The sequence below is a fragment of the Dromaius novaehollandiae genome, chromosome 2 (assembly GCF_036370855.1).
Source record: "Dromaius novaehollandiae isolate bDroNov1 chromosome 2, bDroNov1.hap1, whole genome shotgun sequence".
In the NCBI taxonomy this organism is placed as follows: domain Eukaryota; kingdom Metazoa; phylum Chordata; class Aves; order Casuariiformes; family Dromaiidae; genus Dromaius; species Dromaius novaehollandiae.
The window spans coordinates 38981529-39269886 of NC_088099.1; the positions used below are offsets into that span (position 1 = coordinate 38981529).

At 39.7% G+C, this 288358-nt stretch overlaps 3 protein-coding genes and 1 long non-coding RNA gene across 32 annotated transcripts; 2 read left to right on the forward strand and 2 right to left on the reverse strand.

Annotated features, from left to right (window-relative positions):
* Window positions 1–2569: 2569 nt before the first annotated feature.
* Window positions 2570–20764, reverse strand: LOC135327471 (uncharacterized). Its single transcript, XR_010387633.1, has 2 exons — window positions 17349–20764; window positions 2570–5054 (listed from the first exon to the last, which is right to left on the reverse strand). It is a non-coding gene; the product is annotated as an uncharacterized LOC135327471 (long non-coding RNA).
* Window positions 20765–20810: 46 nt separating this feature from the next.
* OSBPL3 (oxysterol binding protein like 3) lies at window positions 20811–118564 on the forward strand. Of its 19 annotated transcripts, XM_064506287.1 has the most exons (27): window positions 20814–21078; window positions 21694–21836; window positions 22255–22374; window positions 41394–41516; window positions 43756–43892; window positions 67929–68157; window positions 77906–78025; window positions 78215–78268; window positions 78527–78640; window positions 79525–79695; window positions 83403–83529; window positions 84501–84604; window positions 84747–84839; window positions 85436–85592; window positions 88071–88201; window positions 92328–92435; window positions 95436–95570; window positions 96278–96371; window positions 100006–100256; window positions 102188–102325; window positions 105014–105077; window positions 108442–108520; window positions 110558–110702; window positions 112110–112254; window positions 112941–113067; window positions 113608–113730; window positions 115448–118564. In XM_064506287.1, the coding sequence occupies exons 6-27, from the start codon at window positions 68065–68067 to the stop codon at window positions 115542–115544; spliced, it is 2670 nt and encodes an 889-aa protein (XP_064362357.1). In that variant the 5' UTR covers window positions 20814–21078; window positions 21694–21836; window positions 22255–22374; window positions 41394–41516; window positions 43756–43892; window positions 67929–68064; the 3' UTR covers window positions 115545–118564. The 19 variants fall into 19 exon arrangements, 18 of the variants coding, with proteins under 18 accessions (XP_064362357.1, XP_064362355.1, XP_064362361.1 ...); XM_064506285.1 differs by lacking the exon at window positions 43756–43892; XM_064506291.1 differs by lacking the exon at window positions 43756–43892 and having other exon boundaries at window positions 20814–20943.
* A 12816-nt stretch (window positions 118565–131380) lies between these two features.
* On the forward strand, window positions 131381–155367 carry GSDME (gasdermin E). Of its 10 annotated transcripts, XM_064506302.1 has the most exons (15): window positions 131382–131583; window positions 132417–132468; window positions 133089–133202; window positions 134193–134364; window positions 135135–135243; window positions 135683–135913; window positions 137065–137257; window positions 143528–143699; window positions 144731–144851; window positions 148399–148587; window positions 150315–150436; window positions 150553–150739; window positions 152177–152250; window positions 153654–153870; window positions 153973–155367. In XM_064506302.1, exons 6-15 carry the CDS (start codon window positions 135703–135705, stop codon window positions 153990–153992), a joined length of 1506 nt encoding a protein of 501 aa, XP_064362372.1. In that variant the 5' UTR covers window positions 131382–131583; window positions 132417–132468; window positions 133089–133202; window positions 134193–134364; window positions 135135–135243; window positions 135683–135702; the 3' UTR covers window positions 153993–155367. The 10 variants fall into 10 exon arrangements, with proteins under 10 accessions (XP_064362379.1, XP_064362372.1, XP_064362369.1 ...); XM_064506299.1 differs by having other exon boundaries at window positions 134193–135243; XM_064506304.1 differs by lacking the exon at window positions 134193–134364.
* A 3120-nt stretch (window positions 155368–158487) lies between these two features.
* Window positions 158488–220227, reverse strand: PALS2 (protein associated with LIN7 2, MAGUK p55 family member). Of its 2 annotated transcripts, none has more exons than XM_026103764.2 (12): window positions 219939–220227; window positions 187814–187932; window positions 184366–184518; window positions 175864–176016; window positions 175123–175350; window positions 173826–173957; window positions 171708–171807; window positions 171055–171123; window positions 170379–170540; window positions 168207–168409; window positions 167645–167773; window positions 158488–165433 (listed from the first exon to the last, which is right to left on the reverse strand). In XM_026103764.2, exons 2-12 carry the CDS (start codon window positions 187928–187930, stop codon window positions 165257–165259), a joined length of 1623 nt encoding a protein of 540 aa, XP_025959549.1. In that variant the 5' UTR covers window positions 187931–187932; window positions 219939–220227; the 3' UTR covers window positions 158488–165256. The 2 variants fall into 2 exon arrangements, with proteins under 2 accessions (XP_025959549.1, XP_025959548.1); XM_026103763.2 differs by having other exon boundaries at window positions 187814–187935.
* Between the last annotated feature and the right edge of the window lie 68131 nt (window positions 220228–288358).

Here is a 288358-nt window from a genome sequence, read left to right on the forward strand (position 1 = left end):
GCCCCTCTTACACATACACACACACACACACACACACAGAGAGAGAGAGAGAGAGAGAGAGTTTTCTACCTGGCCTTTCTCATGCCTGGCGACCTGAATCTGATACCACCAGGCTGGAGGAAAGTTCCCTTTCCTGTATGATCAGATTTTTCCAGGAGCATCCCACATATTGAAAGACAGCCAAGGCCCAGAGCAACCGTCACAACCTGCCAGCTCCCCATTTGTAGCTGATGAGCTGCACTGTGTATTGGAAAAATCAACAGACACTGTGTTCCCCTACCTGCAAGTGACCTCTTCTTCAACGTTTGGCCCAAATTGTCTCATTGGCAGTCATAGGACTGAGCAGACAAGGGTAGCTGGACTCAGTGCCCCAAACCATATTTAACTATTTATTGTCGCTCACAGAGGGGATTGCATTAGCCCCACTCATTCATCTGGCTTATTTATTCCACTCAAATTAGGCCAGTGCTACCCACAGGAATGTCTTTCACTCAGGGGCCATTGTATAGGAGTACAAGAGAACTGTTAAGACTCTTCTGCACTTATCGGGTGGAGGAGGCCAGCACAGCGGAGCTGCAGAGCCCAAGGCCTAATTCTTCAACATGAGTGAAGCTAAGATGGAAATGTCTCCCATACACTTCAGGTCATGCAGAAATCACAACAGAGAAAACATTTGCTGTAACTGATAGTGGAAGCAGACTACAAACAACCCAAAGTGCATGTCAGTGCATGTTGTAAGTTAAGGAAAGCATGTTAGAAGATTCAGAGAACGTAACCTGTGCAGGTCCTATGCGGCTGCTCTATAATGGTGCATCGGGTCTAACTTCTTAGCTGAACAGCAAATCCTTTTAAAGGGTAAAGAGAACTAAATTGCTAGGGCATGAGGCAGAGGAATAAAATATCTTACAGACCAGCAGGCATTGTCTGTTAAAGGAAGCCACCAACAAATAGGCCCCCAAAATAAAAAGTGTCCCTAAATTATTCCATCTTCTTTACTTTTTTCTCTCTGGGAGCCAATGAGAAACTGGGGGGAGGCAGAGCTGTGTGCAGGGAGGACGGCTGTCTGTAATGGGAGGGAGGGCAGTTGTCATCCAAGACTGAGGATTGTGAGGAGTGAGGACCCCAGGGCTCCTCCGTAACATGGGGGAATAGCATGCACTGCCGTCATGGGAGCAGCAATCTGCAGCTGAGATGATTTTAGTGAGTTCTTACCACAGAGGGGAACAGAGTCAGTCCCCAAGTCCATGAGGCTATGGCCTTGCACTCATGCTTTCGGGAGGTAGTGCATGCACCAGCACTGGTCTGTGATCCCTGTACCTGGCCATGCAGACAACACGCCTTCAGCCCTGGGAGCCCAGGGACATCTTCAGCTCCAGCTCCAGGAAAGCTTTGTGCACTTCCTAACCCAGTGAAGAGCCTGAGCCTTCATATCCATTGATCAGAAGAATATCAGAGCTGGCAAGTTGCAGTTTTGGCTTTCCTCATGAGAAAATTAATGTTTTTTTATCTTTGTCAATGAAAGATTTTGAAACAAGAGTGAAGCAGGTGTGCGTGTGTCAGGAATAATCCCCATACTCTCTCCGCTGCTGGTATCCCTGGGAGCTGAAATGGGAATGACATTTTCCTCCTTTAATTATGTCAATTTTAATTTGCTGGCTGTTCATAAAGAAGCTGTTACCCGTGGATGAGATACCCCTAGAAAATCCCAGCTACCTGCTACTCCCCAGTCTGCACCCTAAAGAACATGGCACAGTTTCTTGAACTAAGGCAAATCTGCCTGGCTGGAAAATTTTACCTCGGGTAGAACCCAAGAGGATTTCTGTGCCAGCCAAGATGTTTTACTCTGAGAACAGTGGTTAGTTTGTGTGCTGTTTGTCTACGGTGGCTACCTCCAGGCTTTTGCATTGAAATTTTCCTAGGGTAAGTTTGGTTGGTGCTTTTGCTCTGGTTTTACTTGTTCTCTAAACAATATTTTGTAGTCTCCAGTGCATCTGGGTAATGTAATGCTTGGGTGTAATTTGCCCAAGACTCATTCTGTCCTGTCACTTTGAATGCTCTTATCTCAAATTAAGGCTGTGTTTCACTGGGAAAATCAGCAACCTTATGGTGAGTCAAGTAGAAGTATGAAGTCAGCTGGCATACCTTAACAAGTGAGAAACTTGCATGTTGAAGATTTCCAGATGTCAAAATGCCTTTAAATCAATTGAGGGCACTCTTTCACCAAGGACTAAGCCTCTAAAGAGGATTAAGGACCACTTTAGTCACAATAGGACCACTTTAATCCTAAATGAGCATACATTTGGGGCTCTGATACATATTGACTCCCCATGGTCAGATGAGTTAGCTTAACTTACTAAGTGTCCCATTGCAGACAAACTCTGTCTCCTTTGTTTTGCACTTTTGCAGCGTGCTACAGCAAAGGACTGCTGTGTCACTGCTCCCTCCCCACACACCTGAAATCCTCTTTCCTTCTCTAAGTCACTGACTCATCCCTCTTGCCAACTCTTTACTGTCTTTGAAAAGTTTTGCAGGCTGCAAGCTATATAAAGAAACAAATTGCACTCAACTGTATTGTCAAGCAGGCTCTTTATTATTTTTATTTTTGTGTACAGTGTTAGAAAACAGTTTGCCAAAATCTTCTAACTTTCTAAAAGGCCTGGCTCATGGTCCTGACTTATCAGGACTACTTCATGCCTTGAAATTGCTGTGTATGCCAGTGTTTTCCTCTTTCATTCACTGTCTTCTTTATTCAGAGTTGATAATTTTTTCTGAAATTATTTAGATGATGCTACAATTAGCATATTTCATATAGAACTGGCAAGGCAATTTACTCTCTCACTGTAATTAGAGAGAAAAGTAACACATCTGAAAATAAATTTCCCAAGAATGAGGTGTTTTTGTGGAACAATACAAGACAAGTGGGTGGACAGGAGTGTGGAAATAGAGCCAGGATTCTGAGTGGTAAGAATTGGCTTGTCTCCATTAGCTTGCTACAGCCACAATAGCTTGAACTATATGCTCTCCCATTCAGTGATAAGTTGTAAAATGATAAATTTATATAGGATGAGGAGAAACACATCCTTCTAAGCTGTTCTTTCACTGGAGTTCTGCTGGCAACCGTGCAGCTTCAGAGACAAATGATCTAAACTGATTTTCCTATAGTTACAGTCTTCATGTACAGTTACCTCAAGGGAACCGTGTAGAATGGTGAGATCCTTACAACAATCAAAATGACTGGCATATACTGGAGGTAAATAAAAAGATCTATCTCTATTGTTATGATCTAAATGACCAGGAAATATGATCATTCAGACTGACAGTTTATGACTCGTAATTTTATGCCATTGAGTGCTGGAGAGAGAGGAATGTCGAAAAATTCCTGGGATTTTTTTCTCTTCTTGCTAGCACAGCTTTTTCTTTTCCTGGGTTAAATTCTGGAGTATCGTTTTCAAAAATGCCAACATTTCTTTTGAAGAATCAGGATACAGGTTCCAAATTCAAGGTGCTGTTGGAAGTTGTAATCTCATCCTGCTAGTCATCGCTAACTTCATATCACAAATCTCCTACGCGGCAGTTTCTGTTTATAGGTTCTCACAGGCAGATTTCTAGTTTGTGTAAATTGGTCCGGCTCCACTAGCATCTTGCAGGAGACCATGGACAGTGTTCAGTAAATACCAGGCACTTAAAATCTGCTTCAACCATCATTTTGCTAGCACTAAGAGGAGAAAAGCAGGTCTTTGTGACTTTGCTTCAAAGTGAAGTACCTATGTACAGAAAAGTCTCTTGAAGCAAGAGCTCATCTATTCGTTTGCTGCTGTTTAAGGAAGTCAGATCATTAAATTCACTTATTTATACTGACACTTACTTGAGAATTTTTGTTCATCTTCTCTGTTTTTCTATAAGTCAAAATATTTTATGACAGCTGCCATAGAGGGATCTCATCAGTTGTGCTATATTTATTAGTCAGAGGTCTGCTAAGATGTGGCCTTTTTTCCTTACAACTCTCCAGTTATGTTCTTCCTCTCTTTCTTTTATTTGCTGCTTTTGGCTGACAGCAGCTCTTCAGCTGGCTTAACACAGCATGTAAATCTCATGAATTTAAACAATATGGAGCAACAAAGAAGAAAACTATGTTATACTATGCCCTTCCTCATTTTTCAGACTAATTTAAAATGCTGTATGCTTCTGTTATTGAATTGGAAATAAGCTGTTGCTTTTTTTTTTAGATTGTGGAAACAGGCTAAGAGCACTCCCACCCACATACTTACATGGGAAATATTATAAATATGAATCATCTTTTTTGCTTTTCTTCCTCTCTGGTGCTAGCAGTCAGGCTAGTGATCTTTCCCAGCAACAAAACTGTGTGTGTCGGTCCATACCTTGACATATGTCTGATCCCCGGGATTGGAACCAGGACTTGCTTTTCACAGTTGTCAGCTGAATTTCATACTTGCACTACTCCTATCCTGAAATTGCAGGACCAAATTAAAAAGCGTATGTGCAGAGCTCTACTGAACTGTTAGTGTAAGGACTATTATTAGGGTACTGTTGGAAAGCAGGACATTCCTATCCTTTGTATGTTTGATTTTAGCTGCAACACTTGCATGTGACCCCTGTGCTCATATAAATAGCTCATTTTCATTTATTATTGAATGAAGTATTTCAAGAAGGTTATTTTGTGCAGCTCACTCAGGCTCCCTACAATAGATGATCCAACAATCACCTGTATTGCCACTGATCACGCAGGGGGAGACCAGAGGAACACTGGTGAGGACCAGAATGACAGACTGAATTTTCTCAGCATTTTTGATGCTGATAAGGTTAAGGTGTCTGTGGCCTTTCAGGCAATATCTGCAGCCAAGGGGAGGCTGCTGTAGTGAAAAGTCAGAACTTAGAGTCTTAGAGACTTAGAGAGAACTTTGTGGCACCTCCCACTCAGATGTGATGGGCCTGCTGGGCTCAGTGCCCAGGTACGGCCATCAGGGATTGCCGTCAGCTCTTATCTGCAGAATAAAGGACATCAATAATGCTTTGGATGTCACCCCACAGCTCTCCTAGAAAGAAAAAGAAAGAGCGGTCATTTTTTTTACTTTTGTGTCTTAAGAAAATAAAGTCTTTGTCACTGTCCTGGTCAGCAGTCCTTTTACCAAGAGTTTTGAACCTGCTGGCCAATTTCATTTAAAAGGGGTGGACATGCAGAGGTCTCAAAGATGTTAAGATCCAATAGGTGACTGGATAGGGGCTGGTCGGGGGAATGGCAGGGGGGACTGGGCTGTGGTTTGTCTCTCCAGCAGCAGCTGGTTAACCAGTGACTGTGCCTATAGCTCTTCACACCCTGTGCTCCCTCTTGCTCGGCAGAAAATATGAAAGCTGTAAACAGAGGACATAAGAAGAGCTTTCGACATTGTATAAACAGTTCAAGGGACTATAAGAGGAGACAGAGAGGGAGGAGGGTTTAGGGAGACAAGGACCCTGGGGGCATGGTGATGGCAGTGTTATAAGAAACATAGGTGAGAGATGGATTACAGATATGTAGTAGTGCACAGGACACAGAAAATACATTTATAAGACATCAGGCTTAATTTACTTTACTGCTAATGGAATAAATTGTTCCTCTTTTTAGTCTCAATTGCCATGGCTTTGTTTTTGTATCAGCTCCCTCATCAGCAATGGCTGGAGAGGCAGGTTCAAACTTCCACATCTGCTTGATGATCTGCATGGCAAAAGATAGTGTTTCCTAGCAAGTAAACAGCTTCCTGAAAACCACAGCAAGCAAATGAAAGAAACACAGTTCTACAGTGTGTGTGTGGAGGTAGTGGCTCTCTCCTTTAGTGTAGTGATCTGTGAGAATAAGAGGAAAAAGTCACCACAGAGCCAGCTCATATAAGCAGAATACATATCAGAAGTGCACGGTTTAGCACCTTCTCCTGCTCTCAGCTTTCTGATGTATACACATCAGTGTGGGTGTTCTGCAAACTTATATAGGCTTTATCAAGCTGTAACCTTGAAAGAGCTGCTATTTTTCAAGGAACCAGAATGATGCTGGTGTAGTACTTGTGAAAAAGTCACCAACAGTCCACCCCAGAGTTATTTGCCACTTGCTTGGCGGACGGAGTTTTTTCGCTTGGTGGTATGCCTAGTTCAGAGTTAGTACCAATCAGAGACTGAAGTCTAGATCTGTTACCTAGTTCCAGAAATAGCATTTGTAATAGATCTGATCACTAGCTCCTTTGTCAAGGTCTCTTTCTCACCCTTTCATAGTTCAGTGTAATGCTCTTACAAGACTGGAGCTTTACTGGAGTTCTAAGGCAAATGGCAACAGCAGTAATATTTCTGTGTCTCCAAGAAAGCTGTGGGATACTACACAGCGAAAAGATTTGGGATAATTACCCCCAGACTTCTGGAATCCATGTAACTCGTCGTTTGTGTGATCTGCTGTAAAGGAGTGTGGAACTTTAGAAGGACCTGGATAAAGAAATACCATGCTTTGTCAGAGAAGCAATGGCAACTGGAAAGACTAGTTTCAGAGAACAAACTAGGGAGGGGCTTTGCACGGTAGTTGTTTCACCAGAGATGCAGCAACAATATTCTTTGTGGAGAGACAGGGGGCACGGTCTGCAGAAATGGTCCAGAACCAAAAGAGAGTGCAAGCTTACTCTGCAGAAAATAGGAAGGCCAGAATTTATTACTGTCCTAACCCAGGATTGTGGAGAACTAGCAGTAAAAAGTGAAATGGGAATTACACCCCTGACTAATGATGCCCTCCTTTCCTTCCAAGAATTATCCTAGAGGCAAACCCTCACTACTTTGTCTTGTTCCCCTCACCAGTAAGTGCTACAAACTCTCTGAGAAGATAATTGTTTGCAGCTTTTATGATTATATTGCTGGAATGTTGTTGAAAGAAAATGCTTGCCTCGGGCTGCTGCAAGATATTGCACTGCCAAAGAAAGGGAATCTCTGTAAGTGAGGCACTAAAGATCTGTCTTTTTTCAGCTCTGATTACAAGACAGTTGAAAATTGTGACAAAGGGCTATGTCCACATGGACAGCTTAATGTACTCGTGAACTACATGTCTGACCATCAGAAAGAGTTGTGAAGAATTTACTGTGGAGACAGAGAGGAAAAGGAAGTGGATTGCTAAGACTAGTGCCTACTAACTTGCTAAGCTAGGACACGGTAAGATGTAAAATGTGGCTGCAAATCTCTGGAGCTTCACTCCACTCCATGAAAAAGCTTGGGCTCAGTCACTCAAAGGCACGTCTGTGTAGATGCAGGCAAATTGTCCAAGAAAGAAGTATTACTATGACTCAGCTACACACTAATCAATTTTATTGCATTGTAAATCAATTGCATTCCCAACAAATTCTTTTTAATTACACATACTTTAACAGTTTGCAAACTGCTTAATATCGATGAGCTTCCGTACTGTCTTTTTGTTACATCTGGAAAAGGCCTTTTATGGGCACAAATGTTTAGAATACCAGCAATTTCTGGAACCAGATCAGTGTTTACCTTTTACATTGCATTACTACGCTTCAGGTGCCTGCTTGCAAGGTTAGAAGTGTTAGTGTTCATCTACCACTAAAAGGCGTGATGCATTGATTTGTTGTATTCAAGCACTTGAGTGCTTCTGTATTGGCTGAGAAATCTCTGTGGAAAACACTACTTATGTGACAATAGGACAAAAGGACTTTTTAATCTTTTGTGTCACAACGGCAGAGAAATGTACAGAAGTCCCCTGCAAGTCGGCACACAAGTTGGCATCATCTCTAGCCCAGGAAACACAGGCTACTTTAACAAGGTTTGGGTAGTGTCATGGGCAAGACAAAGTAAACTAAACAACAACTTGTAGTGGATCAGATACTGGAGTTTATTTAACAACTAACAAGATTAGAGCTTTTACCCTTCTTGATTATTCCAGACATTCACTCACTCCCCTTGCCACTACCCCAGTGCTATGTTTACTACGGAGATCGCTGCTGATCTGGGAACGTCAGGACAAATGTCGTGTTGGTCCGTGCTGTACAGCTGCTGGCAGTTACCAGTCTTGCATGCTAGCATCCAAGGTCCCAGGGCATCCCCCAGCATCTGTCTCCATGCATCTCTCTGATCTCCAGGATCTTCCCCCACTTCCGTAATCTTCCATCCAGCCAAGATTTTCACCTTCTTCTTTCCAGGCCGCCTTCTTTGCAAGACCACTTCTTTTCAGGAACCCTTCTTTTCAGCACTAGCTCTTTTTTCCAGAAGGCCCAAGGCCCAAGTTTTCCCAGTCTTAATAGTCAATGTGCAGAAGCACAATGTGGGATCAACCTCCGATCTGGTGGTTCTGTCTCATGTCTCTTCATTAATTGCAGAACTCAGGACGTGCTACTTTTGTTTAGTCCAGGCATTATCAAAATCTACAACCAGCCTGTACTAGTTGCAGCTAGCAAGTAGAAAGTTTCTGCTTGAGAGTTCAGAAGTTCGGTTTCAGACATTCACCCACATGCACACACATACATACACCCAATTAATCTGTTGCCTGTTAGCATTCACTAAGGAGGCTCTCCAAGTTCCTCACCCACTGCACCGGCTTTGACGTTAGGAATACCTGATGAATGCCTGAGGAGAACTAGATCATAATGCAAATCTGGCTGGAGAAGCACTGCTGAACACTCCCTGGACTCTGCTGGAGGAGAGAATCTAAGGGGCAATAACTTGGCAAAAAAAAAAAGGTTCAGAGGAAGAAACTCCAGAGAGAAAGAAAAGACAGTATTTCATGGGTAGCAGAAGTACTGAAGCCTAATCTGTCTTCCACAGCATGGTCCATACAGGCCATCCTCTGGCTTGCTGAGCCAAATTCAGGAGCACAGGCCTGCCCACTTAGTCAAGATACAAGGAGGCTTAGATAAACTAAACAGGACAATAAAAAAGCTGACACAAAACACAGCCAAAACTCGGCATCAGCATAGGTGCCTCTGCAGTACAGGCTCTCCAAACTATCATGGGCTTAGCCCAGTGAATCCTGGAGTGCATCCACACAAGAATGTAGGTGTATTGCTCCAGATCCAAGTTGGCTCACATGGAGCCTGTGGCCCTGTCTCTGCACAGACAGCACTGTTAACAAACCACCTAGTAAACTGATAATCACTGATAACCAGGAGGAGTCTGCAATTGTTTTGGATTTGGATTGGTTATTATCAGTTAAAACCCACTTGTCTGTACTCAGTACAAGCTAAAAAAGACTGACTTATTCTGATGGCTAGGATGGCAGCAGTCTGCTTCAACCCATCTTTTATTAGAGATTCTTTTGGTTTACTTCCTTTGTATTTTCTAGGAGCTAATTTCCCTTTACAAAATTATTTCAGCTGGGTCTTTACCTCTTTTTGAAATGGCTGGAAATCATTCATTGTGAAAGGAGCCCCTACAGTGTTGGGCATTCAGAACAGAAAACTATTTTTAGTCCGGTTTCTTAATCAAACAATGCCTAGCCAGACAACTTGTTTGTTCATCCATCGGTTTAGTCCCATGAACCCGCTGACTGATTTCAGCCAGATTTGGCAGATTTGCAAAGTTTTTGCAAGTCATGTAAAAATCTGCAGTTAGATATAAAAATCCTATTATTTCCTTGATGATGGAGGAAAAGCAGGAAGAATTCAGCCATTGTTTGTTCTCTTGGGCAAGAACGGTTTGGCTCATTAGTGTGTGCATTTTAATTCACCAGCTGCAGAGCTCTAATTCAGCTACAGCACATCTGGCCTCTTTCCTGTCTGGTAATTAGAGGACCTGGAGGGAGGTGAGACTATTGTAGGAGAGCTTAGTGATATGTGGATAAACTGGAGGAACTGTGGGAGACTGGGTCATGGGAAGACTGGCTGTAGGGAGCATAGTGGGAAGGGGAATAACAGTACTACAGCGGGGACATTGGGGAAGATGAGGGGAAAACTAGGGTTACTAGGTATACCTTTATGGTTATCTAGAGACACAAATCTGTAGGAGATTAGGCTTCAGTAGTTCTGCTACCCATGAAATACTGTCTTTTCTTTCCCTCTGGAGTTTCTTCCTCTGAACTTTTTTTTTTTTTTTGCCATTTATATTCAGAAATCTCTCCTGAATGACTCAGACTTTTAAGCTGGCAGTTTGAAGATATCATTGCCATTCAACCTATATTTTCTGCCTCTTTTCCCTGTATCTTCTCACTGAGCTACTTCGTAAGCACACCATTCCAAACAGTACGCTCCATTTTTTTTCTCTGCATACTGTCTGTGTCACTTTCTTTCCTTTCCTTCTTTTGGGGGATGAAAACTGAACATATATCTCATGTTCTAACTGAGGTACTTTTATGATGACAGCCATGACTTGTGAAAGTGTCAGCTGGCTATGTCTTGATCATTTCTCTTGTGTGAAATTTTAAGAACTGAAAGCATAGAAATTTTTAGTGTGTACCTGCTAAACAATGTGCCTTTCAAATTCAAGTTTATCTCAAGTATCAACAGAGGTGAAGGGATGGCAATCTGAGGAGGTAAGAGGGAAAGAAAAGGAAAGGTAGAGAAAAAATGATAGAATTTTGGGGACTGTGCTTATGGTACATGTTAATCAAGAGAAGGAATGAAGGAGAAAAGGAATAGAGGAAATGAGTGACTGGAAGTGCAAAAAGATGTACAGAAATGTGGGATGTCTTTTTAAAAAGTCTTTAAGCTTCAAACTTTCTCTGTAACAGCCTTTTGTTAACTGACAAAGCAAAGACCAGAGGAACACTGCATGGTGTCATATTGTTTTATTATCTTTCATTCTTTTCTTATAAATCTTATCGTTTACTCACTTTTTGAGAAAGTGCTTAGCAGATGTCTTGGATGAGCTGTCAACAAGTGCATTTGCATCTTGGGCAGCACAAATAATTGATTTGACAGCTAAACTGGACAATTTAAATGCAAAATGGTTGCAGTCAAAACTGCATTTTATCTTCTCCTTGCCAAAATAAAACCCTGAAAAATACTGATTCATTTGACACAAATATTCCATTCAGCCTCAGAGAAAGCCTTTGCATAGAAGAAAAGTAGAGGAAAATATAACCTAACTCTCCAACATTATTGTTTCTGCTTCTACCACCATCTTTCCCACAGTTCAGTAAGGAAGCACTTATCTGGGACGTGGGAGCCCTAACAACCTGCCAAAAGCATTTTCTCAGCTGAAAGGCATGAAACCTCTCTTGGTATAAAAGTAATCAAACACACTAGGTCAGGCAGACAAAGCCAGAGATTCTATTTATTTATTGATTTATTTATTTTGCTCTGAGTGACTGAAGTCCCTCAACCCACCCCCTTTGGCACAGCCTGTGCTTTGGTAGCTCTGACAGTCTCCCATGAGATGCACACCTCCCTCACAGTGGACAAAGGCAGACTAATTCTCCCCCATCTTTGCCAAGTACTCCAGTTACAGCTCCACAGTTTTGAATCTGGCTCTCAAAAATTTATGGGTCTTTTTTTTTCCAATTGAAAATATCTATCTGGCAAAGTAAGTTCATATTCGCAAACAGTTTCAAGACGACAGCTATCACACTTTGGCAGTTTTACTGGTTTTTGAATAGTCTTATTGCCTGTTCTGCTTAGAGCTTTCCTGGGAGGTTACACTTCATTCACAACCCATTGCATATGAGCGTGCTGCAGCCTAGCTTCGTTCCATGGAGCATTATCTTGAACTTTCTCTGTTGACATTTCATTTACAATTATATAGCTTCCAAACATTTACAGTAGTTTTATTAGATCCATCTGGTATTCATAATCCTCCCAAGCTTTGCCAAACCCAAAGAGTCTGTATCACAAGCAAATTTTACTACCAGACCATTCACCCTTCCAGACTCTGAATAATATACTGAACACTGGCTCCAGCTGTGGTCCTTGGGGCATCCTGGTATTAACCTTTTCCCATTCTAAGAGGCAGTAATTTATTCTAGCTCTTCGTAGCCTATTTCTCAGCTAGTTTTTAATTCATGATAGAACTTTACCTTTCACCTCTGATTATCAAGTTTCCTTTCTAGCCTCTGAAAAAGACTATCAACAGTGTTTTAAAGCTCTAAATTAATTGCTCCTCATCCTTCATTAGCCATTATTTTAATACTGAAATAATGTTTATATCTTAGAAAATATGTGCCTTTCCACCAGCAGCAAGTAACTTTATTTTGGCCTGTCAAAGCTGGTGCATAGGAGGCCTATTTGCTTTTCTCCCTGTCATTATGATTGATTGTTTCAGCCTATAATAGTCCTTGTTGCCTAAGAAATATACCTTTAATTCTTCAGCTCAGCACGGAGCTAACACTCTGTAGCCTATATGATTCCTACAATCTACATGAGTTCAACTTTAAAGAGTAAATGCTGTTTTTCATTTTCTTCTTGCAAAGTAGCTGTTTATCAGAATGTATTACATTAGTCTGTGGTCATCTTAAAGACTAAAATATATTTATTCACTCTTGATTTCTAAAATGTGTACACACCATTGGCTGTAACATTTTTGCTATAGTATTTGCTTAAATTTTCAACAGTTCTATTTGTTAATTCCATGGGGAAACAGCAGCTCATTAAAATAAAAATCTTAACAGTAGATAAATATGTCTATTTGTATTCAAAAGGGAGATTTTAAAAGTGGATGGCTTTAAAACCCTTTTTCACACATCTCCTAGGGGCAGGAGAATAGAAAGGCAGCTGCCCATCTCTTTCCTGGTTGAGGGGACTTTAAGTGAATTTACACCCAACAACTATTTGCATGATCAGCAACTGACTGGATTGTGGCAACCATGATGAACTGGCTACACTCAGGCTGCAGGTGAGTCAGCTTCCTTTCATGCCTTTTTCTAGTGACCTCTATATTTGTGTTTGCCCATGGCAGGTTGTGTGGCAGGTTTGCTTTCCCTCTATTTTATTTTGTCAGTCAGTCATGTCAGACTGTGGCACTAACGCTGTAAATACTTCTGTTCTTCTCCTCTTCAACAAACACTCTTGGGTGCAATTGAAGGCTTTCGTTGCTTTGTCATTGTCAAAACTTTCTTAACCACACAGAAACCCACCCCTCAGCAGCAAACCCTTAGAAAAACGGCAAGGACGAATGGATGCTTCAAACAACAGACTAGCTAGCCTGTCTCGCCTGAATTATCCTGGGGGCAACAGTAGGGAGGGTTATTTTCCTCCCAGCAGTTGCTGGGATTCTCACCAATGCCTTGAGATGCAAAGGAAAGTTCAACACTTGATCCATTAGGTGAGGCATCTGACTCAAGGCTTGTTGAACTCGAAGGATGATTTTTCCACTGACTTTAACAGCTCTGGTCCAACCCAGTTGCCTGGACTGAAATGCTACTTTGAATAAGAGAGTTTGTTTCTTGGATGTCCCTTCTGGCTGCTTTTGCAGCTAGCTTCTAGCAAAAAAGCAAATCTGTCTGGAGTTACTGACCTGCTTTGTGTGGAGTCAGGGTTAAGACATCTGGGAAGATGTAGAATTTCTCTTTCAAATAAGGTCTGCTACCAGCAGTGAAAATGGGAAATATGCCACAGGGAAACACTTCTGAATTGTTTTAAAACTCAGACACTGACACTAATGGCTGTTCTACTGCACAGCAGCAGAACCCAATACACCTAGCTTAGCTTTTCCCCACTGAGGCCTGGCAGCCAGACCAAATAGTTTCCTGTTTGAGAATTTCCTGCTGCAAAATGTACAGTCAATTCACTCCAGCACAAGGCATGCTTTCCACTCTCCTCTAGTGAGGTTCTTACCTACATATGTACATCCAAGAGCTGCAGCAACAGACAGGCAGACTAACCGTTATACTGAGGTGCAGGTCAGGGGATGCAAAGTATCAACAGGTACAAACTGGCTGTAACTTAAGTGTGAGAACTGAGAGAACATCTGATCACTGGAGCAGAAAGGCTCTGGAACAGCTATTTGGTTGGAGGCCAAAAGTCTAACTTTCAGAGAATGTATGGGGAGAGTTTGTTCTCTGCTCTTCCATCCTCATGTCAGTCAGGATTAACTATTTGCTAACAAGTTTAATGTCATTAGCTGGACGTACACATGTTTTTAAGACTGCATTTGTTACTGCTGTTATTGAACATTGCTGAACATCATATGCACTCAAATGAAGAACTGGCAACCTTAAAGAGTTTACACAATGGAAAATTTTGCCCATGCTGGCAGGAAACATATCTTGTAGGTACAATTTACATGGTTCAAATAATATAATTCCCTCCTCCTCCCTCATGTAGTTTATTTTCACTTTGAAGTGAAATGCAAAGGCGTCTGTCCCATGGCCAGGTATCTGAATACAACACAGATATAAATTGAGTGCATCTTACCTTTAGCTTTCACTGACAGACTGAAATGCCATATGTCAGCAATTTTTATATATTGTTTTCTCTTTTTTTCCTATTATGTGCATTTAAAGGAAAAGACTAGTAACGATAGCCCTAATAAGAGAAATCTGAATCCTATTCTCATTGCAGCAAACATGACAGCCCAAAGAGTCTGCATGTATTTCCTCAGGGAAGAGAAGGGCAGTCCTTATGCAGGGACTTCACCTCTGCACTTGAAGTGCTCCCCTCTGTGTGCAATAGTTATGCAGAAAGAATAATACAAGAGGTGTGCCTGGGCCTCACTCTGAGCCCAGTGAATTAAGTTGAAACTTTGGTTGCAATAGACAACACATTAAGCCTTATACCTGCAACAACAGAAGACTTCAGAATGGCAAAAGACCTGTAGGTGTGGAGTCCTAATCCCTCCTGTCCCAGGAAGTTTCTGTCTCTCCTGGTCCAGAGAGAACCCCGTACTAGCAACCTGGATAAACAGGCTTGCATGGGTATGGAAGGAGAATCTGGCCCACAATGCACTGAGTTACACTAGATTTCTTAATAAGTGTACTGCCCTCTTTGCTAATCTAACTGCACCTGGATGTCAAATGCTGCAGAGACCTGTATCATGTCTCTGTGAACACACTTTCTGAGCATGGTAAATTTTAATTTACTCTGATACTTTCTGTCTGAAATAACATGGGAAAAATACAATTATTTTTTCCCATCTGACTGCATTTTAGATAAATACGAAAAGCCAAGAATACTCAGAAGAATGAGTAATAGTCACCAATGAGGGGGAGGAGGATAAATGTTATAAAACTGCGTCTGGCATGTATAAAACCAGTACAGGACTGAAATTTCCAGATTCTTAAATTATCAGCTTGTTTTGCTTTTCTTCTTAAAGGAAAATGCTACTATTTTTATAACTTCAGAATCATATTCCCTTGAAAACCTTGGAGTTGCCTCTCCTTTCCAAGTCAGTATTAAAGTTACTGCTTGAAGCATGGCCTTGCCTGTGTGAAGCAGTTCAGTGATTCCTAATCCTCTCTTCCTGCAGTGGTTTTGATGTTATATTTGCTCATTCACCATGCTGTGGCCACTTTCACAGGTTTGACCCTTAAACGCAGTAAGCCTGGGAGATGGACCCAATACATCTTTCGTTCCTTCCAGTTTCCCTGGAGCTAAGTTTAACAGACAAATACAAATCAAATCAACAGCAGGAAAAGCACTTCTAGTATTAGTGACAAGTGTTGCCATTTGGAATGTAGTTATTTCCAAGTGCCCAAGAATCCTACTGTGGCAAGTGGTGCTGCACAAACAAACAAACAAAAAAAAGACAAAGAAGAAGAAGAAGAAGATAGGGTTCTCCCAAGTTCACTTTTTCTGCTGTTTGGCTTTTAAGTGGATTTATGTTGCATAACTTCTCTATTTCTTTGGTGTATACTGGCCCTGTCTGGGGTGAATCAGCAGTGCTACGGAAAGAGAATTGTAAAGCTGCAACGTGTCATGTCACCCAGCTTGTATCTGCTATGTATGCTGCTGGCAGCCACAGTAAATCTGTGTGTCTTACTAATGTTTACTGTGTGGTTCACACTAATCCAGCTTTTGTAAGCACTGAGTCAGAGTGAACTTTCTTGTCCAGCACAGGTACTCTTACTTGAAAGGCAATTTGGGTATGGGGAAGGAAGCCTCTCTTTACTTTCTTCATTGTGGTGCAGTTCACAGGAGTAACTCCTTGCTGAGCACCAAGCAGGTGGACACTCATTCCTTTTCAGGTCTTCTCCTTCCCATTTTGACTTCTTCTTGCCACTCATCTGCTTTGCCAATATGAAAGGACTAAGTCTTCCTGCTCTCTCTGCCCTTTTTGAACGAGTAAACTAGAGCCAGTTAAATGGTTTGTAAGGACGAGGAGAGTAAAGGTTGCTGTGATGGCAGGTGTACTTCCCCACGACAACTGTAGAGCTCTAATTACCAGACAAGTGAAAGACAGAATCCAGATTGCTAAATGTATTTGCAATAGTTCATGAATTCTGCAACACAGGTGAGATGCTTATACATGGGAACTGCAGCGCCAGGCACTTGAGATACAAACTTTGCATCTCAGAAGTATCCAAAAGGACTACAAAAGGAGTTTAACATGGTCAAATAAATCTAGCTGGGAAGCATGAAGGGCCAGGGTAGGAGGCCCAGGAACTAGGGTCATGTGAAAAAACGGCTGGGCAGATGAGGGAGACAGGCAGACAAATGTTTAGAAATATCAGCAAGACACACAAAAGATAGTGCCAATAGCTTACATAATACTAGCCTGTAAATGCCATAGGACAACAGTGTCATTTGCCAAAGCACTGTAAATGAGATAGAAGGCTTCTCAGTAGTCATTGAGAATAAAATAAAATAAAAATTACCAGCATAAGGACAGAAACAACATGATGGGAAGGCCTGGTAAAAAGAGGAACACTACCAAGGACAGATTTCTTTTGGCAAACAAGGAAAGATGTTGCTGAATTTCAAGACAGGTAACTCCTGCCCAGGACTGAAGACATACGTGCAGAATTATTAGAGAGAAAGATGGATTAATCCAGTAAGTTTGCTATGTACACAACTCTGCTGCTGCTTGTAACTTTTCAGCCACCAGGATACTGATAAATACATTCCTTTGCTGTATATGTAGAAGTTCTTCACATGTCTTTTTGTCTTAGTTGGACATAATACTTGTATCTCACTATAAGCCTCTTCCTGTCTTTGGTCCATACACACAGCATAGGAGTGGTCTGCTCAAACATAAAAGATCACTGCATGTCACCGAGTTCAACAGGGAAGCAGTAGTTATATTCACCTAATATTAAAAAAAGGCTGGAAATCAAAAGGCAATCCCATTCATTGCACTCACTGAAAACATAATTGTGAACTGCCTTTATACAACCGCAGGAAAGAGCAAGCTAAATTGACACACACAGTGGTAGAGTTTTAATTCAGACCATGTAATTTAGTTCTGAATTATATTAGATCAAAGGGAAAATGAATTAAAAAAAATACCTGTTGGAATACACAGAATGGAATTCCTCTTCTTAATAGCTCTGGAAGGATTACACTGTCATGAGGCTCCATCAGTCAGAAGAGAAAAACCAAGGAGCAAAGATAAAACGAAGGTTAAGTGCACAGGCCTGGGGAATACCCTAACCAGCTTCCTTTTTCTATTACAGACCAGATGGGTTTGTGTTGATGGATCTATTAAGAAGGAAAAACACTGAGCTATATTGAGACAAGAGGCTATGTGCCTATACATTTTCCCCTGATGTATACAACCATCTTGTGTATTTTGCCATCTCATTTAACAGACTTGTCACTATTTCTCTGTGCTTTGATTTTCTGATGGAAAGAATAATCTTATTCTCAAATGGCTGTCCACTTACTTTTTAACTTTTCTTCAGCCCAGAAAAAGGGACACCTCAAATGTTTTTTCATTGTTTCTGTTCGACAACAGGGCAGCACAAAAGGAAAGGAAACAAAGTCCTAAATCCACAGAAGGATCAAACTCCCTCCTGATGTAACTGTAGTGAAAAAATTTATTTTAGCCCAGAGATGTGCTTAGTCCTTGCTCTTTGCTGTGAGGAACACAGGATCAGTATATGTAATGTTTCAGGAACTGCAAGTATCTCACTGTCTGTATGGCAGGACTTAAGACGGAGATTTAAGCCTGGCACACAGTTCGACTTTTGCTTTGTTGGTTTCCTTTTTCTTGCATGGCCTGGAGACCAGATGTCTTCAGGGAGCTGTCCTGCTCCTTTCTAAATCAAGAGGTGGTCTGAGTTTGGGTTCAGTGAGAGTTGGAGCAGACCATACATTCACAGTGCTACCTAACAGTATGTTAGGTGTTAAAGAATAGCAAACTGAAACTGTCTAGAGGTAGCTGCTTAGCACAACTTATATAAAACTTGCTTAGCATGAGTAGCTAAATTTGCTGAAGCCTTAGGCCGCACCTGGATAAAGTAATGAACCTTTACCTAGTTCAGTAAGAAAAGGGCCTCAGAGCTGGTTCAAGCTGGGAAGATGAGGAAGTTACAAGCAGTCTGCATTCCTGTGTCTCACTCTGAAAGGGAGGATGTCACGGCTTTGAAATAAGACCAGTGCGGGGCATTAGGACCTTGAGGGACAAAGCCTTAGCTCACTGCTGGGGCAGTGTTAATTGTTATGATTTAGAATCACCTCCTCCTCCTCAGGACCTTGAGAGACAACAGTAAGACCCAACAAGAAACGAAGGTACAACCATCAGCAGAAACTGCAACAGTAAAGATAAAGGAGAAAAACAGCCTGCCTAGGAAAAACGATGAGAGCCAATAAGGAGCAGGAGACCCCAGACCTAAAAATTACTATTGGTCTGACCTACCGCGTGAGGGGCGGGAAACTTAATTTGAAAAAGCTATAATTGCCCAGGGATTTCTTTGTTCAGGGTCCCTCTTCAGAGGCACCCAGCTCAAGCTGTAATTACTGCATGCGTGTCATTAAAATTTAATTATGTAATTTGTTTTGATTTGGCTCTGAACTTTTCTGTGGGAACCTAGGGTCGGGCCCTGTTATGGTGGCCAACAAGCCTAATTTCCATAACATTAGGTTTGGATTACATGATCACTGGGAAGGTGTACCTTCAACATATCCTTGTTGCCTAGTATCTCCCTAACCGCTTTGCTGCTGCAGTTCAACTATCGTGCTCTTTAAAAGGACAACGCTAATTTTGTCCTGAAACTTGTATTTATAAAAACAAACTTTTATAAAACCTGAAACCTAAGAAATTAAAGTATGTTATTTTTAAATTCTAGTTGTTTGCAAGCTGATAAACAGCCTCTGGCAGTGCCTAAATTCCCACAAAGCAGCAACTTGAAGCTATTTGACGCTGACCAAAGAATTACAAAAATTGCTCCTCAAATAACAAAAGGCATAAATAATGATGAAGAAGACTCTAATGGTTCTGTCTGTATTATTTTCAAGAACATTTTATCATCTACATAAGCTAAGGCAATAGTAATATGAGAATCATATACAAAACATCATCATTTTAAGGTATTTAACGTTATACTTATTTCAGAGGGTACTCAAAGGAGGCACAGCACAACATTGCCTGACTTTTCATTATATAGGCAGTATCTCCTTAAGCTATCACCAGGTGCATGTGTACAGTAACAGAGGCAAGAAAAGCCCTCTGTCCTGAGTTGGCATGAGGCGTTCAAGGTGTCTGGGTTGCATTGGTGCGCTCTGGTCTGGGAACCCTGTGCCAGATGGTGTTGCTCAGCACTGAGATACTCCACCGTGTCCTTCATGCCCTTAGGACAAATAAGCTTTCCTCCAGCGTGCAAAGTGCCACCCTGCTCCCAGGCTTTGCTAGCACAAGTTCCCATTCAAGAATACCCTCCCGGCCTTTTGGGGATGTTACTTGAGCTCACTTTTCCACCCGCTTCTGCCCTTTTCTAACATAGTGGTATGAAACTCTGGTTAGCGGTACAAATGAACAAAAGGTTTTCCATGCCCTATGATCACCCCAGTTAAGAAAAAACACTAAATTCAGAATGGAATTTGAAAAGCAGTTGGTCAGTTTAGGACAAATGAGGCCAAATAGGAAAAACAGGGTGGTTCTTCCCTCCTCCCACCCCTGCTTTTAAGTCAGGAATAGGCAGTACTTCATGAGTAAGAACTGTGTGAATTGCGTTCCAGGTCACATCCCATCTGCATCCTTGCAAGCAGTTACAATTTTGGAAAGACTGAGAGCGCACATTCAAGAATTTATGGAAACAGTCCAGAGCGCCTCTAACGGCTTGGATCCAATTAGTCGTTCGAGTTGTTTCTTTTTAAATAAGACCCAGAGAAACGCGCTAATCTTAGAATGCCAGGGCGGGAACGGGGGGAGAGGCGGGGGACGGGGTGGGGGGTTTCTCTTGGACCGAAAGCGCCTGTCGGGGGCGGGGGGGGGGAAGGCCTCCTGCCGCCCGGGGAGCGCTCCCCAGCACCGCCCCGGACCGTTTTTCTCCTCGCGGCCGTTGGCGGGTGGCCGTGGGTCGCAGCCGGCCCCCGAGGGCGAGGGAAGGCCGTGCCCTTGGGCCGGGCCGGCGGGGGCAGGCGGCAATCCCTCGGCTCAGAGTCTCCAGTAAAGCCGCTGCGGGATTAACCCCGTGCCTCACCCCCCGCCACCCCGCCCCGAGACACCATGCGCCCTGCCTGCAGCCTGCCCTATCCCAGCTGCCTGCACCCAACTCTGGGGCTCAGCGCCTGGCTTAGCCCGGGGCTCTCCCGCGGCACCGTCCCCACGTCCCCTCAGGGAAGGCTCACCGCCGCCCGCAGAGCGCAGTGCAGCTACGCAGCCGACGACACGACACCTCACCCCGCCCACTTCGCCTCCCCGCTCCCCACCTGCCTGAGAGGCGCCGCCCGTCACGTCATGAACCCCCAACCGCCGAGGGGGCGGGAATAACGTCTCTTGGGCGGGGGGGGGACGGAGTGCGAGCTTTCCTTTGGTCAGCGCGGCTGCCAATCAGGTGCGGCGGGCCCGCCCCCCGTCCCTCTCGTGAACGGCCCCTAGAAGCCGAGGCAAGCGGAGCTGCCACTCTGCGCGCGCCCACCCTGCTCCTCGGGACCGGCGCAGGTAGGGCCGCTGTTTATGGTTGTCGTTCTCGGCCAACTTCTTCCCTCCCTCCTTCCTTCCCGCCGGCCGTGGGGATCCGCTGCTGAGGCCATGGCGGGGGTGCCCGGCGGACCGTAGCTCGGCCGCCGGCGGCAGGTGAGGGGCTCAGGTGGGTGCCCGGGCGGGGCCGGGGGCTGCTTCCCCCGCCGTGCCGCAGGGAGGGGGGTGGCGCGGCGGGGCGTAGCCGCCGGGCGGGCGGCGGTTGCGGCCGTTGGCGGGGGCTCGCGGCCACCGAGGAGCGCGGGGCGGTGGGGCCCGTCCCGCCCCGCGGCCTCCTGGGCGCTGGGGGCGGGGTGGGCGGCACCGGGGGGAGCTTGGCAACGGAGGAAAACGGCGTTTTACCACAAGAAAAGCAGCTTTCGCGTCTGGTTCCGGGCGAGCGGGGAGCTGGGCGGGGGGCGCCGCTCCGCTGCCTCTGGCGCGGGGCGGCCGCTAGAAGCGCGGCGCTTCGGTCCGCCAGCCTGCGCGGGTTCTCCCTGCCCCGCTAAACCGTCCTAAAAAGAAACCGGATTTAAGCACCTCATCTCTTGCAATCCACCGAGATCCCTTGTTGCGGCGCAGCGTATCTATTTCAGCTTGATAACCAACTTCGAAATCTTTCGCTGCCTCGGAAGTGTGCTGTTGAAGGTTTCTCGTTATTTATTTAACTGTCTCGTTATTTATTTAACTTCCACTATGCTCTTTGTGGCACTGAGAGAGTTCTCATTCCAGATTAGTTGATAAACAAGTATCTGTTTCCAAAATGTTATCCTGTATTGGCTTCGAAGTCCCGAGGCTTGAGAGGCGAGTTTCCCGGGGGCATTCAGCAGGGAGCCGCTGCAGACCTTCCCCTCTTGCTGGGTGCTTTGGAAAAGGTAACTGGCAGCCAGCTGGTTGCTAAATGTCACCTCAGAAATCTTGAGGATATTTGCACAGCCATCGCTCTCGTCTAAATATGTGGTTCTCTATACTAGTGTAAAATAAAAATTGTCACCATTACCCTTCTCCTTTCTGCCCACATAGTTAAGAAAATGGGTTAATTAAATCCATTCACTTTAGTACTGTATGATGTAAATTCAATTTGAGGACAAATTAAGCAACTTGAGCATTTAAATACTTCCTTACTTTAAAACCATTTGGTACTCTTAACTGACAGTTGCTGATTTATTTTACCAGTAGGATATCTGAAATGGCTATAGAAAAGGGTATTTAATTTTTCCTTGTAAGATCATCCCTCCCCCCGCCCCGCCCCCCCCCCCCCCCGGCTCTAATGATTGTCACATTGTTTTTCAGTCTCTGCTTTCTTGAAAAGGGACACCGGGAGCAAGTGGTTGTAGCTTCATTCCTTGACTTTCATTGATTAATCATAGAGTTCAGAATGATCCTTCACTCTACTTAATTTCAACAGGGCTTGTAAGTCCAGTTTGGGCACTGAAAGCATATTTTTATATGGACATTTTCTATAAAGCCTTGGGTAACCTTGGCTTTTAATTTCCATGAGCTTTATTTTTTAATTTAGTTTTTATATTCACAACTTTTTACTGAAAATATAACAAATCATCTTAACTAATAATCTCCAGTGTGTATTTTAATAGATTAAGCTCAATATTTTCATTTTAGTTCTTAGCCAATCGACTAAACAAGAGGGTTCATAATTCTTTATTCTCTTTTTCTTTACTCTGACCCCTCATGTTAGGCCCCTTTCTGCCCTCTTTTCTCATTTTGTATGATATCTGGGTTTGTATGCAGGAAGGGTGGGAGGGGAACTTTATGAATTGGCGATGCTGTCTGTGCATGAGTGTGCATGTGTGTGCCTGTGTTCTGGGGGTGGTGCAGAGCAGCTGTGGTCGGGCTGAAATTACTAGCACGGTCAGGAAGGACAGGAAATGATGGTGAGACTCCGGTGGGGTTTGTTTATTGCAGCGCTGCATGCGCGGCTAGTTCATTTACTTTGCAAATGTAAGTGCAATGTATTTTATACAAAACCTTATTTGTATGGTAGCTGTGTGTTGGTATGTATGTCGTCTTACAGAATTTGGACTAGGTAAATCCACATTCGTTATAAACAGATGCATACCATTCTGTAACAGGCTTTCCTTCATTGTTTGCATTCTATAGGTTTTGTTACATACTGTGTAGAAAGTAAATTGAAAATACTGTGTTATTCTGGCAGTCTTGCATCTTACGGATTCTAATTGTAAAAATGAGTTTTCAGTTGCTACCAATGGTGCTCTTAGGAAAAAAAATATATTTGTTACCTTTTTGCATAGGAAGGCTTTTCTCATTTTCTAAACAGTACATTTTTAGCTTTAATTTAGTAGTGTACGTTTCAAAAAAATGCAGGGATGAATGAAGCAGCTTTATGAAGATGGGTTTGTACAATTATGGGGTGCTTCTATACTTCAGAATAAACTTAGTATTTATATCAGGACGTATTCTGATCTTATTGAAGTCAGTGGAAGTTTCTCAGTTAATTTCAGTAATGTTAAGATTTGACTCATAGCAAAAGTGGAAAGTTTTGCTGGTAAATGGCTAAGGGATACTGTGGTATACCATTTGTATGGTAGCCAAAGAAACTTACAGGAGAATCTAATTGTCCCTTCCTGTGTCAGGCTTCAGATATAGGAAGCAAATACTCTATGACCTGACAAACAACTTTTCAAATTGGTACTAGTGTGTTTCTGTTGCAGAACATACCCAGCTTTGCTCTTTCAGATGTTGGATTTTTGTTTGTCTGTCTTCTGCCTTTGCAGTTATATTCAAGCAGTATACTTTAGGAGATAGGCATTGTTTTTAGCCTTGTGCATCTGTCACTTGTGGTACAAACATGTAAATCCTTGAATATTGTGCCTAGAATTAAACTGTTTCATTACTTTAGTTTCTTGTTCATCTGAAGGATGAGGTGTTTTTGTGTAGGTAATGCTCTATCCTGTTGCAGGTGCTTGTCCTTTTCTACTAATGTAGAAACTAAAACTAAGAGAGAGGAATGTATTTTAATTAACATAGAATGATTTGCTGTCCACCATCCAGCATTCAATGGCATGGGTGTTGATGGTAACGAATATAAGAATTCAGGTAGCACAGAGCAGGAAACACGATAGTCAGGAAATGCTTTGCTGTGGGTCCGATGCCTGAAGGCTGAATATCTATAACTCCTACTCCTTTCAGTCTGTTTTTAGCTTGCTGCTCACGTACAGTTCTTGAAGCTGCTCATGATTTTCATGTAGCAGGTATCATGTAATAGAATCTGGTACTTCTGAGCATACATGAAGTTATGACATGAACCAACACAGTATTTTAGTAGTGGTTTTGAAGCTCTATCAACATGAAACTCAAGGCATATTGTTGCAAGTTGTTTGCAGAAGTTGAGGACAGCCTCAATGGAGGAAGAAAACAGATTTGCACAAATTCTTTCCAACTTCCAGGATTCGGGTGACTCAACTAAGATAAGTTTTGAGCTTTTATTTATATACAAAAAATTAAATGATAGATCTGATATATGCATTATTAATATGTTTGATTTTAATGTGAATACTTACTGCAGCATGATTATATATATTTCATGTAGTTTTTTATCTTTTGCCTCATGGATTAATATGCTCAATCATAAATGTTACATCATGTATGCTTAGATTGACTTTAAGAGTGCTAGCTGTGGCTGAGAAATGCATTTGATCAGTTCAGTCCGGTGCAGCTCAGCCTGTGCTGTCCCTCCGGTCCAGTGTGCTAAAACACCACTGACTTAATACAAGCTCCTTAGGGTAGTAGAAGTCACGTGTTAATAAGTAGCAATAAGCACAGCAGTGCTTAATCCTGTTACAGTCTCTGGGTGCTCCATGATACTAATCACAAAAGTAAAGAAGACTTGGGTTGAGCCACTTTTGATGTATAGGGTGCTGGGCAGTTTTTGCAATGCCTGTCTACTACTGAATCTCAGTCTTTGGTTGCAAACCTATCCTATACATGGTTCCTGAGTCTTTTTCAGGGGAAAAAATACTGATGAACTTGATAGGAATCCTTGTTATATACAACAGGAGGGAGGAATAAGAGTGAGAACTGACTTTCACCAGCCTCTAAGCCCTGATCTGAAATGATACATTTAGAACTGCTGTGAGTTGCTGGCTCTCGCAGGGATCTCCGAACTCACTAATTGTATTATTCCTTAAGGGAGCCAGACGTAGACAGAGGCTGCCTAATAGCATCTGCTAACTCTCAGAAGAAAGGCGACAGATAAAATTCTTCTTTACGTGCCTCTGTACTTTGCTTTTCATTTTTGTAACCTTTTAAACTGAAGTTGAAAACTCTTTCTTTGCAGTCGTGGTACAGCACATCAGGCAAGCTCTGCTCTCCATGTCTGACTGAGAGGTGTATGTATATCTGTCTGTGTCTGTACATTTCTAGTTTTCAGGTCCAGGTGTTAAGGTGCAAATATGCTGAATTTAATTTTTTATATATAAATATAATATATATAAAAGCTCAAAGATGCAAAGATGCTGAAGATTCATTATTTGGTCTTAGGTTTTGGGTTTTTGGCTGAATCACCTTTAGGCTGGCAAACACAGCTGCTGCCATGTCAACAGCTAATTATTTTCTTCTGGACATTTTCTTTGGCACTTAGGTTAACATGGGTGTGCAAACAAAATATCCTTGTGTTCTTCTGCCTCCTAATGTCATGCTCATATTGGGAATTAGGGAGATTTTCTTTAGATTAATCTTTGCATAATATTGACGTCTTTTAGTGATGAGATGGCTTCAGGTTCTGCCTGCATGTTGGTTGAGCTGAAACTTAGAAAAACTGTCATAGCAAAAATATGGGTAATGTCTGGTGCCGCAGTAGTCATGTAGCATCTGTGCTGTATCTGACACCTCTCCTTAGAATGAAGACAATAACAATGCAAAATCATAAAGGTGAGAAATTAATGCTTGTTTGTACCAGCGTTAATTTATAATTATTCTGTGTTTAGTGTAGTGATATGTGTTGAATTTTAATGTTGAGTTTCAGTAATGACTTTTTGTTGCCATTAGCAAAATCTGTGAAGCGTTGGGCCTTTTTGATGTTTGGCGTATCCTTTGATGATGTTTGTAGGGTAGAAATATGAAACATGTTTCCTTGGTTGAATGCAGTCCTATTCTTGCCTCATCCTAATTTCTACCATTCCTGTTACTACTATTCATGATAATGCAAAGACTGTATTGTGACGTGAGCATCATCTCTTGCCTATTGTGGCCGTCACTTTGAGGTCACCTTTTCTGATATTCTGACTTATGCCACTTTTTCCCTATTGTTTTGGAGGCTTCTCCTAGTTGCAGCATACACATTGTTGCTGTTCTGATTTTAATTTGTGCAGTTAATTGTTACTTAGCTGCTAGTGGAACTGAGTGAAGCTCCTAATCTTAACAGTTTCAATAGAGGAACAACTGCATGGGTGTACTCTGTTTGCCTTCAGAGTTTAACTTTCTTCTGCTCAGGCAATGACTAAAACTATAGAAAAAACAAATTCTGAATGGCTTGGCAATCACCAACAGAGCTGTGTATGCAGGGGCTTGTGCACAGAGAAGAGTAGTCTTGTCTGTGTCATTCTTAATTTTGCTTGTTATAGTAAGTTAATTCTTGTCCTTCAGGTTTCTACACAAGCACAGTAGAATCCAGTTCTTTAGCATTACTTTCTCCTCCATCTTGCCAGCCATTTGCTCATGTTAAAAAATTCTGTTTAAATGTCTTCCTTTCCTCAAAAATAATTGTTTGGTCAATCTGTTTAGAAGAATAGTCTTGAGAAGGGTTAGAGAGAACTTCTTCATTCTTTTAGTTTCCCAAGTGAAATGTACAATTCTTATTTTTATGGGAGACCCTTTGCTGTCCTGTCTGTCATGGTGAGAGACAGCTTTGAAATCAGTGTTATCTCACTAAGTCCCTTCATCAGAAGGGTTCTGCCACTGCCTCAGACTGTGCAGCATAATAGCAATGTCTCCCCTAGAACAGGATCCAGAACATGGCTTGTTTGTATGGCATCTGGAACAATCCTTGCTATTGAAAATAAGCTGGTTTAATAATACTATAAAATGCTCTGTTCTCAAGACAGCAAACTGTTCATTCATTTTCCATATCCCTTACTCGTCACAAATATGAGTGCTGAGCTCCCCTTGTTACAGCTCTGAAAACATAAGCAGTGAGTATAAGTGCAAATTGTATATTAGGGGGGTAAAAGTTTCAGTATGAATGTGAATTGGTCGCCCGTCATCCTCTCCTGACTGTCTCATGTACCTTAAAAAAAGAAATAGCCAGTGGCTGTTAATCTTATGTGGTGCTGCTTGAGTGCCTTAAAGTAACTAAGGAAGTGTAAATCATTGGTACCCATGGAGTCCCTAAAACATACCTCAGGGTGATTATTTGTTTGCTGAATGGGGAACTGATGAAGCTAACCCTCAAAGAGATGTAGCCTCCTGAGAGTCCTTGCCATTTGGTTAAGACGACTATGGCAGGAGCTTGCAGTGACTTTCTCAGGTCCCCTTCCTGATGCCTTGCTTCTCACCAAAGGCAGGTGGCTAATACTTGCTGAGTACACGCAGTGAATGTGCTTGCTCTCCACAGTTCAGTAACTTTTCTTTTAATTGCATGTATCTGTGCCTGTGCAGCTCAGTGATACGTGGCCTCTCTGACTCTTGGGAGCACTACAGCCATTTGTGTAGCAAATGTTCTAAGAACTTGCTAGTCCATTTTTTTTAGCATTGCTTTCACCACCTCAGAAGAAGGAGGACACTTAGCAGGCATCAGTCTATTTAGAGCTGATGTTATTGCTGAAAGACTGCAGATCTCTGTTTTTTAAATAAGCAATAGTGGAACAAAGAAACAGAAAAGAACCAGCTAGAAGCATTATTAAGACTATACTTAAAGAGAAGGAAAAAAAAAAAAAAGGGTGAGAATTTGGGGTGGAGGGAGTATTTTTTTTGCTAGCAAGGAAGGGTGATTAATTACCCTCTGTGGCCTTCCCTGGTGCTGCAGTGTCCTGGAAAGTTCTCAGAACTGCATCTTTCTTGCTCTTGTTGTTAAGTATGATTAGTGGAATCACTCAGAACAGCCATGTTTAGTTTCCTTAAAAGATAACATTATGATAATACTTGTGTCACTTTTTAAGATATATAACTGTACTAGTGTATTTTGAGGTTTAATTGAGTTTGCAGTGAGCTTTGGATAGGCTTTGCATATATAACACTATAAACACAACTAAAGTCTGATTTGAGGATAAGCATGTAAAAACTGCAACTCTGCTCTTCAAACTGCTAGACTTGCAAATGTTTTGGAGAAGCCTGTTGCAGTCCTAGTATTGTTTTTCAGTCTTGCCTGGGTCATGAACGGATCATTACACAAGGCTATGGCCAGGATAAAGGTAATCTTTCATATAGCAGAGTGCAACCATAGTTGGAATAGACTGCTTTTGGAAGATTGCTGGTATCTGTCTGACAGAAGCTGACTTCTAAGTCAGCTTCTGAAACAGAACTAATGGGGTTTGCTAATTAGCGATTAGCTGCAATTTGTATACAAAGAGGGGAGAACCTAGACTGTGCAGAGAGGCCCTGTTACAGAACTCTAATAACGACCAGGTTGGAAGACTTGATATTTCTTGTTAACTTAGTAAGGCCAAGCAGTGGAAGGAAGAGAACTTGGATATTCTGCAGGACCTTGTCATATCCTGGCAAGAAGGATACCTTTTTCTTGTAAGTGAATTTAGAATTCAGTAGGTGTACCCTTACCAGCATCAACAAATAATCTGGGAATGCTACTTACTGCATAAGAGGTCTGACAACTGAGACATGGTTGGCCTGCTACTGGGGTATCGGTACCACTGCTAGGCTGAGCAGGGTTTAGATCTCTGGGCTGGATATGAGAGGCCGCTTTGCCGTGGTATTCTTAATCTTCCATGCAAAAAAAAATCTGAATATCTTCCCCCCCCCCCCCCGGAACTTTGCATGTTGAGCAAAATATCGGGTCAGAGTATTACGACGGCTTCTTGTCTTACTGAACTGAATAGTACTGATAACTTTTACTGACTGACCTAACTAGCAAGAAACAATTCAAAGCTTTTACACTACTGCTACAGCTGTACAGCTGCTGAAATTCAAGAAGTATAAAACCTGTTCATTTTATTTCCTGTATTAAAAAAAAAAAAAAGGGGGGGAGGGGGTGGTAATTCTGAGTTCAGTTGCAGATTTGTTACTGCCTTCAAATCCACCTATCTTGTCTGCATGGTGTTAAAACCAGAAGCACTCTGTATTACAGTAACTATATAAACCTTATAAAACTAAGGCTTAACTACCAGATATCTCCCAGTGTTGAAAGAGCTACAAATTGTTGAGAAAGATAGATAACATTCTTGCCTTTTAGCTGATGTCCGGTCTATTTTGTTGAAATAAGCTTTTTAACATTCTGCTTCATTAGAATAAGTATAAACTTGCCCTGCTGAAATCATGTGTTTTTTTTTTTTTCTTTCAATTCACTGAGTAAGTATGGAACTTCATTTTAGATTCAGAGATGTGATGTTAGAATTTTCCACAGGATATCTGAATCATACACTTCTCTCCGCACAAACATATCACTTCATGTTTTTCTGTGCATGGTACTATATTGCCCTGTACCTTTTGAAGTTTGTCAGTATCAACGCTTCTACTTGTAAGTGAACAACAAAGCAATTGCCAGGATCTCAGTTTGGCAGATGAGGCTTTTTTTTTTTTTGTAATAAAAACAATGTTGCCAGGCTTTCACACGATGACTCGTAAAATGCTTTTTTTCTTTGTTGCAGGAAAACTTAAGTGTACAAGGACATACATAGACCTGGCAGAAAAAATGACATTTCTGGAGTACTGAAGACCCTTTACTGGAGATAATCTTGCATTTTAAAATATCAAATTTCAAGTACTGGGACACCATTGAGCATTTTCAAAAGCATGCAAGGTCATTGTTGTTATCAGGCAGGCTTTAAATAATCTGCTTTTAGTCCTTGGTGATTAGTATGATAAGCTGAACAGGGGAGGTACAGCTAAAAATAAATGGGAAGTTGCATTTTCAGCCATCTTTTTACTTTTGAACACGTGGCTTCTTTAATTTCAGTGCAATTCAGTGGTAGAGTAGTGGCTACATCTTGGTAGGTATAATCAAGTTACTGAGTGTTCTCACTCTGGGAAATACCTTGGAGCTTGTCTGTGACTGAAGGCTGCTTCCTGGTGAAGAGCCCAAGAAAGTCTCTGTTTCAGTGGCATGGCTCAGCATTTGAAGATATCCAGGGCCTCCTAACAGTGCATGCCATTTTGGTCTTGATAATCCAGACATCATGGCAGTTCATGTTGCATTACCAAAAGTTCCTTGCCAGATGAGGTTGTATTATTTTCTTTAATATGGATAGAATGCATCGTTAGCATAAAACATCCTGTATTCGGTGCAGAATGGGAGTCATTTATTTTTGGTCTTCTCAGACTATTAAATAGTATTTTAATGTGCAGAGCCATTCTACATAAGGCTTATCTTTACTTGTTAAATGAGCATATTTTATGTCTTAAAACAAAAAGTTTTTCAGTCTCTTGAATATTAGGAAGATGTAATGCCTCTTTTAGCGCAGCCTGTCTCCCAGACCTCACATCTTGCAGAAGCTGAATTCTTTAAGGAATTTTGTTCTTAATGTCATTGCTCAACAGTCCTTAAATATGTTGCCACTTGATCAACCATGCAACGGGTTACTTAAATGCAGGAAAGAAGAAGGCGTAGGCTATGCATCAGGTTTGCATTAGTTTGGTATCAATAAGATTATGTCTTCTATATTAGCCTGGACTGATACAGTTAGAGTTGGGGAAGGAGGGATGGAAGTGTGTGTTGAGGGGCAGGAAAACAGATTTTTAGAAACATGCATACATGTGTGTGTACATATATAGAGAGAGAGAGCGAGAGAGAGATTTATATGTTCATATATGTATAAATATATAGGGGTGTGTGTGTATATATATAAAAATATTTTCTTTTTAATTCTCACTTCTTATTCTGGTTGACCAAGCTGTTTTTCTGCTTCCCCGTAGTTCTTTCTGGCCCTTGAAAATACTGGGAGAGTTCTGAACAAATATTTGCAAATAATCTTATGAAACCATTTAGCTGGTATGTGAATGCCACTGAAATACTTGCATGCAAAAATGTGTAACATAGGAAGATTGCAAACAAAACTCACAAAGCATGCATTTCATAGATTTATTAAAAAAGCGGGAAGATGGAAGGGAAATGCTAGCATGTCTAGTGTCAATGCTAAGTGACTTAATGGATTGCTTTGAATGTTAAAGTCACAGAGAAAAAGACACATTAAATTATTGATATTAAAAAAAGAAAATTCCCTAAAGGAAATACGGAAAATATTTTGGAGCAGCTGGATTTACAGGTTAGATTGTCACAAGCTGGAGTATAAGAGACTTCTGAAAAAAAGAAATAATGCTTGCTAGATTTCTCTTTCATCATGTTTCCAAAAGCATGGACTGACTGTAAGGGAAAGGGGAAAAGCGCAAAGGATATTTGTATTCATAAGCTAGGAAGTATCTTGGACTATTTGTTAAGAAGGAGAAGAAAGACATCAGGCAAGTTCCAGAGAGTAAAGCTTCTATATGCACAGTTTTACCTTGTGCCATTTGTTCATAGTCTGAGCCAAGTAGTTTACACAGGAAGGAAGAACCATACATCCATCTAATTTAGGGAGTACTTAAGGGACTAAATCATATGAAAGGGTTCATTTATTACATAGTAAAGTTAGAAAGGGAGTAAACCCAAAGTAACTCCTTTTTATTAAAGAAAACTTTTAAGTAGTAAGTCAAGGTCAGTTAGCAGTAGAGGTTGAATCACTATTAGTAACACTTATATGTGGTAGATAAGACATTCTTGCTGGAAGTGGCTGTGCTGATAAATCATAGGACTGGAAGAGAGTTCCTGGATACTCATGTTCAGTGTTCCTGTAGCAGTCAATAGTGTGTTTTTTTAATAATCCCTCTTGTAAATTGATCAATTGTAAATTGAGGCACCTTCTGAAAGTGGAGTTTTGTCCACGGCTGTCCCATAAAAAATATATTTCAGGACTTCATTGCTTTCACTAAAACTTTAGTCTAGGATTCTGACTAAACGTATTCACAGCCAGTGTGTCTGTCTAGCTAAAATTGGTATTTCCTCTCGGCATTTATAAGAGCAGCTACGTACCCTCTCAGCCTTTGTTTTGCTGAGCTGAACTGGCTAATGTTTTTGTCCCTCATGCAGGAGAGACTCTCCGTTCCCCCAGCTGTGCCACTAGACCTTCAGTTAAACTTGAAGAGATGCAGACAGTCTTTCTTGTGATGTGGAAGACCAGATATGCTCATGATTTTCAATGTAGGAGAATATTCTGCTGTCCACCTTTCTTGCATAAGCTTTTATTTATCTCAGCTGTGTCTTACTTGTTATTCTTGGTTTTCTGAACAGCTGAGATGCCAGCAGTGCCTTGCACAATGATTCTTTTTTTTTTTTTTTGTGCTTCCCTGTCTATCTCTGTAGGAAATGCCTTACTTCATGTCAAAGGATAGCTCTGTTTTTTTTTTTTTTCAAGCCTTCATCAAATTGGTGGTTTGAGTGAACCTGTAATCAGCTCGTACATGCAAGTACCCTTCCTTCCTTGGTCACCTGCAGCTGCTTACAGCAGAACTTCTGCTTGCCTTGCTCCTTGGGTGGCTGCCCTTGCATTCGGTACCAAAGAGCTGTGGCCCTTGTCACTGCTCCCGTTTCTCAGAGCCCCCTTCCCTGGGGCTTTAGTCTTTCGGTGCATCAAAGATGCCTCTGTTCTTTTTGTCAGCAGCAAACTTCATTACACACTTCAATTTGTTCGTTCGCAGTTGTCCCATAAACAGAATACTTCGAAATTTCACTGCTTTCACTAAAACTTTATTCTAGGATTGTGACTAAGTGTATTCACAACCAGTGTGTACATCCAGATACAACTGGTATTTTCCCTTGCCATTTATGACTATTAAATAAACCAGCCCCAAGACAGTTCTTAGTAAACTCTTGGTGATATCTGTCTAGCCTGATATTTTCTGGTTATCTTCTCAGGCCAATTACTTAATCATGATCATTTCCAGCTTTTGCAATTGTTGTCAGGTCCAGATGAGATCTGCTTATTTCCCTTGTCCTTTTTATAGATATTTATATACTAGTTAATCTCACACCATTAACCTTTGGTAGACCCACGTGTTATTTCCATCAGAGCAAGCATCAACTTGCTCTGAAATCTTGCATGCCACTGACTGTAGTAGGCCTGATTTCTTTTCCCTTCCATTTCCCCACCCCAATGTTAAAGATCATACTCTGTTATCCTGCCATCACAGAGTATCTCCCATATTATCTTCTGGTCTGCTTAAAAATTAAAGACTACACCCCTGTCAGCTACAAGCGAGGTAGGCACAATAGCTTGAGGTATCAGAATGCATAAAAACGATATTTGCAACTGTTTCACGTGCCTTTTCTTTCAGAATTCTGTAAGAGCATCACCTGGTTTCCCTGCTTTTGCTGAGGAAGCTCATAGGAGCTTTGATTCTGTGCTAGTTGTGATAATTTCCAGGCCTTTTTCATGGTAGGCTGCCTGTCTTTGTTTTTTTACTAACCATTTTTTAATGTAGTACAGTAAAATAGTAAATGCAAGGTTACTCCTTTCCTTACTTTTTGGTGTATAGATGAAGAACTTTTAAACTTAATCTTGTTTTTGAGGGAAAGTTTTAACTTCATCCCTGCACTTTAACATATGAGGTGTAACTTCTTTAATCAGTTCCTTTCCTGCCTTTTTTTGAGGGGTCGAGGAAACTCTTTAGTTAGGCCTGTTTTATCTTAGAAGTTGTCTACTGTACCCTGCCTCCCCTGAGGCATTTCCAGATTAGTTTTTGCACCTTTAATGAAGCAGCAGCTCAGTCTTACTGGTCTGGAGAGTCTGAATTCCTCAGCCCACCTGACTTCCTCAGCTAGTTCTTCTTGCTTATTACTCACCTTGTCAGAGAAGTTAATCTCCTGTGATGCGCAGTTCCCTGTGATATATTTCATTCTAATAAAATATAGTCTGTACCAAGGCTGGATTTTTGGGATCTATAGCAGCCTCTTAATAATGGTCTCTCTTAATAGGGCTGCTCGAACTGTTCTTCCTTAAAGTGCTTTTTTTGACCCAAACAGATTCCCTTCTTTTTCAGTGGTGTGGGTTTTTGTTGTTTGTTTGTTTGAAGTCTATCACTATTTTGTGAAGATACGTACTACCCTTCTACTTCTGGCTTTTCTGATTAGCATATGTTTTTCAAATACGTGTTTTAGCCACCAAGCCTCTGTTATTCTTGTGATATCTAGCCTTATATTTAATACCTGATTTGAACTTTTCAGTTTTGTAGTACAGGCTTTGTTTTATTAGTATGTGAATACTTCAGATGCTTCATCTGACCGTGCCTGTTTACCTAGGCAGACTGCTTGCATGCCTGATCCCTATTCTCAGCCATGTGTTAGGACTTCCATTCTTTTATCAAATTTTCAGAGATAACAGTAGTTCTTGGTCACATCCTCATTCTCCTCTGCTGGTGCAGTGAAATTAGATGGGAAGACTGCATGGGTGCCCCACAACTCTCACTTTGCACTTTCATCTATAAATCCCTTCTTCTCAGCCACCTTGTCTCAGAGGGCCAGTGTCTTGTCTGATGAATAAGTCCATCAATTGGAGAATCCCATTTCCACAAGTGATTTTGGATGCTAGTGTTTCACCCACTTCTCTCTCTTCATTACTTTAATGTTTCTTTATCAAATCTTTTGAGGTATAGCTGGATCAATTATTTGAGATCTTGCTATAAAAAAGTTTTAGCCCCCCTTCCGCACACACTGTATTCTATCTTAGGTAAGTTTGAACACCAGAAACACTATAGCTTCAGATTAGCATGGAAATACTTAGTTAAAGTGCCAGGAGGAAGAAGAAGGACTGTCATATGTGAATTATATGATCTGAGACTGAAAGCATTCACTGAAATGTGACCTAAATGTTTTTCATAAAGCCACAAATATATTAGTAGCTACCGCCAGAGGTTTTCAGCAGTTACTGCTACAATTGAGACACTTTTGCAGGTCACCAGATGCAAAGAAAGCCATCTGGTAAACAGATAGATTTGGGAATGTGTAATATTGTAACTGGCCATGTCTATTTTTATTTATTTTTCCTTAGGAAAAATTCCTGCTTACTGCAAGTAGGTTGCAGCTCCTGGAGGGTGATGTATATTTATCCTGGTGGATCTCGTTGTTCTAACCTGATAGGTTTTTAATTGATGTTTCTGTGGAAGTCTTGTGAACATTTAGACTTCAGAAGTGTTCCCACCCAAGGCAGATGATACTCTTCCATCGGTTTGTGGGATTTTTGTGTGTACTCGTGAGGCTAAGAGGGAGAGAAGAAGGGATTGCACATAGGCCTTCCAGTTTTGGAGGGGAGGGTAAATTCTTTCCAGTATTATCAATGCAAGATATCAGATCACCTTTTTCCAATGTCTTTTCTCTCCTGCTAACCTACAGGTAAGGATTTACTGGTCAGTGACATAATGCTATTGCAGCTGTATGTTTCCTTTCCCAGACTAATCCTGCATTTGTTCTGGCTGATGCACAAGCAAAAGGAGGGAAGAAGAATGGACATCTTATTTTTCCCCTTCTTTCTTAAAAGGCAACATGTGGTGCATTTCTTCCAATTGCACCTTACACTGTGGTTTTAAATGTGGGGAAAGGGTGAAAGTTTGGTGCTCAAGACTTCTACACCCACACCTGACAGGCTGCCCCCGCCACATCTGGTTGCCTATGGCTGAGAAAGGAACAGCTGAACCAGAAAGCACAGCAGAGCTCTAGGTTGCTCACCTCTGATTCACTCCAGTTAGCATATAGTATTGAGAGTGTGTGCATCCATAATGCATGCACAATACCTTTTTAAAACATTCAGCTGTAGTAAATAGGCTCTTCTGACTGGTAGAGATTTAAAACAAAAATGTCTCCTGTCAGAATGACAGAAAATATATTATATTAATGCCTACAGCATTCATTCCTATTTTTGATGTTCTTTATCTGTATTTTGATCTGTTACTTTGGAAGAAAAAATCTTCATGTCAATGAGCATGATATACTGCTTTAGTTGAAGTGGGTAAATAGTCTGTCTGTGTCTGCCTTGACACTAGAAGGTCTTTCTCCCTGTCCTGCTGTTGTGTGTTAGCTCAGCCAGCAGTGGAACATCCGCGCTCTACTGCAGAGCAGTGTGTGTCAGGAGGCTCACTTGCTTCAAAATTTCTCTTTAAGAAGCAACAAATAGATGCAGTTCCTCTAGCCTGTTTTATGCAGCCTGGTCTGTGTGTGAGAAATGGTAGGTCAGAGAACAGAAAAAGCAATAGTATACTAGCTTTGCTCTTTTTCAGTGCAGTAGGCACTTTCTGGCAGACCTCCAGCTGGTGCTCCTACACTACATGCACAGCTCTGTAACAGTGGCAAAGCTAGAGTCTGAGCCAGACCATCTCTGCAGCTCTACTGTGTGGTCTGATGAATGCCTTTTTTTTTTTTTTTTTCTTTCTTCCCTCTCGTAAGTAGCTTTATTCTTCTTTTCCCCACTCATCGAAGACAGGGATGAAGACCAGAACTTAATAAAAATTAAGAGTTTAGCTTAGTAGAAAAAAAGAGAGGATGACTGAAACGAGAGAGAAAATAGGTAGAAAGGACAAGCAGGTGGTGATTGTGGTGCAGTTTTGCAGTCATGGCCCTAGGGGAAAGTCAAAAGGATCTGTCCTTAGTGGTGTCTTTTTTTTCTTTCTTTTTTTAACTCCCTGAATCATACAAAAAGTGGGGACATTTCAGTTACATAATGACCTTTAAAATGAAAAAAAAATTAAGATGAACAGAAATGCTGAATCTGTAGAACGTATTTCTAGCTGTCAGCTAAATTTTGTGCCTGAAATCCTTTATCAGCTCAAAGAGGGAAAACGGAACCTGCTGTGTCGAACTTTAGAGTCTTTGGAAATCCTTCTTCAGTACAAGAAGGCAGAAGAGGACTTGCTCCATGCTATTAGGGTGGTGCAGTCTCTGCTGCTATAGCAGATTTTTGGACCCCTGAATATATGTCATTTTAATACAGCAGCTGTAGGTAAGGCTCAGGCTGTATGCATGTGCAGAGGGAGACTTGCTTCTCTTTTTCCTCCCCTGTGGTGCTTAGCTTGTGATATAGAAGAAGCATGTGGGTACCAGGGCAGGTTGCCTGCGAAGGCAGCATCTTGACTGGATGTGTGAACAAGATCCAGTGCCGTCTGCTAATAAAGCAAATAAATGACTTAAGTTTGAAAAGGAGCAGGTATGTGTGCTTCAGTCGCTTCCCGTAGTTGGAATTGGAGAGGTGGAATAGTAAAGCAAACAGCTTATTGAAAAGACTAGTTCTGAATGAGCATTTGAAACTTTAACTTAATTATCCTAGGGGTTTTCTTCATGTTTCTCTGTGGTGACATGAAACTGTGTATGCCTATGTGCTTTTTCTGACCTGAAGATTTTTGTCATCTTGAATGTCAGAAAAGCCGAGGGGGAGCTATTAAATTCTTAGAGTTATATTTAGCTCAGAGCAATTAAAGCTAGCACTATATAGTGACATTTGTAACTAGCTTATCCATCATGCAAGCTATAAGATTTCAATACATGGTCTCAGACTGGCAGCTTTTGCTCACGTGGCTCACACTCTGGATTTGAAAAGGCACTATTACTGCAAATTGCTTCTGGCAGTGTGCTTGCTTTCTTACTGTTCCCTATTGTTTTTTTATGCCTAGTTACAAAATTTTGCTGGTTTACACTGAAAATGTGTTGCTTCCCAAAGGGGTAGTGGCACCCTACACTCCTGTCTGCAGCTGCTTGGTTTGTCCTTTTCATCTCCCATGTAGTGACACAAAAGTTCATGCAGTATGTAATGGTGTGGCTGAAAATCTGGCTTTTTTCTGGCTTGGTTTTTGACTGGATTGCTATCCTGATTCCGTTCCCCTCTGCAGTCATGTTGCTGCTGGTGTTGATAGGAGTTGCAGGCAGGAATGACTGGGAAAGGAGAGAACTGCGTGGTTCCTCCTGAAGGGCTTTGTCCTGCCTGCTGCAGATTTATACCAACCTGAATTTTGTTGCCAGATTGCATCTTAGTTTGATGTGTTCCTGGTAGACTTTTTCCAGAAATACACTTAAAAAATGTAGTTTCTTTAGAACTCATACTGTACAAAACAGCGTAATGAATTGTCATAGAGTTAAAAATGTCAATTATTGCATATTCTTCTTTCTTCTTGAATACCAAATAATTAACTTACTCTGTTCTGCCTTAAATGAGCTTCCCTCTGTGTTGCTTACATGAGCTATAGTCGCCCACTGTCAGATATGTTTTTATTGTTCAATTTATACTTCTATTCCAATTTATCAGACTTCAGAATTTTTCTAACGTGGAGTTTTGTAAATACAGTTTCCAGAAGTATTACATGAATGTCTGCTGAAGTCTGGGGTTTTCTTTCACAAGCCCAGGAAAAAGAAGTAGAAAAATTACAGGTCAGTCAATAGAGTGGCAAAGGTTGTTGCAATTAAGCTGATCTTGATTTCCCTGATGATTTTAGGAAGCGTGCCTGTATTGCAAATTATTCAGAAACAGAAAATCTCTGTCTAAAAACAGGTTTCTGCCTGCTGGCCTATTTTATAGATGAGTTGTGGAAAGGACTTACTACATGTTCATGAGCTGTATCGAGCTATATAGGTATTCCTATGACCAGGTAAGATGCTGTAGATTAAAGGAGCTTAGTAGTGTGCCAGTCCAAGGCATTTTGTGGGTGCACATCCCTGTGCTCTTAGATCAGACCAGATTAATGCAGCTCAGACGTTTTGGGAGCAATGGGGAACATGGGGCCTCTTTCCGATCAATGATTTGTGGGGAAAACTTGTTTTAGGGGGAGGGGGACTTACTGTGCATGCAGAAATGTGAAAGGATAGTCAAAGAACAAAGGCACCGGTTGCCTTTAAGGAGTGATTGAGTGAGCAACTGATACAGGCTTCAGCTCCCTGATGAACTTCTGAGGTGCCTTTAGAAACTCCCTTCAAGTTAAAGGCCCGTGCATTTTGCTTGTCCTAGGTGACAGGTGAAAGTGGCATATAATTCACTAACCTGCTGTTGTGAAGACAGCCAGTGGAGGCTTTGAAATTAAAATGGTGGAAAGGGCAACTTCCCTTTCTTGTCCCTTGACTTGCAGAGCTGCTGCCTAAGGCCTGACCTTCTGGGCTGTGTTGAAAAGCTCAGTTATTTTTCTTGCTTTTTGGTATAGTGAAGGCATAAATCTTTTCAAAACACATTTTGGTTTTCAGAAAGTCAGTACAGAGCTGCTGGTGGCTTAATGTGGCTAGTGAAGGAGAAGGCTTCTGTGTTCTTTGGTACCTGTCACTTCCTTTAAGGGTCACTGCTGTTTCTATGGCATATGTAAGATATACCTGATAAAAAAAATAAATATAATTATCTATTAACTAACCTATTTCAGACAAAATTTTTTTTTTCCATTTCTTTTCCTTTGTTCTTGTAGATAATACTGAGAATTAGAGGCACTATTTTTCAGGACTAGGTATTTTTATTTGTTTTTGGAGCCTTATCAGGTGATTCTGTTGCCTTAATAATGAAAAGTTTTTAATGCATAATTAGTTGGAAGTTTTAAAGGTAGAATAGCTTGCTTATTTATTTATTTATTTATTTATTTATTTATTTGATTGCTGGGAAAAATGCCAGCCACAGATTTGGGAATGTCTGACTAATAAAATCTTAAAGTTGGTTCATCACTCAAATGCGTTATTATTTCAGCTGTCTCTGCCCACTGCAGGCTCCTACAGGCTAAAAATGTCAATGGGCTGTTGCGTTAATAGCTATTTTAGCTCTCTAATCATGAGGCAGCATAAAGTAAAAGTTTAAATTAACATGAAGTGTCAAGGTTGATACATCAATGTTTTCTTCTAGCTCTGCTTTTAAAAACTTCCAACCTTAATATTTTGATTATTATAAAAATACATAAGCTTATACAGTAAAAGATCTAGTCCTAAAATTAGATCACAGATGTTTAGATTACAAGCCAGCTGGGGGTGGTGACATTTTCAGGAATGTAACAGAAGAAGCAAGGAACTGAGTGTAAACGTGAAATTAGGAGCTCTTAAACGAAGACAGCTGATAAGAGAAGGCAAAAGTATTGCTCAAAACTCAGTAGGTTGAAAATGGGGAAAAGAATTTCCTTCTGCCTTTGGAATTACGCTGATGTTTCAAGAATAACACTAGATGAGGGCAGTAGTACCAATACTTTGGCGAAGGCAGAAGTACTAAATAGCCGCATTTGTGAAAAGAAGCTGGATTGTCTATTGGCAGTATGTTGAAGTAATAACTGAGAAAGTTAAATTATAACTGCTAAAGCTGTGTTATTTTTGAAGCTTATATACATATGTAGTATACAGTTTTAAATCCAGGGTACAAATAAATTGAAGAAATCTCTGTTCTCTCATGTTAATCTTGAGCAAAGATCAAGAAAGCCTCAGAGCTTGAGAGGAAGTTTAATGATCTGTTAGTTTTTATAAACAGTAAATGATATATAGTACCAAGATACTGTTTTGCTTGTTGTTGATTACACTTCTGGGAAGATTATTATCGAGCTGATGTGGGAACTGACTTGGTTCAACAGAGGTTCAAACCTAATAATCGGAACGAAGGACTGCGCAGTCTATGCATATAGACAGAAGCTAAAATATTGATCCTTTTAAACTCAAATTGAATTCAAGATACCTAAACCTTGTCATAAGCCATTTGTGATTGCTCGTGTTCGTGTTGTACAGAGAAGTCAGACAGGCTGCTAAAACTGCAAAACTGGATTGCAGAAAAAGTGCATTTGACTAAACATCAAAAATGCATGTTGGTTGTTTCTCCTTGACAAGCTTACACCATTATTCAGTTGCTGCTTTGAGAGTACCCTCTGGCATCTCTTCCCACGCAGTATTCTTTTTTTCTTCTTTCTTGTGCTGATAAGATGTTTATGGGTGGGTTTATTCCACCTAAGTAGAATTAGGTGTGCTGTACAGAATCCTGGATCCTTGAGGCAAGAAAAATTTCTGTTTCAAAATGCATTGCTCTATTAGTGTGTTAGTAAACTAAAACTTAGTTGCTTTATACAGCAGAAGATTGCTAACCTGAACTTCTAACACATATCCTTCAGGATAGGAAGGTGTAGTCATAAATGCTGTATTTTAGGGAAATGTTTTAGTTAAAAAAGGTAGAATATACTCCCTTCCTCCCTTGTGCTCCTCAGTTATGGAAGGGCAGAATGCAGCAGTCAGTTTTATTTTTAATCCGTGTTATTTCTTTTGTTTGCTTGTTTGTCTTCAGATCTAACACCAGACTGCTGTGAGGTTGTCAGGTTTTGCCTGATGGAATTGCTCAGACTTCCACTTCTCTAAGAGGAGATTTGAATTCTTAAGAAACTTGGTACTCGGAGACCACCCGCTCACTGTAAGTCAGTCCTAGTATCATAGGTGTGATGTCCTTTCTATAAGAAAGTAGAAGGTAAATTGATGTGGACCCTCCTTCAGTCTAGAGGGGACAGGCTGATAATGTGTAAGAAGCTTCTTGCTACAAAGACTCGTCACCATCCATGGTGAATGGGAGAGGAGTGTAGTCTAGCTGGCACAGAGACCCGGCTAGAGAGCATTTCCATCTCCTTTGGGGATAATACATTGTGCTAAATTATATTGTCTAGAAATAGAAGTGAAGGATGTAGGAAGGAAATGAACTGGGTAAGCCTAGACTTGTGGTAATGTAACCTGATGTTCTGCTGAGATGAGGAGAGTTGCTTGAATATATCTTAACACTGTGTTGCTTTTGAGAGAGGACTAGGAAAAATACCATTTGGGGGGTTGCACTATGTTTGGGATCCCTTTAATCTTAGGCTTTGGGGTTTTCACAGGTCACCTACTAGGACAGGAAGGGACTCTCCCACCCCAGTGCACAGTGAGGTTCTCTGTGGTATCTCATTCTGAAGCACTCTCAGTAGGCCACAGCCAGAGAGAGACTTTGGCAAGGTGAGATGATATGGTAGTGGTGGTGGTACTGAAGAGCTTCTTGTGCCCTTGGTAGGTGTGTTTTTGCTAGTGTGTTCAATAATTGTGAGATTTAGGATCAGGAAGAAATTCTGTCTCATCAGATTGCCAGTCATGGCACTTGTGTATTTTGTCTTCTCTTACAGCATGTATTCAGAATGCACTCAGTGCTTTTACTTATCAAGTTCTCCCTTGAGGTAGGGGCACTGAAAAAGCCTTGAGATCCCTAGCTTACTTCTTGTGGGGCATTTTATTTATGTTCTTGGCCTTGTTAAACTACTGGTATTAACTTAGGTGTGTAGGGTATGTGAGGCAGACAGGATGTTGTAGGCCTTTTCCGCATAAAACTCAGTACTTGCTTGCAGTAGTGGAAGACTGGATGTTCTGACCTGTGTAGTTCTTGCAGTTCTGTGATTGCATATAAAGCTAATGTTTTGAAATATACATTAACAGGCTCACATGGATCTTTGACCTGTAAAACAGAATGTAACATTGCTGTCTTGCACTAATTCCCTATTATATTTACATCTGTTTTTCTCTAGGCTTACTCACTACATTTAGCTTGGTGAATTGTTTTGGGCTACATTTCTTACAGTTTCTGTTGTGAGCCTGTACAGGGTATTGTTAGCTGTACGTGGCCTAGTAGGACTGACTGAATTTTCTTCTGGAAAGTTGGAAATGAGTCATGAAAACTTAAGTATGCAGCAGGCATGAGGGCATGCCAGTGCAGTGGAGTCATTGGTAGATGTGGCTGCTGTAAAGGACATTAACATCTGCGTACATTCTCAGCTTCTACAAATTAGAAGCTGAGAAAGAGTTGGAAGAGGATGGCAGGGAGTGGCAAGAAATCTTGCTTGTGCCTGGTTGTTTGTGCTGGTAGGCACTGCCACAATGGGTGCTCTCTGGGAGGTGCCCAGTTGCTATAGGGTCACTTTACCTATGCAGATAGAACAGTTTGTTATCAAATACTGTTACTAAGTAGGTAGGTTATTGTGTTGGCATGTTTTGTATTTAAGTAGCAAAGTAATGTTCTGTGATTGTCTTGTGATTTGCAAAAAAAAATTCAGTGTACTTGGCAGAAATGAATATAGCTCTGCTCCACCCCACTGTGCAGCATGTGGCTGTTTTATTTACAGAAAGGGTTCCTGAGGAACGGGTGTGTTAATGACTTTTTATAAAGTCACACAGGAAACCTGTGACGAAGCCAGGGTAAACCCTTGCTTGCTTTTTATTCTCATTCTTCTCTTTCAGGGTAAGAATATTGTTCTCCACTGAAAGACAGTATTGATAATCACCAAGAGGAAGGGTGGTAGAATGCCAAGGATACAAAACTAATGGAGTTTGAACAATTACAAAAGGGAGATTCTTCATTGCTTCTCTTTGCAGCCTTCTGCAAGCTCTGTGAAAGCTATTATTTAACTTAACAATAATATTTTCATTTTCATAGCTGATGTAGTATCATCCTCTTGGCACACGCTCTTGGAATCCATCAACACTATGTAACACCCTTATTTTAGGATATATTAAATCTCATATTAACATAGTATAATTTCACCGAATAGTTCTACATCTTTCGAATAAGGAAAGAAACAGTACTTGGTATTCAAAGTGAGTTCACCTTATAGTGAAGTCATTTTAAATTCACTTTGCAGAGTTGAAAACTGAATCTATGGCAGGTATAGAAGCTGTTTCTGTGTGCTACTGAAGAGCCTTTAGGAGAACTCTTCCCTGCTCACTTGAACATAGAAGAAAATACAGTGACAGAAGTAATTCTCATTCCTCAGCCCTTGTAAGTGTTATTTGAGAAACCTTATGGAACTCCTGTGTATCTCTCCTTTGATATTTTATCTCAGTTTTGCCCACCATAATTCCAAGTTCAGCCCCTTAGTATAAATATTACATACATTGATTTGAAAGTTAAATACGTTCACAAGATTTATTCTGTAAGCTGAATATTGACAGAAATGCTGAGAATATTGGTAGCTCGGCAGTACCTGCTGGGTCTTTACTGAAGGTGTCTTCTATGAGAAACTCTTGATACGGAACTGTGAATTCTGTCCTGAAATATGTCATGCAGTGCCAGAGATCCTGCAGCATGGTTTTGTCTGAGCTGTGCTCACAAAGAAGTTTAAACCTTTGGTACTTGCTTCTTTGGAGGAAAATGATTTTGAGGTCCAATCTTTGTGTGTCTATACATATGAGTGTAAAAATAACCAATGTGTGCACAACCATAGCTCATCTTTGTGCGTCACCTGTGTTCATATCTATGAGTTTAAATTATTTCTTAGATGAATACCAAAGTGTGTGTGTGTGTTTTCATTCTGTTCATTTTTTTGAATATTTACACTAACTCATTCAATAGGTGGTAGCATAGGTAGGTGTTTGTGCAAAAAAATAAAAGGGGCAAAGATGAGAAAAAGCAGGTTTGTAAGTTTACTGTCTCACTAGTTGCTGTTGAAACAAATCTAATTTTGTGTTGTTGTCCAAGACTAAAGTAAACTATAGCTGAGCATCACAGATGACATCTAAGCAAGGGAGGGGTAAAGGAGCAGGACAACTGTCTCACGTGCATAACTGCTAACTTTTAGTTCTAGCAATAGGTTACTATATTACTTTAAAAAAAAAGACATTTTTTCTTAAAGACAGCTGATTAGACAGAGGGACTGTTTGATACAACTGGACTGCTAATTTGGTATGACCCGCAATTAATGTAATTTTTAGAATTTGGTGCATCAGTCTTCACCTACATAAACTCTAACAAGTTGTTCATGGCTCTACCAGGTGAAGAGTAAAAATAATTTATCAGACACATCAGAAAACAAAAAATTTGTCATCCTTCAAGGGTGGCCTTAGAAATTCATTTATGAAGAGTTGTATAGATTCAGGGTCTGTGGCCTTGTAGCTGTGCAGCAGCTAAGTTAAAAGTAACTGCATGAGAGAGGAAGAGAAGGTGGCAGTTTTTGGTGAACCCCTTTGGTGGTGTGGTAATGACGCAAGCGCTATGTTGTGAGGATGTGGGGTTGAATCTTTGATCCTGTCACGTATGTTATAGTAGATAAAGTATGTTTTTGGCCTTTAGTGACTCCTTTGTTCTTTCCCTGGTTCCTAGTTTGAATACCTCATACTCTTTTTTTTTTTTTTTTTTTTTTTTTTTCCCTTTCTTTTGGGAAAAGGTCATATCTTCATTTTAATTCAGAAGGAAAGTTCATGTAGTTCTTGTAGGTATTTGAAGAAGAAATGAAAATTGCATTGCTCTTTTAGGATTGAAGAAACTTCTCACACTAATCAGAAAAATACTGTGGTTATTAAAGTGGGTACTTTTCAAGGAAAAACAAAGATTATGTTAAAGACTGAGTAAAATGTTAACAGTATCTTTTTTTTAAGCCATTTGTGTAAAGTTCACAGTCAGTGTGCTTCTGTAGTAGCATGTTTTAAACTTGTTCTAATGTTGCATATTAGTCCAAGCATGTAATCTGTTGTGGATTTTTTTTTTTTATTGCACATTTTATCAAACCATATGAGAGAGACGAAAAGACGTCAAATCTGACCAGAGATAATTATCAGCAGTGATTAATAAACAGAAATGCATTTGCAGAAGTATAGTATGTTTGCAATATCTGTTTAATGAGGTTTTTAAACATGTTAATTGTGTAAGCATAAAATCAAATTTAAGTCTACTGTGGAGACTTGTGCTTTTCTGGTTGCAAAACCACAGCAAGAATTTTTGAGAAGAGAAACGCATTCTCCCATCAGCCAGAGTTACGTTAAAAGAACGTTGAGATTCTGGCAGGAAACTAGGCTAGACCTTAGCCGGTAGGGAGTAAAGCATTATATTTACATCTGTTTTTCTCTAGGCTTACTACATTTAGCTGGTGACTTGTCGGCACGACAGAGTGCATCAGAGCAATACTGTATGGAAATAACTTCAAAATAATTAGCTCTGAGAGACTTTTTAATGCAACTGCCTGTTTCACTGTAACTTTCACTGGTGTTCTGTAGTCCAGTGAACCTCTGCGTCTCTGTATTTCCTGTAAGCAACCTGGGCCGTGTGCTTCTGGTACACAGGAAAAAAAGGATCCCATTTTGGTAGTACTTCTTGTGGTTCGCAAGCAAGGGGCTCTGCCCTCCGCGTGCTGTGTGGGGCGCGTGTCCCTGCATTCAGGGTGAAGCTCGAGGAGAATTCACAGCCGCTGAGGTTGGCGGTGTTCAGGGCAGGGAGAAACAGGGAGGGGAGTTAAAGGAGGGCCAACTTGCTTGGAGATTGCAGCATGTAATTTTCTTTGGAGAATGACCTGGTGGGAAGTGGCCTCTCCTAAACTAAATGGAGACTGAGGAGCAAGTGTTTGTGGCTGGCAAGAGTGCATGAAGAGTTGTGTACACAGACATATGCAGAGCTGGGTGTATATATGTTCACATATACATAATGATACGCAGAGTTTATTTACATATCATTTTGCACTTGCCTTTGAAGTCCATGACTGCTGTTTCAGATATGAAACAGGATTTATAAACCCAAAAGGTTGTCTCTTTTTTTTCCAACTCTATTAGTGAGGCTTGTAAGAGCTCACCTGCAAGCCTTGTTTTTTTTCTCATGTCCTCGACCACCAAGTCTGCAGTGGTAGTTCTGCTGTGTTTTTGGAGGATGGTAGATGATTTTGGAAAAAGGGCTTGATCTGAGAGTAGATGTCATATGATGTATTACTTTAAAAAGTACTAAAAAATTTTGTTTTTTCTCCTCCTCCCACCCCATTATGTCCAGGCATAGGTTTATCCCCTGGAGTTTCTACTCCCAGTATTTAACTAGTATCTGAACAATCTGACAATTGTTCACAAGTGTGTTTGCAAGTAGTGGTTTACTTTAAATAGTAGGAATCTCAAATTTTCAGAAAAATCAAGGAAATTGAAATTTTTACTCTATTATAAAATTAACATTAAATGATTAATGAAAAGAGTGATACTAAACACATTGCCTTTCTGTTATGCTGCCAGTTGAGAATTGTTTTGAAATGCTTACAAGCTGTTACAAGTGCTACAAACTGAAATAGATTTTAATTTTTGTGGGCTCTTTTATTAGCAAAAAAGTATGCTGTCAGCTGCATTAATAATCAGGCGATAAAATAATGCTGACTGTGTTTACAGTGAAAACCTTAATATGCTTTTGATTGAGAGAATGTCAATAGACTCCTGTATTACCAGTAAGGATAAGGAGGACTTGGAAAAAGTGCAGTGTCCATTTATATGCCATTTTAACTCAGAGTTTTGTGGGACAACAAATCTTTGCCTCTAAATGTTGAAATTGCTTGCTAAAGAAGTTTTCAAAATTAAATGACCTGCCATTCCCTAGCTGCTGATTTTGCTGTTGTTCACACTGGACAAAATGATCTAAACACTGAGCAAAAGATATTCCCAGAGACAAATTGGTTTATAGTTTTACTTACAGTATCTTTCAGCTTCTGTTGGCCAAATGCTTTTGAGAAAAAACATTTAATTATGGAAAAGTGGAAAAAACACTTCATTTACCTCAGACTTTGGGACTCTTAATAAAGCTATAGGTTAGCCAATGGGTGGAGGAAGACTTGCTGCATAAAGTAAGCACTGAAGTGTTCAGTGGATTTTCATTTGTCATGAGTGTAGTCTAAATTTGCAAATTTTCTGTGTCTGTAGATGCCTGTCATAGCTAGTAAACTTCTGACTAAATTTAGTATGCCCCAAGGAAATGGGGATGCAAAAATACGAACAGAGGAGTCTGTAACAGTATTGTTGCTCTCTACTCACATAGAGGAAACATGCTAGGTATCTCTATGCTTGTGCAAATTGAGGGGGTACTGGAAAACTACAGAAGTGGCCATAAATCCAGAAGAAAAATGTTTCTTTAGTTGGTTTTAATCCTTATTTTTGCTTTCTTTTATGAAGATAACAAAAGATAGAGCCTTGTTAAAAGAATGACTTGTAAGCGGATACTTTGTACTAGATTTAACTTAGTTTATCCAAAAGTAATTTACGGACAGCTATACACATTTGCTGATTTAATGAATAGCTCATGTAGTGTAGCAGTCTAATTCAGGTTTGTATTTCTATCTTTTTATTACTTTAAGAATGTTGACTAAGATAATCTGCATATGATCCATAGCAAGCTGCATTTGCATGGAAATTGGTTAAAATGCAGAAACAGGCATATTTTTATTAAATTAAAGAATGTGCAACACGCATAGAAATGTATTGTGCTGATTTGCTTCTGGTTGTCCTTCAGAAATGTAGAAGTTGCAGATCTCATCCTCTTGCACAATTTGTTGCTGTTAGTTTGTTCATTTATTAGGTGAAGAAGTAGCAGTTTTTTAGTTCCCATTTGCCTTCGCCATTTGGAATGAGCAGTATACAACAATTAAGGGCAGGCAACAGAAAGTACCTGGAGAAAATGCTGTTATACAAAAGTTTAGGTTAGCTTTGCAGAGCACACAGATTCCAAGTAGTAGATCAGCAGCTCTTCCTAATACCATGGATAGAATACTTTTAAAACCTTGCTGTTGCACATATGCTCCTTCAATTGGCTTTTTTGTTTTAAATCATTTCAAGGCTATAGTGAGGCAGTGTAATCATAATTTCAGAAATAAAATGCTAAGGTTAAAAAACATTTTGAATAGCATCTGTACATTTTGCAAAATTATTTTTGTTAATCTTTCAGGCTGTCCTTAATGATCTAAATTTAAGTATGTTTTTATGTTATCGTGTGGGGTGACAGAATCTGCTTGTTTTTTGAGAAACAAAGAACAGGTCCTTCATTCCCGTTATGTTAATAGGAAAGACTACAGATCTAAAATATGCAACAGCTCTAACTGCCATAGTCTAAATAAGTGAGACAGTTACTTGTTTCCAGTAATACACTTTCATAGGGGTAACTACCAAAGACTTTTAAATCAAAGCTCATTAAACCCAAGATTTATAATCTGGTACTGCTGCAGTTTGAAAGAGCATTAATGAATGCGATGGTTCACTCATCATTCTTTTTAAGTAAGCAAAAAGTAATGGAAATGTAGATAGAGCTGAATTTCTTCCGTAGCTTACCAGTAAGGATGAAAAATTTATTGTTGTACATGTTATGTCTTTGCCTTCTAACCAACTGTTAAAAAGTGTGTGTGTCTGAAATGAAGACTGAACTCTTTGGATTTCTTTTGAAACAGTCTTTGACACACTTCTTTATTTTTATTCCCCCCATTGTCATTGGGGGATGTATTGAGAATAAGAGAAGAGGAAGGGTAGCAGTGGCAAGGGAGGACCCTGGTTGTCTGTCTAATAAAGTGGGGATTTTACCATTTCAGTTAAATTATCTTCTTAGCTTTCTGCAGCAGGGGCTCTGTTGTGGAAGTAGACTGCGTTGGATGCTACCCCAAAGAAACACTTTGGATATATCAAATTTGGAAACAAGAATTCTCTTTATTAGTTCAAATTGTGCTTGGGGTGTAGTTGGAGAGTGAGGAAATTCACTTGCCTGTTTTGAGAGTCATCCCACAACTGGAAGTTCCAAATCTTTTGAAATGTTGCTTAGATCTAAAATTCTTCTTGCCTTATGCCATCATTCATGCTTTATCTGAGACGCTGAATCTGGAAGAATATTTGAGCTATTTGGCCAAACTGTAGTTTGTGTCACCTGTAAAATTTTAGTGAGTAGTGGGAGTTTTGGTGGAGAAGCAGCTTCACACTGTCTCATTAAGTCACACTTGATTGTGAAGTTGAGATGTCTTGTTGAAGGCGCTTGCTATAAGAAACTCAATTTTTCATTTGAAGTCATTCTCTTCCAGCCCCCAGAGAAACGGCTGCAAATTCTCACTGGTTCTGATTGCTCTAAAGTATGATTTCTCTCTGGAATTATATTTCAGCTGCGTGTGGTGTTTTTTTTTTTTAAGTGACAAACAATTTCCAAGGAAATATTAAAGAAAACACTAGTAAGAGTTGGCGCTAGCTAAGTAACAGCCGTTAAGGACTTGAGTCACGAACACTACCCCTGCCCCCCTACTACTTGGCAGGTGTAGCCCCCGGAGATTTGTCTGCCCTGTATTGGCAAGTTTCTTTGTGAAAGAACGCTGGTGAGAAGATGCAGGAGCTGCCACAATGGACGTACGACTCCATGGTTTGTTTCTGTAACTGTCTCTGGCGCTGCCTAATTGCAGATGCTATGGAGGAAATTGCATCCGTCCTTACCCTGAGTAGTTATAAAACATCTGCCTTTTTGCTGGCAATTTTCTAATCTTCATCAAATAAAGGACAGCTTATGATCTGGTGTGGAAAAAGTCCGTCTTTAAAAGTTTGGAAAAAAATTTTGAAAAATTGCATTTCCTATTCTAGTAAGTGTATACTTTGCTGGATGGCACACGTGAAGCTAAACAAATTCTTTTATAGGGACTGACTTTGGATATATTTGGGGTAAATAAATTGGTTTTGAATGGCAGTAATATATTACTTGTATTGGCAACTGTTTCCATGTCCTAATATGTCAGGGCAGCTTGAAAAAATAATGCTCATTTAATTAAAAAAAAATCCCATATAAAGAAGCAATGACTGCAAGGAGCTGAACAGCTCTTACTTAAAAGGAAAGTTGGCACTTGAAATGAAAGAAAAGACAAAGCACTCAATGAAGCAGCTTCACACTGTCTCATTAAGTCACACTTGATTGTGAAGTTGAGATGTCTTGTTGAAGGCGCTTGCTATAAGAAACTCAATTTTTCATTTGAAGTCATTCTCTTCCAGCCCCCAGAGAAACGGCTGCAAATTCTCACTGGTTCTGATTGCTCTAAAGTATGATTTCTCTCTGGAATTATATTTCAGCTGAAAGATTTTTGGTTGTTGTGACAGAAATATTTCTCAAAAGAAGAAACACAAAACATTCCTAAATACTGAGCATCTTTCAATGCCCCAAAATAGTGTCACTAAAATGAGTCATGTTTTAGTGAAAGTGGATGTGTTGATAGGAAAGTAGCAGTACACATCAGTGGTAGTCATCTGTACTTGGTGGTGGGAGGTATGGAGGACTGCATGGGAGAAAGCTGTAAAGGACACTAACTGGAGGCTTAGAGAAATACAGAGAATGAAAGAAAGAAAAATGGGTGATAGGAGTGAATCAGGTACCCTTCTTTGTGTAATAGATAAACTGATAGCATCTTTAAAAGTAGGAGTAGCAGAACATTTTCAAATCATGAACAGGTTTCAGATTTTTGTAAGACACAACCAGGCCAAAATCTTATTTCTAAGACTTCTTCACTTTATTCCTGTCAATGTCTTGCCCTTTTTATAGTTTTAAAAAAGCAAGCTTAAAATTTTCAACCCCCCAATAAGGCTGAAAAATAATGCAGCTCAAAGTAAATGACTATTCTAGTTTTCCCTTTTTTTTTTTTTTTTTCCCCACCCCCCCAAAGTCCTAATGGAGGAGAATATAAATGCTGCAGAGAAGTTATGTTGGTTGAAACGCATGTTACTTGGTGTGCTTCTGTTTAGACAGCTTTGAATATTTTGGGATTTATTAGCATCTTCAAACTCTATTTATGACTAGCAGCACAACATTTGAGGAATTTTTGAATGCGTGGGAGTGGGACCTTTGAGCTATTGGCTGTAAGCCAGAGGCCCTTTTGATAGCAGGTTGCAAGGGGTAAGGAGCACAACACTTCACCTGGACACCTGCCTGTGTGGGCAATGAAACTTCTGCACCAGTTGTGCAATTTGACTTCATTTGTGAGGAGATGGACTTTTTTTTTTTTTTTTAATTACATAAACATGCATCACTATATTTATAAGTTACAGCCCAGAACTGTGGTCTTGGCATGATGTATGCATTTAAAAGACAAAGGCTGTGCTATTGAAAAACTAAATGTGCTCATTAAAAAGACTTAATTTTAAAAGGATTAATAGCACTGGAATCAATAGATAGCAGCACTGTACACCAGTGTGTAGTAAATGTATATAAATTTGCATATGCTATGTGTAGGTACTGGAAATTAAACAGCTCTATGACCAGCATAAATTGCAGTTTTGCCATGGAAGATGCTGTTGCAGCAAAATCCGTAGCCTGATAAATGGAATGTAGCTGTTAAAGGTGTATTCTGATAAAGAAGAAGGATGCGTTCAACCTGAGTCTCCCAGGTGTAGATGGCACACTGACAGATCTGCGAGTGCAGGGGCCAGCTGTGAAAGCACAAGTGACACAGGTGTTCAGTGAAATATCCAGATCTGCTTGGACTCTGCAGTGACTCAGAGCTAGCTGGCTTCTACCTCAACATCCAAATAATCTCTTTTGAGTGGCCAGTATAATCTAATGGAGAGTGACCTTTAATTGTCCTTAGGCCTCAGAGCATCAGGCTGCAACTGCCCCAGTTATTAGTCAGTAAAATTCCTGTCACTGAGCAGAGAACGGACAGCTTTGAGATGATCTAGCAAAGTGTCCTCAGCAAGGCCTTTGCTTAGTATTTAGCTGCTGTGAAACAGAATAAATGTTATAAAATGCAGGGTAAAGAGAAAATACTTTCCATTATAAAGAATATCTTATTGCTGTCACAAAAGTAGTACTAATATTGCTGCAGTTATTGTATGGCAGAGTACTTTGAAATGATCATGCAGATCAGCTGATTTTTCTATTAATAGCGGTGAACAAGTCCTATTCTGTATGTTACACAGAAGGTCGAATAGAATGCTTTTGTTTAGTGGTTTTGGACAAAGGGTGGCAACCTAATTTGAGCTGTTTGCTTTCTGATGGTTTACTTAATTTGGTACCTATGAAATATCTTGCTTCTGTGTATGTGGACATGAAGGCTGATTATTCTAAGTGGATGTTGCTCAAGTAACATCTCACTACTTGCTCAGCTGAGGAAAAATTAGGTCTGCAGCATCCCTAGAATTGGTTCCGAATATAGAAAGGCAGTGGTTAATTATGTACATGATGTTAATTGTTGTTCTGCTCTGTGCAGACATAACTAATGTGTAACTTAATGATTCTCAGCTAATATATCTAAATTACATTCCTATAGAAAGAAAGGCATTTGTTGCATTACTTTCCTGTGCTTAACTCGTAGCACCCAGCTTGACAGTTCCTGCACTCGTTGGTGAGTTCGCTGGCCTCTTAAACTTGCTGTATGAGGTGGTAAAGCTGCTGTTTTAACTACCTCATGCTCTTCCATATCTTGGCCTACCTCTAGAAAAGCATTCCAGACACTGGGAACGGGGCAAGGGGGAAGCTGCGGAGAGGAGATGGAGCTGTGAATGTACCAGCTAGAAGTAGCAGGTGTGAACTCTATTCAAGCTTCTCTGTTGAGTCCGCAGGCAAAAATGAACTCAGATTTCTCTGCCCAAGGAATCAAAAGCAATGCACTGCAGTGTTTATGGGAAGCTGTAATTACCCTGAAGCACTGTATACTGGAATTGGACAAACAGCCTGAAAGAACAGATGATGGGCTTTCCAGAATCAGTTGCTGAACATCATAGGGAAGAAAGGCAACTTCACATCCGGTATTTGGGCACAATACTGAATTTATAAATAGGTTGGTGATGGACAAGCATTTGTGTGTCTAGAAATTCTATCAGTTACGGTGCAAGCAAAATGTAAAGTGTGAAAGTTAGTGAAGTTTTGGGCAAGTCTAAAGGAACTGTATTTCAGAATGGATGTTTTGGGAAGGGTGATGTGGTCAGTTTTCATTGGATGCCACTCAGATGCTACTCCCATGCTTCATTTTCAACATTTTTGTTCAAAAACATAATGGTGCCAAAAGGAGAGAAAAGTAAGGAGAGAGATCAGATTTTTTTTTCATTCTGGTTGTTGAATAACTTTTTTTCTACTTGGCAGAAATATAAATTATTTGGATTGTGATGTGTGGGTTTCCCAAACGACCTGGCCTGCTATTCTGGCAGTATTTTAATTCCATTTACTAAAATGATGGCATAGAATACTGCACCAGACGCTCAAGAAATGTCTCATGCTGTGGTCTGTATGACTCGCCTTTGGTCACCCTTTTGAAAGTAGTGATACCTGTTAAGCGTGATCAGTGGTCTCTTTCTAAACTCTCTAGGTGACATAAACGATATTGGAGTGTTGCAGGAGATCATGTCTGTTTTGTCACTGTATCTGTTTTATTCTGTAGTTTGGTCACTGACTTGAAGCAATTACTGCCTTCCCTGTTCATTCTCTAATTTGTATTGTAAAATCACAGTAGCAAGCATCCTTTCAATCATCTTACTCTTCGAATAATGTAGGAGTAGTTTCAACAAGAACTATATTATGCTTCTCCAGATAAGTGCAAGTTTTCTAACCTGGAATATCATCATGACTAGGGACATCAGGGTCTGTTCTTTCAGGCAAAATAGAAACTGCATGCCCCTTTAATTCTCAGCCCATATATGCAGGCTCTCAGACTCTTGTTAGGCAATCAGATTATCTGGAACCTTTTTCAACATCTCTGTTTCCAATCCCAAAATGCTTCTCATAGAAATTTTATCCATAAAGAATTTACTACATAAAAAGCCCCCCTTCTACCCCAGGAAAGCCTTTAAGCCTTTCCAAAAGGAATTTTTGCAGCAGTCTTTATACTGCAAGTGGAGGATTGAAAATTTGTTCAGACTACCGTGCTTTTTTTCCCCCAGATAATGAAGAGCAGGCAGGCAAATTAGCATGTCTGAGGATGAGAGTCTGAAGTCAGACCTGTGGGACTCATGGCTCCCCACCACCACCTCCTTGTTTGTGGCTAGGACAGACAGTTGACTTATTTCCTTATTTTTCAGTGCAGAAAGAAAGATTACAGAACTGCAGAAGCTGTTGTGTGTTACTTCTCCAAATGTAATCCTTCCAGCTGCTGTCCATCATTCCAAGATTTATCTTTGTGGCATTCCATGTAAAGCCTTGTCATTTTAGTGTAACAAAACTAAAAGATCTGAACATCTCTGAAATATTTTATGACATGTTCCCAAAAACAATATAGCATAATGCTTACGAGAAGAGATTAGGTGCATTTAACGCTGGAGTTTTGAGTTCTATTAGCTTTGGTTACCATTCAAAGTAGTTTTATTTTTCACATTCCTTCTCCAGCTCTTCACTTTCTGCAGGTGTTTATTTTTTCCACCTTTCCACAACGAAACACATAAAGCAAAATAATGAAATTCTGTTCTAAGAGTTGTATTTAACTGTGTGGCACAGATGTATCTCTTTCTAGAAAAAAATAGTGCTACTGGTATGAAAATACTTTAATCTTCGCACAGTTGGAGTTCTGTGGCCAAGACTAAATGAAAACTTTCTATGCAGAGTTTTAAGCTTGAGCAGCCTTTGAAAATACAATTTTATGTTGAAAATAGAATTTTACATTGTGGGCTTTGTAAAAGTGTTTTCCTCCTTATGTATTCTCAATTTTATCATGTAAAAATGGTGTATTTGGATGGGTTTTTTTCCTCAGACTTTCTGTCTTGAAAGTGTTGCTTGCTGGCAAGTAAAAATCATAAATGTCATTGAAGATGAATATTAAGAAAATAGTTAAGGAAAGGAAAAAATATGCATGTCTACCAAAGTAATGGAGGCACAATTGGCATATATTTATTTTATTACTTTAAACAGGGTTTTATCAAAAGAAGAAAAAAAGCTTTTCACTCTTTCCTCAAATAAATTCCTACTTTTTTTGTTTGTTCTCCTTTTCAGAAATTCAGGTGCACTATGTGGAAAAACTATGGCAAATATCTTGCCAAGTATGCCAGGTTACGCCTGATGCTGCACTACTTATAATTAACCACAGGTTTAATTTATGTTTGTTACAAGGTCTGATGGTCTAGAAAAGCCTGTCCTATATGCAAGCTTTTTGGAAACAAACACACAAAAATCATGGGAAGAAAGTAGAGAGATAGGAGTGGAACAACAGTGGTGACACTCTTTAATATTAAAAAGTTTAAGGGAAATCTGCATCAGTTGTAAACAGTTCTGTTTATTGCTTTTTTATCATCTGTAATTAAAATCCAGGTGGTTTGGTTGTAGTTCAAGTATAACCAACCACAAAAATGCTATGAAGCAACAAAGATACTAGACTGCACGCAAATTATAAAACTTCATGTTGTTGTCTGCTGTCTCTATAGCCTGCTTGCAGTGACTACAACTGAAGTAGAAAAAAGAGTTGTGCTCATTAGGAGTAATAAACCTGAGTTGTTAAGTTGTAGCACTCTCTCACTGAGCTCAATTCAAGTTTTTTTTGTAAAATCTTCATTCTTTCATGTTGCTGAGGCATCCTAATTAAAAACTCCAGTCTTGAAACCTCTAAAAATGCTCGAGAACAGGAGTGTAACTGCAGCTTATTTAATGAAGTGGAAGTTCTTTTGTTTTTAATTAAGTGCAAGATAGTAGCTTGCACTAATGTGAATATAAATGTAAGATTAGGAACAGAGTATCTCTTTCAGATCTGTCTGGATCAGTTGAAAATAAAACCACTTCCGCTTTCTCATTGCTATCCACAAGCTGGTGATTACCATCCCTGCATTTTGGCCTGCAGAGTAAAATACTTGCAACCATCCACTGTGACAGCTGACTCTAAACTTAACAGAGTTATGGAGGGCTCCTGTGATTTTTTTTTTTTTTTTTAACTGTTTTTCAGTGAAGGGATAGTAACAAATTGCTTGGGAGCATGAATATCTTAAACTGCTTTGGCTATTTGCTAAGTGAGTTTGAGTTTGAGCTGTAACCTGTCAGTGGAAGCTCTGAGCTACTGCTGAAAGCCACAGAAGTTCTCGGCTGAGAACATACTCTGTAATATGAGCTTTTTTGCTGGAGGGATGCTATATTTTACATTGGCATGCCATCGTGTAGTTGAATTGTATAAATTTTTAATGGACTAAGCTTGCTTATAAATCTTCCTTGTTCTGGGTTGCCCATAATAAAGTTAAATTATTCATCAATTCTTAATTGAAGCTTTCCGTTTTGGCCAGTCTCCTAACTTGCTTTTAGACTTCGTCCACTGTAGCTATGTGCTGGTAGGACAAGAGGTGATGTGAAAGCACCCTCTGAAATGGACATCTTAGGGTGTGTGGGTGTGTGTGTTTTGAGCATAGTTGCTGCCTCTGTGGCTTCACGTTCACTTTTCTTTCTTTTGTCAAAGTCAAAAAGGTCCAAAGTTCTCTTACCAGTTCAGTCTGCATGAAGTTACCTCTAAGGTAACCCTAGCTCTGGATTCAGGTCCTCCTTCAGCATTTCAGAACTGGGCAGACTGTTTTGTTTTTCTGTCTTTTGAGGTGGGGAGAGGATCTCTTTTATGGTCTTTCCTGTTTAATAGCTACTCCGTTAACCTAGTCAGAGACCCTAATCTCTAGCCTGCTTGTCTTGCTAACCCAGCTGTTGTGATTGATTCTTCCCCCAATGAAACTACATGTTTCATGTCTTGTATAATTTCATTTCATATGCCTCATCTAATCGAGGAGTGAGAAACAGCCCTATTCCCTTCATCAGCCACTGTTCTGGCCTTTGTGTCATAGCTGGCCCAATTTACCTTATAGCCTTTTTGTTACAGCCTTCTTGAAGGAGCTGATTTCTGTGCAGTTTATCTCAAGTGCTCCTCTTGGCTCCAAAAGCTGGTATTTCAAATATCAACACTGGACAGACCTTTAAATCATTTTTTGTGTGTGTGTGTGTGTACATACACACATCAGTTTTACTGTTTTTCATCATTTCTGGCAAAGCACTGCATGTAATTTATGAACAGTTTTCCTGTGTCTTACATCTGCCTGCTTCTAGGTCTCTTTCATTTCACGTTTATCCTCTGCCATGAGGATAATGTTGCAGATGGAAAACCTGATCTGTGCAACCTCTTTCCTGTTCCCCTTTGTCAAGGTGTTCGTTACAGTCATAAATATGAATGGATTTAGGACTAAGTGTGATACAGATGCATCTTCCAAGAGAATGGGTCACTCCATCTACAGGTGCTTCTCACTGTTCTTGTTGCCTGTATACACGTCCATGACTTGTGTTCCCAGCAGAATGGACGGTCGTAGGCATCGTCCTGTCTGTCCTCAAGAAGCTCCAGCCTGAGCCTTCTCAAACGTCCTTCTGTTTCTTCTTGTCCTGCTCTTGTAATGCTTGGCTTCAAAATACTGCCTCTCTGTTTCAGCTTTATGTCCTAAACCTAATTTGTCCACACACTTCATTCCATGGGTCTTCCAGGAATACTTAGCAAAAATCATTGTGAAATAAATAGTAATTTAATAGTTACGGCAAGTGCTCTAGCCCAATGAATTTGATGCATATTCTATAAAACAGCATGCAGAATCTTAAAAGATATAGAATTAACAAAACCCATATTTGAATACATTACTCCTCCCCAAAGGGGATTCTTAGCCATCTTGTGAGCAGCAATGACTGTGCCTTTTCTTTTAAAAATTCAAGTTTCAAAGACACATCTACTTTAAATTGCGTGTTTTTCCCTAGACAAAGAAAGAGGTTTCTCCAGTAGGAGTCAATATTTCAGATAAGATTAAGCTCTAGAGCTCTTATGAAAATAGGTACTAGGCAATTCTGTTCTCTTAATCTTCATTGAGGCTTAAGTGAGTCTATTTTAGAGAGAGACTTGGACACTTGCCTCACTTAAGCATTTACTTAGACAAACAGTTTTAAAATTATTGAGTTGTAGAAAATGGAGTGGAAAGGGAAATTACAAGTCTTACCTACTCCATCCTTCTGCTCCTAGGCAAGGTTGATTATATTTCTGACAGTTGTTTCAAGGTTTCTGAAGATCAAGATAGATGATGGAGGTTCTACCATCTTCTTGGGCAATTACTTCAGCACTTAACTGAACTTAGCTTTATTAGAAACCTGAAAAATAATCATACTCTCTCCTCCCCCCAAAAATATTATTTTTTTGCTGGATGACTAAACTAATGTAGCTGAGCTCTCATGAGGGGCAGATGGTGGGATCTTAGGGTGCTGCTGGGGCAGCAGCATGCAGTTAGGTCACCTTTCACTGATGATAAGCCTGTGTCTTCCTTTATGCTAATGAAACCCCAATCTTGTGATCTGTCTGTCAGGGTCTTGTTTGTTACTCCTTTCTAATTCTCAATTAGGTCTCTTTTTAGAGCCAAATTGTACTTGAAGTATGGCAACCAAAGTGGGGTATAGTATTTTAACTGAGGCTTTACCAGTGTGAGTGAGTGCAGGATTATGTCGTGAATTCTTTTGGCATTACTCTAATATTGCATCTCCCTGTTAATACTTGTTTTTTCAGCAGTTGCATCACACTCTGACTCTTAGTCATGTTGGGATACGTTATAAACCTTTAGACTTTTTCTTAGGTCTGTTCTCTTCCTCTTAGTCTTCCTCAGTTTTCCTCTAGTCTATCCTGTATTTATGCAGATTACTGTTACCAAGTGTAGAGTCTTTTGCTTGTCCTACAGTTCAGTAAAAATGTTTTGTCATGATTTCAGTATGAGAAGAATCCATCAGGAATCTGTGCGAAGTACAGTGTTTGAGTTTGTATTACTCATGTTTTCCATAATTTCACCCCCCAAAATAAAATGGATGGAATAAATCTGTAACCTGCCTGTTAGTCTCTCTGGCAGGGTGTGTGTATGTGGGTTGGGGGGGAGTTATCATCATGAGAAAAAGATGGAATAAGTATGTGTACGTACTTATATATCATATGATGTATTGAAAATTCTTATGTTTATAATAAAACAGGAGTCTGAGAAACTCATAATATCTCCCAACATTTAAACCAAAACCATAGAGGTTTCAGGAGCCTATGGACTTGAACATAAACCTCAAGCTACTATTTTGAGTTACTACTTCTGTGTTTAACCAGGCAGCTAAATATGTTTAGACACTTGTTGCTTTAATGTTTACTCCCTATGCGTTGTGTACAGTGGCTGCTATTTCAGGGAAGAAGGCTTCCATAAAAGTGTTTTTTCAGGAATTCATACACCCTGCCAAATTTTCATGATTGCAAGTAAAATGAACTCTTTCAGATGTGAGAGTGTTTCAGCCCACATCTACATATGCAAGTTGGATTTGAGGTGTTTTCTTAATTATTTGTGTGTTTATGTATTTTCTTTATCTTTTAGATGCTTAAAGGTATATGACTTAAGCATGAGGTCATTCATAGCTCTTTCTCTTTGCTAGCTTTTGGTCTTCTGGACAATTATAGAGGTGGTTGAGCAGCCCTAAACACTCCCTGATCAGTGCAGGTATGTTTTGATGTCAGTCTGCTTCACTGTCATAAAAAGCATTGGCTAGGCAACATTCAGTTCTGAAATTGCAAAGGATCTGAACTTCATGGTGTATATACATTTAAATTGAAGGAGAAGAATCCAGCAAATTAGATGTAGGTAATTTGAGAAGATATTTGCAATTTGCTATGTTAAGCCAGTGTTTCCTACACAAAGCCTGAGCTAATAGCTCCAAGAAAAAAAATATCTGTATTTTCTTCTTTCTAGACAGCCTGCTGAGTCAGAGACTCAGATATTAGCAGAGGATGTGTGCGCTTCAGTAGAGCACTGAGGCCACTTCATGTTGTGTTTTTATTTTTGGTTAAGAGATCTGTAGTCCAGTGCAAAAGAACCAAAAAGGTTGGAATTAATCCCTGAAGTTGTGTTGGTTTTCAGTGAAATCTGTCTGGATGACTTCTAGAGGAGATGGAGCATCTCAGAATAGTATATCTGCCTTAACTATAAGCAGCGAGGACATCCTAGAGATGTTTTGGATATGTTGTTTTGTGAACATCTTTAACTTTTTTTAATTAAAGTGAACACTCAAAATGTACACAGAAATGTGGTTTTCTTCATATTTGCCAATTTTCTTCCATCTAAAGATCAGAGTTAACAAACTCTTACCTTTTCGCATTAAAAACAAAAATACTTATTTAATGTAGTACTAATTATCCTCAGTATACTTCATAAATATTGTTTCCTGTAACACTTCTCTGAAGTGTCAAAGTTTGTTCACATATTGCACGTTCAGAAACAATATAGGTGAGTTAGTGGCCCCTAGTCTAAGAAGATGTTGGAGAGGGTTAACACTGTGCTTACAACTGTCTGCTGTTTGGTCAGAATACTGGACTATGCACCTCTTAAGTTTCAGGCTATCTTAATTTGAAAATATAGTTGGTCTTTACATAATCTTTAAAAGACAGCTGTAGGTCTGGCTGCAGCAGTTTGTTTATAAATATTAATGTCATAAAGAACACTGGAAAAGGTGTATTGGAACAGACTTTAAGAGGCTGAAGCCTCTAAAGATGTAGTAAGTTGGTCTAGAAGAAATGTGAAATTTTTGTAACCGATGGTTATTATACATTGTGAAGTGTCTGCACAAATTTTTGTGTATCCTAAGAACTCAATCTTGTTACCTCAGTCATTAAAGTTAATGGAATTTAAATTTTGAGTTAATAAGCCTGCTTATAAAGGTGAAACATTAAATATCCTTAGAAGTTTATTTTGTTTAACTTTTTCTACTAATTTTGAGTGACATACACTATGCAGATACAACAGAGTTTCAGTTTATCTTGAAAAGAGGTACCTTTTTCAAAACCTTGAAAAAGTACTTGAAAAGTAATTACTGAAGTGTGAAAGCTAAACCACCATATCAGAGGGGACGAAACAGGCCTGTTGGATCCTGCCACTCTTGAATAAGTATGTCTAACTTTGTCCAAGAGCTGAAAGAAGAGCTGTTTGCTGTTCATACATACCCTGTGATGTTTCTCTTCAGACTGTGTAAGGATCATACCTGGGTCACAGAAACTCTTCAAATAGTCCTATTTGCTGTAATACCTAAAACCACATATGATTGATTTTTGGTTTTGTTTCTCCACAGCTATGTCAGTTCGTTTAATAAAATACAGTGCTTGCTGGCAACCTTGGTAGCTTAATGCAGCTTACAGCATTACACAGCTTATCAGCTCACAAACAAGGCAATCTGATACAAAATTATATTGGATTCAGTGATTTGACAGGAGAGTGATGTCTTTTCCTTGATGTACAGACAGTGCTGTCTTCAAATCTTGAATTATTACATGCTGGCAGACAGACACATACTGCCACAAGAAGGCACTGACTACCAGAACTTACACTGTGCCTATCAAAATTGAATGTAGAAAAACAGACACTGTATTTCAGTAACATTTTACCAATAACAAACTGTTTTAAAAAGGAAAAAGCTCAGAGCATAATGGAATATCTTTGTTTTAATGAACTAAACAAAGCTTTAAATAGTAACAGATAACAGAAGAACGAAAGGCAACCAAGCTGGTGCCAAAGCCCTGATGGTAATCTTTCTACTTGTACCATCCCTGGGACGTTGTCATTAACCAACTGTAACAGGTGAAATGATACTGTGTGCCTATGACTTTGCTTATTGAAAACAGCAAGCCTTTCTCTCTCTTCCATTGCCTGATCATCCTTTAGTTTTCTTGTGACTTTTAAGTCCTTCTCTGGATCTATACTGTTTCTGTTGTGAACAGTCCTGCTGCCTCTCTGTTAACTGAGTGCAGTAAGGGCTGTCAACCTCATCAGCCCTGCTGTGTGAAGTATATACGCTCCCAGGATAGGATTTGATCGTAGCTCACTAGCTCTCACTTTCTCCTCTGTCCTCTTCATAGGGAAGACTGTGGGCTCTTCTCTTAGTGGATTACAAACTGGTGCCTGTGGTCCCAGGGCTTGTGGCTTTGCCTTTGAATTCTATGGGCAGATTGTACTAGGAGCTGGCAGGGGGGCCTCTGAGACCCCACTCATTCGAATGCCTAGTGCTAAAGAGCAACAAGCTGCCTGTCTGTAAAGTTGGGTTAAAAGGGTGGTATGAGAGCTAACTGCTTACAATAATAATACAGCCATTATTGCTTTTTCTTCCTGAGAGAAGGGGGGAAAAAGTGTCAAGATTACACATTTAAAATTATTATATGTCACATGCAATATTAGAGGCAATGTCTCTGGTGGACATGAGGAAAGGTGCTATTTTTATATGCACTTACATTTTAGGATGTATGTTGACCTATTTCTAAATTTATGCAAGATCTTACTAATATAAGAAACTGCATCATTCACCCCAAGGGTTAGTGAAACAGCAGACACTTGCATTGGTTCAAAAGAGGCTGAGTAGACTTGACATTGAAGCATGTTCTTCTTTGACATCTTGCTTGATTTGTTGCTCCCTTCTTTGTTGCTCCCAGTTTGAACTGTTCTTCTCCTGGGTCAGTGAAGTAGTGCGATTTAATTACATCAATATCCTCCTTAAAGAAGTGGGCTAGATGGAAGTAACTATCATAACAGTATTTCAGAGCTATTCATGAACCTGTACCCCTATATAATGAACATATGTGCTCAGCAGAGGTTGTGATTTGGACAGTATCTAGCGACAGCATCTGTTTGATGTTCTTTCTGAAATACTCCCTGTTACTGCTAACTTTCTTAATTTGTTATGAACTTTTGCTTTCAGAACTTATTTTAATAACCTAATCATATAAAATTATTTCTTTTCTTTTCCTGTAAAGTGGATACTCAGAAATAGTACAGTATTTGTTTTATGTCCTTCAACAGCATGAATCTTATGGTAATTTTGGAACTGCAGTTAACTTTCTTGAAAAGACATCTCCAGTAGTTGTATGTGGCATATCTGTAGTCTATAAATAACTCTTTCCCTTGCTCGGCCAGATGAGACTGTCGGATAGATTAAAACCAGCAATTCAAAACATAATGGAGAAAGCCATGAAAGCATTAGTTGGGAAATAATACTGTTTTGTTGATCCAGGTGAATGTGAGTGAATGTAACTTAGCTTTTTAATAATTACTAGAGAGCAAAAGTTTTAGCATGGATTATTCTTTTTAATTCAGTGAAAGTTGAGGTGGTTTGCAAGTCTGATCTGGATTTCTTGGTTGTGCACTTGCTGTGCCCGCATGACTTTCATCAGGCGTTCTGCTGTTGCTGTTGTTTTATTCACAAGACTTTAATTGACTACAGCTACAGAATAAGATACATGCTTCCGGTCTTGCTGCTTAAATGCTCTTTACAGTGCTCTTTCACTGATGAAACAGCTCTGAAACAGCTGTTAAGTCTTTATTTTTCTTCTAGAGCCATAACAAAAATAATTGCCTAGTGTTGATTGCATACTGCAGTTTTCCAGATTTTTCTAAATGTCTGCCTTTCTTCTTTTGTGAGCTGTGGGAATGCTTAAATTTTGTTGCAAGCTTTTTGTTTTAAGAGTTGCAGGAGATGAATTTTGATATTGAGGAACTGCCTTAAACTAGTGCTATCTTAAAGTGTTGAGAATAACTCAAAATGGTAATTTTTTTTTAATAGATCTTCCTGTTGTATATACTGTCGTATGTTTACGTTTGCTTTAACTGATGTAGAAAGATAAAGCTCTTAGCAAATGACAAGCAGAGATAAGTGCTCTTTATAGATTTGGGATGCAAAAGCTAGAAACAATATGTTGCGCTCTTACTGTTAATTCTTTAAAATGCGCCTGATGAGATGTCATTTCTAAAAGTACTCTCTTTGCCTACTTTTGTTGCAGTTGCCTTGAGAGACAAGAATTAGGCAAATACTTAGCACTTGTGAAAATCTCCATCCTAAATTGATTTGAATTTGCCCCAGCCTCAGACCTTTGACTCGTCTTTTTGGAATAGACCATGGTAACTGGTACTGTGTGCTTCAGAGGAAAGGTGGAAGCAAATCCTGTGGCATGGGTGAGAGCAAAAAATTGAAGCACAAGTAATTGTGTCACAGTGACCTCAGAAAACATGAGAGCCTGCTGAAATTTTAGCTTAGGATAATACTGATCTTTATATCTGCTTTAAAGTCGTAATTACTCTTGTACCTTATAGCCCTAAGTTCTACAGGTAACATAAAATATGAGTAACCCCAGGGAGGCCCAGTCACTGCTGCTGGCAGCCAGAGCATGAGGGTTGGTTTGGGATGTAGGATCGGTGTATCCACACCTTATTGGAAGAATAACTTGGTTATTGCTGAAAGGTACCTAGACTTACTTCTTCCTGAACTTCAAGAAGGAGAGTGTTTAAAAAAAGAGCACAGAGTGGTTGCTGGAGGATGCAGCCCTTTGGACAGAGGCTGTACGCATGTTCAGTATTCACACATGCATTCTCATGTTCACATCTGGAACTCTCAAGACTATTATTTAAGTTACTGGAAACACCAATAAAACAGTAAGAGAAAAGACTTTGAACAGAGGACAGGTTTCACTCCTGCCTTTTTCAGGGCTGGTAACAAAAGTTTTTTTTTCAGTTCACAAAGTAAGTTAATTTGGAGGAATAAAGGAAAATACAAAAGCCCTTCAGAGGTAGGCTGTGTCAAAATGCTACTGCAGATGATCTGTGGTCAGATTTATTCCACCTGCCTCCTGCCCCTCATTTAAGCACATCAGATTAGATGGCTGAGTCATCATCTTCAACTCTGCAGTATCAGAAGATAGTTCAGACTTTGTGTGGACTCATCTGAATTCTGGAGAAGTGCCCATCTCTGATTCCAGAAGGGCAAATGATGTTGCGTGGGTTCCCTTATGTGTTCAGTTGAGTACCCAAAGTTAGGTGACATGAGTCCGAGTCTGGGCCATGCCTACATGAGCAAGTAGAGCAGTGCGGTTCATGTGGACCTTTGCAGTAAGACAGTTATTGATGAGGACCCAACATCCACATTGTACCTGTGTAGGGACTAGCTCTAGTCTGGTACCTTAGACTGAATGCTGTAAGCACTAGGTGCATTCCTGGAGCATGTCTGATGGTTTCATTTCGTCCAAATGGGATTTGGTTTCCATGGTCTAAGACTGGTGGGAGGTGATTGGGAGATTTACAAATAAAGTGCACTTCTGATCTATGCTGAAATGCTATTGTGCCTATGCCTTAATTTCATTTAGACTCCACACTGAAAAAATGATGATGGAAATAGCCTTTTGACTACATGGCTCCTTTTTGTATTGAAATCAGTGATACCTCTGGTTATTTTTTCAGTTACCTGAAACTTCCGGGACATCACCTCCATTGTGCTGTGCATTTGAAATGGGCAAGGGAGGGGGGCATATAATTTATATCAGCATGCCCTAGGGATGTACTCACAAGGTCCCAACAACAGTAACTCTCAGTGCATTTAGCTGCAAATTAGCTGCCTGTTTCTCCTCATGAAGTGTGCTAATCTCTGCCAGAACGCTAGGTAATCAACAGTGGAAATAAAGGGATAAATTGCTTCTTCTGAAGAGCAGTGAAGAAGACAGTGTTGCCTACTGAGTAAACCATGTGTATTAGTAAAAGCCTTGCTGAATGGTGCTTTCAAGGGGTTATCTGAACTATGAGTTTCTCCAAAACATCTTTAGATTCCTGTCCTGAATATTTGACCTCTGCTTGTAAATAGAGATATTGCCATTAAACTGTTTTACTAAATGCAGCTTGGACCTCCTGATCAGGAAAGTCATGTTTTATGCTTCGTGAGCAGCTTAAAACCTGCAGAAAGTGAGCTAAAACAAGTCCTTGAGTGATGGTCCTGAGTGAAATGCCATGTGGAAAATTTGTCTTCCAGATAGGAAGAGAATATACCTTCTCCAACATGCACTACTCCTAATTTTGGTAGTACTTTAAGTGTAAAATCTGTACACAAGGCTTGGTTCACCTCGCTACCACCTCACTGTGCTGTTTTGTTTTTAAGTTCTTGTATTGTACTTGTTGACTTTGTATCTGATGGTTACTGGAAATAACTGCCAAAGTGACTCACCAGTAAATAGTCTTAGCAGAGCTTTCTTTCTCGCGTGACTTTTGGAGACTGGGACTGTCTCATCACTATTGTTCAGCATAAATTTGCAAACTGTAGCAGTAGGGAGAGATGTTTCTGTGACATGCTGTTGTCTTCATCTTAAATACAGCATCTGCTTTTTAAAAAGGGGAAGTTGAATTCTTAAAATATACGTAAAGAATTTCATTAGGGATCTTAAAATGCTGCTTCTCTTGGAATAGATTTTTGAGCCTCTTCAAGAAAAAATGAATGCTATTCAATATCGAGTGAGCCTGGTTCAGTATGGTACATAGGTATGAGTCTGAGCAAGCAGACTCTGAAGTTAAACCTCCTTACATCAGAAATGGGATTTCCATCCTCTTCCTGGAAACTGCCTTACCTCCCTAGGTGGTTCTTTCACCCTTCGTAATGTGCAACTTCCTTGCCCCAAACAGTAAAATCTAAAGTGATATACAACTTGCAAAGGCCCACACCCTCTTCCCCAGAGTTTTGGAAAGCATCACCCTTTTGTTATGTCCTCTATTTGGTTTAAAAAAAAAAAAAAAGTGCAGTTACTATGGCAACTCTTGTCTGCACTGGAAATCCGTTATTTGAAGTTACTGGCATAGCTTTTATTTGCACATGCTGCAGCCACCACTGTTATTAAACGAACTATTAATTATTCTTCCAGTCGCTGACTTAGAAAATGAATATGACACTAGTTACAAATTTCTGATTCCAGGTAGGATTAGTTGTGCAGAGCTCTAGGTTTGCGTTGAGAATGCTTCAGCCATTTCTATATAGATATTAATCATATTCTGTGCATCTTTGTTAGTTTTTTTGACTATGAGTTTAAATCTTTAAAAAGATGTTTGATATTGTACTTCAATTGTGTTCTACATAAGTAACGATAATTAAAGCATGTGTTTAGAATCCAAAGTAGTCGTTGTTCCTATTTGATGCTTGAAAATTACCCTAAAGCATTTGTTGAATTAATTTCTAATCGTGTACAGTAATGCAGTCAGTTTATGCTACCAAGGGCTTTATTATGATTTCTTGATTCATGTTGCAGGATGACAGTAAGAAACTGTGTTCAATTAATCTGTTTTTTTGTTGTTGTTTTTTTCTCCCTTTCAGGAATTCCAATGAGATGCAGATCATGCGTTGGGTAAAGGATAAGTCCTGCATTTCTCTCAGGAGTCTTCCGATACATTTCCTTAATGCCCTTTTAACAGTGTTCTAACTGAGTTTGTGAAACAAATTGTCTTGAATCATGAATGAAGAAAAGAGCCTTAGTGCATCCCAGAAAATGTTGTCTCCTTCAAGGAGTACGAGCAGCTGCTCCTCCAAGCAAGGAAGTCGTCAGGTAATACAACTTTTCCCCCCCACACCAAACTCAAAAAATGATCAAGATTGGGTGTTACTTTTGCTTTTGGGTATCAGTGACTCTCTTAAATTTTGTTTTCCTATTGATTGCTTGTTTTATCTTGTTGTTTCTACGTTTCCTTCTTCTGTTTTCTGTTTTTGCTGGTGATAGCTTCTTGTTTTCAGTCAAGTGCAGTAAACACATGTTACTGGATATCAGGCAGTTGTAAAACTGGAATGATTAACAGTTAATTCAAATTTTTATCTCATTATATGTAAGCTGCTTTTATAGTGAAATATTGCTGCTGAAGACGCTTGGTTTCTTTGATCCTGAAATCCCAAATCTTCCCTAGAATGTACCACTTCTGTGGTAGAATATTGTATATTTGCTCTGCTTGTTTCAAGTTTCCAGGGAAAGGTGTGCATGCATGTGTGAAAGAGAATGCATTTTTCTGAAACTTGACATAGAGCCCCCATTGAAACTGAAAACGTACCCAAAAGTGCTGATTTGTGCTGTAGAACTGCAGCTAAGAAAATGCGTAGTATGATGCATCTGGATGCCTGATACTGTATGAAAGCCAAACCCATGCTTTGTTTTCTGCAGAAATTATTATTTATGCTATGTTTTTAATTTTACAGTTTTAAAACTTAGGAGCGTTTGTACCTGACAAGTGAGACTGTGTTGAAGACGGCTCTTGTGCGTGGTCAAGAAAAATTGACCTGCAGCCACACTGAGAATTAAGCTTTAAACACAATCCAGCCATGCTTGCAAAAAGAACATGAGCAGCATGCTTGACATAAAGTTTTATTTGTACAGATGCTGGCTTAGTGGAGCTTTTGAAGCTGCCTCTGGTTGAAATTTTAATTGGATTTGAACATCTAAGTCCCCTGAAAGCTTTGCAGACCTCAGCTGTGTTTTGAAATAGCACCTGCTTTTCTGGGACCTCTGGCCCTGCATGCATAACTGGAAAGGCAGACAAATTTCTGAATAGCTTCTGCCCTTAAAGTGCTGTGATTGTAGGAAATGTTATGCATTTCTAGGACACTGCACAAGGAAATCCTTGCTTTCAGGGTACTCTTTTGGTTTCTTGCAATATTATTTTTCTCATATCCTCAATATGAGATAACCTCAAAAAAAGTGTAATTTAAAACCTGAGTATTGTCTGTTCCAACAACTAATGTCAATCAAGTGATGTTATATAGTATTTTAATAATAAGATTTATATGACCATGACTAAATCCACTAGTATGTTACGTAGCCAGTAAAAGCACTTATACTTACACAGAGGGCATTTCTGTAAAAAGTCCCCTCACTTCCATTTAACTACCAAATCTATTGAATAGCTCAGCTTCCTTGTCCAGTAATTATATCACTAGCCTGTCCCATTTCTTATCCAAAGGAACAAAAGTTCTCACACCCTTTCTTTGGAGGAAGGGATTAATTTAGTAAGGTTTAATAGCGCGTTGTCTCTTTCTGGATTTGTAGCCTTTGATAGGCTGTACAAAAATGCAAAGTATAGCTGACAGAGGTGAGAGAATGCAACTTACTGTTTTATTCGTAATTTTGGTACATCCATGCTCATTTATTATAGTCAGGCAGATGGTAAGTTGCCTCTTACACCTATCAGATCAAGTTAAATGAGGTATAAAGTGGGTCGTTTCCCAATGTATACTGAAGGCAACCTAGTTTTTGTTTCCTCGTGGTAATATGGAGCAGGGTGCTAGGTGTCTCTGCTATGATTAATGTTTCAGTATTTCTCTTCTTTTCGTAATTGGTCATTGCAGCACCAAGTAAGTAACAGTGTACTTCTGCATCTAGGGAACCTGAGGCACATCAGTTAAATGACTTGTCTGTGTCTTCTGTTAATGACAAAACCAAGCTCACAGAAGTTGGGGGAGTTCATGTTGCTGCTTGTATGCTGTGAAAAGATAACTAAGTAATGCTAAAAGCTCTGACCAATGTAAAGCGAGCAGAGAATTTAGAAACACGTTTTTCAGAAGTTACATGTACTTCTTAAGGCTCCGCTTATATTTGTTTTTTCTTTTTTGTTTTTTTTCTTAATGAGGACTTCTAATACTTGTAGGGGATTCTTCAATACCTCCTCTACTCCTTCCTTTGCCAAATGTAGTAACTTCCTAGATTAGATACTTACACTGTAACTTTTTTTGCATCTAGTCCTTGCTGAAGTGATCAAGAGGTCCTCCCTCAATCTAGCTAAATCTAGAAAGGAGGAATAAAGAATCCAATTAATTAATTCTAAATCATGATTTTTTTTTCCTGAATTGTCAGTGTTTATATGCATGGCTGTGCTATTGCTGTTCCTTCCTTAATTCCCTGATGCTTTTGGTGTTTTATACATGACTTATTCTTCACATTGAAGTTGTCATGCAGTTTGCAGAACAAACTGTTTTGCTGGAGAAAACAAAGATTTAAATATCCTGTACAATCAATATACACTCTGTCTGGAGATTTACTTGAAAAAAAATTGTGCTGATTATTTTTTTCCCTTATGTTTTTAAAATTTATTTATTGTAGTTTGTGTTGGTAGCATGTTTTAGTGAATGTTTTGATAAATAGTCGTCTTTGCTGCATGTGGAAAGATAGACCTTTAGGATTAGCACAGGCGGTACTCTGCAAGACTGACTTACCAGCCTGGACACAGCAGTCCTTTGGCTGAAGAACAGTTCTCTTCTGCCTTCTGCTCCCAGAAAGTTTCTAGTCTTGCAAGTTATAAAGATGTCTTGTGAAGTATACCCTTGTTTTACTAGTATAAGGCTTGAATTTTTGCTCTAGGTAGCAAGGAAATCAAGATCTTTCTCAGCCTCCCTTTCCCCCAGAAGATTTCTTGTTACATTTGATCGAGTAGTATTGTTTATATCATTAATTGCTGCTTTTGCACTCAGCCTCTTGGACTGAGTTGGAGCTTCCCAGTCCACCCCTACTAATACCCACCTGCTCAGGGCTGACAAGACTGTGGATGAGTGATGTCTTTGTCTGAGGGTTAATTTGTCCTTTTCATTTGCATGTTGGTTTAAATGACAATACTTAGGTCTTCTATTAAGAGAAGGCCAACTGTGTAAAGTTCTGTAAAACTTTAAAAATAAACAAACAAAAAACCAGTAAGAACTCCTTATTTCAAACCAAAAAAGTACCATATGCACAACTTAGCTCTAGCAGAATTTTGATTTGTAAGCCCTGGAAGAAAACAATACAATTTAACACCGATGTTTTGTTAGCAGTGTCCTGAAAGTAAATAATTTTTCTGTGTGCTGTGCTGAGTGGAAGGTAAGTATGATATTCATTCTTTTGTCTTCCAGTTCCATGGAATACTACTTACTCTTCCTGCAAACATTCATGCCCCTGTTGGGCACCTTCAGATCTGGGCTCCTCTTTGCTTTCTAGGTAGCAACAGATCTGCCTGGGTGCTTCTTCCTGTTTTGCCGAAAGGGCTGTGCTGCTTATCTGACAAGGCAGTTCTTTTAATCTGATTAAGTGGAAAGAAACTCTGAAAAGCTCAGGAGTAAAAGTACTGTGCTAGATATTTTGCAGAATCAGTGAGGTCTGAGTTGTGAGCCTCCCTGTTTTCGGAAGCAGGGGCTCCATTGGAGGTACGCACTGGCACCAAGGAGCAAGTAGTATCTTGAGGTTGGGGTATGGAATTGTGCTGGTATCAGGCTGCCTCTGGGGTTCCAGTGTCTGCTAAAATTTGGTTATTGCTCCCTGCAGAGCAACACGAAAATGCTGCAGTAGAATCCTGTGATGCATAAGTTGGTACACTGTCACACGGAAGACTTGATTTAAGCAGTGCTGCAGGACTCTGAGAGACCTATTTTGTCCTTTGCTAATCTTAGTGTCCTTTTTTTGCCAAGTGCAACACACATGTAGCGTGACCTGGAGACACTGACAGTTAGTCCTTTTCCACTAAGTTCACCTTAAAGCCCCAAAATAGGGAGGAGGCTACTGCCACATCCACCCCTGTGCTATTTTCTCCCCTATCTGCTTCAGTCACATAAAAGGGTGTCTGCCACAGAGCCACAGTTGTAACTGTTTTTTTGTGAGGAAGGAAAGCTGTTGTTGATCATCTTTAAATTTAAATTGACCTATGATCAAAAGAAGATATATTATGGTAGTAATTTTTAAAGTCTAATATGTTAACCAATTTTTTTAAATAGATAACAGTAGGGAAAAGCTTTATGACAGGAGAACTGCTTAAAAAAAATCTCATGTCCTGAAAAAGAAAATTAAATCACTTCTGCCAATTTTATGAACCGTAATAAATGCTTTAGCTGCAGCTGATGCAAACCCTTATCCTCCACAAAGCAGCATTCTATTTTTGGCACTTTAAAATATGCAATACAACTGACTGCATTTTACACTGGAAGAAAGTCTGGTGCGCTCATCTATTTTGTTCAAGGAACTACAAGAGCAAGCATCAGTTTGAGAGCCATTCAAACTCATTACTTCATTCCTTCTCCTGAAATAATTTATGGCCTTGAGGAGTTGTATGGTACAGACTATTGCGTAAAATCAGGATGCTTTTAGTTCATTAAATAAAGAAAATAGTTATCTAATGACAGACTTATCTCTGAAGACCAAAGTGTGTGGTTTGGATTTTTTTTTCTTTCTTTTTCAGCCACAGAGCAGATATAACCCAAGTAGCAACTACAATACAAATTTCCAGTGCTGATCTGAAATGAGGACCTCTGGATTGGAGAGAAGTAACGATAGTATATCCCTCCTTTCGCCTGGACTGAAATTCCTGTCTCAGGCAGCAAACACAGTGATCATTTTGTGCAGATATTGTCCCATTACATTAGGCCTATGCCAGTGTTATTAATGCCATTCAGCTGTGGCTTTTTTATGTTATTTTATCACTATGATATGGGGTATTTTTTCAGTTCATTGCTGCGGGATAAGAATCGGCAAAATGGAGCATAATCTAAATGCTTCCAGCAGCTTTCAGGAAATCCTGTATTTCCAATTTGCTCTTCTGCTATTTCAGACAGATGAGAACAGATGATAACCAACCAGTCTGAGTCATTTGCCTTAATTTTAGAGAATGAGCAGTTTTCTTTTCTTTTGCAGCTGATCCCAGCAATAGCAACTGAAACTTCTCTTTCATTAAACAAGATGTCAGATCTCTCTTTCAAAACAAAGTATTGATCAAGATCTTACAGGGTTTGGGTCAAGAGCAAAATGGATCCAAAACCAGTCACAGCAGCAGTGTTTTGAAAACTATGGGAATTTGGGGGTTCAGACAGGGAAGATTTGACTTTTCTGGCTAGATGGATGTGATACAGGACCAAATAAATGCCTGTTCTTGTTTCAGGGCTGTGTCTTGTGGTTATCTAACAATTCCCCCAAACTGTTAATTCTCTCTGCTGTTCCCTGTCATTCCTTGGCATCTTGGAGGTTTATTAAGAACTCCTTGTGCTTCTAAAAGGATCTACTTCAGCTGGCTCTAAAACTTCCTCTAACTAAAGTTTGCAATTGAAGAAGCATGAGGTTCCCAGAGGACAAGGCAGAAATGTGAGTAGGAGACTTCTCATCTGCAGTTTGGTAGGATCACATTTAGTGCAGTGAGCATGGCACGTAACTATATCGTAAGAGGCTCCTTCGGTCTCTGCTGGGACCCAAGCAGTGCTTCTGCTTCAGCTCTTCCTCCTGTTTTCACTCTTACTAAAAAACTGTTATTAGCGCAAAAAAAAAAAAAAAAAAAACTGTCGTGGCCCCCTTGGGGACTAGCGGAACAGTGAGAAATGTGGCTCTCCTACAGGAGCTTGTAGGAGATGTCTTGCTCCTGGAATGCAGGAGAGGCCCAGACAAAATTTTATGCATGATGCAGACCAGGATGTGCTCTGTATTTAAAGGTTTTACCTGAGCTTTTTACCTGAACCGGATATATTCCAGGTGAATGTAGCTGGTTGAGCCATCTCTCAGCTGCGTCTTTTTTTCTCACTTCCATGTAGCATGGATCTGCTTTTCTCCCACAAGCTGACCTCTGTCAATTGTATGTTGCTCTGAAGCTTAGCAAAAGTCCATGAGAATTGGATCCAGTGTTCAGGAAACTTGCTGCATTAGGATTAATGCTAGAATATTATAAAGGATCTACGGTTCAGTAGTCCTGACTGCTATCAGATCCATTTTCAGTGGAAAAATTACGTGTTTGGGGACTGCAGTTTAACATGTTTTAGCTAAGGCAATGGAAACTGCCTGCCTGGTAAGCTGCTTTTGGCAGAATCAGGCAAAAGAACTTTTAAGCTTTTCTGGCCAGTTTCAAGAAGGGGAAAAACACCATACAGGAACACACTGTTCTTTTTAAACTTGTAGGTACTCTCATTAGTTCTTAATCAAATCCTTCAGCTTTCTCACTTTTTAAAAATATTTACCTTTTTCAAAGCTACTGATTTGAAATCAGTCAATGTCAAGATTAGTTTTTTTTATTGGCTCATTTAGTAGAACATGCTTCCTGAGGAGAGGAAATTTTGTCCACACACGGACCCTTTTGCAGCAGTCAGTTCAGCTGTTGCTCAGTTAATACGAATAGTAAAATCAGTTTCTTGCCCCAAACAGCAACTGCTGTCAAGCTTTCATTTGTAACTGTATTACAAGTAGTGTTTCCATTTTTGCAGGTTATAAACTATTGTTCTTGGCCAGGAAGCATCTAGTTACTGCATGAAAATGTGACCTGGTGAGATTAAAATGAGATTTTTTTCTTTATTTTCTTTTCTTTATTTTTTTTTTATGCTTCCAGTACACTAGCCTAAAGGATGTTTTGGCACTGCACTAATGTTGCAAAATGAGCCAAGGTTATGTAACAGATTTTTCCCAGTTGTAAAGGGAAGAGAATCAAATTGTTGAAAGAAAAATACCTGTGATTGTCACTGCACCCTGTTTTGGGAGCTGGATTGGCCCATTGGTAGGTCTGGATATGGAGCAATGCCTTTTCCTTTTCCAGCCTGTGGGGCTGTGGGTACTTCTGCTGGGACTGCTGGCTGCAAGTTCCCCGAAAGCCATGTTGGAGGATGCTGGGCAAGAGGCGAGTGCTCTGGTGGGGGGATGGACCACTGACTTCCCAGGCAGTGATATACTGATGGGATTTCACTGCAGTGAAAAACTTCAGAGCAAAGTGGAGAATGATCTGTTGCATGCTACTTAGTTTTATAGGAATCTGTAAAATTATTAGTTTTATGACATTATACCATATTTGATGATAGAAATCAGCATCTTGGAATATCATTTTAACAGTCCCAATGTTTGTGATTATTATAATCTCGAACAAGGGAATAAAAATCCAAAGCCACACACATTTAGTGGCCTAATATTTCCATTTATGGCAAAAGAGATGGTGAAACACTTTTGTTTGTGTTTTTTTTTGTTTTGTTTTCAAGATCGTGGACTGGAGTACTGTGCCAAAAAAGAAAAGTCCATAATTGTTGTGGCTTGTAGCTGGCTTTGTACTTGAATAGCTGTCAAACTGCAGCTAGCAGACTCCACTTAACTGTCATGCTGAGGGCACGAGCTGATGCTCTGCTTCATTGTCTGCCCGCTTCACCCTGCAAAAGACTTGTTGTGCTGTTGGTGCCTAGCAGCAGGCAAGAGCAGCGTGCAGCGCCCCAGCTTGTGCTGGGCTGATGTGCTGGAGCTGCAGCCGAGACCCAGCCCGAACGGGTTTTTTTCTCCCTTCAAGCCACTTGCTCCTGGTGTCTGAGTGACTTCTCTGTTCCCAGATGTGATGTCCTTGTGCCAGAGCAGGAAAGGGTTGATGATTATTGAGAATTACGAGTCCCAAATAAAGGAAGATCAAAAGTAAAGAATATGGAGTATAACTTCTGATTTTCAATAGGGGAAAATGTGAATTTATGACTGTTGGCTGAAAATAACGGTATTTAAGTAGCCATCAAAAATATTCCAAGTTGGAAGGAATAAAGGAACTACTTATTACAAAACTGCCAAGAATAAAACAGAAAGCTGTAAGGGCACAAGGTGTTTGCTATGATAACAACTTCATTTAGGACAGCTGCAATTTTGGCTTACCTTCAGGTGGCAGAATGACATTGGGTGTTCTTCTCAGGTATGTAATGATGGGAGATGCTCAGCCTCCCATTTCTGCTGCCTGTGGCCTGTTGCGCAGTGCTGGCAGGATGAACTCCCATCCAGGGAAGCAGACTGTCCTTGCAGTTTGTTCCTCAGGTGCAGTGCAAGGAGAGTAGTAATAAAACAGAGTAGTACCCCCAGGAACATGGGCAAATGAGAGTTTAACGAGCTGTTTAACGAAGGCCTGTTTCAGGATGGTTTGCTGGTGTGCTTTGTTGCTCTGGTAATGAGCATGTTGCCTGTCTGCCTGCCTCTCTCTCTCTCCCACCCCCCTTTTAAGGAGTCTAGGGGTAGACTATTGCATTTTTTGCACTTACAGAATTAAATGGGAGGAAGTGTGTTTGAAGAGTGAATGTCTCTAAATTCTGTAACTTTTTTTTATTAGTTTTAAGTACTGTCTTCTCTCTATCAAAGGAAAAATAGCATGAGTCCAAAGTGAACTTTTAACAGGGATTTCTTTTTTCATACTAAAAGTGCAGAAAAACTCCCCAAACTCTCCCATGTCAGCAGCTTAGAGCTGCTTGTAGCTAGGGGTGGATAGAGGAGGACTGCTAGCACACTGCAGATTTTCCTATTTTTGTTTTGGAGCTTTTGGGTCAGTGGAGTTTTATGGGGAATACTTCTCTGCGTAATTTATGTGGAGGCCCACAAATATTCGCCTACCTGGTATAGTTCTGTTTTTCCTTTAGTGCTTCATACTAGTCCTTTATATAATTAAATTCTACAGGTTAGAATGATGATCTCTGTCTCTTTCACCTATATGGCAATGGTGCTAGCACATGCAGTTTTCTATCAGTTAATAATAATTTCTAGTTCTGTCAAATCCTGTGATAGCTGGTGAGAGATAATTTATATGAGTGAGATTTCAGATCAGAAAGATTAAAATTTGTGTTATATTGTCATTAGCAACTTTTTGGTAAGTAAGAACTTTAAAAATACCATGAGATTTATTTTGTTCTGTATAGTATGTTGCTGCAGGGTCTTTCATTTAGAGTTGTTCATATCAGAAAAGAGAGATCTTCTTTAGATTAGAGATTTCTATGATGAAGAGTGGTGTTTATTTTTCATTCTGTGCCTTTACATCGTGTTCCTCATAGTACTTGCATTGGCTTTTTCCCTGGCTTTTTCATTTGTGTATTTTTTTACTCTTTTACTTTAGGAAGACAGCAATTCACAGCAAAAAGCAAAACCTTGAGTTGCTGACTACAGTCAAACAAACATAACAGAAAAGGTCTTCATTTTCAGTCTTTTACTTCTACCTCATAACCTGCAAAACGTGTCCTTTTAGCATAGGCTATTTCTGCCCATGACGGCAGAAAGCTTTTTATGCTAAACTGTGGCTAGCCCGCGGCTATGCTCTGTGAGTATTTGTAAGTAGAGAGAGAGATATATATATAAAATTCTGGTAAGTGTGTACATTCAGCAGAGAGATGGTATCAGAAAAATAGCATTTTGCTTAGTTTATATTGTCTCAGTCTGAAAGAGAATCAGGTCTCTTGGGAGGTAAGTAACAAAGAATAAAGAAGGATCTAAGGTTAGATTTCAACATCCTTTTGTTTCCTTTTATGTACAGCCTTTTCCTTCATGAATCTCTCCTAACAATTCTGTTCTTTGGAAGAAATAAGATGTAGGTTTGGATTTTCTGTTTAAGCAGGACAGCTGGGAAATTGTCGAAGGACTCCGGGGAGCAATGAATTGTACCCAAGAACCACAGAAGCAAGAAGGCTGCTTGCTGAAAAAGAGGAAATGGCCTTTGAAAGGCTGGCACAAGGTAGGAAAGAAATGTGTCTTTGAAAGCCTGATGCCATGTGAACTTGACTTGCATGGCATGTTGTCATTACAAAAAGATTATTTAGGAGTAGAGAATGCGTTCTCTTAGGAAAATATGTAAGTTGTTTCCTGATGCTTTTTCTTTATTGTTATTATTTTTTAAAAGACTTCTCTGCTTTTCTGCTTACAGAGATACTTCTTTTTGGACAGAGGGATTTTGAAATATTCTAAATGCAAAGCTGACGTAAGTAGTCATAAACCCTTTAGGGCCATTATAAATAAAATACATTATTTTATCTCAAATATTACTATTTCCATATTGTTGGGAAGGGAAAATAAAGTTTGAACAGTTCTAAATACAAGGTTGAAGCAGGGGGCGGGGGGAAATGATGGTTCTAGCAGTTATGTCCTTTTGCTCCATACCAGAGTAATCATAGGGTTTTACTATGAATGCTATTTTTTTGTTTTCTGTTGGGGGGTTGTTTTATTTTATTTTCTGCAGATAGAAAGAGGGAAGCTTCATGGCTGTATTGATGTTGGACTTTCTGTGATGTCTGTAAAGAAATCAACAAAATGTATAGATTTGGATACAGAAGAGCAGATATACCATCTGAAGGTAGGTCTTCAAGATCGTTTTAACCTTGCTCCCAGAATTGTGGGAGTATAACAACAACATTGAGTGTGTATAAAGGAGTACGCAACTTCTCTCACTTTTGCATGCACTTTTGCTCACTCTTGCCTGCACTGTCTCTCTTTTTTTTTTTTTTTCTTTTTTAATAGGAGGAGGTCTATTAATTACAGTGATAACTTTGATTTTAGCCACAGCAGGCAAGTTTTACACTTTATAATTTGGGAGGCTTTATTATACTGTCCCATAGTCAGTAACTCTGTTACAAAATTATTCTTTGAATAGAAACTTGGAAGATGCCTCATGTTGAGCAGCTTTTTTCATTCAGCATTTTTTCAGCAAAGGTTATGCCTTTATTGCACAACTGCTTTTACTTTCAGTAGTGGTATCATGCTGTTCATCCTATCTGCAGAGAGTTTTCTGTACAGTCAAAGGTGTAGACTTGTCTATCCTTTCTTGTGTAATAAAATGGTTTGATTAGAGGTTGATGATGTGATGATTTCCTCACCAAAATCAAAATTCCATTAATGCTTGGTTAAACTTTGCTAAATCTTAAAAAATGACAGCTATGAAATGATAAAGTAAATATTTTTGTTATGCCATTTCTTCCATTCTAGAAGTGAGTAGCGTTCCTCTTTAGTCGTAACTACGGTAATTGAAACTTCCTTCTCTTGAATTTATCCTATGACTAATTTTCTGTTGTGTTCAAGCTCATATAGAATGTCCTTAGTAGGAGCATCGTTAGAAAAACTTAACTGATATCTTGCCAATAAAAGTTGGCCATGCTAGCTGCCTAGTAGGCAGAAAATACATCAGGGTTTTTTGTTAATAATTTTGAATGTGAATTTTCTAAAACTTGAAATTTTGTGTAGGTGAAATCTCAGGAATTGTTTGACGAGTGGGTAGCAAAACTTCGTCATCACAGAATGTATCGTCAGAACGAAATCTCCATGTTTCCCCATGATGTCAGTAATCTTTTCTTCCCTGTGTCTTCTACTGCGGATTCTGTCCCTAGTGTGTGTGATTCTGCACCAAGTAGAAAGGTAATGGTTGTGATTTATAGATAACGAGCTTTCATCAGGGATTAAATTAGCCTGACTTGTGTTTATAAAGTAAAGAACATAATGAAAGTTTGCAGCTGGATTTAAGTTATGATGTAAAATGTCAAGAGCAAAATGGTGTTATTTATGGATTTGCTCCCAGGTAGTTTTGTATGTGATGCTGCTAAAAATTGAGGACTCTAACTTAATATCCAGGTTTAAAAGTCATCATGAAAATATAATTTACTTCATTAAAACAATAAGACAACATTATAAAATTTGAGACATACATCATTGTCTAATATGTTCTGATGAATGATAGTGTGGGGCACAGAAGAACATTCAGCTAGATGTTTTTTTCTTTTGGCTTTTTTCCATTTATTTTCTAGCTAGTAAGACTTCTCACTGTCTACATTAATACATCGGACTGTACTTACCTGAGCAGTACGTTAGTGTTATTCTAGAGCCGTCATCTGTGACTACTGTTTATATTTTTAACTGAGGTAGAAGCATTGTTCAAGTGAATGCAAGGATTGTGCTGTGGGTGGATGTGTGGTCTGGGTGGGTCCAGCCAGCCACGCGCTCCTTTTTGGCTAAAAGCCATGACTGCTACTTTTGCCTGGACACAATCTGCATCCGCAAACAGCCTGCACACTGGCTGGCTGACATAGCATAGCATAGGTGCTTTATTTGTCGCCTAGCTGGGGTTTTTGTTCCCTTACCTATATCGGTGTATGTTCTGCGTGGGCTTGTTTCACACCACACCCATAGCTCAAGAATTTTCCTCCTGCTGTCACCTCCCTGGATTGATGGGATTTCTTCTGAGCTGTTAGTAACGTATTTATCAACACTTGCTTGTGGAAACAGCGTAACACTTCTGCTTAAAAGGGTTTTAGGCCTTTGCTAAGGATTCTCTCTGTAGAGCGTTTTAGGGGGCTGTTTAGGAATGCCGTGTAAACCAACCCATTATGCTTTCCCCCAAGTGTCCTTTTTGCCTTGGGAAACACCAAGCTTTGCGCTACATGCCCAAATATTGACAGTAACAAAACTGTAAGAAAAGGTGTCTGGAGTGCTTGCATGTCTCCTTTTTACCCTGAGAGACTACTAGAGACCAGCCAGCATCTCTCTTACTTAAGTGTGTGTCCCCAGCTTCAAAAGAACAGGTTGTTAGCTGAACAAAGCTAAATCTGTATTTATTGGAATTTATTGTTTGGTTCTTGGGACAGCTGTGTTAATTTGAACAATGTTCATATTTCTAAAGTCTGTCAGCTCCATGAGGCTTAGTGTTTATCTATGGGACGCTGGAGGGGTTTTGTCACCTTGGAAAGACTGTCCTGTAACTGGGGAAGAGCTTTCCCAGACAGAAGTATGAGGCTGGACAGCTTTTTGCTAGCGGCTGGCGAGGAGGGCATCTGTGTGAGCTGGCAGCTGAAAGAACAGTAACTCGCCCTGCGGGGGGACACTCTTCTGCAAAGAGCTGCTGCCCGTGGCACCTCTGTGGCTCTGACAGCCTGCTCGTCTGACACTGCATCTGCAAGGAACTGGAAAAACCTCCTGGGACAGCTTTGTCCTTTTCTCCCACAAGATGGTTAGATTGCAGAGGGAGAATACTGGGGGCAAAGGCAGATCATAGGACCCCATGGTATCAGTATGCCTGTGCTCTCCAAATAAAGCCCATGTGACCAGCATATCTAAAATCTGTGCTTACTGTCAGGAAAGGTAACCATTTCTTCTTTGACATAAAAGACTTTAATTCACTTTTAATTTATTAATCCAGATTTGCACTGCAAAGAAGCCTTACTTATTTTCATGTGAAAAATAGAAAGGGATAGTTCTTAAGCTACAGTTAATCACCTTAGCTTTACTGAAGTTAATGGAGGTTTGCCAATTTACCTAGGTTAATGCTAGTTGATATCAATGCAGTAATTAGGTTATTTTGAAAAAAAAAATCAAATGATCTTTGCATTTTATTTGCTTTTAGAAACACCTAGTCAATTTTCGTGTCTGGGGGAAGGGGGTGTATGTGTCTCTACAGGCTTATGTAGAATACCTGTATTCTAAATCTTAGCCATGCTGACCTAAAACAGAAGTATGCTAAGTGGAGCTACACAAACTGAATCCATTCCCTCTTCCTCGGCAGTGCCTTTTTCCTTCTTCCTTCCTGCTCATGTCCCTAATGTATATGAATTCTGGAAAGGAGTTTAGTTATATGCAATAGGTTTTGAAGAGACAGTCTGGGATTTTCTCACAAAACTTGTACAGATTTAGTTTACTTATGTTTGGAAAGGTGCTGGGATTATTATTTGTGTATAGATGACTATTACAGTATCAATGACTATTTGTGTATAAATTAGTAAAGGTCACAGAGTTACCTTTATGTAGTAATGAAATAGCTAAACTACATAGATTAATATCAAAATAAGTGTGCTTACTGCTATTTGGTACTGACTATATAAATTGGGATCATAATACTGAATGAAGTCACCTGGATAGTACAATTTGTTTTACCCTACAACTCAAGATGGGTCATTATACTGTAAGTTTAAAAAGGCTAACTAAGACTACTGCAACTATTACTGAGATATAGAGGAAATTTCCTATGAATAGGTTAAAAACTAGAACTACCTCAGATTTTGATACAAGGTGAGCCAAGAGGTAACAAAGTGTGTAAAGTATATGTTCTTTAGAGAGGAGCCAAATAACCTAGTCAGCTTTTCTCATAACCCTAGAGTAAAGGTGTCATGTAATGGCACTTCAAAGGGAACAACATGTTTAAAACTTATTTAAAATAAGATGTTGACAAAATACGTAATTATCTTGTACAACTTCCTGATACAGATGTTACTAAAGACAAAAGGTTTCGTAAGGTCCAAAAAATAATTAGGCATTTGGATGACTAGTAGTTGTAGTTAGGCAAGAAAAGGCAGCAGCATTCTAAGCCACTATCAACTGATAATAGTGTTCCATAGAAATTTTTTACCATTGGAAACTGTTTAATTGTACTGCTTAATTAGCTCATGTGGAGAATTTCCAATATCTTCTGAAGCATCCGATAGTGGCTGCTGCTGAAGACAAGATAACAGTTTGTAATTTGCTACTGGGAGGTTACAAAATAGTGGGTTTTACCCAGGTGAGATGTATGATCAAATATGTATTAAGGACCATCAAGCAAAATCCATGGTAAAGTCACATGACCTTGAGTAAAATTTCAGAAAATATATAGTAGTTCTTGCTTTCTTCACTGAAAAAAATAACTTCCAACAAATATGTGCATGTTATGTTTATCTTCTGGGGCTTCTTTGGAGAGAGCAGAGAAGGAACAGAATGTCCTCCCTTGGTCCTGTGCCAGGTCTGGTTAATTGTGTTAAATTTGACTTAACTGATGCAGACCTTTGCCATTTTTCAAAATCTAATTTTCAGCAAATTTTGTGCTTCCTTTAGTATCTGTTTTTTGACTGCTGGTAGTCAGCTTTCTTAATACAATATGATGTCCCAGCTCAATACTATGCTCAATGATCGTACGCCTAATCTAGTTTGTATGAGTGTGGGTTTTCTTGTTGGTTTTTTTTTTTTTGTTTTTTTTCCCCTATGTTGTTAATGCATTCAGTCCTTGTTAATGATCATGGACCTCAACTGCTGGTTGTCAAAAGGTGTGCTTAGAACAATAAAACATTGTGTGTTAAAAACTCATTTGTTCTCTTTTGGAACAGGCAGGCAGCTTGACCAAACAAAACTCCTTGTCAGCTGGAGGTAGCCTGTCATTTTCCTATTCAAGTAATGAATCCCGGATTCCATTTTGGCTACAGTCTTCTGAAGACATGGAAAAATGCTCAAGGGGTAAGGGAGTTGAAAATACTCTAATGTGGTTTTATATCATCGCAGCTTAATAATGATGTGACTTCTGAGATTGCTTCCTGTTTAATTTTAACCAAAAAAAAAAAAAAAAAAAAAAAACTGAACGAATCCTCTGATTGTTCCTGATAATGACAGTAGCACAGCATAAGTGTGCTAAAGTTAAAGTTTTCTTAAGCATAAGTTAAAGTTTTCTCTGAAATTGGAGGGAAGAAAGGGGTGGTTGTTTGTTAATTGGCTACTCACTGGTTTCTGAAAGGATTAGTAATTTTGGATGTGGGTACATCAATTTTGGGGACTTCTTAAAGGAATCTGAATATTTCAGTACATTTCCTTTATATATAAAAGTCACCTTTAGTAGTAAGACCTGAACTTTCTTGGGCTGGCTATTCAAAAAAAGGTGGAATGTCCAAAATCCAGTCATTTAAAAAGCATTAGATCTTTGTGTACTTAAAGTCACCTTCTGTATTTGCTTTCTTAACATCATGAAGGTCTTTGTCATATTGATAGTGTCTGTGTGGTACATACTCAGTAAAGTTCTGCCCACCAGTGAGCCTCAGTTCTAATAAAGAGGAGACTGATGTCTAGCACTGAATGAACAACTCTGTCTCGATTTTGTTACCCTCTCCATGAAGAGCTGACTAGTGTCTGATTTATTGCTCTGACTGCAATAATTATCACATTACTCTCACTTTTCCACTACCAACTGGGATAAAATACCATGACCATTAGTACACAGTCCATAGAGGTGCATTCCAATATTTTGAATGTGAACTTGAAGATAGAAGAATACGGGCTCTTCTATCCGGTCATCTAGTAATCTGCTTTTAGTCCAAGAATAACTTAAGCTAACTACAAATGAAAATCAAAATTAGACTAACTCGTGAAAGAACAGACAAAAACTTTGTGTGTCTGTTACTTCAGAACAACTGAAAATACTTTCTTGTTCAAAACAGACCTCTCCCACTGTCACACCTATTTACTGGAAATGAACCAGCTGTTACAGAGTATGGATGTTCTTCACAGGACATATTCAGCGCCTGCTATAAATGCTATACAGGTTTGTTGTTTAAAAAAATGAACAAAAGTTCTCCCTTGCTGTTCCAAGGGAGAGAAAAAAAGCACAGGATAAATATAATTCTTCTTAGCTTTTCTAATTCTATGGCAATCCATATTACTTTTGTCCTGTGTGTTGTTAAAAGGTTGGACCTTTTGAAAGCCCAAAAAAGGAAAAAAGAACACATAGGAGGTGGCGATCCAGAGTGGTTGGGAAAGAGACTAAAGGAATGTTGCAGGTAACTTCAGTCCGTGCCTTAGCCCTTCTTTCTCCAAATACTGTTATTGATTAGTTCTTAGCTTATCCAGTTTAGGGAATCTGAATCCTTTTTAAGTAGTCTCCCGTGATAGCTCATCTTAAACAGTAATATGTTAGACGAAATGCAAATACATAATCTTTGAAATCTGCCTCAAGATCTCTGCTGGTTGGTTCAGGAGACTGGCCATGATTTTTACATATGTTTTGAGTTTGCCTCCATTTGTTATTGTTTGTTTTCGGCAGTACAGATCTCTGCAAATTCTGCAGATAGTTACGAACATATTTGCTTCTAGAGACCATGCCATTAGGTATTTAGAAGTGGGAGAAAATAGTATAGCATATAGTACAGCTCTCTGTGGACTTGTTTCTTTGGAGTTTTGCCAAGTCTTCATTTATGATACCTTAGGCAAAGTTGCACATGTGATTTCATTTGCCAGGTGTCACTCATTCCAAACCTATTGCTAACTGATTGTTCTTCCATTTCTGGTGTCTCCAACACCTAATCCGGGTAGGGACAATAACAAAAGCTTTCTTTACAGTTTGTAAAAATGTCACAAATGGCTGTCCTCCTTATAGGTGCCTTCAGTATTTTCTGCCCCGATGAGACTGCATGCTTCCAATCCTAACTTATCTACTATAGATTTTGTAGAGGAGAAAAATTACTCTGATGGCTCTGAAACATCATCAGAATTTACTAAAATGCAAGAAGACTTATTTCACATTGCACATAAAGGTAAATGAAATTCTCTTTCATATGTGGTTTTACATCATTGCAACTTAATAATGATGTGACTTCTGAGATTGCTTCCTGTTTAAACTTAATAAAAAATAAATAAATAAAGCCTGAAACACCCCTGCTTTCTGCAGTTCCCTTGAGGAACTGCAAATATACTGAGATCTTGAGTTGTTCAGGGAAAAAAATGGCTTAATCATCAAGTGGCTTTTTAAGACATTTCTTCCCTTTGTTTTATGTGCTGGAAATATAAATTGTATTTTTTGCCAGGAAGTATAAGTCCTAAAATCAGTTGCTATAAATGCAATGGCAAATTATACTCTGTGTGCATGCACGTGTGTGTACGAGCACGTGTATGTTTGTATATTTGGGGTGGTTCACTATGTTTCAGCTAACGTTTGTTGGTGATGCAAGGGTTGCTATGGTAGTAACCTATTTTTAGTGAATACAGAAGCGTAAAATCATGTAAAGCAGCCAGAGGGGCAGCTTAACTAGAACTGTTTCTTCTCTGCAAAGTCATTTTTCACTAGCAATGCTTTGCTCCATCACCCTTGCACCAGGAATGTTTTTATTGTTTAAGTGATCTTGGTAAGGAAGATGTTTGTGCATTTGTATCTGAAAGGCTTTCAGAAGTATTGATTTTTGTCCCCTTTTGTACGTGATGATAACTGATGTTATCATTAAGCATTCTTTGCTTGATTTTTCCGCTCTAGTGATGAGATGTCTTAATTCCATTATGTAAGGACTGTATCTGTCTCAGTAGTAAGGTTTGTAAAGTCAAGTGTAGTCAAAACTGTTGTATGCTTTCAAAAAAAAAAAAAAAAAGCATATGGGGGTAAGGGGCTGTTGCAAAAGTCACTCTCTAAAGTTGCTGAAGAAATCTCCTACTCGATATCATCTTAAGAACAATGACTGTTTTACTAGTTTTGGTCAGATTGATCCATGCATTGTAGGGACAGTTAACTAGGTGCTATCTAATGCACAAGCATTTTATAAAGGATGCATTGAATTTTTTCCAAAGCTGCTCTATATTATTGCTGTTCTGAAAAAAAATGTTTTGAAGAAAAACTTTGCTTGATCTTTTGATACAAATGAAAGTCCTAATGTTAGATTTTATTTATTCTGTAATGATTCTTGCAAATTTAAGTTGGTGTACAGATTCTTAAATGACATGTCAGGTCACTGAGGATTCTGGTCATGTCATCCATGTGTGAAAGGCTAATGTAAAGTGCATTATAAGGGATACATCCTCCCCTCTCCCTTGTCAAGTTGTTAAAGATTTCTTGAAATAGGTTAAAGTATGAGAATTCACTCTGGCAATGGTTTGCAATGTTTAAATGCACCTTAGGAGTATTTTCTTATAAAAATAGTAGATTAAGTTACCTCAAATGCTCAGATGGGTTAATAATTATTCAGGTTAACTCTGTATGCATGATTGGGAGAGAGAGATATTGAAGTTTCTTTGTTTTTATCCTTTTCATTTGGTATGAATATAGACACGCACACATACACAAATTTTATACCTCCACTTCCCTGTTAAACTGATGAGTTTTTGCTTTGCAAGTTCTCATGACTTTATTACAAGATTTATGATTAGGCTCTCGCAAATTCTCAATTTCTCCAGTTAGATGAATGTTGAAATCTTAAACAAACATTACTTCATGGTTTTATTCCTTGTACTTATTTAAAAAAAAAAAAAAAAAAAAAAAAGAGGGGTGGGAGTTTCAAAAGTCAGAAAGCAAGAAAGGCATATTCCACTTCAAAAATCCAGTGATTTTCAACTTGCGTGATCTGTTTGAGTTGAATGTTTCAAGTTAGCAATACTAATTCAGAAAGGAGTGGGAGTAGCAGTGTAGCATGCACACCAAACATTAAGGATCTTACCTTTTGAGTCATTAAATCATCTAACAAGCTGGAATTTCCTTATCCCAAAAAGAGATTACCAAACTTAACATCACAGTTTGCTTGTTTGGGAGCAAACTATTAGCCTGTTATAGCTATGGCACAGTATGTATCATAGCTGCTTTCCTGATTTTTCTTTTTCTTTTTTTTTTCTTTTTCTTTTTTTTTTTTTTTTGCTTGTTTGTTTTCTTGCCTCCTCTTTCCCTCTCTTCTGTCCCACTGAAATTCTTAAAGGAATGTGGAATAGTGATGACTGAAGATTCAAGCTAATTGGGGAACAAAAGCAAGTGAACAGCAGATGTAGTTAGCTAGCTTTGCTGCCATCTGTCACAAATAATCAGAGTAATTTTGAATGCGGCTAAGGTAGTCAACAGTGTAGCACTCACCATAAACTTTTCTGCTACTAAAATATCTACCCTATAACCTTGACTACTTGTTTTTGACTCAGCCTGGATCTCTCAACCTAGATCCTAGTTTCTAGTCACCATAAATGATGTTTCATTGGAGTTTTATGCAGGGTGTGTGTATACAATTGGTAGTTGTTTTTAACTGTCACTTTTTACAAAATGGTTCTAGTTTACTTCACCTTGAAGTCGGCTTTCGGCACCATATCTACAGAGAGAGAGAAGCTGAAGCAGATGCTGGAACATGATGCGTCCTTGTCTCCATCTGCACAAATAGTTGGCTTGAAGAACGCCTTAACATCTGTAAGTGACATGCTGAAGTTCGGCAAGCTTCGTTGTCATCAGTCACCACTCTTAAATTTTATACAAGTTAATACCTGTTTATTTAGTATCTATTCTGTGCTAGAATATTCAGTATTGAAGCATAGTGCATTATTATATACAGTGCTTTTCAGAGACTTTTTCCTAAGTTATAAAGGAATTGTGAAATCACTAAGATTTGACAGACTGATCTAGGTGTGCAGTGTAATCTGTATGATTTGATGTTTGGTATCAGAGGGCTGCTCTGTGATGATGAGTCTGCTTTTTCTCAGAAACATACATTCTGTCTTTATCACTCAAGTCTGGTAGGTTGTGGGGTTTTTCACCTTTTCCTAAACAGCACTCAAGTAGTCATAACATGGTTTGGCATAAAATCAAGGCTGAAGAGCACTTGTCTGTCCCTTCTAACTCGTCTGAGCTTCACTGTGCTGCACTGAGATACTGCAAAGCAAATACAAGTACAATTGGTCTATATTGGCTTACAACCTTAATTATCTGTTAGTTGTCTAAAAGCAGCAAAGGAGCTCTTAGAGCAGAGTTCTAATGACAAGAGATTGTGCTCTTTAAAAAAGTGCTTTTCTTGGTAGATATGATTTTTGTAGTTGCTCGAGACCAGGACTTCCAAGTTGGTCAAAATTGGATGCATCAGCCAAACAATGATCTGATTTCAGTGCAGTGAGGGCCGTCATTTCCATGGTCTTAAAATTTCGGTGTATGTTGCAAATTCCTGATCAGAGGCAGTGGTGACTCTCTAGCACTAGTAAATGTTACATAGCTAATACTAGAATTTTATTGATAAGAAAACTGCCCTTTGCTGTACAAAAGCTGTAGGTAATTAGGGTTTTTAGCTTATAACATACCTCTTTGCCTGGACCTTTAGAGGTCATGATGTCTTCACAGAATTTGGAGAGAGCTGAAACCTGTTGCATAGTAACTATGTTCACTCACTCGCATGTCTCTGCTTTTGGCTTTCAAATGTTCCGCTTCTGACATTTTGGTAGATGGCTTTCATTTTTTCCAGGGTTAATTGTCTATCATTTTTACATCAAAAACAGTTGCTGAGGCTTCTGAACAGAGTGTTTCTGAACACTCACTTGAGCATGGGTTTTTTTTTGCCTGAGCAATGAAATGCTGTTGTCCATCTTCATCCCGTAAATGTCTCTGAAGTCATGCTCTTAGGTCTTATCTGATACTGAAAAAGCCTTCCATAGGCCATCCAGAAATCATCTGTGAACACTGGCAGCTCTTTTAAGCAGAGATTAACACCTGTATAAGAGCTATTAGCTTGCTGGCCTTTGTAAAGCCATGGTGCCAGCAGAAATTTTGTCACCCCATACAGCAGAGGGTAGGAGAAAGGAATGAGCTTCCTTTGAAGACCTCTGGAAACACAGATATGATAAACTTGCCATATTTTTGAGAGCCCTTCATTGGTGACCTTGTCTTAGTGTTTGTTGCTAATTTCAGTTTGTTTTCTGTGCATGAGGAACAAGGTGGAGAGTAATCAAACATAGTTTGTTTTGCTCTCTTCAGCCTGGCAGGGGAAGAAAAATGAACAGATTTGAATTGGATGAAGCACATTCCACTCACAAAATTAGCAGCTGTTCCTCTGCCTCCTCCTCATTTAGACAGTATCCTTGATCTACGCACAGTCCTAGAAAAGTAAATAGTCAGTGGGGAAGAGCACCGTCTGTCTTACTGAGCTACAGTAGAAGGAAGAAAACACTTTGTAGCAGACCATGAAAACTGCGCATGCGCACACACACACTCACACATGTACGTATAAAAGTGGGTATAATACATAATGTTGCCCATTTGATTGCTTGTCAAAGGGCATGGTAAAAGTCAATATTCTGAATTCCATATGTAGAATCAGAAAATAATCCCTCTCCCCACCACCATCACCCTGAGCCTGCTCTCGTTCTTGTCCCCAAGACTACCTCCACAAAAAATACTGTTGAAATCGGAAGTATTTGGGGGAGAAAGTGGAGGTGTAAACGGAAGGATTCTCCACATGCTAGTATTGATTCAGATCATGAAAGTGGGCAGTAGATAAGTCTTCAGTATTGTTCCAACCATCAAAAGGTGTGTTGTGTTTTTTTTTTTTTTTAATTGCTCAATTTAATAGATGTAAATAGAGAAAATGTATGTTGTAAGGGCTGTGACAGCACCTTCACTTCTATACTGGAAATACTTCAATTCTAGCCAAGCTAGTGATTTTTGTTGCAATGCAGGGACTATTATTTAGGAGATTTTTTTGGTCTCTTTATGGTTAAAATTAGTGACTTTTTTAATACATGCTTTTATTGTGGGCAGGGCTGTGTTCTCTTCCTATAAGTCTACTCTAAATGACATCTAGCCTTCAGATGCATACAACGTAAGTAGTCAATACTGGAGTTTGCAGTAGAAGTTGTTTTTTTCTTCTGATCACTTCCATTATAAGGCTATCAGGACACAAATTGTACCTCTTTCTGGATATGGTATTAGAGCTGGGTGTACATCCACAAGCTAGAGAAAGTGTTGGAAGACAAGGAAAAAGTGTTATCATAAATGACTGTCTGTTGATGTTCTGTGTAGTGTTTGAGTGTGTCGATTTTTTAAAAAAATTAGGTCTATTAACAGAAGTTGTTTTAACCCTCCCTCTCCCTTCCAAGTGTGTGAGGTGGAACTCACCTATGAGCAAGATAAAAAGGATCCTGGCCAAAAAGGTATGGTTGCTATGCAACAAGTTTTGGCTGCAGTGAGCTACTGTAAGAGAAACAACCTAGAAGTCCAGTGTAGAGGAAATCCCTCTCCCAGGAAGAGTTGTTTCAGACAGTGTCTGCAGGCTTGCCAGTGCTTTAAGTTTCCTGCCTAATCCATGTTGTTTTTGAGACTGAGAAAGCATGCAGGAGTCTTGAGCACATTCCAAAGTTTTCTTAAGTGTGTTTTAGGTGATGCTAAATGGAACAGGTAATCTTGCCTCCTCTGTTTTACTTCAGCATGAAACTTGTGTGAAGTCATGTTTTTAAGTGTAGAGGAGAAACTCATTTGTTATACAGTCTTATGATATTATATATACTTCTAATAGTGTGAATGATAGGTTCCTTTTTATTCATAGGAGTGTCTCAGTCGTTGAAATGAAAGGAAGAATGGGCTGTTTCACCTTTGTTATCTGTAGAGATTTCTATTATAACAGAACTAATTTAAAAGAATATTTGCATATAATTTCAAAGTAGTAAAACATAAAATACTATTGCAATATGATATTAATATATAAATAGTGTACGGATGTAATACTAATATTTAAAATTATGTATTTGCACTTAATACAATTGTGTCTTAGTGGGGGAGGAAAAGCTACTTTTACTGATACTAGCCATCTGCAAACTACACAGAGAAAAGCTACATGACTTTCCCAGAGCCTAATCACCATGTTCAGTGAAATTGGCCTTCTGTCATTGCTGGAATTTGGGGGGAAAAAATTGTTTTTCTTGTGTGAAGGTTATCTTTCACTCTTTCAAATTGCTTTCTCCATCCTTGCGTAGTCCAGTAGCATGGTTGTGGTTCCAGAGCAGCAGCAAAAGGAGAAGATAACTTTGTTTTACAAATCAGTCCCAAATTAAACTTATGTCTTTGTCAGCAGAAGGCTGAGGGAACTATCAGTGCATCAGGTTGATGGGAAAATGAAACATGTCTTTGGTCACAAGAGTATAAATTAACGGTGAGAGAGGTTAGTTTGGAGATTGGGGTAGAGGAAGGAAGCTGGAAGCAAACCAAGATGCGTAAAACACGTTTATAACCTAATAAATCAGCTTGCAGAACCTGGTGATCTATAACAGTCCCATATTCCCAGTCTCTTAACTTGAAACGTCCAAGCTCCCTTTGGCTTTTGTTCTCCAGTTTTGTCTTTTCTCTCACACCGAACAAAAACAGTTTTAATCTGAGAAGTAAGGAACATGGTTTGAAACCTTTACAATAAGTCATTTGCTGAACCAGTGAAAGCTTGTGTGATGATGCTGGTGTTTTATACTGCACTTTAAATACTTTTCTCCCCTCTTGCACAATAAAGCCACTGTTCAAATTAGTTGAGAGAACTTCATAGCCCCAATATTTTTGTTAAATGTTCCAGGCAATAGCACAAAACACAGATCTTAAAGACCGGTTACGCAGAATACATGCCGAATCTATGATCCTTGATTCAGCATCTAATGCAAAATCAAGTCCAGATTTGGTGAAGGTGGGTATGCTTTTCCTCTTTGATGTCTGTTACCTCAAGCCCCTACATCTAGATGGTGTTGCCTAGCTGCATCTTGTCTTGATCTTCATGTCTTCCCTGCAGCATATTGTGTTAGCAAATAGAGCCTGCTTTCATGGTTATGAATCATTTTGGATGATACATTATGTAATATTTAATTTTAAAGACTTTCCTTGTGAGCAATCTTCCTGAGCACCCTTCCATTGCGTTTTGCTCCTGGCTCCTGTTTTCTCCCTCAGCTCCTGCCCGCTTCCCATTCAGCATGAACAAAGCTTCCCCAGTGCTTCCTTGATGTTAGTTTTTCTCTCTACCTTTTTCCCATGTTAACTTTCAAGTTCTGTAGTTCTTCCTGTCGCCAATCTTAATACTGCTAGCCCAGAAAACTGGCTAACAGTGTCTCTCATATAAGGTTTAGAATTGGACACCTTTATAAAAGGAACAAAAGTGAGATGTAGAGAATAAGAGCTCTTTTGGCCATTTGGTTCTCTGTGTGCGAAAGAGTGTCTTCTACATATCCAGTTAACCAGTTTGAGATATGCTAATGTACAGACAGTTTTTTCCCTATAGTCATAGAATGCATATGAATATGGCATATTTATATTCATGGCATCTAGATCTTAATGGTGCTAATGAGGGAAGCAAGAACTCTACTTCTGGTGGATTTTTCCAAATATAACTCATACAGAAATCCAAATGTAACTCATACAGAAATTTCTGTTGTGCTTGTATTATAAATCTGTCATTAGAAGTAAAACGAATGTCACGTTTGGTCTTTTTCCATTATAATAAAATATTTTCTTTCATTTTTATAGAGAGTTCAGTCATTCAGTCTTCTTCTGGTATAATGTTTTTAGCAGGGCTGGGTTTTGATCGTGCACTTTGGGGAGGGGGTAGTTGATCATTCAAATGCCTTGTTCTTTTAACCCTGTGAGAATTTGAACAGTACTTAGGCTGATATCCAGGGAAGCATTAATGCATTCTTTTTACTCTCAGCACTTCTTTATTTTCATATTTAGTAGAAGTCCTTGCAATGACAGTAGATTATTTCTGAAACCCATTCTATACAATACATGCAGACATGCTAAAAATGCCTTTCAAAAGGTCCTGTAAGGGTTTCATTCACAAATTCCCTATGACGTGGTTTTGGATGGAACTAAAGGGCAAAATGACTTACATTGAACAAGTTTCGTCTGAATAAGATTTGACTGAGGATATAGTAGTGTTGCTGTGAGGAAGACAGGGTCAGCGCACAAAACTTGGCTCTAACTTATCCATGGAGTGCTGTGATAGAGCTCTGAAAGCTTCTCAAGCCTTTGCATTAGATAAATGGTTAGTCTGTCTCTTGGGCAGCTTATGTGGTGGTTTATCGTGCCAGAGCTGGAGTAGAAAAGACCAAATGTCCAAACCAAACTTGCATGTAATAAATACAAACATCTGCTGTTCTTTTATGAGCTTTCTGCTCACTTGCCTCTCAGATTAAAAGTAGTAGTAGAAAGCACTTCCAGTAACAACAGTCAAGTATAAGATTTTTTTTTTTTTTTTGACTTGTGGACCAATGTCTCTGCCTTCCCACAGAAGAGGTTGAGGTTGCCTGTTTTCTTCATGCTTTATCAAGAGTGTATAAGAAAAACAGCTTTTGTGTGCTAGCAGTTTGGTTTGTTACTGTTTTACTGTTAGCAACACGCACTAAATAGCATTCCATACTGTAGTAAAATCTTTCAGTGGAAATGCCTCAAAAGAAGATTCATCGTGTTTGATTATAGACTGATGAAAATAAGTGCGACTCGCTTACTGTGTATGCTATTCCAAAGGTAAAACACGACAATGTTCTATTAAATATAGGCAATCTGGGACTGACTGATAAGGAGGAAAGAATGCACTACACGAGTGGAAATGGTGAAGTGTTAGATGTGTGAGAACTGCTGCAAGTGCACAAGTGAATTATGATATATTATTACCAGTTAAGCAGATGAAGTCTTTTGTGGTGTCCTACAACCAGCATTCATCCACTTGAAATGTATCCCTACAAAATTATGATAGTGAGAGCAGTCACGATCACTAGTTAGTAAATTGCAGAATGAAGCTTGAGAGTAGCAGCTAATATACTTCTTTGGGCCATATGGTCTTTTTCTTTAGTATTGGTAGAGTTAATGGGGAAAACAATAATGTACAATCCTCCCCAAATATTTTACTGCATTCACAGGATGAAACAATGAGTCTTGTTGCTCGTCCCACCTTTGGTAGACAACCTTTTGGAGCTCTGCTAATGCCCACCATCTATAGAACACTTAGGGCTTGCGTGGTGAAAGGTACTGAGACCTCACTGGCAGTCAAATATGACTGCAGCGACAAGAGCGATGTCATTTCAGTGGCTTTGGTAATATGCTGTTTTTAGTTAATACGGAGTTGCTTCAGGTGTAGATTTGATCTATTAACACAGCATGGAAAGTAGTCTAGTGAAAAAAAGAGCTAGGAAAGCACTGCTGTTATACAGAAAGCTTCTTTAGCCCTCTGAACCTTGTGTGCCACTGCACTGCAAACTTTGCATTAAGGAAGGAAAAGAGTAATTCATTTGCTGAGATCAGAAAAGAATCTGAATCTGCTATGTAATACAAAGAGGCAGGGATTTTGCTTGTTTGGGGGATTTCTGGTCATACGCTTGCATTTATCTGCCTAAATAAATCACTTATCACTACATCTTTTACATCTGATTTTAGGAGGAAAATACATGTGCAGTGCCATAACATAACAGACTGAATGTGCATTGCTTTCTTCTTTTTTTTTTCTTCTTTTTGTCTGTCTTTCCTTTGTTTTTAGTCCCATCTTTGAAACACGTGCTACTTCTCAATAAATTGCAGAGGAGCATGTGCAGTCTTCTCCCAGTGTTTTACAGCCATTTAAGTTACATAGCTATAGATTTGAATTTATGAATGCAATCTGTGGTACTTTTCTCTCTCAAAAATATTTGTTTCTTTTAAACAGGAAAATTCAAGAGAAGAAAGCAGAGGTCTGGTTCACCAGATCTCCAATGAAAGCAGACTGTCTATTGCTGACTCTCTCACAGAATTTTTTGATGCACAGGAAGTCCTGCTGTCCGCAAGCTCTTCAGAAAATGAGGTGTGAGCGCTAAGATTAGACATTATTCTGATGTAATTCATTATCTGCTACTTGAACTTTGGTCTTGCCAAGTGCTAATTGCAAATCAGATAACTGTCAGAAAATGAAATCCTTTGAAAATTAATATACCATGTGTATTTATTTGTTGCCATTTTTTCTTCACAATAAAATGTAGTAAGTATTATGGAGAAGTCTTAGATTCCCTTTGAGGAAAATGTCAAACAGGTAGCTTGTGAATAGTGTAGTATGCAGATATTTTGTATATTGTACTGACTGCCTTGTGTTATCATACAGGTACTTAAGAAATTGTATCAGAGAAATATATATTCATACCTGTCTTCATGGTAGCTGCAGGTTACCTTGGGGCTGATGCCCTGTATATTGAAACTTAATAGTCCATTTTATCACCTCTCTAGGACTCCATAAAAATCTCAGGTCTTGATAGGAAGAAAGACTTAGCTGTGGGAAAAGAGAAGACTGACTGTCTTTTCAGGGAAAGAATAGTTGAATTTGTCAGCGATGGTGATCTCTCCCAAACTCAGTTTTGTACTTTCAGGCCTGCTTAGTACTTTTCAGCAATCCACTTCAGCACAGTGTAAACCGTTCAAATCCGTTAATAATTGCAGCTGAAATAACAATTCTGATGTGCATATGGGATTATTTTAATGAGTGACATATCTTGCTTTCTTTCCTCACCCCATGCTCAGGTATCAGATGATGATTCATATGTAAGTGATATCAGTGACAACGTCTCAGAAGATAACCTAAGCAATGACATGGAGAATGAAAGGCAAACCTTAGGTAAGTTCAGTGTTTTGTTGTATTGTGTTCTGAGAGGGTTCTGTTTGTTTCTTTAGTGTTTTTTTCTTCTTGTCTTTCTAGAAGTTATGTGGTATCACAGGTTTTGAGATGTAAACAGCCAGTGTTTTTTTCTTTTACAGCCTCAGATTGCTTTTGAACAGCATTGTCTGGATAGTCTAATTAACAGGACCAGGGCGTAGTTGTTTAAGTAGCATGGTGGTTCTGTATCAATAAAGAAACACCTATTTTCATGCCTTCTCTGGTGCTGCTGCAACTTCTTCTAAGTTTATTTCATGGCTATGGGATTTTTTTCTGAACTAGCAAACACTAGCTGCTTTCTTTTCTTCAAAAAGTAATTTTCTTTTGTCGGTCTGTTTTCAGTCTGCCTTTTAACAACCACATTCAAAGTTTTGTTGTTTTTAACAGAATTCTTAGTGTTTAAAGGAACACAAGAATAACTACACACCAACAGGTCGGGTGTGTTGACCATAAGATTTTTCTTTGCATTTTTTAATCATGCTACTCTTGTTAACAGATGTACTTATTTAACAGTCTTGCTAATTGGAGATAAAAATCAAAGAAGAGGGAGAGGAATTGATCATAATGTATTAATTAGCTATGTTGCGCTGCCTTCTCATTTCTGCTGACTGGAACATTCTTTCCGCTCTATCAGTATATTTTATCTTCAATAATGCTGAACAGTGGTTTCTTACTAGCAGCTGTTTCCCGGTCATCTTCAAGGAACAATGGATCCCTATGAGCGTAGGTTAGTTTGAAATGCCTGGAGATCTGTTGTATTTTGTAACCGTTTAAAAATTAAGGGGGGTATGTGTGTGGGGCGGAGGGGGGTGGTTAGGTGGTTTGTTTTTTTTTTTTTTGTTTGTTTTTTTTTTTTTTGAAAGATAGGAAAGAATTCAGATTAACTCTGCTTGTGATCTGGACCTTAGAACGTTGCATTACTGTGGCTGTTCAGCTTCTGCTTCTTGTAAGAGAGATTATCATCAAAGCTCTTCTGTATCAGCAGCACATCCACATGCTTCTGGTAGCTGCTGTCTCTGTGCTTTGGACAACCTGCCACTCCTGTTAATAATCAAACTTGATATCTTTTTTTCTACATGGGCTTTAGCTGAACCAGCAGATATGAGATTATGATGAAATCCTCTGGCCACTGTAATAGAGAAGGTCAGACCAGATGATCATAATGGGCCCATCTGGTTTTAAAAGTCCTTCAGTGTTGTTGCTGCCCGTTTGTCACAACACTTGCAAACCAGAACTGGATGGGTCTTTCTTTTTTCCTGGGGGAATTGTGGGGGGTGAAAGGGGAGATTTATTGCATAGAAAACTTGACATCTAAATAACTTCTCTGATTAACCTAACCACTGAGCCAGCACCAGAAACCTTAAAGGAGATTAATGAGAGCTGTGGTCTGTATCCAAGACAGGAACATTCCCTTTAGGTGCATAGGTGAATACGCAGTGTTAGATTTCAAACTTCCTGCTGCATGCTTCAACCATGTACACTTTTTTTCAAGGCTTGTCATATTTCTGTTGCAGTTGTTTCTATGCTGTGTCTTGTAGAACCCCTCTTCTGTGACTGGCAAATGGAGCCTCACCAGTTTATCCCAGTTAATGGGATGGTCCAGAATACATAATTAAGTTGATCCGTATTCTGTGTGCAATTGGAAATTGTCAAAGGACATGGCCTAATCCTATTTCAGAGAGCTTTTTTGAACAAGAACAGATTATTAGCACTTATCTTCTTCCTCTTCAGATATCCCCTTACTCCTGAGGTGTCTAAGGAAATTTCCTTTTTTTATTTTTGGCCTCTTCTGATATTAAATAAATTTTTCTAACAGGGTGGTATAGAAGCTGACCTCTTAGAAAAGACAATCTTAACAGTATAGTTGTTTCAGATAGGTTTTCTGGTTCATAATGCCTGTGTGCTTTTTATGCAAAAAGGAAGAGTTCGTAATGAAAATAGATTTGCAATAACTCAGTCACAGCAGACATTAGGACTTTTGGTTTTGTGAGTGGCAGGAAAGATGGAAAGTTTTTCCTCAGAGTTTTGAGGATGCTGATTACACTTGAAAACCTCCCTCTGAGGTATTGGCTAGCATACATGGCAATGATGGGGAAGTAAGCCCTTGTTATCTCTTCTTTGTCACTGTTGCAAGCACTGCTGGTATCTTGCTTGCCTCAGTGTAACAATTGAGGAAATAATGGTCAAAATTGTGCATTTAGGGGCAGTGATTCTTTGGGCACATTTCTTTGGGCAGGAGAGGTGTGCTGCCCTATACTGTTTTCATCTCTCCAAGACAAAGCTGTCTGGGGAAAGCCATAAAATTTTTCCTTATGTTCAGGAAGTCTTGAACATAAACTGTCTTACTATGAGGGTGACTGAGCACTGGAACAGGTTGCCCAGAGAGGTGGTGGAGTTTCCCTCCTTGGAGATGTTCAGAAGCCATCTGGACACAATCCTGGGCAATGTGCTCTAGCTGACCCTGCTTGAGCAGGGGGGTTAGACTAGATGATCTCCAGAGGTTCCTTCCAACCTCAACCATTCTGTGTGTGATTCTTCGCATGCATGTATATGAGGGCAGGGATTGACTGACTGGGGCTATACCCAAAGTTCTCCAAATGGCAACTGATTCTAAGGCAGAAGCTTTCTAGGTGCTTCCACACACATAAAAGTAAAATACATTGATGTAGTGGGGAGCATATTCCTCTCTGAAATGATTTGTGTACAGCTAAGCAGTATAATCTTTTCAGGTCAACGCCTGTTGCAAAGGCTTATAGCTCTATTCTAATTGGGCCACAGAGCGTTTCATGGCACATTTGGAACTATTTACCCTGCTCAGATTGCTTTGACATACCAACAAAGAGCTTGGATATTCATGTGGCTGAGAGTCCTTCTTTTATATCTTCAGCAAGCACATAGCTCTAGAGTTGCTTCAGCTTTTCCACCTTTAAAACAGGTCACTTCTCCACCAATATATGGGTGTATCTAGAAGCTAACACCCCTAAAAATTTTTAAAATGTTCAGTACTATGAAGGCCACTGTAGAAAAGCCTGCATGTAAACCTGTGACACAGTAAATTTCCCTGGTAGGAATATTCAGATAAATAGGAGGAGATACATAGGAGATGTTTTGATGCTTGGATCTGGAAGTTACACCTTGCCTTCAGAGAAGTGTCAGTTTATTTAAAGCTCTGTCAAGGAGGGAGGTTTTATGTCACTTCAATGTATATATCTTATATATGCAAAAAAATTGTATGTATCTCTTTTACAAATAAGATAGTTATAACATTTACTCTTTCAAATTCTACGGAAAGCCTGAGACTTTTTTTATAACCTTTAAGAGAAGGAAGGCAATTTTTCTTTTAAGCATTTATGCTTCATTTGTACATGGAATTTACATCAGTTAAAATTTATTGAAATTAAAATCTTGCTCTTAATTTTACTATATTATAGCAGGGTGTCTTCAAACCACAAGGGAAATATTTGAATGAATTGTGGAGGTGGAAGGAAGTTTTGACAGAAGAAAGGACTGTTTTGTCCCCTTTGCAAACGTGCATTAAAACATCAGCTATAAGTAAACAGTGAATTGATTAATTTGTTTTGCCATTTCCTTTCAGACTGTATTTCTGAAAGTGGAATTGGATGCCATTCTAAACGGAGAACATGTTTACCAGCTCCATGTCCTAATACTAGTAACATCAGCCTATGGAATATCCTGAGAAATAACATAGGAAAGGATCTCTCCAAAGTGGCCATGCCTGTTGAACTAAATGAGCCACTTAACACCCTTCAGCGTCTCTGCGAAGAACTGGAATACAGTGAACTGCTAGATAAAGCAGCGAATACACCTGATGCATTTGAAAGGATGGTAAACATTTTATTCCAAATACTTAGCGACATTGTTTGTACTCTGTTCTGATTATATTCAATCTGCCAAAGAAATGAAGATATTCTGTTCAATTTTTCTCCCAGCTGAGAGGCAGGCTCTCCAAAGTGAACACTGGGATATAGTGCATGTGTCTGTGCATGGCTACGCACCCAGTCTTTGATTCTTCTGTGTAATTTGTTGCTTTAACAGGAAGCAGCTCTTCTCAAGTGCCTCACTGTCCTGCAAGGTTAAACAAAAGAGAAGTTTAGGTCTGTTTGCCAAGTTTTCCTCTGTAAGATTAAAAATTTACAGCAAAAAGGAGGATTTGAGCTAGTATATACTTCCCTCATGCATGTGAAAGCTACAGTGTATAGGTATATAAAGAACACTGGGTCTTCCAGCACTACACTGCTGTGATCTCTTTATGTTAACAAGATGAGCTCACTTGGTTTTATTAGCTGGTTTGTGTGGGTTTAGGGTTGCTCTGAAATGTTCAGGATTTCAAAACTTAGCAATACCTGTATATATTGAGTACAATAGTGGTGTCATCTGCTGCTAATGCAGAACACTGAATTTGGAATTCGGTAAATGGGCAAGGGAAAAATGCATTTCAGCTATGTTTTGCTTCTGATGTATAAGCCTGTAATTAAAGGATTAAGAGCTCTCCAGATTCTCATAAATGAAAGTTATGGATTGTCCCTTAAACTAAATCAAACCTTTTCAGCTCAACATATCTTATGTTAAAATGAGGCTATTCATGAGTGTAAACAACTGTATTATAAATCCCATTTGAGAAGACTCTTCTTCCTTTCTGACACTCTGCAAGGATTATAATTCAGTGTCAGTCAGATTAAATTGTGTCTTTATTTTCACTGTATGCAAATACAGGTCCTCTTTAGAGGACAGAGGGCACGCCTCTTAAATTGGATTTTTAGATGCATATTTTTTTTGTTCTCTTGAGAACATACGTTAAAAGAAAAAGGAAGCGAGCAGTAGTTCTTTTTACGGAAATAAAAACAAGCCTTTTTGCTCTTTCTTACTCCCAAGTGTTGGGAAATTGAGACTCAGGATGGAGTACTCTTTGCCTTGGAGGAATTCCCAAGGCAAAGATAGTTAGCTGTTGCATAGTAGTTGCAATAGTTTGCTTTAGAATGACTCTTTTATGGAGTGAGTTTCTGAGACCGAAAGGAGAGCATCTATACTTTCACAAGATGAGGAGAAGTGAATGAAAAGGGAGAAAAATGGTACAGAGGAGACGTCAATCAAGGTCTGCTGAACAACCTCAAATTCTAATTCCTCACACTTAGGAGTTATGCTGAGCTCACTGTAGTAATTTGGAAGGAACACCTTTGTCTCAACCATAGTAAAGAAAAGTTTCATTACTAGGTAATAGTCAGCATAAAATAGACAAATGGCAGTTCAAACTAATGCATAAGCCATAGCAAACTTCTGTCATAGCAAACTGAAAAATCATCCAGTGCTTCTTGTGCCTTGTATAGAAAAAGGATAGCTGGTAGATCCATAGAATCAGTAGCCATAACTGCCAAAGCCAGTTGTAATACAACATCTTAGTGCTTTCTAAGCTTACAGCTTTTTACTGTGTATATTTCCGTTCTTCAGAATGCTGTATGGTTCTAAACAGTGTTCAGAAATATCATTTTTAGTTGATGACATTTTTGTAGTGTTTGATGCTAACAATTACATCTTTGGACCCTTGAAAGGGCTGTCTGAAGTATAAATAATTCTGTAATATTTGAGTTAGTGCTTAACTTGTAGTAGGCATACGTGTTTATTTTTCCATCACTTGCAGACTACGTAGAATCCGATGTCAAGTTAAGACATTTTTTTCCTCTCTGTAAAATCAGAATGTATAGTAAAAATGATGTGTGGCTCTGGTTAATTAATCAAAATTCTGTGTATGTTATTCCTAGGTGTACATAGCTGCGTTTGCAGTATCTGCCTATGCCTCCAGTTACTACCGAGCTGGAAGTAAGCCATTTAATCCTGTGCTTGGGGAAACCTATGAATGTATTCGTGAAGATAAGGGTTTCCAATTTTTTGCAGAACAGGTACTGTATACTGCAACCCTTAAATCTACTGTGTGATAGACTGCTTAATTCTGAATGCATGGCTGGAATCCCCTGGAGTTAATAGCAAAATACAAAATTGCTTTAGAAAACCTGAGCCCAGCAAAACTCAAGGGATATTGCAGAATTGTAAATGAACGAAATTGCTTCATTCTTTGAGGAAATCCGTCTAACTCTGGGATGTCTAACTCTGACAGTGAAGAAGCAAAGGCTGTCTACTCCAGTAACTGGGTATCTTGGCTAAGCAGATTGCAGTTCCCCACACTGAAATCTGATCCAGACTATAAATAGCTTTCATGTTCTTGTCACGTGTTTTTATATGTTTAGGTTCATTAAAAACATTGCATTATTTTCAGCTGTTTAATGTCTTCTTAAGCAAGAGTGAAATAAGAGTCAAACAACCAGTAATATTTTCTCTGGCAACCTGAATCTTTCTCCTCCCTACCCAATTATTTTGTGGGGTGTGCCTTTCAAATCTGGTACAGGTTAGTAGTTGAAGGATGTATGCAGCACATCAAGATCTGAGTGTTGCTCTAAATAGTCCCCCACAAGGAGAATAATTATGAAGTATGGGTGCAAAATACCTAAACTTACACTAGCCAAGTTACCAAAATAGCTAAGCTTGAGACATATGTTAAAAAGAGATAAAACTTAAATAATCTGATGCCTATCAGAATAAGAATGATTAAAAGCTATCTCATTCCATATATACATAACAAAAAATTACAAAAAGTGGGGTGGATTGGCACTCCATAGGGTTGCATAACCTTGAAATTTGATCAGAGAAGGCCTTATAAGAGGCTTCCATTAGGAAATTAAGTTTTTTGACAGACTCTGAAGAAAGAACATGATGTACAAGATGTTACACAACTGACAAGAGTGCTGTGTGATCTTTCCCTAGTCTCAGGAAATGAGTCACTAGCATAAGTAAAATAAGAAAAAAGGAGGAAAAAAAAAAAAAGCAAAATAGGAAGGGCAAGTACCGAATTTTAAAGTTCCAGTAACATGTCTGATTCTTCACTATGTTATCCTAATTCTAAGATGATGTATAGAGCACCATAGTTATCCGCATAACAACAAATTGGAGTAACAAAGGGACAAATAAAGCATGGTAGTGAATTTAATGTTAATTTGAATGAAAGGAAAAGATTTTGCCCTGAATATTGGATAAGTCAGTACAAAGACTACTCTTAGAGGAATTTTAAAACACTGGGGGCGTGGGCTGTTAATAACTATTGTTCTAGTATGTGCAATAAAGGGCATTTAAGTTAAAAAGTGGTAAAGTTAGTGTATTAATATGGATGGAGGAATACTAGGAAGGGAGGTCTGTATACAAGGAAGGAAATTTCATGCAGCTTGCAAGCATTAAACCTTTTTCTTTGCATCAGAAACTGTTACTAATTACTTGTTTGAGCAAACATTTTGATGCTTGCTGTAGATAACTTAGTGTAGATGCTCAGTGTGTAATTCACATAGTATGCAAAACGTATAAAATAGTGGGGATTCTGTTCTCTCCCTAGAGTGAGTTTAGAATAACCCTACTTTATCTTCATGAGCTTATTTTGGAATTATAACAGTTTAAGTGAGAGCTAGGTTTAACCTGTGAATTATAGTGACATCTGGGGTTAATCTGGGTGAAGTAAATGAGAGATATACAGTGTTGCCTTGGGTAAATTAGGACATAACTAAGAGTAATTAGTACTGTGGTTTTTTGTTCAGTTTTGTTTTTAATTGATTAGAAGTTGTTAAGACCTGGATGGCTGTGGAAAAAAAGTTTGATAACAAATCTGAAAAATGAGTAGCAAAGAAAGTGAAACTACATTTGAGCCATGTATGCAGTTAAGAAATGAAATTCAGAGTAGGAAGTAGCAACTCTGCTTGAAAATTAAGGTGGCTTTGTCAAAAGAACAGTAGGCATTATACATCAGAGTTGGTCCAGGTCAGTTCTTAGTCATGTTCACCCAGAAGAGAGAATGGGCAGCCAAGAAAGCTTGCTGCTTCTGGTTAATGTGGTCACTTTATCTGCTGTTTTCTTTTAATAGTCTGCATTGTATTTTTGTTTGTTTATTTACAGTTCTTGCTTTGCTATTTTGGTGGTTGCCCTTATTCATGTATGTGCTGTTACCCACAGCTGATCAAAATGCTTGGAGTTCTGGACTAGAGAAATGTCCGGTGTTGCCATCACAGCAGTAGTTGATGCTGGATGGAATTTCGTGGTCTGATTTCTCCACCCCTGGCCCTTCTCAGAGATGCTGAGCGCTGTCCTCTCCCTCCCATAGCAGGAGGGATTTGTGGTTATTTACTGTACAGAAGAGCTTGGCCCTTTGCTTCTTTACTTCTGTGTGTTTACACTGCAGCTTCTATTAGTATTTGAATGGGGCCCTAAGGCTAAATATAATTATTGCATTTGAGCCAATGTACAAAATAAATAGTTAAATTATCACTCAAACAAAAGAGGCCTTTTTAAAATAAAAGTGCTTCCTATTTCTTTCAAGGCTTCTTAGGCCTCTGTACCTTATTAATCTTACTGGCTCCCCCTTCAGGAGACAACTGCGAAAGGAAAGTAGATGTTCAAATTGTAAATGCCATGTATGAAAAATAAAGGAAAAAAAGACTGTTCAAGTGTTAATATGTCTGACTGTCTCTTCTCCTTTCATATTTTGCTATTAGGTCAGTCACCACCCACCTATTTCTGCATGCCATGCTGAATCTGTGAATTTTGCTATTTGGCAAGGTAACTTTTTAGTCCATCTTTTACAGCCTTAATAATAGTTTCATTACATATCTATATGAAATACCTAGAAGCTGGGAAGAGGTGAACTTTCCCAGCTGTTTAAATCATATCAGAATCTCTCTAAGAAATCCTAGCCTTTACTTACTGGCATGCTTTTTGCCTGGATTTTCTGCCTTTACAAAAATTAATAAGTCTTTCATAACATTACATAATCATTGTTTTCATGTACGAATACCTGCATTTTTTGAAATCTTCTGAAATATTTTCTCTGCTGTTTATTTTTTCTTTTGTTTACTAGAGAAGAGTTGCACCTCATTTAAAAAAAAATATTTTTAAAAAATATTTTAAATATTAAAAAACAAAAAAAAAAACAAAAAAAGCAAGCCTAACAACCTAGAATAGAGTTTGGAAAACTACAAGTTAAATCCTGAGCCCTGACAGGTATTGCAATCCTGTTTTGAAAATAATTTCCCCAAATGTGCATAGCAGGGACAAATATATTTACTGTGACTTTCTTCATTAACCTTATTACTGTATGGTAAAATTTTGTGCTGAGGGACTACTAACATTTGGTCTAAAAAAAAAAAAAATGCATTGGAGCTTTGTTTGCTGTGTAACTCTGGTGAAGATGTCAGCCAGTTACAATATCTATGCAGTTAGGTATTTTTACAGTGTTCACAGAACATAACCATGCCTTTTAACGGACTTAACAAAACTCTGGCTGAAGGATTTAAATTCACAGTGTCACTGTATTACAACCTTTAACTCTGTTATGATTGACTGCTCACTTGATTATAGTTGCTGTGGATGGAGCCATGCTGAACAGAAATGAGACCTCTCTTGTTAGTCTGGATTTCTTTATTCAGCGTAATTCTCTGCCCTTTAAAATACAGGACAGGAAACTTTTACTCTTGGTCAAAAAGTAGAGATAAGCCAAAAATTTACTCAATAACTGAATACTGTACATACAAGACTAGGTAGCAGCCTGTCTTAATAGAAACTAGAGAGACTGATTTATTTATTAACAGATCTTGAAAACTGTAATCTGTCAACTGTTGTAACATGCATTTAGAAAACAAGGTTCTTCTCTAAAGATGAGAGCTGAGAATCTGAGCAAGGAGAATGAGAATCTGAGGTCTGCTCTTGATGCCCCAGGAGACTGAGTCAGGGTGCAGCAGTTCGTTTAAAAAAATGCAGCTAGCTGAGCTTGTGAGAGACATAGACAGTGATTTTTTTATTTATTTTTTTTCCAAATGTAAGGGCAATTTGTAAATGCTGTGGCTCTTGCTATAGGGTTATCTTAATTTAGATTCGAAAGATTAACATTAAGTTAATCCTAAAGGTAGCTTGTCAGTGAGGCAAATTCTTTCTGGGTGCTAGTATCTTTTTGCTTATAATATCATTGGATGAAAAGAAATCAGACCTCAGCTACATTGCCAGAGGTGCAAAATTTCTACATGCCTCACTGCATCTGGAAATGCTGCAGGGTAGAGTTCAGAGATCAGATATGTGTTTGCTCTGTAATTTTAAGAAGCTGTTACTGTACTTAAAGGCGCGTGGGATTCAGATGTTCTGTTGTATCTGAAGAAATTAAATGCAATTTATACTTATGTTTGTCCTCTTTAAAATATTTCTGTGGGTTTTCTTTTTCTCCTTTTCCTGATAATGCTGTCATCCCATCGCACGCTGGCCATAGTTCCTCTGTCTTGGCATTCGGAAATCTCTTGGTCATCTCCAGTGAGCCAGAAGACTGGCTTCTGACAGGGGCAGTTATTTTGGAAACTGGTTTTTGTGCCTTGTGAAACTGACACTATTTTTTGTAGTGCTCATTTGCAGAGGAGGAGTGTGGATACATGAATAGTAGAAATTCAAAATAGAAAGTTCCAGCTATTTACAGTATCTGCACCTGAATTGGTCTGGGGCATAGTTTTGGAATAACTTGGAATCACTTTTTTTAACCTGTCCTAAAATTTTTGGATGATCAAGTTACGCACTGGTTCCTAAGATGCTTCCAGTGGTACTGATCACTGTGTGGCAGGCTTGCCATTTCTGAGAACATAGAACATAACAGTCTGCTACAGCTCAACAGTTTGACCCTCTGCAGTGTGTGTGTGTTCTTGACCTCTCTTATTACTTGGTGGTAGATAATTGGAGAACGTTGACCTGCTGTTTATTCTATGTTGAAATAGTTAATGTAGTTTAGTATTTATTGATTTTAATCTTGTATTTGCCCTTTCTTTTCTGTCCACTACAGAAGAGAAAGCAAGTACAGAATTTGGCAGAATGCCTTCATAGGCAAGGTAGTTTTGGATCTCTTATCATACAGTATAGGAATCACAACCAAATTTCTTTCACCAAAGATGCTAACAGACCATACACCTGCCAAACTAAATGCAAGGCCTTTTTCTGAAGCGATAAGAAAAGAATCATTTTTCTATTAGGAATTCTCCCCTATGTCCCATTCCCTTGCCTTTGCAACAGTAGGCAGCTTAGTGGCTCAGCCTTGTCACTGTCACTTACATACTGCGGAGATGCGTACTCTCCTGACTACAATTTGAGCATCCATGTTGCCGCCAGAGTAACAGCTTCCTCCCCACAGTTGCGTGGGACATGGTGTTTTGGGTTTCCTTGTGTCTTTTTGAAACTAGAGATGAATTCTTCCTTCATTCTCAGATTAGATGGGGAATGGAGTTGGAGTTCCTAATGTCTAATACAGCAAGGATGCCATCACCCAGGCTCTGAAGTTGCTATGAAAGTTACTGCCTGATTTAACTAGACCCCTTGTGTCATGTTTCCCTGCCCATGTTTATTTTGCTTCCAGGTGGTTTTGATAACGTAATAAACCCCTCCATAAATTTGCCTAAACTTGCACAGAGTTTTCTTCATTTTCTCTTTTGGAGAAAATGATGTGAGACTTGGACACAAGTCCAAGATTTTGTGCCCTTTGAATCATTCTCTTGGTTCTTTATTGCAGATGTTTTTAGGTGGTATATTTTTGGATCTGAAATTCTGCCTTTGTTTTTGGAAATGCCTGCCTTCATTCACCAGCACTGTTGAATTGCAGATGAATGTATAATGCCTATAAATAGCTTATTGAAATTCCCCTCTTTTGAACAAGTTTTTAACAGAAGTGTCTTTTCTTAAACTTTTGGTGCCTTTTGTTTGTTTGTTTTTAAATAAACTGGTGTAATGAAAAAACATGCAACCATTCAAAGGTCCACAGCATTACTTTGAACACTTCATTATGTTGTATTTTGTTATTTTGCATTTTCTTGAGAATGAAGTGGAGCACAGAAATAGATTGATTCACCTGTGCTTATGACTAAACATGGCCTTTTCCTCCCTGCCCCCCCTCTTGTTTCAGATGTAAGGTGGAAAAACAAATTCTGGGGAAAGTCCATGGAAATTGTTCCAGTTGGTACAACACATGTAACTCTGCCAGCGTAAGTGGTGCAATAGCACATTCCTGTATACATATGCACACACACGCTACTTCTACCCAAATGAGAACAAGCTGTACAGTGCCATATTAGACCTTTGGAAGAATAAATGATTATGAAATTCCTCCCCCCCCCCTTTATTTTAATAGTAGCATTAACTCTTCCAAAGGTTAAAAACAAAAGATAAAATAAAAACTATTACTCCTGGATCTCTTGACAAGTTGGTGCTTTGGTTTGGTACAGTTGAATTTCAAGCTACATGCATTTTAACCTTACATGGAAATATTGCATGGTAGAGGAAGACAGGAATTCTTTCTCTGTTTTTTTTTTTTTTTTTTTTTTAACTGTCTAGAACAGCCACAGAACTCTGTGGAAGAGAAACAGTCTTTGTGCCTGTATTTGTTCAGTGCCTAACACTATGGGGTCCTGGTCTGTGGCTGAGGCTGATAGCTATTATCACTGGATAAATAACTATAAGTGATCGATTGATCGATCTATCTATCTCTCTACATAAAAACTACTGTAAGTGATCAATAGCACCGGTAGCATATCTGGTGTTTTTTATCAAAGGAAGTAAGCAGCCAGTGTAGTAAAGTGTTGAATATAGTCTTACTTTAAAAATAAATATCTGCGGTGTTCCTGTGCTGACTTGTCAGTGTTCATTATAGATCAAACAATTAAAATCCCTTAAAATTTGCCCTATGTCCATCATATTTGCAGAACCAGAGTTCTAAAGTTTGAGTAGTGTTCCAGTTAAGCCTGTTTTCCAAAGAGTCTACAAATTTGATGGTTTTGCCATCTACACAAAAAAATACAAGAACCCAAGTGATCAGACAAACTAAACATGTTTTTTTTTCCTTTAAGTGGATAAAATTGAATATGGGTGGTGTATAAAAGATGTGTTCTCTTGATCATAGTGGTGAGCATAAACTGGGTAGTGAGAGATCTCTAGGATGTCAATGAAAGTTCAGAGGCAAAATAACTAATGGATTAGGGCCCATGGTGGGCCGATGAACTGCAGTATTTTCTGTGATGCATGTTGTCTGCACGTGTTGGTTTGTATCCCTGTGGGAAAAGCATCTGCTCTAGAATTGGCTACAAAAAAGGCTTTGTCTACTGAGGCTAGGCAGAAATGAGGCATCAGTATTAAGGTTATTTTTGGAGCATATACAGTATTTTTAATGTGCATAATAGAGCATGTGAACTGTAGGTAGGAGCAGGAAAACAAGTTGCTGTGGGAAAATTGGCAGCATATCTGCTAGTCCATAGGAACTGTCCTTGCATATGGTCTTACAATGCATTAAGTGCAAATGAGTAATTAGGGGGAGGTGGGGAAAGTTTCTAATATCACCATGGGATGTGTGCTGATAAATGCACTTCTGTGAGCTAAGGGCAGTTGCTGTGAGGAAGCTGGTGCTCTGCAAGCTTACCTTTTACCTTACCTGTCATGAAGACAGACTTTGAGCTTTTATAAAGCTGTTTTGTAAGAACATCTACTTTTTTAATGAAAGGTGAAATGTTATATTATCTATTGGTATTTCCATTGTTCATCTCTCCCCATTTGCGCTTTCCCAGCACGCAGCTGCTTCTTGAACAAGCTGGTGAGAGCTTTTGCTCTTGACTGGAGCATGCGCATAGGGTCAGGCTCAAGGACTTGAGCCAAGCTCATTGCAGTCAATGAAGAGACTCACGTTGTCTCCAAAGGCCCACATGCTCACAATGTGACGTGGGGCTATGTAACAGACTGGGAAATGGGGCATTTTAGCCAGCAAAATGAATTAGAATGATTACTTTTGGAAACTTAAGCTCGTAAAGAGGGGCAGGGAAGCTGAGAGAACTGAGTTCAAGACTGTAGTTTATAGCAGAAGTAAAAAGGGGTTTCTAGGAGGTAGGATTTATTTGGGACAAGAACAGTGAGGCATTCAAAAAGTGTGTTTTTATTATTAGTATTAAGTAGACTTCTTTGCAGATCTTTTCCTAAGCTAATGTGCTAGTTTAAACATGGCATGAGATTTCTCTCTTGTATGTAATTTTTTCCAGTTTTGGAGACCATTATGAGTGGAACAAGGTGACATCTTGCATCCATAACATCTTAAGTGGGCAAAGATGGATTGAACACTATGGAGAGATCATCATCAAAAATCTTAACGATGACACTTGTCACTGCAAACTGACTTTCATAAAGGTGACTTCCAGTAACCACAGCAATGTTGGCAGTGCCCTTTCTAACAGACACAGCACTGGGTGGATGCTGTCTGCTGAAGCAGAGTACAACTGCTTAAAAGCTGTGTTTTCTTACAGTTCTCCTATAATTACCTCTGATTCTTTGTGAGACTTTAATGCTGAAGGAACTGCAACTCATTAGGAAGAGCCAGGCAAGAAAGAAAAGCAACAGCTTTCTCAGGTGATTCCAGTCAAGGTGTATAAGGAGGGGAAAGGAGGAAATATCATCAAACACCTATATTTGCATTTGACTAGAGAGATGGGCACACTGGCAGTGATCTATTACATGCCTCCTGCTAACGGATTGGCATGTGCTCTGGATGCCTTTGTCCAACAGCTGCAGAACCAGCCCTTACACAGGTGCTTTGCGAACTGGGGAGCCCATGCTCTTTTCTAGCCATTTCCATGTACTTGAATGAGCTTAACTGAGGGGTTTTGTAGTTGTTGCTGTTGTTCAAAACTTCTGGTTTGGTACCAGGCATCAGACATGACATCCTGAAGAAACTCCCTTGAAAACTGAAAATAAAATTAGTTTGGCAGTAGATTAAATGACTTCTTCCTAGTAAAGGGAAATCAGCTGGAAACCTAAAATGATGCCAAAATTTCTCACCTGGAAAATAGTTTCACACAACATGCTAGAAGGCTTGTTTTGATCCAGGTTTTCCAAATCAGATTGCTGGAGCAAAGCTGTGCTTTTCATCGCTTGTGTCTTTGTGGTCAGTTTCTAAGTACTCCAGCATATACCTGCAGCATGGCATGCTCAGCAGCAGAAGGAAAGCTAATATAATCATTTTTGAACTGTTCCTTTTTTTATTCCTTATTTGTTTTCTTGAATATTTGTGCTTTCTAGCAGTCATTGAAGTGATTTTTTTTCTTCCAAATACCTAGTTGAAAGTACTGTAATGTTTTTGCAAAGTTGCAGTGGATTTTGGAGTTCAAATTTTGAAGATTGAGAGACTGCAGATACTTATACCTTTGATATTATAAATTGGCTAAAGTGCAAATTCCTTTGAGTATCAGTTCCTTCTCAGTTCTTCTTCCTCTTCTTCAAATTTGGCGAGAATGTAGATAAATAAGTTGGGAATCAGTGTTATCTGTCACTGGACAAATTTGCAAGTCAACTATGCTTCATCCAGTACTGCTCCTAAAAAAAAGGCAAACAAAATAGGTGTGTTTTTCAACATTAGTATTTTAATGCACTGATTAGTAACACTAAGATTAGTTCTCTGTACGTGGTACCATAATTCACACCTAAAGGAGTAGTTTTCATTTCAGAAAAACAGGCTACAACAAGGTGCTACTCACATGGTAAAATCATTTGCACTCAGTTTTATACACCTCTTTTTCTCCTTGTTCTTTTTAATTCTAGGCAAAATACTGGAATCCAAATGCACATGAGATTGAAGGTAGTGTCATGGATAAAACTGGGAAAGTTGTGCATCGAATTTTTGGGAAATGGCATGAAAGTTTATACTGTGGGACTTCATCCTCTTCAAACTGCATATGGAGAGCAAGTTAGTGATCAGAATGGTTGATGTACAGAATTTTAAATCTGCTTGAGAATAAACTTGCTATCTGTTTTCATCTTATTTATTAGGCCCCAATTGCTTATTATTTCTATGTGGAAGAGATTTTTGTCAAGCATTTAATACATAGGCCAGAAGAATAAACCATTTAACTTAATAATACTGAGATAACTTCATCCCCTGCCTTTCTGCATTTTCCCCATTCTCCCTTGGTGGGGGATATCATTTTCACATTTGCATGCGAAGGGTGTATTTAGGACTCCAGAAAGAAAGGGAGGGGACACTTTATTTTGTAGAGAACTGCAGCTGATTTCTTGTATTAAATATTGGAGAATACCCTACAAAGCTGAACTCCATAATGTGAACCATATCTGAACTTCACCCAAACCCGTGGGGGTTTGTGTCTATTGTAGTTTGAAAAAGCACTGGGGTAGTACCATGCGCTTTATCAGAGTTTTGCTTTGGTTCAACTGAGAGAGCAGAAATCTGTTTTGATGTTGCACTGTGACAAAAGAGAAAATGTGCTCTGATGCACAATTATATACCTTTTATTCCCCCAAAATCGAGATCCTGGCTCAAAGAGATGAACAAATGACAGAGGGGAAGTTTGGAAGGTTCCTTCTAAAGATGAAAGCATTTAATTGGAATTCTGATGTCCTTTTTTTCTTCTGTAGATCCCATGCCTAAAGATTATGAACAGTGGTATGGATTTACTCAGTTTGCTTTAGAGCTAAATGAACTGGACCTGCAAACCAGACCATTACTACCATCCACTGATACGCGTTTTAGGCCAGACCAAAGGTAAGACGTTTTCCTTCGTGCCATCTTCCTCAAATATTGTTTTTAAAGTTCCGTACACTCACTTTACCTCAAGCTCAGACTATCTTGAGTAGGTACTTGCAGTGTGTTTCCATTTCTGTATTAATATGCTTCTGAAACAGACATTTTAATCGCTTACCAAGAGCTGGTCTACTCTGTATGGAACAATATTTTCAAGAATTGATTTTTGGATGTTTCAGTCTCTAGGCAAGTGCCTTTTAAAAGGTGCTAAATCTTTTCAGATAGTGCCTGTCCAGCATACTGTGTTTGAGTAGCCAAAAACTTGAAATTCCTTTTGATGGTAGAATTTCTACTGTTTCGAACTTCAGAGGAAAAGAATCTAATATTAAAATTACATTGAGCTTGTTATGCGAGTTGTTGTCTGCAGATGTAGTTGGTTACTTTCCAAATAGTAGGAACTACCTGCTGTGAAGGCTATATTCTGGAGCTCCAGGGAACCTGACAAAGATGGGGACAGATGGGAAGCACCAATCATGTCTTTTATCACTGCTGGTACTGCAGGTTTCTAGAAGAAGGGAATATCGAAGGCGCTGAAATGCAAAAGCAGAGAATTGAGCAGCTACAGAGAGAACAACGGAAGGTTCTGGAAGAAAACAATCTGGAGCATCAGCCTAGATTTTTCAGGTACTAAATCATGATTAGCGTGTACTACCATGTATTGGAATTTGTATTGTAGTTCTGGTTCTAAACTGCAACAGAATAGGCTCCATCTTTTCCTTTTTTTTTTTTTTTTTTTTTTTTTTTTTTTTGGTACCTTGGCCATGTAAACACTTCAAACTTAGTTAAAACTAAGAATTATACATTGCCTTTTTACTACTGCATCCCTGAATTTCTGTCTAACTTTTGCCTTGAAGGCAAATGGGATTTGGTCTCAGTTTGAATTAGCCTGGGCATATGCTAATGTAGCATCTGTCTTTCCTTCGGGCAAGGTGAAGGGGATGGATTTAGCTTAACTGCCTCTGCTGAACTCCCACTGAATTCTGTGGGACTGCCTTGTGCAGGCTGCAGAATTGCAGCCTTTCATTTCCAGGGCTATATTTGAACGTGTTCCCCCTTATGTGATGGGGAGAGAATTATGATTTAGAGGACGCTTTATTTTTTCCCGTTGTAAATCAATTAACGTTTGAAGAGGGTTTCAATCATCAAAAGGTAAAAGTGAATGCTAGTGAGCACATGGGTTTTAGCCCTCCGGCTTCTCTGTTCAGAATTCAGTGAGAGAGCGGGAGACAAGATGAATTGGTCTATGTGTTGCAGTTAGATCTGGGATCCTACTTTTTTCTGGGAATATAGGTGCTGTACTTCTGAGGAGCAGGACTCTGAGAAACAGCAATGTTTAAAATGGGTGCAAAGAGGGAGTAACTCAGAACCAGTCATCTAGAAGTCTTTTTGCTTTGTGCCCTTTCAAAAAGTAAAAAACTCGCTATAAATTTACATCAGGACCATGGAGCGGCTCAGGCCTTTGGGTGTGCGTGGAGCTGGTGAGCTAACTCACCACAGCTACTAAAGAGAAGCAAACTTTGCTTTCAGCAGACTAAAAAGACAGGATAGGAGCAAAATCTAATACTCTGCAATTGCATATTCACAGTAAGCATAGAAGGATGCTCTTTGAAAAGTGAGATTTGTGCTGTAGATTTAAATAACAGAATAAACACTTCTAGTTAGTGTGTAGTGAAAGTGTTGCCCTGTGCTAGAGTAGATACGAATTATACATTTTTCTTTGAGTTAAAGTGATTTCTGTCTTCTATAAATAATAAGCGCGATATGCTTAAAAGAATAATTTGCTGTTGTGCCAAAAATGTGGCACACCAGATTAAAAGCGGACTGTTTCCTTCAGGGTACAGTACCTAACGCAATGAGCCCTACTCCTTTACTGAGAACTATAAGGCTTTCTTTATGCAATGGACGTGATGAGTCATCTTTGGAGAGGAAAAAGGAGACTTTCGGATTCAGTCTCAGGACAGAAACGCAGATCATTCAGATTTTAAAAAGGCACAGGAACGCTGTTCTTGCAGAAGTTTCCAATAAACTGCCTGTGGGCATTTGAGACCCAGAAAAAAACTTTGACTGTAGTTTTAAATGCTAAGCACTGACAAGTCAAAGTGAAAGTGAGCATTTATCTCACTGAACACTAGGCTAGTGAGGTGCCTCTCCAAGGCCCAGTGCAGGCATAAGCAGTTTGGTCCTCCAAGCTGTATTGCCTCCTTTGAACGTTGTACCAAGCTGTGCTGTAGTTGGTTCAAGGGCTGGTTTGGGTATCTCTACACGGTGTGCCATTGCGTTAACAGCATGTGCAAAGAAAATGCCAGCATTACATTTGGGAAATTTGTTTTATCTTTGTTAGGAAATCCAAAGATGACTCCTGGGTGAGCAATGGAACCTACATGGACCTTAGAAAAGAACCTGGTTTTTCCAAACTGGACAATCCTGTCCTCTGGTGAAAGAGGAACCAAGTGAAGATACTCTATGCTGTGTTCTCAGATCTGACTTAAAAGAAGTATATATAAAACATATATTAATATACATATATATATATATATATTATATGCGCACACACATATAATATGTGTGTGGGGGGTGTATGTGTTTAAATGTGCGTATTTCCAGAATTGTGCTTAATTTAGAATCTGATACTGCATTTGTTTTCTCTACTCTGACTATTGCAATGATTGATTGAATGTATAAATAGCCTAACTTCTTTTTATAAACTATTTAATAAATATTACTGAATGTTAATGACTGGAGGGATAAGAGGACCTTTTACACTACTTTTTCCAATGTGTAATAACGTCAGTTCTGAGTTAACTTATGCCTTACTGAATTGCACTGGAGACAATAACATCAGCATCTCCTAGCTATGCTGAGAGAAAGCAGAGTGGAAGCCTGAGTAACTCAAACTGCAGGCAGGCTACCACAGCTCAGAGAGGAGTGTAGCTGTCTCTGGGCTAGTCGAAATTGCTGAAACAGAGATTTTCAGTTGGTGCTGGAATCTGAATACGATCCTGTGTTGCCTGTGGAAAAGATTTAAATAAGCTTTTGTTTTTATTAACTTTCTTACTGGTATTATGGAACAGGTAGTTCTGAGCTGATTACATCAGTGATTCTACTGCCTTACACATAAACTGTACCCAGCTAAATGTAGTGCTAGGAATCCAGGAATCGCCAAAATTTTCCACTAGGAATCTTCAGATTTCTAGCCCCCAATAGGGCAAGAGGAGGAGATCTTTTCTTATGTAATGCTTGAGCGCTGAATAGATGAAGAAGCTCTCTCTTTTTTTCAGTAAGTAAAATCTATACAGAGCACGAAATCCTGTGCTTCCATAGCTTCATTTGTTTTTATTAAACTAAAAATCGCAGCAGTAAGACTTTTTAAAGACTAAGCAAGCTGATTGTTTTAAGCTAGAAATTTTTTTTGTAGTATTTTGATATTTTCTACCTCTTAAGAAATGAACAGCATATGTAAGATCTTATATTTAAAAAAAAGAGACCATCTGCCTTATAGAGAAATGTATGGAATCTTTGATCTTCCTCTGTCTGTTATGTTCAGATAAATATTCAAGTGTCTTGCACTAAATTGGTTGCATCTCTTTCCTGTAATTTTATACATGTGGATAGATTTGTGAAATACTAAATAGGTCAAAATTATAGCAGGAAACAGATGTAGCAGAAGTCGCACTTTTGAGTGAAGATAATGGAGATGGGCAGTGTTCTTGTTTTTCCTTCAGACAGCAATGCTGCAGTAATTCACATAATAGAATAATATACATTCCTGCCTATCTGCAACTCAAGCCTAGCTTGTGATTCTTCGTCTGCTCTACATGTCTGTGACTCTGGCAACAACAGAGTTTTCAAGTTTAAAAAATATATATCCTGTCATCACCACCACCAACAACCCCTTTTGTTTTTCTTATGTGTATCATGCCACATTAGTAATACAAAATAAACCATACCCGTGATAAACGTTGTTGCCATGTTTAACTGGCCTGGGACTGGAATAATTGGACATTGTATGGATAAGGGAGCCTCCTAGAGGAACGAGTAGCTTAGAGAAGTTTACAGTTCATCATGTGCTGTACCGTTCTAAAAATGAATCCATGTATTGTATGTAACATGAAAGAAATACTATGAATGCTTTCATTTTAAACCACATCTGTGATGTTAGATTAAATATACATATATTTGCATTTTGCTTCCTGTTACCTTGAAACTCCATTGTCTTAGAAGCAGACAAGTGCTCTGTCACCTTTATTTGCTTTACCCAGGAATTCTGCATCACTGTCACTTCTGTAATTTATTAGCAAAGCAAAAGTTAAAAGACAAATTAAAGAATTATGTTCAAGACCCAACTAGGAAGCCAGCAGCTTACAACGATGCAGGGTTCAAGTCAATATGAAGACAAAATTTGGGCTTTAACTCCAAAGGAAATCTGAACCTCTGGGGACCGTTTAGCTTTCTGAGGAAAGTGGGGATCTCTTCATAGCTTGATCCCTTGTTGCATTTTATTTTTGTATTAACTATCAAAACTTGGCACAGACATAAGCTGATATTTGTAATTAGCCTTGCTGTTGGTAATTACTATTTAAACTCAAAATAATATTCACTTAACAACAGAAGAGGGTAGAGAGGTTTTTTTTAAGTTTTTAAGAAAGGGAGTAAAATCTGTGGAGGAATATAGGATGTGTTAAACTTACTCATTGTCCTATTTGGCAGCTATTGTTGTTGTCTGATCTGACTACTGTTTTATTATTTTTGATATATGAAATGGATTTCCCCATACACTTTGTTATATGACCTAATAGTTAATGGTATCCAAAATTAAAGGGTCAGAGGCAAAAAGCAAAGTTAGAGTTGTAAGAGTTGTAATGCATTAAAAACTGCAGGTGTTAAACTAATCTCATTATTTTCAGTGTTTGAGTTATGATTTTTGAGAACTCAGGCTGGCAATGTTGCCTTGTATCTTACAGTCTAAATAAGTGTCTAAAATGCATTTCGGTAATGACAAGAAGCATTGGGCTGGGAAGGGTCTTATATAAAACTGTTTTCTTTGGCAACGTTCCCAGATTAGGAAGGAGAACCGTTCAAGTTTTTACTATCATCCCCAGTAAAGTAATGCCTGAGAAGAATCCAGGGTATTTCCTAGATACTCAAAGCAAAATCATTGCACAGGTAATAGCTTCTCTTGTAGAACTGTGCTACACACCTGCCAGCCAGGTATAACCAGTTGTGAACGATGCTCTGACCCCACATTTCCAATGCCAGTATAGCTGTCCCTGGTTAATTTGGTATGAAAGAGTTGGTTTTAGCTGTTCAACTTTTGTCAACGGTATGTTAAGAAATGGAAGAAAATTGTCTTGATGTTATTTCTGTGTATGTATACAAATATATTCATCATTCAGAAAACAGTATCCTCTATACAGTTATTCTTGGTAAAATAAAAAGTTGTACAAATTTTTTTACTTCAGACACTTCTGATGTATTCACAAGTGTGTAACTTACATTAGCCTTTCGCAATATACTAAGACATATTGTTTTTAATAACTGAAATCTGGAGATCTTTTCTTCCCCCCATTTAGGTTTTGTACATGGTTACACTTCTACCCTGAATGGTAATAAGAAAATATCAGGCAACTTAGTCCTTCCTTTCACACACAGCACCAATTCCCAAGATGTTTAGCTGAATGGATCAATCTTAAAATTTCATGAGGACTGTTACATGTTGTAGCACTCTTATTTGACCACTTTATAAATGTTATTATTTAACATGGTTTTGAGGGGCACAGTTTGAGAATCACTCATCTAGAACTCCCTTTTGCTTTGTGCCCCTTCAAAAAGTAAAAACAGTTACTATAAATTTATATCAAGACCATGGAGTAGCTGAAGCCTTTGGGTGTTTGGATGTAACAGTGGGTCAGTTTTCAAATTACATAGCAAAGAAAAACAGATTTCCAGGGAAATAGTATTCATAGAAAGAGAAACTCACAGATGTACTTCCAGATTTGTAGACATGACATTCAGTTTCTGATTTTGGGGCACAGGAAGTTTGGAGTTACGAAGCAACAGCATAATTTGTATAGGACTCTGTTCTCAGTAACAAAGTGCACTTTGGTGTCATTAGATTGAGTGGAATTACATTCCTTTCGTAATCCCTGCTTTCAGAGATGTGTTTTCTGTGTTAGATTGCCAGCATTGATCTACTTCTTTTAGACATTTTTTTGAAATATAAGTCCAGTAAAGAAGTTAGGCTCTTTATACAGAGCTGGGGAAATAAATGTCAGAGCAAGAGCCAGAACAGCCAAAATATTGAGCAAGAAGCATCCTAGAGAGATCTGTTCTTCTCTGATGCTTAGGTAGCTGTTCTTCTTGGGATACAGAGTTGACACCACCAAATTTTCTTTGGACCTGAAGCAGAATTGCTATATATATATATATCAATATATAGTTTATATATATATATATATATATATACATACACACACACACACACACACACACTTGGCTCCTGAAGGAGATGGCAGTTGCAGTTACCTTCTTACTTCACAGTCTAGTGTTTAAACTTAACCTGCAAGAGCTGGAGACTGTTGAAGCCAGATCACCGTGCAAAAAGGAATACAAGATTCATGGGGCCAGAACGTGACCAGGGACAGCTTTGGGGTTGGGATATGTGGCTGGGAGGGAGATGGTCCAGTGCTGGTCTCTGCTTCCAAGACTTTTCATTTACTTTATATGAGGCAAATCCACTGGATTAAAAACACAGAGCCTTGGGCACTGTGGAACTCTAGCTTTAGTTCCCTGTTGAAAAGAATGGAGCCTGTGTATGCATATGCATAATATATGCTAACGTATTTGTCATCAGAAAGAAGGGCTTGCCAATAGTTGCTATAGTTTCTTTCTGCTCTTGATATCTGAAGTATCTACAATGCCTTAAGACAAATGCTGGGTTTAAGTACGATTGTCTTAACCTGAGTAGGTCAGGCTGGGGAAGGGAAAGCTTTTTTTAAAAAAAAACATTGAGTTTAGTGCTGGAGAGGAGAATTATTTTTAAAATGATCTACTTAAAGGCTAGAGCTATATATTTCTTTAATGATGTCAAATATAGAAGCTGTTCAAGCGGTTCTTCCAGTAATCCCTTATACAAACTCTGTTACAACGGTATTCTATTTTTAATCTTGTATTCACTTCCATGCTACAATTTTGTTATAGTTTGGATAGCGTTGGCACTTATACAGCATGTGTGTGATGATGCCATGCAATTCCAAACTTTTTGTGTTGATGTAGCATTGATTGTCTCTCATTGCACTTTAGCTGTTACCTAGGAGGTATCCACAGATTGGGCAATAGAGAATCTAAATAACTGAGCCAGTCAAGCAATGCTTTCAGGACTAAATATTTCACAGCATATTGGTTGTTGGGTTCTTAACAGTTACACTATTTTTACTTTTAAAACAAAACAAAATCTGGGAATCAGAAACAGAGCAGGATCTTTGTGCAAGATACAGTTCTGTGGTTACTTTCACTTTTTTTTTCTTTTTTTTTTTAGGACAAGTTAAAGTTTAGCAAAAACAATGTGGCATGTAAAAAGTCACTTTTGTGAGCAACTTTAAGCAGTACAGTTTATATGCTGAATTTCTTCCAGTGCTGGTCTGAAAAGCTGTGCAACTTCAGGGCACAGCAGCAAGTGTCAAAATGTAGCTTTTTTTGCGTCTACTTTATAAATCAGTCACTACAACGTATTCAATATGCTATTTTTCATGTGACTTCTGTTGTTAGCAGGTAAACAAGTTTTTTACTTACACCATTACAAAAAAAAAAAAAAGAACAAGAAAGCATTCCCCCCCCCCCCCCCAATTTCCTTGGGTTGTGTACAGCCCTGTTTACAGGGCTGTGGCCCCTCATATCTGAAAGTCCTTATTCTAGTGTCCTAGGTAGACATTTCTCTTCATTTAAAAGAAATGGCTGAAGGAAAACATTCCATTTTAGTAGGCTTTTAAATGACAAATCACATCTAAAATCTGTAGTTTAAAAACTCTCCATAAACATTGTGGCCTATTTCTGTAGCTTCTTCTGACTGAACAGGACCTTTGCAGCTGCCTCTGGCAGCTGTGGAGTCAGTCGGACGACAGCCTGGTAAGGGTAGTGTACCAGAGAACTGTGCAGCTACACCTGCTCAGTATGCTCCTCATTAACGTTCTTGGATCTACATTTGTGTAAATCTTTTCTACTGCCTGGTCTGTTGCTCTACAGGATGAGCTTTTAGGGCAGGAAATTTTCAGTGTGTCTTGTTTTGTTCAGTACAGCTTTATTTTGTACACAGATGACTAACACAGAGAGAGCAAGCTGAAGAGGAATGCAAAACTTGGCCCACAGTGCATATATAATAGAAAAGGATGAAATCCAGCCTCTCCACGTAGCTGAATACACCTTGCAAGTGCTGGAGTTGGGTGATGCTATTGAACAAAGGAGCGAAGTTAAAATAGAAGGTTCTTTCAGCTGAATACGTTTTCATTCATGGGTTAAATGTTCCTACCATAAATAAATTTCCCAATATTCACTAACTCATCCTTCCTATTTTCTAGCTACTGGTGGGTGCAACTTACTTCAGCAGCAGTGAGCTGATAAAAACATGCAAATGTTACCTGATCTGTCTGTTGAAACTTAGTAAATGCTGTAACTTACCACCAAATATATTATTGTATCTCATAGTTCTTAACTACTGTTCTTGACACAGCTTTTGAAAGCAATAAGAGAAGTTTTCCATATAAATAGTTGCCATATGTTTAAAAAATATTTTAAATGGTTCTTTTTTATATAAAAATTTGATTTGATTTGATGTTTTGTTGTATAGAACAAAACTGTATAAAGCTTGCAAGAACATTTTGGAGATCTGTCTGCAGAAGTTGATGAGCACCTTCAGCTCTACATCTTTGAGGTGACTGTAAGAATATTTGGTATCCCTGAGGATCAGGAACACTTGTATTTATGTTAAGTGTTTGACTACTACCAGTACTGCAAAAACATATCACATGTATGAGATATTACATATGCAAAGCTGCTAAATGCTGCATTTGCTGTTTGTTCTGATAGGATATTATTGACTTCAGGATTAAGGAAAGGTATCTTATGTGTTATAATAATCATGTGACTTTCAGGTTTTTGAGCATACTGTTTCTGTAGTCAGGATCATTCTTGTTTTCTGCTTCACTTACTTTAAAAACTTGTACTAATGTTGGAGCACCTTGATGCACAATTTATAGCTTGATTTATTTATTTTTTTACTCTCTCTGTAACCAATTTAGTTGGATGTTAATAAATTACACTTGCAAAAGGTCATAGAGCACCCTGACTTTTTCCCAGGGGTTGTAAGCATCTTTCTTCAAAGGTTGTTAGTGACAGTGGAAACAAGTCTAGCTGTTGAAGTGATCTGTGATTTTTACACTTGCCAAAATGGCAAGTATGAAGGAGCTTCCATCTGCTAGAAGCCTTATTTATCACATTCACAATCTGTCTGGGAGTTAACTTTTGCAATTTTCCAGTTGTTTACCAGTTACCTGTACATACCGTACAATACCATGTCATGACTATTATGCCAGACAGTGGGGGCAGGGAAAAGGGTAAGCTAATGCAATTCGTTTATACCCATAGCCTAATTCTTAAAAGCAGTTTTAGTAGACAGATATGCAACATAAATGTTATGCTTTAGCAAGAAAGTAGAGACCACAGATGACGTACCCCGTAAAACAGCTTTTAAAAACAAGGAAACCTGGTATTTATTTTATAGAATAAATAGCTGGGAAGGTAACTGTACCAATGTGGTGTTTTCTCCCTTAGAGAGACTGATTCAGTATAACTGCCAGATCTGATCAGACTATGCCTCACAGTCCCACCATATGTGTGTAAGATACAGTGTGGAGGCAGAGGGATGGATTAGGATCTTGAAAAATGTGGGAGTAAAATGAATGTAATTCCTGACCAACCTGTAATTCCTGACTGCAGCTCTGCAGCACCTCCCAGACCCAATATGTAGAAGAGAGTTGGTAAAAGAGAGGCTGGAGGCTCCAGGAAGAACTGGGAAAATTGCACTGATAAATCTCACTACATACAACATGTTCAGGTATTGTACAAAGCAGAATAAGTATAAAGGCCAAAAGAAATGCAGCTTTTATTGTGGGCAAGGATCATCCTTGCTTTGTGAAATCCAGCCGTTCTGATTCTGTGTTGGGTTATTAAGCTTGGAACTTGCTCATGATGTCAGTGGGAATCATTTCATTACCAGTTAACGTTACAGAGATCTAATGTGCTTTAACTGGTACCTGGAACAACTAGCATTCAGTTCAAGTCACCAGAAAAAGCAGCCTACAGAAGCAGTAGTATTTTTTCATCATTATAAAAGGGAGAGGGCAGAGGGATCCTCCTTCTTCGTGCCCAGATCATAAATACCTAGGGCAATAGCACCTACCCTTACAGATAAGTGGGAATGGGGTCAGTGTCTCACAATTGCCCGTGGAACTAACATGCAAAGTACCCACAGCACAGTCTGTGCTACGCAGACAGAATGGGCTGTTCCTAGCCTACAGAAGTGTGAGTTAAACCTCACTCATACAGACCTTATATCCAATTTCAGTTCAAGCTCAGCTTGAACAGACCGTAAGTCTGTTCACTTACGGTAATCTTTAATTTAAGTCAGTCCTTACTGCATAATGATTCAAAGCTCCATAGTGTGAGGAAAAACATTGACAGCTGAGCAACGCTTTTTCTGCATAGTAACTTTCACATCTTGGCTTCTCTTTTTCTTTTTCTTTTTTTTCTTTTTTATATTGCATTTCTTTGATCTTGCAAACATTGCTCTGCATGCTGAATTTGTTGATTTTAACTTAGACCCCAGTAGTGCAGCAGATGCATAAGAATTTTCAGGATTAGTCCAAGTTGTAAATGGTGTTAAAAGCTGGCCAGATACCAAATCTACATGTAAACCCTCATTTGGTGTAAATCAACATTGCTCTGCTGAACTGAGTATGACTCTGAGGCTTAAGTTAACTGAGAATTGGACTCTGGGTTCATCAATGCAGGTTTTTATAGGCGCTTCAATAATAAATTCCTGGAAGAGAAGTAGTTGTGTACAAATGCATCAGCTGAGACTTCTGTCTGTAATTCCATAGACTTCAGGAATGATTTGGCTTTTTCTAACTTAAGATGCTTATTTCTCTTGAAGATTTTGTTTAAGCTGATGTTTCAGTTGCTATTTTACCAAGACTGACTGTTAAAATTTGAAAATATGATTTTTTTGCATCGTTAACCTTGCTTTTAATAAAAATACAATAAAATTGCTTTCCTAAATTACAAATTTCTCACAGTATTTTTCTTTATATAAAAAAGCCATGGCAAAGACTGCAGTAAAGCTGTTTACAATTACTGCAGCACATGCCTTGAAAAATCTTTTCCTTCTTAGATTTTATGAGGCTCTCTCTGCAATGACTAGATTGCTGCCTACAGCAAGGAAGATTATGTAGATTTATTAATAGAAGAGAACCTGTCTAATAGCTCAGAGAGAGATTTACTGTTTTGTTTACTCTTAGGTCTGTTATAATTTTTCAGCCGTTGTCAAACCAAAGATGGAGTGAAGTCAAGAGATCATCCTACTTGTATTCATTGTTTGATACCTGCACTTCAGTCAATGAAACAGGTCTTTTGAAAGCAACTAAAGCTATATAATAGCTAAGTAGGTTTGGGGGATGGAAAAATCAAACTTCTTATGAAGTTCAAAAATACTGCACCACATCCTTAACTCCTTCTGCAGGAGAAGCTTCCACTGCAAACTTTGCTGAGAAAGAGCACCACAAGTAGCCCAATTAGAGCAACCTTGATAGAAACGTAAGCTCGTCTGACTGAGTTCTCCGTGTACCAAAGAATGGTGAGCCTAGCCCATCCTTAATCAGTCCCCTTTCCTCATTTTGGAGAGAGAGTATAAAATTTCAACCAAAGTTGACAGAGGGCAGAGAACTCAAGGATGTAATATTTTTATATGTTTTGTCAGACACCAGAACGACATCAGAAACTGGGAGAGGAATGAGATCTTGATTGTGCTGCAGCGCAAGAAAGGCCGTGGTAGGAGCTCCGCTGTGGTGTCAGGTCTAAGTGCCTCTCAGAAAACTTCATCTGGCCACAAGGCTTCCTAAGGCTGATGCTCATGTGATTGTTTTGTTTTCTGACACTGGCCCCAATATAAATGTTAACAGGAATTACTTTGTTTGAAATGATGGGAGGGTGAGGGGGACAAGTGAGAGCAAAGAGTACGTATGTTGAAATAAGTTTTCCGGTATTGAAATGTGCAGTCAGGAGGTTCTTGCCAAAAGCAGTTCATGCTTTGCCAGTGCTGGTTGCTCATTGTTTATTTTTATATTAATGTTTCCTCTCAGGATGCAGTTGGTCTTCCCTCTCTTAAAAGCTGCATTGCTCACACTGTGGTGTATCAGCATTGGTAACTCCAGCCAGTAACCCTGGAGAAACCAAGCAAGCCCCAGCTCAAGCTGGCTGAGACTAGTCCTGTAGAAGGACATGCATTTTCATCTCGCAGTTGCAGAGGGTGATACTAGCAGCAAGAAAGCCATCTACTCAAGTTTCTTGCATCATTTGTTACAGATACTAATCACCCAAATCAGTGCATCATCCAGACAAACAAGGGCAGTTTAAGGAGCAAGGACACACGTTTCAGTCCTGTGATGGAGTACATACAATAGATTTCTGTCAGAATACAGACCAGCACTTTGTTTTATATTTTGACTGTTTTCTCAGCATAATGAAGCATTAATCTGTACATGCAGCTACAATATAGCAAGTATCAGTAACAGGGACTTGTGTGAGTTTAGCCCTAATCCCTACCTAGTACAAATCTGCTGGATACCACTGGTGTGTGCTGGTTCCCCTCAGGGCAGTCACAGCCTTTTACATCTACCAATTTGTTTTTGACCCACAACATGCTGTTTATGGTATCTTGCTGTCTTTCTAGGCAAAACTGCTGCATAATGTAAAAGGAACCTGAACCACTCATACAATTAGTGGCCCACGCAGTCTTAAGCTGCTTGCCAACCCTTGCTCCTTGTTTCAAAAATCTGGCTGTGGTACTGTGTTCTCTTACACTCTGCTTCTCTATAGAGGGGGAAAGCTAAGTACGTTCCTGGTCCTGCGTCTGTAAATCAATATGGAAAGCTAGAGCTTTCACCAGGGGCTCTGGCTCGCCCTTCGCTGTCAACGCAGCCTTGCAGCTCCTTGGGAGCCACTGGTTCCTTCTCCCTCTGCAGCCTCCTCGTTGCATCCGCTGCTGGCGTGGGGCATGGCCTGCCCCAGAGCTCTCTACACCAAACTCTCAATTTCTGTTTCTGCGGGTAATTAAAAAATGCATCTATTTTGTTCTTCTTTGGGGAGTCCTTCAATCTGCTCTGGAACAGGAATTCCAGTTGTCATTCAGTTCTAAAGGAGAAATTGAGCTGGCAGTAAACAAATAATGAGAATGGGGGTTAAGGAGTTGCAAAATAATTGGGAAATATAACAAAAGGGCCACAAAACCCAAACGGGAGACAGAAAATTCATTTTAAGTCATAATAAAGCTATCACTACAAACGTTGCTGTGGATGAAAACATTCATCTGGTGTTGTTCAATGAAATATTAATGTTAGCTTTTGAACATTTTGAAAGATTTGACTAAGGCTGTGCTCCAGTTCTACATCAGTGCAATACAAACACCATCAGGCCTGCTGACTTGTAAGGAATTGTAATCAAATACTGCAGATTCTTTGGAAAATGTTGTCCAAATAAAATTTGTTCCCACAGTTGGATACTGAGTGAGTTTCAAGGTGCTTGTGCATACACATCCATTCAGAGGATGCAAGAACTATGTGAACCAAAATAAATCTTTTGGGATTTGATCAAAGAGGAATCTTCCTTACAGTCAGCTTTTCTCTCTACAGGCAACCTCAGCCACAGATCCTTTTCCACAGATTATTTAATTCCTCCTGTTTTGCCAATTTTGTCCTAAACTTTCTATCTGTTCTTCATACATGCTTTGCTTTGCTCTTCCACCTCCTGGGCCTTTAAGGTTGTCAGTGGTGACTTACAAATAACAAAATCAACACTAACGGTACTAATTTTAGGATCACATCTATGTTACTGATCTAAAACTGTAACAGTAGAATAATTATGACTTAAAATATAATTTATTAAATCAATGCATATTACATAATAATTTACAATCAGTTGTACCTAGCTGCCGTAGTGCTAGGCACTGTACAGCAAAACTTTAAATAGTGCTATGTGCTGTGTACAATTCTATTTTAAAGATCACCAGAATGCCTAGTCTGAAAGGCACATGCACACAGATGCAAACATGAAGGACCTCATTTTGGAGGCCTTTGTTTCCCTGGGCTCAGTGACAGGTATCCTGTTTGCAACCTTTTTCAAAAACAAATTCTGATGTTTCTTATTTTAATATAGTTGATCATTTGCCTTCATAGCTACTGTTCCAACTGCACAAGAACCAAAGATGTAGAATAAGAGAAAAATGTAAGATGCATAGTGAGTTTCACTTCAAATTTTGTTAGTCATGTATAAAAAACACATATTTTTGTAGTCAAATGTGGAATAATATGCTTTTAAAATAACTGTGTTTATACAGGACCTAAATAAATGTTTTGGGCTCTTAGGCAGTAGTTGATAGCCATTCCTTTTGGTTTATTTATGATGAAGTCATACTACTGAATAGCTTGAACAATATAGCAGCCAGCTGGTCTTTGATAAAACATTAATGAGACCAGATGGTTCATAATAAACTATTATGGAAGAAGACTTTGGAGACATGCAAGAAACATTATCTATCCCTAAGTCTACATTTATCGTATTAAAAAAAGAAATAAAAGAAAGTTCTGTCTACATTTTAGAGTTAGAGGCACTTAGCTCATGCAGCTTCATGCAAACTGTCTCCCATATTATTGTCAGAGACATAGCTAGACGATTCCTTAGGTAACCACAGTCTATTGGAAATGAAGGGTCAATGAAGACTACTCTTTCTGACAAGTTTCTTAACATCATAGGAAAACCAGAAAATAATCACAAGATTTTCAGAGGATGATCTTCAGAAATTTAGGGCAACCCTACAATGCAGTCATTGCAGGGATAAGAGAGCTCTTACAGTGACAGAGAGGAGCCCCATGCCATAACATGTTTGCTACAGAAAGCTAAATATTGTACCATTTCTCCCCATGCCAACGTGAATACTCCAGACACCAAAACTGACCGAGTTACAACATGCCATATTGAATTATAGTGATTATGTCTATCTCCCTCATTCTTCTATGTCTCTCAGTATTGCACTCTCTGGCTGTCTCTTTCAATGGATTAAAACATCCATTCATGAACAACACTCTTTTCTCCTCATACTGGCCCCTAAAGGTAGCAGAGATGCATCTGACAATAAAATACATCTCCTCTAAATAGTGGCTAAACAAATTTCACAGACATCTTCCGATGGTTAAAGATGTTATCTTCCCATTCCCTTCCTCAAGACCTTTCTGGACAGAAGCTCACATGAACAGTTAGAGAAATGTAGCAAAATGGCTTTCTGGACACTCTGAGCTCAAACAGTCCTTTCTGGTGTAGCATGCCCGCCCACCCACCTCCTCTAAGCAGGATTCAGTAACTTGCTGTTTGTTAAGCATGTCACTAACTGCTGGCGCTTTGGAAGGGCTGATGACAGCCCCAACAGCGGGAGAGTGAGAAAGCTGTTGTTTGCAACAGGAGATGTTTAGGAGGACTGAATGGTTACAGGCTAAAACTACAGAACATGCCACCGAAACAAGAGCTGAATTTTAAAGTGAAATGCAAATGAGGTTGGTTAGTTGTTTTGAAAGAAGCAAGAACTGCTCTTGCAAAAGGGAAAGGAGAAAGAAGTTCATTATTTTGCTGGTGATTTGGCTCATGATGCTGGACACCTTTAAAAAGAAACTTTGCTCCCCCAAGTACCCTTCTTTTCTAAATGGAAGCCCAAAATAGTCTCTCACTTTCTTCTCCTCATTTCCTCCACAGAACTGAAGCCAGCAGACCTTTTTCCAGCCACTGTGAGGGTTTAACAACAGGGAGCTTTGCACAGCCTCCTGCCATCTCAATACACAGGCTGAATTACAGTGAGCACTTCCTAGCAAGGCTGGATGCAGCCTGGAAGAAGTCAGCGGTGACTACCAGGCATTATATACCATTAGTACTGCTGTCACTACTGAGACTACAAAGGCAGTTAGAAAAGGTTTTAAGAGAGAAAGAGGGACAAAAGATAGCTATTAAAGAATAGCAGAGAATTTTGCACTTATATCCCATCCCAATGATCAAAAAAAAAAAAAAAAAAAAAAAAGACTGGCCCATACCAGCATATAAAAAATTAATGCACAACACTTGCAGAGTGTGAAGACCTTTTCTGTACGTGGTAGGAATAACCATTCTGCAATGGTGACATCTGGTGGTGAACTGCTCAAGGATTTCCTAGCTCAGTATCACATCAGAGGAATTTCACACAGACACACTGCTAATGATTTTTTTTTTCCCTTTCAGACTACTATGCTTTCTGTTATATGTGTCACTACTTAGAGGCAACGTGTATTACTCATTTTTTAAGTTGTGGCTCTTTCAGTTCTTGTGTAGATTGCCTCATTTTGTTAACTGCTTACTTATTTAGATGAGGAAGCCAAATCCCATCCAGCGGTGAAGGCAGTTTGTGACACAGGCAAAAGTTTCAGCTTTTTTCCTTCTGCCCTTGCTATAAGACCCCTTTCTAACGCAGTTACAGTAATGGATTCATACCCCAGCTCAGGAAGGTCAGTGCATGGCAGGCAGATCCCTGTCCAGGCCACGCTCACAGCACATTTCTGTGGTGTCATGTTCTCCCCGCTTCCCAGTCAGTCATGAAATAACTGTGCTGTGAGTTTTGACTCTGCAATACACCTGAAGAGCACATATTTCTGTGATGACTCGAGGCTCAAGGCAGAGGATCAACCCTAAATTTTTCCCATTTGTAGCCAGTTTTGGTATCAGTCTTTGTCTGAAGCTTTTAAGTTAATTGCTCCATGGCCTGATGCCTGCTTGAACATTTTTTTCTTGCCTTGGTGTGGGCATCCCTTATTTGGTGTATACCTGACAGAGAGTAACCTCCTCAAACTCACTAGCAAGTTTTGCTGTTTGTATTTGTCTCCTCTCTCCCCAGTGAGTATTCCCATGGCAGTGTGGTTCAGTGCACTTTCCTGGCTTGACTTCTCAAAATACACTTTAGCAGGTACTTCCATTGGAAATGAATCACACGTTGCCACTCCTTAGGGCAAAACACATGATAGCTGATGAAATATGCCTGAGAACAGGTCACTGCAGGAGACTATGGCTGGAGCTAGTGATTCTGCAGCTCAGGTCTGATCCTAAAAAGACATCTTTTGAGCACTTGTAGGTCTCCAGTTTATTCTCAATATGAGGCTTTAAGCATGGAGGTTTTGTTTTAGTCATATTTTTACTTATTAGTCCATGGAAAGTAGCTTTTTACATATGCAGATATTTACTTAGTTACATGCTATTTGTTCAAAGTTCTTTATGCAGGTGTAGCACAAGAAAGAAAATCTAATTATCACTGACTCACTGAAGCTGTCACTTGGTGGGGTCAGAGAAAGGGGCAATGGACTAAAATCTGCTGAAATTTATTGGAAGCTTTGGGTAATGTACGCACTTGAAGAGAATGGAAGAAACTGGTGCTGCTGCTCCTTTGGCTGTGTATGTTAGCTGTTATCTTTCATGAGGACCGTTCATTTAAGGCCATCCAACTTTTAACCTTGATGCCAGGCTCATGCTGAGCTGGCACAGGGAAGGGAAAACTTAGCTCGGAAATTCCCATCCAGGGCACCGCAGCGGCTGGGGCTAGGCTGCCCATGCCAACCGCCTCGCGCCGGCCCGCAGCGGGGCTCTCGCCTCGCGTGGATCTCATACGCAGGCCGCCGAACCCCTGCATCTCTGCTCATCGGCGATCCCAGGCACATCTGAGAGGATGCCACACGAGTTGCCACACGCCAACCGCGTGATGAAATGCTACCGTCAGGCAACAATCAGCAGGGAAGGGCGGCCTGGGATCCCTAGACCCCGGGGAAGACGAGGCTGGTCGGCGCCAGGCTGAGGGAGCTGGCAACAGGCAGAAACCCCCCGGGGGTCGCGGGCGTACAGGGAAGCGCCTCAGACCCGCAGCCGGGTGACGCCCGCGCCCACTCTCGGCCCGAGCCCCCGCCGCAAAATGGCGGCGGCCCCTCCGCGCCGCGGGGCGCCGCCACCCGCTGCCGCGCGGCGGCGGCGACCGCCCCTCCTCGCCCCTCGCCTCGGCTCAGGGCGCCGCCGGCACACGCCGCGGGCGGGCGGGATCGCCGGGGCGGCGCCCGCCGCATCCTCGGGGCCCGGCGGCGGGGACGCGCCGCGGCAGCCGTGAGTACGGGAGGCGGCGAGGGCGGCCGAGGCGGAGCCCCGTGGGCCGCTGCCCCTGCGCGGCCCGTGCGTGGGTAGTTGGCTCAGCGCGGTTGCGCGGGGCCTGGCGCGGTGCAGCTCGCCTGGGTGGCGGCTTCGCGGCGGGCGGCCCTGCGCCGTTTTGCCTTTTCGTGCCCCGCTGCCGGCGGAGCCCCCCGCCCGGCCGCGGGTGTGAGGCGCGGGGGCCACCGGGGCCTGCTGCGGGGTAGGTGGGTTAACCCGGTGCCCGCGTTGCTGCGTGGTGCCGGGCCTGGGGACACGCGCTGCCGGTTCCACAGGGCTCAGAAGGGCCTTGTCCGGGGCGAGACTCTGTGGCAGCGTTTGGGGAATCCGTATGTGTTCACGGACTGAAATTAGTTGCAGGAGCATCTCTGGCAGCCTCTGCGTATTACCCCTCATGGCTTTTTAAATTTAAATTACCTGGAAAGGAGATGACAGTGATTGTAGTAAAATACACACACTGCTTGTCACCATTTGCCCGCTTTACTTGCCTTTCAGCATAAGCTCTGCTTCTGTTAAGAGTCAGAGGCGGTTGTGCCTGCTGCACATTAGCCGTAAAGCCTAGCAGCGCTTCCAGATGCCAAGCTGCTGTTTGGCCATCTTTGGTCTTTAAGGGTTGCCCTTTAAAGTATTTCCTTACAACTTGAATTGGCAATCAATGTGCTAACGTCATTTGGTGATGCAGTCGTTACCCTCTTCACAAATTCCCTGTCTGGTGTGTCTGGGCTTCTGGGTAGCCTTATGTTAAATTTCTTAAAGTTTTTTTTTCTAATTCTTTTTGTATGTGTATACAGAATGTAGAAGATACTGGACACCTCTTCAGAAGTTGGACTTCTGCTGGCAAAGGTAAACTCTGATTATTACTCTTCATAAAATGTTTCTTTGGATCTACTATTCCAATATATTGAGTTAGGGAGCTGTGAAAAATGTATGAGGCAGGGTATGATTTGTTTTGCTTAAGTAAACAATGAAGTTGCGCTGAACAGCTTTGCTTGATCTCATTCTCTTCATTGAATACTCCTCCCATAACCCAGATTCAGACTAATTTTAAATTCCTTGGTTGGCAAGGAAAGTGTGTCTGCTTCCTCTTCTGCTTTCATGCCTAGCTATCAGTGTGTAAGAATGAATTCACTGTCAAGCTTTTCCTACCAGCTTTGATACCTTCCCTTTTAATTCTGCCAAACCAAGCACAGTTCTAACAAAACTTTCAGAGCAAGAAAATTGAAAGGCAAAGCTTTCTCAATGCAGTGTCCGTAACCACTTTGTGTCCATTCAGTCAGGATGGCTTCGGTGCTGATAGCTGCACTAACTTCCTGCTGTTGAGCAATAGCATTTAAATGCTCTGTGTCTTAGTTTTGAGAACTAGTGAAAAAAGGATATTTGGGTGAATTTTCAGAATTTATGTTAAAGGCACTATATGCAAATAGACATAAAGAGCAATTGCCGAGAATATTATTGCTTTGCAGGTACAGCTGCACCAGCAAATATGCTCCCTGCAAAGATGTTCCCAACACAGCAAATTATAGGTGACATTAATATTGGCATTCTGTGGCTAAAGACAGTGCCATCTCCCCTGTCTGGTGAGTCTCAGCAGTTTTTGCTAGCATGCTGTGATCCTTCCCAGATGTCCTTTTAGCTAGTCAAAAGTGTGGAAATTGTGAGTGAAGACACAAAACCAGCCACTGTGCACCAGAAACAAGTTTTATAGAATGGTGTTAGTTGTTTTTTTCATGAGGTAAATTTGATCTAGTGAGTGTGTAACAGCTACATCATAGGAACTGATTTTTGCAAAGAAAACACCTTAGAAATTAATGAGGCTTTCTGTCTTCAGAGGGCCTGCCCATGTGACTGTTGTATGTAGGAATGGAGTCAGAATGAGTGAATGATAACATAAAACACAGAAATGTTGGGAAAAGGTTACATTTCCTAGGGAAGAGCAGCTAATACAGAGAATGAAAAATTTCTTAATGGTCCTCTCCATTACAAATCAGTTGTCTGGTTGGTTGCGAAATACAGCATCATGCGAAAGAAGTCCCAGGGAAAAAAAGGTGGGTTTTTGCGGCTTTCTGCTGTTGTTGAGGTTTCTTTTGAGATATAAATGGAGCTGCACTGCCCATTCTGTTAAAAGGGTTCTCACTGAGATGAAAACTGGGGAAATATAAGGAGGAGGAATTTAAAAATGAAAAAAGTAATCTCAATCTAGAGTTTAAGAAAAAGTCAGAGATGGAGAAAGTCAGTGGGAAATATTCCCAGTGCATATAGTTTGAAGTGTGCTGCAAATATGTTGCAATCTTGATTTGTAATGAGAGCCCCAGAAAACTTCAGTAAAATGTTACACGACTTCGACGTTGTTCAAACCCTTTGGCTGCTGGTGTTGCTGAGAAATATCCTCTACTAACTTTGCTTACATGGGGAACTAGGAGGAGGCCATAGGGATTTCATGAGAAGAACATAACATAAGAAGAACCTCAACAGGAATTCGTAAATACTGTGTGAAGTGGGATTTGGGAAAAACTAATGGAAGGCTAAGTTTCTATCTGCAAAGAGGTTTTTTTTCTTTCCTCCCACAGATACTAAAGCATGAACACTGTGGTCCAGCCACTATTTTTACTCAGTTTTTCATTTTCTCGTAATAATCATGAGTGCCCGCTGCTGTATCTTTTTTTTGCTTGAAGTCTGTCCTACCTTATTTTGGTCCATATTTGTAATTGACAAATCTAATATCTCTGTGGAGCAGGACAGGTAATTAATGGAGGATGCGCGGATATGTCATTTCAAAGAAAACAGATGGGCAGCTAAGACATTTTATATTCTTGAACTTTCCGGTATCAGCTGGGTGATTGAAAGGAATGCTGTGATCTTAAAAAAAAAAAAAAAGATTTAATTCTAGCAGTATCATTAGATCAAGTAATAGTTGAAAAACTGAAAAAGATTTTTTTTTAAGGATTAAAACTTTGTTTATTAGAATTGCATGTTTACCAATTCTTTGTGAATGGTCATTTTTTGCCATTTCTTCTGCGAGTTCAGTCAGTTTCCCTTATTGAAAAAGCTCCCTGTAAACACAGCAAAATGAATTGCTTGGAATAAAGGAAACTTTACACAAGAAGAGATGCCCATTATTTTTAAGGCGCATTTAAAAGATAGAATAAGATAATGTAAGTAGTAGTTTAGCAGAAATGAGTAACAGTTGCACGCAACATATGTTCAATTTAGCTGTAGTTATGCTAATGGGTAGTAAAGATGATCGGAAAACATTGAATGTAAAAAGGTTCAGAAGGTAAAAATGAACTGGGACTTTCCATGGGCGCAGTTCAGAAAGACAACTTAGTAACAAATCAGCCAATACAAATTTTTGTTGCTTTTCATAGAATTTTTTTTTATTGTCATTAGATGTGTTTACTCACTGTTATAATCCAGATAATTTGTATGAATAATATCCACTTACCTTATATAGATTAAGGTGATTTTATGTTGGCAGTAAGGTAATAAAAGAAGGTTCTGTGTGGTGGCAGGAGTCCTCTGCCGTTGCATCTGTGCTCTTGTGATCCCAGACAGTGTCTGCAGGGTGCTCATTAGTCGATTCTCCTAGACTTATTTTGAAGCTTTTTCTCAGAACTTCAGGTAAGCTGGATAAGTTTTTCCTCCCTAACAGATTAATACCTGTGAGTGTTCTTTGAAAGACTGTTTTTGTTTTAGATTGGAGTATTTTTGTTCTCACACATTTATTTTCTATCATTATCCACATGATCATAAATGTCATGCATCCATTATTATTGTAACATGTAAAACTTCTGTGCTATATTTGTAATGTATTGTTCTTTATTTATCCACTGCTGCACATTTAAAATTTTAATTAAAATTCTTTTGTCTGTTATTGTGATAAGGTTGCAACCTTACTATTTTTGAGTAAGTTATTCAAACTGCTGATTCCCAACTCAGTGCGGAAGGTGGGGTGAAAACACTAACTACTGCAAAGAACTTTTTAAACTTTTTGTAGTGAAAAATATAAATATTTATACTTTCCAACTGTAGTTGTTTAAAAATAAGTTTAATCTTTCAGGTTTTAAGTGATTGTCCAAGATGTTTGCAAAAGCGACAAAGAATTTTGTCAGAGAAACTGACAGGGGAGGTGACTTGATCCCTGTCTCCCACTTGAATGCCTCTGACAAGCTACAGCTTCTGAGCTTAGTTACAAAGAGGAAGAAATTTTGGTGCTGGCAGAAGCCCAAGTACCATTTCTTGACAGTCACACTGAGTGATGTGCTTACTGAAGACAAACCTATAAAACCAGGTAAAGCCATGCTCAGAGAGCAGTACTGTTGCAGATAAAAAGAATGCAGAGCCTAATCTTTTTTGTTACTGTTTTCAATCATGTTACTTGAGGGCTCCTTTCAAACGGATGCTCTGAAATATTCTCCATCCTTAGAAATGGGATGACTGGATATTTTCTACACTTCACTGTTCATTTTGCTAAAAACAATAGTAATAAATGTTCATTTTTTAAAAAAGCGTTTTGTCTAGAGAGACTAGTGCAACTGGGTGCTGCAGGTTGTCAAGCCCTACAGTGCTACTGTTTGATAACAGTGCTCTCTGCCATTTCGGGAGCTCCCCTGGGAGATCTCGTGGGGATTCCAGCATGCGGTAGCAGCATGGAACTGTACGGTGCTCCAGGTGAAAGTGCACTGGACAAACAGTGCTTTGGTAGTGACAGTGGGCCAGGTGGTGCTTGTACAGGCAAGGCCAAGTGAGTTTTACCACTGCTCCATTTCTTCTTGTACAGACTGGTACAAAATAGCTGACCCTTGTGCTTTCTTCTTCCTCCAGCTGCACCAGTCCTAACCAAGTCATAGGAGTAATGATCTGGAGGAATCCTGTATTTCTGGGGATGTTAAAATTCCATACAGGAAAATAGATTGGTCCTCAACTGTAGATTTTAATTGTAGGTAGCTGGGAAGAGCAGCTGATTCTGAGTCTGTTCTTTGGTATATAGGTATATGAGATTCAGAATTTGTTTTAAAGCAATTAGATGCTTCCGTTGGTTTTCAGTGAGCTTTCGGACAGGCTTATAATGAGATACCTCAAGATAATGGAAAAATGTAAAGCCAACAACGCGAGCAGTTCTGCTTTGTAGTTTTTCCTTGTAGCTAAAATAAATTTCTGTTATGCATTGTAAGTCTTCCATAGCATTTGAGATTAGCATTTTAGTCATCATATGTTTTCCTAAAATGGCAAAATAGCAAAGATCAATGGAGCAAAGATGATGAAAATATGGAGGAAGCAGAAATAAGAATTGCAGAGCAATGGAAGTCTTTACCTGCTCAGTACTGTTGCTTGCTTTCATTAACTGTTCAAATTTTCTACAAGTTTTTGTTTTTTCAACCACTTCTGATGCTGTTTCTTTGTTGTCTTCACATGTCGAAATTACTTTTACTGCTTTCCTAGTAATTGTGGAGTCTGACTTTGTGAACTATATGGGGAGATTTGAAGATTTTGTTCAAGGAAGTATTGATACTTCATTTGGAAAGATCACCCTGGGAGCCAGAGGGAAGGGCTATGTGGAAAGCCAGTCCTCCTTTGGAAACCTGAGGAAGCAAGAGATTGATTTACAGCAGCTTATGAAAGACATCAAGGGCAGGTATGTTTTGAATGTTGGCATTGCAAAGGCCAAGAAAGATTACTGAACTTAGATTAGGTAAAAGACTTGTGCTAGGTGTGATCACTGAGCAATTAATTTCTTCAATGTTGTCACAGTTGAAGAATTACTTCTCTTGTAAACTCTCATTTTCAAGCACATGAAATTTTCTATAAATCATACATGCCAAAACGAAAATTTACAACTTCTTGAAAGCTTGGTGGTCAGATCTTTCCTTTGCATTTTAAAAACATCTCACTGCTGTTTCATCTTACATATTTGCATGAATTACCATGTGAAACAAGGGTCAAATCCTTCTTCCTTTGGGGAACTGTAATAAAGTAACAATCTGGAAGAAAATGGTTTGGCTTCTCTCTGTTGCTGGGGCAAATGCTGTGGAAATCCAGTTCAGAACTACCAATATTCTTGTAAGCAGGCTTTATAATTACTTTTTTTTGGTGAGAGACTGTGCTAGACAATGGAATTATGTGAAGCTGAGAGAAAAGAATGGAAAAGATGAGCACGATGGTGATTACACATTCAAATATTTGAACAAAAACTGGCTTATAGAACTATTGATCACTATTATACAGAGTAATAACTGAGAAAAACAGATATGCAAGCTGTAACCTTAATTTTACAAGATATCCAAGACTTTCTGTTCTAATCTAAACTGTGATTGACTTAATCTTGCAGCGAGACACAGACAGAAATCTACTTGGCAACCAGCTGACAGTCAAGGGTCTACTCTGTATTGCGGTTCCTGACTCATAGGGCAGTTGGGGGTGGTTAATATGTGACAACATTGTATCCTAGATCTGTAGGAGGCAGCGTAATGAATTTTAATAGCCTTTGCTAATGATCTGCTGATAAAGATGATGATAGCTTTTAGTTATCCCTGCAAAAGTTGTCTGAAGCAGCGTGCATTTTCTTTAGTTAAGCGGACATTCTAGAAATAACCAGTGTTCCATTTTCACAGGAACAATTGCCCATTGTGCTGTTTGTCATGAGCATTCACAAGTCATCAGACTTGTTTTAAAAAAGGCACCTTGCTATCTTCGTACTAAATGCCATATTAAAAACAGAAAAGACTGGGATTAATGTGTGTACTAGGCCTGTAAAATTAGCGTGCATCTAGTATAAGACAATATCAGTCAAGATTTAAAATTTTGTTTCTAACAGTTCATTCAAACACAAAGCTTTTGTTATTTATTTGTAAAACTCTGTGAGCATTTATGAGTAGGATGAGATAACCATTCACCAATTTTCCCTCAGAGGAGTTACATGAATTATATGAACTCACAGAATGTTATGACACAGGATTGAGTAAAACTGGTTGTGTGTGTCTGGTTTAAGAATAAGGAGGATGCTGAATAGAAAATAGAGGAAATATCTGTCATTTGTACTCTGAAAAGCCTTTGGTATTCTTGAGGAAGATGTTCTATGAAATAATCACCTTTCAGGTGGTTCTGCAGGGAAAATTGTGAAATATTGTCACTCATGTGGATAATTTCAGCTGATTAAAATATGTGCAGCCAGAAAAGTGTGCTGAGCTTAGTGTGAGCATGAAGAGTAGTCGGAGTTGCAACCATTCTTTTTGGTAGTCATAGTAAACTGGTAAGCACCTTGCTCTGAGGATTACAGGATGCGTTACTGAGAAGTCTAGACAGGATTTGATGGAAAAATGGTCCTAGTCCGCCTTCCGTGTGGATAGTCCAGTCAGGGATTCTGTGCACAAAGGAAAGACCCAACGTCTCAGCTGTCGGTTTTAGACATGTGTGAGAGCCTGCTGTATTGCCAGATGCTGTCTGTTTTCTCTTGCCTTCTATTGGTTTCTATTTTTCTTCTTTCCTGCTTCTGAGCTGCAGCAAGTTGCCTTTGTGCCTATTTATTCTCCACTCCTTTCCTCAGGCAAGAAGAAAAAAGTTAAATAAAAATGAAGGAAATCTTCTTTGCATTATTGGATAGTGTAAATCTGTAATCTGATTAAATGTGAGCAGAGTAAAACCAAAACTCTGAAGAAATTCTTTTCCATTCGTATTTGGCCCGTAATGCTCCCAGCATAGTAAATCATTGACCTCAGGAAGGTTATTTAGAAAGAGCAAACAACCGAACAAAACTAATCTTTATCTTTTAAATGATCTTTATTTATACCATTTCGTAATCTGTGTGTTGATAATGGGATTTAAGAATACAACCTCTCATTGTATTTTATAGTGTCTCCTTTTGAACATTTCAGCTCAGCTTATCGAAGGTGGGGAAGAATGCAGTAACATCCTATAGGCCACACAAGACTGTTGAGGGCTCCCGTACAGTAAATCGTGAAAGAGATGGGAAGAGTCGTGGTTGCAGAGCAGAAGTAAGAGCCCTGAAACGTGACCTGTAGAATAAAAAAAGCACTTCCAGGTGCCTGCATATGGGTATTCTTAGCCATTTAACTGGACCTTCTTGCTGTTCTTGATACTCAGATTGTTATTCTAGCAAGTGAGTTCAGCCCTTGCAAAAGGACACTCAGATTCAGCGGCCATTGCCCCTCAATATTTTAAGCTCTATTCAGATTGTTGAACTTCAGCCCTTTTGCATTTTGCCTTTGATGCCTATTTTCAAAGATAATTTAGATAAGCTGGGTATTTATTTACCACATATTGTCTTCTGTTTGAGTTGGCATCCTCTGCTTTCCTATGAGAAGAGCAGAGGGTTTTGCCTTTTGCAGTTTGTGCCCCAGTGATGCCAGCAATGTGCCTGCGTGCAACACCAGGGTCTGAGGGGTTTTATCGTAGGCAGTTGAGTGCCAGAACTCTAGGGGAGAGCATTTAACTGTGCCATCCTAAAGCAAAAAGTATTTTTAACTATTGGTAAGGATATGTGATTTTAAACTCTCTATCCCGTGGTCATTAAAGTTAGTGGGAATGGGAAAGCACTTCTGCCTGGCTTTACAGCTAAACACATCCCACTGCAGTCACTCAGATCTTGGGCCTGAGGCACTGGCCATGTCCCTGCCACACCGTGCGGGGGACCCCGAGTTATCTCCGAGACAAGAGTGCTGCACCCACGGGAGCGCTGCCTCGGGGCTGGGGTGAATAGCTCTGTGGCCCCACGGTGTCAGTGCTGCCGTGGTGCTGCGGCGGCTCCGTCAGCGCTGCCCTCCTCCCTGCACCTCGTTGCAAGTGTAGCCATGTTGCCTGCGGCGTTCGCTTTGCCATGCTGCTGTTAGTTGCTTAGCTCAACTTCAGTCCGGGAGCTTGAGGGGATCTGAGCCATACTCATCTCCAGTGGGGTGCTGTAGAAGTAGATGGAAGAAAAAGTCTCTGAATTATTTTGGTTGTTCATTTTGGTAGGATTAAATCAGATTTTTAAATGCCTCTTAAGTTAATGCTAGTTAAGATGCAACAAATCTCTGCTTACTCTGTGGTTTTGTGCCTTCTGTTGGTCTTGTGTCTTTTATTCTTAACTTTTGAGGATATCCTGTTGAGTTTGTCAGCCTCTAAAGCAGGCAAAAAGTACATAATATGAAAGCAAGTGACAAATTGCTTTTGTGCATCTTCATTATATTTCTTCCCGTGTGGGTTCTTTGGTTGTGTGTAAAAATTGTAGGTTCCCTGGGCCTTAATTATTTTTTCAGAATTCATAGCACACCTCTTCAAAATTATAAATAATTATTGTGAATTATGTAATAGGCATGATCTGTTAAAAGATATTGCAATAATTAATAGTTCCAGTTTGGCAGGAACTTCTAAGAACAGTGTTTGTGATCATTTAACAGTTCTTCAGTTTTTGCTTACTCCAAAGTTTCTAAGCATAAAGCGTGGCTTTGCACCAAAAGGAAAAAAAGTTATATTAATAATCTCCGGAATGTTTGGGGTGCTTTACTAGAGACTTTTGCATTGCTTCAGAGGTATTTTTGTTCTCTTGTTTAAACAATCAGCCTTAAGTTTTTCAGACAGTTCATTCCAAATGATTGAACTTTCATATAAGCACATAACTCTCCAAGGATCAAAAATTGCTTCAGGATATTTTTAATTTAATAAAGAATCAAGCTGACTTCTGAGTTATACAGACTATATAAATCCCAAACCCTAGAATCTAATAAATCTAAAACTTTTTAATTAAAAAGCTGGAGATATCTTGATTTAAATAAATTGGAATCAGAACATGTCTTTCTGTCATATTTTTGGGGAATTGCCATTTAGCCCCATGAACAGCATTTACAGTAAAATGGAGAAGAAAAGATGGAATAACTTCAGTCAGGGATAGCAATCTTTTAATCTTCCAGCTGTCTTGCTAGAGTTGTCCGTTAATAGAAAATACGACATCTCATCTGAGCACTTCCAGTGGGTATTTTGCAAAAGTATAGTAAATTGACACATTTTAATCAATAGAACACAGTTAGCAAGTGGCTTTACCTCTACCAGAAAGACTGTTATGACCCCAGAAGATATGGTAGAGAATTTTGTCATCTTTTCTTGGAAAATAATCCTCTCTTGCAGTTCCTGGGACCTAATTTTCTTACATCTGCTCATTCTGAGCACCTGATTATAGGAAGAACTCCAGTAGCATTTGAACACGTATTGAAGTACGTTGTGTGGTGGGGATGATTTGTTCAATTAGATGCACAGAGAAAAGAGTTGAGGTCCTCCCTCCCCCCCCCGTTATTTTTTTCTTTTGACGGTCCTGGTTGTTAGTTTTGAATTGTGAGATTATATATGTGAGTAACACAGGAGTTTATAGCAGATGATTTTTAGTAGTCTTCTCCAATCTTAAGATCCATGAAATCTTTTCCAGCCTTTTGAATTAGTTGGTTATGTTGTTAATGGTTCCACTCAGCCAGTTTATGGTTTAAATGCATGCTATAACAGATCAGTAGCGAGCTATAAGGACTGGAGATAAGACTCTGCTCTCTTTGTGTGCTATTTCTCCCTTAAGAAAAATACTGGTAGCTCAGAATTTGGAGCAAGAACTTGGGAATTTGGGAGCAGTGTGTCCAGGCACACTGTTTATGCCTCTTCAGAGGCCAAACCAGCCCTCCCAGTGATGGTTGCTCCAAGCCGTCATAGTCCAGGGTGAGCCTGGACATCAGGACTTGGAAGCAAAGGACCCCATGTCACCAACCCCATCTTGAGAAGTGCCGGAGGGCACACCTACTGCAAGCAAAAGGATGCTTCCCGTACAAAGACAGGAATGGGAGGACTAAACAGGGACAAGGAGGAGATCAGTGAGACTGACATTGGCTGGACAAGGCTGGAAAGAGCAAACCAGGAGCTGTGATAAGGAGGGGAGACTAAGACTGGGAGCCGTGGGCAGCTAGCTGGTGTCCTCTGAGGGTGGAAAATAGCAGGAAAATCAGATGAAATTGGACTGGGGAACTGACTAGCCATGGGACAAAGCTGAGATGAATGAGGAAGGGGAAGAAACGAGACTTGATCTGGTCAGATAAGAGACAGAAAACTGAGAACTGCAAAGACAGTGTGAGGAAGAGGGGTATGGTTACAAAGGAGGAAACTAAGCAGCCTGGCAAGGCTGTCTAACTGCTGTATTTCCTGACGTCTGATAGCTTGACTTTGCCACTCTAAATCACTCCCTCTAAACAGAGCTTTGTTTTGTGTGGATAATATTATCTAGTATGTACTTATTATGTATTACACTATTATATGTACTATTATATGCACATACATGCATAATGTACACAATAGGGTACAGGAAGGTCACAATATGGACCGTTAGTGCATATCTTTTTTTGTACTCCCTAGTAACTTCATTGGTTAAAATTATTTTTCTGAGTAAAGACTGCGGTATGTAATCCGTTGATTTACTGTGACTGGGTTAACATTAGGCTCTGAAGAGAATGATTAGCTGGCATCCTTGGCCATAGCCCTGGTAATGTTGGTGAGAGTTTACACTGGCAGAGGATTCACTCCAGTGTCTGCACATTTGGCTGATTGTTTTCATATTACACTCGCGGCTTTAAGTTGTCTCTAGTTCTCTGTCATTTTTTCACTTAAATGGAAATAGCCAAACAGCTGACATTTTTGTTCAAAGTAAAGAATCAAGAATTCAATATGTATGTTGGGATTTACTGGGTCATACAGATATTTGTAGTCTTGCTGCTACCAAATAACAAAAGAGGACATGATAATTTTGAGCAGGTTATTCATACAGAAACCATTGTTGTTTTACAATAAAAGCTTATTCAAAGATTGTTGTTCAAACAATTAAGAAAATGTGTTTTCTGAGTTCTTGTATTTATGTTGTTACTGGTGTCTTTTCTTATTGCAGAACAATAAATCTAAACAATAGTTTACTGCAACAAGTAATAGAAAGAAAACATGAAGTGCTCTGCATCTTGAGAGAAAAGATAGTAACAACTCAAAAGTGTATGATATCTGAACATATCCAGACAGAAGAGAAAATCAGTGGCGTCCTGGGATGCAGTACAAAAGTAGTAAAGGTAAAAGTTACTGAAAACCTGCAAGGAGTAGTACATTTTTTGAGTTAAACCTGCAGATTATATGAGGAAAAAAATACAATTTCTCTAAATAGATTTTGGAGTATTTTTCATTTTTTCTTAACAAATTCTGTCAATTGCAAGAACTCATTACACTGCTTAGCTGTGAGACTTCAAAAAGGTAAGATGTTTTTCCTCTTACTTCGCAGACTAAAGGTGACAGCTTTTAGTGCAAGTCTGGAATGTGGTTTCCATCAACACTCTCAAATTGTGATTCAGTTTCTATGTAGATTTCTGCCAACAGCAGAACATCAAACAGATGTAACAATTCAGTGAAAATTAAAGAGTGAAAAGCATTGCTGAAACAAATTCATTTGAAAAGCCAAGTAATCATTCATCAAAAATGTTTGCAGTATCTCCTGAGTTTTAATATTTATTGAGACGCTATTTGTGGTCAGGGGAGTAGGGATTAATTGCATTATGAGGACATCTGAAAAAATTGCCTATGAATTCCGAAAAAGTTACCAAAGTCCAACATATGCTTATTTGTTTTAAGTTTTTAAAGCTGCAGATGAATCACTTCTGTGTACAGGGAGTGTCCATTGGCAGAAATTTGGGAAATGCAGTTCCATGGCCTTCTGTGCCAGTGCCGCCTTCCTGGTATCAGTCTCCAGTTGGGCAGAAGAGATGTCAGGATAGAAGAGGGTAGGTCAGGACACTGAATTGGGTGCCAAATTCACCCTGACATAGTGTTTCTGATTCACGTGTAGCAAAAGTGAAAATGGCGCCTGGAGCTCAACTTTATACTAGAACAGGGTAGCTGAGAGTCTGAGAGCTGCTCATGGCACTTTGGTACCTCTGCCTTGCTGTTTATGTTGTTTTTTCACAGATGTCAAATATCACATGTGCTTTAGTCAAACGCTGTGGAGAGCAAAGCACGTTCTTTCTCTGTATTTTTTTTGCTCTTAATTAATTTTGTGCATAAGCTATACAATAACTGAATCAAATAAACAGTGAATAAATCTGTCCTCTAGGTTTCATTGAGTGAAAATGGAAGTATGGTGAAGGATTCTAGTGTGATCCTTGAGATTCCTCCAGCCACCACTATTGCCTATGGTGTAATTGAATTATATATAAAGCACAGTGGCCAATTTGGTAAGTAGAAAGCTCAGCTATGGAAAAGAGCTCTCTCTTGAGCGATGTTTTTATTCCCCATGTTCCAACATGATGATGTTGTGTGATGTCCATTGCCTTGATAGTTATTTGCACTGTAGCAAAAGCAGCAGTGTGAAATGCTGCTTATCTGATTTAATAATGCTTTTTCACGAATTTACACAAATCATAGTCTCACAGAATAATTTAGGTTGAAAAGGACACTGGAGGTTATCTAGTCTAAGCCCCAGCTCAGAGCAGGGCCAACTTTTGCAGTTTGGTGTAACTTTAGAGTTAGATCAGGTTGTTCATGGCCTTGTCCCATCAAGTTTTGAGTATTCCCAGAGGTGGAGATTCCAGAACCTCTCTGGGCAATCTTTTCTAATGTTTGACCACCATCATTGTGTACCTTTTTTTTCTTAATATGTAATCAAAATTTCCTTGTAGCTTGTCTGTTGCCTCTTGTCCTATCATCATACACTTTTGAGAAGAGTCGTTCTCTGCCTTCTCTTCATACTTTCATTAAGTAACTGTAGAGAACATTAAGGTCCCCCCCAGCTGTCTCCTTTCCAGTCTGAACAAACCTGGTCTCTCAGCCACTTTTCATACCTGAAGTTCTCCAGCCTGCTACCATCTTGGTGGCCATTCACTGGACTTGCACTAGCATGTCAATGTCTTTCTTGTATTCAGGAGTCCAAAATTGGTCACCGCAGTCCAGATGTGGATTTACAAATGCTGAATAGCAGGGAAGAATCACTTCCATCGACCTCTTGCTATGCTCTTGCCAATACAGCACAGTATGCAGGGAACAGTGTGCAAGGGCACGCTGCTGGTCATGTCCAGCATGTTCATCGGAATCCTCAGGTCTTTTTCTGCAAATTCGTTCCTAGGCAGCTGGCCCACAGCCTATGCAGTTATTCCTACCGATGTCTAAGGTGCAGGCAGTGAACTGGGTCTGTAAGTGCAGCCAACCAGGGATGTTTAGATATAAACAGTCAAAGTGGAGGAATGACACCACAATTAGGGATTTGCCACCAAGAGCAAGTATGGCAACGCTTGACCTTCCACTTCTTACTGTTGGAACAGTGGTCAGTGTCTGTTTATGGCAATAAAAATAGCCTCTGAAGTTATATTTGGAGACTAATGTAGTCCTTTGTCATGACTCTGCAAGTGGCCAACAGCAGGTATAACATAATGAATTTCCTTCACATATAACTATGGAATAAGATACCTGTAAGTTTTGTTTGTTCCTTTTTCTTTGCCACTGACAGTCAGTGCTTGAGTTGTTCTGTAAAGAATAATGGTATGTAAATCTTCCTAAAAATATCCTGGCTAATGTGACTGGACATTCTTGGCCATAAAAAAAACAAAAAGTCTAATCCGTTATTAATTCCTTTACTACAATGTTTTCCTGTAATCATTCGCTGTGTCTTTGATTTCTACAGGCTAATTTTCAATTGGATATAAAAGCTGTTCCCGTTAAAGGCTTTGCAGTTCTGTCTCTTCTAGTTTCACTGCAAGTTCCCTTGTTCTTGCTTTACAAAACAAGATAAATAGTAGCACCAGACTGACTTTTGTTGTTCTGTTATTCTTATATACGTTTGACCTGTCTCCTCTTAAGCATCGCTAAATTAAACAGTCCTGATTGTTTTGGCTCCACTCATAGGAATGTCTTTGCTTCTGATGGTTTTCGTTGGTCATCTCAGGATTTCTTCTGTTTCTGTTAATGATTTCGAATCATTGACAAGATCTAACTGCACTCGTGGAGGCCTGTCATTGATGTATATTAGAGAATTCAGTAATAAAATTACCACAGTATCGTGTATATTCTTTCATTTGTTTTTTCTTTTTCCTTCTCTTTCTTTTAAAGAGCCTGGCAGAATTAATGAGGTATAAAATTAATTAAGAATTCTAATAATACAAAGCTTTGAGTCCTGTTTTTTTCTCTGAATTGAGTCCTGTTACAGGATTTAACAGCAGTGTGTACATCTATTAAATATGTGCACATGATGCTGTGTGTTTGTTTACCTTATTAGCATCATTCTGCCTCAGAGGGCAAATAGTTTATTAGCACCACCTTCCTCCTTCAGGGTTCATGTGAAAGCCTGTTAGTATCAATGAAAGCAACGTGAGCACATTGGCTTTATGGTGCTCGGCTGCCTTCCAGAGTCTTGTTGCTTCAGGAAGCTCTTTAATTTGTGTTAATCACTTTCTGTTCCACTGAAGCTTGCTTTTCTCCATGAAGGGTTATGCAGGCAACAGGAGTAAAAAGATTTCTGTCTGTCTTTTTCTGTGGCAGAGATTTCTTTTTCTGTTCTCCTTTTGAAAATGCTCTTTGCTGATGGAGTGCTCTCTGTGCTTTCTCATCTGCTTTGAATGTCCTTAATTTCGTGAGACAGACTGTTACAACTGCAGGAAGGTTATATTTAGGTTTTGTGCCTGGTACATGTGAGCACTGTGCTTAATTAGTTATATTTTTCCTTTGCTGTCAGGTATTACTTTAAAATTGACTTTCACTTGTGAGCCTGCCTGTGTTCTTCTCCTTAGTGCTGCTGCAGAGTGCCATGGGTACAGTTTCAAATCTTGTGTTTGAGCCATTAAAAGAAGATCAAAATAATAGGGCTTTGGTTATTTGCTGCATCTTTGAGACACAACACCGGAGGCATGAGCACAGAACTTGACATTGCAAATTTCTCAGCATAACTGTTAGAAAGACTCCCTGAGTACCTTTACATGAGTCTCTTAGCTTCATGAGGTGGGGGGAAGGCCCCCCCTCCTGTGCGGTGACGGGACTGGTTTTGGTAAGTCTGGTTTGGGTAAAATAAGATAGACCAGTGTTTGTTTTTTCAGGCCAAGGTCTAGGCAGAAAGGATAACCTGGCCAGAGATGCATTGTTTTCCCCATGAACTTCTCTTAGAGAAACACTATATTGAAGGGTGATTCTGGTACTGGACATGTCTGGGTGAAGTCCTTGAGAGATTTGCCCTGAGAAGCCCATTTTCCACTCATCTGGAGGACTTGGGAATAGACCTGTGGCTTGGCTCAAAGAGGGGGCCATCGATGGCATGTCCAGAGAAAGCTCTGTGAGGGACCCTTACAGAGGTTTTTATGAATCTCAAGAAGTGTTTTCATGTGTGTCTGTACCATGAGTGGACCCTCTAGCTGGCATTATAGTGCATCTCTTAGTTGGTAGAAAATGCAGAGAATTCATGTCTCCATTTCTTGTGTACAGCATTCAGGTTTATAGTGTCTGTGAGAAGTTTTCATATCATTTGTGGACCCTGCTAGTTTAATTCACAGAAGCGGTTGTCACATTTTTTATTAGGTAACTGTGCCTCCCAACCTCAGTTTGTGCACTTTATGTTTGTGTTCCAAACATCGAGGCCACAGTAATGCTCGGTAAGTCACAGAGATGGCAATTTTTGGCATGTTTTCACTGGAAGAGATGAGTCATGGCAAAATCACGTGCACAAACACCAGCTAATATAAAGTAGCATCTCATTCAGTATTTGCTTGTGTACCTTCATGATTTTTTTAATTTTAATTACAGAATTCTGTCTGCTGGATGAACAGCAAGGAGGTTTTGAAAGAGAAAGCACAGAAGGCTCAACTTCTCCCCATTCTGCACTATTCAGAGATGCTTCTCTTCTGTATCAACCAGATGCTGTTGATAATGAGACATACTCTGGGGCTAAAAACATCATTCCCAGTGATGCTTCCTTAAGTGTATTGAAACAAGGTATTACCAGAAATGCTTTACATGATACATTAATCCATAAGAAATTATGTTAGTTCATTTTAATAGCGCATATCAGGAACTCCTGGGGGAATGCTTAGAAACAAAAGAAAACATTTACTTCTGGAACAGTTATATGCACTGGACTGTCCCCTAGGAATATGATGAATCCCTTTGCCATAAATACAGTCTTCCAAAATTAGGTTTTTGTGTCTGTTCTGTTATATTCCAGCCAAGCTCATAAGGTTAGTAATGATTTATGCTTTAATTCAGAAAGGGTCACTGAAGTATTGGTTCATAATTTGGAAATTGTTTTCAGTAAAGCTCCTCAGTGGAAGCTTATTTTAAGTCTCAGAATTTACAAAGATATCTTCCCGCACCCCATGGTTACCCTCACCGTTTTCTAAGAACTTTGGTAGAAATCTTAGGCTGAAGAAATTAAAATGTAATGTAAATGGAAGTTTGTATATTGGTATAATGGGCCAGGCACAGCTTGCTTATTGTAGGGGTGCAGAAGGGTCAGGAGTGTCCCAAGTAAAACCATTAGCCCAGAGGAATGAAAAAGTGAAAAGTGAATCGAGGCCTCAGCAAGCTTTTGCTTTTCATCAGTTCTTGGTACAACTCCTACAGCTGTTTCTAATGATGAACATTGCATTTGTTATCTCTAAACTCAGCCATTTTTCCATGGCTTGTTCAATAGACTAATTATGACTAAAATAGTTATTTGTTGTGCTGAAGTAAGTTCCACCCTTGTCTAATGTAGACTCATTTGACAGGAATGAGTGCATCTCTTTGTGTGAATAAAAAAAATACTTTTGAATGAAAGAATGCTATGCCACTGTTTTGGTTTGTTTTAGCTTGACATATTTTTGTGCCTTTCTTGCTTAAAAGACTTGCAGGTTTCCTTTAATTAATTAATTAACCAGAACTCTCTCTTAAAAGGACTAAAAAAAATTGTTTAATTGTTTCTACTAAAGTAATTTAAAGTAGGTTTCCTGCTCTGTTTCATTGCTCTTTTATTTGGATAGGCAGTCATACGATTGCATCAGATACAAAAAAATCTGCCTGTGGCTGGGCCTCCCTCCCCCCACCCCAGTAAAGGAATTTTTAGATATAAAAGGCATCCTTAAACAGTCCAGAGTGACATGAAGGGAAATTTCTTTTAAACAAGGTTAAGAATGCTTGCATGCCCATATTTCTGGAATGTGGAAAAACACATTCCAACCTTCCAGTTGGCATGGTTGACTTGAAAACTTACTTTCTTTGAGCTTATTGGTAATATGCTTGTCATAAAATATTTTGGCTTGGTAATTCATATTAACCCATGCTGAGAAGTAAGGTTATGAGTAGAACTCTTCATTCTGCCTTAATGAACTTTCTCTGGAGATGAACTTTCAAGTGAGAAACAGTATTAAAATTAAATATATAGTCATTAATTCAATTAACATTAAAATATTGACCTCTAAAATGTTGCAAATGTTGAACACTCAGTGTTGATGCATAGTAGCTGTATTTATTTTTTTCTCAGAATTTTTGTTGTTGCTTCATTGACTTATTAGGGAAATATAATCAAATGTGTTCCAGCATTTCATCATGACTTGCACAGATGGAAATCAGGATGTCAGGATGTGGTGATAAATTAGCTATTAAAACTCATAGCAAAAATGTTAACTGTTTTTACTGGCATTTGTGTAGCAATACTTAAACTTTTTACTGCTTTCTTGGGAAAGATTGGTTGAAGACTCAGTTTCAGCCCCTCGTGAATATGCCGGAAGACAAGCAAAGAGCTTTATATAAAACCCTGTATGAACTCTTGCTTAGTGAAGGAATGGTAACTGCCCTGGAAGATGTGGTAAGATGAAGGAACTTTTGCTTGCTTCCTAAAAGTAATTTCAGAATAGAGCTAGCATTCCTTTTTGCACAAACATTTCTCTTTTCCAGTTACTTTTACTTATTTTTTTCTTACAGTTAGATGATATCTGCACAAGAGACAAGCCAGATATGAAGGAGCTAAAACCTGCACAGCAACAAGGATTAGATGACTTCTTGAAGCTCTTAGGGTGCAGATTACAGAATGAGCTATTGTTGCCGAAATATCAGCTTCAGAATGAGGAACTCTTCTCAGCTGCTCACATCCTCATCAGTGCGATCTCTGGTATGCCATGAATGAAGAGAAAAGCCATTTTTTTCCTCCTAGAAGCTCTATGTAAAGCAGTTATTGCTCTTTTGAGCAGTTGGTGAGCTGAGTGAGTGTAATTTGTTCTGTTCCTTTTTATGGCGATGGTACACTGTGCTTGGCGTTTCTGGCTGTGAATTAAATTCAGTCCTCCATCACTGACAGATTTTGCTTGTAAAATATACATTCCCTCAAGACTGCTCAACTCTAGTTTCTGTTGAAAATAGGCATTTTGCTTTGGCAAGCTAATTTCTGTTCTTGTTGCATGCCAGAGTTCTTCCCACCTAAATAGTGAGGATTACGTATTAGGTGTTGTCTTCTATGTAACAGCACGTATTGTTGAGGTGCAAAATATATTTAGCAAAAATGAACTTAACATAGAGACACTGCAATTAGAGGACTGTTTTGCTGCTACTGAAGAAGGTGATTAAATGTAAATGTCAAACAAATGCCATCCACACAATCTAGTTGGCACCACAATGTTAATTAAAAGCCACCTGCAAAATCCTAGCTTTTTCTCCTCTCTCCCATATATAAAGTGTTTCATGACATTAAGATAACAAAAGGAAGTCCAGTGTGATATTAGTTAGATGTGGCACTGTGCAGCAAAATGTCAGTGTGCATGCATATGTGAACAGTACCCAGGTAGGAAAGCTTAACTCATTTGCAGAGATACAAAAGAAATAGAAAACAGGCACCCACTTATGTAGTAACATTTGTCACATGCTATTAACAGCGGAGCGCAGTTAATTGAGTGTGTTGCGTTACCACCTGGCTTTGGACATAATGTCTACTGCTAATGTCCAGGCATAACTGAAGCTGGATCAAGAATCAAAAGCTGCTTTATGCCTGTTGTTTCTATTAAAAATTACAACCTTTGAGTCATAGAGTTGAAGGGTACCAGAGGGAGCATTTAGTCCATCTCACTGCCCCAAGGAGGGGTCAGCTATATGATTCCTCTCAGATCATGTTTCTACTTGAAGTCAGCATCTCATATCAGTGTTGAGAGCAAAGACTTGTTTTACTCAAGGCCAAAATCATTTGTCCAGCCTCAAGGAGGCTTGTCTCAAGGGCCGGGATAGTCCGTGTTGGGTTTTGCATCTACTGCCCGTCCCATTCTGTTCTACAAACCGTGAGGCAGGCTGTGTTTGACAGGAAAGGGTTGGGTCGGCTTCTTCCGATTGTTCCTCAGAGCACTCTTGACAGCCATTCTCAGCACTGAATTGCTTTGGTTTCCAGAACACATTTCACATGGTGCTGTACCTGGGGGTCCCTCAAAAATGCATCTTGTCTTTCGCTGTTCAGCAGGAGAACCCCATAACAGAGCTTGCTGTTAAGAAATACCCTTTCCAGCAGTCAGCCTGTTACAGTGTTCACTGGAAACAACCTTTCCCTATTATAATGTCTCCTTCACAGAGCTGTCTGATTACACTCTGGTCCTGCTGCGTGCCTGCTGTGATCTACAGGTTGTCCCTGCTTTGTGTTGTTTGGTGAGTAATCAAAATGCGACTGTGTGGCATGTGAGCCCCAGTAGCAGTAATGACTGTGTGCTCCAGCTTATTGTGTTTCTTACCCAATAAAGAAGATATTAGAATCCAGTGTGAACTTCAGCTGTAGGCTTTACTTAAGCAAGGTGGGAGTCTGACAGTGGCAAACAATGAAGTTAATTTACTGCAGATGGATACCTGACTTCTAAAACATTTATGCATTTAGAAGATTCTGTGAGCTGTGGGCAAAAGAAAGTGGTAACTTAGCCTTGGATTTTAGTTTACTAGAATTCTCACTAGCCCATTATAAAATCTCTGTAACAGTAATTACCTGCCCTTGGGAAACAGAAGTTTCACTTGGGTGCCAGCAGTGTTTGGGCCTTGGCAAATTCTGACGTTCCAAAACTCTGAAGCCATTCATTAAAACTGCTGAAGGAATGAGGCAGGATTGGCATTTGCTCTGAATTTTTTAAGCTCAGTGACAAAAATTATAGTAAGAACCTTTAAATATGTAGAGGCAAAGTGGATGCTATTGGTTGCTCAAAATAAGGGTGAGAGTGAAGTATCATCTGCAGCAAGTGGAGTTGAAGTGGGGGAAGGGAAGGAGTAGGAGAGAAGCTTCTCCGCAGTGTGCCGTAGGGCAAGTACAAAGGGTGGGCAGAAGGGCCGTAACAGCGCTGAATATGTGAGAAAGACAGCGCGCCTTCCTCTGCCGCCTTTTGGGCAGTCAGAGCAGTGGCTGTCCTGACAACAGGTAATGAGGTTGTATCTCAGTTGCTATGTCCCAGCATTATGAACTGTTTCGTACCCTTACTCAGGTACTGTGGGGAAAGAGGCTGCAGCTAGAGCATGACTTTCTTCTAAAACCAGCCATATGGATGTTAAGGTTTTTTTTTTACCAGGCATATACTCAAATTATCTGACTTCAGTCTGTGGAGCACCTCTCCCTCCATAGTCAATAGGTCAAAAACATCTTTCTAGGCATGTGACTCATCTGCCTCTGCATTCATTGTAGCAGGAATCTAAAGCAGCATTTGGGAGTCTGGCTTCAGTTTTTGGTGCTTGCCTCTAGACACTTAAACACTGTAGGCATTTAGGTTTCTCTTGGACTGTAATTCCCAGTGTGGACCTGAGGGCATCCTGAGAGTCAACCCCGAGATCCAGAGAGTGGTACCAAGAGTGGAGGCAGCTATAAATTAATGGAGCATTTTGGAACATGGCTCTGGGGAGGTGAGCTTTGGTTGAGTACATTGTACATGCTGAGGCCAAGTAAGGGGATTCTTGCCCCTTCACCACTGCCTCATAAGCACTCTAGTGGTTTTGTAAGAGAAATCAAGCTATATGCCAGGAGTAGCACTGCTTGGAAAACCTCTGTCTATGTCTCTTGATCTTTCTCAAAAATACAGCCTAACATCGCTTCAGCCGATGGCACCTTGGCACTCAGCAGTCCTTTGGTGGCTTCCCTCACTGACAAAGGAAGATTTGATGTCGTGCAAAGGCTGTTTGCCTCATCAAACATTAACCTGGAAATGACAGAGTCTTCTGTAAAAGCTGTAACTATGAAAGAACCTGGATTCTTCCCACTTGTTCTTTATGTGGCACTGAATGGATTTAATGCTTTAGGTAGGGACGTATAGGAGCTTTGCTGAGTATTCAATTATTGGTCTAGCCTGTTCTTCTGTAGCTGTGCAGTATAGCACTGATGTATGTGATGTATCTCTCTAGCTTTAGACACACTCAGCTGAGTACTTTTGGTGGTCCATCCAGGTGGTATGGAGGTCAGCATGGACTAGGTATGCCTGAGGTGAGCACTCTGCATTGCCATCGGAAGTTGTGCTACTGCTCTGCAATTTCACTAAGGTAATGTCTGCAGTGGAAAATACATCAATAAGTAACGAAGGAATAAAAGAAGAAAAGACAAGCCTGGAACAGAAATGGGACATAACTGTTCTGATAGTTGTTGTATCTGCAGGGCAGCAGAAGCCTGCTTGCATTAATATGTGTGGGAGAAAACTGCAAAGTACAAACTGCTTTTTGTAAACAAGCAAAGTGTGGAAATCCAGGGCTCAGTGTATGCTTTGCTCATTTAAGACCTGATGTGCAAAATGCCTTCACTCTGGGGGAAGTGGAATGGAGGGCTCTCAGAGAGGTACTTGATTAGGTTTTCGTTTATTAAGTATAGTTTGGGTGTATGAATATGAACTCTGCATTGCAGACAATAGTAAGTTCTTTTTCATAAACTAAGACCACCTTAGGGATTATACCTCTGTACAGCATTTCTCTGTTTTCTAATAACTTTTACACAGTAAGTTTCAGCTGTTTAAATTGCATTCTGAACTTCCCCTTCGAGATGTGATGATTCCTTTTGGTGTGTGTATATGAAATACCCCTGTTGCACTCCACAAAAGCAATCATTTTACCTGCATGACATTTTCAGCGCAGCTGTTTTGCTTGTTTCTTTGACTAATAGCAAAGTGTTAGTAAAGCACTTTGTGCTTTGAACTATTTTGCCTTTTTTAATCATAATTTCTGTGATCGTGTGAATGGAGAGAAAATGAAGTAAATATAAGCTTGGGAAGATGTTGTTCCAGGTAAGCAGAATATCAGTGCTTTCAGGTAAGACTGTGAGATGTCTGACAGGCAAACAAGTGAGCGCCTGTGAGGAGGGGTGGTCAGTAACCAGGCCCTGCAGCTTAAGCAGGTTGCAGGAAACCTGGGTTCAGTTTTCTGCTCCATTACTACATGGTCTTGAGCAGATTGCGTAAGATGTCTTAAAAACTCATGTTAGGTAGGCTTTCCCTGAGAAAGGTGGACTTTGCAAAAAAGCATCGTGGTCTTTTTCCATACTTTCAGAGAGCAGGTTACCCTTGCAGATCAAGGGGGTGGTGTTTTCATAGTTCTCCTGTAAAGTGAGGCTGTTGGCATTGCTCGAACCTTGCAGTTGGGCATGTGGAAAGGCCCTTGAGGTGCATGGAAGTACATGTTTATTATACCACTAGCAGGAGTCATATGTGTTTGTAAATGGAAAAGCCTTCTTCTGCCAACCACTACTCATAAGTTGTCTCTGTAACTAATTTATCAAAATTTTGTATTAAATGTCATGTCAAAATAGTAGAATAATTTGTAACCTCATGTATTTTATTATTTATTTCCATTGTTCCTTTGTTGATTCCAGTCATTCCTCTGGCCTTGAAAGATGGTGCAGACAGGCAGCAAGAGGACTTGTGGGCATCTATGTAGTGCTACTGTCCATGTGCTCTGATTTTCTTTAGAGAGTTTTGCTCTAAGCCTTATGTGCAGTATATTGTTTAACTGCTTTCAGGACCATTGTGGTCACATTGTGTCATATATGTATTGGGGGTGGGAGGTGTTTAAAGAGGAAGAAAACCCTAGATGGTTTTGAGAAATTGTTGGGAAAAAAAGAAAACAAAACAAAAACCTTTTTTTTGCCCAGCTGTTTTGTATGCAGATGTCTTTTGCTTCAGCTACAGTCACTGAACAGGCTCAAGTTGAGTATTATGGTTGCCACAAGCACTTGGTGGGGGCTTTTGGAGGGGGGACGGGGTGCAATTCGGGGCACTGGTAGTGCTTGTGGTACTGTGGAGCCCAGCAGCATAGCAGCTTCTCTGGCAGTAACTAAAGCCAGGGAAGCTGAAGGCATGAGGTTCTGTGAGCGTCCTGCTGCTTTTAACCCTTACACATACGGAAATTCATGGAACTGTTGCACGAGGCACTACTGGGGTGGGATGGGCTTGTGTGCAATACTGCACCTCTGCTGCAGGCACCCATGTGCCCTGCACCTGGGCCAGGGGCAGAGACTCCTGGAAAGGATGGGGTGCAGGGGCAGCAGCACCAGGGCCTCTGTCACTCAGGGAGGCAGAGGCAGGAGCCAGGGCAGCCTCAGAGCCAAGCAAAAAGGGAGACATGAGGCTAACAGCACAGTGCTCCTGGGAGCCCATGCTCCCTGCCTCTTCCTGCTTGGCATTAAGATGGCTTGGGTCTCTCAGCGCCTCTCATCTTCTGCCCGCATCCCTTTTAGCATTGGCATTAAGATGGCTTGGGTCTCTCAGCGCCTCTCATCTTCTGCCCGCATCCCTTTTAGCATTGGCATTAAGATGGCTTGGGTCTCTCAGCGCCTCTCATCTTCTGCCCGCATCCCTTTTAGCATTGGCATTAAGATGGCTTGGGTCTCTCAGCGCCTCTCATCTTCTGCCCGCATCCCTTTTAGCATTGATAATTAATTTGCTTGTAGAAGCCAGTGGTTGCGTTGTGGTCTTGGTACTTTTATGAGCTCTTTGTGGCAGGGCTTCATTTTTCTCCCTTCGACAGGCACTTTTTTGTCACGACAGAGGCACCTCTAGACCAACAAGTAGCCTAGGATGGTGTTTTTCGAAGAACTGAGTGAGCAGCATACCTGGGGAAAAGGAACGCTAAGGCAATTTCTGCGTTCATCGTGCTATTCTCCCAATAGTTCCTTCTTCTATACTTTTGAAAGCAGTAGTAGCTTTATGCACAGTAAGTTAGTTAACATTCAAAATAGCTCAGACTGGAGATATGAAGGGCCAAGGAAGCATCAGCACAAAGAGATTTTTGTGCTGCCCCTCCCCAAGCTACCTGAGAATAGCCTCTCGGGGGGGGCAGCCTGAGCTGCGCTGAGCCAAAGGTGGATCCACTGCCGAAGAGCTGGGTGTGCATCCGCCTCGTCTCAGATGAAACAGCCATTTCTTGTGACAGGTTGGACTCAAACAGAAAATGCTTTTTCAAGGTTAGGCAGGGTCTTCCCTGGAAGACAGAGGTGGGAAGAGGTCAGTAGAGCCCTTGACACAAATTTGGAGCCTGCCTCATGAAAGGGTTGATTTCACTCCCAGACATACAGACACACACCCTGAACATTGTTTCCCTTTGATATGCGTCTGCCTTCCCCAGGAGAAAAGGGGAGAAATTGCATCTTTGCCATTTGGCATCACATCAGGATGCAGGGAAGATGAGGTCAGCAGCCTCTTTTCATGTGCAATCTCTACAAAGGAGAGCCAGTTCAGCCTTGCTGTCAGTAACCAGCTTCACCTAAAATCCACAACCCTCAGTCCCCTGGGCTTTGTACGCTGAAATAGCTACAGCTTGGAGAGAGCTCAGGAGAACAGCTCTGCTAATGTTGTGCTGCTCAGAAGATAAGGAGTCCAACTTCAGCAGTGACTTTCACAGGATGGTTGGAGAGAGCTCCAACAGCTCTATACATTGAATAGCAGAATCGGTGCATTCAAGAGCATCACCGTAAACAAGACAAGCAAAATTTTCACCTGCTTAAAATTAGTTTCAAATTTTGAACCCCATTTCTCATGCATTTCAGCAAGTCCAGGCTTAGAGCAGGAGCTGAACACTTCAGCTGGGGAAAAGAAGGGAGAACTCCACCCCTTCCATGTGTTAGAAGAACCACCCTAAGCAGTAATCAGAGGCATTTCAAGTGAAACTCTTTGCTGTTTCCTCTGAAACTAGGTACTTGTGCAGCCAGGAACAAAATTCATAGCACCAGAAGAGCAGGAAAGGAATGTTTGCCATTTAGTTCTGTGCTTACACCTTTTATCTAAGAATAAAGTAGAAACCAAGCTGGAACCTTCACTCCCAGCTGACACTTGTACCTGCAGTCACCTCACTGGGGAACTACTGTAGTGTATTACACAGCCTGCACTTAAATGTACTTTTTCCAGGGATTTCAAACAGCCCCTTTCTTAACAGGAGGCTTTGTGGTTTTATCAGAGAATAGGATACAAGAGGGAAAACAGGAAGGAAAAAAAAAAAAGCATGTTTTTTTTTTTTTCCCCTGCCTGCCATCTGAAGAGATGATCCTAATCACAAGTAGTGAACATTCAAGCCTTTTCTTTGAAAAGTACACAACTTCCTTGAATTTAGGCTTCAAGCATGCTACGTAAGCAACATACATACCTGTGAAGCCCCTTAGACTTCAAACAAACAAACAAAATCTCTCAAAAGACCCATCTCTGCAAAGACCAAGCTGTGCAGATCAGTTGGCGGTCAGACACAGGCCTGTAAGCATCATTTATCTAATATTTTGTACCAGCACAGTTGGAAATACTTAGTGTGTTATTTGACATGGAGCCCATTTTCAACAATAGAGGATTAGGTTAAGATAAAAGGCAGATCTGCTCAGATTGTTTCTTGATAGCTTCTTTATTTGGCTAAAATTGACAGTATGACCAAAAATGAGAAAAAAAACTAACTACATTTTTTTAATATTAAATCTTTATTATATACAAAAATATTTTGTTGGGAATTAACAGAATTTCACAATTTTGTACATAACACTTTTATGCTTGGCTGTGTTTAGCGTTGAAATACTAGTTGTGAAAAAGACAATGGGTATCTTAGAAAACAAGTTATGATTTAAAAACATCCTATACAATAGCTGACTTCATCAATATAAAGTAATAATGCTAACAAGTCCCATCTCCTTGGTCTGCTCTATGGTATCGTATTTAAACAACAAATAGGTTAATCATCTTCTGTTTTGCATTAGAAAGTCTAGGTAATATTTAAGATTTTTTTGTATGATGTTTTGAGCTAATGAAAAGTGTTGGGTTTTTTTGTTTGTTTGTTTTTTTAAACACAGGAGAGCAGTTTTTTAAAGTCTTACAGGTGTCAAGTCCAGTTTAGTTTAATATGTTATAGAAAAAAAACATGCAGAGCTTGCAAAAGGGGAAAAACATTTCTGAGAACAAGCAAGGTAAGTAAAATCTTAAATGCACAGTGATGGACTTTTAATACACATTTAAATCAAAACACTTAACCAAGATTTTACAGTTCTTAGCCCAGTTTAGGGTGGGAGGGTGACAAACCTTCCTGTATTTTAAAACTTAAGAAAGAGGCCCCCCCTTTTATAGCAGGGTACACTAATGTTACATACAAGCAATATATGGGGGTGGTTGGGGACAGAAGGAATTCTCAGCATGCTTTTTAAAAGGGGAAAAATAGATTGGAACAGTTATCTGCATATACCATTGTGTACAAGATGTAAATCCACAAAAATCAGTTCAAAAAAATAACTTTTTTGCAGCCAACATGCTGCCATTCCCAGGACTGTTCAAAGCAGTGGCATTAATTTTGCTCTATGCTATAATTCATGTAAGAGGTCAAACAACAGGGAAGTTGCTTGGGTTTTTGGAAGAGGTTTTACCATGTTTTACATAAGCCTTGACTACCTATGGAATAAATACTTGGATCAGCCTTGAAGACAGTCTAATTTTACATCCTAAAGCACAGGCAGTCATTAGCACAGAGCTAATGACATTAAAAGAATAATCGGAGAAAGTGTTTCTAGGACTATTTCAACCATTTTAAGCCTTGCAGGTTGGTCAATTTTCCACATCCAACCATTACATTAAGAGCAAAAAGAACTCCATACTCAACTAGTATGATAAAAAAAATTAAAAATATTGAGAACAAAATGCATACTTACTGTTGAAGTGTAATTTATCTCATGAAATATAAATATTGCTTAAACATTCCAATTAAAAAAAAATGTTTGTAGGTGAAACTCCTTAACAACCTTTAAGCAAGCTGGAGATTTTGTTTTTAAAGTCTGTACAGCTAAATTCTAGCTTCAGTACCAGTAGATGAACTACAAATTCAGCAGTTTAACCTGTGCCAGTTTGTGGAATAGTAACCCACCATGGTCCAACATGGAGAATTCAAGTAAGTTAGTGGATACTGTCTGAATTATTTGCAACATTACCCCTAAATTTTATTTATATAAATAAATATATACACCTATTTATAACACACATTTATATATGAATGTGCTTGCATGTATTGGGGAGGGGCACACAATATTTTTGGAAGCCAAAGTTGCCTCTGAAAGCCATTTATTTCACAAGTGTTTTCACTGTACTTTTTTAGTATCTACCTTGGTACCACAAACAGTAAGTTATATCACTTGTAAATACTGATGTTTATATTCATCACTATTTTATCTACAGACAAGTTGAGGATCAAAAACAGTTCACATCAATAAGCTCAATAAAAATACATGAAAAAAATAATCAAGAAGGCTGGGAGGGAGGGGGGGGGAAGAATTTGTCCAGAACTTTATTTCACCACCCTCAATAATGACAGTGAACCAGAGAAAGCAAATGAAAGTAGCTTTAACCACAGAAATCTTATCAATGGCCCAAGAGAGGTTTTCTGTAGAGACTGACAGCTAGAAGGATATTTAAGGCAAGAGGCCTAACAGACTAAAAGTGTTTGTATCCACTAACCACTATTTAAACATGAATAAACTCATCTCACTCAACACTCTTGCAAAAGTAGTATCATCATGTTTGGCAAGAACTATTTTACTGTTTACTTTTCGGAATTTGGATGAGGCAAGAAGTCCTGTAAGAAGCAAATAATCTATATACATTTGCATTATAGATGCAACAGACCTCTGTCTGTAGTTTGTCTCAAAACAGTACCTACAGGCACAAAGAGTGATGGCAAATCTATTGCAGCAGGCACTATAGATGTATTGAGAAACAGCATTTGCCTCAAAGTTCAACCTGAAAGAGGAGGAGGAACCAAGGAACAGGTAAAGGAAGTTTGAATTTGGTTAGGTTCACATAATAGGTCACAGGTAAAGACAGACAGTAAGTCAAGTCTCCTGATTTCCAGAGTAGCACTCCATTTACTTGGTCATTCTCCACTAGTTCTTATTTAAGCATAGAGGAGACAAGCTTAGTTTCAAAATGATACCTATCCAGGAATTTTCTGTATTTAACAAAGAAAAAAATGGTTTCCCATTTATTATCTGTATCACCCTCAAACAAAAAAAAAAACAGAAGACTCCATGAGCACTGAGCTGCAAGCAGTTTGTACAACAAATCATTTAGGTGTGATTTTAGAAGACTGAATAGGTTAGAATTGTACAGAGAGAGATCATGAATAAAGTCAGTCACATTTTGAGCCTATCCAAGATAAGCAATTTATATAAACACAAGTTCAAAGCTCCACAAAGCTTTTGTACTACAAAGTACACAAAGCTGCACTGATCTGAGAACACTGCAGAAGTGAAGGATACTGCACTGATTATAAATTTGAGCTGCCCGTGTCAGTTTGTGATTCTGCTCCAATTTTACTTTCATTTTATATTTGCAGAACATTTTTAAAGCCCTTTATAAATATATGAAAGATGACATGTCCCATTATAATTATCATACTAAACTTTAATTGACTGCATTTTGTCACAGTATTTACAGACTAAAGTAGACCTGCTAGTGTAACATTTAGAGAACATCAAGGTAATCACTTGGGTATACATGCACCGAAGTATATAAAGTTGAGTTTGGTGCATACTTAAGGGAATTTTGGGTGCATTTAAGGGAATAACTTATGGGTATTGGCATACTGACTGTACTTTTATGTATAAATTTTCATTCACTGGGCAACTACAGTGTTTCTTCTATAAGTCTCTCTATATGTACAGAATTTTACAGCACCTCATGCACTGCTTAAAACAGAAATTACAGATAAATATAGAATTTTTAGATTGAAATATTTGTATATTTAGAAAAATATACATTAGTAAACACAATAAACCAGACAGAGAAGTGTAGCAGTTCTAAAGTCTCACATGCAGGTACATTTCTGGATTAAGTCATGGTAGATTAGTAATGTGATTGCAGACATGAATGTCTTTTTTTTTGTTTTTTTTAAACCATCCACATACATACATATACACAGACAACTATTTGATAATTTACTTTTCTAAACTACGTAAATATTTATCTTGTGATACATACCACATATCTTAAACATTTAGCAGCATCTTCACCTTGCTCATACATACCTACTGTTCTTATTAACAGTCAACATAAGTTTACCCATTAGTATCTGGAAAATAAATGCTTAGTACAGAATGAGATACAGAAACCCTAGTTATTTGAAACCCCGAGATACTTTAAATAGCTGTTATATGAAGTATTTTCACTTGCTCAAAACCAATCCACTCATCTTTCTGCTAACTGCACAAAGTACAGGTATCTAACTTCTGATCTAACCTACCAAATCAGGTAGAGGCTATCACCACTATGTATGATGGAAGTGGCACCTCCATTCTAAGACCCTCTAAGAATGGCTTTTTAAAATAAATACAAGTTCAGTTGCCATTCAGATTCTAGTCATCCTACTAGTTAGTGACAAGTTGAGTATCTGATGAAAATCTCATTTTCCTTATGAAGAAAAAAAACCCGTTTCCTAAACCATAAGCATTTGCCAAACTGGACTTGCAATCTGCAACATTTAAGAAAAAAATACATTCCTTGCAACTTTTTATTACAACTTGCATGTGGATCAGTTGAAACCCAGATACTTTGATGTGATCCTTGCACGCAATCTAAGCATGCCATCTTCTCTTACTGCCTTATAAACGTGCTTCTCATTAGTATCTACATTAACACCACCACATCATCAGGTGCAAGGCTCCACCGCCACTAATTGCTTGATTTAAAAGCACTATGTGGAGCTAGGCTTTAGCAGACATACAGGTATTTGGAGACTTGCTAACTACGTAGAACCTTTTTGACAGTATTAGCTCTAGAATGGAAACAAAAAGAGCAGAGACATTTTCCTCACTAAATCTCGGCGACTGTTTCATGTGTTTCATTTGGTTAAGTGAATTTATGGAAAAAAAAGAAAAGTTAGTGATATTTGCAGTACTGTGGTGTGGAAACTGAAGAATCTTCTTATTCCATTCAGTAGAGAAGGGTAAGCTCAGCCCAGTTTTGGCATCACAAGTAGACAATTAGAGTATATTCTAACTCCTAATGAAAAGGCATCATATCTGTCCAGATAACGCATCTCATGTACAGCATATGTCAGTCTATTACACAGTATACAAACACAGTTTAGTCACGTTCAGCATGTAGTGCCAGGATTAAATCATTAAAATAGTCAAGCAATGGTCTACTTTCACTGCTGCTACGTACAATACTTGATCCATTTCTCAAAGCAGCCTCTGAGCAATAGGATCAGAGAATATTTCCCCTGGGAAAGGCAAATAGAGGTATCATGCTGGTACCACATCTAAAAGCTCTACCAAAACCAAACAAAATCAGAACATCCTGAAAACTGTAAGAATGGAACAAAGTAGTGGTACAAATTTTCTAAGGAAAATTTCAGAGTTCCTCTAAAGAACTGAAATCTCAGTATTAAGAGCCACAAAGATGACCTAGGCTATACACAATTTTGACTAACATTTGCAACATATACTGGGATCTCAAAAGGAAAAAAAAAAAGAAAAAAGAAAGAAAAAACCCCCACCATAAACCCCCAAACTTTAGAGGGATTTTTAAGTCCTCTGTAGTTTGGCAGGTGCAGGGGAGGTGCTGAGACTTAAAATTTTTCCATACTATCTCAATCTTGTTTCTTTTCCTTGTGCACATAGAAGTCTTTAAAAACCCCAGGAAACAATACTCTTTTACAGTGTATAAGCCTCTTTTCTTTCACAGATAATTCTGAGTAAGTTGCCTGTTTGATAGCATTCTGTGTCACACTTTGGTATTTAAAAGAATTCAGAAGCCAGGTGCCTGCCACCAGGTGGAAAAGAAATAAAGCAAATAGATGACTGCAATTTAGATACCTATCCTGATTAAATGATGGTAAATGTTACCATATACAACAGCTAACATAGTAATATAAAATATGGTCACAAAATCAGCTAGTCTTCATGACAAGCTATATTATCATTTTGTTCTTATTAAGCAGAAATTTACATTAGCGTAAGTTTTGAATCAATGAATTAGCAGATGAACTTGGACCTAACATGAAATATATCAGTGGGCCTACTAAGGGGAGAGCTGTCATAAACATGAAAGGAAGTGTAAAACAAAAACGTATAAACAACATTGCACTTTAGCAGTTGACAGCATCCAATTCACAAGCCATCCAAAGAAAAAATGCAGTTAAAAGCACAATGTAACAAAGAGCACAGAAATTCCATTACATCACATTCATAAAAATACAACAGCTGATCACTCACAAATATTCCAAAACATAATATAGAAGCCAGCTAAATATCACAAGAAATTAAGTCACAGATCAATATACAAATATTGAACAATGTTTTAAGAAAAGAAAATGGTTCTTTCTTTTAGCAATGTGTTTTTACAAGTGTGCATAAATAGTCCTAAACGTTAAGCTTCACTCTACAAGGCTCCACGTTATCAAGTTCTCTCTCAGGCTACTTCACCATTATTCAAATTACACTGAATTACCTTGCATACAGGCTTTCTAACATCAGTACTTCAACCATTATAAGCTAACAGGTTGGCGCCCAAGAACACAGCCTAACAAGTAGCTTGCAAGGTACCACTTTACATTATTTTAAGAGACACATATAAGGGAACCTACCAGTTGTCTAAATCAAGAGACATCAATAGCTTGTGAAATGTCAGGAATGAATCAACATTAAGCAGAAAGAAGCTGGAGCAATAGAGCTGTGTGTTGGTTGCCGATTTCGATATTTAAAATTCTGCTCCCATGAAATTGATGTCTTTCAAAGGAAAAAAAAAGATTAGCATATCCTCCTAATAAGAGCTATAGACTTTTGACCAGTTAAACACTGACAAGAGTTTTACAAAAATTTTCAAGTATCATATTTTTTTTGTTAATCACAGTGAAAATGTAAGACCAAGATGTAAATGTTAAAGTGAATGACTGAAAGTTTCTTAGATGAAAAAGGCAAAGGTACTAAATCAAAACATACTAAAATGCTTAAACGCATTTCCTTCATGTGATATGAATAGAAAGGTTATCTGTAAAAAGTTAGAAAAATTAAAATAAATTACATATTTAAGTACACTTTCCCTTCAACATTTCTATAAAAATTCAGAATAGTGTACTTTTGAATATACAGAGTAAAAATGCACAGGCGCTGCAGGTTATCTTTTGTATCTACACAATGTCACATTAGCATGTTTGCTGCAGTTGATTTTGTTATTTAAGCTCATCTTCAGAGATCTCAATATACCCAGCTAATTGGGACCCACTGCGGTTCCAGTCTCAGCCTCTCTATAGCAGTCTGTAGCTTCTCAAAGGCTTTGTCTAGGTTGTCATTTATAATGGTCAGATCAAAGTAGTGGTTGTACGCTCTCTGGATCCGTGCACTTTCATCTACTGTTTTTTTCAAATCAGTGTCCTGTTGAAAAGATTTTTAAAATAATTAAGAACATAGGACTTGGCAAAAAAGTATCAGTTCAAAGAAGAAGTAGTAGTTCATCACATACTGCAATGGAGTATTTACAACTACATAACATATAAATTTAAAATGTAATAATGAAATGTTTTCATTTTTATTCCATATAAAATTTAAGTTAAAATACTTTGACAGGTCTGGAAAATGTTGTGTCAATAATGCTAAATATCACAACCAAAGGTTTGCAAATCTTGCTATAACAAAGCCAATAAAAGCACCGGAACTGGAGCCTGTATACACAACAGGCAGTTAATCATTTTGTATATGCAGCTGACGATTCAATTAGAATAAAGTTGATATCTTTAGGAATAACCGAGTCAATCAGTTATATAAATATATTATGCCCCCTTTTTTTATTTCCATAGAAAGCTCCAAAAATCTAAGAATGAAAGAATCCAAGTATGTTTGACAATGAAAGATAGATTTCTAGAAGAATAAAGCTCTAGAATGTCCTATCGTTTTTAGAGGCTACATTTTGTCCTTCTTGTTCACTTGCACACAGTTTTTCTCATTCATAAAGTACTACTGCTTTATTTTACTTCTGATACAAGCCACCAAATAGGCAGGAAATCTATATTCCTACATTATGAAGACTTTATGAAAGTGCTGCCACTCAGCACTTTTTCATGTATCATTAGTTCTACATTCTTAGAAGATTCCTCTCCACTTTTGCACAAAACCAATTTTTTTGTGATCAGTTGTGAGATTTGTTCCCCCCACCAATATTTACTAACATTTTCAAGTTCTGATATAGTTGTAAATATGACAGCCAAAATGAAAACGTAACGTCGTTTATAGCCTTTCCTTCACAGTAAATGAAGGAAGCAAGCAAATGTAGTACCACAAGAGCCAGAATTTTTGCAATAACTTAGGATGCTAGAAATAATTTAGACAGATCCACTAACAAGCAAAACACACTCAATACTTTAATGCACATTTGGTCTTCATTTGTTCAGGGAGTACACCTGAAATTGGAAACCATGCTCATTTTATACATGTGCACGGTAAGCATGCCTTCAAAGAATCAAATATTAGGAAATGCAAGAAGTTATATTTAGATTTGTCTGGACAGTTTTAATCTTGCTTTCTTGTATACCCATTGCAAAAGTCAGGGTTCAGTTGGGGAAAAGGTAGAGAACCCAAAGATATACTAGAATTAATAACAACTAGAATCCACAAATAGTATTGGATATTTTCTCATGTGATTAAGAGAATGGAATCTAACAGGTTTCAAAAGAGGGGGAAAAAAAACCCAAAACATTCATTCATTTACTGCAAATTAACCCATTTCCCATTTTATTGCTTTGAATGTCCCTTCAGCATTATGTAAGACCTTGCTACTATCTAAGCTACTGCAGTCATGAGCTGTCAGCAAGCCATGGCTTTTCTCAGATAGGGGAAGATGTACTGCTGAACAGAATGGTTTCCTTAACTTCTTAGTCTGGCATTTTGCTTTGGTCCTGCAGCTGGGAAAAGTTCATGCCCATAGAAATACTTTTAATTTGCTAGGTTGGAGAAAGCACGGCTCATTTCCCTCTGCTGCACGTTGTATCTCAGAAAAGGAGAGACAAACTAACAGGTAAAACGGGCCGCTTGGTTTTACATGACTAATACAAGGAGAAGCCATTCAACACTCCTCCTTACTCTGGCAGCTCCCAGCCATTCCCAGCGCAGCATGTGCTGCTGCAGCAGTGGAAATGGGGTCTAGCTGCATCCAGTGTTTTTACACAGGCTGCAATATCTTTCCCAAGTAACATAGATTCTATTTTTAAAGGACATCTGTTTTTTCAGGCAGACTTGTTCAAAGCTTTCTTGGGGGTAGAGATAGTGAATGCTAAGGAAAGGCACTTCTGCAAAAGAATTCCCACCAAACACCTATAATTTGCTGCAAATAATCAAATATGGCACTTCTCAAAGAATACATTACAAGTAATTCTTGTAATCAGTACTTCTCTGTAACAGGTCTATTTTTAAGAAAGAAGCAATCTGCCTTATAGATAGTATTCGATTAACTTGTACTAAGTAATCAGCAAAGATTTTGTCTAACCTTTTTTAGACTTTAATTTCAGAAAAATTTCATCTAAAACAAAGGTTAAAAAAATTTTTTAAGAACATCCTGTTCAAAGCAAACTAAATGTGAAATACTCTGCTTACAGTGAGAAGTTTGGTTGTAATTCCAGCATCTACTACAGCCTTGTGCATAGCACGCAAAGTCTCCAATTCTGGAGCAGCAATGAACACTACATAGGGCATGAATTCTGAAGTCCTCAGCACTTTCAGGGCCTGAAATCAAAGAAAAAAAATGCACCTGAATTAACTAGATATGAGAGTGACTCATCACATCCCTATTACTTATGTGGCACTGCAAAACTAGTATGTTACAACAAACAGAACTACATGATAGGCTAGTATTTTTATTTCTATTTCAGAAACTCCTACACTGCCTGAAATTACAAGGTTTCTTTTCAAAATGCTCAACATCATTCTTTCCTTGGCCAAAAAGATTGCTTACTACTCTGCAAGGCTCCCCGTTCATGCAGAACCTGGGGTTTTTTTCGTCATTCTAACTTACTCTAACAAGGTGCCACAAATACAGAAATCCAGTCTACATTGTAATCTTTCATGACACAACAAGCTAAGCCACCTTTAAATTTAAAGGCATACCTCTTCAAAAAGTAGGAATATAATGTTGAATGTAACATTGTAAAATATATACCTGTGGGTTCACATCCAAAATGCACGTCCTTCCAGTCTGAACAACTTCAAGGATGGAATCGATTTTGGTGCCATAAAGATTTCCTTCATACTCTCCATGCTCCAAATATCTGCCGGCTTTAATATCCGTCTCCATTTCAGCTCGTGACACAAATCTGTATGCTTGCCCATCCTTTTCATCATCTCTTGGCTTTCGTGAAGTAACTAAACAAAAAAAATTAAAATATAAATTGAATGTTACCTTTTTATCTCTAGAATACAAGTATGAGATTGGACTGCATACTTCCTCTGTATTACACCTTCACACCATACACAGCACTTGTTCATGCCACCTTCTTCATTATTCACCAGATAAAATCATTATTTAAGTGACCTGGAAATCCACATAACTTCAACTCTCGTATGCCAGATTTACTTTTGAAGATGTAATTGAGCACTCAAAATCTGTTCTCCCTGCCCTTTTTAAACAATTTAAAAATATCACATACTTCCCTCACTGTTATTTAGGGTAGAGATACCAGACCTACCTATAAAGTAAGTTAGCTCAAATATCAAAAGCAGCCTAGCCACTGGAGCAAGAAACTTAGTGGAGGCCAGATGAACCTGCTTTTCAGGACAACTTACCGTTTAAAACAAGATAAATTCAGTGGAGAGAATTTAATGCCAATGGTTAAGTAAAACATTGACAGCTAGCTTAGGTTTTGGCCTATAGTGTACAGAGGTTAACTTAAGCAAGAAAGTGAAAATAAAGAAAAAAACCTGATTATTATCTACTTTGCTGTCCTGTCACCATTTTACCTGCCCACTGTTTGAACTCCAAAATATAGTAAACATAACAGCAAATGGATCCCTTTGATAATACTATGATACAAGTGGAAAGCATTCCCCCTAGCCAATAATTCCTATCAACCTCATTATTATAGAAAACTCATGTCCCAGGATAAATGATTTTCTGAAGCTGTTAGTAATAAAAGTATTACTAGAACACTAGAACATCTAGTCATAGACAAGATTCTACAGAAGGGTTAAAACTATAATGATTAATACAACATTAAAAGAACTCAGAGCATCTTGAAATAAATTCTGGAGAATGAACTATGACAGTTCACAGCCAGGAGACAACTTAACAATTCAGCTATCCACACCAAAGAAAACACGCAGCGCCATTTGCTGGAGGATCAGAACTCAACACCAAGGATATGCTTTTCCTCATAGCAATATGGGTCCATTTCAGCCATTTTCCAAAAAAACCCAAACAAATAAACAAAACATGCAAAAAAAGAAAACATCTTTTGGGAGTAACCTGAAGAGGTTTATTCTAATCAAAGAAACGGAGGCCAATTAAAATTACTGATTATCCTACCCTAAATATAAGGTAGAAAAGAGATTCTGTATACAATAAACTATGTACTGCATATGCATAATTAGATTGTCAGATCACTGGGTTAGAAAAGTTATTTTTGTGCCTTTGAAGGGGACTCAAGAGCTCTAAGTTAAAGCATTGTAATGTTGCATTATATTACTTATTTGTAGATAGAGAAATCTACTTTTGAGGGCTGTTTAAGGGGAATAGATAATTTAAAAAAGCAGAAATTTTCTCAGTATCTTTTTTCAATGTAAAATAACCTGATTCCAAGAGGAAGATTTCTTTTAAAAAGTTACACTGTGAAATCAATCCTGTTATCAGCCATACATATCAGTCCTTAGTGCATTGGCCAGTTTTGGGGTTTAGAGATTGAGCGAATTAGAAGAGCAACTGGCTCTCTCTTCAGGCTTCACAACTTGTTTTTAAGACTTGTCCCTCCTCCCCTATTATCAGGTCTACTTTTTGTCCACTGAAAATAGAAGGGAACATTGCTTTTGAAATTCTGAAGGGCAGGTGGCAGGCAGAGAATTGTAACAGAGCCAGAGTGGACTTCTCTGGTCAGCAGTCAATGGGGAGGGAGGGCATTTAAAAACCAAAGACCTTGCAGATGAGCAAAAGCAACTATCTGAATGGAAGGAAGGCAAGAAAACAATTCAATGCTTCAGTAAGAGAGCAGTTTTTTTCTGCAGGGAGCAAAAAGACAGACCACGGGTTAGGGTTAGGGACCTTATAGATTAACTTCAGGTTATTTTCTGGCTAATCAGAGACTCAAAGTAGGATATTACAATAGTAGTCCTGACAACTTACATGGCACTGTAGTTCCAAACCTAGTCGGATTCAGTACTATAAACCTGTTCTTCAAGCTTCTTCGCCCCACTCCTTGGGCCCCAATTAAGACCAGTGTTTTCCTCTGAAAAGGAGGCATTTTGGCTACTTCCTCATATATCTGGATTTCATGGCGATCAAATTCTACATTGAAAAGTGTACAAAAAATAGTTAATGCTCAGTCATTACTGCAAGAATAATTAAGCTTAAGCAGTTCTGTTATATATTAATAGAACATAAGTGAATATAAATAGCACTCAAAAGACTTAAGTCCAATGTAAGCTTTCTGGCTTTAAATCAATATTGGAATACATATGCTGCCCCTGAAGCGGGGGCACAAAGTGAGATTATTACCTTTACTTCCAAGAAGAACTTTGTGGAGTGATCAGAACTGGAAAATTGTGATTACCAGTTAGTGAGCTTTAATGTTTTTTCTTTTTTAAACACACCACTCTGCTCTGACTTCCACCTACTGAAATACATACTCAGCACCATCATATCTCCACTGGTCACTATTCCTTTTAAACCTCAAAAACTATCTGATCTATCAAATTTATAATCAGATATTTTACAGCATATTTTTCCTTTGGATATATTAGATTATCTGCAAGTTTAGAAGCCTAGAGAACTTGGATTTTTATGTAATATTAAGAAATACCTGCATTTCTTGTGGTGAGATACATCATCTTTTTCTTTTTTTTGCTGCTTATTGTTCCGCAGAAAGGCCCTGGAAAAAACAGATTGAGACAAGCTCACCATTTTTGTTAAATGTGTTTTCTTGAAGCTTATTTACATGAATATATGCAAGTTTAAATTAATTAAAATTACAAGGACTATTTTGAAGAAATAATTATGTTCCTTTCTAGAATTTTCCATATCCCAGGGAAAAATCACATCTATTTTCACATATTATATGGTATAGTAAGAACAAAACACTGAGAATAAACTTAGTTTACCAGGAAATTTTCTAAAAAATTCCAGAAAAATGCTTGAAATACTTGTTTATGATATTAACTTTTAGTGCATATTATTAAGAAAAAAAGAAAAAAGAAAAAAATAGCTAATTCTATGGCTTTCCCACCTCATTTAGCTTTTCATCAGCAGGTAGCAAAAGTGATTCATGTATCTATGATGACCAAAAGTATACTTTCACTTTTTTCTAAGCCAAAACCAAAGTTATTCAAATATAATAATTAGCATTTACCAATATTGGCGTATTCTTAAATAGCAATTTCAAGTTTCTATAATAGCAGGAAAAGGGAAAAAATGGAGTCAGAGCAAAATATGTTCCTGAAATTCATGAAATCTCACCTGAGTTGTCCCAGTCCCTCCTAACAAATGCCTTTCTTTTCTCTTCCAAGAACTGGCTAGGAATAAGTCCTGCACTTCCTCCTTCTTTGACATGACTAGCCTGGAAAAAACGTTAATAAAAATATAGATAACCTGTGAGAAGCACTTTTCTCATTAACATTTTGATGACTGACTTTCATACTGCCAGTATGGTGCCAGTATACTGTCAGTTTCTCAGTGGTGAGTGCTGATACTTTTATTGCAGAGACTTAGAAATTCAAATTCACACGTAGCTTTTAAAATTTTGCCTTACAGTAACAGTAGCTTGCCACTGAGGTATTAAAATTCAAAGAGCTTAGATAAAACAGACAAGTTTCACTACTGATTCCTATTCAGTTAATAACCTCCTAGAGCTATAAACCTTTGGCATCGAAATCCTAGATAGACTTCCATAGTTCCAAATATTGAACTCCCAAGTGGCAAAACTCAGGACTTTCTAGTACACAGACTTATTTTGTATTCTTGTGCTGCTCCAAACAGGCTCCAGTGCAACTTTTTAACTGTTATGTCACAAACAGAGAATTTCATTAACACATATCTAATCATTCCTTCAAGCTTCTGCACTACAGAACTACCAATTTAAATCTTAGTAACTAAGTAGTCCTGGTAATCTACGTTTGGTAAACATTCTCTATCAACATCATTTATAAAATTAATTAGTCCATGGCAGAGCTAATGATCAGCAAAGTTAATGCATACAAACACCCAGTTATGAAATGTTGTATTTTTTCTTCTCTGTAGCTGGTAGACCTGTCTCTTGCCAACAGGAACTGTATGCTTTTCAAGTTGTATTCTTTTACCTATCAGTGACTAACTGAATTTTTACACTCAGCAAGTTTTCAGTAACAGTCTAGTATTCTTTGACTGTCCACTAACTTTTTTTCCACTGGTATAATCTGCATAGTATTACTTGCAATACACTATATTGGCTTAACACATTTCTTTCTTTTCCCCTCCACTCATAGAGGCTGTTTAAGAGACCTTTTGATTTACTTCGCCTGGGTTCTGTCAAGTTAAAAGCTGGAGAAATTTGAAAAATAACATAGAAGACAGCATGTAAGCTATTGCAAACTACTCTGACAGCATCTAACTCCTAAAATTAATCAACTTAGCAGTAACAAATTTTCCACATCTTCCCCCACTGCCCCTTTTGTTCTTTCTCTCTTAGTCACTTACAAGTAATAGAATTCAGCAGAGCCACTGAAGTGTTTTCAAATATTTTTGTTGCTCTTCAGAGCAATATATACATTGCTCATTTAAGTAATGTTTGGCCCACTATTCCTTGTTATCTGGCATAGGGTTAGCAATTTAGGGGTGGAAAGGGAAATTAATACTGCTAAAATCTTAGCCTGGATTGCCACTGCTATTTGAACATCTCAGTTGAGAAAAGGTACTGATGATGTTTAATTGTGTGCATTGTGTTTTGGAAAAAAAAAAAGAAAAGAAAAGATAGTATAAGCATTGGATTACATTTCTACTGAAGGACTGAATGAAGAAATACAATCTTAAAGCAGGATGAACTGTTACTATTTGAAAGTACCAAACACTGATTATGAACATGCATGTTACAGCTCACAGACACTGACCACCACTGTGGAGATAAAAGATATCCAAAATATTATTTCTCCAAAATAGCTATTCTCACCCCTCTTCAAATCCACAGGGTTAATTTCCCTCTCTTTCTCCTCAACTCTGAGCACTCAGGAAGAGGCCCACTTCTTCCACAGTCACTGTCAGGGAAGGCTTACCACAATTATTATAGTAAACCTAAGACTTTCTGCTAGAAATTGTCCACTTAAAACTGATTTTGGAAGTTCTAGGCTTATGATACAAGAACAAAGACAAATAAATAGTAGCAACAGCAAAAAGACAGTATTACATATACTACTGAAAACTGAATAGTATATTTCAATTTTTGATATCTTATTAGCTTGAAAATGGATTATAGTCGATATAAGAAAAAAAATTTAGATTGTAAGTAGTTCATTATTTAAAGAGTTCCTTATTAATGCAACGAGTGAAGCTCTCAATTTTTTTTATAGCTATAAAAAAAAAAATTTCTTTTATTGTTTTACCAACCTGCCACCAATTTGGATCTTCCCGGTTTACAATCTGAAGAATTTCTCCTTTAGAAAATTTCAAACCTGCTTCTTTGCATGGGATGAGGTTGTCATTATATGGATTATAATCAAAATGACACTTCACAAAAACCTGAAATGTGTAAAAATTTACAAAGTTTGAAGAATACAAAATACATTCTTGCTACTTTATTTGTCAAGCTGAAGTAATGCCTTTAGTTACAGCCTAAAGTTTGACATGATCAAATTTGCATTTGACAAGTAAAATACAATTTATGGGAGGAAAAAAATTGCAAATAGTACACCAGCTGAGAGAGTAAAATTAATCTTCAGTGCAAACCTTGGCTGAAGGAGCTTTATGACAAAAATAAAAAGCCAACTGTTCTGTTGGGACAGTGTATTACAAAACACTAATTTTTGCATTTCAATATACACATCTCAGTATTCTGACATTAAGTTACTCAAAAACTTATACATCTCTCATAATGTGAGCAGTGCCCTCAAGGCTTATGGAGTCTTAAGTATTAATTTTGCCATGACCTCAAGGTTTTAAATAAGATGTGACTGCTTAAGACTCAAATTTGATGCAAGGGAAGAAACAGTGAATTGTTTCAGTAGACTGGAGACATCTTTGTTATTCAAGAGGGCAGAAAAAAGTCAAAAGGAAGCAGGGTACCCGCCTCAAATACAGCACATTCATATTGCATCTGCTCAATGTAAGCACAGTCTAATATACTTGTGGACATTAAGACCCACTACCTAAATGTGTTTCAGATGCACTGATTTAGAGCAACAATTACTTCTGCAATGGAGAAACCAACAAAGCACAGCAACAATAAAAGGATTAGGAATAGCCACCAAGTTCCCACCTAAAGTCAGTGAGTCATACATCAAGCCAGTCTGTTGAATTCAGTATGTTTCTGAATTCTATGCAACAGATTACCTGGACACTTGCTCATGTTAATACATGTGGTTTACTGTGCTTGTGGCTAGGTCGTGGGAGGTTACTAGGTGCCAAAGATCATGCTTTAAATTATACAAATGCTTATCAGACTTAGATTCTAATATGATTTTCTTAAGCAAACTTCTATTAGGTGTGACCTGAATCTACTGAATAATCCAGTTTCCAATGTGTACCTACAGGGGAATACAGATATCTGCATTTTAGCCTTTCTGCTAACATCATTTGTACAAAAACAATGAAATCATGGCTAATCCAAAATCTTACAGTAATTATATGCAATAAAGTACCAAACAGAAATTGTTTTGACAGAAGTTGTTAGAAGTGCGCTACTAACCTGTTGAGGAATAACAGTGTCTCTATAGCTGGGGAGAATCTTCAGAGTGACACTTCCACTAATATTTTTCAGCAGTTCCTGCAATTCTTTTGGATTGTTTCCAACCTCATGGCCATTTACCTCTTTAATGATGTCACCTACATGCAGAAGACCTTGTCGATCTATCATTCCGCCATGCAGGATTCGTGCTATTACCAGATCATTGTTCTCAACTTTAAATGTAACACCCTGAAAGAAGTACATGACACCTAGTTTACCATTTTTTGAATTCCACTTTCATTTTACCATTACCTAAAGCAAAAATATACTGCTATGGGATGTGCCATCTCCCTCCCTGCAAGAAAACACTGACAAAAATGGTTACTACACTGTAAGAGTTCCTAATATACAGGTATGTGTCAAGTGACAGAAAAGTGCTTTCACACAAGGGTTTTATATGACTGAACCATGACTATATTGCTCTTGATTGCTATCCTGTCATTTTGTATTAGGACCAAACAGATGTCATGTTAGTCAGTTATGCTTCCAAATCATTCTGCCTAGTGACTGTTTATTCATTATCATAAATTCTTAAAAGGAACAGCACAGAGAATACACAGATATCTTCCTATTTCAACCTCTCAGTACTGATCCTCTTATCCCTTCAATTACACAACACGATAAAGGAAAGAATCAAAAACTTAATGCAATAAATTAAGCAGATGCAAACACTTTCACTTACACTCATCTGCAATTACTTACCAGTGGCTCTCCCGCTCTTTTGTGAATACCAAGGATACGAATAGCATCTACTGGAACGATCTGGTTGTTCACCGAAGAATTATTGATTTCTGGACTAGAAGGAGGGGAATCATAACATTTTGAAGCCACAATATCATGCGCTTCCAAGAGTGACTGCAAGGGAACAGAAAAAGCCTTTTTTAAATTATGAAATAACCAAAAGGATTTAGTGCTTAGTAACCACTGAAACTGCCTGTTTAGGGCTTAAAACCTCTTACTTCGCATGGAACATAGCAAAAATTAACTTTCATGTCCATATGAAACGTAAGTACTCACATGGCCTGATCACTCTACTATCTTGACAAACATACTTTTTCACAAACACAAGTACTTTTTCTTAAGGAATTATAGCAGAAATGCAATGAATTTGAGAGGAACATGCTAACTTACAGGGAAGAAGATGGAAAAGGTATACTTAAAATAGTCTTTCACCTAGCGAGACTGAATCCAAGCAAACAGTTAAAGTACAACAAACAACTGTCCAAAAAAAACAAAACAAAACCAAAACCACCCCACCCTCCTCATGAGTTGATGAGGATAACTCATCATTAGATACTTGTGTTTAATGTATTAAAATTTCCTCTAGATTAGCTTGGAAGTAACTGTAAATTAAAGATAATTATAGGTATGCAAGGGTTTCTGGCAATCTGCAGAATGAGTACTTTCTGCTTGTATAAAACCAAAGCAGAATTCTAGCTCCAAATAGGTTATAACGAATCCAAGCTGACACTTCACTTTTTGGAAGACAAGAGCTCAGACGTTATAGTTAACAATGTTTTCACTAGTCCACATACATCAGTACAGACCAAAAAGAGGAGATCCAAATAAATATAACCATCTTTGGAAGAAAATACGATCTAAAGTACCTTTTATAAGAAAGTCTAATTTAAGATTAAAGAAAAAACTTCTAAGATAATACATACAGGTTAAACGAGAAGTCAAACATGAAATTATACTTGAGACTTTCTGTCTTAAAAGAGGAAAAAGAGGCACACTATAACCACCACATACGGTGTTCAAGATAAAGCATCTTGCACCGTACAGTCTCACTGACAGGTATAGGAAGAGAAAGGCAAAAAAGTGGAGGCGATGCCTACTAGACCTATCTTGCCTCAAACAACAGAGAACTTTGTTTCAAGCAGTGACCTGATGAGATACAGTCATAAGCTAGATCACTGACTGGCGTCAAGCAAGTAGCCAGAGAGAGCACCAGAGGAACAGGACATCATCAGAACTAGCAGTGGCAGTGACATGCATATGCGAGAGGAAAACAGCAAACAGGACTAGAAAGTGGGGCAGGTGACATTTAAGCATTTCAGTTTAACAATTCTGCCAACTGCTAACCTAAAAGCTCTGCAACTGTTTTAGCTTAGTGCTAAGCTCAACAAGCCAGCCTTGCAAGGCATCACAAACCTAAACAGTTATTTTCAGCTGCCCCCCAAAAATAAACTACATAGTGACCCTGCTGATACTTCAACCTGAAATTAGGAGTTACTAACTCACTGATTCTGCCCTTTCCATTAAAGCTGCAAAGACAGCTGGTTATTGTGGCTGCTCAGATGCTGTAGACATAAACCAAATCAAATGAATAGGAAAAACAATCATTTATTTAAATCAAGCAGCTGTCAGATGGTAGCAATTTCTAGTTCTTCATTATCCAAGATGCATCCAATCCAGAAAACAGGATAACAGATCTCTGACTTGCCAATGTTTTCAAGCAACATTCTGGATCTTTCTATGTTTTCAAAATGAAACCAGCTAGGACCAACTACACATTTTGACACATTACCGCAGATGACACCAGGTAGATGCATCAGGAAGATACTTACAGTTTTCTTCTTGGTCACATACTAGAAGAAGCTGGTCCCAAACCTTCTTGCCATAAACCATTTCTCATGGAGCGTCACATGTAACCATGTTTGTATATACCCCTCCCTCCCATAATGGTAGTGTACTTCATGGAATATAATCTGATCCACAGTCAAGGATGACTACGAAAAGGATAGCCTGTGCTATCCTTTTCAAATTAACACGCTCCACAAGATTCTTTCCTTCTTAAAAACTTATCCCTTTCTGATCATATTTCCTCACTCAGTTTCATGGATAAGCATGAATTCTTTCAACTGCTCAACTCGTCAAGTATCTCTCAATCACAATATCTTTTTCATGCTATTTACATGATGGCTGAGTCACAGAAGGACCATCAGGGACAGTAAATTGCTGCCCACAACTATCAAATGGTTTCTTTGAGAAAAGAAGTTTATCAGTTTGTTTAAAACAAACCATGGTCCATTAACTACCTTCCCATACCTAACTCTCACTTCTGAGACTCAAGAATCTATACCAGTTTTAGCAGGCTGTTTCCAGTCCAGCCAGGACACAGAACATAGTCCTGAAGAACATTTAAGAAACAAAGTCACCTGGTAACAGAGTCCATGAATTTTTATCCATTGTCAGACTGCTCTCCAACATTTTATGTTGATCACAATTACCTTCTTAATTCAGCAGTATGGTTGAGTGATTAGAGAAATACATCTAATAGAATTCATGGTGAACGTCTTCAAGTGAAGCATGGACTTCACTTGCTTCTTTCTTACAATATCTGAAAAACAGTGGTATCCTCTGCTCCTGCAACTCTGGAGCTCCCCTGAAATCTGACCTTTTCCATATTAGAGTTAGAACATTTATAAAACCACTATCAGAGCCTGCAAAATGGCATGGACTAAATAATCAATATGTAAAAGATGATTCAAAGTTTCCTCCATACAGTATACTTAAACAGCATCAGCAGGATATCCTAGACTGGATAACTGAAGGAATGTTCTCATACAAATGAAATCAATGCTTAAAAGCACTCTCTGCACATCAAAAGAGAATGGCACAATGGACACATTCCTATGGCAGACACTATGGCCCCTTTTTGCAAGATACTGTCATTAATCAGTCCATAAGCTTAGAATATATTCACTTCTTTACAGTAATTCTCTGTAGCTGTACTTATTTGCCAGTTAAAAAAAAATACAATATGTAGTTCATAACTCAGGAAGCCCAGAAACATTAAACACATCCAACAACTCTCTTCAGCGCTGAAGGCAAGTTCAAATTCAGGAATTTGGTTCCTCTAACCCTCCGCCCATCTCCAAATCCTCAGCACGATCAAGTTATGAGGTGTTGTTTGTCCCTGTATGACTACAACTTCCCAACTATGTTCCACTAGAACAATTAAATTACAATTTTTGGGGGGTGGAGGGAGATGCACAGAGGCAAAAGAACTCAGTGTTCTCAAATTCAGGACTCATTTTCTAATACTTCAGGCCTCAGAAGTGCTTAAAACCTTTCCCCTCTCCTTTTAAGCACTAAGTATGTGTTAGTCTTCTCTGACAATATTGTTTAAAAATAAGAATAATCAGCAGAATGTTTGCTGCTGATGTACATGGAAAAAAAGAGAAAAAACTTTTTTAGGGTTGCTTTAGTACAATGACAATCATTTAAGAACTTAGAGAAATCAGTGGGGGTTGATAAGGGGACATGAGTATCTGGGGAAAAATAACTCTATAAATTAAGATCTGTCTAGGAGGCAGCTAAAGATCACTTTTCTAAATGAAACTTATTTTTAAGGTATGATTAGCTATTAGAAAGCTAACTATTAGGAGAAAATATTGGCTGCTTTTCAGATTAAGTATTTTACTGCCACTGCAAGCTATTATTTAGGATGAATGGCTTGTATAAACTCTTGGAAAGGGGAAAGTAACTGAATGAGTTCTTCCAGAAGCAGCAGAAGTGATTCTTCTGCATGTTAGCTCTCCCTCTCTCATCTTTCTTTCACCACTCTGGCAGTGCAATACTTTCAACTCCTCTCTCTCCCTCAAGGCACCATCTCCTGCCACCCTTCTTTCTGCTCTCCAGCAAGTCTGGTGAGACTTGCTATAGTTTTTTTTCCATGTAGTGCAGTTGGCTCTTCAATACACACTGGCCTGACTGGCCAGCCATCAATACTGTGCAACTCGTAAGAACCTACTATCTTCCATGGTTTGATCCTCTGAAAAGTTTGGTTAAAATTAGTCAAAAGGCTAAAAAGTGGAAGGCAGGAAGAAGAGAGATATGAAAGGAGAAAAGACGGAGGGGAGGGACAGACAGTCAGACGTGGTAGTGTAACCATACATGCATCTTTACTTAAGTAGTGAGCCCTCCCCGGCCCAAACATTCTCCCTCTCTGCCCACGTATATTCTGGAGAACTGTGAAAAAAAGATCTACCTCAGAAATGGTAAGTTCCATAGCTGAGTATTTTTAGTACTAAATAATACATTAAAATAAGCTACTGCACCGATGACTTGTATACCACCTTTGATACCTGTATGTTCAGATAGGTAACAACAGCTAAGATGATGCTGTGATAAAACAGTACCATTCACTTGTAAAACATAATGACCCTCTAACACAGTTACATAATAGTGTCCATGCAACTTAAGTCAACTTATTCAACAGTGGCTTACTGTGCACCTTTACTGCCCTAGAGAAAGGACAGAAAATATATTTTCTGTAATTAAAAAACATATTTTATTTTTCCATTCTTCCTTACAGGTTCCTTCTTGTAGAATTTGGAATATTCCTCCCTACAACAAGTAGGATAAAACGGATAGCATGTACTTAATTCTTGAGTAATTAGTTAATTTTCTGTTTCCTCCTTATAGAGGAGCACATAGCCTCCCCAAGCCTCAGAAAGAATACTGTATTCACATCTTGGTCTGCAAATCTTTTTAGAAGCTCTTCCAGACTGGCCATGACTATGATATCAGTTAAGTAAAGACTTATTTGAAATAATACCACTTCACATTCAGTTGTCTTTACTACATGCTTCCAGATGGGGAACTGAAGCACAAAACTGGGTGCCAAAAAGCACACCCTAATTTTAGGTTTCCAAAATAAATCACATCAGGTGAATTTTTTAAAAGTAACTGACTAGCTGCTTTTTTTCCTCTATGCAGCAGCCAAAACTGCTCATTGTTTCAGCAAATGAGATTAACAGTTTCACAACAGAAACTTAGAGGGAGAGAGAGAGAGAGAGAAAAAAAAAGCAGCCTCAATCTTCATTTTGTTTAAAAAAAAAAGTCTATAATTCTGACCCAGTGAAAGATAGGTTAGCTCTCCAGGACAGCATTTAAAGTATCTTAGCCATTAACTTTCCTATAAATAAATATAAATATATAATATATATAAAAATATGTAAATAATATCTAATACATATCATATACAGTATAAAATATTAATGTAAATATATAGTTTCTTTTAACTTCCTACCTGATTCTTTGTGTACAGCACAAGATTTGCAGCAAATGAAGTAGGAAACCCTAGAAATAGCTTATTTCCCTTACGTATCTATGACTCATCCCATAGTACAGTGAAAGAAAGAGCATGCAACCTTAACACAGCATGCAAGAAAATTATCATCAATTTCTAAAATGTGTTCCAGGGAAGAGTCAACAAACCACATACCAGTAGGTCTGATATTGATACTATGCAAATTAGAAGAAGTTTCTGTAGAAAACAGAATTATTGAAGAAAACAGATTGTGCAAAAGCATCAATACAGCTTTAACAAAGGAAAGTCACACTTCGCAAATCTAGTATTGTTCTGTGGAAGAGTCACCAAACACAGCATAGAGACAGATACAGTTGACAGTATACTTCAAATTCCAAAAGGCATTTGACAGCGTCCCTTATTAAAGTCTCTTAGAGAAACAAAGCCAGTATAGGATAAGAAGGTAGGCTCTCAAGTAAATGAAAACATTGGTTAAAAGACAGAAAAATGGAGGACAGGAATATAGGTTTAGTTTTCATAGCTAATGTCACCTGTGGATCCCCACAGGCATCTTGGCTCACTTCTACACCTGCCAATGTACTGACATGTCACACAAGCGATCTAAGAAATGGGTCTGAGAAGTGAAATGACAGAATTTGCTGATGCTGCTAAGCTATTCAGGGAGTACAACAGCTGACTGAAACCTGCAGGAAGACCTCATGAGCAACGAAGTGAGAAAAAGGCAAACAAAATTCCCCATAGATTGCACAGAAAAATACAATCCTAACTTAATATTAACTGACAGATTCAGGAATCTTATCTCAGAGGCCAGCAGTCCTAAAAAATAAATAAATAGCCTCTATGTTCAGCAGCTGTTAAAAAGGCAAACCAAGTATCAGGAATTTTTAGACAATGAATAGGAAATAGAATGGAAATTATTATACCCCTGCATAAATCCATGCTGTGTTTGAGAAGCTATATACAGCTTTGGCTCTCTCCCTTTTGAGACAGACAGGCATATACATGTGAGGTCTCTGTGACAGGTCTCTAAAATCATGAAGAACATGGAAAAGCTCATTAAGGAAAACCATTCACTCTCTATAGGAACAAGGGGATATTAAGTGAAATTGGCAGGAGACAGGCTCAAAAACAAAAGGATGAAGTTCTTCACTGTGCTATAGGATGTTGCAGATGCTAAATTTTTATATGGGTTCAAAAAACAACTGAACAAGCTGATGGAAGAGAATTCTGCTACAGGTTACAAAAAAGAATGATGCCACTTCTGACTCTGAGGAAAACAAAAACAAAAAGAATACCCCAAACAATGAAGCCTCAGAAAATATTTTGGAAGGTATCACTATTGGCTTGCCCTGGTTGTACAGTCTTCTCTAGATGCCCACTACTGGGGGCAGAGAAGGAAAACAGAGAGATGCTTGTTAAGTGAACCTTTAATGTACAATTAGAAAGCACAAACGAAAGATCAGATCAAAGTTGCAAAGTTCAAATTCTCTAAAATCCCATTAAAAAGTGTAAATATTGATGTTTGTGTTCACCAGCTACATGTATACTTTTAAATCAAGTGTGCAAGTTACTGAAGTCTGAACTAACAAGAGTAACTGACACCAGCACTTTGTTGTGTCTCTGTATACAAAATATGAACACTGAACAGGAATGCATGCTGGGTTTGCCTTAGTATTGGCTATTCATCCCAATGAAAATCATTCTGTCTCCTATAGCCATTTCCAGTCTCTACCACATAGATTATTCGCCCGGTTGGCCTCTGGTCTTTCCCACCTCTCTCCAGAGATTATTGCTACAGTGCCTTTCAGCATCAGGCTACTTCAGCAAGTTCTTCACTCATTAAGTCTTTTTCATCTTCTGATTCAGCCTCTCTGCCTTGTCAGTTATAGTTTCTCTGCCTAATACAAAGGATCTTTGTCAGGTCTGTCACTGCATTAGTTAGCCCCTAGTTCTGATCTTTTTGCATTGCAACTACCAATTCCTCCAAACTCATCCTCTCCCTTTCCAATTCCAATTTCTGCTAAAGGGATCAAAGACTGATCAGAAGGTTGATTCACCAGTCAGTCTGCAAATCATAGTCTTTGATCCCTTTGATATGATGTCCCTTTGGACAAACAGGAAGAGCACAGGAGAGGCTAACATCTTGCTCTTCAGAACAGGCAAAGAAGTGTCAGAAATCAGAAGAGCTATTGCCCAGAAAGTTGAGCTGTTAAAGCATTCCCTACTTCCAATAGGCCATAACATGGCTTAACAGCATTTCTGATGTCTATCAGACTTTAAACCACAAAGCAACTCTTCGCTATGTGTGTGTAACATATAACTTAAATTTAGAAAAGCATATGTTTAAACTCACATACCTAAAGATGTTACAGTTATTCTATGCCTGTCTGCCAAAAGAGGCATATTCATACTGTGGAAAAAAGTTTGCTTTTGTTCTTCTGTAAGATACCTATAGCTAAGTACTAAACCCAGCTGAAGTCTGGCTATAAAATCCAGAACACATCAAGAATTTACAGAGCTTATTATCCATAAGCATCAAGGCCAGTATGGAAGCTGGTAACAGTATGCCAGTCATGGAGAAACGTTTGCTTTTGACAAGTATATGTCCACATTTCATTTGCATAAAGCAGAGCAACAGGAAGAAGGATGCAGAACTTTCAACTTAAGCTGCAGTGCAGACCTCTTGTCATAACAGAATCAGGTTCATTCACTCTGCAAACTATACGCCTTACATATGAGTATAAATGTAAATACTTAAGAGAAGTGCAGAATGGTTAGAATCAGGAACTGAGGCTACTTGGAAATGCTAATAAGGATGGAATCTCCAGTGGATTTTTAATGCCATCTTAAGAAATCTCCAGTGAGCATGCAGAAACTACATTTTTGTCCAAGATTTAAAACAAAAACTCAAGTAGATTTTAACACAATGCGTGAAAATACATTTGAGAAGATAAAATACTGCTCATTCTTGACCCCACATGGCTTCTGCTTTACCTTTCAACAAGAGTAAAATCCTAGGCAAGACAGTTTACTGCAACTATTTTTATTTGTTAGGTTGCGGTTGTTTTTGTTTTATTATCATACCTAGATCTGTATGTGTACACTAATCTAATAAATGGGCAATATACAGAAAAAAATGGCACCTGAAAATGAGGTTCCTTGAGTATTCCAACTAATTCTGCAATATTTTCATCTTTATTTACTAAGGGACTTATGTCTTCAAGAATTTCATTCACCAACTCCAAGTTGTTGTCACTGACTGCCTCAAGTTTAGAATCTTCCAGTCGCTCATGAGCCTGTAAATAAAATAAGTTATTATTTATAACTTATAATAAGTTTCAAGTAAACAGTACTTCCAATTCATATGACTTTTTCATTAATTTTTGGTGCATCCTTCAGCAGGAAAGCCAGAACTATTACATATAATCTAACTGTATATTTTATCCTCAGAACTGCTGAAGGGTTTTGCATGCTTAAGTGCATGACCAGACAAACTCTCTAAGCAGCATCTGTCAAGAGATGCCTGCATGTCTATATTTCCTGTAACCTGAGAGGCATATACACTAAACAGTCTGCTCTCAATAGCACAGCACTTCACATCTTTTCTGCTTCAGAACCCAGTGAAGTACATGTTCTAGAAGAGCAAAAAAGCAGCTCAGGGATCTGCTCAGAAAAAAAATAAGGTCTGAACGAGAAGCATTTACCCGAGGCTCCTCCCACTCAAATATCTTCAGAAAGTCAAATTCGGAAGAAAAGTTGCATAATTTTTCACCTCTTTCTAGAGATACTGCTGCAGACATAAATCTTCCCTAAACATAGCAGATATTTGAATTCACTGAAAGGTAAGAGCTTTGAGCAGCAAGAGGAACACCTCACAAATCCAAATGCTTATTTACTTATTGCTTATCCAATGCAATTTGCTTATTTATTGCAGGCAGTGCTATATCATAAAATGACGGAATCACATGAAGCCAAAAAAACAAAAAACAAAAAAAAATTCTATCAGGTAGTTAGGGTTGAACATGAACATCAGTAACTAACAGGAAAATGCATTTTACAATAATTTTTACTGTAATTTTTACTTCCCTTTTCCCTCACGAGCCCCCCACCTGGAAAAACACAGGAATTGGAAAACAAGTTCACAGGAAAGGGTAAACTGGGAGAGAGGGAGAGAGGGAGAGAGGGAGAGAGGGAGAGAGGGAGAGAGGGAGAGAGGGAGAGAGGGAGAGAGGGAGAGAGGGAGAGAGGGAGAGAGGGAGAGAGGGAGAGAGGGAGAGAGGGAGAGAGGGAGAGAGGGAGAGAGGGAGAGAGGGAGAGAGGGAGAGAGGGAGAGAGGGAGAGAGGGAGAGAGGGAGAGAGGGAGAGAGGGAGAGAGGGAGAGAGGGAGAGAGGGAGAGAGGGAGAGAGGGAGAGAGGGAGAGAGGGAGAGAGGGAGAGAGGGAGAGAGGGAGAGAGGGAGAGAGGGAGAGAGGGAGAGAGGGAGAGAGGGAGAGAGGGAGAGAGGGAGAGAGGGAGAGAGGGAGAGAGGGAGAGAGGGAGAGAGGGAGAGAGGGAGAGAGGGAGAGAGGGAGAGAGGGAGAGAGGGAGAGAGGGAGAGAGGGAGAGAGGGAGAGAGGGAGAGAGGGAGAGAGGGAGAGAGGGAGAGAGGGAAGGTGTACAAAGAATTTCTCCCCAAGAAGACCTGTAATTTCTACCTTGATGGCTTTATTCTAGACAGAAGAGTGAAAAAAATTAAATGCATCTTTAAAAGATTATCCAAACTGCATTGGAAAATATTATTATAAACTTAAAAAAACATGCTTATTGCTTGCCTTTTTTTTTTTTTTTTTTTTTTTTTTAAGGTCTGAAAGAAAAGTGAGCTTGTATTACTCATGGCACATTTCTGTAAGTTTCTTTTTTGTCCCTTTTGCGATACTTCACATAATGGTTAGTCTTAATAGCTAACTAATAAAAGAAAGTGAAAAGGCTTTTGCAGTTCTGTCCCGGCCTGAATTGAATCTTCAAAAATAATCTGGCCATCTCAGAGTCCTAAGAATTGCCCATTCTGTTAAAACTAGCTCTGCTAATAGAAAAAACAAGGTTTATATGCTTTCAGAGAGAAACTGATGTCGATGAACTTCATGAAATTTGTCTTTTTGACGTTATCCTTATTTAGTTCTGCTGGCTGGACTGAGTTTCTGATTTAATTCTGAAATAATTACAAAAGAAAATACCAGTGTGATCAGGCCATGTGAACACAGTTAAAACCTTTCAGCATCCTAGATAAAGCAAATTTATAGTTAAGAGTCTGTGTTTCCATTACCAGTACTGTATTTTTAGTATCTGCTAGTCATTAAATTTCTCATAACTGTATTTGGCCATTAAAGTACAAATATCAAGAGATAAGAAAGAAAATATGCTTTGCAATGAACATTTTGCTGTTGATAAATATTAAAGATGAAATATGTAGCAAATACTGAAGTTGGAAACAACTTTAAGCAAGAAAATGCTTTTTCTTACTCCTGTAAATTCAGCACGCAAATCTTACTCTCAGCAGTCATCTAACAGGTGAAACACTTCAATTATTTCTGATTTTATTGCTATGCATTTTTTCCCACTTTCATCCAACATTTTCTGAATAGCTGAACAGAAGCAAATTCTTACATGAATTCTTCTGAAAAGTTTTCCTTTTCAGATTTTTAGACTCTGCAAAATCCCTGTTCATCAATCCTTTAGCTTTCACAAGTTTGCAAGTTGTGACTACAGAATATTTCATGGCTGCCCAGAGGATTGGCTAGCGTTATTTTCAGATGTCTGTTCATATTAAAGAGATTGCTACATTTAAATTAGCTGTTTTCCTCATGTAAGGAACTGTTAGTTATAGCTATGAATTAAGAATAAGAAAGAAGTGCTGTATGATATTGGCTGCATCACTAACTGATAAGACTAGGTATGCTTTAATTACAAGAAGAATTTTTGTGTCCATAACCTTTACATATTAATAAATGATTGCTACCATCTGTCAAAAAAAGATTTGGACAAAACAAGATCACAACTAAGGATAGCCCATGTCTAATCAAAGGCCACAGTACTATGCTGAGATCCAGAAAGAGGTATGCACTTCATGGAGAAAATATTTCACTGGGTTGATCAGAAAGTCACTCTGAGTCAAAGACAAAAAGAAGATCTGTTTAAGCCACAAGGGAAAAGTAGGTTATTGCTCTCACTTTTCATCTTTAGCAACAATGCTGAAAGTCAGAAGGCATATGGGTCTTGCACACAGTCGTGGTCACAACACTATATTAAAAACAACTGCTTCTAATTTTAAGTATTTTGACATTTTCTTAATAAATAATGTTACCATATTATTTCTGCAGTCTCTGAATTTTTATTTTTCTTCTAGAATCTTCCATATAACAATAAAATAAAGTGCACACAAATTACATTATACCAAATCTGCTATATCTGTGCTCAGGAATTCCTTCAAGTCTGCTAATAAGACATACCTGACATAAAAGCCATTTTTTATACCTCAATCCATATTCCATGCTCACGCAATAGTTAAGAGTTAAAACTTTCCCAAATTCTACTCAGAACAGTAAGCTGAAATACCTTAGCAAGTGATCTTACAATAGGGTTTTCCATAATTCCTTTGAGAAAAATCAAGTCGATTTCTTCAGCTCCTGTTGATGTTGGTAGATCAGTAAGGTTATCCAGGACCTGCTGCATGGCTGCTGACAAACGAAAAACAAAGAGTAAGTACTGACCAAAATAGCCTTGCATAAATAGCAAAAAACTCTGCAACACACCACAATATTAACATTAGAGATGCAAAGCAGCCAACTGCATTGACTGAGAGCAAGTAGACAGAATGGAAAAAGGACTTTTTCTGAAAGAAGGAAATAAGGAATCTATCCAAATCTTTATCATCGCAATCAACTTAAATCTAGGCCCAGCACATTCCTTTTAACTTTCACAGCTACTTAAAGATTGTGAAAAACAGAAACAAGCATAAAACTGTGTGTATGATATGCATAGAGATAACCTTCCAAATACAATAAAATCTCATTCATGACTGTTTTTGTTTAACCTCTCTTTCAGAGAAAGTTTTCAGCTGTCATGCACACGCCAATCAACTACATGTTTTACAGTGCTTGTGTAGGCAGATGTCAGTGTTTTTCAAATGAAAACATATTTGCAAATCTTTTTGACCAAAAAGCGTACTGCCAAGGCAGCTCTTATCTTGGAGACACTTGGGTCCGTCCCCACCAGTCCTTTAAAAACCCCAGTTCTGAGTTACTACAAGTCCAGATAGTGCAGATGCTAGCAGCAATCCAGCACCGCAGCATACTGGAATGGGGAGTATATATTAGAACTAAAGTGCCTTGTGCCTGCACAGTACCCTCAGTGTAGATTTTCCTGGCTATCTACAAACTTAAAAGGACAGCTGCAGCACCTGGGACTGAGAGTGAAAATGGTGCCCAAGAAAAGGTCAGAAGATCCCCACTATTCCAGCTGTCCTGTCCCATGATGTGATTTGCTAGGTGAGTGATGAGAATTTTTTGTGCAACTGTCTGCTTCAACCCTCCTATTTATCATAAGTTGAACAAAATAGTTTTATGTTAGGCAACAGGTTCAATTATAGATTTATGTTAGGCAACAGGTTCATGTGTTCACAAAGCACAGAGTTCTTGCAAATCTGGGCACATGAACAGCCTTAGAAGGGATTTCATTGGTGAGCCCTGAGCTTGCAGAGACAAGCATGTGGCAACTTACTCCAAGCATGAAAAGCAGTTATAAGGTCCTTTATAAGATAAATGGCCTTTTTTTCCCCCTGTTTTTCAACATATAACTAAACATTCTCATCTTGTTACTATTATCTTAGCAGTGAATAATCTATATATTTTTTTTAATACAATATCATTCTTTTAAACTCCTTTTGAATTATACGTGCATGCTCACCAAGCCACATACACAGGTCTACCACAAAATTTTCTGTTGAGATCCCCAACGGCTAAAAAGCATTAGAACAACCAAACACTGTGTACTGCAGTGTTCTGCATGTTGCATAGCTGCATATATCAAGAGAATCAGAAGGCCTATATGTCCCTTCTCCCACACTGGAATTTACCCTGAACTTTCTTTATTGCTTCATAATGAAAGCTATTATGAAAAGCAGCAAAGTAACAGAACAGACAGCATTTCTCAACACCTACTTTCTAATTTCAGTCCTTCCTAGATAATTCCATTCCAAGAAAATATTTTCTCAATGTTCTCTCTCTCTCAAGTGGAACTGATTTTTCAACAATTAAATCATCCAGTATGACGCATTTTACCTAGAGTAGTTTATGTCAAAAGACCGCCCCCCCCCCGTTTTAATGTATTATAACCATGTTCTCACTAAGCATACACTCACTCACTTCGAAAAAATGAATCCTCTGTGAAACTATGAGTAGGAGGAAAAACGACACTTACATCATGCTTTCAGATTTTGACAGTAACACGATTTTTATTCTTTGATAGACAACGTGCTGTTAGCAACCACACAAATTCACGGTGCATAAAGCTGACAAATCAACCTGTACATAGTCCACATGTTCCTCAAACTAAACTGTCACTGTATCTTGACCAGAGGCAGATGTAACCGCCTTCTGTCTCACGATTCCTCAATTCCCAGTTATATATTCATAGCACACTCTTAATGCAGTCATGCAAGCTATGGTGTTTGCAGAAGTACACAGATGTTTCTAACCAATTTAGATTGTATACTAGGTGCTGTATAAACACTAAAAGTGTTACAGATACAACGAGATTTATTACTTTGCATTCTCAACATTTTTAAGGATTATACAAACTATTTTTGAGAGATTTCAAGATAGTACTTATGATTTAAAAAAATAATGTTAGTAAGAATATAAAGCTTCCTTCAGGTCAAAGCACTCATCTCAATTACCATAGGCACTTTCAGCACTTTATGCGACAAAGGCGCGCATAATGAATACATTCCTTATATATCTCAATAATAATAAGCTATTTTCTACCTGACCCTTTCAGAACTCTATATAGTTTAGAATGATCAAATTAAAAGATAAAATTCCTACATAAAAACTTTATCATCCAAGAGCAGCTGTTGAGAGCAACATTTAAGCTTCACAAAAGTGACTTTCAGGTTTTGCGCAGCTAGACAAGATATTTTCAAATGAATGTTTTATTTAATAAAGGTTTCACAAATTCTTATATCAAAACTGCTGAAGCATATTTTACGATTCTTGGAATACAGCAAACACCTTTATCAATATGCAGAGTTCACAAAATTCACAAAAGATGACTCACATCTTAAGAGATCAAAACCAAAACCAGATGTTTTCAGAAACAGTTTCCTATTGTGTGCATTGCCTCTCATGGCAAAAGCTACCAGACTCTCTGACACTGAAAGCCCTCTTAGGTATAACTAGTAGTGCCTCAATATTAAGGGACCACCACCCTCCAAAAAAAAGGGGGACGGCAGGGGGGCCAGGGATGACATATGCCTAAGTTGGGATAAGGTACCATTACTTTACCTTGGACTAGTCCTAATGCTTGAAGACAACTTCAGTCTCTACATTTCAGTGTTGCTAGTTCCCCACCTTACGGGAATGATCTTTATAAGTGGTTAAACAAAAAAGATAATACTGTTAAGTATCCTATTTATTACCAACTGTAAGGTAAAGCAAAAATATTGAGCTTCAGAGAAAATTTTTAAAAGCATCAACAGAGCCTATGTGTCTGCTTTTTATAGTACATGGTAACTAGACACTAGAGCAATGTTTATATGGTTAACTCTTCACTGCTTTCTGTCCACAGGGCAAAAGTTTAGAACACAACCAAATGTTATTTTTCCAAAACTCATCAGGAGCATCTTTCAGCAGCTGGCTTAATAAAAAAAAATACATGGGTATTGCAGACAATTTTTTTGTGATGGACTAGACTAAGTGCTTTAATTTCACCGTTTTTAAATTTATAATGTAAGCATTATGCTGGTTTCAAATGTAGTTCCCATTCAACATTTCGCAGCTCCCTGGACAGAGGTGAAATACTAATATTTGCTCACATGTATACTAATATTTGCTCACATGTGAAAACAGCTTTGAAAGTTTAAGCAACTTGTTCACCTACCTATGCTTCAGATATTCATATGCATACTTTCAAACAATTTCATTTATCCAAAGAATTTAATTGGTTTGGGGGGAGGAGAGGGCAGCAGAGGGTAAGAGAAAGATGCTTTGTTAAATGTACTACAAATCCTCTTTTTCTATATCAATTCAACAGGCTTTTGTTTATTCATTTCTAGGAAAAAATTCTTATTAAACTACAAACAGCAGGAGAAGTTTGTCACTTCTGGGTTTGATCATAATGATCTTTCAGAACAATGTTTTAGTAAGATACAGTTTTCAAGCCTCACCCTTGTTCCAAAAACATCTGCATTAAGAAGCAAGCAACAAGAATATTGTCCTCCCAAGGATATGCAAGTTACTCTTTGAATAGTATGGACAAGACCTGCATTTTTGTTTGCTAGAACAAAAAGGATTTGAGTCACCAGACACTGGAGTTGATAACAGTGGCACTCAAGTCTTCACAGAGAAATTAGTGTTCAACTGCTAAAGCTGCTGAAGGTTGTTTTTTTTTCCCTGAGCTACAGTTATTTGACAGCAACACTCTGGACGCATTATGATCAAGTTTTTATATCGTGTAATTTTTTAGCATATGACCAACATCCACAGACCTGCAGTTACAGGACAAGAACCCATGTTTGTTCTCACCACACTGAAAAAGTTTATGGTGGAAATTTCTGGCAACAGATGAAATCTCAATTTCAGCAAGCTTCCTCCCATGAAACACTTGCAGACACTAAGGAGAACTCAACGTTACGATTTATGGAATACATTGACCAAATATGGCTCAAACTGTGAAACCTCAGGCAGTCTCCACAGATCGCCCAGTATTATCCTTCAGCGCTGTAGCAGAGTATTTGTAAGAAGTGGACACAAAGCTTTAGCAATGTCATTTATTTCCTACTGCCTCCCTCTTAAGAGATTGAGGCAGTAGGAAAGGTGTGTTGGATATGCAAGTATGAAAATGATTTTGATGAAGACTTCCAATAATAAGCAATTTTGGTGTCTCTTAGTTGCCTATGTCCCTACCTCATGAATAGACTCAGGAGCAGTAAATCCGGAAAGAAACCTTAACAAGAAACACTTACTGAGAATTTGATATAAAACTGCAAACTTGAACAAGCCAGGATGCTAGATTTAGCAAGGCACCAAACCCATGGGGTTTTCACCTATTCCCAAAGCACAGTGGATTCTTCAGCTGCTAAATTATTCAGATTTATCACTAACAGATTACAAATATTTGGCCTTTTCTCTTATTGAGCTGTAGATTTTATACCTACAGACAGTCACCTACATAAGGTCAATCAAGGAAACTCCAGTTATCCTTCCAACCTTAATTTCATAGTGCTTAACTCCACATGCAACATTTTTCAATATAAATATTTTAAATAGCAGCCTTAAAAACTGCTTCACATTTTTTTTTCCCTGAGAGAAAAAACTGCAGTTCTTTTAGAAAAGTATCTTATCTTTCAGCAGCACAAACGAAAGCTGAAGACATAAGTACTCATACAGGGAAGTTTTACTCTGAAATATCAGGTCCTACCAAGACAGAAACAGATGGAACCAAGGCACTTAAAGGTCACCAAATCTAAATATCCTATCAAAAACTGCTTTTTCAAACTTCCATCTCTTCCTCATCTTTGCCCCTGAAATGCAGATACAGAGTACTTGCTAAACTGGATTTACATGGGGGGGGGGGGGGGGGGGGAGGCGGGAAGACCTGTAGAATTTGCATGCTAAACCTAAGTCAGGCATACAAGAACCAAGACAGAGTGAACGCACACATAGCCTGGTAAGCAGCAGAACTGCATAAGCCAGGTTCTCAGAGATGTTCCTTACTGTTGAATCCTTTGTTTTCCAATAAAAACGAAGCTCATGCTTTTCCTTCAGTGGGAACACTAATAGGATCTCTCTTGCTTCTCTTGCCCAATTGTTTACAGGAAACTGGTATGAACATACTACCTGCGAGAGCTCTACCACCTATCTCTTTCTCCCACCCAAAGACAGGCCTTTTTCTGTGTTCAAAGACCCATCTGGGTAAAATTTAAATTCTCACCACAGCATAGAATTTCCTTTTGTTAGGACAGCAAAATCAGCAGGTAGGCACAGTTCACTACAACAGCTAACAAAAGCTCAAGTGTCAGCAGCCACCTAGGAATATGTACATAGCAAGAAATGCACAGTAGCAAAAACTTCCAGACAGAGCAGGACGGTCTGAGCAGCAAAAACAGGCTCTCAGTTGAGACAGGTGTTGAAATAAAGGGGCTCATAGGGGAAAGCAACAACAGAACTGAGTTCTAGCTGGGACTCCAGACCCTAAGAGAAACTGGAATTACAATGGGACACCCTCCACTCTGGCCGCTGGCTTGGCAACAGAGAACACACACACACACACACACACACACACACACACACACACACACACACACACACACACACACACGTCTAATTTCCACAGTCAGTTCTCTAAGGACATCTTTATAACCAAATTTGACAAAGTAAAGCCTCAAGCAAGGCTGGAGCTTACTGGTCAGCTGTTTGTATACTGAACAATTTAATCCCACTATGCATATGACCCCATACTCAGAGTAACTAGTCTGTTATTTGAACCCGTATCAAAAAGGGAGAGAGAGATGTGGGGGGAAGACAAGTTAATTGAGCTCTGTGCCAACTACTGTACGTCCTGAGGCACAAGAAAACAGAAATCCCACTTCTGAACGCAAAATTTATTAGCCAGAATTAGCAGCTCCTAATTCTAGTATAGCTTCTTAAACAACTAAAAAGTATGCCTTATGGATTATTCTACATACTGTACATTATTACAGCAAATTCAGATCAAGTAAAATTTACTGTCATAGACTGTTCTCTTCTTGTATTTGTAAGACAAAAGACAGGTTTTCACCGAGATCTCAATTGTGATTCTTTTATCAAATTCGATTTGACTCTTTCTCTCAGTGTCTAATCCTAGTCTACATTAATTCTGTGTAGAGGACAGAGAAAGCATAGGAAAGAGAAAGCATACATTTAAATAAATTTTCCTGATTTGTACACAGAAGACAAATGTGTCACTTACTGGGGAAAATGAAAGCTTTCCAGACTGAATACCTTGCATAGATTTTTTTTAGCTCATTTTCATTTTATTAGTTTCCAAGCTTACATGCTAACAGGGAATTAAAAGAAAATTATGTACAATATACTTTAAATGCGTGCATATTTATTTACACATGACATATCCACATACTCACCCAGCTGGGGGGATATAATAAATACCTCAAGACTGCTGGTAAGGCTGAAGTGCTTCACAAAAAGCCTAAAAAGTTGGATTAAAATCTTGTCACATAAATAAAGTTTGGCACAATTTCTTGTGTGCCTGAAAAGCGTTTCAAGAGCTGTCTCAAAAAGGAGAGTTTCACAAGATACCCAATATGCACAAGAAAATACGATTTATAACTCATACAGCCCTGAAAAAAAAAAAACACAGCAGTTTAAATTTTTTCCACAAGTATTCGTATTTATAAAGTAAGTATGTGTGTGTCTGTGTACGTACATGTACTTTAACACAATGCAGGCCAAAAAAAAAAGTATTTTGGATTAGCCATTTCTCTCCCCAGTTACAAATTAAAACATGATTGGTAGCCTAGATCTGAAAAAGGAATACCTCTGAATTAAGTTAACATTTTGGACTAGTATTCTCAGTGAAAGAGCTTGTTCATACATTAAACACTGACAAGCCTTCTGGTAATGCTGTTAGAACAAGTTTCAGAAATCAGCATAAATAAAAATATCAGCATAACAGACACAACAAAGTACAGATTTTTGAAACTTGCCTTTCTCTTTTCATCTTAATTTTTCAGCTCTAATATTAGCCCTGGCAAATGAATCAAATCTGTTGTACCTCTGTATTTCTGTCATAGTCAAACAGTCAAAACTACTTATCTGTTGCAGGGGAGACAAAGCCTGAAGACAGTGTAACTGATTGACAAAATACCAAAGTACAATTTTTCTTGGTGGAAAAGTTAAGGTGAAGACATACAGAACCATCTATACAACTTTATCACACTGATGTCCTAGCTTTATGCCAAAGCCAACCGGAAATCAATGAAGAGATCTTCCTAAATCAGATCTCTTCCACACAAAAGAATTATATTTAGACCAGAGGAGGAAGTAATGAACACCCTTCCCAAAGGGGAGGCAGAATTCCACTCTCGTTACCTGCTTTCATCTTATTACCGGTCTCCAGTCAACATTGTCATGCCCCACTTCTAAAAACACATACCCCAGCAGCAACAAAACAGGAAGTTCAAATTTTGTTGTGCTGCTTCTTCAAGCATATGTATTTTGATCTAGGCACATTATGTAGGCATATTTCCAAAGGAGAAAGCTAAAATTCACAAGAATTGTGACGTACTCTGCTGCCAGTGTAAACGTCATCACTCAGGACAATACTTACAGAGCTATTTTGTGATGTGCTTCAGGTATGTCTGCAAAGAAGACAAGGTATATTTTAATGCATAAAGCCGATTTCTACTGCAGAGCAAAGTAACAACGCTGCGTCCACTTGTGCAGGTAGTGAAATCCTTCCACTGCTCTAGAACCTCAGGAGGTGTGTGATGAATACGGTCACTAGAAATCTTGTTGGTTTCACTGTATTTTGCATCTCCAAGACATTTGCATCCTTCCATCTGAAAGCACCTGATCACTCTTATCATTCAACAGAGTATCACTAAGAAATCATCAGAAAGATCCACCCTTCAAACACTTGAGACAAACATTTCCTTAATCTTTGTCAACATGACCTTAGCTTAAACAATTCTTTCTGCTTTCTGCTCTTACCCAAATCCATTTATAGCTAATAAGCAATGCCTCAGCTCTCATTCGTCTAGCCTAAATAAGGCAAGTTCTCCTCTCCAATACAGCAAGGCAACTGGGAAAGAAGCAAGCCTGACATAATTCTTCTGTACCTCTTCCAATCTGTACCTTTCTATAATACACATAATCAGAACTGTGCATGGCACGGTGGGTCTCATAGATGTGCGTCTCGTAAGTGCCTTGCACAATGTCATTAATATTTCTCTTTCTATCGATTCAGATAGATCATAAGATCTCTTTGTCTGTCTCACAATTGCATTATACTGGTGGCTCAGTCTGTTACAACAGAATATAAAAGATCATTTTGAACTACAGACTCCTTCAAAACTTAATTTGTAGCTGAATTGTCCTTGTCCTGAAGTGCAAAACACTACACATTTGTATTTTGTCCCACTACTAATACTCTAGGATTCAAATCAGTTTTTTGGCACTTTGATTTGCATCCGCTTTTGCTTCAGCACAACCTCTCAGACAAGGAACCTCACCAGGAGCCATCTTTCATCCTGATACGACTGCTGCTTTTAACATTGCCTCTTCTAACAAACTCCTGCACAGGTAGTTCTCTACTCACCATGCTATTCTTCTGTACTACTCTCCACTTTCCTTCAACATCACAACCAGTATCTCATATGATTGTATTTTACCAAGGGAAGACCTCCATTTTGGCACATCTTTTATCATCATTTTATTCTGCAATTGCAACCCCAAAATAAATCAGTAAGATCATCAATTGCAACTATGAGGTAAAATAACAACATTTCACTTCTTCCTAGTACTCCTCTTTCTTAACCTGATTTACCATGATGCATTGTTATCTGAGATTTTGTACTTTCAACAAGCAGTCTCCAATGAGAAATGTGAACAAAGAAACATTGTAAAGGTGAAGATGACAGGCTGTAGATATGGTAGACACAGTCGATGGCTCATTGCAGTGTCTCTGTCTTCACATTCCCTTCCTCATCTCATCCCAAAAGAAACAACATAGACCATCAGGGAAATTAAGTTAATTGTTTTTCCTATTAGTGGTTTAACAAACAGCAACTCCTGTTTCTTTCATCTAGAAAAGCATTTCTCATCAAAGAAAGATTGTCATTGTTCAATCTTACATTTCATAAGACCTCCTGCATTTTGTTCTACGAATCTACAAGTCTAAAAATCACACATACTAGTAAGGTAATACTAGTAAGGATGGAAAAAGTAACGTGACAAAGTCTGTTACATATTAGTACACTTGCTATTCTCCAACTTTATGGTACAATGTTGAAAAAGGTAGTTCTACTGACAGTATTTGCTACTCATTCTGAATACTCACATACTAGTTCTTTCATGACTCTTCTAGGGACATTATATAAATCCTTCAACCTGAGCATGTTAAGCTCTTGGAGGTTTTTTTCTATTACTCAGAATGTATTTTATTTCCATGTCCTCATTTGCCAACTCAAATTTGCCACCTCAGATTTTCTGCATGTCCTTTACTTGAAGCCTCCAGTAAACCAGAATCTTGATTTCTATTCTCAAAGTAGCACCAATGTTTATTTCCTTATAAATAGGAAAATAACTAAATAACCTTTTGTTATTTGCTCTGCTGTCACTTTCAAGGTCTAACTTGCAGGATTTAAAAGCAACTCTCATTCGATTCCTGTAATTCTTCAGTCTTTAAACATAATTCTTATGATCAGTTCCCAAAACACTGTTATCACAAAATTGTTTTTTAAACAATTTACTATAAAAATTTCAGCCTTAAAAATACAGTTCAGCTCATTCAACTAACATTCAGATACTGGCACAAAAACTGCTATGATCACAACCTGCTACTTAATCCACTAAAGAATTAATTTCTGCTTTACAACTCTTTGGTCAAGTCTGCCAGTGTTTTCATGCACGACCACATGGGCCATATCATAGTCAGTCCTAACATACACAACAAGAACTTCCAAGATGATCAGTTTCCCAAAAGGAAACAATTCCCAGTAGCACCTCTCTCATTCGCAAGCCTAGCCAAATGAGCCTATAGCAAACTTCAAGCATCAGCCAACAGACTCTCTCACCACCCAAAAGTGATTTAGATCTAGGTTTCACCTAGGTTATCCCTAGACTGCCCTTACTTTACTTGCTTGAGAGTGCCCCCACCTTTAAAAAAAAAAAAAAAAAAAAAAAACACACACACCAGTTCTTCAGATGACTAAATACAGGGCAGCTCTACTTTTTATATTTCCCTCATTCCCAAGAAGTAATTTTATTTCTATATTTCCTTCAAGATCTATATTCCTATCTATATATACTACTTTTTCATCAACCACCCAGTTTCATATCCTGCACAACCTGCAGTTCGAGTTACCCATTTTGCTCTTCAGGCACCCACTAGTTCCTACAAACATACCCACTGCTTCTTCAGATGAAGACCTCTACTCCAACCACACAAAGCAATAATGTCATTAACCAACTACTGTTCTAATATTAGCTATTATTTAAAATTACTGCTGTATTTTTTCACTCCTTCCAATCCATTCTTCTACCCACTGACATTCTTTTTTAACCTCAGTTATTACTCTCTTACTGCAAATAAAGCATGAAAATCATGAACATGAGTTTAACTCCTCAACCTTCTGCCTCATCTCTCATGTTCAAGCATCAGTAATATCAGCCTATTCTAACACAAGTGAAATCCTTTCTTTTTATACTGGTGTAAGTCTCTAGTCCTCTCCTTGATAAGACTTTTTCAGAATGCATAACAAAGCCTAATTAAGATATCTTTAGCCCCTAAACTTCAAGTAGGAACTCAGAGGATGAGACACTGAAGAAGAATTCTAATAATTAAGAATTTTACAATGAGGAGTTTAAATATTAAGTCAAGTAAAGTTGTATTAACACATTTTCAGACTTATTTCATAATAAGAGCAGAATGCTTTTTTTAAATGAAAACATTCAAACAGCACTTACAAAACCTGACTGCCCTGTTACGAAGCAGCCACTCCGAAATCTTCACCCCCGCCCTTTAATACATCACACACACATATTAACAGTTCATGCATGCTCTGTTTCAGATTTCTGTTATTGTGAATTATTTGATTATCAATTTCAATTTAAAACATTGGAGTACTTAAATCAGATTTGCACCAATGCACAGATTTAAATACTTCTATTTGAGGTCCTATTACAGATACTGTACAAAGCACTTGAACATAGCTCAATAAATTCATGAACAGGAACACGAGATAGCTTTTTATAGTGCAGTTTAAATTAATGCACTTTAAAAGAAATTTAGACTAATTCAACACATTATTCAATTTAAAAAAATGAAAGTGATACTAATTTAAAATAAAATGATACTTGATCATTACATTTACTCCCCTTTTTGGGAGAGGGGAGAGGAGGGGATGGAACCCATACCATGCAAGACAAAGTATGGAGAAGTTCTCAGTTAACTCGAGAGTCTACTTAACTTCAGTGAGTTTCCCTCTGCATAGCAACTTACAAGTGAAAATTTTAAGACAGCAGCAAGACTGTAAAAATCATAAAATTTAAATGAAATAGCCTCTGGCTCACAACCTCAGCTTTCAATTTTACAGCATCACCAAATATATTTTCCAGAAGCTTTATCTCTAGTTCATTCCTAAACTCTAACACTCCCTTTTCCACCAAAATAATCCCTCTATGCAAGCACACTCTACCTCTGCCCAAAAACACTTAATATGGGGCTATAAAAGCAGATTCTTAAATTAACAAGCTCATAGTTTAAGATAACTTGCAACAGGAAAAAAAAAAAGCTGTAATTATTTCATTTATCATATGATTCACTTCTTGTTTAGTCTAGGGACACAAGGTAAAGCCTTACTGACAAAGAAAATTTACCAGAACATACTTGAAAGGTTCTGAAAATGTTAGCAGTGATACAGTGAATAGAAAATGACTGTTCCAAATTTATCTGCAGATTGACATTGCTGAGGTTTTTAATGCTGGAAAACACTAGATAGCACCTTCTGTACTTTAAGGAAGAGGTGGCAAAACACGTTACATGCTTAAGTGACCTGTACTACTGCCAAAAAAGCGTCCCGTTTACTCGGGGCTAGGGACACACACACACTTCCCTATTCTAAGCTTTTCTTTTATTTTAACATGCAAGTTGTCTATTTATTACCCTCAATAGTTACCTTGTTTTAGTCCTTTGAAGAGTATGCTCAAAAACCCTGGAAAAGGAATAGAAAGATCACCTTCACTCTCCAGGTTGTGAAGGGAATTGAAAGACTGCATGGAGTAAGTCACACTGCATTTAGTCATGTGTTTCATCTCCCAGACTACTACTCCACACTATGCGATCAGGATTTATTCAGGATCACAAATGCTTAATTGAAGGTGGAAAATTAATTTCAATTTAAGAATATCAAGGCACAACAGTAGCAGAAAATATATTTCTTTTGGTCTTGGAGCAGCTTGCATTAAGAACTGCATGTTTTCTAAGAAAATTAGCACTTTGAGTCTTATCCAATCACCTTCACTTTCAAGTAATTTTGCAACTTACTGCTGTAAACATTGAATGACAAAGTTTTTCATTTTAGAAGATGGACACAGATACAAAAACTGCAAAGCATAAAGGGATCTGGAAATGGATGTCTTCAAAATTATAGTTTGCACTGATGCATACTGACAAGTCTGAAATTTTCTACTCTATTTCCTTAGAATACCAGTTTTGGTTTCAAGTTTTGCCAAAGAACTTCTGGACTTTCAATCATGTATTCCATCACACTAATTAAAGGAAAAACAGTCAAATTTTAGCAAAGGCTTCCAGTTAATAACTTGTTACCAAAGAAGTTGCAAGTTTTCCAGTTACACAGAGAGTTTTATTCATCTTCCCAAGCAACTCTTACTTCGCAAAGTGAGATACTTAGATGACAGAAGTGTGAGGACATAGCTGACATTTGAGAGCAGTGGATGGACTCAGTAAATGACAGGGAAATAAAGTATAGGTCATGCCCAGAAATATATCGGCTTCATATATAAACAGAAAGTTTGCTTCCAGTAACTATTGATGGCTTCATTTCCAATGTCCAAAGAAAGTGCTTAAATGAAGTATGAAGTACAGCTTACTACCAGAACTAAAAATTAAGTTAGAAATGCATTATATACCCAGATGTAATCTGCTGCTATTGTACCAAGCCTGTATCATGAATATGGTATCATGAAAGCAGTCTAATACTCCTCTAGTTGAAAAGCAGTTATACCACTTCAGTTTATTCCTCTTCCTCTATAGCAACAACTATTGCAGCTCATACTTCGAGTCATTCACAACACTACGCATTCTGCCAAATGGAAAGATAGCTGGACTTTTCTTCCTGAAGAGTTCATACCACAGCAAATCTTGATCAAAGAATACAGTACCTATTAAAGTCCATGTATAATGAAAAATAGCAGAATAGGATAGAGCAGGATGCTTCTCCATCCCCAGCCTTGGAATTCCACTGCAACAGATAAATAATTCCATGTTTTGGCCTTTCTACAAGGCTTTATGAAGTCAAGATCTTGGCCTGGAAAAGTATAATTGCTTTGCCCGCCATCTTCAGCGCAACAATTAAGAGGACTGGCTCATCACACTAAATGAGTTCTCAGAGCAGTCGGTCTCATCCACAGTAGTTTCTGCTTTATACTCCCCATTAAATTCCTCTTTACCAGAATAGTACTGGGCCTAGGAGATATATAAAAACAGAGCAATGTATCCTTCTGTGGATAAATTTGTTCTTTGGAAAGAATTAGCTCTTAAGATTGTGGAATAATTTAACTTGAAGTTACTCTCAAGTCTGCAAGTGAAATTAAAAGGGCAATGATGTCTTTTTTCTTAATGCTAACACACCCAGTATTTTCTGGGTGTTATAAGGTCAAAAACATTCACAACATTCATAGCTATTGGCAACAGAGAAAGTATGTACTATTTCAGCAGAGGGATCATACAGCACATGCAATATAATAATAAACAAAGAGATGGAGTAGTCATTAGCTATGCAAACTCAGCATTGAACTTAAATGGCCATATTGTTCCTCATCATTCTGAAGGGTTTAAAACAAAACCTAGCCTAAGTGATAATGCATTTTGAGAAAATGCAAATTCCACTTCATAAAAAGAACACCAACCTGTTTGGCTGTTTTTCAGTTAATCTTCTTTCACCATATTTCTTCCATTTCCCACTATATTGTTCCTGGAGACAGGTCCAATGACACACCAACAAAGGCACAACACAGGAGACTATCCTAACCCTGATGCCTGTTCATAGCCAGGTAACCACTCAGTGGTTTACTGGTCCACGTAGTAGTATTAGCCTGTACATACAGATCCATTAGAAGGATCAGATTTTGGTGTTGAAACTCCTTTTGCAATACCCACTTTGCAAACCACCTACAATAAGAGTAACACAGTATGCTGCTTGGGAAAGTACTTTTCTTATTTCTGTTAATGTACTATCCTTTCTATAAATCAAGTTCCCTAGATGGCACTGAGTATTTCTCTACAGAAATTTGCCATGGTAGCAATGACACTTGATTCTGTAAAGAGTAATTCACATTCAGTGACTGAAGCTGTTGAAACATGAAAGAAACTTTCTCAACTGCAGTAATGCTGGCAAAGCTCATGGTTTTCTAAACACAGCATCAGGATTTAAACACCACATAACTTTTCAGCATAAGCTTTCAGACCTAGACGAGCCAACTTCCACACAGAAGGAATCAACGCTTGCTTTTTAATACCGGAGAGACTGGTGTAAAAAGAGCTCCTGCCAGCAGTAGTTCAAAAAAGAAGCCAAGTCTCTGTATTTAAAACTTAATTTCTCAAATTAATTACTACCCCCCTGTCCAGAACAATGGACATCAAGTGCTATGAAAGGAAAAGATACAATCAAGCATGCATCATCTCAGCTTGACATAGGATTAAACTATAGCTGAAAGGGTGGTGAATATAATAGTGTAGTGCTCTTTTTTTATATATAGCTTGTAATTACTTTAACTTCACAATGTAGTTATACAAATTTTAGATGTGCTCAAAACTGTGAGACCTGTGTTTATTAACTGAATTGTTAGCATATTGAACAGCATTAAGCAGAGTACACTAAGACATGCCTATGTGTATCCTGTAATCTCCTGGACTTGTGTGCCTGTTACACAGTCTTTTTTGCTCCAACAGTACCTGTAAATCCATGCTCTGGCTCCATACAACTCCTCTTGACCTACTTTATACACGTGCATTGGTTCAGGATGAAAATTCATGATCCTAGAAGTGCCAAAACTTCTCTAGGAAACAGTTTTCAATGGTGAAGGCACTTAGGAGGAGAGCATACTCAGTTTTTCAGAAGTAGGAGATAACAGCACAAGCAGGGAAGGAAAAAAAGAGACCTCCTCTCTCATTTAATTTCCTCAAGTATTACCAAGTATCATCATGAAAGTCTGTGCCATAGCCATCAAGTTTTTGAGCATTCAAGATAGGAAGCATTATGTAATCTACTGTGGAGCCTCCTCTACATAGCTAAATGCAGGAGATCCTAGACAGCAAGTAGCTTAGATGATCCTGCACTATACCGGCGAATGCCAAGTCCCCAGATGTCACTGTAATCACCACTCCAGCCAGCTGATACAGAAATTTCTCCTGATACTTTGAGACAATTAACAATAGGAGGAATGGTGAAAGAGGGACAAGGGTAAAAGATTATATGCAGTGTAACAAGAAACATATTCAGATTACCCTCATACCAGACCCCTTCCCCAAAACAAACATTTACTCTTTAACAGTGAACAAGAGAAGTGCACAGTACATCACTAAGTTGTTAGTACAGCACAGCTGCAAGAATACTGTAAATTTGAAGCACAGAATCTTCATTGCAACTGCATCTGAGGCAGTCTTGCTTCACACACAGTTTTTTAATTAAATCTACAGTGATTACAGCAAAGCGAATGCAACATATAGTGCCCTTTAATCTTTGAGGAAGGGAAACAGACACCATAAAAAAAAAAAGAGCAAACATAAAACCACTACAATAAGAACATGCCAAGACAAACTTACAGGCTCAACACTTCTGATACCTAATACAAAGATGCCTCTAATAAAAGAGCTAACTGATTTTAATACTTTGAAAGTTTTTGTTGGATTTTATTTTTGTGTGTGTGTGGGGGGGGAGAATGGGTGGAACACAGAGATATTTTAATGAGCTTAATCACCAGTGAGATACAGAAATTCAAGATCATTTTAGTGTCAGATTAACTTCGGGGGGTTTTTTGCAGTCATCTGTTTTGTACATTTCTAGGTGATATCAGCCATCATCTCATACACACACACAGAGATAAGTAGTTACAAAATCTAGCTAAAACATGAAGCCTACCATAGACCAAAAAGCTGCTCATCTCTCTAACACAGAAAGAACAAGAGTAAAATTGTGTTTTAGCTCCAGAAGTCCCAAACACCTATTTAATAGTGAATTATGTGGAAATCTATTGAATAAAGGGCAAAAAACAGTGGGAATGTAGGTAGCACATCATGCTGAAGTCAGAAAAATTAGATACATAAAAGAAGCGTCTCGGAAGGAAAAAGAATATACAATACAGGTTATAGCATGATCCAGTTGATGGCCCACCAGCCACATCTGGCTGTCATTTTTGCACACAGTCTAGCACTTAGTGCTTTCACTGTGCTGAAAGGGGTAGTGCTTCAAAAGGGACTGCCACCAGGTCCACCGATCTTCATGTATACAGCCTGGCACTTCTGCCTGAAAGCTGTCATTATGCTGACCACTCCTTCCCTGACAGGAACGGGAGGGAGGTTCCCAAAGCTGAGCAGGTTCCACTTGCCATTCACTGCAATCCAGTTTCAGCCTAGTGCCTTAAAAGAAATTCTTTAGACAATACTACAGAGAAGGGGCTCATATAGGAAGCTTGCTTTTTTACTAACATGTTACTGAAGTGATTTAAGTATATGTTCAGTTGCAAACAGCTGAGTAGACCCACTGACTTCAAAATTAAGGCACCTACTAAAGTTATTTTGGGGAACTAGGCCAGAGAAAAAAAAGCAAGGAGGAAAGTGAACTACTTGAATGAAAGACTCATGCTGAGGTTTATATTCAGATGCCCTCAAAAGAGGCTGACAAGACATATTTGTATATATTTCTTTAAGCACAAAGTGTGAAATATTGTATAGTATAACTCTTGATTAACCCACTTGGTTCACAAAGAATATTCTTACTCATATATACTTAATCTTTCCAACTATCTTTCCATCCACTGCTTATTTCTGTTCACCCAAGACTATGCTCATCCTGTTTCATGTGTCCCCAAATGCTTCCAAAACTGCATTAAAATGATGAGTAGTTTGATTAAAATAAATAAATAAATCAGTGCTTCTTAGAAGTGTTAGATATCTTCTTAAAAGGTTTCAAATTTATCTTAAAAGATGTCTGATATCTAGAGTCCTGATGACTCTACTTCTTCTGCCTCTCCATCTGGTTAACTCAGTCGGAAGCTGCCAATGAACTCTAAAAACTACGCAACAAAAGCTTTAGCAGGATTGTCATTTTGTTCACAACTAACCAAGTATAATAATTCTAGATAATATTAGCTGAGATTTATGATGCATTCAACATCTTCAAATGCACAAGTGTATTTTTGGATATCACTTGAAGAGGCAGCATTCAAGGTACTGCTGGCAAGAAATTTTACTCCTCTCAGTTTCCCTATTTCTGTACAAGAATTACATGCCTGCTGCACTTTACCAGTTTTCTTCCAAAGGATCTATTTCTTCAGCAAGAGAATAGGTACCTCCAGTTGTTAATTCCAATGATCAAGGCATCAGAAGATCAAACTACAGCTGTTTCTGAGAATGAAAGTTAGACATACCTTTGTCACTTCACTCGGCAAGAAGCTATTGGTACTTAGGGGAAGACTTGCCCTCCCAATGCAACTTGGGGTAAGAAAAGTTGATACGTTTCTTCTGAGCTCAGCTGTTGCAGTGTTTTTAAATTAAAGACTCTTTGTTTTACCCACCACAACTGAGACATCTTATGCCAAGAGGAAAGAACACCTCAAAAAGCCCACACCAAGTTCTTGGTAGTGGAACCACTCTTGATATAAATTGGGAGGCATATAAAAGTAAGACTGAGAACTTCTACATTCCACTTATCCCAAACTAGCGGTTTGTCAGTGACTGCTGTTCAAAGGCAGCAAGAGAGTAGCCTTGAAAAAATATTTTTTTCAAACATTTTTGCAAAACTATATTTGGACACTGCTTCTTTATCGCCTCTTCAACTAACTGATGAAAGGATCAAACACAAGAACCTTGGACTTTTGCCAAGAAATGTAAAAAGATGAAATACTTTAAAGCAAACAGAAAAGAGAGCTCTGTATCTCTGATTTACTGATTTATGTCTTTGTCATCTCATTTCCAACAGGTAGCAGAAACTATTTCTGTAGCACCATGCCTCTCTGCATGGCAGTCTTGGGTTCCAAGACACATCAGGCTGACTTCACTGATTAAAGTATTTCCTGTTCACCAATAACACAAGATGATCTAGAAATCCTGACTCCATTCTTCTCACTTGCATTGGAGGACTGAACTAAGAGAAAACCAAGAATATTCTTCCTGGTGTCTTAAAGGTCGATAGGTCTTACTGTAAACTTGGAAGTGTCAAATGACACAATATAACAGACTGCCAACTACTTGCAGAAGGATTGAAGTGAGAGAAAGATGTGACAGCTGCTACAGTTTGTCCCCAGTTCGAAAGCTAGTAGTAGTATAATGTAAAGGGGGACTTCAGAGGGAGTGTTTTTTAATCACAGCAATCTAAAACTGATCACTATTACCTTACTATCTAAGCATTTCCACAGGTTGAAGATCCGTTTGCAAGCACAACAGATAACATACTGTCAGTCTAACTTGAAAGAGTATTTCTATTGCTAAATTAGCAATCTTTCATTCAGCTTCAGATAACCACCTGTTAGCAGTGCAATGACATATAAGTTTACAGGACTCTATGACCTACCAAGCCAAAATCAAAACTTTTAAGATGTTTTTCTTCTAACCCCATCACATTGTACCTTTTTGTGTTTATGAAAACCCCACCTTGAGACCAGGAGAGCCTCTAAAACCACACCAAGACGGTAGACAAGGCTAGGTCCACCTCACCCTGGATGCCTGTGTGGAAGATGGTATCAGAAGAAACAGATCAGATAGCAGCAGATGGATTTCTGGAGGGCAGCTAAATATGCAAACATAGGTACTCAGGGCTTGGAGGCTAAACATCTATTTCTGCTGTTCCATCTGGACGCACCATTAGGCAGAACTCAAAAGCCAACTAAAGAACAATCTGTGTAGCATCCTGGTCAGTGTGACACGCTTCCTAACCTACATACATGGGTAATCATTAATCTGCTGCAAACTCACCTTTAGCTCTGTTACCAAAACAAGAACTAGTACTGGCTCAGTCCTTAGAATAGGCTACAAAGATATGCATATCACATCTCAGTTATCAAGAGCCCCAAAGAATATCCATGTAAATTATTTAAAGAAGATAAAGAGTAATCCAGTCCAAGGATAACAGTTTCTCATGTTTAATCAAACAGATCTTCAGTGCACTGTAGCAATCCATATATGAATACTAGTCCAAGAAGAAGCTGAGACTAGTTTTGAAGTGGAAGTACCTTGAATAGTAGAAGCATACAGTATGAACTACACCTGCATCTAGCTCAAGAAATCTCTTAGTTAAAAAATAGTCAGAAGCTAGGAAATTACTTGGGGAAAATATCATATGTTTACCTCATTTTTACACTTTCCTGGACAGCTTCTGGATGTTGGGGTTTTGGTTTATAAACAAGCTTTGTTGTGTGTGCGTGCACGCACATGCATGTGTGTATGTTTATACACACAGTTAACATACATAAAATACTTCATATATACTTTATAAAAAATTGTCTCTATATACATATATATTTCTGTGTGTGTGTGCATATGCATACACATTGGCATACTATAACTTTTAAAGAGCTTTTAATGGATTATCTGCTCCAACCCATTACTGTTAACAAACCTGTCTGGCTCAAATGGGTGACATCCCAACACTGAACAAAGTCAAATCAAACAGGAGAAAGATCCTAATGGCAGGTGTTTCTTCAGGACAATACCAGAGAGTAGGAATCTTGTTCCCGCAGGTGGCCATACCCAGTCTGCTTGGTTGTGCCTGATATTTTAGATCATCTTCTTGCATTTATACTGGCTCCCCAATGACTTGTAGAAAAGTAGGGGGAGGAGAATGGATAGCCAATCTGTTGTCTTTGTTGGCCATAAAGTGATTTTTGTTTCTGGAGACTTTAACAATATCAATCATTTTGCTTTCTTGGTTTTCAATCCCCTCTGCAAAACAGTGATATCTATTTAGAATCTGCTAATGCGCAGGGGCAGGGCAATTACATAAGATGTTATTTTAGTTTTGATCAACACATTAAGTTCTGTATTCTGACACTATTGCAGAGCAGCACAGTAAAATTCTCCATAAGATTGCTGTTAATGATGTGTAAGCACTTACAGACCACAATATGCTTTTTCTTTATCCCTTTATAGAAGCTGAATTTAAACCTAGCCAGACACTAGATTTCATAGCCCAAGCTCCTTCTTATCAAGGGAGGTAGATATCCAGAATAAATGAGCTGTGGCTTCTCTTCTGTCTTCTTGAGACTGTACTTAGAAATAATGTTAATAGGAGCTGCTGCTAGATTCTGAATGGTTTCAGAACTTGCACTGAATGCTAGAAACAGGTTATGGAGCTAGATAGACCTTTGGTCTGACCAATTCTTACCAGTTGAAATTGTACCCAATTAAAGAGTACTCAGATAATTTCAACCTTGTAATGGTCTCAAGTGTTATGCAGCCAGACTGTAGGACTTAACTGACAACACAAGTATAACAAGTTTTATCCATTAACTTTGCATTTAACAAGCAAATCTTGCATTAGCATACAATGGTCCTGTACTTTGATACCAGATGCAAACTGAAGAATTAAATGAATACCTCTACCTATCTTCAGGCTAGTCTTCTATTCAACACAAAGAGGAAGTCAAGGCTTTAGGGCTCAACGCACCAAAGATTTCCTTCTGCCTAGCTCAGAACAGCACTGTATTCTCAGACAGTGAGATTGATGCAGAAAGTCATCTTTGCAGATTTTTCTGATCTGATGCTTCAGTGAATAGCTACTTCTCTGAGTAAGTAAAATCCAATCAAAATAGGCCATTTATATCAAAACATCTGGGCTTTAGAATTTGTGTCTCACAGTGGTTCACAATCATCTATTCAGAAAATTACCCTTCCTGTCAAAGGTCCTCAAAAAAAATGGGAAAAACATTTTCTTGACTGTAGTATTTCCCAAGACAAACTACTGCTCCATTCATTTAGTACTGACCAGCCTTCTGTCCCAAGACTTTGTAATAGAAGTAGGAAGTATCAACCTGCTTTGTTCATGCAGCTTATTGCCAAACTACTTGAAAGATTTACAAGCCACAACAAACCCAGATCTGTTGAAATAGGGGATTTAACAAAGTATTGCTCTAGTTAGACTTACTTAAATGTCACAACTGAAAGATTTAGTGTGCTTACTCTCTGCTTATTAAGTAAATATTCCCATGCACCATAAATTAAGAAACTACTTCTGAGACTAAGGGAATACAACATAAGCTCTAGTAGAGCAGACATCTACCCAAAGAAAGTAAAGTTACAGGTAAAAAGAAAACCTAATGTAGTCTTTAAAAGGCAAGTACTCTGAGCTATCCCAGTCTAATAAAAAGGAAGAGTAGTAAGCTTTAAAAGTGATCTGAATTTTCAAGTAATTACAGGAAAATAAAACTCAATGTGTTAAATCACCCTGGAGAAAAAAGCAGTAATCTAATTCAAACTAGTCTATAGCTGTCCAGAGAGATTACCTTCTAGAAGTGCAGTAATTATATTTGTAAAGTAAAATCATTTGTGCCTAGAGTCGGGAGGCCCAAAGGATTTTTTTTTTTTTAATTTGAAATGTGTAGAAGTTTCACAATGACATGAATACTGAGAAGAGTTTTGTGTAGTACAAGAGTACACATTCTGAGTAACAGTCTTTTTCAGTGGTTCATGTAACTGCTAAGACTGTAGAACACCAGATGTCAAACATGAATGGACACATAGTTCCACTTTCCCATGTATTGCCCATACCTTTGAAGCTACGTAGCAGAGCGGTTTGGAACTTCTTGCAAAAGCACTTCTTCCCAGATTTGTAACTAAACTAATCCCTGTTCCTCTAAAGAAAAACCTCTTACCGATTTCACTGAAAGTTTGTCTATACAGATTTTTGGCAGTACTTTACAAATGAGAATACTTTTTTAAAAAATAAAAAGCTTATATAGGCTACTAAGTTATAGCCCATAGCATTTTGTCTCAGCAACATCTCCAGTTAACAGCAAGGCCAAACACCACCATTCTGACAGTCCCACTGTCATAAAAGCTGTGACACATTCCCAAAATAGTTCTGGTGGCTTTTCAAGAAATACAACGTATGCTCAAACAAGGCCTAACCTTATGTCATGTCAACAGAAGAGAACTTTACAAGGAGCCAGAAGCTCAAGTTTTGAATAGTTAAAAAAGAAACATAGGGAAATAATATTGAAAATTTGGAATCAGTTAGAAGCATTCACTGCTCTTGGAAATTTTGAGTGACTTGTGACAAACTATCTTGAGATCTTCCATTCTACTAGCATAAGGACTAAGAGTGACATAGCACACAAAGGATAAAGTCAGCCTGCAAAACCTTTATCAGAAAGCAGTAATGAATTATGGGAATGTAACATTTTTAAAACATCTTTTGGAAATCAGGGATCTTTGTTATACTATGCATTTCTTTCCCTAAACTCACCAGGAATACTATTGCTTAGAGGTCAGAGATGTGACATTATTCAAAATATTAAAACGTTTTAGTGGACTCCCTAAAAGCCTCTGACCTTTTAAAATAAGGCAAAAAAATAACTGAAATACTTTGAACACTAAATAACATCATTTTAAATGATTGACTCTTTCGAGACTATTCAATCTCAAGCTAGCTTTGACCATAGATGTATTCAGCTGTACTTCATTCATTTAGGTTGATCTTTTACATACATATTAAAAAGTTCTGTGCAAAAGTCATTACATTGTTGATGGAAGTTCAAGAAATTTAGAATTAAAACACTGACAGTCACTAGACTGATTTCCTTCAAGGAGTATTTGCATTCACTGTTGCAGGAGTTTGAGAAATCTAAGCTTACAAAGGCAGTATTATTACTTATACTTTTTGAGCCCTAAAGTAATTTAACACCATCACCACTGGAGATCCACCATACTACTAAGGATTTTTTTCACACAATTACCTAAAGATTACACATTTATAGCTTCCTTCTGTTTGTGCCTTTTTTTTTTCCAGTCTGTAAATACATTTCACAACAGACCATCAAATTCATATAAGCCTCCATCAGCATAACTCAGGTGTTTCTATACAAGCCAATATTAATGATTTTTATCCCTGCAAGAGAAGCCAAACTCACACTGAGAACAAAGTTTCAGCATGGATATGGCCATGCTTTCACTAGCTAATCGCAAGCAATAAAAAAATTCCAACATCACCCCCCCCCCCCAAAAAAAAAGAAGTAATTTTGCTAATAAGTTTGCAGATAACTCAGGTAGCAACTACACTGGTCACAAGTCCCATTTTGTCACATGAAAGTTATCAACAGTTAAGCATAAACCCACTCTGAAGGAGAGGAAATCATTGGGTTTTCTAGCCAAACACATGCAATTTTCAGAAGTTTTCTTTTCCTAACAGTCACAAAGTATGAACAACACAATGTTCTTCATTCCTCTAACTGTAAAGCAGCAGCTTAGTTTCCTTCTTGCACCACACATCATCATCACTCCAAAGGAAAAAGATTTCCTTGCTGGGCTGCTTCTCCTAATCTAGCTGCTAATTAGTCAGCCTTTTCCTTTTCCATTTCGCATTGATTAGTACCAATCCAGTACTTCCTTCTCAAGACCCCAGTTCAGCAGTTTTACTGTTGCATTTTACCATTGCTGAACAATAGCTTCCTGAACTGTAACATCATGGAATCTAACCTAAGACTGAGAACTATATGGTAAGCTTGGTAAGAACTTTGTTCTGCAACTGTTTAGTCAAGCTATGCTGTTTACAGAGCTATTTGCCAAGATTTGCCAATTAAATGCATAAGCTTCAGTTACCTAATAACTTCCTAATAAATATACCTAATAAATTCCCTTCAACAGTAAACTTGTTTGCTTCCAGCAGACAGCAAAAAAAGTTTCAGCGAATTGACTTTCCTAAGCTAAAGGCTACTGAATGGAGAATAATTTTTTTATCTAGTTACTAGATTAAGATTTCTGAATGTATCAAGTTTTATCTACAGTGGTTTTTTTATGTATTTAGTTACTTACCCGTTAAGTAGCATTGACTTTGGCTTATCACTGTACACAGCTAAACAAGCAGACACTTGTACAAAAATAGTTGGGTACTAAGTCGCTTCATTAACGACAGCAGTGACTTCAGCAAAGACTACTCCATCTTAGATTTTATACTGTAACCACTAGAGGGAGTAGTCTAGCTAAATTTCTATTGAGAAACAAGAGGGTTCTGTTTTAAGCTTTCATACTGACACTCAGAACCTTAGAATTAAAAAGAAAAAATGCCTTTCTACACCTTTTAACAACACTCAAAGCCTCCCCCCCTTCTCTCCTATGCAAACATCCAGTTTCTCTCCTACTCTTACAGTTGAGATTTCTAATAATACCTTGATCCTTAAGATCTACATCTTCCCCCCCACCCAGGGGGTGTCGGGGGGGGGGGGGGCACCCTACCTAATTAGGTGTAAAAATTAAGAGAAAATACAACGGCCAATCCATCAATGTTCTCCTACCCATTTCCTAAAGTTTGTTCTGGTGCATTTCCTGCCTGTCCTTGAGGCTGCACAGATATTTCTCTCTTCTACCAATGGCAACATGAAACGGACATGATACCTGCATGCAGCAGGGGAAGGATGAGGGTTCTAAACCATCAGTCAGCAATTCAAGTACAGTCATTAGCTCTACGTGACCAGCTAATGTTTGCTGTTCGAAACCCAGTAACACTGGCTATCAGTTCATCTTGCTTCCCATAGAATAGTGATTCAAATGCAATGTGCCCATTTTAGCAGTCTTGAGCCAAGATACCTACAGGATTATCATAGTACTAATATCAGAAAAATAAATTGGACAATTTCTCTCACACAACAGGTCCACGGCAAAGTTAAATTTTATCTATGCAACAATTGGACCACCTTGGAGAAAGTTATGAAACAATGAAACAAACATCACAGAACCAGCCCAAATATCACCAGCTTTTCACTTCATGAATAACTTTGGTTGTTGCTCTAAATATCACACACAGCACACCAGACAGAGTAAGAGTTTATCCTCGGGGTAGGATCACATATGACAAATGCCAATTACATTAAGTAACATGCTTCTGAATGTTGCTTAAATACTACATAGAATCCATATAGAAGAGCTGCACTGATCAGAACTGACCGAATCAAGTGCTGTTTGTCCCATTCTGCCATTGCTTACAAAATCCAGCATAAGCGGCAAAACTACAGGAGTAGATCTGGGAAGAGCAACTGAGTATCTGCATGACTTGCATTCAGATGACTGTCCTGCAGTCATACATTCTACAAACATTGTTTCACTTAACAACTTCCCCCTGCCCAAGTGTCCTTCACCAATGAACACATAAACTGAACTTTCACTTCTTAATTACACCTCCTCTGTCTACAGGTCTATTACCTGAAAAATAAGCTTTAAGAAGCCGTATGACTATTGTAACCTAATATCATTCAAGTAAATTCCGTCCAGCAACACTGTACTTTGCTACAACGCAATAGTTAACACAGTCAGAATTGCTTAGAAAGGCAAAAGAAACTTTTCAATCATTTCATCCACTAGACTGCAGCTTGTCTTCTCAGTTTCACAACTTCTGCTATATAAGCAGTTTCATTTTGCCAAAGAGACTTCTGTAAACTTCAACAGTGAATCAGAATAGGCATAGGGAGGAATTTTAATAAGAAGGTATGTAAAAGCTTACTTACCAACTGACACACTGACTTGTTAAAAAATAAATAAATAAAGCAATGTCACACAAAGAGTTGTTAAGACATTTTACATACGGAACATACAAAAACCTCTCATATGATCATTACTTGCATATTCCAGAAATTTACATTGGTAACAACACGGAATGGCTAGTGTATTTTTCTTTCATTCCCTTGCGGAATTTACTTCAGTGCTCCCCCACACCATGTCATTAGCCCTAAGAAAAAGCTTTACCCTATTCTATTTATTTCCCTCCACCCTGTGTCTAGGTATTTAAAGTGGTATCACTTTAACTTTTCATTAAAGCACGTTTGACTAGTGAGATAAAGCTTTAATTGGGATGCTAAAAACAAAGTATTTGAGTAGTCACTCTCACAACAGAATTAATACTTGAATGCCAACACTATCTCAAAGAGGTTTAAATGGACAGAACTTTAAAAGTCAAACTACTTTTCTTACCTCTCAATGGGCATTATTGTAACAGTATTTTGACAAAACATTTGGAATCAAAAAGTAAAAGCTTAAGCTTGCTTGCAATCAACAGCTGTGTCTCCACCTACTGGAGAAGAGAATTTAACTGAAAAACTAGTTTGATCCTTTGAGACTCAGATAAGTAAAAGTCATAAGAGCAATATATCAAGGCAAAATGGGGGGAAAAAAAGGAGGGAGGGAGGATTACTTTCATTTTTTCCCCAAAGAGTTTATGGAAGTCGCTGGCATTTCCCACAACCAGCATAGATTTCATTCTGTGCCTATTCTCAAATGGTTGCTTGTCAGAATGTGAAACCAGTCAATACTTTCAAAATAACATATCCAAGTAATTTCTCGAATAACATCTCTTGCCAATAAATCTGAACAGTCATCTAATTTCAGTATCTTACTAGTTTCCACCATGCTTTCATGAGACCTGGATACTCACATTAGAAAGGGTTCTTTAAAAAAATGACTTGCTTTAAACCTACAGAATAGTTGCTAGTCTGAATCATTCTCAATATATAAAAACTTTTTTAAACCAAAAAGACCTTGATAATAAATAAGCATAAAGTAAAAGTGTAGAACCTCCCATTTTCAAATTTGCATTTTTATTATTTAATAAGGTTTGTGAAATAACTCACCATCATTTTAAAGATGCTAATTAACATAGAATAAGAATGTAAGTATTTTGATAAGGCAAAACACCTCTCCCCACCTCTTTTTTTGGTCTCTATTATTCTTGCAGGATATTTGATCATTTTTAGACACCACCCATAACCAAATAATTCAAGCTTGTTTTATTCTGAAAAAAGCTGTATTTCAAACCACAGGACAGCACATTAGTACCACAATGCTTTGTTTATCCCATTGTAAAAGACAACAGTTTTGCTGTAATGTAACCTGAGATCTACTGCAACTGGTTACTAGTAATGAGCAGGGAATCATATAAATCCTGAACTTAAAAGTAATCTTAACTCCTCCTCACCAAACTGAGCCTAAACCATTATTCTGACATTTTGTTGAGCTCAGATAAGAAAGATTTTAGTCACAACTGCTCTGAACTAGCCCAAAAGACCTACTGGTCCAGCTATTTGGCACTGCCTTCTCCTAGCTAGCATGCACTTAACTAAAATCTTACATTGATGTCATCTACTACTTACCTTGTGATAATAAACAGTCACATTAACACCCTCATGTCAATGAAAACAAAGCATTATGATCCTCTAAGAGTATCTGTCACCTGCACATCTGCATTTTAGCCTGCCTTTCTCAAACATCAGCCTGAACTAAACGCACTTTTTTCCCCCGTACCCTTTATGAACTTCTGTTGTGGCAGACACTATAACCACTTTCCTCTAACGGACTCATTCTTTACCCTGCAATCATATTTTACTTCACATTTCCACACAAATAATTCCAATATTGTCTGCCCTGTCTACCTGTTCCAGTTGTCCTCAGCACTGGGTTCATAGAACATATACTCTTTGCAGCACGCTGTTACAGCAAGTATTAAGGTGGGTTTCTCCCCTCACCTCAATTTGTTTATCGGCTCTCCTTCCCTTGTAACAAACATCTCATTCAAGGTCAGCTAAGAAAAAAAAAAAAGCAGCAAAAAGCAAGCTTGAGATGTAGGCAGCATTGAGAACCCTTTTGTCCATGGTATGGTATTCCTTCTGAAGCGAATATTCTTCCTGATCTAGTAGCATGATTGCTACCTCAGCACTCCAAACCAGGACAAGTCACTTTCTCCCCATTTTTACTTTAATCACAGAACACAAGAGGGCATATCACTTAAACTTGCCTGACTTCTTATTTTTTGCAGTTTTAGGACAGTGCAGCTGTCCATATCTAAATGGAGACTCTGGGACGTCTCAGGTACTACCATAAACATTATCACAAACCCAACTGCATACCTGTCTCTTAAGTAAAAACACCTCCCCCCACTTTCTATAGCATAAGAAAAGATTCACTGATTTATAGACCAGTGTCCTGCATAGTACATTAAAGGGCACTCACAAGAGAAATATAAGGAGAAAAAAGAGCCTGGGACAGTCACACAAAGTCAGAACTTTAAATCACTTACGACTACAGCAGAAAGCATGCATTTAAAACAGGACACCAAACTGTGTTAAAACTGCATTAAAAGTGTAAGTAATTTTTACAAATAAACATATTTAGAAAAAAAGTATGATTCAGGGATTGAATAACTGTAGTAACAGACTCATACCAAAGGCTCTTTGGTCTGCCATTATGGTACTGTGAAGTTTTCTCCAGATCATTAACCTTTATTTATATATGCAGTTTGTAGAATACTCAACACTAGGATCTAATAACAAGTTGGAGCTCAATCCTGACTAAAGAAGTTGCATTTTTGAGGACAATGCTCAGATCACATCCTTAACAGCTCAGAATAAAACCTGCCAAATTATTTAGTAGGAGTCTTGGTTTTCCTGCTTTTACTGTGGTTAAACATTAGTTAAAAATGCCAAAAAGCAGCAAGTCGTATTGTCTAGATTTCTGCTCCTTTCTGCTCCCTGAGGTTTGCATGTACAGTAACTCAGGAGAAAAAATTCTGACTAAAAATTTTATGATTTTGATCAGAAGCATCCAAAAAAATTACTCTCAAGAGATTCATCCTCTCTATAGTTTCCTTAAGACACTTTTGTATTAGTTAAGCATGTTTTCACTACTTTCTTCATTATTTTTGTTTTACTTAAAACACCATATGTGACTAAGCCATGATTTAAGTTAATAGCTTCCATTATTTATTAAAAAAAAAAAAAGACAACAAGAAGTAGTTCAAGAATGGTACAGTTGCACATATGTTGCAACAGCTTTTCAATCATTTTGGAGATTTTTGGTATGCACAGTTAGTCCATTAATATAGCACCAGAAGAGACACGGCTCCAGAAAGCTCCTACGGTATATTTGTCAATAACTTCCATATTAAATAATTCTTGACAAGATAGGCTGAAACAGCAGTGATCAGCAGGATCTGAAGCAAATGTAAGTACACAGAATTCAAAGAAGCTGAATATACACACATTCACTCATATGCTGAAGGTTCCATTAAAAAAAAAAAAAAAGAGAGAGTAGTAGTGTCTCATCTAGAAAAGACAAGGAAATCGAAAGCTAACAAAGATACCAGCTTTATGATGACACCATGCTTCAGTACTGCAGATTTTTCAGAGAAATATGGATCCCAGGTAATCTATATACTGCAATACCTAGACTCAGAGAACAAAATAAGGAGAGCGGGATCATCAGTTCCAAAACATTTCAAGGAAAGAGGAAACTAAAGATTTGTCTGAAGAGTCCTCTAAAAAAAAAATCACATAAAATTAGCTCAAATCTAGCCTCCAATTATCAGCATGTTATTTAAATGAGAATTTTCTCTACGGCATTCTCAAGAAGAATTTTGTGACAGATGTTGCATGGTCCAGTCACATGGCAAACTGTTAAAAGCCAACCACCACAGCAGAAATAAAAGGAAACATTATGATGCTACTGTCAACTCAACCAGTTTAACAGACACTATCTGTTCGGAAGCAGCATGCTAAGATTTGTTCAAAGCCTCCTCTAGTCTGACGTCTATTTATAGCTGCCTAGCCTCCCTACAATTTCTCACAGCCCCTCCTCCTCCCAAAGCCAAGTCAGGAGAAGTTTAATGGATGTAATCCTGGGCCCTGTGCCGCAAGCTGGTCAGAAGCTCTGCAGCTCTCTTCCAGCACTCCCATGTGCAATAAGGCTGGGAACAGGAGGAAGAGAATGGTCTAACCCACACAGGAGCCAAATACATGGGATAAACCTTATCTCTACTCTTTAGGAACAAACTCATTTTTCCTCTGCCAGCATGCTGATAGTGTTGAACCACATAAGCATCAGAGCCTAAGCAAGAGATACCTGCCTCCTTCTTCCTCACTAGGGAGAAAGAGCCTAAGCCAACTGTCTTGAAAGCCAGGACAGAAGCTATCCAAGTCAGCTCTGACCCCTGGACAGCAGCAATGTCATCCATCTACCTTCCCACTTATATTTTGGTGTTATTACTGTACATTTGTCAACTAGAAACCAGGAGCTTGTTGGGTTTTTTTCAGTGCAATTTCTGGTTAGGAGTTGATATCCACCACCCAGCCACGCATGTGTGTTAGAGGGTTTCAGACATATTCAGACAGGTTCTCTTACACCAGCATCTCCACCAAGAGCTTAAACACCCTGGAAAGGGGCATACATCTTCCCACAGCACCACAGGCTGACCTCTGCCACAAGCCCACCACCTCCCTTGGTGCCTCTCCTACCACCCTGCACCCACTGGCTTGTAGTACTAGCACTGAGCCTAAGGAGGTGACAGCACTGTTGCTAACTCCTGCCCACCCGATTACAACCACATTTTCTCCCCTTTCGGGGACTCTCCCCAGTCAGAGGCAGACGGAAGGGGAGGGATGACTTCCTCGGGAGGAAAATAAGGAGGGAAAGGCCAGGGCAGAGATCAAGAGAAGAGGAATCATCCCAAAGGGGGAGCGGATAATCCCCGAGCGGCAAGGCTGCGGCGGGGCACGGCCGGCAGGGAGGAGGGACGGACGGCGGAGCGGGGAAATAATCCGGCAGCGAAGGGGGGATAATCCCCCCGGAGCGGGGGGCGGAGGCTCCCGGGAGGGAGGGGCGGGAAACCTGATAATCTCCAGGAGGAGAGAAAATACCGGGAAGGGGGTGGGGGAAGGAGGGTGGGCGGGTAGATAATCCGGAGCGGCAGATGAGGAGCGAGTCTCCCGGGGACGCATCCGGAGGCGGGAGGAGGAGGAGGAGGAGGAGGAGGAGGAGGAGGAGGGTTAATCCTCGCTGTAGGGGCAAAAATCCTTTTTCCCCCCGGCTCCGGCGCTGCCATGTTCGCCGCCCTGCAGGCCCGCCCGGCGCCGGTACCTGCGTGTAGGCGGCTCTTCCCCCCTCGCACCATACGCACACGGGGCCCCTCGGCTGCCGCCGCCGCCGGGCAGTGCGGGGCAAGGGGTCCGCGCCGGCATGGCCGCAGGACGCCGCTTCGCCGCCGGCGGACAGACTCTCCGCCCTCGCTCCCTGCCTCCCCTCCGGCATCGCAACTCACCGGCTGGCACCGGCTCCCGCTCCCCGTCCCCTCCTCAGCGGGCGCCGCTCAGCCCCATCTACGAACTCGGGCGCGCGAGCCGGCGGTTGGAGCAGGGAGCGCGCGAGCCGCCGCTGCCCCCGCTCCTGCCGCTCTGCGCTCGCCTCGGCGCGCGCCGCCGGGCTGGCTGTAGCACGCGCTCGTGCTCCTCCTCCTCCTCGCCCCCCCTCCACCGCGCGCGCGGCCTCCGCGGCGATGGCGCGCGAGCACCGCCCCCGCCTCCCCGAGCAAACGGCCGGGCGCGTGAGGGGGCGCGCGCACCGGAGCCTCGCCCCCCGGCCCCGGGCTCCGCCCCGCCCCGCCCCGCCCCTCCGTGTGTGCGAGTGTGCGTGTGCCTGTGCCTGGGAAGGCGGTGTGGTTGTGAGAGGAGTGTGTGTGAAAGCGAGTGTGCTTGTGTGAAAGCAAGTGTGTGTGAGAACAAGCGTGTGAGGGAGCGTGTGAGAGCGAGCAAGTGTGTGTGAGCGTGTGAGGGGGTGAGAGGGTGTGAGGGAGTGTGAGAGGGAGTGTGTGTGTGAGAAGAAATGGGGGGTGTGAGAGGGGTTGTGTGGGAGGAGTGAGGGGGTGTGTGAGGGGATGTGTGTGTGTGAGAGGGAGTGTGTGTGTGAGGGAATGGGGGGTGTGAGAGGGGTTGTGTGGGAGGAGTGGGGGTGTGTGTGAGGGGATGTGTGTGTGTGTGAGAGGGAGTGTGTGTGTGTGAGGGAATGGGGGGTGTGAGAGGGGTTGTGTGGGAGGAGTGGGGGGGTGAGGGGATGTGTGTGAGAGGGACTATGAGAGGAGGTGTGTGTGAGGGGGTATGTGTGGGGGGGTGTGTGTGAGGAGGTGTGAGGGGATATGCGTGTGTGAGAGGGAGTGTGTGTGTGAGGGAATGTGTGTATGAGAGGGATTGTGTGTGAGGAGGTGTGTGTGTGTGAGGGGGAGGTGTGTGTGTGAGGGAATATGCGTGTGTGAGAGGGAGTGTGTGTGTGTGTGTGAGGAGGTGTGGGGGGTGTGTGAGGGGATATGTGTGTGTGAGAGGGGATGAGTGTGGGGGGGTGAGGGGATATGTGTGTGAAGAGGGGTGTGTGTTTGTCCCTGCTGTTGTGCAGGGCACACGTAGCCTCTGACTGGATTTGATGCGACTGTTTGCCAGGGCAGGTTTTGAACTCTCCCCCCCCCCCCCCCCCCCCGGTCAGAGTCACAAGGGGTCACACCAGCGCTTCGCTCAACACCCTGTATTTAGTCAGCAACTGGGAGAAATGCTGGCAAAGGATAAATCAAATATCTAAAAGGAAAAAAAATCGTCCCCTGCAACGAATAACATCCAAGACCACTGAGATGGAAAGAATGTTGCAAAAGTGATTTTCCTGCACTTCTGATCACTATTTATTTTTTGCATTTCGTTTGTTTTGAACAGCGATAATAGACGAACAATTTCACTTTTTGCTTTTACTTGGTTTTGCAGAGGCTTTCACCTTTGGATGCTCTCAGACTTAATGAAATCTGATTTGCAAATACTGAGTCTTGCATGCACAACTCTCACTGAAGCTGGTGTGTATCTGAGAGTAAAATTTGCCCCATAAAAGAAAACATTCAAATCCCAAACAATGCTTCATTCCTCAGATTGTTTTCGTTCACTTCTTCCTTCTCTTATTGACTTTCCAAAAATTTTAAATCCAAGCATACGGTTTGGCTGTAATCTACTTAATTATGCTGTTTTAAGAATACATGATAGCCTGCTGTAACATATGGTTATTCTTAATAATAGCTTTCTGCAGTTCACACTGGCTTTTGCTGTGGAAGCCATTGGGGAGAAGGAAAAGCCAGAGTTATGTGGGGGTAGAGTTCATTTGAACAGAAAATCCACCACGTATTGATTTTCATTTTAGCAGGTTCAAGTTGAGCTTTCATACCAGACAACAAATAAGCTGATTTTTATACCATCAAAGAGGTCAAAAGAAACAACGTATGTATGATGGGCATAATTAAAGAAACTGTGGAACAACAGCAGGCAAGTGAAAAACCTTTTTCAGAATGACCAATAAAGACATATTAAGTAAATAAGACCTTTCTGTCTTCATGCTAGGCAGCCAGCACGTAAAATTCCTGTATGAATTATTATTATTTTCTCTTTGAATTACAGTAGCTACTAGGGGCTCTACTCAGAGCCTAGTCACTGAGTTTCACGAGTGTGTGGGATTTTGTGTCCCCAGGTCCAAAGGGCTTACAATCCTCTTACAATTTCTCAGTTAAAAAGTCCAAATTAAACATGTTTTTGTTAATTTCCTTCAAAAGCAGCTGTCTTTTCCCTGTTAAACTGAAAGGAAACATAGCATGTCATTAAAGATTCTAAGCTAAGTAATGAACTATCTTCTTTTTGGTCTTCAAACCAAAGAAAAAAACTGACAGACATAGAAATCCTCATCCCCCCCCCCCCAAAAAATAACTCCAGATCGTTCTCTGTTCTTTACCCCTCATTTATTTTTTGTGATGTTTTAATGGAAAACCTTTTGAACCAGAGCCACAAAATACATAACTGTCATCTTATTCTGTATTATACAACTCAACATCTTGTTGATTTCTTCTGTTACAATCCCACTATTTGAGGAGGCTGAAAATTATTCTATTAAGGAGAAAGGGTTGTAGCAATCTGTGCTGGCATCTTTAAAGATATCCTGACTTTACCTTCATGGCCAATGAAAGAAAATCACTTTACTGCAAAACTCAGAGGTTCCTTATTACAATTCAACTCAAAGCTTGAATTCAAACCTGTGAAACATGAGAGCCCATTTTTGGCTGTAACAGAAATATCTAAACACAAAGTACTTTGACTGCTCCACAGCTTTTTGAATGTCTTCCATTCTGGCCTCTGCAGCTGCTATTTGGCTATTAAAGCCCTTTAGAGAATGTGTCCCAAATGCTCACACACCACTTCTTGCCCAATACTTAATCCATTTGACCCATTAGGGTCAAGAAAGGAACAGAGATGAACTGCTTTAGAACAGAATTTAGAAACTGATGTTTACCCTCTGGCAGGAATTATCATATCCTTTTGGCTTTTTATTGCTTACATTCACGTGTCACTCATAACAAAAATCCTCTACCCAACGATAGACATTAGGACCCTGATAGAGCAGTCCAATCTGATAGCTTTGTATCATTCCTGCCGTGCAAAACAACTGTAAATCTCTCTTATCCATTTAGCAGGGAATTACCGTACTTCAGCCAAGCCTCACCTGTTCCCAGTTTCGGGCAGAAAAAACGGGGACCTGGCTGGGGCTGAATTATGCCCCAGCAGTTTCTGGCTAGTGGTCCTGGGCAGCCAGGCATAAGCTAGAATAGTGCCAAGGCTCAGTTGCTTTATGCCAGAGATTATCTCAGTCTCTGTCCAGCTACAGGATTCAGGGAGAATAAAGAAAGTTTGGAGGTAGGTCCACCCCAGCCCTCTTGCTTTTGCACTGATTAGGATTCACTTGAGCTGAAGTTAATGGCTCCACAGAGCTTTGAACTCTGCCTTTGAAACTCTGATGATATGGATCTCGCTCAGGCAAATGGTGCCTTTTACAGTGAAGCCTAATGCTTCTCTCCATAAAACTGCACAGACTAGGATTGCTAGTACTGGGATAGCTCTCTGCTGGTGCTACTAGCAGCACGGTAGATGTCTGTCTCTGAAGTCCTTCGTTTCTCGTAGGGCTCCTACCTGATGTTGAGTGGGTGAAGGAGCAGGCACTCCTGTGCATGTGATATGAGAGTGGGGATGATGTGGTTTTCAGTTCTCTTCAGTCCCCTGGGTGTACAAATGAAAAAAAATACTATATCCTCCCACCACATCTGCATTATTATGTTGTGTTCACCACATGGAGAGTTACAGACAATACAGCCTCAGCTTCTTTGCTGTGTTTGTCACCATTTGGGATCTTACAACCATAACTTCTCTTTGTCATCAAAGCAGTGAGATTTTTTTATGAGGTTCTTTGTGCCAAAGGAACCAGCTAGTGGGGTTTTTCTGGTATATCATATGAATTCACATCTCTACACAAGACATTGTTCATGATATGTAAAAAGATCCAGCAAAAGACAACAGAATCTATAAAATGCATTTCATAAGACATTGCACAAGTTTCCAAGCTATCCCAGAGGAACTCATTAGAAGATCGCATGGATGATTACAAATATTGAGAGTAGAATAAAAACTGTTCCCTCTTCTTTGGGGTAGAGGGGATTTGATTGAAAACACAGTAATTAGGAGAATGTTGATTTATATGGAAAGGCAGTATGAAAAAATAAAAGGGGACTATACCTTTAGAGTTAAAAGGCTATACATCTAAGTCCCTATGCTGTTTCCATCACTGAGGTACGTGGAATTCAGCTCTACAGGAGGAGATAATAAAGACAAATAGTATGGCTTTATTTTTAAAAGGTGTGGATAATTTCATGGCAGCTTACAACATTGCTAACTGGGCAAGCTAAGATAATAAGGCTAATCAAATCTCATGCTTCACAGCACTAGTTCCCTGCGGGGTCAGGAAAAATCTTTCCACTATATACAACAGTACACAATTAGCAAGGTTATTATTGGGGAGCAGAGGTACAGCCTCCTAAAGCAACAAGCTTTTACCATTATCAGAGAGCAGGGGCTGTACTTCGCCAGATAGAGAAAAGAGCACTATTTTCTTACATCCCTTCTACTCCTCTTCCCTGTCACGTCCATTGTTTTAGAATTACAATACTTGAGTTTGTTAAAAAAATATTTCCCTGAACATAATTTCCTAAGTGTATTACTGCCTGAAAAACGCTTCCACCTGTGACTGGTGGTCCAGCTCAAAAATAGCAGGCACTGACTGGACACAAGGACGTATTGATTAAGAGGTTGCAGGTTGCAAATGCACATTGCCCTCTGGTTAGGTCAGCAGTGTTATGGAATTTGCTTCTCAGTAGTGGCTTAGGCAGAAAGACATGGTCCCAAACCAGCTGCTCTTAACTAGAAGCCGAAATGACATGCGTTTGGAATGTTTCATTTTAGAAGTACTGTTCATTTTCTTTAATTGCTTGAACATATTGTGGTAGGTGTTCTGTCTGTATACTTGAATTTTATTTTCCTTCAGTGTGTGCATCAGAGAAATGATATTAGCTGCAACTGAAAATATTTTGCTATTTCTTCTGCAAAATTTCTATTCTGTATATGAATATGATACTCTTTACAAGGCTTTTTTTTTCTTTCTAAGATGGAAGAAGCACAATAGCAGAATAGCAGCTTTTGAAAAACTGTATTCCAAAAAGAACTCCCTCTCTATGAGCAATACCTTAGACACAACAAGTAGGCATTTCCTTAACCCCTGCCTCATATATATTTATTTTAAATATATTAATTATTCTCAGGTGATGTATTCTTTTCCCTTGTGCACAACCTATGTACAACTCTCAGTCCATATACTGTTTGGAGCAGGAAAACCCCCCCAAAACACCACCTCACCTCCATCTTGAGATTTGAGTTAAATAAGAAGAAAATCAAGAAAACATGGGAGGAGATTACAGAAAGACTACCTCAAGCTTTCTTCACAGGTACAAATGTGCCAATTATTCTCATGTAAAGAATCGTCAACTCTTTTTTTTCCCTAGACTACAAGGTCATGAGCTGTGGAGCACTCAACTAAAGGAAGCTGAAGAAAAAATGAAATTTATATTTATTCCTCAGGTCTCAGGGACATATTCAGTAAAGTATCTACTGTCTACAAACTAAAATCCAGAAAATCCAGAATACAGAGTTAGGCACAAAGATCCATAAAGCTGAACAATGAAAATGCATCTGTTCTTGAATGGGTTGGTGATTTAGTGACAACAGAAGCAGGTAAGTCTGAGGTACTCAATGCTGCCTTTGCCTCATCCTTCACCAACCAGGTCTCCCAGGGCTCTGTGCAGGGAGGAGAACCAACAGTGGGTGAGGATCAAGTCGGGGATCACTTGAGGGAACTCAGCCCATACAACCCACGGGGCCAGATGGGCTGCATCTGAGCGTGCTGAGAGGGCTGGCTGATGTCCTCACAAGGCCACGCTCTATCATCTTTGAAAAGTCATGGAAATCGGAGGAGGTCCCCAACAACTACAAAAAGGCAAATTTTGCACTCACCTTCAGAAAAGGCCAAAAGAATGATCCAGGAAACTATGGGCTGGACAGCCTTAATTATGTCCCTGGGAAAATCATGGAACAGGTCCTCTTGGAACACCCTTCCGAGCACATGAAGGAGAAGACGACTGGAAAGAGTCAGCATGAATTTACCAAGGGTAAATTAAGCCTGACCAACTTGATTGCCTTCTATGATAAAATGACTGAATTTGTGGGTGAGGAGAGAGCAGTGGATGTCAAGACTTCAGCAAGGCTTAAGCAATTTAAAAGACTGTAGCAAGGTTTTTGACACTGTCTCCCACTACATTCTTGTATCCAAGTTCAGACTATAGAGTCTGGAGGGATGGACAACCAGATGGGTAAACAGCTGGTTGGGTGATCACAGGCTCAGAGGTTCATAGTTAATGGGCCCTACTGTACCTGGAGGCCAGTAACAAGTGGAATACCACAAGGGTCTGTCCTGGAGCCTCTTCTGTTTAACATCCTTATCAATGACCTGGGGGAGCTGACAGAGGGCTGCTTGCTCCTCACTTTTGCAGATGAGACCAAGTTGGGGGGTGCAGTTGATATGCTGGAGGGCAGAGCAACCCAGACAGGCTGGAGGAATGGGCCAACAGGAACCTCATGAAATTCATCAGACAAATGTGAAGTCTTGCACCTGGGATGGATTAACCGCTTGCACCAATCCATGCTGGGGATTGCGGAGCAGATCTGTGGAAAAGGCCCTCGAGATGTTTGTATTCAGCAACCTGAACATGAACTAGGAATGTCCCCTGGCAGGAAAGCAGGTAAACAGCATCTGGGGCTGTATTAAAAAGAGGAAAGTCAGTAGATTATTATTCTCCGTCACCTGGCACTCCTTAGACCACATCCAGAATCATGCATCCGGTTTTGGGACCCCCAGTACAAGAAAGACATTTATAAACTGGAGTGATTTCAGAAGAGGGCCACCAAGATGGTTGAGGGCTGGAGCACTTGCCCAGTGAAGAGGGGCTGAGGGAGCGGGGCTTGTTCGGCCTGGAGAAGAGACAGCTTCGGGGGGACCTAACAGCAGTCTGGCTGTGCCAACAGGAAGGTTATCAAGGAGCTGGAGCCAGGCTTCATAGCAGGCCACGTGAGCAGTATGAGAAATAAAGGACATAAATTGAAACAAGAGAGAAAAACTTTTTCAGTCGAGCAATGAAAGTAGTTGCCAAGAGAAGTTGTGCAGTCTCTGTTCTTGAAGGTTTTCAAGATCCAAGTGGATAAAGTCCTGAGCAACCTTGTCTGCTCTCATACCTGACCTGCTGTGACCAGGAGGTTGGACTATGAACCTACTAAAGTCCCTTCCCACTCTATGATTCTGACTCAATGAATCTATGGTTTATATACAAAACATATGGAAAAGTGGCTGTGTCTATAGTGGGAGAAGACAGTTCTGGCATTTATGGTTTATCCAGTGAAATGATAAATCTCAAATTATATTGGGAGCAAGGACCAGAATCCTGGCTACTGTTGCTCAGCTGTGCCATAATTAATTGGATGTAATTCCGTATTCCCCCCTTTTTGGTCTCCTTTTGACCCCAGCAACCTTGCACTCTTGGCTGCACAGGGACCATCTTCCAGAGGAAGGCTTGAATATTTTGAAGTATTTTGGCCACTAGCAAATTTCTTAGATTTTTTCCCTTTCCGCAGCCTCCTTCTAACAGGTTCCCACAGCGACAGAGAAGTCATGGCAAAATTCTGAAAATAAAACTTGCCAGGTGTCTTGACAGATAGGTCAGTGGTATTCCTATCCAAAAATAATTTCTTAACAGAATGTGCAGAAATTCCCTTATTTCACCAGGCTGTCTTCACTCCAGACACACAAAGCTGAAATTCCAGAAAAAAAAAAAAATAGAGACATTCTCATTTTCCCTAAGGTTTCCTTTATACTGCTAAAATGATGTCATTTACACCCACTTGAAGATCCGTTTGCTACGTGAGGGCTGTGAAGGGACCTTAGTTTAAACAAGAATCAAGTCCCAAGAAATTGTTGTCACATTCAATAAAATCAGAGTACAAACGCAAAGAATTTTAATTAAAAACCTCAAATAAACTCAGGGGAATCAAATCATTTGTGAATCTAAGCATATCAGAAAAGCCATGGCTTAGTGGCCTACATGAGTAGACTCAGTTCATTTCCTAAGAAAGTCTCTTTGCACATTACAAAAAGTGTTGCCAGAGAGACTACGAATCCTCATGCTTCAGGGCAAAATTAATAGTTAGCTGAGGTCAGGAAGAACTATCCCTTTCAACAGAAAAATGAGCAATATTAGCAACTTCAGACTCCATGGCTGTCTTCCTGAAGCTGCTTTTGTAGCTCTGGCTGCAAAAGACAGCTCCTCTCCAGAACTCTTTGGCTGCAAATCTTTCCAAGCCAAAGCCCATTGCTGTTCATATCTCCAGTTCATTGGGATGCCAGCAAAAGATTGTGCCTCTAATGAAAAGCTAGCAGAAGATAACCATCAGCAGCAGCAGGCACTGCTGCCTATTCCCTGCTATCTGCCATGACAAATTCATTTAAAGAAAACCATGAGTCAAGGACGACAGCAGCATGAGGGGAGACTTTTTCTGCCTGAATGGGGAAACAAAGAAGAAGGAGTGAAGACAAAATAGGAAGTGATTTTAAAGATTATACAGATTGGAGAGAGGAAAGAAGCCGAATAGATATTTTGCTATTTAGAAAGGGCTCATTTTACTTACAACCACATTCAGGGATCAAATTCTCATTTTTGGCAGGTACAGTATCATGGGAGGAGTATTTAAGGAGTTATTCCACCAATGCTGATCTTACATAACTTTCTGGGTTTTTTTCCTCTTCAGTCTCCATATGTTTTTAAGATTGTAACCCTGTGATTTTCAGATTTGAGCCTGTTGGTCCTGAAAGTATTTGAAAGAAATTCAATTATGGCCACTGCAGCAAACCAAGCTTAAAAAAGAAATAAAAATTGACTGTAGGCACATGTAATAAAACGTCTCCATTTAAAGCCTAATCACTTTTATTACATGGTCTAAATAGGCCTGAAAACTGTACTTTTTGTTCTTGCAGTTAATTTCTTTTACGAAATTGCTTATTGGTCGAGAAAATTTGGCTCATGGGACTAATGGTGTCCTTTTGTTCCGAGTTGCAAGTCTAGTTAAAACATCACTCTTGCTGCAAAGTGCATTTTGATAAGCCAGGGAGGAAGTGGACTCCCCGAACCCATTTGTGCAGTTTCTTCTGGGGCAAAAGGATGGTTACAAATCCAAAGTATGGAGCTGCGCAGAACAAAGCTATGTATGGGACCCGTAGACGCAGCTCTGATCTCCTTTGCCTCAGACGAATTTCTGGCAGAGGAGGCAACTTGAGAACACAGCTAACTAAACACAGGGCAACCCCTGCAAATGGAAAGGTAAAAAATAGTTACTTTATGCTTCTCACAATACAAAGGCCATTACAGGGATGAATTTCTGGTTATTGGTTAAACTCCTCTCTCATGCAAGGTATTATTTTTACACATTACCTAGGAAATGCGGTAGAATTTCCATCATCATCAGTCTTTGAGAACGGATTAAACAAGCATCCGTCAGAAGTATCGTAGGTGTAGTTCATCCTGCCATGTCCCTGACAGGGATAGGGACTATTTGACTTTTAAGGTTCTTTGCATTCCTAGTTTTCTGTCATGTATAGAGATTACTTTATAAACCAAACGGAAATTTTATTCATATGGTGTTTTACATTGCTTTGGATTATTAAAATATCCTCTAGGATCTATTGCACAGAGTAACTATGTGTTTTTATTAGCAGTAAAATAGTAATTAGTATTTTTATACTAATACATAGTAATTACGTATTTTTAAATAAGTCTGTAACTTATAAGGAAAGTATCCTTCAACTTATAAAGTGTGCTTTATAATATACATTTTTATATCCTTTATAATACATATATTTATATCTTCTAACTTATAAGGAAAATATCCTTTAATTTATAAGGAAAGTATCCTAAAATATTTATGAACCATACACCCCTTTCCTTACAAATGTCAGTCTTGCTTATTTATATCTAAGCTCCACATGGCAAAGATTATCTTCATTCTGTGTCTAAACAGTGCCTAATCTATTAAAACTCCACTCCTGGTTGGTCCCTAGGCACTCCTATAAATAATACTGGTAAAAATAGTAAGTTATGTTTCTTAGTTTTAAACAATGTTACATTCATAATCCTATACTTTGTTTTGGCTCCAGATTTTAGCAGGCTTCTCTTCAGTATTTTGGTGCATTTTTATGCTCTTCAAAAGCTGCGTGCCAACCACAGTGCTTCTTCTCAACATTTTAAAGATTTTAGTAAAAATCAAGTGCTGTGACACTAAGGACTTTTTAAAGAAAAGGCCAGAAGCTGCAAAGTTGGAAAGCCACAGCTGAGTTAGTGCTGTCAGACAAGAGCAAAAAACTTTTTTTTTAACAGACTGCCAGAGACTTTTAATAGAGCTTCCTTGTTCCTGGTGGCAACTTTGATTTTCATTTCTCATTAAAGAACCCCCCCTCAAATTAAATATTTCTTCAATCAAAATTGAAATTTGAAAGCAGCAGCCTCTGAGGCGTAAAACTGCTCAAATCAAAGTTAGATAATAGTGGTAACGACCTACAACCTTATAATGTGTTGGACTTCAGCCTAAGGGAGACCAAATTACTTTATAAACTCGCACACGTGTTATATGGAGACACTGCTTAGCCTACCAGTCAAATGCAGGAATTTGGAGGGGGGCAGGGAGAAGGAAAGAGCACATGCCATTGATATTTGACAATGCACGGCTGTTTTGGGGGAAAAAATTATGAAGTAAAGAAAGGATCAGCTACAGGTTGGATTTATGAAGGTGGTACACAAAATTTGGCCAGGTCATGAGGCTGTGTGATTCCTTCTAACCACAACCAGGGATCAGGTTTCTGGGTTTATATTATATCTAGATTCCTATCTGTGTCTGAAGAATGCAAAACACAGCCCAAAGGCAGGGCAAGAGTGACTTATGGCAAGGCCAGGTGCAACCACTCTATAGATGCAACGGCATACATAGTTGTGTGCTGCTTCCACAGCACATGATCTCAGGAGCACACTGTGTCCACTGGTGCTATTGCAGAGGCTACAGCTGCTCCGTTTCTGGCTCCATATGCTGATTTTGTGGCTCTCTGAACTAAGCATGACTGCTTTGTCCAGATACAAGAGAGAATACAGTCCACTAAGCACCGAGTGTAGCTACATGCCTGGACTTTCAGTTCACTGCTACTTCTGAGGAGATGCACCCACTCTCAAATAGTCAGTACTCACAAAGACTGCTTTTTCCAGTTGTGTCCCACTCCACTGCCCTTAAGACAAGCAGTTAAGGTTTTGTGACAGCTAGTAGGCTCATTTCTCAAGCTGGAAATAGAATTTGGATAAGAATTGAGACCCTCCAAATGCAAGGCAATCAGTGTCAAAATCTGGCTTAAAATTCCAAATGCTGAACAAGGACATCAGCCATTTAAATAACTCAAAATAAGTGCTTAGAAGTTAGGATCCGACCTCTTCCACACAGCCATGCTTTTGCCGGGAAACCTCTGCTATTCCTTCCTAACAACAGTCTCAGCAGCAAGGTCTACCTGAGAAAGAAAAGGATGTCAAATCGTTGTAGAGGGTATGGCATGAACTAGTCCCTCCAGGGTTAGGGAAGTGCTTCTGTGCCACACTGAAAGCCAGCACAGAGTTGGCAGCCCCTGCTATGCATCCATCCTGTTGCTGGGATATGCAGCTGTCTGCTCTCTTCCACTCGCAGAAACAGGAGGGAACATATGGTTCGGTATATCCACCTTCTATGTCGTGACCTTTTTTTCCCTGTGTAAGGGAAAGGGAGTGTTAGAAATTCATACCTTTTTAGTGGTGTATTAATTGCCATGTACAAACTCATGATTTAAGCTAAACACTTGAGTTTGATTTTTATTTAAAAGAAATCTTAACCCAACACAGACAGATATGATTCATGATTATCACCTACATTTCCAGTGCACTAGATTAGAATAACACCTTTAAAAAATGGTTATGGAGTGCACTAAAAGCCCTTTGCTTTTATTACAATCTATTTTTCCCTAAATATGAATATGAATTCTTTGAAATACATTTCATTAAAAAGGATGTTTATTGATAAATACTAAAGAACCATATTATTATAGGAATAGCACACAATAAGGCATGTATTAATTGGCCATTAGTACACTTCTTGGGTAGCTGGAGTTACTCAAGCTTGAGCTGCTTAAAGCACGCAAGGTGCATTTTAACAGACCATTAAACCATGGCCTGGTGGGTCTTATTGCTGAAGCAACATATTAGGGAGTGCAACAAGATGCATTTCACTGAGAACATACTGACCGTTTTTAGCCTGAAAAAAGGCTGAGAACACTGTGTTCCATACATGTTGGAAGAACCAGAAAACTGTGGCATTTCTCCTCAATGACACAGAACTTTGTGGAAAGAGGTGAATCATACTAGGTAGGAATCTGTTGCCAAGCTCCAGCATTTCTGACACTGTAGGCAGTCTGCATGGTGTCTAGCTGTCTCTTCAGAAGGTACCAGTCTCTTGTAGATCCCTGTTTGTCCTCTCTGTCATCACTATGTAGATGTCTTATATACTCTATGGCATCTCAAAGATTTTAAATGCTTATGTGTAGGCACCTGAGTGACACCATTGCAACCACTTCAACCCATAAGAAACCGGCTAGGTCAGCAATTAAATATTTCAGCCATGCACTGTGGATGGACAGACATACAAACAGAGAGACAGATAAGTAAACTCCCTGTGGCACAGTTTTCCAAACCTTCTGTGAAGCTTTGTTGTGGAGACGTTCTGGTTCTCCCAAGGTGATAGGAAACAGTTAACAGGGCTGGCCTCAGCACAAGTGTCTCACTGTGAGATTTCTGATCAAGAGTTTTTGCTGCCTCAAAGCTCCTGCTAGGTCATCTCCACGTGCTCTTTAGCCCTTCCTCGGAAGGGGATGAGCTAAGGAAAACTAGCAAGAGTGACCTCATGGAGGCCCTCTGGTCATCTGTGTCACGTCTGTGGATACCTAGTGAGGACTGGATCCTCTGACCTAATGTGTTTTAAAATTGCCATGACTGGTTGCATATTTCCTCTCCCTGTCACAGTTCAGACAGTGTTATCAGGGCTCAAAATTAGTTGCCACCCCTACTGCAGGTACTGGAAAAGAGAAAAAAAGCTCTTAAACCAAAGAAGATTAATTTTTAAGTAGTTTAAATTTACTTGCTCCTCCAGCGGGTCTCAGTACATTTTTTCCTCATTGTCTTTCACAGTACTTTCGTAGTACTTTATCAGGTCTTAATAAACAGATAATAATAAAGGAGGCCAAACTGATATGCTATGAGGGCTTTAAAATAGGGTAGTAGTTTTAAGTTTTCTAGAGCATTAAAAAAATTATATTAGTGCTTTAAAAACTGAGTGAGGTAAATAACCTATGACGGTACAAAGAAGTACTGGAGAAAATGGAATCAAGTTAGTAAAAGAGGTTCTCTATTTATTCAGGATAGAGTTTGATGTGCTAACTATTAAACATTAACATATTATCTTGATGGATTTTGTACCTACACACTTTAACATCATGGACAAAAAAAGCTTTAAAAATACTGCTTTGTAACAGGGGCTTCATTTATTAAAAATGTATGGACAAAATAGATTGTATTTTCTTTCTCTTCACATTCTTGCCATTATTCTCACAGGGAAAATCACAAATTCTGCTTTTAAGCTGAAAATGAATTGCTGTTGTCATTAAATGTGGGTGTTTACAGATGTTACTAATTGAGCAAACAGTACACTATGCTCAGCAAGAGAACACTTCATTTGTACTCGGAAGAGCTGAGTGCTACTGTAGAAGGAGAGAAAGGCCCTTAGCCACTTTGGAGACAGACATGAAGAACATGGCGCAGGACTGCACTATCTATCTCGTGCTTTTGTCTTAATATCTTGAAATAATTCTTAGTGAGTTTCAGTTACTTCGAACAAATTTCCCTAGGGACTTTGGCAGACAGAACATGGATCTAATCCTTCTGAGTGTTTGATAACTGCTACAGCCCATTTGCAACAGACAATGCCCAAGGTAGACCATGCAACAGGGGGCAGCCAAAAACTAGTAAGACTTTAACCCCCAGTAGTCACTGAGCCACACCAGCTTGCAGCGATTTCAATAGGACACTCAGACTCCAACCCTTTCTCAGGATCAGGAACTTCATTCCCAGTGGAAATGATTTATGCAAAATATATGTACTCCTGTAAAAAAAAGAATTTCTTCACTATTTTAAAAGGTATTTTACTCCTTTTTTATTTATTTGAACTGCTTTACAGCCACGGAAATCAGAAATAGTACTTTTTAAGCTATGATGGGAAACTGAAGGCAGGATTGCCCTGCAATTATCTTGTTCATTCCAAAATAATCTGAATTTTAAAAACATATAATTGACTATTCTCTTTGAGGAATCAAACATAATACAGGCTATTACAATAGATTTTTCAATAAAACAAGTATGTGTGTAGATTTTGGCATAGATTGTGACAGAATGGGCAAAGTACCAAATGAACAATCTTTATACTTAATTTTGAAATTAGCATATTAAAGGTTTTCAAAATATTTCTATTGTTTTAATAGGAAAATATAGGATCCATCTGCTGGTCAGATCATTATCTTTTAATTCCCTAGAGTGGTAGCCCAAACCAGCGCATTCTAGTAGTATTTAAACATTAAAATGTTGCTATGATTAAAACATGTATCAGCATGTCCCTTACCTTTTATCTAATATGTGGGGGTTTTTTGTAGTTTACTACTTCTTTAAAGACAAATATAAAGGCAAAAAAATAGCCTGTGTAAAAATAACCAAATCTGCGAAAAAAGCCCCTGCATGCTGAGATGCTTAGCCTGAATCTGCACTGCTTCACACTGTGCAAAACCATGTTCCAACATCATGGTGGCTTATTATTATAAATGTGTGTGTGAGAGCTCAGTAGCAAAGTATATTCCCAGACTGGCTGGATCACTGCAGTTCTGTGGGATGTTGGTTCGTTGTGAGTTTGTCCAGCTACAATTAGTGTCAATTACAGAGGGGCTATAAATGTCCTCATATGCCGAACACCCTCTTCCTTTTGCATCTTCAACCCTGCTACACGTGATGGTTCTGATCTGGGCCTCATCATTAGGTTAGCCTGAACTGTGATTTGCTTAAGTTGATCGTTTAAACAGTTAATCAGGCTGGCAGTCTGACACGGCTGCTCGTGACCAAGGGGTATCTCAAAGCACACTCCTCTGTGGTTCAGCAGAGGCTTGCAGACAGATGGCAACTGCTTTAGTGCTTAAAAATGCTCTACAAATCACACAACAAAATGCTTAAACTAACATTCTACCTTAGTCATGTCATGTTTCTTAAAGCAGTCTTCAACAGGGAGTCCTGAACCGGGGGTCTAACAAACCTTGTCAGGAAAAGGCTCTACTGGTTTTGCGAAGTATTGGAAAAAATGTGATTGCACCCAACCAGACGGCTCTTCTCAGATGAGGTGGCAGCAGCTCAGTGCCTGTAGGGCTGGAAAGGGGGAAGCAGCTGCAATCACGTTAATGCAGCAGCATTGCCAACTACCTTTATTTGCATTTAACCGTGTGCAGGTCCCAGGGCTCATACCTGCAGCTACTGTCACTCTGTGTGCCTCAGAGGGAGCAGGCATCAGAGGACAACTCCAGAACTGCACACCTGACCTCGTTTAAATCCAAGCTTGGGTTTAAATTTAGGGAGCCTCATTCAAGAGGAAGGGAGTCAAAAGAAGACCTGTGAGCCAAAAGCAGCCATAGGAGCCTTCCTGTGACCTATATCAGAGCCCAGGCCAGCTACAGCCCTCAGCCAGCTTTTCCAGCTGGGCTCTTCCAGCTCCGTCTCTCTTCCCAACAAGCCAGTTTCTTACTATAGCCTCTCTCTTATTTTCACAGAAAATAGTTAGCACTGCTCATGTTTCTGTAACGCAGCCAGACACACCTTTCTGTACCCTGAAGAAGGGACATAAACATGTGCTGTCGAAGACTGGTCCCTGGCTGCAGCATCCCCTATCAGCCAGGCCCACGTGCCCACGTGCTCGCTACGTGCACGGCTGCGAACCCTTTAGGGGCCAGCCCTCCCACCGCGCTGCATACATGCAGCTCGGGAACTTACCGCAGTCCACTGCCACCCAGTGCCCGGGTCAAGTTTGGGAAAAGGCATTTCGCTGGCTCAATTTAATTACCCAAATTATTAATTGGCTTCCCCCCACCTTTTCATTGACTGTGTGTCAGAACCTGATTTAACCGTAGCAGAGTGACAGGGAACAGAGGGCACCCAAAGGTTTAGGCACTTACACTGCTTTCCTAAAAAATCCTGAATCATTCTGAATTTTTTTTCCTCTCCTAGAAATGGGAGAAAGTGTATTAAAAACGGGACTAAACCTTTTGATGTGTGAAGTCAAGGGGAGTTTTGCCATGGGCTTCAGTGGAGCATGTTTCAACTGCAAGCGACCAGCTGCTAAATAAGGAAAAATATGTCCGTGTTTTAATGCACTTTCACGATGTCCAGATGCATACATTTACAAGCACACGAAAGGGCAGGCTTGCTAACCTTAATTATAGTGTGTCTCTTCTAAGTTGGCAGGAATGCTACTCTTGTTGCTACTCTTTAACATGGGGCAGATCCTATCTCCTGCCAGGGGGAAATCTATTCCCTATATTCAACAGCTTATTTGAAATATTTATGTAGCATATTTAGTAGGGAAGAACTTTCTCAGCAAAAAAAAAAGCATAATAAATAGAAACACGCAAGCCTAATGATGCATATGCTAGGGAAAATCCTAGCTTTCCTATGAAAAGAGCTTCGTAGAGCAGCTGGAGTCAAATTACTGCAAACTTGAATGCATGAAGAGTTCCTCTCATTAAACCAGAGACTGCTTTGGTCCTCCAAGGTACCCAGCATCTGAGGGGACAGAAGATGCATAACCCTCCCACTGGAACAAAACCAGACTCTTTCCTGTCCTGAAGTTCTTTTATTTGTATATAGATGGTTGTGTCACGTTCTTGATGCCTTACAGGAAGATGAGTCATTAGGAGAAACTTGAATGTGGAGAAGGCTTGGCACTCCAGGAAAGGGGAGGATATGAATAATAAAAATAATGAATATAGGTGAAGAGATGGGAGGAGAAGGCAAAAGAGATGAACACAGCATTGAGATTGCCTGCAACTGACAGACTCACAAAAACTAATTAGGGCTGAGGAAGCTGATGAATTCCATATGAGAAGATGGAGTTTGAATATTAATAGGCATTGCCCCATTATTGTACAATTTTAAATCCATTAAATTTACAGTGGCTTAAAGTTTGGGAAAACACATTTTCTCACACTTGTGATGAATAACGCAAGGATTAGGAGATAATACTTTTTGGAGGGGTCCAAGTCCATCTGTATACTGAGGGTTAGCACAAGCTAATGCACAACTGAAGTTCCACTTACATCTTTTTTTTTTTTTTCCCTGAGGGTTTCTGTAAAACTTAAATGGTGCACAGGGCTCTACTTCTGCATAAACTTGGCCATGTCACTCAGTATTTGCCTTCAGACAAGGAAAAATAATTACACAATATATTTTTCATTTGTTTTGCTATTATGATATTTTAAAAATAATGATTTGTCATTGCTCAGCTCCGTGATTCATTCTATTGTTTTACCTCATTTCAAGATGAATCTTTGTTTTTAGTCTGTTTGCTGTCATGTCTCATTTCACTGAGGGACACACATTGCTCATATTGCCATGCAAATAGGTGCTGTATAAATAAAGTGTATTATTATGATCATTAAAGTAAAAGAACCCGGAGTCATTTATTATACAGCATGTTCTTTGCCAGACTCGGTGCTTGCACTCGCAGTGCATGCTCTTCGCTTCTGCTGGGAGTGCTCAGGGAAGGTAGCGTTTCCAGGCATGCCAACTGAGAGGCACCAGGGCAGAAGAGTAAATGGAAGTGATAGGGCAGATTTATCTCTGATACACCCAGAGAATTACAAGTTATTTTCCTCAGGCAGTAAACCAGTGATGAGTACAGCTGTGAGTTTGGAGCTCATAATATCTCACGGAAATAGAGACAGCAGATTAGCTCTTGGGTGAGAGGCCTCCAAGGAGCACTTATAGCCACAGTTTAACAACTGTATTCCAGCATCTCACCTTAGCACTTACCTGCTGGATGGTCTCCAGCCTCAGCTGCCTCCCAGAGGAGCAAAGGCAGCAAATGCAAAGGCACAAGAGCATCTGCCCATATGTCTTTGGCCCAGCTTTCCTTTGGTCAGGCAGTCGGTGGAGAGGACACAGGTGGGGATAAGGGAAGATCTTCTGGGGTGGATACAGCTTGAAAGGGGTATAGATCCTCTTACCCTTACTGACAAATTTGCCTTAATGTACTGAGGGATTTGGTTTGGGTGTTTGGATTATAAACTGAATTTGCAGAGGAGATAAATGTGACAAACAGACAACTCTTGCTTTGCTCAGAACTGAGTAAGGACAGTGTTTGCTCCCGACATGTTTGCTCCAGAATGACCTCTGCTTGAAGACAAGAATCCTCCCTGAATGTATTTTAGAGCGCTGTCTGCTTGTATGTGTTGGGGGGGGGGGGGGAAGAGATCTTACTTACATTCTTTTAATTTTAATTATTCTGCTATAAAAAAGAATATACATTGAACTAAATTAGGCCAAAAAATTTAAATTTGTTTCCCAGATGCCTGAGTAAAAGTGGCTGATCTATATTGGTTGCAAACACACAGTGATTCACTGTATTCTCTGGACTCCTGAGAGAGCCTAGTTAGCCTGCATTGGTCATATCTTGCTGCTGCCACTTTCTGTGCTGGCGTATAATGTACCTACAGGCTCTGGATTTCCTAATTACTTGTGTTCTTACTGTAAGCCAACACTAGCCATATTTTACAATGTTCCTGAGAGAATAAATATATTCAGCCTCTTGAAGCTGAATGCTCTCTTGCTTCTCGAAGGTTTTCTTATCATTTGTCCCAGCCACCAGCCAAGGTATAGCATGATCAGCTTCCACTGGGCTTCAGTTAAATGTCCAGGGGACATGCGGGTGCAGGGTCCACACCAGGGAGATGGCAAAAGCATTGCAGGAGGTATCTCAGAGTGGGAAGAAAGGTGTGGGGCACAGGGGGAAGGACATCACCGGACAACAGTAATTCATCATGACAGGTAAACTTCATTTTGAGGGTTAGGAGAGAGTATGTTGAGGATTTCAAAGCCCAGCATATATTGTGAGCTCATGAACTGCACAGAAGGATGCAGAAGAAGGGACAACTGCTAAAGGAGACTTCACAGGAAATGATGGCAGGGAATGGCTAGCCATGTGGGAGAGGACTTAGCAGCAGCAGGAGCAGGAGGTGGTTGAGGGGTCTGGCAGAAAGCAATGCTTGAGGGCTTTTATTAGCAATAAAGGTCTAGATATTACAACACATGCATGTAGTGCACTTTAACATTATGCTGTATAGTCTCATCTCATAGCCTCCCCTTCCCTTTTAGGACCCTAGCTGCTGCCCGTGGCACTTCCAGACTGGGAGAGAACTACCCTGAGCCCTGGCTGTGCTCTTGCTTCGTCTTGTGCCACTGCACACCTTGCCAGCAGCAGCAGCAAAAAGCAACGTGTTTGCACGGGGGATACAACGTGGACACTGAGGGAAGGCAGGGCGCCTTACTTGAGTCTATTAGACAAGAAGTGTATGGCGCAGACAAGTCAAGTGACGACTGCCCTTATATACCTTTGTGGCAGTGCAAAGCTGTGTGGGAAGCTGGCGAGCTCGCGCTGCCACATGGCTGCATCTGACGTGGGCCAGAAGCGAGCTCAGCACATGGTGCACTGCAGCACGGATGCAAACACCTGAAGCCAGTAGGCAGGGTGAATTTTAGCCCTAATGCTCCCTGCTCTAGGCAGTGCGGTTGAGTGAGGCAACGGTGCTCTCCCCTCTAAAGCTGGGGAATGCTGATGCTGGAGTTTGGATAAGAACCAAGCCAGGTTCTTCAGGGCTTCCTAACTGTGTCAGTGCTACCTCAGTCCTCTGTCCTAAACACTACCCAAATTGGGGAGGTGAAATTACCAAGCCTCAGATCCACCTCAGAGATAAACCTTTGCCTGTCTGGTGCATTTTTATTCTGCCTTCTACTCTGCTCCAGAAGGTGTTGTGTGGTGAACCATAAACAAAACCTTATATTTTTAGTAGTAACTGCTTTTTTTTTACCTAGTTGGCAAGGCATCCAGCAACGCCTCTGGATTCGTGCAAGCTAGTCATAGGTAAAAGCTACTAAATAAGTTTCTTGACAGCCCTGTTTTTAGTTAACATGTTCCAGTGCCCCCCCGTATCTAGTAAAAATTTAGCCTTGTCCTAGTTTTGGCAAGCTATCTTGTTTTTAACTTCACTTTTCTTGGCCATCCTCAGGGGTGCTCGTAATTCTACTAGTTAACAGAAATCAACCTCTACTGCAGCTTCCACCCGCTGTTTCCATGTGCTGCTTCCTGGTGGCCAGAGGGCAGTGGCTCTTTGCTGGCAACCTCCACCCAGCAAGGAAGGGCCATTCCCAGGGCTGCCATTCTAAGCTTGCCTGGTGGGGTGGCACTTCACTATTGCCTGGCACATTTTGGAAATTTGCTGAATTTCATTGATCTGCCAAAAGAAGACAGCAGAAAAAGTTGTGGCTTCCTTCACTGTAATAAGAAACTTCTACCATCATAAGAAACGTACTGAATCTTTTTCATGAGTAATGCCACTACCAGTTTTGGTGGGGAATTCTAAATACAACTAGACAACATTAGATGCAAGGTAAAAACTACCAGAAAACAAAAAATCCTGTCTCTGGATGTATTGCTGATACGGTCAAACTGCTGCTGACTCATTGCCAACTCATGTGGAATGCAATCACAAAAATTTACAAGTAATTTTAGCTGTATCCCAGTTAAGTACAAAACTGAAAGAGTTTTACAAGTCCGCTGAAGTGTGGTGTAGAATGTCCAGGGACATATCGGGCTGCTCCCAGCTGCTGAACACATGCAAGAAATTTATGCTGGCCTGAAATAACATTTCATGTCTCAAGAAAAGCATCTTCAGGAATTCGCTGGGGACTCGCTTTCTGAGATTTGGCTGTTTTCTGTTTTTCGTATTCAACTGATATTTTTCTATTTGGTTATCAAAAAAATCGAAACAAGCAACACAAACAAAAGATGTTGAAGTAGTCTTGGAAACAGCCGGCAAGAACAGAAGCTGAACAAGAAGGATTTGTGGCAAAAGGGAGGAAGTTATCTGACAGACAACGTGAATACCCTTGGAAACAGCTCTGCCACTGCAGAGTGGAGCCTCCACAGTCGAGGGGCCTGAGCCTGATGGGTCCATACAGCCCCTGAAGACAAGCTTGGGCTCTCTTCTGCACTTGGTTTTTTCTGCCAGGATGCCAGGAGGCTTCCTCCAGGATGGACTTAGAGCACGAGACAAAACGTAGGCGCTGTAGACAACCAGGGAACGTGGCAGGGAGTGCAGGCTCAGCACCAAATGGACACAGCAATGTGGGTCTACCTTCTGACCGCCTGAACCACTGGGAAAAATGGGACTTGCTGAAAAGATAGGGAGTTTTATCCTGGGGAAACAGGTAGCTAGCTCTGGATTGAACAACTGGGAAGGAGGACCTTCCTCTGTCACCCTACAGATAATCTTGGCCTTTATTTGATGTTGGAAGTCCCTTCCAGAATTTCTGCTTTGGAAGAGCAAAAAGCCTGAGCTATCATCAAGAGAGTTGAAGATTTGTTCTTACCAACAAATGTGGAAGAAAGAGGGGAAAAGTTTGAGGTTGTTAACCTTTTACTCAATGTTGAATTTTAATGCCAGCTTCAAAAAACCCATGTTCTGACTTCCATGGCAACTTGCTGAAGAACTAGGATATCAATTGTGAAATAGATGCTCTGAAAAAATCCCTCTGGAGAACTTCAGCTACTTCAGCTGAGCAACTCAAGCTATCTATATCTCAATAACATCTGGTATATGTGTTTGTTGCTCAGCTTCAGTTTGTAAATATATTTGCTCTTAGTGCCATGTGTTAATATAATTTTCCTTGTATGGGTGGATTTTCCACTGTGTGGAACAGTTAAGTATTTCAGTCTCCCATTTATAACAACACAACTTAGCAGTTTTGTCAAAATATATAAAATCATTAAATGCTAATAGGTAACTAGTATTAAATTGCACTGAAAGTTGTTATGTTCTAGGTTTAAGTAGTCATGAGTAAAGACTATTGATTTTACTGAGCTATGAATGTTCAGCACTTCTGGGGCCTGGGTCCATAAAATGTTGTTATTTTTATAACTGTCCAAACTAATAGCCTTAATGCCTAAGGATTGTCCTTTCCTCTCTTGAAAATAATGACCACATTCGTACTGTGACTCTTACATACTCTGCTGATTTTTTTGCTGAAAGATCAGAGCAAATGCCTACACTCACTAGCACAACAAAATTTTAAAAAGAGCATGACAGCACTAGTCTGTACATACTTTGTCTTCATCACATCGGAGACTGAAACTTCCTGGCAAACTGAGAAAAAGCCATTAATACTCATGGCCTTCTATTAGCTGAGCCAGATTTGTTTTAATTTTCCTTTGGCAATAGCAGTAGCACCATCAGACTGCAGAAGCAGCTACACCTGAGCAGAATCCAGAAAGAAGACCTTGCTTCCACTGCAGAAACGTTAACTCTTGCACGGGGGCTGTGAAAGAGCTCCTGGTACTTCGATGTCAGGGAAGGTAGGTACAAGTCCTCCTGGCAGTCACACAGCTGAAACTGACTGTAACTCACAGTCGAACCATCACTTTAGCTAATACAGATGTAAGTGTGGAGATTCACCTAACCTGCACCACGCGCCATTGCTAAAAAGCTTCCAGTGCTTTTCAGAAGCAGACGCTCCAGTTTTGTACTGCTCAGGCAAGAAGACATGACAAAACCTCTGAACACAAAATTTACTGGCAATATGAAATCAGCTATCTGTAGAGAAACCAGTAGTATCATGAGGTAATAATTTGGTTCTGATTAAGCCCATTTCTAGCTGATTGATTTTTGCATTCTGAAGTTGCTTCCCCTAAACATGATTTTTATGCTGCTTGTCAAAGCTCTGAGTTTGCAAAATCATTCAGGCCCTCCCCCTTGGAAATCAATTCACCTGAGCTGTTGGGTGATGGTGACTCCCGTAGCATTTCCTTTCCGAAGGTGATGTCAGAGCCATTTAGCCAGTCATTTCCCCCTCCAGAACCACCTATATTTGTATTCTGTTCTCATCTCAATTCTAGTGAGAATCGTGCTTTGCAAACAGAATAGGGGGAAAATGCAGTACTATCTGTGTTTGGTTTTATTTTCTTCATAGACTAACCATACATCTTAAAAACTTTGAGCTTTTAGTTTCATTTGAAGCCAAAGCATTAAGGCTCATTTATCCTTACAAAAATATATACGTTGAAGTAGTTGTCTTCGAGAATATCCGATTGTTATTCTTTGACAGAGCTGTCACTAGAGGGTTCATTTTGAGCTCATTCATTGAAAGCCGTGGCAGCAATGGCAGCCAGCCTTAGCTCAGTTCTGCCTCCAGAGATTTGCAGAAAAGCTATTTGGAGTTTATCACACAGTTTTGCAAAACACTACAGCCTCGGAAAGCTGTCATAAAGAGGCCCTCATTCCAGCTGGGCTCACTTACAAGTAGTATTTTATTACTCTCTGGTCTGTTTTACCCTGCACCTTGCAAAATCTTCCTTCACCTCTTTTACTCTGTTGATAGATTAAAAAATTCTGAAACAGGATTCCCAAAAATGCTTGGTATTTTTAATGCATTTATAATTCACCAGCTATCCAGCTCCACTCAGACCAGAGCTCTTTGATTTCTGGCTGTTTCACATCCTGAGCCTCCCCTGTCAGACTTTGCTGCCGAAAGCATCACCCTGAGCAGAGCCACTTAGCAAAGCCACTCGGCAGAGCTATGTCTCGTCCCCAGCTGCGACTGTGCCATTTGCCGGCAACCAGCCATTTCCACTGGCCCCTTTCAGATCTGAGCACCGCAAGCAACTGGTGTCTGCAAAGCAATGCAGTTCCCGTTCCATAAGGACAATATCCGAGGCAAGGAAAAAGTCCACGGGGCTGATTTCCCCCGCACCCTGCCCTGCGCGTGTTGGCTCCATCGCAAAGCCGTCTCCCGGGGAAGCCTGCCTGCAGCCAGCGTAGTGGCTCCATGCCACCCTGGAGGCGGCAGTGTGCCAAGGCAGCGGAGGCATTCCCAGGGGCAAAGGAGCATGAATGGAAATGTATTGTGTTTTGGCTATTGCTAGCTGCTGAAACAGCCCAGCGGGAGCCATCGGTAACTGGATACGAGTGAGCGCAAGCCTAGGATTTCTCTAATGGGCCTAGTGCACTGAAGCCTTCTGGAATAAGGAAGCAGAGATGTGAAAGCAACCTAAATCCTTGTCTGCTTATCATCTCATCCCACAAGCTCAAATTCAGGGCTGTATCAGGCTTGTCATCTTGAATACACTAACCCACAGCAATAAAAACCTAGGAGTGCCTTCCCCACAGACTCCTGCCTCTCCAGGTGGCTGTGCTGCCAGATCTTGCAATTTTATCTCAGGGCATATAAACTTGGGGTGCTCTTCTCAAAGTTTCAGCTCCTTGAGTCAGGTGATTATGTGAGGATATCACCTGTCAAAGCTGACAAGCCCTATCCTTGCCATGACCTGGACCTTTCCAGCAGCGCTAAAATGCGGTGGGGAGAGATGCAGAATGCCCTATTTGAAGGGTAAAATGCGGCGGACGACGGTGTCTGGCGTGCCAGGCACATGCCGCAAACACACCTAGGGACCTCTGAGCTGCATCCACCAGCGGCAAGGAGGCAAAGAAAAAAACTGGGCTTGGGCGGCTAGCTAGCCACCCGGGCACGCTGCAGTTTGGGTCTGTGTCTTATACAAACCCATCCCACAATGCTGCGTTTTCTGACTGAGAGAGAAAAGCAGCTGCCACCTTAAAGTCGCTATTTTGCATGACTGCCTGCTAGCTAAGCTTCCCTCCCTTCCAGCTCATATATTTAACTCCTGCTCTGTTTTCCTGAGTCTCTTAATCCTCAGAGGCAGCGTGTCCTCGCTTACTCTTCTAGTTGAGAAGGAACTGACTTCTCCTTATTCATCAGCTTTATCCGTTATATCTATTCCGCATGAAACACAAAAATCATTGGCTCGCACAGGATTTTTGTACCCATTCAGTGGCAGTAACTCAGATTATTTTTGTCTTTCATGTATTGTTCGCCCACATTAATGGGTGACAGTCTGTAACAAATGCATTCATACCTCACAGATACTACTTATTAGCATAAATTCCAGCTTCTTCATGAGGTAATTAATACCAAACATTTCTGTCATTTCATAAGATCATAATTATGAGAACATTTTTTTTTTAAACCGGGTAAACAGCAGTGATTTACGCCTTTGCAGATATGTGGTTGAAAACACCTCCTCTTTTTAAAACAGAGGGCTCTGTCTGTAAAATATAATTTTCTCAAAATCTGGTCTATGTAAAGCAGAAGTAACCCACATTCATTTATTTTTTCCTCATAGATTTCTCACACATTAAATAGTAACTCCTTTTAAAAATATGCATTTGTGGACCTGCTGTCTGTTGATAGAGCAGTAGCTCTATAGGAGCCGGCAATAGGTTTCCTGGGTAGCCACATCAGGAGGTTCCTTCCCCAACCCAGTCTTGTCCTTCCCACTTTTGAATTCTGTTTTTCCCCAAATAAACTGAAAGCTTTGTTTCCAGGTAGCTGGAAGAACCTAGCAGGTAGGTCTGCTCTTCCAGATTGCTTTTATGACACAAGAAAAGAAAAGAAAAGAAAAGAAAAGAAAAGAAAAGAAAAGAAAAGAAAAGAAAAGAAAAGAAAAGAAAAGAAAAGAAAAGAAAAGAAAAGAAAAGAAAAGAAAAGAAAAGAAAAGAAAAGAAAAAAGTATTGGATTGACTTAGAAAATGTTTCATACCCTCTGAAACTTCTAACATCTCCCCCAAGAACAGAGCTACCGAGGGCTGTCAGAAAGTTAGGCCATAATCACCATCAGCGCTAACATTAACCAGAAGGTTTGTGTTTCCTCTCCCTTCCTCCTCTGCTAACAATTTGTGCCTAATGAGAAGCATAACTGAATGATGTTGCTCGTGCTGGTGAGAGGAAAGCCACCCCTCAGCACGTCGCTGCCTGGAACGGCGCGCGGGTGTGCTTTTGGGGAGCGCCTTTCCTGCGCCGCCGTACGGTGACGCACAGCCGATTGGGACACCCCCTCCCCACCCCACAACAACCGCTGTGGGTCTCCCCCGTGGGGACGCACCAGCCGCTGATCACCACCCGCTCACTAGAGCCAAAAGCAGTGATGTAGAGATGAGAGTTCCTATATCCCCAAAGCCATCCTCTAAGCCATCCACGTCCCTCCAAAGCTCTGACTGTTTGCTAGCTGAAGACTTTTAGGTTAGCTTTGTAGCAAGGATGGAGTAAAAATGCTCCTGTAAAGAATACTTATATTATATTTTATATCTTTATATTATTTTATATCTCCATATTATTTTATACATTTGTATTATTTTATATATTTATATATATTTATATATTTTATACATATATTTGAGAGCTTCATACCTCCCCTGTAGCCAGGGGGTTGTTTTGTGGTCGGTTTTGCTTTTAAGAATGCATCACCTTGCTTAACTCGTTTGTTAGTTCAGACAAAGGGGCCTTATTAGTATTGACTGTTATATTTAAATTACATGTTTATGCTGCTTGAGTTTACTGACTTACATTAGCTTTAATTCTTGCACTAAAGTAAACAGTAAAATAAAGCTGAAAAACCTCCAGAGCTGCCAGGGTCACATTTTTCAGCTGAACTGCTAAGGGGATATTAAGTGTGCTTTTGGCTTTTTTAGATAAATTATGGTTTCTCCTTCTCCCCAAATCAATGCAGGAGAAGTATTATGTGTTTGTTTCTTTCACCTCTTCGTAAAAATCAGTATGTATTGCAGCTCTTGAAATAGGAGGCCTGAGTCTGCAAAGCACTTATGCACGTACAAAAAAATCCTTGGAGCAGCTCCTGAAAGAAGCTGATTAAAACCAGACTGATTTAAGAGGCAGAGAATATTCAGATTTGACTGATTTTAATCAGCCCATTTCAGGAGATGGCCCAGACACTCTGTATTTTTTTTAAGTGCTTGATCCCTGTGCTAGATGAATTTTCTATTAGAGCAGGGTCAGTAAAGCACTATCTCTACTGAGATCAATGGGAGTTTTGCTACTGACTTCAGCTGAGTCACAGTGCACCAGTGATACAGCTGAGGTTTATCCACTTGTGATTTGGCCACTGCAGCATTCACCCATCTCTCATACATACTGAACGTGGACATTTACACATATTTGACATCTGTGGACATCAATGGCTTTCACCAGATAACCTGGATATAAAGCCTAAATTTAAAATGATTCTACTAGCAAGAGAGTAATACACAAATATCTATAATATCATTTGATTCTTAGGAAAATGAGTCCCTGTGAAGAGATGTTATGATCTCTGTGAAGACCAAACCGATGTGCAGGATTTCCGCTAAACAGACCATCTCACGGACCTGGACTCTGTGCAATGGTTTAAGTTTGCAGAGCGAAAAGGACCCAGGAACTCTCTGCCAAAATTTCAGATGTTGGGTTTTTTTAATCACAAAAACATTTTTTAAAGTCACACTCCTTAGTATACTCCCCACTAGGTTACAACATTTAAATGATCCCTGTAGTCTGCCCCTCTAAATACATGTGTAGAAATACTGCAATTCACTGCAATTCACATAGATCATCACTAAACATCGTTCTCAGACCCGGGTTTCTTCTCAGGTTAATCAGACTGGTATTGCCTTCTGTGTAGCTGGTAAAGCTGGTCTAATTCCCTGGTGCAGCAGTTCAGGGAGCTTAAAGAGGTAATCTTATACTAGAAAATGTACAAAGATATAAATAATTTAATTTACAGTTTATATGCACAAGAATCATAAATGTAATTACATTCATTAATAGAGTCATTGGGCTACATTTGCAGCAATGTGCAAACCTATTAAAAGCTCCAAGTCAAATTCTAGAAAGTTGAGGATGGCTCTTCATTTAATTTAAAAGCATATTTTTAACTAAAGGACTAATTGTATTGTCGGCTGTGTGCCCCTAATTCTGAATAATTTCTGAAACTCAGAGCCTTCAGCACTTCGGAAGAGATGATCTGCAACTTAAAGAACAGAGACCAACTCTAGCAAGCAATAGAATTTTGATCATTTAATCTTAATGAAAAATTTCCAGTAAACGTTAGCTATGCTAATGAAATTCATTCCAGTGGCAGTGAATTTATGCTCTATTTATTATTTTTTATTCAAGCAATTGCAATTACCTAAAGAGAAATGGAGATTCATATGCAAGTTATTAGTTGGAGTTCTTAAAAAAACCCTTAAGAACCTTATAAATCTCTTTGAAATTTCCTTTTATTTTAGATTCCTATCCAGGAAAATATTTTAATGAGGAAATGAAGGTGTAAGTACGTCACATCTGAAGGTTTAATTGAATTTGTTTATGGTACTCTAATAGCAGAAGCATTTGAACAGACAGCAAGCAAGTATTTTAAACAAAGGCAATGAGCCAACCAGTTGCCGAATGGCAGCTTATATGCAATTGAATTTATAAACGTATGGACTATTTTGTCCTAGCTTCCATTAATGACAAAGAATGTGTGTGAATTCAGCCTGAGCTGAATTCGGACTGAGGCTCTGGCATCCGCATCCGCAGCAGGGCAAGCCTGGATGTGTCTGAGGTTCTGACTCAGTTTTCTTTAGTATTTACTTTTAAAGTGGCACAGTACCCAGAGGGACTGTGTGATTTGAGCTGACCGTGTGATAGGACCTTGGTCAGGAGATTCTAGCTGCCTGTGCTCCAGCTCCAGCAAGTGTTGCTGCACCAGGCAGGCGCCCACGTTTCCAGACTGGCGTACCCCAGGTCAGAGGCTGCTTTGGAGAATGTTTGCTTAAATAGTTTGTTCAGGACTTTTTACGTTTGCCAAATTAAATGAGGGCACTAGCTAGCGTCCCTGACTGTCAGCTACTGGGATATGATGTCAATGGCATGAACACAACTAAAAGTGCTGTTCAAAAAGATATATTTAATGAAGCTCTTGTCATCACCCAGAAGAAAGAAATCTCCTGAAGAGCACTGCTCATTATCTTTAAACCTCACCAGAGATACTTCTTATCTACATCCGGCTAGGATCAAAATAAATTGCTGGAAATACCAAATCATTTAAAACATAACCTCCACTAACCAGTTCACTTGCAGTTCAGTCAAAGAGGAAGCGCAGTTTTCTGGAGATTCCAGGTCTCACGTAATACGATCAACTGCTTCCAACTTCAGAGTAAATATGTGCTTTTGTTATCAGGCACCTGGCATTTACAGCATGAATCCTGTGTGAATTTTAAAATAGAGAATGAAAGCGAAAATCCTTCTAGTCTGATGAAAGGTAAACTGAGTAATTCCTGGGAAGATTACAACTTTCTGCTCTTGAAAAGGAGTGTCTGGGTATTGCCAGGGCAACTTAATTGTCCGTTTCCAGCAGATAACAGCACATGAACAATAAGAAGCTCTGTTTTTGTCACCAGTGCAGACTGCAAATCTTTTCCATAAAATTGGGCATTGCTGAGATTACTCTGTAAGACATTTTAGTGCAGGAGGAAATAAGATCTCTCTGAAATACCTTGTTAAAAACTTCCAGGCCGGCCTAGCGAGATACCTCAGGGGTAATAAAAAATAACTGTCTTCTCCTAATTCAGTTGATTTTTAAATCAGAACTGCAACAATTATTTCAATCCTTTCATATTCCTGTCCTTAAGGATAGAACATGTATCTGGGTAAACCGATAGGATAAGAACTAGATAGCTTTTAAATCCTGTTTTGAAGACGTATTTTATACCACGTAGTCACCATGGATTTGAAACCATTGCCCATTCTTAGCACAGCAGAAGGAACAAGCAATTGAAATTGCATTTCGTTGTGATCAGGAGATAAAGACTCACAGAGGAAAAACACTAGCAGTTCCCTGATGATGTGACTCTATCAGAGTTAAGCCAGCAGAGAATGTGACCATTTTCCCTCAAAAAATAATACTTTCCTGTACAAAAATTCCCACAACACGCATGGCACCATGTTTTTAGGAAACAGGGGCACCCCACTTTAAATTAAAAGTGTTAGAAAATGTATTTTTAATACTGTGAAAGTTCATTTTTTCCCACTGCAGTTCCGTCTCCAGCCAGAAGAATAATAACTACAGTCAAACACAATCTTTCCAGGTTGCATTTTACTATTACTTACTAGTAAATTTCGTGATGTGTTAATGCAACACCTGCAGCTTTGCAAAAACTCAAGCCCTAGTGGCACGAAGTAAATATTCATGTATTTAGATTTTTGCCATTTCCCAAAATTTAGGAATAGCCTGAGAGTTAACAGGCTGGTTAGAGTAATCGTAAGAGGCAGCTGCTAGAAACAGTGGATTGAGCTTGAACTGTCATTCACTTCTAAAAGTGATGAAGTACATATAAAAAGAAGATTACCAGGTGATCATGTCTGTTGTCATCAGCTACAGAGAAACATCTTGCCTTGTGAAATGAGCGAAATCTTGGAGGCTGGGTCAGAGGAAGGGCTCTGAAAATCCTACATCTTTGGGAGCACAGTTTGAGGAGGAAAGCCTATATTTACAGCCCTAACTAAACTAGTTCTGAGGCAAGTGTTGTTCAGGGATTTTCAGTCCAAGAAGTTCTTTAGAAGCGCCTGTATTACCCAAAGGATCACGTTTCTGTGAGGGAGTCTCGGTAGGAGATCTAACCTGTGTTGGTAGAGGAAACTTCAGTGCAGCTGTGCAGGCCCAGCTTTATGGGGAACGCAGGACACTGCTACTCTTGCAATATCAGGCATAAAGCTCCATACAGAGAAAGTTTCTCTTCAGATTGGCTCACAAGTCAACATGCAATAATGAAAAAAAAGGTAGAAAAAAGAAATGTCTTAGATTTCTTGTGCTGAAGTACTACAGACCCCAGGACCAAACTGCTCCTTCTGACTTTGAGTGGGAGTGATGCAAATCTGACATAATTTGGGCAAGGACAGGGACTATAATACCTCCACAGTGCTGTCCCTCCACCAGCTGGATACGGAAAAGATGCCCCCAGGTAGTTCAGTGGGCCTGGAGTCATCTGTGAGGCAGAAGGGACAGACCAGGACACTGACTGCTGCCTATAGCACTGTCCTCAGCTGACCCCAGGGATTTCCAACTGGAAATCAGAGCTACGGCTAATACGGCTTGACACAGAATTAACTCTCTCTGGGTTCCTCTTTTGCTTCTACTGAGCTGCCACGGAAAAAAAATCTGAGAGGATAGTGTGCTTCCTGCAGGGTCGTGCTGCTGGGAAGCCTAGAAAGCCAGAAAAGAAGCATGAAAGGGGAATCCCTCAAAAGATCCATCTTCTTGCAGCCCTAAAGGGTACAACCTGAAATTTCTAAATTTCATATATCTCCAGTACTTTGGATGTAAGAATAACAATTGTCTACCGCAAAAAGCAGCAGGAATCATTTTTCATGCTCATAAACTTGGACATGAACTAGAAATTAAACTTTGCACTTCACGACCTCTCTACAGAAGCTAGTAGTCACATTTTCAGACTTCAAGCATATGTACAGCTCTGCTTTCTCTCTCTTAGAACTACAAAGAGGAAAAAAAAGTGTTTTTTATCCATTATAGCCCATGTAGCATCACTCAACAGCATAAGAATGATCTCTTCCTATGTCATTTTATCGTCTTTTTTTAAAATGTAACTCATGATTTCAATGGATTTACTAACTTAGTGTGCACAAATCTCTCTATTGGAGAATAACATGAACCTTTGCATCTAGAACAATGCCAAAAAGCTCGAAACTCTGCACCAAGGCATCAGAAATACATACTTGGCACACAGCCCCAGGAATTTCCACTGATCACCTATGTGGCATCATCTGACCCCAGGTCTCTCCCAAAGAGAGAGGGCCAGCATCGTATGTGGCAAGCCAACTTCACTGATGTCCCAGGCATGAGGGGCTCCTCCCAGAGCAGAGTCAGCTGGGCATATGATATCTGTGATCAAGGTGAGCGCTGGTGGATGATAGCAAATTCTTTCTCTTTCCCCCCCGAGATCAGATAGGGAATATAGACTTTCAAACCGAAAAGGGGGCCTTTCTCAGAATCCCAGCTGTCTGGGAGGTGTTCGTGAATGCCAAGTATCAGACCCATTAGCTGGAAGTTTTCTCCTGTTTGCGGAGAGGTGGTTGTTTCCTCCTCTGTGAACAAGTCGACGGCTATTTACCAGGACTCTGTACAGTGCCAGACCTCCAGCTAACCAGAGCAAGTCAACCACAGATTAACCCAGTGCTGCGTCAACAGTTACAAGGGGTTAACCTTAGCCCAGGGAGCCCTGACTCAAACCTGCTAAAATTTGCAATCCGTAACGTAACGGTACAAATTCTTCTATTGTCCTCAAACAAAGAACTTCTGATGATCTTGAGCAAACCATGGGTTAGACATTTCCCTGCAAACACCCCTACAACTCTCCTTATATGGTGCTTTTATTTTCCTCCTGAAAAAAAGTTATTTGCAAGCCATGCAAATGAGTGGATACAGCATGTGATTCCAGAGCTGCATGCAGCTCTTTTTTTACCACATACACAGACACTGTTTTTAGTGCACATCATCACATAGTGATTAATGACAACATGGCATTTACTCCAGGGAACACAGCCAGCTTAAACATGAAAACCCACATTGACTCAGATGGACAGACAAGCATATAAACTTTATTTATTTTGTCAGCCAAGCAAGCAAACTGTAAAAGTAAGAATACAAAATCTGCTCTGATGTTTGCTTTACTCAGGGATAATACAATTTAACAGAATTACCAGCCATGACTTCTTCCAAATAGAGTTACACATACTAGCTGGTTACTGCTGTTCTAGCTAAACTATACTCAGCACGGTACCAGATACAGGAGAGAAAAGATGACTTTGTGTTGTCTCTTTGATCCTTTCTTTTGGGATCTCAAGGGATATTTTAAGGAGATTGGCCTCACAAATAATCTAAGTTATGGTCAAACATAGGGGGCTGTTCCAACAGCCAGGGGTCACTGGCCTGCGGTAAGGTTTCCAGCATGTTGCCTCCTCCTCACCCAGCACTCGGTCACTCAGTGGTCACCCAGGATCCTGCTGAGATGTGAAGGCTCCTCAGGAGATCCGTTAAGTTGCTTTATAGCCCTTTGTGTTACAATACGGTTGCAGAAGTGCTGTATATTGTGACACTAACGTTCTGGTCTGATATTTGTGTTCCATATATATTTCATCTTTCATAGCTGCTGGAGGCTCTATCAGATGACAAACTGGCTCTCCAAATATTAAAGGTTTAGTGCTTCTGATACAAATAAATGAAAAGGACAAAGGTTTGTGCTGTAAATATGAAACACTCAGTGCAAATGAATTAGCTTATTTTTACATTGTAGAGTAAAAAGGCCCTTTCACCTTAACTTTTCTGGTTTTAGCTTAAATCTTGCAAGGTCAGTGCTTCTCTGGAGCTGTTTTATGTTATCTGATGTGCCCCCTTTCCAGATTTTCTCAACGGTGTTCTGCAAAAGGATTTTCTCCTACCTTCTCATATTCTTTAACGTAGGGATTTCTTTTCCTGCAGTTGTTTCAAGAGAAGTAGATAAAACTCTTTTAAAAAGTGGATCTTTTTTTAGGGAGAAAGATGTCTCTCTGTCAGCATCATTGCATGCAGCATAGTATTACAATTCAGTTTTGCTAGCCAGCTACGAAGAGAAAGAAGCAATGTGAATGTTTGTGAGCAGGGTTGAAAGGACAGAAGAACAGAACCCAAAAGTTCAATGCCATTCAAACGTACAACAGAGACAGCATCACTACTCAATGCAGCCTTTCTTTAATCATTTTTGCCTATTCCTTTGGACAAGATTGGAGATTCAAATAGCTATAAAATAAGCAAGGCAATAAGAACAGTGCCAGAAATCTTATAGTCCTTTTGATGGAACATAAAATGATCCTCCAACTACAGAATAGTTTACATGAATGTATCAAAAGGAGCAGCAATTACAGCTTACTAATTTCATGTGGGGGGGGGGATCCTTCACTTTCATTAGCAGAAGTATTTTTAAATAGCTGTAAGTCAATGGCTGAATTTTAAAATATCAGAAACCCAAGGTGAGTCAAGAGCAAATATAAAATGCCTTGCATAATTTAGGCACAGACTTTTCATGATCCATGCATGTATTTGTCTACCTTGGGTAATGTTTTAAATCACACCCATGTAGAGAAATGAGGCTAACCAAATTATCATATTGTGCTACATTTCTTTACACAAACTGCCATAATTTTTAGTAATGAACTCAAGATAATAGGAAACAATAATGGAACTCTTCTACAATATAAACCGTACATCCTGTGCAAATTGCAAAGTTATCAGGAAGCCAAATATCTCTCTAATATGTTATGGACTTCTCAGCTACTTGCAAGAAGCAAGGGTATTAGAATGGCACTACTTTAAAAATAGAATCGCATAACATTTTTTAGTATAATCAGCCATGGATGAGGCCCATCTGCCATATATAGCCTGTCTGGCTAATTGTTAGTGATCTCTAATTGAAATTTAGATTTATTAAATAAACAAAGATGCCATTATAAATCCACTAATGCAGTACATGGAGGAGGGGTCAGGATATAGAAGTGGGCAGTAGCTTTGGGACATTGTTTATCTTTATACATGTTCAGAAGAATGTGCTCACATCTACTATTAGTCAATCCCTCTGCAATACACATCAGAGCAGGCTGGCAGATATCTACATTATGGCAAACATTCTCCTCCTTGTTTTTCCATGCTTTAAAGAGGGCTGCGAATGGAAGCTGGGCTTAGGCTTTCCAGAGGTTATACTTTCCAGGTTCTCCTAAACAAAAAAGGTTCCATGTTATTGTTATAAAATATGGTAAGCTCCAAAAGATGACCTGTAGTTTTATACAGGTGTTTTATATATAATAATGGCCAAGGCCATCAGAGTGCCAAAGCATCTGCAGCATGTATATGCAGACAGCAGATAGGCCTGTTATATGGACCTGCGATGAAACCCTAGCTATACTGATAGCAAAACTCCGCCAACTTTAGTAGAGCCAAGATTTTGTTCCTCAGAGGTGAAATGCATTTCTGTGATGTGCTAAGTATCCCCAGCTGGCATTGGGTAAGTTCACTGAGGAATGAGGTTGCTCAGCCCCTGCAAAACTGAGTTCTTCACCACTAGAAAGCAAAGCAACTTCTTCATGCTGCGTGAAAATATGTTTTCAGAAATATTATACACCTAATTTTTGTTCAGGGGAGTAAATAACCACTAGACATACACAGATATCATCACCAAATGAAATTGCTTAGTTGGCATCACTGTAAAATGGAAATTTGAAAGACCACAGTCTAAAGTACTGACAGAAAAATCATCAGTGAACTCTGAATTGTTTTATTTTTGTTTTACCTTGTCACCACTTCTAGCAGCTCCATATTTACTCCACTAATCTGCCTTATTATTCAGGTGTTTTGGCTTTCTGTTTGGAAAATAAGGCTAAGCACCAGACTGAATCCCAAGGATATAAGATCATGCCTTCTATTAGAGTCTGTAATTCTTTAATTACTGTAGCACCATACATGTTTGGTGCATGAAGTGCAGAATATTTTTTAGCAGCTAGTTGCTTGCTTGCAACGTCCTGTGCACCTTTAAATCCCGAGCGGTAGCTTGAGAACTGAGGGCGCTCGGTGCCCTGCAGGGCCTGCCAAGCATTTTGCAGAACGGGCACTCTCAAAAGAGTGCAGCTCTGTGTGCTCAGATGAATTTTGGGACTTCAGCCACACAGAGGTGGTTTTTTTCCTGATTTTCTTCCTATTCCTTTTGAAGTGCTGCTTTTTTAATAAGCTCTAAACCACTCCAAGTAAAAAAAAGTACATTTACATAGATAACCACTTAGAGCAGATGTAGTAGATAGCGGTGTCAGAAAAAGGCTGGAAACACTGGGGCTATTAACGTAAGAGGTCAAGTCAGACACTGCTCTTGGATTCAGGCAGAGCATCCAAAAGCAGTTTGCAAGCTGCAAGGTCTCCGTTTTACTTAGCTCTGCCACTTTTGCTTCCCCGCTCTGCCTCGACCCTGTTTACATTGGCTGTGGCAGCACTGCTCTCCGCAGCAGCCTTGCAATTAGGGCAGGAAATTTGGTGGGGCTGTTCGGAGACTGCAAGCAGTTCTCAGGCAAAAATGAGCAAGACTGCGGGCAATGTTTTGGGGGAAGAAAAGGTGTATGAAAATGGATGCTAAGGCTGCTCAGTTGAGAGGAACGAGGAGCCGCTGTGGGCAGAGGAGTCAGATCCTCTCTCTCTCAGAGGCGTCGATGCCCTGGTTCTGGCGGCTAAACATAGAGCAGGATCCACAGCCGTTTCATTACCCGTAATTATAATGATCATGCCTCCATAGTTGGAGTTTTAAAAAGATTTTTATTTTCTTACTGAATGTTTCCACAGCTGATCAGAAACATTTTTCTTCAAATGCGAGCAACACTGTCCCTTAACCTCAGCTACTGCTTCAGGTCAGACCATGGCTCAATCCTGTGCTCATTCCCTCCTAAACGTTTAACCAGGAGGAGGGAAGGTCTGCAGCAGTGAGGGAAGCACGACGCAGGGTTTGTCGAGGTGAAAGCACATCAGACAACTTCATTTTCCTGCTCGTTCTATTCAAGGCTGCAAGGCCGTTGTTTTTGTGGTCTAGCAGGCATTTTCCCCGCTTTGAAACACAGAGGCTGCCTTTCAGGGCAGAGCAAGCAGGAGGCATCGCTGTTACCCAGGGTGGCTGAACTGCTGCAGTCGTCATCCTGGCTGGAGGCAAGAAGACTCTGCAATTTAGGGTATTGCTCTGTGCGTTCTTCCCTGCATACTTCTTGTTGGCTTCCTATTTTATACAGTTGATTATGACTTTTCTTTGCAAGCCAGCGTCACAAGTGTTAGCAGTCTCTGTCTGTCTGCTCTTTATTAGTGTTTTGTCCCTTTTCCAAAAAAACAGTTTTCTTCTCTTGGCTTTATACCCCTTTTGTGGTGACTTGCTCATATTTTGAATCCTAGGATTTTGCTTACTTTATACTGGCAGACCCTTCTTGTAGTTTGCTGTAAATTGCAAATTATCAAAACAAACTAATTTTTTGGAAATGTGTGGGGGATGAAAAAGGGAAGGAAGGCTTCTATGTTTCTCTGTTTTAAAAAGCCAAACTCCTGCCGGCTCTCACTCTGTCTTCTTTGCCCATCAGACTCTGCCTCCCTAAATCTGAGGCATACTATTTTAAAAATCTTCTAAGTGGCCTGGGAGCAAAACTTAAGGAACTTTAGAGACTTGAGCTGCTAATTTACAGCAGTGTTTGAAAATGTTACCTGCAGCCTCAAAGAACACACTTCTTTAGTTGCTACCCAAGTGTCAGCTCATGCAATCTCCCGCGGCGGCTGTGCACTAATGCCTTTCATTTTGCTGAGCCGTGTGCCACAAAATCCACCTTCCTCTGGCTGCACGTCTCTGTGGGGTCCATTCCCAACTCCCAAGCAGAGACCAAATTCCAAATTTTGCAGGCTAGATCCTCAGCTATGTAAACTGGCATCACTCTGTTGTTGCAAAATCACAATAAAGATGCAGAGAAAGGCATAATATTCTAAAGTGAACTGTCATGCAATATTAACGCAGTTCTCAGGGTTTGCAAGGATCTTTTGCCTTAAGCCTCAATCCTTGAAATGTAACCGAGGTCTGTTGCAGCAAGAGGCCATGAATGAACTCTTCTGATACTTTTTGGTAGCTATTTTAAGCCCTTTTTCCCAAAAGCCCAAGCCTGGTTTGCTCTGCCCAAACCACCTGATGGGAGGCTGCGTGCCTTGCAGCTTGTCGGCTTTGCAGCCTGTCAATCAGTGTTTGCTGTCACAGGACATCAGGATCTCGAGATCTAGTAAATAAAAATGAGGTCAAGCCCATAATGTTTTCCACTGGGTGGAAATACATAAATGTTGCAACCATGATTAAACTCTATCTTTTCTCTGCTTGTCTTAGGGATTTATTGCTTACACATAAGCTTATCAGAATCATAACTCATTCAGTTTTGCACCTATGTCTCCTAGTTTTTATCCAATTATTTCAGCTCTCTGGTTTGGTAAACTTTTATTTCTTAGGTTGTGCCCCTTTCCGTCAGGAAATGTCTTCTGGGGTCAGTTTTGAAAGCAGTGCACTATGATTTAGCCTCATACCTTCCATTAATGTCAGTGGGAATCAGGCTGCTAAACCTCTGAACACTGTCTTTAAAATGTACCCCATAGCATTTTGAGCTCTCACTGCATTATAAATATTTCTTTATAGGCTGGCTCATGTCAGACAAATACACGCTTGCGGACGAGCCAATGAAAACACACTCTTTTTTTTTTGGCTTTCTTAATTGAACTGGCAGAGGAGGTGAATGAAAGCCCAGAGGGAGCGCAAATAAGAGGGTCAGGGTCAGACAAAGAAGGTTAATGCTTCCCGCAGAAGCTCATCGCAGGATTTAGCAGTGCTCCGGCCCAACAGTGGACGAGATTACGCAGCTTGGTCAGCAGCGTACACAGGGCAACAGCATTGACACTGAGCTAATTAAATGAACACAAATTACGGCAGCTTTCAGGATCAACAACTCTCCTTGTAGCTGGTGTTTGAAACTGATTTTAAGTGTTACCAGAATGAGCAGCTCCATACAGGATAGTGTACGAGACGGTATTGTTTACAGAATTACCTACTATTTCCTTATTTCTCCCCCTGCCAGCCTTCCCGGAGTTTGCATATGAAAATTTGCGTAAAGCATTCACTCCTCCTTACTAATGTTCCTGTAATGATCAATCTGCCCAGACGTCCTGGCTCTCTGGCAGGGGAAACTGCATGAGGGAAAAAACTGAGTCAGAGAAAACATGTATTTTAAGAGCTTCACGTGGCATTCGCTAACATCCCAATAATTATATGTGTTTATTTGAGCTGCTGGAATCATTCTAGTTAATTAGAACAGAGGAAGGCTTAAATGTGTGTATCAGGGCTCTAATCCTGTAAATTCCTGTGCACCCACTCAACTACATACACCTGAACAGTCCCTCGAGGGCTGCGGCTGCCCTGGTGGAGGGATGTTCCATCCCTCCTCCATCCTCCATCCACCATCCCTCCTGGTGGAGGGATGCTCCAATGACGGAGATTCACACTGAGGTATCTGCAGGTTCTTGCAGGCACCCCAGGGGTTTCTGTATTTCCTACGTGGGATGCACCTGGCTGCACTTGCATCTCTGCAGCTTTTGCACTGACCCCGGCGAGGCCGCTGCGTCACCCTGCTTGCCTGCCCCACGTGTAGCCTCGCGCTGCGGTGGACGAACACCTTCCCACAGCCCTGCGCCAGCAGCCCCGTGGCCCACTTTGCACCAGCTGCCTGCAGCCATGGGGCGATGCAGGGGGTGTTCGGACAAGGCAAGAATAGCAGGGTTGGGGGCGCCCTGTGGCCACCTCGTGTTGGAGCGAGCAGCAAACACAGCAACACGCTGTTGCGCTTGAGTGCGCTGAGAGCCGGGCAGGGGTGCCGCATGGTCCCCCGTGCCTAGCAAGCATGGGTGAGACCTGCTTGCTCTCTAGACATTTGGAGGTGGACCATCCATTTCAGGATCTATCCTCTCCTTTTCTTCAAATGTGTCTCCCTCTCCACACTTGCTACCACTTCACAAGTGGAAGAGGACTTCCTTTTTTGCCTGGGGACAGCAGCAGAAGGAGAAGTGGTACCATTCAGACCAGAAAGCCGGTTTAGAGAATCCAGCAGAAAGGGGGAGGACTTCATGGGGAGCCTTGATGAGCTCCTAGGAAGTGCTGAGGAGGACCAGATGGTTGTGGTCCTTGTGGATAGCAATACCATAGGAAAGGCAAGGCAGGGAGAGGGGAGAGTGGGAGAGAGGTGATGCGAGGTGCTGGAGGCAAAGATGAAGGTCTGAGGAGCTGACAACCAGGATTTCTACAGTAGCTGTCTCTGAAATGCTCCTGGCGCCCATGTACTTCCAGAGAGAGAGAGAGGCAGAAAGGCAGAACTTTTAATGCCTGGCTAGGAAAGAAGATGGAGAAACAGGAATGTCTACCCGAAGTGAAGGCACCAACATAACAGACTTATCAGAAATACACTGGAAGGAAGATGGTCAGTGGGACACTGGATACAGGATACAAATATTCAGGAAGGCTAGAGTAGGCCATGCTATATGTTAAAGGCAGCCTAGAATCAATCAAATTAACACATAACTGCTTCAGTATGAAACATAAAATCTGAGTGGACTGAAATTCCAGGCCTAAAGACGAATAATATAGTATTATCACTGTAACATAGAAAGAATATTGCATATACTACCGTCTACTTAATGGAGATGGTGGTGCTAGCTGCCATATATGGAGGGAATTCCAAGATGCAACAAGAGCAGGAAATAGAATATTTCAATTATTTCCATGCAAATTGTTCAGATAGCGCACAAGATACAACATGAAACAGTCAGCAACTGGAACATGGAACAGCTGGTTAGTGATAACAAGCAGAAAAGAGTCAATTCGGGACTTGGCTTGGAGCAGAAACACATGTAAATGAGGAATTTTGTTAAAAAGATGATCAACAGGGCAACAAAGACAATTAAATGCTTCCTGCAGGCAAGGAGTCTATTAAAGGTAATATGCTAGAAGCACAATGCCAGTGTATATCACCTGTCAAGAATGCTTGAGAATGGACAGTTTGTGATGGTTTCACAACTTCAAAATGTTCAAATAGCTAAAGTTGGATCCAAAGAAGAAGTTAAAAAGTAACAGAAATTCTGGCAAATTACATGTACAAAAACAATTAGACAGTCAAAAAGGGGTTTGAAGAGTATTAGCAAAAACTTTCTTCCAACATATCAGGAGCAGGAAGCCTGCCAGAGGATCTGTGGGGTCAAGTGATGATCAGAGTTTAAAGGGAGTGCTCAGAGAAAATGAGATTATTGCAGAGAAACTAAATTAATTCTTTGTATCATTTTGTTCACTGTGGAAGAAACTGAGGTGACTCCCATATCAGAAACCTTCTTGGGATGGGAACACCCCCGTCAGTGAGTCTGTTTGAAATACTTGCACCCAGAAACTAGGTTTGGGAACACCTTAACAAAATGAACAGCAACCAGTTGCTAAAAAACAGATGATATCACCCAGGAGTTTCAATGCAGCTCAAGGATGAAGTCACTAAATGACTAATAGCAGATTATAACCTCGTGCTTAAAACTCCCCTGATATTCAAAGACTGGATATCAAATATCGAATGTCGGGCCAATTTTTTAAGAAAGGTTCCAGGGAAGATGTGGGAAACTGCAGGCCTTTAAGTCTGAAATCTGTACTAGGCAAATTAGTAGAAGCTATAATGAAGAACAAAATCCATGGGCACTTCAACAAATTTGATTTACTTAGGAAGAGTGAGTATGATCTTTGCCATTTATATGAATTGGAGTTCTTTGAAGAGGTCAGTGAACACAGAGATAAGAGTAATTTAACTGATATAGTCTGCTTGGATTTCCCAAGGTTTTCAGCGAGTTCGTCCCTTGATTCCCCACTACAGGTTTTAAAGTGAATCTAGTAGCTATGTCACGAGAGGCAAAGTCATTGCATGATAACTAGGCAGTTAAAAGGAAAACGGAGGAGGGAACTAAAAGCCCAGTTCATGCAGTGGAGGGAGGTGACCAGAGCAATTCTGCAGGCCTGCGTAGCACAACCTGTGCTGTCAGGGTATTCATAAGCGACCTGAAGAGAAAGTGAACAGAAAGGAGAAAAAGGGTTTTGACGAAGGTATATATGATGTTAAGGACAAGGGCTGACCACGAAGAGTTGCAAAAGGATTTTATGAGACTGAGTGACTAGACAATAAAATGGCAAATGAAACTCAGTGTAGATGAATGTAAAGGGATACACAGAGGAGGAAAACAAACATAGTTTCACACCTAAAATGATGGGCTCTGAGCTGACCATTAGCACTCAGGTGCTTGGGATTGTGTTAGTCCTATGAATATGTCAGCTCAGTACTCAGTGGTGGTCAAAAAAGCAAATGAAATGTTTGGGTTTATTAGGAAAGGAATAAAGAACAAAACAAAGAAGATTATGCTAGGGTATAAATTCATGGTTGACCCATACTGCGAATAACCTGTGCAATTCTGGTCTTCTTATCTCAAAAAGGGTACCGTGGAACCGAAGAAAGTTCAGAGAAAGGCAACAAGCATGATCAGCTTCAAAATATGATCATCAATAAAACAGCTTCAGTATGAGAAATGACTTCCTAGGCTAGGGCTCTCCAGTCCGGAGGAGAGAACTCACAAAGGAGATGAAAGAGGGTTAGGGCACAGCGAGTGGCAGGGTGAGGATGCACTGAAATCAGTCACTCATTTTCTTTTCCAATGCAAGAGCTTGGTGAGGGTGGAGGGTAATAGGGCGTTAAAAGGAACCACAATAAGTTCAAGGGAGACTAGGGAAGCTCAGGGGTGGGAAACCCTTTGGGAATTACTGAATACAGAGAAGCCACATCTATTTCAGGAAGTCCCTTGAAATTAGGAGAACACCATTTTGGATATTTGGAGGGAAATATCATTCACATTTGTCCTGTTCTTATTCTTCCCTAGGCATGCACGTATGGTGACTGTTAGGGACAGGACACTGGTATGCTTTGGTATGATGGCATACAGCCATTCGTATGCTTTTATGCTATCAACTCCCCTGTGAGGTGTACATGCGCACACACACACACAGTATTTAGTCCTGTCCCAGGCTGTCCTGTATGAGCCTGCACTGGGAGGCAGGTGGCCGCCACGGCGCACACATGCCCAGACAGCCACCCACCACCCTGTCCATCTCTCCCATCATCATGCCACAACCATGGCTCCTGCGTGGGAGCTGGCGGGCGGGAGTGGTGGGGACCAGGTGGCAAGTAGCATAAAAAGAGTGGGGAGGGTAGCAGCTCCACAGAGCTGCCGAAATGTCGAGGTCTGCCTGGAGAGCGTTGCCTACCCGTGCACCCATCCTGTCCTGTCCCAGGCCCTCTTCACGTGGGTCCAGGTCCCCTGCCCTTCTCTGCGACCTCCCTGCATCCTCCCCGAGGTAGGTGGTGCCTTGAGGATCCTTCTCATACCCAATAGGCTAAAACCTGGAGCGCAGGATAGTCCTTCTTGCTCTGGGATGTGGCAAGGGGCATTAAGAGTCCAGCCAAAGGTTGCTGAACCTGGAGGATAAATACATAACAAAACACAGAAATAACATACTGTTGTCAAGTGTAAAAACCCTCCCTTACCATGAAGCACACTGTACTGGCTTCACCTTGAGAGGCTGCTGGCAAAAATTAAGCCTTGAAAGCCAGCCCACCAGTAATAGCCCTGTCCAGGAGGCTCTTGTCCCATTGAGAGGCTGAAAAAGCAGCAGAAAACATTCGCATACGGGCTTAGGTCCCTTTACGGGGCCCAAGACAACTACTCAAAGTCCACAGCTAGAAAGTATCTTTAGATCAGTGCATCCTTGCTTTTTAAGGCCAGCTCAGATCGGGCCCAAGCTTGGCCTTTTGAATCCACTCCACCTTTCTACTTCATTTTTCTTTTGGCTTGCAAAGAGTGCCGTTTCAGTACTTCGCGTTCTTTATTGTCAGTATCTTATATCTTATTGTAACAAGTCCTGAGGATATCAGAGCTCCACACCCTACAGAGCTTTATTTAAAACGTAAACGTAAATGGAGCCAAACTGTCTCATGCTTTTAAAAAAGTATTATTCATTTTTCAAGGGAAACAGATGCTGAAATGTGCAGGACTAGCTTCTTTGGGATTTCCATTCTTCCTGGAAGCAGAAAGCATGGGAATTCTTGCAGGAGCGCCTGTTCACATGCAATTCTGAGCTTCATTTTCAGTCTCAAGTGGTTAAAACTAGTTATGAAGTGGTTCAGATTAGCAGCCAGGCTTGGGGTACTTATCTAATTGACCAAGCTTGGCAAGCTTTTGATGTTTCTTCAAGTGATACTGCTCTGCAGTACCAAGCATGTAGCTTTGCAATCATAGATTTAATTAAACTGAAAAGAGGCTTGTTCTGTGCTTCTCCCCCCCACCCCCTCCCCAAAGCACAAAATCTTCCCACACATGAAACAAAACTGATGACATGAAGGAATGGACCGGATCTAAAGTCAATCACTGAAGTTTTGTGTCCACATTCTCTTAAACTACCTGAAAAGAGCCTGTGTCCAAAAGCAGACAGCATACTCTTCAGAAACAGTTATTTAGCAGCTCCATCTCTCCAGCTGAAGGACTTTTCCTTCTTCCTAAAACAATACTTCCAATTTAGAGCCCTGAAGCTGGCTGAACTACAGCCACTCAGAAGAGAAGGAATGAGAGGGCATAAATACGCTCTAGCAGTTGCAACATGGCTCTGAGCCCTGGATAGAGAGCTTATTCTACTAACTGGCTGCCAAAAGCTTCTCTCCTGTCAAAACACAACAGATGAGTTCACAAATTCCAAATTTACGTTCCCTTATATTTGTGGGCAGGTGATCAACTGCAATCATGCTGCAAAAGGCTAAATAATAACCACTATGGCAGCCAGCTCCTGCACTAAGTATCCTTCAGCTCTTTTCTGTTCCAGCCTTTTCTCACAGTAGTAATCAAGTGGGCAGAGTGAGACACTCTGTGATAACAGAATTAACTTCTGGGAGCCCATAACAGCTTCCTATCCCTCAACACTCAATGCATCGGACGTCACATTTCACCTTACTTCTTCCTAGAAACTTGGCATAAGGAGAACAGTTCTTGTTTTTAGGGTGGAAGACAGTCTTCTGGATAGAGATTTCTTTTGCTGTTTCCTTTGCCAAGAGTACGGATGCTGTTGGCAGTGGTGATGATGTTAATGGAAGTGTATTTCAAAAGCAATGGATTTTTTTTAGTGAAATAAATACCTTCTTTTTGTAAAAAAGATCTTTTAATGGAAATGCTTAACTTTTCATTAAAATCTGAGCATCCAAAAACCACAAGTTATTTGTTTCTCTTTTCTTTTTACCTGTTTAAGAAGCTAAAATTTCTCATAGAAAATAAAACTGTCATATACTTGATGTATTCTCTGATCAGTCTTTCAGTACCAAATTGCTTCTTTCCCACAAATGATGGGAAAAAACTATGATCTTTAGCTCATGCAAATTTAATAGGTTTTAGGTTGTTCTGACTACAGGTATAGCCTCCTGAGGTTTTTTAACAATACAGTGCATCAACTCCTCATCATAAAGTGAGAAGTGAGAACTTCTCATTAACTAGCTTTACATTTAAAAGCATGTTATAAATATTATAATGCTAAAATCATCCTACTGAAAGTTATGTCTTTCTTACACCATTTTTTTGGTCTAATGTTCCTCTCATTCCCCTTCCTTAAAAGCACATTCATAGTTCTAAAAAGTAGGGAAGAAAATTGCTTTTTCAGAAGGCAAAGTCTGCGCATTCTTTTCTTTCTTTCCCTAAAAATCAAATAGCACCAAGAGTGATCCTGCCACTCACTGTTCCATTTGCTGCTGTATAGCAATATCTTCTAGGTTTTGCTCTTGCTTTTTTACCTTGGTGAAGCTCCCATGTACTTCAGGCTTTTGTATTCCTTCTACCAGAAGAAGGACAACTCAAAAATGTTAGCTTTCAGACGAAAGTCTTTGGCTGAAAACTTTGGGGGGTTGATTTTTTCCTGCAAAAGTCAAACTGTCATGTGGTCAATTCTGATATTAAAAGCAAATTTTCATAACCTTTTCTGTAAAAACAAATTGTGTTTTTTGACCAAATCGAATATCTAATCATATTTTAAAAGACTTTATTTTATAAGGTTTACTATATTGTCTTTTAGTTGAAATCTTTCCACAGAATATCAGCTGTGGTCAAACTAAATGCCTATTCACTGCTTATTAGAAAAGCAAGAGATTAGATAATGGGGTATCTGGAGAGGAAGAAAATAGCTAAATGCAATTATTTTAATTCTTTCAATTTCTTTCACTCCCACTTCCTATTGAACAGTTCCTGACTACAGGAAATGAAATTCTTATCTGTAAATTGGGTTTCTTTGAATCAGACCCACAGATTTCCATACATTGCTGGATTTGTAGGTTTATTTTTCATTTATATCAGGAAAAGATCTGCATGAAGTTTTGCATCTGGAGCAAAAAGTCCATGTAGGCACTGTATGAAAAGCAGCTCATGACCAGGAAGAGGATTTTTTCATCTGAGATGATCTTATCTGAAAGCCATGGAGAAAAGATACCAAGCTTGATCAGAGAGCCTGTTTTGCAGAATCCAATTATTGGCAAAGAAGTTCCCTTTTAGTTTGCTCAAGTATTTCACTTGAACTGTGATGAGGATGACCTAGTGTTCATCATGCATCCAAGGTCCCCCTGAATTCAGAATGTTCTAGGCAAACGAAAGGTTTGGTCAAGGTCAGTGTAATTTTGTCACACGACAATAGTAGGCAAAGGTAAGTTGCTTTCTCCCGTTTCAATCTAAATGCTAAGCACCAAAGTTTAATGTGTACTCTTCTACCAAAGAAGTGCTAAGGACTAAGGTAGCAGGCACATTGCAGCTTAGTCAACAGGCAGTGCTTTAGCAGGGGCCCGGGAAAGGAGCTTGCACAGCGCAGTCGCCACACTGGCCTGGCTCCATACTTGCATGAGCACCGAATTCAGCAACAAATTTACAAAGCTCTCCACAATCTCTCTTTCCATGATGAAAAGAAGAGCTGCAACTGACCAGAAAAGCTGCTTGTCACAGCGGCAATGTCTTTCCCTGTCAAATATCTTTGGAAAAATGCAAAAGTGATATATCCTATCTTATTTTAGCCCAGATTACAACACTGCAGGTTGCTGGCAGAGCTGGAAGCTTTGTTTTGGCTAGCTGGTACAGACTAGAGCATACTTACATCTCCCCATTTAAGGTAATTGCTATTGATCTTTTCAAAAGTAAGTCCACAGGTGTAATGCAATATATGCTGAACGAAACCGACAATTACAATAGCAGAATAAAACACAGAATAAATTTAAAAACTAGAATAAACAAATGTGAAGAGCCTCCATGGGAGATAGCTATGTAGATATATTGATATCTCTAGGTAGACAAATTTGCATATAGCAAAGACAAATTAAGGGGAAAATTTCAGTGCATGTTACACGATGGGAAGGCGGGCTGTGTCTTGCCTTTGTGGTGAGGAGCTGTAGCAAGGAGGGGAAGCTGACAGATGCAATGCGCCCAGATGGGACTCCCAGCCAGGGGCTCTGACTGCGCCATCATGGGCACAGCAAAGGTGTACCACGGTCACCGAATGCCAGACTTGCACATACTTCCAATCATTGTACATATTTAATTGTATCAAGTCATGCCAAAAGTCTGCTTATGTGGTGTACTAAACCATGTAGAAACAAAATCTCTCTGCCTTTGCCTAAGGAGCCCAGGACCCTGGAGTCATTTCCCCACAGCGGGATCCTCTGCTTCCCAAGCAGCCAGGTCTCTTGACAATGGTACTGTATTTTTCATTTTAATGTTCTGCACATGAGGTTTTACATGAAAATGCATACTGCTTTTTCCCTGAGGTTTTGGCTCTTCCTAGTTTTTTATTTGCTGTGTCTTTTTTTCTGTTTCTGAAACTAGCTGTGGCCTTCTGTCCCTCTCCCCTGCTCAATATTTTAATCCTTCCTCTCTCCCCCCTGCCCCTCTTTTTACTCAGGGTTAGGTTTTGGTTCTGTGAACCTTCCAAATGCATATGACCCAAGTGTCTCATGATCTTTTAATAGGTTTATTCTCACAACATGTAGAGCTGTGTCCCCTACTTGACAAACAAGAGGCTAAGGTGTGTTTCAAGGCTCGGGTGTATAGACACAGAGAAAGCTGAGTGCAATGAGGAGGTAATTCCCTCAGTTCCTTCCCAGTCTGGGGTCTCGGTGATTTCCTTAGGACCACAAAAAAGGCATCCTGGGCCAGGGCAGGTCACTGAAGCCTTGTGCTAGTGGAGTCACCCTCCTTTCTCACCTTTCCTTGGCTTTTCACCTCTCTTGTTGGCCTTTGCGCTTCCTTTTGTAAAAATGAAAAACAAAGAAGCAAAAAGGCGATTATTCCTCTCTTCCTTTTCGTTTCAATTCTCCTTTATGTACTTACAACAACAAGAAGACATATTTGGGGACTGGTTGACTTTTTTCTTTTAGACAAAAGCATGAAGGGAACTGTGAAATTGCTGGCTGTTGGGTTTGCACTGGAGAAGGTCTGGCTGCTCCAAAGGAATACACATTTTGTGTCCCTAGAAATCGTCTAATGCTTGCAAAAAAAAACCCCCAAAAACCCAAAAAAAACGAAATGGACCATTACCCTGTACACATTCTTCTCCCTTAGGGGCGAGAAGATAGTCATATCTCTAAAGGCACTACACAGAGGCACTCACTACCCAGGTAAAGTAAGAACACCAGTAAGACACCAAGCCTATCTCCTCGCTTACATCAAACCTCCTGCTGCGTGCCAGGAGGGGAGGGAGGGGCAAGGGGAGCCAAGAGATGCCAATTCTCTGAATACTCTGTTCAATTCTGCGCCACACGAAGTTTTGACATAAGTGAGGAGGGAGACTTGACGTGCTCTGGTGTTCAGGTAGCCAGTGAATAGTGTGTTTGACAGCATGTTTATGACATTTTTTGTTCTTTCTGAATCTGTAAATAGGGTGGGAAGAAACATCTTCTCAAAAGGTAGCAGCTGAAAGAGAGAGAATTATTTCATATCTGAGTGAAAGAGACAGGAAGATCATGATGCTTAGCAATATGTGCTCCCCGCATAGTTTAGATCTTGCTTTTCTTATACACACAAAGCTCACTGTAAGTTTTGTGCATGAAAAGAGAAAAAGGCTCCAAATGCAGGTGTAGTGGATTGTAGGAATTGTTCAAGGTTCGGGGGAAGCAGGCTCGCCATCTCAGTAACAAATCATTGCCCAGGTAGTAGAAAACATCTGTGAGAATGAGTCTTCCCAGGAGAACAGAGCTGTTGAGATTTGTCTCTCAGGAAGGCTGGAGGCTGAGGTACCACCCTTTACCGAGAAGGGACTTGCTGCCTGATCTGAACAAGTGATGGAAGGGGTGGGAGGGCGATAAGTTTATTTCTCTCTTTTTATTCAGTAAGCTCTGTTAGCCTGGATCTCTGTGTTTGTGGGTGGACTAGAGCATAGTAGACAGCCTTTCATTGACGTGGCTTTAGCATTTGGTGTCCATGGCTGGCAGGAGACAAGAGCCGCCTACAAATGTGTGCAGTATTTTTCTACTTGGCTTGAATTACTATCCCTGATACCACAGTATAGCAAGTGATCTTTGCTAAAGATCTTAGAAAGTACTTTAAAAATAGTGCAATTCCACTGCACAATATTCCCTAATAGGATGAGTTATTTAAGATAGTTGTTGATTTTATAACTGCAGCCACAGATGGGCGAAACAAGGCCTCAGTGGAGGTCTTCAGAAGATAGATAGTCACAAAAGCTGTAGGCATGTACAGCGATAATGAGGTGATAACAATTTCAGAATTGACTTCTCGTTTCTGTCCTTTAAAAGAAATCCTCCTTATGATAAAGAGGCTTTTAGGAGATCTCTGTATCAGATAATTACATTGTAACTGAGATAAGGATGCAATAAACTCAGTTACATACTGCAAGTCCGAAAGATCACATAGGCAATGAAAATCAAGATGCTTGGGTTGCAAAGCTGTTCTGGTCATCCTGGACAATTGCCTTTGTATTTTCCTTGCAATTCCTTGCAATTCCTATTTATGAATATTTTAATATGGGGACGAGATGATTGGCTTCGCCTGGTGTGACAGTCCCCATCGCTGAGGAGGTGAAGGCTGTGCCACATGGCCGTGCAGGCTTTCCCCCACGCAGCCGCGTGAAGGGCAGGGTCTTCATTTCAGCCTGGCTCACCTCATGTGTTCGGCCTGGAGAAAGAGATGTAGAGCCACAGTTACAAACGTATTCAAACACAAAAAAAGCTCTGTACAGAAGGGTACTAGGGAATCTTCATACTTGTGATTTGGAAAAGCAAGCCACAAAACGGACACCTCATAGCCTAACAACCCTGTGTACCCTGCCATGAATTGTGAGCCTGGGTGAGATCGCACAGCTCGTCCAACAGTCAGTGCATGGTTCCATTGCTCTGCTCCAAGCTCCTTTGGAGCCGTGGGTGCATTGTTCATTCTCGCCACACTTTGATTTTCCAGCCGTAAAATAGGCTGGTGCTTCTCTCCTACCCACCAGGCGTGTTGTGAGGATAAACACGCTGGGAAGGATGTTGCTATTCAGACACTGCAGTCATCACAGGAGACAGAGGGAGTGGGAATATAGCAGCACCAGAGATAGAAACCTGTGGGCACAGATGTCCGTCTATGTTATCCTGTGGGCTGCTTACTCCACCCATGTGTTCAGACCCGATAGACACACTCAAAAACTGAACACAGGCTGTTTGGTTATTCGACCCTCAGTAGCTTTTACAGACACCAGTTGTATAACCTACCTGATTAAGGTAACATATAAGACAGATTCTCAGCTATTTTTTTTTTTTTAGTATGCCTTGTAGAGAGAGAATGAAGTTCTCCCTTGAATATTTTTGCTTTTCACCCTTTGATATATTTCCTATTTAAAAAGCAAGGCTTATTTTTTCTTTTCATAAAATAAATTATGTACTCCCTCTAGTGTCAGGACTTGTATATGGGCTTAAACCACATTTGATCAAGTGTTGCTATAAATGTTAAGTAAGGTTCAATTTCATTTCTCCACATTTCAAGGTTAATAAGTTATAGTGATATATAAAATTAACAACAGCCATACATGCTGCTGTTCTGTCTCTTCAGTACTGCAGCCATAGAAAAGAAATCTATTATTAAACAGTGAAATAAAATAAGTGCTTGTCTTATTTATAAAGCCAGGTCTCTGATTAGGCCTTTTTGACACCCTTTTTAATTCCAGTTCCAAGCTGCCTCTTTGAAAGGAAACCCATAAGAAACCAAATTGTACCCCCCCCCCAAAAAAAAGCACCAAGAGGGGAGAGCTAGAGTCAGAGGAAATTCTGAGAAAAATCTGTTGAAGTTCAGCAGCAGAGGAAAAGCAAGTTTCCTCCATGCACTGGGAGCTGTCCTCGTTTCTGAGCTTTACAAGCCCTCCTTTTACCCCAGCTGCATGCACTGGGCGCGCGGGTCCCACGGCCCCTAGAGCAGCCGGGGCAATTCCTCAGGGCAGCAGGCCCACGGGGTCACGCCGCTTGGCTACGCGAGCTGCTCCATGGCCGCGGCTGGAGGCACCTCGTGGTCACTGCCAGCCGGGCTCTGCACTTCCCCACCAGCCCCGAGGTCTCCTGAAGCATCAGGAGAAAGGGGGGGTCTCCTGCCATACGGGGGAGACCAGTGCTGGCCTCCACCAGTGCAATACTGGGCAGAACATCAGCTGTCCTCTGCGGCTTTCGTCTCTCAAGCGCGCTGCTTTAAATCACAGGAAGAGGTAATGCCCTCTGTTTCCCACTAACTGGCAAAAACGAGTTTCCCAGTGTTTCTCCGCTGAGATGCCCAAGGGCAGACGCTCGAGCACCCCAGTTGTGAGTTTGGGTGCCAGCAGCTGCCAAGCACCCACCAGCAGAGCTCCTCTGCTCCCACCACCGAACCACTGATTATGTGTGTCTAATTTTATCCAACCCGCTTTGAAAGAGCTATCATTACTCCTTGCCGCAGCATCCCTCTACACTGCACTGCTCGGGCTGGCAGCCCGTGGTCTTGGGCAGCGGAGGGGACCTCGCGGCTCTGGAGGGGCAGGGACCGGTGGCCGTGTTCGGGGACAGACCGTGGTCCACACAGGTGGCGAGGAGGTCCAGGGGTGCCTGGGCTCTCACCTCCCCTGGCACCCGCCTCTCCCGTTCGGCTGTCAGCAGTGTGGTCTCAGGGAAGTAAAAGATAAGTAGCAGACTTCAACACTGTTGTTTTCCTAAAAATATGCAAAGCCATGCCCTCAGAACTGTGCCCTGGCTTGCCTTGCCAGTCTTCCTACCAGAAAAAACCCAAGCCCTATATCGTGCACCCATACCTATGTGCCTGAAGCCAGGTCAAGTGGTCTTCATTCAAAACCTAACAGCTATTTCCTTTAAAAAGCAAAACAATGAGATTAGTGAGCTCCTTTGATGCGGTTGCATTTCTTTACAAATCACCCACAAAATGTCATTTTCCTGAATACAAGGACAAGAAACAGGAGTTTCTTTACTACTACCCACTTTTGGTCAGCACTTGGCCCAAAAGCTCTCTCTCTCTTTTAGTGCCTTTTCATCACTCCAGTACATGCTCCCAGTGGTTACTCAGGCTGCAGTTGATGCCACCTCAGTGTATGCCTCAGTGTCTTCCTACTGCTGTTTGTTGCTGACACACAGCCACATGGGTTTCATCAAACACTCTTCTGCCCACACTGTCTGACATGATAAAAATAGAAACCCTCTTCAGCTACACGTGCTTGTTTTGGATGGTGGCACCTTTTGGTTTAACTACCTGATTACAGGAAGGTACTCACTGGCTTCTTTACATGGTGGCTGCAAAGGTGGCTGCTATATCCCCCAGCTTCAATAAAGCTTAACCAATTTTTAGCAATACATGTATTGTCTTAAAATTTTATTTAGAATTTTCTTTTCTTTCACTTGATAAATGACAAATCTAGTCAGGGATTTGTATTACATTGACATTTTGCAGTTACGATATTTGGTCTAGATCCCATAAGCAGCTGTGCAAGCGTATATCTTAGACGTTTTAATGCATATCCTAAACTTTATTCCAAATAATTTGTCAGGAGGAACTTCTTGCCGAACCAGGGTCCCCACATGAGACCAGAAAGTTATCCACCTCATTGTGCAAGGAGCATTTCATCTAATAGTATAATGCTTTATCTCCAACAATTCACTGCCATTTATGAAGGCATTTATGAACAAAAAATATCCAGAGGTGAATATTTTTTTGAATATTTCAAGAGAAGGACATTGTAAAGATCCTGAGCAACTACAGGAAATGCTCAGAGGTGCACAGTCATGGGCCAAGAAGCAACAGACAGGTTGCAACAAAGGAAATTTTGGTTAGATATAAGGAATTTTTTTTCTCAATGAGGTTGGTCAAATACTGGAAGATATTTCACAGAGCAGTTGTGCAGTCTCCATTCTTGGAGATATTCCAAACTCGATGGGACAAAGCCACAAGCCACCTGATCTGTTTGAAACTTTTTTGATGAGGAGGTTGGATGAGATGACCTCTAAAGTCTCCTCTGACCTAAATTATTCTATTATTCCACGAGTCCACGTAATAACATGCCTAGCCACCTAAGGAGCTTCCAGGCAGTGCGGTGAATGCAGCCTGTTGTATGGACAACAAAGACATTAGATAATCTACAGACGCAATGTGTTTTCCTCTCTTCACCTATATCCAGCGTTTTATTTGGTTCTCTAATATGTGGAGTAGGTTGCATGCATGTGTAAAAACAACTCTTCTGTTATTGCCCCACTAGAGGGTGCTTTGGCAATATAAATCTTAAATACACTTCATAACAAAATCATTAGGCTAGAGAACCATTTCACATGTTGAAGACTGCCAATTCTTTTGAGATACTGTGAAAAACTTTTCTGTAATGGATCCAAGATGCTGCATTTGTGCATGTGTGTAATAAGTATGCGAATAACACAAATAAAGATGAACATTGATTAGGGGTTCCTCCTTGCAAGCCAAGCAATTGAAGAGTATCTAATGCTTTGCATTACATCTTTCAATACTGGCTGTCCTGCAAAGACATCATTTTCATTTTTAATAGTGTGCTGGTATCTTGAGTCAACTCTCCATAGTCAGACATAAGAGCTAGTCTATATTCAAATCATCTCAGTTACTACTGATAAGATTTTCAAGGTCACCAACTTTCACGATTTCACTGTGAGCATCCAGATACTAAGAGGCTTACTGTTGTTATTGTTTTTAAAGGGCAGTTCTTCTGGCAAGATGCTCTCTTAGAAGCGTTAATGCTCCCTAGCAGGAAAAATGATGAAAATACAGCCCCTCTGAAATCATCAGGGAGAACCTTGTGAACTTCTGTGGAGCCATTGTGCGTAGAAAAGTTTGAACTATAACTCTACGCCTTCCAATTCAGAAGGCAAATATAAACAGCTCTCATCCTGGTAACTGTCCTGAGATCCTGGATGCACAAGAACAGAAGAAAATGCTCTCCTCTAGCTCATGTCATACGAGTGATTGCAGGTATCACGGGCAATCTGCATGCTATGAAAGAATATAATGGGTCACACAGAGGTAGTTTTTGGTGATGCTGTGGCCACCATGCTTTTACTTGCCAGTAGCTTCTCTGCTGCTGGAACTCAATAGAGACCTGACATTTATCATCAGGTAAATATTGCAGGTAGTGGCTGAGTGATTGTTCAAGTTCACTCTACTGCAGCTTTCAAAATACATGACAGCAAAGTAATAAGACTGTTGGCAGTTTTACTGTCAGCTACAAATCTGTCTTTTAGCCCCATGAGCCAAGCATTCTGCTATTGCCACATGGTTGCCTGGGCTTTAACAGCAAGAAGCCAATTAAAACCAACCTTAGTTTTGGAGACAACTGTGAAAGTTTGTTCAGAATTAAATATAATATATAAATATTTTAACTTAAAAAATGAAGGATTGAATTAAATGAGTAGGAGCCTTATCTTCACTTTTTATACATCAGATACGGATGGGTTACAGTGCATCGAGTGGAGACAAGGAAGAAGTCCAGTCGAAGTTCTCTGGTGCATCTGCCTTCATCTGGCTTTCCTGGGAACTTCTCCACTTAACTGGCAATGGGTAAAAATGGGCTCCAACTCCATTTCAGAGACAAAAAATGTCTTTCTCCCAGACTATGCCTCAGCTAGCCCTTCTTTTCTTGAAAGCACTTCCCTGGCTGTTAGCACCTTGTCCAGCTCCACCAGTGGTACACAGTTACGTGCTCAGATGCTGGTTCAAGGCAGGAGGAGCTGGATGAAAATGGGAATGCAAATGGCAACACAAATGAAAGGGCCTGTGATACAACAGGGTTCACAGTTCATACAAAAGCAGAGAGAGGGACTGATTCCATAAAGAGAATGGATTTATTAGGAGAAGGAATCAACAAACTAGAGAGCTAGCAGATAAAATCCTGTTGGATGTAGGCAACAAGATAGGGAAACAAGCTTGCAGGATTTGGTATTTCCTCGGAGAAGGTACATGAAGGGCAGAAGTGTAACTACCTCGTCACAGAGGAAGGCTGTGCGGCACAGTCAGAGACCAGCACAGCCAGCCACAAGCTCTTCAGCAATACCAAGAGAAGGAAGGAAAGAAGCTCCCACAAATCGCATGTTATTATGGGCAGATATAAAGGAATGCCATAATCGTGCAGGGATGCAACTATAAAAGCTCAGGCGCAAAATGAGCTACAGTTTCTCAGGGGCATAGGTAAACAGGATATATTAATACTTTAGCAATATGAAAATGACTAAGGCAAGAGCCATCCAGCCCCTTTATGTGAAAGGAAAATTATCTACTGATGATATTGTGAAAAATGTCATCAGTTTTCACTAAAGGGCCAACTGGAACAGTTAGCATAATTAACACTACCTGAAAATAAGAAATCAGGCTACTGATTCTTCAGAGACTGAGCAGTTAGCCAGTATTCATATAAGGCAGAGGCTCTCAAACCAGGTGGCTCTGCAGTACCCAGCAAGGGACTTGGGCTCCGGTTGCACATTTCCAGCTAAGCAGCATTGCTCAAACCAGGATAAGCATTTGCTGTCCCTTGACACCTCACTCCCGCTCTGACCCATGCATTCCTGCTGCCATGTCCCCATGAAAGAAAAGGCTGTTTTAGAGACAGCTCACAGTCCCTGGTCCAGCTCCCTGCTTGGCCATGCCCAGCAGTTGGAGCTGCAAATGCCGCTGAGAAGTCACACTGCAAACCGGCCCGTCAGGACCCAGCCAGAGCAGCCTCAGGGCTGGTAACAGCTGCTTTTGAGAGCTTAGATGATTAAAAAGATTTCATAGTAGAAAAGGGTTAATGCTGCTCCTATCTGTGAAAAGGGGAGAGAAACAGAGACAAAGAAATTTTTGAGTAGTCAGCCTATCTAGAATTTTTTTCTGAATTCTGGAGCAAAGAATCAAACAATTTGGAACCTTCTAAAGAGATAAATGACATCCAATACACATTTGTCAAAAATAAATCATGTCAAGCCAACTTAATTTCCTCCTATGACAAAGTATCAGGCCATGTGAATTGGAGACAGGCACTCAGTGTCATAGTTTCAGTACCTTCACTGTCAATACCCTGTCCTCACTGGCCTATACGACCGTCTCATAAATAAGCAAGTAAAAAGTGGCCTAACAGAAGGTGTTATCAGTGGTATATAACCGGCTGGGGAACTCATGCCTAGACAATAGCTATCAATAGTTCATAGTCAAATCGGAAGGATGTATTAAGTGAGATTCCCCTAGGATCTGTCCTTGATCCGATATTATTCAATATTTTCATTAATGACTTGCATGATGAATTAACAAGTGTACTTTATTAAATTTCCAAGCAACACCAATGCTGGAAAGGCTAGAAGCACAAAGGAGGACAGAACTAGAATTTAAAACATTCCTGATAAATTAGGAAAATTCAGAAAGGACATGCAAATTTCTACATTTATTTCTCCAACTGCAGGAGGGGAAACACCTGGCTAGGCAGCAGTACTGCAGAAAAGCACCCGAGATTTACAGTGAATCAGAAACCAATCATGAGTCAACAACAGCATGCTGCTGCAAAATAGGCAAACGGCACCCTGGTATACCTGAGCAAGAGTCCTGTCTTTGAGCCAGATTAAAAAAAAAAATTACATGTACTTAGTAATAATAAGGTCTGAATTGAAATAATGCATCCTGTTATGGACAGTAGTTAGCCATGAAAAATAGTGTCCACTTGGCAAGGGACCAGAAATGAAGAGCAAGGGTGAGAAGAAGTCTAGAAAGCATGAGCTATGCTATGAGAGGAGATTGAAGCAAATGAGGCTGTTTAGTCCAGAGGACAGAAGGCTGAAGGGGATCCTCAAATATGTAAAAGATAATCATAAATAGAATATAAGTAAATTCTTTGCCATGCTCATCCTGAGAAAGACAGGCAATAAGGGGTTGAAATAACAGGGATTTAGAATGGATACCACAAAAAACAGAAAGGAACGCAAAGCCTTGGACAGATTGCTTCACAAGGACGTAGACTCTCTGTCTTTCAAGGTTTCGAAGGACAATTTAGACACACAACGATTGAGGAAAAACAAGTCTAGGTCACACTGCTTGTAGCAAGGGAATGCTCTTTTGCTCTTAAAGATACCTGTTAAGCTCAGTTTTCTGAGAGTTTTGATTAGTGGTATGCAAGTTTTCTGCAAAAGATGTTTGGCACAGATGGAAGTGGTTGGAAACATACGGGAAAAAACACTCATTACAAGCTTAAGGGAAAATATGTTGTTCTGCTCACATCACCACATGAAGTACATTAAAAAAGAATACTCCAGGAAACCCCAAGACTTTGGATCTGGAAGTTGACTGTAGCTAACATTTCCCTCCTCCAGCTTGGGCAACGGCAGGATTCTTGTGCACCAGACATGGAAAATGCCACTTGCCAGTGTGCCAGATATTTCTGCTAATGCATTTATCCTATATTTTGACAGCTATGCTAGCATACACAGGCCTAACATTTCTGAATGACTGGTCAGCCCTGAGGTTTCTTCTTTTCTCTGCTACACTCAACTGCTAGCAGCAGCACCCTGAACCAGGAGCACAGCCTCTCCTGTGCTGTTTCAGGTATCTTGCCAGGGAATATACTTGGATTATCGCAATGCCACCTGCTGTCCCTGGCCTTGTGGAACTCTTCTGCCTGCATAAGTAGACATGAAACTGGGATTTTTGTAAACAATTTAGCTAAGACTGTTTGGTCAAGGTTAGAAAGGCCAGCCTGGTATTTCTGAGCTGTGCTCTACCCACAGAATTTGTAGGAAGAAACAAAAAAATAAGTTTATCTCAGTCACTAAAATCAGGTACCCTGGAACACAGTTGCTTGAGGCAATCTCTTTGTAGGGGGTTCATCAATGGCCTTATGCGTGTCCCTGCTGACCACTGCACAGGGGTAAGCTGCAGGTAGATGTAGACATGCACTACACACACATGAATTAAAGAGTGAAGTTAGAGCATTTTTTAAAATATCCTATCTACTTGATGAGATCTCACAGCAGAGGAGAGGTAGGGAGTTAGCTTGAAGGGCAGGAACGTCTTAACCTGCTGGAGAAGCTGAACCTGCTTCCCCTCTTGGGAATCTCCTCATTCCCAGCTGTGCAAGGATACCCACAGTCACTTCTCTGCCCAAAGAAAACAGATGTCCGAGAAATGTTTTCATTAAAAGTGCAAGTCTCACCTTTCTCTAAACTGCTTGTCCTGTTTGAACAAACTATGGTGGAGCAATCAGATTCTGCAGCCAGGTCACAATTTCTCATGCATAATTATTTATCATGACACCGTATATCCTATCTTGCCTCTGAGAAAAAGAAATGATTCTAACTGATGTTATTTTAGGTTGCCAAAGTGATCTCATTTGATCAGAATAAAGATTGACTCTCTGTCATTACCGATCTTACATTCTATCAGTGGTTTGTTTATAAAATTGATTTACTTTAAAACATTCACTTCAGACACTTGCCATAAAGTTTACATTTTTTAACTGTATCCAAGAAACTGCATTGCACAAACTCTGTCAAACTCTGCCGCAAAAGTCCAATAAGCTCCAAAACCAAGGACATGCCTGTGCCACATCATTTTATCATGCTCTCGTGTATTCTTAACATGATACAGCATTTAATTACAAGATCACAGATTATTTTTTCCACAGGACTCCTAGCTGACTTGCCCTGAATGGACAGTGATCAATTAATGAGCAATTCTACTGGTCTCAGTCAGTATGTGGCCTCATGCACATGAGCCAGATCCTGAACTGAATACAGATTTCTTAATTTTCTCATGGGTTTTCTATGGTGCTGTCCTCTTACCTTTGGGCTTAACTCACCATAAGATTTAGGTGCCAAAAGCGGTCCGAGGATTTGATCATAACTGATGAAATTACACCTTAAAGCCTTTTTCCTGTCAGCTGAGCCACAGCACTGCATGTTTTCTCTTGGTCTAACTCATTTCTTACACAAATAGATTACCTTCTAATTCATTTTGTTACGCAGGTCAGGTAAAGTATCCAGCTCATTTGTGGTAAATTCTTAAAATAAAGCCACTCAATCACATATCATTGGGTCAGCATTACCAGAGACCTACTCAAGGCACCAAAATCCTTTCTGTGAGTAAAGCGCAGGAGGAAGCCCTCTCCCACTCAGGGGAATGGGACAAGGAGGGGAGATGATGTTAACCTAAGGAAAAAGTTTGCACTGTCCCACCTGTTGAAGGGGAGAGAGGGATTGTGGCTAATGTCGCTTGGGTTGACAGAAAGTTACAGATCTGCCCTTGAGCAGAGAGGATGGCCAAGGAAGATGGTCAGGCTGAGCAGAGATAGAGATAAAGGGCTCAAGGGTCCCCAGAGCAGGCCAAAGAGGGGCTGTGGTGTGGGGAGAAGCCCCTCCAAGGGGATCCAGTGGGTCCCAGGAGCTTGGGACGGCTGCTGTGGGGCGAGTGGGGCATGACAGTGGAGCGAGCTCCCTTCTGCTGGCAGCCAAACCCATCCATCAGTCCCTCCTGCCTGCACACTTCTCCTGAGCTACTTCTGCATTAACGGCCCTTTCGCATTCATTTCCTTTTAGCCCCTCTCGCCAAGTATAGCAGGAATTGAGATGAAAGAGAATCGGATGTTTTGGATGGGTGACTCCACCTCCATCAGCGTCCTTTATCGCTTCTGCACCCCTTCCCAACCACAACAGTGGCGTGACTGGGAGTGCTCTGGTCGGGTTCAGGTGCAGCTGAGTACAACCATCCCTTAATGAAAGCAAAAGTCATGCTGCTTATTAGTTAGAGCAACCTCACTAGAAAACTGCCTTGTGAATAAGATTTAAATCTATATATTCTTATTCTGAATGGAGAGTTATACAGGATCTATGTGGCTCACCAGAGCCTATCATTGTAGTATGTAGTTGGACCAGGGCAACACTATGCATAGGTTATAAATATATTGATTACATCAGGGACCTTGAATATGTTCTCTCCTCTACAAATAAGAGGGGGAATAATAGTTTTCACAGAGTGCAGCCTGTTAATGTGTAAAAGGCTAGAATTAATGTGACATTTTGTTTGATAAATAGCAAAATAGCAATGTAATATTTAAGCTATTGGTTACAAAATTATATGGGGGAATATAAGTCGTTACCACTACTGAAGTGTGAAGAAAGCACCGTATGTCATTACTTTGCCTTTTGAGTAAAGAAAAAGAAATACGGTAAGAAGCAACTGTTTAGCCTAATTTTTGTATTTGGTCGTGATTTCTATGCCTGTCAGATAGCAGATTAAAGTGCATTAGCTCTCTGCTGGTGTTTAATGACAAACAGACATGGTCCATATTCATCAAGCAATTATTTATATCACGACCTTTTATAGAGCTGTGAATTACCCTTAGGACTTTTGCAGTGACTGATATTTCTAATAAACTGTTAATTTTACTCCATAAATTGTTTGTATTTTTAAGCCAGGAACTAAAAACTGTGAAATTAAACCTACAGTGCAAGCTGTGCAAATGGGATCTATGAGATTAGGACACAGTTTCAGGTCACTCTAATGTAATAAAAGTGCATCATTACAACAGAAATTAAAGGGAGCTACAGATATTAATATCTACACAATAGACTTTTATGAGAATACATGTATATGACCTGCCAAGGTAAAGAATATGCAGAGATTTCTTCAGTGCTACCATTGGGGCAGGTTGAGATTTCATCTGCCTCAGACTTATCCTCAGAGCTTCAGCTCCAGAGGCTCTGTGAGACACCTTTACCCTTTACTGCTGCTCTGCCAGCTCCCTGCAATCAGGACGACACTGACACACATTCTCCAAAGCTTTCCTGTGTTAGTAACAAATTTCTACTGCGATTCAAAAAGTAAAATGAAATTTTGGGGGCCAGACAATGCACTGCACAGTAAGGTCAAATGTTGCCTGGTGCTAAGGGAAGTGTTGTCTCAAGGAGGAGCACACGCTCCAGACAAATCTGGCTCCTCTCACAGTGTGTCCCAAATCAGAGACTTATTTAGGCTTTGTTCAATTCTGCCAAAGGGCCAGATTTTACAACAGACTTCACTAACTAATGTTGCAAATAGGCATCTGTCATGAGGGCCTTGGAGCTTCATTTCCCACATTAAGACATCTAAATGCTTTAAGAAAAAACATCTGGTCCTAAATGACATGAGTGGCTTTCCAGTATTTTCAAAAGCAACTGAGGTTTTGCAGACTCCATCTACCTGCTTGCAGAGAGGCTTCTCCTTCCACAGGAGTTTCCCTGAGATAAGTGCCTGAGCACCACCAAGAGCCTACAAACTACTGAGCACCATGAAAAGGTGTTGATGTCCAAGCCCCTTGCACAGAGGCGACTGAGCCATGTGGAAGCCCAAGTGCTACTGAGAGGCAAAGGGCCTCCGGTTCCCGAAGGCTGGAGCCACAGAGAAGGCTGAGGCTGGCCATCGTAGTCATGGTGGGTGATACGCCCCATCATATTTTTGATATCCATACATATTTTTTCCTAAACACATTTTCCTGCCTAATGCGCTAGTATGATTAGAAATTGAGCACTCATTAGTTGAGCAAAAGCATTAGAATGGATCTTCAAGTACTAATTTCTTACACTTCTCTAACAGCAACTAAAACCAGAAGAATAAGAAAATGCTGTTCCAGGACTAAAATCTTGACTGCTACACCTCAGCACAAAACAATTTTTCAGGAACAAGGAACAACTTCCGAAAATAGAGTTCAGAGTAGAAACACTGATTTTACAGTTTTGAACAAGAACCTTATCATTCATGTTTCTCATGAATGTTTTATATCTAGACAATTTGCTGTTCCTTGGCAATGCACACCACCAGAAAGCTTACCTCGTTATGTGCTTTCTAAATGGATTTTCCTCTTGTTCTCAATGCAGTATTGCCTCATAGCATATCACTGATTTAGCAAATACTTTAAAATTTGATGCAGGTCATTAAAATGTAGTTTATATTCACTCAGCAGAAACTCATTTCTTTTGTTACCTGTTGCCTTGTTACTATTCAAATTTTAGGCTAGGAATTTGGAGCATTTCAACAGCCACAGGGCATCAGGACTTCCTGGGCGCTGAGCTGAAATAACAACTGATTAATTTTGACTCCTCTTGTTCCCAATGCCTCCTCTAATTCTGATTACCAAAAGATACAGCATAAAATCTGGCTCTTATTTTATCTTGCTAGGTGCTAGTATCCTGGGAAGGCGTGGAAGATCATGCTTCACTTTGTAGAGAAGTGTTACTGTCAGGCAAAGGCTGTGCACATTTTATGTATGAGCACTAAGCAGCGTTCAGGGAGAAAGATAACTGAAGCAAAGCACCTATTCCACCACTCCAGTTCATGTAATGGCTTCAAATGGCTGTTTATTGGTGACATACTGGCAGAGTTAGCTCTGACTGTCTCAGTGGTAACAATATGCAACCCTCAAAATAGCGATTTTTCTTCTTCCAGTGCATCCACCAGAAAAAAATAGAGTATGTGGATAAAAACTGCAAAACTAGACTGTTGTGTGTTCTAGCTGCCCACAGATAAAAGCAAAAATTGTGTCTTTTTTTTCCACAAAAGTGCTTTGTACAATCCTGCAATATCTCACAATCCAATTTTGCTTCAAATCCTGTCTCCCAAGAAAGTACCAATAAGAACTTACAGGAGAGTACAGTATAGAGCATATTTCTGTCAAAGAGAAAAATATTAATACATTTTCAAGGCTGTGGTGATTTTAGTTTTGGGAAAGCAATTGAACAGTTACAGTACACGTAGTTTTGGTGGTGGGTAACTGGAAGAGATTAATACTCTTGCCTTATGGTTAATGGACTGGTAGTCCCCAGTTGCTTAATACAGTAATGCTATTGAAAGCAATTGGTTTTTTATTGTTCCTTGAAATATGGGATGAAATGACAAAGAGAGGGAAGATCTCTTACTTTGAAACATCTCAAGTGGCCAAGGAAGTATCAGTAACTTTTTGTAACTTCAGCCACTGACGTCATTTTTAAATGACTTAGCATGTTCATGTCCTTTTTGGTGGCATTTTTCAAACTGTCAGTAGTATAGGCGTTTGTGGATACAAACACGAAGTTATGTTTCCTTTGAGTGACAGGACTTTCTGGGGGATTGTTTTATTTGTTTAGGCGATTGTCATTTTAATTTTATACCAATTAATAAGCAAGTACATAAGAGGTTATTCATTTAGCAGGACACAGCGATTGCATCTCTGCAGAGGAAAAGAGACCTCATACATTTATGCTGGCAACATACTACCAACAGCCATACTGACAATCAACAGCAATCATGGAGGGGAATAGCTTGCTTTAAGAGAAACAGTGGCTGTTAAGTAAAAACAGTCTCTTCCATATAGTTCAGCAATGAAAGTCAGTTCTGCAATGTTATCTGGAATGGGCTGTCACAAAGATGTTTGCTTCTGCTTTTCACAGCCCCAGAAAGGATTTGGGTTTTTTGTTGTTTTTTGGTAAGAGTCACTGTGCCATGAAGACCTGCTTACTTGAAACAGCTCAGGGAAGGGAGGCACTGCCTGCCTCTAAGTCCAGTGTTCTCTTGGCAAACTTAGGGATGGATTAGGGTGGTATAAGTCACAGAAACCTAGAATAATTTAGGTCAGAAGGGAATTGCATCTCCAGGGATGGTGATTTCACAGCCTGTCTGAGTAGCCTGTTCCAGTGTTTGATTATCCTCACTCCTGACCAGTCTCACTCCTGACTATTCTCCTCCTGATTATCCTTTTTATTTCCCGTTATCTGATTGAAATATCCCTTGCTGCAACTTGTGTCCATTGCTTCTTGTCCTATCACTGCACACCTCCAAGGGTCTGCCTCTGTCTTTTCTACACACTCCCATCAGGTAGTTGAACACAGCAATAAAGTCTCCTCTTCATCTTCTCTTCTCCAGGCTGACCAAAACCACTTCCCTTGGCCTCTCCTCATATGTCGGGTGCTCCGGTCCCTGATCACTGTAATAATCCTTCACTGGACTTGCTGAATGTATGTCCATGTCCAAAACTGGACACAGTACTCCAGATATGGATCTCCCAAATGCTGACTAGAGAGGAAGGATCACTTCCCTTGACCTGCTGACTGCACTCTTGCTGATACAGCCCAGCTTGTGGTAGGCCCTCTTTGCTGCCAGGGCACACTGCTTGCTCATGTTTGACTTGTCCACCAGAAGCTTTTCTGCAAAGTCGCTTTTTACCTAGCAAGCACACAGCCTGTACTGTAGCACAGGGTTATTCCATCTTATATTCATTCCTTGAATTTTCCTTTGTTGACTGTGGCGGTCTGATTCACGGACTCCAACGTGCTGGATCTGAATCAACTTTATTCAAGCAAGCAAGCCCTTTATATAAGCTCTAGCCCGGATAGGTACTTTCTTGAAGGTAATGTTCCCATCATCACTCCTTCTCATTCTGTGCGGCTACTACCTTATCTACATACTGCTATTTATTCCTCCCAAGGCTTTCAGCTCCTTAACTCTATCTTGTCCAATCCCTCGCTGTCTGCCCCTACAGTTGACCTTCAAGAGACCTTTAATTGTTCATATTTACACCCAAACTTCCAAAAAGCTACATCATCTCTCTCAAAACTAGAGGTTCTCAAACTCAGATGGCCCTGTAATCAGCCAGTGGCCCAGCAGACTGTTTCTAAGGGGAGAGTCCAAACAAGAGAAAATTGTGAAACTGCTTTGAAACAAAGGTATTTCTGACAAGATGATAGGTATACAATAGTAAGCATTTTGGAGGCCAGGAGACACAAGCATCTCCGAAGAGTCAGGGAAACTGAGGTTAAGGTCAATTCTGAATCTAAGCCAGTGAAAAGATTCAGGTTTCTAAGTCCAGTAGCATTGCCATCCTTCCTTCTGTTCCAGCATTAAAAATAACCACCATAAAACTCTTTGCTCTCTGTCTCTGAGGTGCAGAGCAGCAAAGGCACAGACTCAGATAGCCTCCAGCAATGGTGTCTGAGATCCAGGGCTCTGAAATGGTCTAACATCATTCTGAGTGGAAGTGAATGAGCCTCTCTCAGGAGGAATGGATGTAGGAGGAGAGGAAAGTTAAGGAGAAAGTTCACAACTCCTATTTGTCTCTTTGGGATACCAACAAATGAGGAAGAATTGGTAGGAGTCTTTCTCAGATGGTATCTTTGCTGTTTTTGTGCTGTTCTACTTGCCAGTACTACCTGTAGATTGAAACTGAGGAGCTGGCTGCAGCTTTTAAGCCAAGACACACACATGCAATTCTGAATTTCTCTTGAGGTTTGAGGGGATGTCAAGAGATCCAGCAATGCCTCTGGACTCTGGAGGTTTGTGGATTTGTGTCCTTTCAAAAACCAGGTAGGGATGTCCCATCAGTGCCAGCTGCAAAACCAGCTGCAGAGAACCCCACACAGCAACAGAAGTGCTTGGGGTCTTGGAACCAGGATGCACAGCAGATAGGGAAACCTATGAGAAGGTCTGGGATACAAAGTGAGCCTCCTGTTGTAAATCATAAGTTTACACGTGCTGTGTCCTTGCTAGACTCAGTGGGAACAAGACTGACCAGTGCAGCTAGACTGTTGGTCAGCCCATGCTTGAGGCTAGCCAAAAAATTCTGATAATTCTTTTGGTGACACTGTACTGGGTGCCACTGTAAATGACAAGGCAAAGGTATGTACCCATTTCCCAGCAGCATCAAAATGTCTGATGTCATCATCACACTAGGATGAGTGGTTATAGCCACCAGGAATAGATTCTAGATGAATAAACATAAAAATGGTGTCTTTCATAGAGACAATATCACCCATCATTTCTCTTAGCTGTGGGAAGAAAACAGGTATCATGGCTAATTCTAGGCTGGCTTTCTTCACAGGAAGAACATTTTCATAGCCTGTACCAGAAAACATCCAACAGCCTCTGACTTCTGTAGTCTCATGACTTCTTCTAGGAGAGATCTGGCTATTTTAGGAGGTCTTGAAAAGATTTCTGGTCATCAGGGTTGAAAGGAATTTAACCCTTACAAATAGGCAAGGCTCTGAAGTTACTTCCAGAAACACCATTGCAAAATAAAATATGTCCTTGAAGTATGGAGACAAAACAGAAGGGCATCCTGCCAACAAAAGAATCAGAAGTGTAGCAGAAGAAAAAAGAAAAAATACATATTATATGAAAATCTTTAGCAACAAAAAGGCCCACCCCTCCATATGTCAGACAGTGTCAGGTGTACTCTGGTTTGTGTGCTCACGTATGGAGCACGAGGAGAAGTAGGTATGAAGCCTCCTTTACAAATACTGTGAAAGTAAAAAATAATCTGGTTTGAGTGATAGTTATTGAAGGCATATACCCCTCCACAGTGGGACTATACCTCTGGTTTATTGCCTGAAAATAGAACTGTATAAGCTGATGCTGAAAATATCTCTCTGCTGAGATTTTTCTTTTTCTCCATGAAAATTGTCAATGAACAGACTGGATGTCTCCAAATTTCTTCCTGCTTAAAAATATTTGAATGTTAGTGTATGTAGGTACACTTCAGTTCTTGAATTAGTTGCAAACTATTTGCTGGCAGGATAGATTCATGCAGGCAGAATTCAGCTTCTGGGCTGAAACTTGAGCCTCCCCATTTAGTCAGTACCTGCGTGCAGATCTCAAAGGACAGATCCTCTTCTGTGGAGTGACCAGAACCACCTGGATTTTAAGGAGGAGAACAGAAGACTGGTCTTTGAGCAATAGGCAGGTGCCAGATGGCAGAAATGTCCCTGACAGATTTGCACCCAAAGTTGCATTCATCCTGAAGGCGAGGAGCTGAGCCTTTTATAAGAGTTGTTCAATTAGCTGTCGTCACTGGTGGCTCAGAGCTCCATATTCGGGGTAACAAGTTCTCACTGTTAATCAGACATTAGCAGTAGCACAGCTTGAGAAATGACAGACTTTTTACATAATATATGAGTTGGAAAATGACATGGGCATTGTCAGTCCTGCTGAGAAAATTAACGCTTATGTTGATTGGACACTTTTACAGAAGAAACTGTGACTGCCCTGTGACCTAGCAGCAGGTAGGACGTCTCAATGTAAAGTCACAAAAGTATTGTGCATTGCTGGTCCTGCGCCTGTAAAGAAAAAAGAAACAAAACAGTCAAAGCAGATTTATTATAGGATTTATAAGCATACTGATTTTGTATGAAGAATTGCTGTCTTAAATGTACTAAATATCAACCCTGAGAGAAAAGGACTGTTATGTCTATAAATTTATATATAAATGTCATGGTTTATGCAGAGAATTATATTATCAATACAAAATCACCTGAGGAGCTCAGAAATGCTTCGCAAATGCCAACTCTCACAATAGCTCTGTGATACAGAAAAATACTCCTCTCCTTTTCATAGTGGGGGCAGCTGAGGTCCCCAGAGCCTGTGGCTTGCAATCACCTTCCTGAACGTCAGGCCTTGGACCACTATGAGGACTCGGCAACCAGTGCAGAGAGGCAGCTCCAAAGTGCTAGCTGGACATTTAAATAAAGTACTGATGTTCTTCAATTAAGCATCTCTGTTAGGTTCTTAAATTACATCTAGTGGATCTCAATTGAAAAGGCTTTCCAAAGTTACAGGCGAGTGGTGGTGCTACAAAGAGAACTCAGTAGTCCAAATCCCTAATATCTTGTTCGTGATTATTTCTTCCCATGGAAAGAAGCTGTCTTTCATAATCGTGTTTCTCATCAGAACACGA

What these genes read in the sequence shown, in the direction of transcription:
- GSDME (XM_064506299.1), top strand. Translation starts at nt 135,703, where the DNA reads ATGTTTGCAAAAGCGACAAAGAATTTTGTCAGAGAAACTGACAGGGGA. An exon ending in TAACTGCCCTGGAAGATGTG is followed by an intron (nt 150,437 to 150,552) that starts GTAAGATGAAGG and finishes TTTTTCTTACAG; the next exon opens with TTAGATGATATCTGCACAAG. An exon ending in TCCCTGCTTTGTGTTGTTTG is followed by an intron (nt 152,251 to 153,653) that starts GTGAGTAATCAA and finishes TCAAAAATACAG; the next exon opens with CCTAACATCGCTTCAGCCGA.
- OSBPL3 (XM_064506286.1), top strand. Translation starts at nt 68,065, where the DNA reads ATGAATGAAGAAAAGAGCCTTAGTGCATCCCAGAAAATGTTGTCTCCT. An exon ending in ATTCTGCACCAAGTAGAAAG is followed by an intron (nt 79,696 to 83,402) that starts GTAATGGTTGTG and finishes CTTTTGGAACAG; the next exon opens with GCAGGCAGCTTGACCAAACA. An exon ending in TGAAGAACGCCTTAACATCT is followed by an intron (nt 88,202 to 92,327) that starts GTAAGTGACATG and finishes TAAATGTTCCAG; the next exon opens with GCAATAGCACAAAACACAGA.
- PALS2 (XM_026103764.2), bottom strand. Translation starts at nt 187,930, where the DNA reads ATGCAGCAGGTCCTGGATAACCTTACTGATCTACCAACATCAACAGGA. An exon ending in TCAAGGAACCTCATTTTCAG is followed by an intron (nt 176,017 to 184,365) that starts GTGCCATTTTTT and finishes GTTCCCTTGCAG; the next exon opens with TCACTCTTGGAAGCGCATGA. An exon ending in AAGATCCAAATTGGTGGCAG is followed by an intron (nt 171,808 to 173,825) that starts GTTGGTAAAACA and finishes CGTTTTTTCCAG; the next exon opens with GCTAGTCATGTCAAAGAAGG.